The sequence below is a fragment of the Papio anubis genome, chromosome 14 (genome assembly GCF_008728515.1).
Source record: "Papio anubis isolate 15944 chromosome 14, Panubis1.0, whole genome shotgun sequence".
NCBI classification, from domain to species: Eukaryota; Metazoa; Chordata; class Mammalia; order Primates; family Cercopithecidae; genus Papio; species Papio anubis.
In genome coordinates this window covers 86,085,279-86,366,387 of record NC_044989.1, presented here as the reverse complement: position 1 = coordinate 86,366,387, position 281,109 = coordinate 86,085,279, and the positions used below count along the sequence as shown (strand labels likewise).

The window sequence follows — 281,109 nt, the reverse complement described above, 5'->3', positions numbered from 1 at the left end:
GAGATCCTGTCTCAAAAGAAAAAAAAAAAAACACATCAATCCTATAGGATGGGGTCTCCCCACTTAAGACCTCATTTAACTTTAGTTACATCCTTCAAGACCCCATCTCCAAATACAGTCACATGGGGGTGAGGGCTTCAACCTATGAATTTTGGAGGGACATAAACATTCAATATCAAACACTTGCTGAATGTTTCACATGAGCTTGTGTAGACTGTATATTCTTGCTGTTGTTAGATGAAGTATTCTGTAAATGTCAATTTAATCCAGACAATTGATGCGGCTGTTCAGGTAAACTATGTAATTACTGATTTTCCACCTTCTGGGGCTGTCAATTACTGATAGAGGGGTGTTGGCATCTCCAAATATAATAGTGGATTTGTCTGTTTCTCCTTGCGGTTCTATCAGTTTTTGCCTCAGATAGTTTGAGGTGCCTACACATTAAAGATTGCTATGTTTTCTTAGAGAATTGATGTCTTTATTGTTATGTATTTTATTATTATTATTATTATTAATATTATACTTTAAGTTCTAGGGTACATGTGCACAACGTGCAGGTTTGTTACATATGTATACATATGCCATGTTGGTGTGCTGCACCCATTAACTTGTCATTTACATTAGGTATATATCCTAATGCTATCCCTCCCCACTCCCCCTACCCTCTAATAGGCCCCGGTGTGTGATGTTCCCACGAATTAAAAGAGACTGTCAGAGTGGGTAAAAGCAAGACCCCAACTACATGTTAAGAGCAATCTTCTTTAAATATAAAGACCCAGATAGATTCAAAGTAAAGGAATGGAGAAAGATAAACTACGCTGTCACTAATGAGGTAGAAGAATACATAATGATAGTCGTTATGTATTCTTTATCCCTGACGGCTTTCCTTGTTCTGAATCTGCTTTGCCTGAAATTAACATAGCGGGTCTCTTTTGACTAGTGACAGCATAGTTTATCTTTCTCCATTCCTTTACTTTGAATCTATCTGGGTCTTTATATTTAAAGAAGATTGCTCTGAACATATAGTTGGGGTCTTGCTTTGTTTTATCCACTCTGACAGTCTCTTTTAATTCGTGTATTTAGACCATTCGCATTTAGTGATTGTTCATATAGTTAGGTTGACATTCTAACATCTTTGCAGCTGTTTTTTATTTGTTGCACTTGTTCTTACTTCCTTTAAAAAATTTTCTCTCTTTTTCTGCCTTGTCTGGTTTTAAGTAAGCATTTTATATGATTCTGTTTTCTTTCTTGTAGCATATCAATTATGTCTTCTTTAAATTTTTTAAAAGTTGTCCTAGAGTTTTCCATATACTTTTACAACTAATGTAAGTCCATTTATAAGAAGACTGTTCCTAATTCCTCCCTCCTATACTTACAACACAATTAACATTCATTTCACTTATCCATATTCTATAATCACCCAACACATTGTTGCTATTATTACTTTGAACAGAGTAATAATCTATCAAAGTAATTAAAAATAAGACAAAGATTTTATTTGACCTCATTTATTCCTTTTTTTTTTTTTTTTGTCTACTGTCAGCCAATCTAAACTTACTCCTTTTCTGACATTCTCCATTTCTTTAGATCCAAATTTCTGGCCCTATTTCATTTTTCTGTTCTCTGAAAATTTTATTTTAACATTTCTTGGAAGGTAGGTCTAACAGCTACAAATACCCTTTGGGAGCAAATCTTATTTCTCCTTCACTTTTGAAGAATAATTTCATTAGCTACAGCATGTAATGGTTGTTTGTTTCTTTCAACACTTTAAATATCTTCACTTTCAACAAGCATCTTAGAACCTCAAAATTGACACATAAAATTACTTACAAGTTCTAATGGAAAAAGTAAACAACATACAAGAACAGATGGGTAATATAAGCAGAGAAATGAGAAATCAGAAATCTAGGAAAGAATCAAAAGGAAATGATAGAAATCAAAAGTATGGTAGGATGTGAGGCTGGCTAAGTGGGTGTCCCCTTCCTCCCTCACCACTTCACATGCGTTCCTCTTGAAGCTGTGTGCTTGGTCGAAGAGGACAACTTTCCCTGATAGAGGAGGACTGCTCTTCAGTTACAGGCATGCAAATAACTCCCCCTGGGAGGTGATTAGGTCATAACAGTGGAACTCTGCTGATTGGGGTTCATGCCCTTTTAAAAGATGCCCCAGAGAGCTAGCTTGTTCCTTCTACCAGAGGAGAACATAGCAAGAAGATATTGTCTCTGAACCAGTCAAGGAGGCCCTCGCCAGACACTGAAACTGCAGTGCCTTGATCTTGAACTTCACAGCCTCCAAAACTGTGAGAAATAAATATTTGCTGTTTATAAGCCACCTAATCTATGGTATTTTGTTATAGCAATCTGAACAGACTAAGACACATTGCAATTCTCAAATCCATCAACACAGTGAAACAGGTATCATTCCCATTTTACAGATGAGGCAACAGAGGCTCAGAGAGGTGGCATCACTTCCCCAAGATTACACAGATGCTAAGCCACGGAGCAGGGATTTGAATCAATGCTGCCCCTTCATGTCATGCAACTGCGCACAGACATTCCCTACCTGACCTGAGATTAGGACTATGGAGACTCACCCACCTCAGAAGCTCAGAAGCTCAAGCTGGCCCTGGTCAGGGGATTGGCTATGCAGAAATCGGGAAACCATTGGAAAGGGACTTCCAGCCACAGGCCTTGACCATGCAGCAATTGGAACAGGCAGTCTGAAGAGATCCTGTTACTTCTAAAGAGATCCAAGTCTCCCAAGCCAAAAAGTTGTTAGACCCAGGCTGGTGTTCACTGCCAGAGCTCTAGCGTGAGTATTCAGGTGGTCACTTAAGAAATCTGAACTTCCATGGCAAATATAATGTTATGTGTTTTTTGCCACATTAAATTTAAAAAAAAAAAAAAAACCCTGAATGTCATTGGAGCATTGTTGAGAAATAGCAAAAAAACTGGAAATTACCTAAATATTCAACAATAATAGCCAACAGTCATTGGGTTCTTGCTATGCGCCAGGGAGTAGTCTAAGTACTTTATGTACATTATTTAATAATATCCTAAAATAAGGTAGGTACTATTATTATATCCATTTTACCAATGAGAAAACTGAGGCAGGCACAGGGAGGTTAGGCTATTACCCCAAGGTCACACAGCTAATGAGTGGTAGATAGGCTGTGCAGGCGGACTCTAGAAGCTGTTACACTAAACCCAGTTTTGGTTGTTTCCACAGTTGATTATAGTTTGCACCTTAATTTTTTTCTTAAATTTCCCCAGTTGCAACTGTTTACATTTTTGTCATATATAAAGTGAAAGAAATCCAGTTATAGAATAATACATGTAGTATTATCTGGGTGGGGAGCATGGCTACTTCGGAGTGTAATCTTACAGTACTTAGCATATGACATAGCTATGATCTGTGATCAAGCAATCTCACTCCTGAGTATATACTTTTATCCTGGGGAATTCACACACAGCTCTAAAAAGACCACGTTTAAGAATATTTATCAGCCGGGCACGGTGGCTCACACCTGTAATCCCAGCACTTTAGGAGGCTGAGGCGGGAGGATCACAATATCAGGAGTCCGAGACCAGCTAGATCAACATGGTGAAACCCCATCTCTACTAAAAATACAAAAATTAGCCAGGTATGGTGGCACGCGCCTGTAATTCCAGCTACTCAGGAGGGTGAGGTAGGAGAATTGCTTGAACCCGGGAGGCAGAGGTTGTAGTGAACTGAGATTGTGCCATTGCACTCCAGCCTGGGCGTCAGAGCGAGACTGTCTCAAAAAAGAAAAAAAAAAATATCACAGCGTGTTGGGCGGCAATCTGAATGAGCAATCCCGGAGAGGGGGACGTACAATGTGGCTGACGCATGCTCCATGGTACTATGTGGCAGTCAGAAGCAACCAACCTGGTGTCTACAGTGCAAGATGGACCTATCTTAAAATCAAAGAGCTGAGCACAACAAGCAAACAGAGAATGAGATCTGTATCAATCAGCATCCAATCAGCAGAGTGGAAACGATGGCAAACATTTTAAATAGAGAGATTCAACACAAAGCATTAGTGACAGAGGTGTTAGAATTCCTGTAAGAACATAAGACTACCTACATATTTCTACCTACAGGAAGCAAAAGGGAAAATGGTATTACCGAGGGGCCCATACTCACCAGCTGCTGCTGCTGTTGCTGCCACCACTGCTACTGTTGCTGCTTGGGAGAGGTGCTGCCAGATGTCCCCTCCCCACTGTTAGCAGAACCTAACAGGCAGAAAGACAAGGGAGTGTTGGAATACAGTTTTCAGATTTCCAGTCCCAGCAGTAGACAGGATGGCAGAGACGATGAGAGACAATAGACACGACCCAGCGCACTCCACCAAATAGTTCCCATGTCACCCATGTTTAAACTTCCATGTGACAACGCTGACTACAACCCACGCTCTGCCTAGCAGGACACAGCCACTACTTGCCTAGATGAAGACATACTCATCCTCTCCACGAAAAATTCGACACGAAGGCCACTGCTTCCATCTCTGGGCTACGTTAATTCCTCATCTAGTTCAGTCACCAGTCCCACTGGAACTTTCTGCTGTTACCTAAAAGCTATACTGTAATGCTAAATGCCACCAACTTTTAAAATGTAAATGATTGGGAGAAAGACAGTGAGGGAAAATGGTGAATGTATTTCACAAGGAAGAAAATAATGCATAGCTCTCACAGTTCACATCTGTAACTGGTCATACGTGGATATCAGAATTTCCATGTTTGTAAGGACACACACCTGTGGCCGTACTTTGGGGTTCAACTCTAGGCAGCCAGGATCGGCCCACATCTTCTGTTGAGAACCAAAGTGGCTGAGCAAGTGGGAGTGCTGACCAGACAGCATTCACTGGAGTATGTTAGGAAAGTGTTAGCCCTTCTCCAGGGACCTCAGTTGCAGACCCTAGAAACCAAGACCCAAACATCCTCTGACACTGTGGTTAAGAGTGCAGCCTCCGGAGTCAAAGAGCCAAGCTCCACTCCAACTTGCACTACTTCCTAGACGCAAGGCCTTGAGCAAGTTACTAACCTCCCAGTGCTTCTCATCGGTAATGGAAGATAAAATGAGAGTATTACACTATACAAACATTAGCTATTCGCATTAATATCTGTCATTGGGGACTGTTTTGTTTTTTATTTTAAGGTTTGAGGGCAGTCCAGAAAGGACTACTTACAGTTGCTTCGGTTTTAAATTAATGTTCCATTAAAATGAAATAACCTAGTTATCCTTAGCTGTTATGCTCGGTCTACAAATCTTGTTATTCTGTTTATAAATGGGGCAAAATAAAAACAGCAACCTTCAATTTTCTTTGATTAATGAGCTATTAACTTGAAGACACTAAGTTCCCTTAATAATCATTTGTAAATTTAATTAATTAAATTCTCTTAAACACTGTGAACTGCATTATAAATGTAATATATTACATTTCTTTTGTAAGCACTTCAGTTGCCTAACAGAGCAAAATATCTTCAGATAATAAATTCCAAATAAATGCCAAATAATGCCAATAATAAAAACCAAAGCAAAAGAGCCTTAACAAGCAAAATATCTTCAAATAATAAATTCTTATAAATCTAAGACAGAAAATGTTATTAAAATAGTGAAGCATCAGTTTTCCTTGAAATCCCAATAATATTCACAAAAATAAGGTCAATTTTTTCCCTTTATAACTTGAAATCACAAGTCTAATTCTTAAAAAAAATTTTTTTTTTAATTTTAGATTCAGGGAGTATGTGTACTTGAGTTATATGGGTATTATATGTGTAAGAGTGGAACCTGGGCTTCTAGTGTACTCATCATTCAGATATTGAACTTTATATGCAATAGGTCATTCTTCAACCCTTCTCCCCACTTCAGCCCTTCTCCTTGCTCCCAGCCCCCTCCCCATTTTTGGGGTCCCCAGTGTCTATTATCTCCATCTTTACAGCCATGTGTATCCATTGTCTAGTTCCTACTTACAAGTAAGAACATGAGGTTTTCTATTTTCTGCTTCTGAGTTAGTTCACCTAGGATAATGGTCTCCAGCTCCATCCACGGTGCTGCAAAGGACATGATCTGGTTCATTCTTGTGGCTGCATAGTATTTCATGGGGTATACAAACCACATTTTCTTTATCCAATCAACAACTGGTGGACACTTAGGTTGGTTCCAGGACAAGTCTAAATTCTAGTACATATTTAAAACTGGAGGTAACAGGCCAATCTGTCGGTCTTTAATGTTAGATTCTTTAGACTGTTACAAGTATTTTAAAGAAACAAACATACACAGATTACTCCTAAACTTAGCATGAAAGTTTTGCTTCTAAAGGCTTACCTTATTTCACTATCTTCATGTTTAAACTCAAGCTTTCCCAGGTTAGAAAAGGGCTCTCGAAGCAGCAGATGCGCCATCTCCAGCAGGACAAGGGTGCCACCCTTGGGTAACAGGTGACACTGAGCTGACGGTTTTATTGCCACGAGTGCTTTTTTTGGGGGGTCGGGGGGAGCTTAGTGTCTTCAAGTTGAGTTAATAGCTCATTAAAGAAAATTAAAGGTCACTTCTTATTTTGCCCTATTTATAAACAGAATAACAAGATTTGAGGACTGAACACAACAGCTAAGGATAACTAGGCCTCTAATTTAGATATCTAACCAAATCTCCTGGTTAGAGATTCAAAACTGAAGACTGCAGATCTGGCTGCTGCAGAGTCCAGAGGGCCACAGTTGGACCTGCCAGGCCCTTTTTATAGCTGTGATGACGACAAGTGGCCCCAAGTTCATTCTTCTCAGATAGGATTGGTTTTGCATCCGGGCTCCTGGGCATTTAGCCCTTTCCCCAATTTTCCATAACCTCCTTTTAACTTTCACTGCTTCAGGTGGGGAGTGGCATGCCACATTCCTCACATCCAACCCCTTGCCCCAAGTTTCTGCAAATGGAGTCAACTAACCTGCTCCCTGTCTGAGCCGTGTCTTGTTGGTTTCAGTTGCAGCATGCAGGGCTCTCCAAGGACACAGCGCTTTGCCACGGGCACGTGTGGCTACCCCGCACAGAGTTTAGAGGGCCAGGAACTTTTCCTGAGATGATCATTTGTCTTTTGTTTTTGACATATTTTCCTTCCCTGTTCAGCCAACCTTTCCTGCTTTTCTTTTCTGGAATCTGGAGCAATTGAAGGCTGTTAGGCTGGGGGTTGGGGAGGGGAGGAAAAGGTTTGAGGAAGGTTTTGAGAGAACTCCATGGCTGGGAGCAGCAGTGCCTGCTGAGGTGGGGGTGGGGGGCAGGACTTCAGGTGGCATGGCCAAGCTGTAGGGGACCTCAGGGGAGTGAGTGGCATGGCCTCAGGCACCAGGCTGCCAAACTGGGCAAGGAGGCAGCTCAGCCCCCCTGAGGCTTGGACACGAAGCTCTCACAGTGGCCCTGACGCACTTAACGTTTAAACACTACCCCCTCACACCCATTTTCTGGCATCACTTTAGACTCCCTGGCTCTTGCACAGGCCTAGGGAGGAGCAGCACCCACTCCCACCTCCAAAAGCAAGTCAGAATGAAGTTTTCTGCAGCCCAGCCAGAGGCGGAGTCAGATCTAATTTGATTTTAATAAAATAAAGAAGGGTACTGTTTCCAGCATCCCTGAGTCCTGTTATATTTTGCATAAAATGATTCGGTCTGGGGTAGAAGGAAGGGCATTGCAGGATGGGTCTGGCTCCGCCATTTAATAGCTGTGGGACCCTGAGCAACTTTCTGCACTCCTCCTAGCCTGTTTTCTTATTTGGAAATGGGAGTGAGTTTCCCACCTACCAGGGTCCCTCCTGCTCCTGAGCCCTGGCTGCTTGAAGTGGTGGCGCTGTTCATGCCGGGTGTGAGGATCACCCTTCTCCTGTACCGCGGATGCCAGCCCAGCCTGGCCAGCAGAGGGCGCTGCCACGCCATGCAGACTGTTTCTGCTCCAAGTCCACCAGCTCTCCCGGGGGTACAGTACCAGCAGCACGTAGTGGCCAGTGTGCATTCTCTCCTGTTCACTGGAGCAGTCCAGATGCCCTGACCCTCAATCTGCCAATTTTTAGACACAAGTAACATGCCCCTGGGTTCTCTGGCCCCCTTAGGATCCTTACTCACAGATCCTCAGCTGCCTTGGCACTGTGCCCTTCTGGAAGCCCCTGGGGTGGCTCACGTGTGGTCCCATACCAGTCTGCACCCATAGGGCACCACTGCAGCTCTGCCAGATGTCTGGGGTATCCCACATGGCACTCCAGACTCCCAGCAGCCTTCATCTGTACATGCATCCCTCCCCCAAGCTTCAAAGATGTGAAGTGTTTGGGGCCAGAAACACCCCCCACTCTAAGGGGTGGGGAGAGTTAACTACGAGTCCTGCAGAGGCCAGACCAGGGGACGCCAGCCTTTCCATCATCAACTCTTCCCTTCTTACTGCTGGGCCAGCTCACTGGGTCATCCTGTCACCCCTCAAGTCTAGCTCCCCACCACAACTGTGACTCCCACTTAAACCAACACTTCAGCTCCCACAGTGTGCCAGGTGCTCTCATACCTCTCCTGTCTCTCAATCCCAAAGTAAAATATACATGATCACTGCCATGGGGAAACTGAGGCTCACAGGATGGTTAAGTGATTTGCCCAAGACCTCATGGAACTGCAGTATCAGGACCCACACCCAGATCTCTGGATTCCAAGGGCCATGTTATTTCCACGAAATTGTCATGCCTCTTGGGTGTGGGCACTGGGGGTTTGGGTTGTTTGGGGGAAGCAGGATGACAACTCTAGCTGCCCAGCAGAGGTCTGGGAGATCCACTATGTGGTCTCAGGCCTGGCATGGCCCATGCTGAGGTTGGCGTCACGCGGCTCATGGGCAGGCCTGGAGCCCCTCTGATGCCAGAATGGAAACCTTTGCAGGCTGCTGGTATAAGGCAGCCCAGCCAGGAGCTCACATGCCTGCAAGGTCTCTGCCGTTGCCTGAGACAGCATGGGGTCCTGGGAGGCCCTGATGACAGAACAATTAAGGGGGTTGTAGGGGGAAGGGTGGGCAGGGGAGTCACACCCCCACATGCTTGGCAGCAGATGTCAGGAACACCGGGTGATGCCCACATTGTCTCCTGCCTCCTTATACAAACTGTCTGGGGCTTCTCTTTTTCCTTCGCACAAGTCACCAGTGAGGATAATGTCCCCAATCACCCAATATTTACCACCAGTGAAAATTCATTTCCACAAATGGGAGACCCTGCTCTGCACAAAAGACTAGACCAGACCTGTAGGGTTTTGGGCTTTTTTGTTTTTGTGTTTTGAGATGGAAGCTTGCTCTGTTGCCCAGGCTGGAGTGCAGTGGCATGATCTTGGCTCACTGCAACCTCTGCCTCCCAGTTCAAGCAATTCTCATGCTTCAGCCTCCTGAGTAGCTGGAATTACAGGCGCGTGCCACCATGCCTGGCTAATTTTTGTATTTTTAGTAGAGACAGGGTTTCACCATGTTGGCCAGGATGGTCTTGAACTCCTGACCTCAGGTGATCCACCCTCTTTGGCCTCCCAAAGTACTGGGATTACAGGCATGAGCCACTACGTCTGGCCTCAGATCTGTAGGGTTTGACGAAGGACCAGAATGAGGGAAACAAACACATCACAGACCAGCATGGCCCAAGTCAAAAAGAAGGGAGGCTGAAGGCACTGGTTTTGGGTGGAAGTGTTGCAGCTCAGAGGAGCCAGCCTCACCGGAGGGGTGGCCAGCGAGTGGCCTGATGCACAGGCAGGCAGCCAGCGAGCTTGGGAGTGGGGGAAAGGCTGAGCCAAGGCAGAGAGGTAGGAGGGGGCAGCTCGGACACTTGGTGGGCCAAGGTGGGAAGTGCTTGAGGGCACTTGGCAGGGCTGGAACTGGGACAGTGGGATGAGGCCCAGGTGTGGGGGGCCGGTGCCAGGCTGAGGATGGCATGGACACACAGCTCACCAGCAGCTCTGGCCACCAGTTCCTCTGTTACAGTTCAGAGTGTGGCAAATCACCTGCATGATGAAAATGATGGCCTGGGTTCAACTGTTCATTTGTTCAGTTGACTGGCCAGCCAGTCACCAGCTTTGTGACCTTGGGTAGGTCAATCAATTGACCTAGTTTCTGCCCTTAAAATGGGGTTAAAGTATTACCTCATGGGGCTGCTGTGAGGATTAAATGAATTGATTTGTAGGCAGCACTTAGCATGTGCCAGGCTCAACAGGATGCTATCACTATTAATCCATATAAATACTAACAGCTACCATTTAGTGAGCACCTACTATGTGCCAGGCTCTGAGCTAGTTCCCCACCTACATCATGTCTTTAACCTCCAAGGTAACTTACCATGATCAAGCCCATTTTACAGATGAGGAAATAGAGGCCCTTCCCCACAGTCACAGTGCTGCCAAGTGGGGAGCCGGGATTCCACCCAGGCCTGCCTAACTCCCAAGCCCAGGCTCTCAGGATCCAGCATCCGACAGCTGCATCTTTCTGCAGGGGAAGGGGCCTGGGCCCTGCAGAATGTGTGGTGTATGGACCACAGGGATTTCTGAACCCAACTTTGGACGCATGTGTGCCTGGCACGTGCGGCGCAGGAGAAAAGCTTAGTTCCTTCCGCTGCGCCTCAGCTCACACACTCTGCAGACCCTCCTGGCGCCCACACCCAGGAGTGTTGGTTTCAGGCGACACATCGTGATGCCTGTTAAAAGCAGAGCAGGGGAAAGGAGCCCTTGAACAGTCCAAATGTGTCCCTCGCCGCGCCTGATTCTCCCAGAGCCCCGGCGCGCCCAGACAGAAGTTGTGTACACAGGATTTTAGTATTTCCTCTCCGGCTCCAGCCCCAATTTGAGGGCCTGTAAAAGCTTGAATGGCGTCCAGTGCGGCGTGGTTTGCCTAAGCTCGGCTCCCGGCGCTGAGTCAAAGCAGCCCACACAGGGACCGGGGCGCCTGCTGGGGGGGTGGGGGGCGCCTGCGGAGGCGGGGGGAGGCCGGGGACGCCCACACCCACTCCGGGCCCAGCCGCCGCCTTCCAGCCGCCGGGGCTGGCCCTGCTGCGGCTGAGCAAACCTGGGGACTCAGGGTACACTCACGGCGGGAGGCAAGGACGTGGTTGCATGACCCCTTTCCTCCGCCTGCACCTGGGAACCTCTCCCACCTCATTGGGATGGGGGTGGGGGGCGCTCGCTGTGGCTGGGAGGCTGCTTCAGATGTCTTCTCTGAGGCTAAGAGGCTCTTCCAGTCCCTGATTTTTAAACATGCCTCCAGCACCCCTCTCCCTGCCAGGAATCACCTAGTACAGTGCCAGACTGACCCACTGTGTGAGTCTAGGTAACTCCCTCACCCTCTCTAGGTCTCAGTTCCCTCATCTGTAAAACCAGGGCGGGCTTGGGCTCCATCTCTGGCTCCTGCCATACCCAGCACCTTGGAGTCTAAGAAGATTGGGAGCCACCTGGGCGTAAATGCAGATAAGGTGCTCTCTGGAGAGGACAAAAGTTGGTGGGGGTGGGGAGTTTGTCTCCAGGGGCTGTGACACCATGGCACCCACAACCAGCCAGCAAGGGGAGGAGTGTGTTTCAGGGTCCAGCAGATCTAGGGGCAAGTGGCCAGGTGTGAAGGTGACAGCTGGGGAAGCTCTGAGCCCCTCACTCTCAGTAGCCTGGGGTCCCTGGCACCCTGAGCACAATGGCCTCTTGTCCACACAACCCATGGGTCAGGCAGGGCCTGGGCCTGGCACCTGAGGAATCACGGTAGGCACGGCCATGCTGCATAGCCTCTGCTCTGCCATTTCCAGATCCAAAAGCTCGGAAAACCAGCCGTACGTGCATTTGTGTGAGCATGTGTGTAATGTCCAGGGCTAAATCTGACCTGAACAGAACTCATCTGGTGACTTGAAGTGACACGAGATAATTTTAGTCTGTATTTATCTCACTCCTTGGGAGTATTTATACCTTACATTTGTGAATATTAATTACATGAATATAAATGTATTTGATGACAGAGTCTGCCCCACATCCTGTTGGGGGAGGGAGAGTTACATAATAAACACCATATCCCTAGATAACTTTTCTAACTCCCCTTTAAAAAAAAATACACAACTTCAAAACGTCCTGGCCCCAAGGGTTTCTGATAAAAAGCTGTGGACCAGTGAAAACCATAAAAACGACAGAGCCAGAGAAATGGCAGTGGCAATGATTCAGGGGGTTCTTCATGTATTTCATGCAATGACACCCTGGGGGATGGGATCTGCTGGCCCCTCAGCCCATCAGGAACATGTTGCAGGACTAAGAGTGACTTAGGCATTTAAATATACGAATGCTTCTGACCCCCAAAGCACATTTGCTTATGGGTGGCTGAAGGGATTTTTTTTTTTTTTTTTTTTTTTTTTGAGACATGGTCTCAGTCTGTTGTCCAGGCTAGAGTGCAGTGGCGCGATTATGGCTCACTGTAGCCTCAAGTTCCTAGGCTCAAGCCATCCTCCCACTTCAGCTTCCCGACGAGCTAGGACAGGCGCACACCACTATGCTCAGCTAATTTTTGTATTTTTTGTAGAAAAGAAGTCTCACTATGTTGTCCAGGCTGGTCTCGAACTCCTGAGCTCAAGTGATCCACCTGCCTCCGCCTCCCAAAGTGCTGGGATTACAGGTGTGAGCCACCGTGCCCAGCCAGGATTCTTTTGGTCTCATTTTGTAGTAATTACGGATTCATAGAAAGGTGCAAAGAAATGTACAGGAAGGTCCCATGCACCCTTCACCCAGATAATAAAGACAACTTTCCCAAGGTCACTGTGGTTTCCCAAGGTCACTGTGGTTGTTATAAATGCACTCCCCCCTCTCTGTCTTCCAGGTCCATGGTAAGATCACACTCAGGGCCCCTCTGAGGTGGGGCAGGGCCATGAAACTGGACCTGGCCAATTTGTTGTGAGCAGAAATTATGTGAATTTCTCCCAAATCAGGGCATTTAAATGTCATAGTGAGGCTGGACACAGTGGCTCATGCCTGTAATCCTAGCAATTTGGGAGGCCGAGGTGGGCGGATCGCTTGAGGCCAGGAGTTTGAGACCAACCTGCCAACATGGTGAAACCCCATTTCTACCAAAATACAAAAATTAGCTGGACGTGGTGGCGTACACCTGTAATCCCAGCTACTCTGTAAGCCAAAGCAGGAGAATCGCTTGAACATGAGAGAAGGAGGTTGCAGCGAGCTGAGATTACGTCACTGCACTCCAACCTGGGCCATCGAGTGAATGAGACGCTGTCTCAAAAAATAAATAAATAAATAAATAGGAAATACCATAGTAAACCCTCCAGATCTCTTTCTTTCCCTCTGTCATGGCAACCAGCAAGTTAGAAATGGTGGCTGCTCCATCAGCCTGGGTCCCAGAGTGGGGAGAAATGGAGCAGAGCCCCAGTGAACTGACAATGGACATTCAGAGTGAATAAGAAATGTATCTTCATGTTTAAGCAATTATACTTGTAGGGGCATTTGTTACCACACATGACTCAGCTTATCACCAAGTTGGATTCTGGAGGATTCCAGGTCCTCCTCTTCTGCAGTCAATGCGCTTTGCTAGGAGTTTTCATATGACCTTCCCATCTATTCTCAAGAGTCCTCATGGCTTACTATCACGTGCCGCAAGAAGAGACAAGCTTTCCAGGAGCCCCCTCTGCTACCAGAACACCAGGCTCTAGACAGTCACTGTCCCCAGGACCCCTGTGCCAGCTCAGCTTAGAAACGGTCAGTAGGAACTCAGTGATGGTGCTCACATCCCACTCTGCTTAGCACTAGCCACTGCCCCCACCCAGGGCCTGGATCTACTTCAGAGGGCCCCTCTGGGATGGACAGGGATGAACTGGGACCCACTGAGGCAGAGACCTGGAATGGGAGTGGGGAAACACAGTGGACTTCACAGTGTCAGGTGCAGAAGGCCAGATGTCTGAATTTGTGCCATGCACCAGGAGTTCCTACTGCAGAAGAAACAACATCTCTGGCCATGTTTGGGGACATGCCTCTGCCTGTCAATATCCATTTCCCCTTCTTCCTTGTAACAAACCCAATTCATTTGGAATGGAAATGGGCCTGGTCCCACAAAGAGGCTCCACCACTAAGCATGACAAGCCTGCTTCCCAGTGCCCCAGCCCATTGCACCCAAGATTGTGCCATAAGATACAGGTGGAAGTCAGCTGGAGTCAGGGGGTGGGGTGCAAGTGTCAGGTAAAACTGGTTTCCTGACAAAAGGGGACAGATGCAGCTGGTGTGGACCTCTCTTTCCACCTTTCTGCCTCTGTTTTCTTTTGAACATAGACACGATACTTAGAGTTGTACCAACCACATTAAGACCATGAGGAGAGGCCATAAGAATCTCAGAGTTGTCGAGTTACCACAGCAAAGTCAGCAACCACCGTTTACTGATTTCTTATTATGAGAAAAATGCACCCCTGTGTGATTAAACTTCTAGAACCAGGTTTCCTGTTACCTGCAGCCAAACGCCTTCCTAACTGGTTCAGTGCCTAGCAGGGGAGTTACAAGAAAGGACTTCTTTTACCAACTCCTGGACTTCTCTTTCCTTATCTGAGACCACATGTCCCCCAGATCAATCCTGTCCCTAGAAATTGTCCCTGATCAATTCCGTCCTTGTAGCAGGAGGTCTGATGTAATCAGCCCCATATCCTGGACCCTGATAGCCGTCTTTTGCACCTTCCACATTGCCACCAAAGTGATCTTTCCAAAACCATGGCACCCCTCTGTCAAAAAATTGTATCACTCAAATTCCTTCCCAAGCTTTCAAGGCCCTTCCCACGCGGAATTCAACTGACCTTTGCAGTTTTCTATCCCTTTACCCCTCACCAGGCAGCCCCCTCCCATGACTTCACCTCCTTCACCCCGCATCCACCATGGGCTGAAATGCTTGTTACCCCCTTTGCATGCTTCTTGCATACATTTGTTACAGCAAGTGCCACGATACTTATAATTAATTGTTTATAAATCTTTTCCTTCCAGAGAGTGTGTGCTCTGAGGACAGGGGTCAATCCTTACTCTATTTGTATGTATGTCACCTTCTAGCATAGCCAGTACTCAAAAAAAAAAAAAAAAAAAAAAAAACCCAGCCTGCTGAATAAATAAAACCCCAGTGCTTTGGTTGCACATTGAATATTAACCTTGAGCTTCTTCTTTGGGCTCTACATGGAGTTGCTCTTCAGGTAACCTGTGAAGGTCCCCACTATAAAGAAAGGGCTTGCTCAGTTTCTTATTAAGCAATATTTATTTAGCAACTGCTACGCACTTGTATCAGTTAGCTATCACTGCATTCATGCTGTGTAAAAAAATATTTTTAAAAAATTACAGTGGCATATGACCATGACCATTTATTTCTTACATGTCTGAGGGTTAGCTGGAGGTATTACAACGTGCTATTATTACAAGCCCCACTTTTCAGGTGAGGAAATCAGAGGTGCAGAGAGGTAGAGGTAGAGTCCAATTTTGCACAGTTGATAAGCAGCAGAGCTAGAATTAAAACGCAGGAAGCCTGGCTCAAGTTGGATTCTTAACCACGATGTTGCACTGCCTCTCCATCTTGGACAGCATCCCACCTCTGTGCATGAATAACTTACTCATTAAAAAAAAAATCACAGCCTAATATTTCAACAAATGGATATTAATATATCATATCATATGTCATATGTAGCCTGTCTGATATGGTTTGGCTATGTGCTCACCCAAATCTCATCTTGAATTGTAGCTCCCATAATCCCCACATGTCGTGGGAGGGTCCTGGGGGGAAGTAATTGAATCATGGAGGCGAGTTTTTCCCATGCTGTTCTTGTGATAGTGAATAAATCTCATGAGAACTGATGCAATTCCCCCGCACACACTCTCTTGCCTGCCACCATGTAAGATGTGGCTTTGCTCCTACTTTGCGTTCCACCATTATTGTGAGGCCTCCTCAGCCATGTGAAACTGTGAGTCCACTAAATCTCTTTTTCTTTACAGATTACCCAGTCTCTGGTATGTCTTTATCAGCAGTGTGAGAACAGACTAACACCACCTCTGTGCATCAATATTTTACTCATTTTTTAAAAACTCACAGTCTAATATTTCAATAAATGGATGCTAATATACCATATGTAGCCAGTCCCTACTGATGCATGTTTAACTTTTTCCCAGTCTTTTGCTACTATGCAATGGTGCATGAATAATTTGTACCCCACTCATTCAGCATCTGCGAAGTGTATCTGCAGGAAAAATTCCTAGAAGTGGAATTGCTGAATCAAAATTATGTGTCTTTATAATGGTAATAGCTTTTGCTGAATTGCTTACCAAAAATCTATGGAGTATCAGTGTCTCCACACCCTCTTCCACACTGTGTGTTAGTGAGATTTTTGATCTTTAACAGCATGATGGGTGAAAAATAGCATCTCAGGGTTGTTTTAACTTGCATTTTGTTTTTACTATATATAGGTTGAAAAAATGATGCTATCTCATGGGGTTGTTGTGAGGATCCGATGTATTAAGACGATTAACCCATATCAAGTTATTAGCCAACAGTACCCAGAACCCCAGAACATAGTAAGCACTTGATAAATGTTCAGTGCTATTACTATTACATGTTATGTGAAGGTGGTGGAAGAATAAGGCACAGGGCAATATGTATAATATGCTTACTATCTGTGGGTGAAAATGAAGCAAGAATATATATACACACACATACTCATACATACATACATACATACATGTGTATATATGTACTTGTGTATATATGCATACATAACAGTCCTCAGGAAAGATATGCAAAAGTAGAAAACATTGATGCCTCTAAGGAAAGAAATGGTTGCTGGTGACAAGAGTGAGAGATTTTTCACCTCATTTCCTTTATTTCAAAATTTTTAAACCAGATGCACAAATCATTTAGTCTCAAATGTCTGTAGTTCCTGATATCCTCCTGCAGCGGGAGGGGAAGGTTCCAGCCCAATGGTTTTGGCCCCAGTCCCCAGGAAGTGGCCACAGCCCCTCTTGCCACCTTCCCACCTTTGCCTTTTGAGAGTGCCAGACTCAGCCCTGAAGACAGTTCAAAAGAAACAAGGTTTACACAAGCTGAGGAATTGAAAGGTTGGTGTTCATTCTCCCCCATCTCCCTACCTTCTCCAGCCCCATCACTGTATCCATGCCCATCAAGGTAGAAGGAGAAAAGCCAATGCAAAAAGGAGGGAACCTGAAGCCTCTGCCATCTTCAAGACTCCCTGAGGGGTAAACAGAAAACAGTCCTGGACTTGGGTGCCCTGAACTTCAGCCCCCCACTTGCCACTGACCTCCTGTGGAGGCAAGAGCCATCACCTCCCTGGGTCTCAGCTTCCTCAGAGTTAAAAGTGTTACTGACACATAGCCTCCATCAGGGCATTTGGATTAAACGAAGTAAGAAATGTGTAGGCACAATGAAAAATACCAAAGTGTGATGTTGGTGAGGCTTCCAGAATGTAAGAGTAGAGTAACAGGCAGTGCTCTGGAGCTGTCACCAGAGAGGGGTGTCTCTTGGTGTCACTGCCGGTGCCACTCCACGGGGCACCTGCTGCCAGCATAGACTTCCAACCCAGGAGGACCTCCTCTCATTCAAGAGAATGAATGAAACACCTGGCCATGCACTACCAGATGTCACAGTCACTGTATAGAGCATGAAGAGAATGATGCAGGAAAAAGAAGTCAACTCCACGTTTAGTAAGTGTCTGCAGGAATTTTGCAGAGTGCATTAAAACATCAACCATTGATGAAACCCATGGATTAAAAACTTACGTGCTCAGCCATTAAAAGGAAGGAAACTCTGACCCATGCTACGGCATGGGCGAGCCTTGAAGGCATTAAGCTAAGTGAGCCAGTCACAGAAAGACAAAGATTGTATGATTCCACTTAGATGAGATATCTAGGATAGGCAAAGTCATAGACACCAGAAGTAGAATAGAGCTGCCAGGGGTTACAGAAGGGAATGGGGAATTATTGTTTGATACCTTCTGAGTTTCAGTTTGGGGTGATGAGAAGTTCTGGAGATGGGTAGTAGTGATGGTTGTACAACACTGTGAAAGTACTTAATGCCACTGACTTATAAACTCAAAAATGCTTGAAATGTTAAATTTTATGTTATATATTTTTACCACAATAAAAAAATTGTTCCCTCCAAAAAAAAAGAAGAAAAAAATTCCCCAACTTAATGCTTAAAGCAAAATTTGAACAATCACCATAGCAGATACTGAACTAGTTTGGAAATAAGAGCCCTGAAATAAACATTCAATCCCAAGACCAGCAGTTGTGGGCATGGAGCAGTGTGGAGAGCTGAAGGGAGCAGCAGGGCCTGTCAGAAGAGGGATCCACCAGGTCCAAGCAGACGTAGTCTCCTGGCCACGCTGTTTGGGGTTCCCATCAGTTATTAATGAGGAGCCACTGGGCAGTGAGACTAGAAGCCACTGGGCAGTGAGACTAGAAGCCACTGTGTAATTTTTTTTTTTTTTTTTTTGAGATGGAATCTCGCTGTGTTGCCCAGGCTAGAGTGCAGTGGCACAATCTCAGCTCACTACAACCTCTGCCTTCCAGGTTTCAAGCCATTCTCTTGCCTCAGCCCCCCGAGTAGCTGAGATTACAGGTATGCACCACCATACCTGGCTAATTGTTGTATTTTTAGTAGAGACAGGGTTTCACCAGGTTGCCCAGGCTGGTCTCAAACTCCTGACCTCAAGCAGTCTGCCACCTCAACCTCCCAAAGTGCTGGGATTACAGGCATGAGCCACCGTGCCCGGCCGCCACTGTGGAATCCCTATGGTCGTGTAGATCCAAGTCTGCATAAGCAATGTCACAAAATGTGTATCGTTCTCATGTTACATTGTGATGTCACTCATGCTAAAATGGATCCTTTTTAATGGATACTTCATATAGCCCTGATTAAGCAAAGGGGAGGACACATCTAGCGGATTGCCTGGGTCGGGTGAACCTCACATCTCAGTCCATTTGAGCTGTTGTGACACGGTACCATAGGCTGTGTGTCTTCTAAACAACAGAAATGTATTTCTTGAAGTTCTGGAGTCTGGAAGGCTGAGCTCAGGGTGCCAGCATGGTCAGGTGCTGCTGAGGCCTCTCCTGGGTTACAAGCTGCCCTCTTGAGTGGTGTGCTCACACAGTGAAAGAGGGTGTGAGAGGTCCCCAGGGCTCCTATGAATCCCATTCATGAGGGCCCCACCCTCATAACCTCATAACCTCTGAACAGCCTCACCTCTGAGTACCATCACATCGGGGTTAGAATGTCAACATATGAATTAGGCGGGACACAAATATTCTGTGCATAACACCTAGCCATTAAAATAGAGACTCTACTCTTCTGAGTGGGCGACATCAGGAAAGCTCCAGTCCCGTACCTCCTAATAGAATTCTGTCCTCAGGAGGCTTAGTTTGATTTGGGTGTGTGACCCATGACTGTTCTCAGGGAGAAATGATGTTATTAAGCAGTGTCCACCTCCGCGCTGTTGCCACCTCTGTTCCTGAACAGACAGAGCCTGAGAAGAGAAGGAGGTTGGGATACAGACACAGCTCAGGGGGAAGACAGCCGGAGTCAGAAGCAAACTGTGAGTAGTTCCCCAAGGCTGGGAGGAGGGTTTGCTCTTGTTGTTTGCAGAATCAGTCCCCTGCACAGGCAAGGGGAATGATCACCAACACCTAGAGAAAGCCCGACCACTTGTAGTACGTGCCACCTCATCGGCCAAGACCTGACATACCCTCAGAGCATGAGTGTCCCATGACCTGATTAAGGAGAGCAGCATATGTTAAAAGTACTAAGCCACATCTCACTTTGGAGAATGTATTCGCTGGGATAAAATTTGGCTGTCATGACAGAGACCCAAAGCTCCCCAAATGTTATGCCCATCACAGCACACAGAGAAAATTGTAATAATTGTGTAGCTCATGGGGGTAAAAGAATAAGGCTGTGTCTTAGTTCTTTCAGACTGCTAAAACAAAATACCATAAATTGGATAGCTTATAAACAGAAATTTATTTCTCACAGTTCTGGAGACTGGGAAGTCCAAGATCAAGACACTGGCAGAGTGGTGTCTGGTGAAGGCCTGCTTTTAGTTCATGGATGGTGTCTTTTTGCTGTGTCCTCAAATGGTGGAAAGGGAGAAATCTCTGGTCTTGCTAGTCCCTTATAAGGGCACTAATCCCATTCATGAAAGTTCCACCCTCATGACCTAATCACCTCCTAAAATCATCACATTGGGAATTAGGTTTCAACATATGAATTTGGGAGAGACACAAACATTCAGTTCATGGCAGGCTGCTTACATGCAAAAGCAACTGGCCCTGAGACAAAGGGGATCAGTAGCTTCATACACCTGCAACCCATTGACAACACTCCAGGAAGGCCCAACATTGGTTGGGAAGCTCTGGCTTAATTAATATAGACGTTCATGTTCCTCTCACATAGAAGTCTGAGTTGTTATGCTGACCCTGTCCTATGAAGCCATCAAGGGCCCAGACCCCCTCTATGTTGTTGCTCCTCCATCCCTAGCATGTTGCCCTTACCTGCAAGATCCCAGATGGCACACTGCACATCTACCTTCCATCCAGATAGAGGGTAAAGGAGAAGGGAAGACCAACCCATCCTTTTAAGGGCATGTATCAGTGGTCTACTATTGCAAAAAAATTACCCCAAAACTTGGTTGTTTAAAACAATAAACATTTATTATCTCAGTTTCTGTGGGTGGGGAATTCAGAGTTTACAGTCAAGATGTCATCCAGCATCAGTCACCTGAAGGCTGGTTGGGGGGTTAAGGACTTGCTTTCAAAATGGCTCACTCACATGACTCTTGGTAGGAAGCCTCGGTTCTTTGCCACATGGGTCTTCTCTCCACAGGACTGCTCCTACATTGTCCTCATGACATGGCAGCTGATTTTCCCCAGAGTAGATGATACAAGAGACAGAGAGCAAGAAGGAAGCCAACTGCCTCTTCGATTCAACCTCAGGTGTTCATTGCTTCTACCACATTCTATGCATTAGAAGCAAGTCACAAAGTGCAGGCTATGCTTAAAGGAAGGGAATTAAGCCTCCACCTAAATGAAAGGATTGTCAAATAATTTATGGCCATATATAGAACTACCTAGCACAGGGCACATCCAGGCAGTTGTACACATACCTCTTCTGCTTGCACCCATTGACTAGAACTCAGTCCCACAGCCATACAGAGCCCCATGGGAAGCTGAGATATGTTGTCTTCATTGTAGTAGCTGTCCACACAACTAGAAATTGATGATCTATTACTATGGGAGAGAAATGGGAAATGAATAACATTTCTGCCTCAGAGGAAGCAAAAACACAGATATGCTAGGAGGGAAAAAAAAGAATCCTGTGGAATATAATTTACATTCTAGGAGAAGAAAACATGTTTTTTCATCATTGACATTCTCGAAAATGCTCATGACATATAGTTGAATGAAAAATGCAGGTTGAATAGAGCATGATGCCATTTATGACAATGTGCATATGTATATCTCAATGAGTGTGGAGGCAGAGAGGTGCCTGGAAGGATGTTCACCAACACAGTCACTGTGGTTATCTCCAGGTGCTTAGATTATTGGTGATTTCCTCATATATTTCTATGTCACTTTTCTATATCATTTACTGTTTCTCAAAAACAAAAAAACAGAAAAAGCGGTAAAAATATTTCTTCCTATTCTTTCTAATCAATGCCACCTCCCTGCCAACCTCAAGCCAACCTAGAGGAAGAAGATTGATGAGGAATTCCTGGCATTGTGCAGTGAATCTGGCTAGTGAACCTGTCAGCTCTGAGCCATGCCAAGCGCAGGGCAGGCAGGTGGGGCAGGGCCAGGGACCTGGTTAGGTAGTCAGGATGTGCCAGTGAACACAGCATCAGGGCATGAAGTCACAGCTGGGACCATGTGAGTGGAGAGGGCTTATGTCAAAAATCATGAAAGCAGAGGTCAGAGGCTGGAGAGTCAGCCCAAACAGTGAGAGTGGCCAAGCTGTGGCATTGGAAGGGATGTTTCAGGGTCCAGGGTCCACATGTTGGCCCTGAATGTCAATGATGAAAAAAACATGTGGACCTTGCACCAGGGCCAAGCATTAGGCTGACCACAATGTTCCCATTTCCAACAAGACCCCAGGGCTGGGAGAAGAAGAGATTCCAGAAAGCTGTGCTCTGTATAAGAGATGGGAGCCAGTGCAGGTTGAAAAGACCCCAGGTGCCTCTCCCACCCCCAGGGCATGGCTAGGCAGGAGGAACCAACTGGACTGCAGCCCCAACATAGCCACAAGGGCTGCCAGGGAGCCTGTTGCTGCCCCAGCAAGAGAGTTCGCTGCCAGGGCTGACTGCGCTGCCCCCTGCTCAGGCAAGGATGGTGACTGGGTTTAATGTCGCCTGCCAGCTCTGATCTGTGAGCAGTAGCTCCCTGGACTATGGGGCTGAGAAAGATTCTAAGGCTGAGCTGGAGCTTAGGAGGAACTGCTGAAGTGATTAATTAGTGATGTCTGCCAAGGCACAAAAAGGAGGGTATGTTAGCCCAAGTGCCACCATTCCAGCAGGCACTCTTTTTCCACTAGGGGTTCACCCTCACCTCTTCTTCCCCCACTTGTCTGCCTTCCATTGCAAGGAAGACTTCCATGTAAGAAAAATTACCCACAATCCTGTGTTTTCATTCTGGCCATTCACTGCTAGAGTTTTCTGCATACAGAGAGCCTTTTTTTTTTTTTTTAATTTTTTTTTTACTATTATTATACTTTAAATTCTACGGTACATGTGCATAACGTGCAGGTTTGTTACATATGTATACTTGTGCCATGTTGCTGTGCTGCACCCATCAACTCATCAGCACCCATCAACTCGTCATGTACATCAGGTATAACTCCCAATGCAATCCCTCCCCCCATCATTCTCATCAGAAAGTACATCCTAACTGTAAATGTTTTTCCACAAGGGTTTTCCTATGATTGTTTTTTAATATTCTTTTTAAAAAAGTAACACAAGATCGTTGTAGAAAGTACAGAGTACCGACAAGAAAAAAATCTTAAAACCTTTCATTCTAAAACCCATAGAGGACCCCAGAGCCTGCCAGGCAGTAGCAGACCAGAAGGGTCCTTATATTAGAGCAATAGCGCTGGGAATGGCCATAAGTATCAGAATTACCTGGGATGCTTTAAAAAAAAATGCAGATTATCTCTTACACACATGTTAGAAAACATCAGTCCTCCCCTATCCACCTCCCCTGTAAAAACAAAAACGGGCAAAGGCTATAATAAACAAGACAATCCACAGAAACATAAATTCAAGTGGTCAATAAACATGAACAATGTTCTCTATTAGGCAGGAAAATGAAAATTAAAACAATGAGATGCCTTCCCTGCTTCCCTAGAAGACTGGCAAGAACTTAAGTGTGATAACATCCAGCACAGGCAGAGAGAAATGAGCATGAATTGCTACAACCTCTTGGGAAAGTAATCTGGAGTTGTTTATTAAAATTAAAAATACTCTATACATACGCTGGACAGAATAACCACACTTCCAGGATCTAGTCTACAGAAGTCAAATCACCAGGACATAAAGATACATGTACAAGTACACTTAATGAAGCACTCATCCATTTGCACAACAAATATTTGTTCATCAGCTACTAGGGACTGAGGACAGCATTCCTCATTCCAACAAGCCCCAAGGGGGCACTGTTTAGACACAAGGGATACAGTGGTCAGCAAAACAAAAACCCCTGCTCCCATGAACTTTATGGTCTAGAAGCAGATGATAGTGTTTTCAAACTGACATAGCGTGGCAGTGGGTGATGAGTACTACGGAGAAAATGAAGCAGGAGAGAGAGGGCTAGGGCAAGTAGGGGAGAATTGCAATTTAAAATAGAGCCATTGGCTGGGCGTGGTGGCTCACACTTGTAATCCCAGAACTTTGGGAGGCTGAGGTGGGTGGATCACTTGAGGTCAGGAGTTCGAGAACAGCCTGGCAAACATAGTGAAACCCCATCTCTACTAAAAATACAAAAATTAGCCAGGCATGGTAGCACACACCTATAATCCCAGCTACTTGGAGGCTGAGGCAGAAGAATCACTTGAACCTGGGAAGTTGCAGTGATCCAAGATTGAGCCACTGCACTCCAACCTGGGTGACAAAAAACAAACAAACAAACACACAAACAAACAAATAAATAAATAAAATAGAGCCATCATAGAAGGGCTTGCTAAGAAGGTGGTATTCGATCAGAGAACTGAAGATAATGAAGGAGTGAGCCAAGCGGATACTGAGGAAAGCATTCCAGGCAGGAGAAACAGCTGATGTGAAGGCCTAATGCAAAGGGTGGCTGGATTTGGTGTGTCAAAGAACCACACAGATGACGACAGCAGTGAAGGTGAGGTCAGCAGGTGGTGCGGGGCCTTGAAGGCAAGGACTCAGCTTCGCTCTGGGTGATGCAGACAGGAATATCTATTGTGATAGACAGAGCGATATCTGCTCCTATCCATCTCTGGGATACAGACAGGAAATGGAAGTCAGCAGCCTATGAAGGGCACGATCCTGAGTGAGTGGGGAGCCCCGAGGACTGAGCCCTGGGGTGTGACAACAGGCAAAGGGGGCCTGGAAGGAGCAGCCAGAGAAGCAGGAGACAAACCAGGGAGACAGAGCTGCAGAGCCAGTGAAGACAGCGTCTCAGCACGGGGGAACGGGCTGCGCCGATGCCTGACACATCCAGTCCAGTGAGGCCTAAGGCTCAACCCGTGGAGTCAGCACCATGGACACCCTGAAGAGACCAGCTCAGGGGAAGGACGTGGATTGCTGCTGGTGGGCACTTGAATAAGCCCCTCAGGGAGGAGAGTGGGAAGGACCTCTGAGAGCAGGGACGGCAGCTGACAGGCCCGGGGCAGCAGCTGCGGAGGGGCAGCTGTGTTTCTCCGGAGAACAATGGGGGACCCTGTGTCCTTGAGCTCCAAGGCGGGCGCCTCTCTCCCAGAGCCAGGAGGAAAGCGGATCCCTGCGTTAATTAAGTCTCATCAGCAGCAAGGCAGTGCTTGCCAAGGTCCTGCCTCTGAGGAAGCACTGGGCAGCAGGGACAGGCGCTGGCTCCTTGGGAAAGTGCTCAGGCCTGGGAGGAAATGAGCCCTGCCTAAGGTCCCGGCCAGAGGAAGGCCACAGCCCTGGGAGGGGCCCAGAGGACCTGGGCAAGGACAGGCTGACCGAGGCCAGTGCTGAGGGAGAAGGCAGACAGAATGAAATGTCTCTGCCTGCCTGTTGTGGATGATGCCCAGTGGGGCAGGGCTGGCTCTAAACGCTGGGTTTAGACTGGAAATTCCTTAGATATTTAACTCAGTCTGTTGTTGAATGAACAGATATTATCCTATCCGTCTCTGGGATAGAGACAGGCATTGGAAGTCAGCAGCCTGAGTGGGGAGTCCTGAGGACTGAGCCCAGGAGTGTGACAACAGGTGAAGGGGGCCTGGAAGGAGCAGCCAGAGAAGCAGGAGCCAAACCAGGGAGATGGAGGCGCAGAGCAAGTGAAGACAGTGTCTCAGCAGGCGAAAGGGCTGCATCAGTTAGGTACCTGGAAGAGGCTTGAGTCATCATCTCTTCCAACCACTTTTTACAAAGGGAGAAACTGAGGCTCAGGGAAGGGAGCGACTTGCCCTGGGTCACACAGCCAGTGAGTGGCAGGGCCAAGAACCAGCACAAGGGCCCTTGGCACCCTGTGACCACCTGCGGGCCAGACGGTGCCTAGCAGATGTTGCTGCCACTGGAATCCACGCACTGAGGAAAGCAGCTGAGGCAGAATGGGCCGGGATAGAGCGGCGAGAGCCGAGAGAGGGCTGGCTCTGAGAGGGTTGGACTCTGTGGGGAGGAAAGGGGGTCCTGAGGACAGGCCTGGCTCAGTGGGAAACAGAGACGAAGCTCTGCAGGGAGGCAGGCCTCAAGGTAGGCTCAGGACCTGGGGCTGGGGGCTGCAGGCAGGCCCTGGGAAGAATGGACACTGCCACCTTGTGAGCGAGACATTCACTTCGATCGCTCCGAATGGCTTTGGGTTGGAGAAGCACAGTACTTCTCACTGTGCGCTCTGTCTGGTTCCAGCTCCTTAGCCATTTTGTGCCCAGAGCATTCATCCTAATTCAGACTTCCTTCCCACACCTGACTCTGCTGGGCTCTGCAGGATAACCCCAGGGCTGGGCTGGGCTGGGCTGCGCTGAGGTGGGCAGGACCTCGCAGCCCCTCACCAGGGCAGAGAATCGCGAACAGCTTTTCTAGCCCAGGCCGGCAGCGCTGCATCAACGCAGGTCCTGAGGGCCGTTCTGCCTGGGGCAGATGACCAGACACACTCACCACCTTCCAGGAGTGCACGACGGAGCCGGGAAGACAGATGGAGATGCAAGGAACCAGGCCACGGGGGACACAGGATGTGTCCTGGGAAGCCCAGGCACAGGGAGGTCTGGCCAAGGTCAAGGGAGCTTTAGTTGAGCAGCAGGTTTGAGGTCTGGGGAGAGGAGCTTTATCCAGATTTGAAGGGCGAACCCCCGTTTATCTGTAATTCCTCTAGAGATGCTGTGTTGTTTTGTTTAACAACGCTGGAAGGTCTTTGCTCTTTCAAATAATTCTCTGGCTCAGAAGAAAATCTCTCAGGAGGGGAAATACAGCTGTTCCAGCGAGAACAGGGAGGGTCCTCGGCCTCCGGGGGCAGTAGAGCCAGCGCGGGGAGTTTTAATCTGACCCTGAATGCCAGCATCGGGGCAGGACAAAGCAGTGTGAGGCCCAGGTGGGAGACTGCCAAGCCAGGAGCGACCTCAGAGGTTACAGGCATGGAGTGGAGGATCAGGCCAAGCTGGAGACAAGGCCTTCGGGTTCCTAGAGGGGCCCATGTTGTCCACGTGGACAACATGGAAGCTCGACTCTGGGCGTCTCCTCACTTGTCTGAACTGGGGTTCTGGGCCCCCTAACCCATTAATCCCCAGCATGCCTGCCCGCTAGAAAGGGGTCTCCGTGGGAGGTGCTGACAGGGAAGGGCAGGGCAGTTGTTCAGAACAGCGTGTCCAGTTCCTTGTAGGAACAGAACCTGTGAGGCTGCCAAAAGGGGCCAGGGCCTCCTGGGCAACTGCTCCCCTCAAACTTGGCTCTTCTCCAGCCCTGTTCTCAAAACCAGGGATGGCAGCCCTGACAGATGGCACCAACACTGAGCTGTCAGCCTTCCCAGCAGGCCCCACAACCCAGCAGGACCAAGTGTCCTATGGGGTTTAGAGAACAAGGCTAGCCCTGGCTTTCCGCCCAGGGCTAATCACTGACCACCACTCCCCAGGTACCTCCCAGATAGCTTCCCCACTCAGGGCTTCAGCCTTTGCCTTAAGTTTAGAGACTGGGCTGATTGAAGGCCTTCTGTCAGTGCCTGGGGCAACCGTGTGGGTAAGAGCATGAACATCCTGGGTCCTTCTAAATCCAAACATTCTAGTGGCTCCAAAAACCAACAGTGCCCAGACTGTGTTCTGGGGACCTTTCCTGGTGTCCCATGAAGAGAAGGATCCCTGAAATAAAGGATAAGCATTCTCTGTCAACAGAGATGTGATCTGTTCATACAATGGAGCATTGCTCAGCCATGAAAAGTAATGAAATTCTGACACATGCCAACACGCAGATGGACCTTGAAAACATTACGCATAGCGAAATAAGCCAACAGAGAAGGACAAATATTGTGTAATTCCACTTATATGAAGCACCTAGAATAGGTAAGTTCATAGAGACAGGAAGTAGAATAAAGGTTATCAAGTCTGTGGGGAGGCGGGGAAGGAGAGTTATTGTTTAATGGGTGCAGAGTTTTTGTTGGCTTGAAAACGTTTGGGGTATAGACAATGGTGATGGTTGCACACATTATGAATGTATTTAGCGCCACTGAATTGTACAGTTAACGGTCAAAATGCTAAATATTATTTTATGTATATTTTACCATAATAAAATTTTTTTAAAGGATAAGTGGTCATAAAAGTTTGAGAGGCACTGAGTACAAAAAGTTAAATGAGATTTTCTACTGCAGGACTTTTCAGAGCCTTTAGGAAAAGGATATATTACATTGTGGTCCTCAGTGGACAGGATCATTGAATCAGTTGCTCTTAGACAGCCTAATTTTATTCATCTTAGAGCTGCTCCCCAGATTACAATATTGGACTTCCTCGACTGCCTCTCACACCAGGACCTGTCCAGAAAAAGCACTTGAATCTTCATCAAACCTCTTGTCCTGATTTTTATTTAGGAAATAAAGGTCAGTGTAGCCATCTCAAAGCATGCTAAAAATAAATAAATAAATAAACTTGTTGTTTTTGCTCTATTTTCTTCTCCAAAAATAGAAATTCCTTTCCTGGGATTTAGAAGCATTTTTGAGTTCTTTATTTAAAAAAAAAAAAGTGTGTGTGTGTGTGTGTGTGTATCATGTGCATGTGTGTGCTTGCCAGAGGGGAATTCTCTAGAAACTTCTGGTTGTGGTGCTGGAAATGAAATCCCAAAGGATGAAAGCACGTTGTCTGTGGGCCAGATGGCTTTGGAGGTGGTTGGGGGCATGGGCTTGGCTCTGCCGGTTTCTTGGGGAGGGGGCAGGCTCTGTCCTGGTCTCACTCCCTGCTGTGTGGCCCATCTGCTGCCTTTGGACAAGCCTTGGTGACAGGAGAGCCTGGGGAGAGGCTGGCTGGTCCAGGGCGGTGCATCTTTCCTCCCGGAGGTGAGTTCTTGGATACTTGCTCGGCCAAGGGTAGGTGAGCGCCCTCACCAGCTGCTGTATTTGCTCATAGTCTATCCATTAGCCACCATATTGGTGGTGATGGGCATGGAGTGGGGCAGGGGAAGATGTTAGAATGAAGAAAAAATACTAGATTTAAGTGCCAGCTGTGGGACAACCTCGGGTGAGTCACAGCCCAGAAATGTAGCACCAGGGAGTGAAGCCAGAGGGGAAAAAAGTTACAAATGCCGGAAACATGATGAACCTGTCAAAAATACATGAAATTAGCTGCGTAAGTTAGGAAGTAAAAGGCAAGGTCCTGTTTGTTTTTTCACGCGTGTAAGCATTTAAAAAAATTCATCAGGAATGGAAAAAATAATTCCTCTCCACACCACTGCCTTGGGTGAGGGATATTTTGGGGAAATCGAGGAAAGGTGTCTGTGTTCTCTTGAGGGCTGCAAGGTAGAGAGAAGGAAGCAGCCTTAGGGGGCCCCTGAGCAAGAGATGAATTCAGTAGACCCCAAAGATCAAAGCCAAGGATGTAAGTCCCTGGAAAATCCTCAGAGACATGGGCAATGCTGGCTGGCTTCCCACTGAACATGGTGCCCGGGAGTGGAGATGTTCTTATTTACATGTGAAAAAAGATGAGCTCCGGGAGCAGAAAGGCGACCACCGAGGTTGTTGCTGTCAGGTTAAGTAGGGCCTCTCCGTCCGCTGATTGAAAGAACTAGAGTTCCCCAGGGACCCAGGCGCTAGGCGGGACACAATGACGGGTAATATTAGGACAAAAAGGAACTGTTTCCTTTGCAGCAAACATTAAGGTCAGAAAGAATCTTGTTTCACGGGCAGCCAGAGAGAAGGACACAGGGCCACGGCTGAGGAAGAGGGGCTGTTAGTGATTTACGATATCTGAGGATGGGATTCGGCCACCACCTCCAGAGGGCCAAGCTGTGGGCATGCCGAGACCTGGTGGCGACAGGGAGATGTTGTGGACCTGGAGGGCACATGAGACCATCATGATGGGCAGCTAAGGAGCCTGGGCTGTAGTCTGGAGGCGATGGGCCCAGGGAGGAAGTTTGGAAATAAACCTCAATCAGCCATGGCAGAGGCAGGGTTGGAAGGGACAGACCATTGACAGGGAGGCCAGTCAGGAGGCAGCCACATGGCCTGTGAACAACAGTGAAGGTGAACTCCTGACATAGCCTCAAACACACCATGCTGGGGTGGCCCGAGGAGGCTGGCCCACTCCAGGGAGGCCACGGGACCAGGGCGGCAGAAGGAGCTCATCTCTCCAATTGATTAGTAGTAACTGCTTGGAGCATTGTCTGGAGCGGAATTCAGGCAGCGTGGGAGCCCCTCCAGAAAAACAGCCACTGTTGGTTAGTGATGTCCGAGGTGGGGCTGTAAGGAGGCGACGTTCACTCATTCATCTCCACATTCAACAACCGTTCGTTCAGAGCCTGTGTGCCGGCACGTGTGCCGCGATGCTGTCCTCCATTCACTCATTCATCTCCATATTCAATAACCGTTCGTTCACAGCCTGTGTGCCGGCACCTGTGCCGCAATGCTGTCCTCTTCGCTCAGCTCTCAAAGGCTCGGCCACATAAACAGCAAAAAGTCCATGGCCAGGCTTCTCTCGGCTCTAAGCCCCTCTCCCTTCAAGCCTCTCCAAAGCCATATAAAAGATCACCTGGCCCGGGTCCTGTTTTCTCCGGGTCTTGAACAAATTAGATGCTTGGGAGTTATTTGTGGAAGGAAGAAAACAAAAATGAGTGAATTACCACATTTTCCATGTTTTATTCATTCATTCAGCAAAGAAACCAATATATACACTTAGCAAGAAGGCCCTTTCAAGGATTGGGGGTTGAATTAGATCCAAACTTTACTCTCCAGGAATTTATAGTACCATCTGAGATTAGACACATACCCACAGTTCTGGAAAACACTGTCATTGTTTGTCCAAGTTCCTCGGGGTGCCTGGCTTCAGGGAGGTAGGCATAATTTGTCTGGGGTCTGGGTCACCAGAAGGGAGACACGTGGGACAGCAAAACCCGGGGGCAAAGGGTGAAGCCAGCCCCTCCCCACAAAGCAGGGACCCTGTGCCCCACTGTCTTCCTGGAACCAGGAAACAGAAAGCAGCTGTGAAGGTGGCAGGGCAGCAAGAGGGCAAGAAGAGAACGATGACGGTACAAATCCACTCGAAGGGTGTCCTTGAAGATGTCTGAGTCTTGCTGTTTGTTGCCTGGACGGCTGGCAGTGACCACTTCGTGGCTCAGGAAGCAGCATAGGAGGGATGCAGGTGTAACCCCAACTCCAGCCCCCTAGCCGGCTTCCCATGGCTGACCACAGCGCGGCCCCTGTCTTATCCTAATTAGCTGCACCTGTGCCTCTATCCAGGCTCACCGGCAAGCTCTTGAGCAGAGTTCTGTTTGTACCTGCACATGGCAATGCTACCCAGTTCCCGGCCCCTGGGACCTGCCTACTCATGCCTCCGCTAGCTGTGAGAAAGGGGAATTTGGTGGAGGTGGAGAAATCCAGAAAAAAAGAGAATAGCACAGAGCCTTGAAGGATGTGGCCATGGAGACAGGAAGGAGCATGGTGTGGGGAGATGGACACTTGCTCAAAACCTCATCTCCAGAACTTAACCCTCTCTTCTGGGATAGTCTCAAGCCAGACCCAGGAAGCAGCACAGTCTGTGGGCAGTCTTTGGAGAGTCTTGCATAGCTTGGCCTGTGAGCTGAGATCCCCAACTCTCAGAGCCATTCTTTCTGGTTTTGTCTTGCAGAGAGCAGGAGGCTGGCACACACGCATGAAGATGGGTGTGCACACGTGGGGCTTCATGCAGACACACCCATGAAGATCTTTCGGGCCCCTGGAGAGGGTCCCCTCATCCCTTTAAGGCCTATGCCTGGTGACTCAGAGCAGACAAGGCAAGGAGAGTGTGCAGGTGACTCTGTGACCACAAACCAGAGGCTGGACTGCAAAGCGCTTTCACAGGCCCCATGAGGGCAGCTCCTCATCATTTATATTTTGCTGAGGGTTTTCTTGAATGGCTGCCTGCATAAAACTGTTTAGAAGATTGCTGGTGGAATCTGAATCTATCTGAAATAGAATTCCATTTTCTGGAAATGTACACGAGTGTGTGGGTGTGCATGTGCCCATGAGAGGGAGTGTGCGTGTGTGTGCGTATGAACACAAGTTGCTGTGCTGGAGAGGAAGCTGGGAAAGGAGAGGAGAGCATGCATTTAGTCATCCACATACATACATATGTGTACACACACATGCATACACCCACAGCCTGTCTCCCAAATCCATGGCTCGAAGTCACTTTCTTTTCGTAGACCAGACCTCACTTAGACCAGCAGCTTCAACCTTGCCTGCACATTAAGATCACTTGAGGAGCTTGTAAAAATCCCAATGACCAGGCCACACCCTAGACCAATACCTCAGAATTTCTAGAGATGAAATTGGGCATCAATACTTCATATCAATATGTAATAATCTCCTTTGGCGATTCCAATTTCCTGCCAGCGTGAGTGCTCCTCTGCCTAGAAAGCCCTTCTCCTACTCACCCTGTAAGATCCAAGTCCCATGGCTACTTTCCAGGAAAATCCTTCCTGAGAACCTCCCCAGGAGTTAGTTCTTCCTTTCCTGAAGCTCCCAACAACACCTTAGTCATTCGAATGTAATCATAATTATTTGCTTGTCTACCTGTCTGTCCCACCCTCCGTACAGAACCCGGAGCTCCATGATGCCACGCACTACACTAGATCCATCTCTTCATTCCCCCCGCCTGTCTTAGTGTCTGACAGGCAGCTGGTCATCAATGACGCTTCAGAATGCAAGGGAAGTATGTAATGAAGTATGTATGCAGGAGGGGGATGGGAGGTGGAGGACGGGCTGTTTCTGGGTGGTAAGGCCATGAGTCTGCTCCCTTGGCAGCAGAATGGAGTACACTCCCTTTAGTAATAGAAAGCGTCCTCTATGTCAACAGTTAGATGCTGGTCGGTCCACATGTCCTGCTTCCTTAGGAAGTACCGTCAGGGTTACTCAGAGGCTCCGAGGGAAAACAGAGCGGTGCTGTTATCTGTGCCAGGTCACAAGGTGACTGAACCTTCCTAACGGACCCTCCTGGCCCCATTCCATGCCCACTCTGTCCAGTCTGCATCCAGAGCACCTTTGCTCTGAGGAGTGCTCAGGGCCACCGGGGTCCCCTGTTTCTGTGCCAGTCCAGGGATCCAGGACAGCATGCACACTACGGTCCTCGGTAAAGGGCCAGCCTGAGAAACACTACTGCAAGGGGGGCTCCCTGCAGCCTGCCCCAGCCCAGCCCCGGAGTCAGGCAGCACAGACAAGAAAGTGACACTGGTGAAACCAAGAGACAAACTGTGTCCTGCATGGCTGCAGCCTCTGGTCCCCTCCTATCCCCCTTTCCTTGGCCAGCCCTGTCCCTTCTGCCTTGATAGTGCTCTCCTATTTTTTATCTTATCACCCCTTCCCCCAGTCCCAGTGGGCCTTTATTGTCCCTACCTTAGGCCCACTGAGGTGAAGCAATGTGACAAGGCCACACAGAGACTTTGGGCTGGGACTGGTGATGGGGCTGGAAAAGGTTTGAGAGCACAGGATTTGAAGTGAGGCCATCCTGATTCAACAACTGGCTCTGTCACCAACTGGCCCTGTCTCCTTGGGGCCTCAGTTTTCTCATCTGTGAAATGGGGTTAATAATAGGGGCCCCCATCTCATAAATACATGGTGCAGAATGAGTGCAGTGTGGACAGAGAGGGCTCCTCATGTGTTCCTGACCAGGCCTCCTGGTCACTAGTCCAGGCTAAGACTACTGTGAGAACCACCCTTCACCCCCTTCCACACACAGACACACACACTCTCACCCACACAGCACTTGCTCCTGAAGGGCTCTCAACCTGTCGCTAGAGACCGACCCCTCACTCACACTCCCCAGCCGATGACCAGCCAAAGTCCTGGTCACCCACAGAGTCCACTCGACACAAGTATTTTCTTGACATCTTAGGGCTTTTACTTCAATTTGAAGCAGATGGTTGAGCACAGACGTGAACAGCTTTGGCCATTTGAGCACAAGGAAGGGGCAGGCCTTGGCTTTGAACACGCCCCCCTGCTCCCATCGTCCACATACTGGCCCAGTCCCCTGGTCCCTTCCTCCTCTGCCCCTGCACACCCTGTAACAGACCACCGTCCTCCAAGTGGGGCTCCATCTTGCCCAGTAGGACGGCTCCAGCCAACCCAGCCTCTACTCCTTCCTCAGGCCACGGGCAGGGTAAACAAGAGAAAAACTCTTTCTGTCCATGGCAGGGCCCGCTCATGGTGCTGGCTGCCTGGGATGGGTCACGGTGAGGGAAGGCTGGCTAGGGGAGCAAAGACCCATAGGTAGCTGCCCTGGTGCAAGTCCCTGGTGTAGGGGAGGGAGTAGTATTGCTTCTCTCCCTGCTTACTCCCTTCTGGTGATGCTCAGGGCCCAAGGAGCCTGGACCCAGGGGACACTGAGAACTGGGGCCGGCGGCCTGGGCAGCCAATGAAGGGGAAACAGTGGGCAGGGAACTCAGGCCCCACTCCTGGCCCTGCCCAGGCACCCCAGCCTCCCTCTCACAGCCCCTAAGACTTGTCTTGCACTCAGTCAGTGCAAGGCCTGGTGGAAAGAGAGCACCAGGTCAGAGGGCCCGGTGCCCCAGGGCTCATCAAATGCCCATCCCTTCCATGAGCTCCTGGCAGAACCGCTTACTCATCTTCGGCTTGAGATGGGGCTCAGGCAACAGGAGGAGCAAAAGTCACAGAGCAACGGTGTGGCTTTTCGCTGTGGGGTTTCATCACCCCATTTCCTTCGGTGTCTCTGTCGAATCTTTGGCAACGAATTTCTGCAGCTGGACAGTGGGCCTTGGGCTCTGAGTGAGTGGGGGACTGAGCTCTCCCCTCCCCACCAGGCAGAGGGCAAAGTGCGAAGCAGCCTCGGAGTGGCTGGGTGAGGGCGGAGGGGAGAGGGAGGCAGACATGCTCCGATCCGACCCTGAGAGGCTGTAGGCCGGGCGTCTGGCGGCATCTTGGAGAAGACCACGAGGCTGGACTCAGCGAGCTCACCTTGTCCTCAGGCCTGACTGGAAGGAAGGCCCACAGTGGTGGCCTTGGTCTCGCCCGCAGCCAGTCACTCCTGAAAGACATGACCAGCCATTAGAAGCTGCCCCTACTCCACCTGGTTCCTGTTTCCGGACACCTGCAGAATGTCCCCTCACTGAGTCCTCCAGGCACGGGCCTCCATCTTGAAGGGTTCAATAACTGGAAGAGCCAGGATTCAAACCCAGGCCTGGCTGCCTCCAGAGCCCACACTGCCCCCCTCCTCCTTAGTGCTGCATTTCAGAGGCCTTGCGTTTTGGTTGGTTTGGGGAAAGAAGAGGACCACAGTGGGTAGTGGGAGCCAGGGCCGCTGGAAGCTCAGGGACACCTGGGGCTGACACCACAATCCCCAGGGCCACCCCTTTGAGGGATCTCAGAGGCCTGTCCCCACCCACCTGGGGTGGCAGACTCCTCTGCAGGCTCAGCCCCACTGGAATGGCCGTCTGCAGCTTCCTTGCGCTGTCCTAGGAGTCACAAGGCCCATTCTAATTGTAGCACATTCACCTGCCAGCTGGGTGACCTCAAACAAGTCACTTGACTTCTCTAGGCCTCAGTGTCCTCATCTGTAAAATGGCATGGCTGGAGCAGATCGATGAAAGCTCCTTTTAAGCAGGAGAAGGAAGTACGTGTTAGCTAATACAGAAAACATGGTTCTGTCTATTTGGTGCAGTGGAGTCAGGGGACACAGAGGGAAGGGGACCCAGAGACCTACTGCATTCCTTCCAACAGAGAGCCTGGGACATGTCTGAGAATCAGGGTGCTAAGGAGCACGGTTTGAAACTTGCTGGGTTAGACCACCTTTAAGTTCCCTGCAGCCCTGATCTGTGCAATCCTCATTCTGGCAGCTGAACTTGGCGCTGAGCAGAGGTTGTAACTGGCTACCAGGAAGCAATGGGACAGGGGGCAAGGTCATGGGGGCTGTGGGGTTTCAGCTCTCTGGGGAGGTCAGAGCTGGTGGGGAGGCTCTGTGAGACCTCCAGATCCAACCAGGATGAAAAATAACAAAGTCCCTGAACCTGGTACAACACATCCCTCTTAAAGCAACTCCAAACACCCTTTTGATTCGTGCTCCAACCCTCAACCAACAGCTATTAATAAGTAGTTATTTTTAAAGTAAAACATCTGTCAGGCGCCTCCGACCTGCCAGGGAGCACTCTCATTCCCCTCTCATGAGTGATCAATCCCAGGCTCCGAGAAGGAAGTGCTGGAAGTTGCCAGGGCCAGGATTTGAATCCAGATCGGCAGTGTTCATTCTACCACACAGAGGCTGCTCTCACTGAGACAGAGGCTTGGGGAGCCGGGATGGAGCCAAACCACGACGTTGGAGGGCCTGCTAACCACAGGCCCTGGTGAGCCCCGTGGGCTGGGCGGCCAGCCAAGATGCAAGGCTGGGGCAAGGCTGAAGTGGGGTCCAAGGAGGGTGAGGGAGCCAGGCCAGAGGGAGGGAGTGCTCTCCAGCTAATAGCGGCTCAGGAGGGAGAAAAGGAAAAGTGAGAGGCGGGAGCATCTTGATGTGGCAAATCCCAGGCTCACATTCTCCAAGCCCACTGTGCATGGCTGGCCCCAGCAGGAATCTGCTTTGTGTTACCGAGTCTGAGGAGGAGGATTAAGAAGCGGAAAGGAAACCCGTGGGGATGGCACTGGGTCTGTGGTCCACAGGGTGATTTACAGCCCGCGTCATCCCGGCGCTGGCTGCCTGGGCGGGCCCTGCCATGGGCAGAAAAAGTTTTTCTCTTGTTCAGCCTGCCCGTGGCCTGAGGAAGAAGGGGAGGCGGGGTTAGCTGGAGCCGTCCTCCTGGCCATGCTGTAAAGGCAGTCGGGGCAGCCTGGGGCCAGCCCCAAGCCCTCTGTTGGCTCTTAGTTCCTGCTGAAGCCACAGCTACCATCCAGGATTAAAGGACACAGGGGTTTCTCTGGCCAAGGCCTGATCTTCAATTCTTGACCCCACCCTTTTCTTGGTGTCTACACTGGACCACCACCACCTCGGCCCAGGAATCTCAGCACATACATCATCTATCCAAGGAAGTCTTATGACAACTGGGATGTAATGGGAAGAACACTGGGAGGCCTCAGGTGCCAGAACTTCCTCTGCAATTCAGCAGCTGTGTGACGTTGGGTAGCTCACTCTCCCACTCTGTGCTTTCATTCCCTCACTTGTACAGTGAGGGGAGGGGAGGCAGATTGGCATTGCCCAAAAGGTGTTCTGTGGAACACGAGCTCGGTGAGGCATTCCATGAATTTGGGAAATACCACATACCTTGACCCCAACTTGGAAAGTCGCTGCATGTATTACGATATCAAAGGCTCCGAAAAGTCCTGTAGCGAAGAAATTTGTGTGGCTTTAATGACCCAGTTTCCCAACTGACTTGTTTTTTTGAAACAGGGTCTCACTCTGTCACTTAGGCTGAGTGTAGTGGCGAGATCATGGCTCAGTGCAGCCTTGACCTTCCAGGCTCAAGCGATCTTCCCACCTCAGCCTCCCAAGGAGCTGGGACTACAGGCATGCACCACCACGCCTGGCTAATTTTTGATTTTATTTTTTATAGATTCAAGGCCTCACTATGTTGCCCAGGCTGGTCTTGAACTCCCAGACACAAGCAATCCCCTCGCCTCAGCCTCCCAAAGTTACAGGCGTGAGCCACTGCAGCCAGCCTTCCCAACTGATTTGATCATGTAATTGCTACTGCATTGTGAGGAGCAGAAACTCACTTCAACCCTCCAGGAAAGGGAAGCTCATTTAAAGTTACAAAAGGGCGTTTCACAGAGACCGGGGGAAGGTCTCAGAAAAGGTAGCAAAGGGCTTGCAAAGGTCAGTAGGGGCAGTCTGTGGCCCTGCCCTCTAGATGCCTGCTAACAGTCACTTGCAGGTATCTGCCTTCCTCCCTGACTACCGACTGGCCTGGTCTCCCGGCATGCCAATCCCCGAGACCCAGTGGAGGACGCCCATTGGTCTAGCCTAGGTCTGATTTATTCCCCTGGACCAATCAGCTGTGGCCAAGGGATAGGAGCCAAAGATGCCAATGATACCTCTTCATAAGAGGCTGTGTGTGGGGTGGGTTGCATGTGGGGATGCATGATGGCAAATATGGAGGATAGCAAGCATCCCCGCTGTGACCACCACACCACAGAACCCCTTTCACGGAATGCCTGGCAACATCCTGTGTCCCATGTGAGGGGCACAGTGCGAGAGGCTTGCATTCCCCCCAGCTCTGGCCCTTTGTGGGTTTTTGTGTTTCTGCTGCCAGCCAAGGCTCTGGGTCTGGCTTACTCCCTAGCTTACTGTCCTCAGAACCTCTGCCACCACGGAAGATGTCCTTTATTTATGTATTTATGTATTTGTGTATTTATTTATTTATATTTGTTTTGAGATGGAGTTTCACTCTTATTGCCCAGGTTGGAGTGCAATGGCGCGATCTTGGCTCACTGCAACCTCTGCCACCCAGGTTCAAGCGATTCTCCTGCCTCAGCTTCCTGAATAGCTGGGATTACAGGTGTGCACCACCACGCCCGGCTAATTTTTTGTATTTTTAGTAGAGACAGGGTTTCTCCACGGCCAGGATGGTCTTGAACTTCCGACCTCAGGTGATCCGCCCTCCTCAGCCTCCCAGAGTGCTGGGATTATAGGCGTGAGCCACCGCGCCCAGCCGAAGATGTCCTTTAAACAACAGGTTCTGCTGCTAAAATTAAGCTTGAGAATGACTAGATGAGATGGCCTCACAGGTCCCTCTCAGCTAGTCTGACGTACCGAGTCAGAGCAAGGTGATTTGGTCAGTGTGGCAAAGTGGGAGTATTTATCACAAGCAGAAATCATCTTTTTATCTGTTCACTTGTTTATGGCCAGAATGCCAGCTCCACGAGGGCAGGGATGTGGCCTGTTTTGTTTGCTGTTGTAGCTCCAATGCCCAGAACAGTGTCTAACACACAGCAGTATCTCAATAAACACTGGGCCAGGCGCAGTGGCTCACACCTGTAATCCCAGCACTTTGGGAGGCCAAAGCATGAGGATCTGTTGAGGTCACGAGTTTGAGACCAGCCTGGCCAACATGGCAAAACCCTATCTCTACTAAAAATGCAAAAGTTAGCTGGGTGTAGTGATGTACGCTTGTAATCCCAGCTACTTGAGAGGCTGAGGCGGGAGGATCTCTCGAACCAAGAAGGCAAAGGTTGCAGTGAGCAAAGATTATGCCACTGCCCTCCAACCTGGGTGTCAGAGGGAGACAACAACAACAAATAAATACTGGTTGACTCAATCATAGCTACTTCAAGTCACAGGCATTTTACTCACTGTGGCTTTATATGTTACAAAATATTTCTCCTTTTTCAAATGCAATATTGAGCGTTTTTGTAAATGGGTCTATCTATACTTTCAGGGAAGTTGTGGTAATTGTTATGACCCTGGAACAATTTAGCATCCTTTATGCTTTTGTTCATTTCCAGTTTAAAAAAAAAAATTCTAATTGTTTTCCTCTCCTGATCACTTCTGTGCACTGCAGGGTAATTTTACCACTTTGGGGTATTTAAAAAAACGATTTTTTATCTGCCTTTAAGTTATTTTACCTTTTATATTTACTGTCAGTCTATGATACCCACTTTACCTACTTAACCATTTTCCACTATTTCAAATTATACATTTTTTGTATTTAAGCAATTTTGATACAGCCTTCTACATGCAGGAGGGAATAAACCTCCAATGGGGTTGAAATCCTGACTTTTTTTTAAACTGGTCTTTCCTAAACAGGGCAGTCAGATTTCAAATGTTATTTTAAAACTAAAAGGTGAAAAAAAGAGCAGATATGGCATGGGAAGAGAATTTTTAAAAACCACAGTTTGCCTTTCACTGTTAAGTACACCAGTGTATGGGCTAGAAAGGGGGCTGCATGTTTGCCTCTGAATGCTGCTCTTGATTCTTACTGGGGTTCTCTTGGCCCCAAAGTCAGCTGAGGGGCCCTGAGCAGGATGCTTAACCTCTCTGTTTCCTCATCTTTTTTTTTTTTTTTTCTGACAGCTTCTTGCTCTGTTGCCCAGGTTGGAATGCAGTGGTGCAAACAAGGCTCACTGCCACCTCAGCCTCCCAGGCTCAGGTGATTCTCCCCAATCAGCCTCCTGTATACCTGGAACCACAGGCTCATGCCACCACACCTGGCTAGTTTTTTTATCTTTTGTAGAGATGGAGTCTCACTTTTGTTGCCCAGGCTGGTCTTGAACTTAAGGGCTCAAGCGATCCTCCAGCCTCAGCCTCCCAAAGTGCTAGCATTACAGAAGTGAGCCACCGTACCTGGTCAATTTCCTCATCTTTATTTATTTATTTATTTATTTATTTATTTATTTATTTATTTTTGAGTCAGAGTCTCACTCTGTCACCCAGGCTGGAGTACAGTGGCGTGATCTTGGCTCACGGTAACCTTCACCTCTTGGGTTCAAATGATTCTCGAGCCTCAGCCTCCTGAGTAGCTGAGATTACAAGCGTATGTAATCACACCCGGTTAATTTTTGTATTTTCAGTAGAGATGAGGCTTCACCATGTTGGCCAGGCTGGTCTTGAACTCCTGACCTCAAGTGATCCACCCACCTCAACCTCCCAAAGTGCTCTGCCTCAAAAAAGAGAAAAAGAAAATACAGAAGAGTGAACAGAAAGAAAATCGTTTCAATCACCTTAATCTCTCCACTGACAGCAAACCACTGATAACATTTGGGTGACTACTGTCCCATATGCTATTCCCATGCATATGCGTCCTCACATACAGTATTTTATGAAAAGTGGAATTACGCTGTACAAGCTGCATCATAAGCTGCATTGGTGTTTTCTTTAACACTCAAGCCTGGACATCCTTGCATTTGACAGATCTGCTTTCACATCTTCTTCAAGGGCCAGGCTTTGCAGAGGTTATTCTGGGCACAGGCGCAAGGCCTGGGCTTCTGGCCTCCAAGCTCCCCATGGACCTGGAAGCAGGTATGGTCCAGTCGGCCCCCAGCACCTCCTGCCTGCCTGGCCTGGGCACCATGGGTGACAGGCAGGAAATTTATGAGCAGCTGGAGTTGGCTGCTATTTGCGGGGGGCAGGAACAGGGCATGAATCGAGGATAGTGCTGTGTCCGGGCTGGGAGGGCCCTTCAAGGTCCCAAGTGTCTAAGAGTTTCAGTTATGGCCAGAGCCTTTAGTGAGCCAGGACAGTTGGCCTGGAGGCCAAAAATGGAGAGAAAATGTCATTTATTCAGCAAAGATGTATTAGTTCCTAATAGGGGCCAGTCCTGTCCCAGGCACTAGGGCAGCTTACAGTCTAATTCTAGGGGAAAGCTGAGGACCACCGTTGCTGGCTGCTGCTGCGGATTCTACCCAGTCCTTTCTGTATTTCTCAAGGCTGCTCTCCAGAGAGGAGGGGACTGGCACAGCCTCAGCTGTGCTGTGCAGACAGCTGCCCCACAGGCCCCAGGTCAGGAGCAAGGTAGGGCCAGCGGTCAAACCCCTCCTTCACTGAGGCCAATGGATGTGTTCAAACCTCAGAGTCAGTCAAGGCCGTGTAGAAGAACTTTCCTATCAGTAAGAAACAATCATTGCATCAGGCAATGTTGAGGATGAGAGCAGGTAACCTGGGGAGCCCTTCCTGTGGTAAGATGCTAGAGGTGTTGCTGGGTCCCAGGTATCCTAGTCTAGCATTTATTGAGCACCTACCATGTACTCCACAGTGTTGCAGGGCCTTACTTGGAGTTACTTCCACCCACTAGAATGTAGGTTCCACAAGTTCAGGGCTGGGGCTGGGGGTTGTCAGTTCAGTCCTTGCTGCCTCCCTAGTCCAGGACAATGAGGGCCTGCTCATGTCCACCCTCTTACCCCCACCAGCCCCACACCCAACGCAAGGTGGGGACGACGGGTTCCTCCTCTGAACTCCTGAAGCTCTTTATCCCAACTCCTCCTACATCCCCCTACGCCACGAATGGTTGTCGGTGTGATTGCCACAGTTCCTTCCCCTACCCCACACACCTCCACCACCAGCACCCCATCCTCCCAGAGCCTGGGAACAGAAGCAAGTGCATCAGTGCTCAGAGTCACCATTTACAGAGGGCGGCCCCTTACCAAGCACATGCTGCACTTGTTTGCATGTGCTGTCTTTCGTAATTCCTGGGAGGTGCCTACTGCTGTGCCCATGTTGCAGATGAGGAAATGGAGGCCTGAGTGGTGACCTCCTTTGCCCTAGGCCACACTGCTAGGATGCAGCAGAGCAAGGTAGACCCTTAACCCCTATAGACCTCAGTTTCCTCACAGGCAAACAGGAACAGCAGGTCCCCAAGCCATCCACCCAACTGTCACCTACTTGGTTCTAAGAAAATCTTGGCCTTCGACTCCTGGAGCCTAAGGGAAGGTGGCTGGCAGTGGGAGGCCCAGCACCCCCAGGGCCAGGGCCGGAGCTCATAGGAGCCCACTGGGCCTACAGGGGCAGCCATACCATGCCGACGCCTTCTCAGGCTGCAGACCACTCTCTCTCTGGCTGCCGAGCTGTCTCCCTCTCTGTGCTCTGCCTATGTGTCTCTGCCAACTCTTCTTGGCCTCTTCTTTGTTTTTCTCTCCACGTCCACCAGTCTGTCTGTCTTTCTTGGCCCCCACCCCAGCTCACCCCCAGCATGGGGCACTGTGAGGGTCGAGCTGGCCCAGGCGAAGCTGCAGGCAGATGCTGCGGCTTCCCACCTGCTTCCGTACTGCGACACTGTCCGGTCATTTTACTTGGCTTCACTGCTCTTCCAGATGCCAGCAGCTCAAAAGGCCCATGGCTGCACTGCACAGCCAGAAGAGGCACCCAGGTTGGAGGGGGCACCCAGGCTGGAGGAGGTACCCGGGCTGGAGGGAGTACCCAGACTGGAAGAGGTACCCAGGCTGGAGGGGGCACCCAGGCTGGAGGAGGCACTCAAGCAGGAAGGGGCAGCCCACTCAGGCTGGAGGAGGCACTCAGGGTGGAGGAGAGCAGACCAATAGGCAGACTGGTGGCCCAGTCATGCGAGAAAGGCTCTGCTCTTCACCTGCCCTGTGGGCCTGGCTCACGATCCTTACACAGACACCCCCACATGACATGTAAGTTCACATGCCCCAACCACGGTGGAGGGTCCCCATCAGGCCTGCCTCCTTCTAGACTGGGAACTACTCCCATCACCCTGCTGCTTCTCGAAGCGCCTCCCCTCCCCAGTCCTTACTGCAAAGTCACAGCAGGGATTGATGGGCACCAACCAGACAAGCCAAATCACACCAAAGTGCTGGCCAGCAAACCTTTGCAGAGATCACAGTGCTTCTCCAGGAGACTCCCAGAAGGGAGCACGGTTGTGGATACTTCAGGATCACTGGGGTACCCGTGGTTTGGAGAGGCCATGAGCCATTTGGGAAGCCCAAATTCCATACAGATGCAGTTTTAAGATGAGGAACACCTCCCCTAGCCTCTTCCATTGTCCCTAAGCCCCTCCCGTAGCTAGATGCTGGTGCCACCGAGGGATCCAAGTGGGGGGTGGGGACATCTCTGATTAGAGGTCTTTACTCACTGCCACACACACACACATGTGCACACTCACTGGCAAACAATCCAGCACAGTGGTTAAATGTGCCAGCTATGGCACCAGACGACCTCTGTTTGAATCCTGACTTCCCCATTCTACCAGCTGTATGGCCTTGAGCAAGATGCTTAACCTCTCTGTGCCTCAGTTTCATTACCTATAAAATGGTAATAATAGTATCTACTGCATGAGCTTGTCAGGAAGATTAAAGAACACAATGGCTGCAAAGGCAAGCACTGAGTGCTTAGTATCTACGAGGAGCACAGAGACTGGGGGTGGGGTAGGAAGGGTCCCCAGTCGCCCCATTTACCCATCAGTAACTCAAGGCAGGAACTTTCTCTCCACTTCAGATCACCAGGGCCTCCCTCTGTGTGGGCACAGAGGAGCTTCCCCTTCGATGTTTGTGGAAAACAACTGAAAACACCGCCATGCCTCAGGCTTCCATTGCTCCATTCATCCAGCAAATGTTTACCAAGCGTTTAGACCACGCCAGGCTCCACTGGAGGCTCTGGGGACCCCACAGTGAACAAAACAGACGAGAAGCCCAGCCTTCCTAGCTCCGCCATCCTAGGAGAACAGGCTCCTGCACAGAAGCCGACTTCCCTGGAGAAAGGAAGCCACATGTTTTCTTTGCCAAAACAGCTTGGATGGGCCCTTTCCCAATAACTGATGCACTTCCCTGCATTCTCAGCCCGATGTTACTAGATGTACTTTAGCTTCCTCTTGACAACTCAAGGTCAAGTCCATGAACATCAGTGCACACACAATTCCAAGGTCCCAGAGGCTTGTGGGCTCTCTGCCCTGACACTAAGGGGGCCCCCAGCCTCTCAGTCCTTCTGAGCCTCTGGCCTTGTTCTTTATCATGTGTCTGTTTCTTCTTACTCGATGAGGCCGATGGCTGATTCTGGCTGCTATCTCTGTACCTGCTACAGGACCTGACCCCCCGACCCCTGCCCTCATAGGCTGTTTTTGTTCTGACGTTCAGATCTGAGGGGCCTGAGAGTCAAGCTCATAAGAACTGTATGCAGACTAAGTGTAGTGGGCTCCAAAGACCGTCCCAGGGTGCCCTCCTCTGAATTTTTATGCATAGCCTTTCTGTAGTTTAGCTCTGAGTTCCGAAGGGTGGGGCCTCTGTTTTATTGTCCAAAATGCCCCCAGCACTAGAACAGTACCTGACACAGAGTAAACACTCCAGGCGACTTATTTTTAAGTAGATGTGCAGGGCAGGGCCCTTCATGTTTCACTCATCTTTTAATGCTCATGTACCTAAAAAGACAACAAGTGAAGAACCCCTGTGTGTGCGTGTGGAGGGGGTGGGTGGGCTGTGGTGGCAGGGACTCGTGTGTACATGGTGGTGGCAGGAACAGGGCTGGCAGGAAAGCGAGGCAGGAGGCACAGCTGCTGAGAGGGGGACGGACAGTTCCCAGCAATGCCCAGTCGCAGCTCTCAGATTCCAGGTGGGCTCCGCATGGCTCACTCCCAGAGCTGCCCACCACATGCCCAGCTCCCTGGCTCTGCCCTGCCCTGCCTGCCACTGAGGGGCCATCTTTAATGGCTCCTGGGCCCTGTGCAGGGAGAACAGTTTTGAAATCCTTGAAGACAACCAGCCGCCTTCCAGGGGGTACCCCCTTCCCACGTGCATGGGAAATCGGCCGATCATGCGGGATGCCCTCCACTGGACCCCAACAGACGGGGCCTATGGACACGCCAGCACACCTGCGTGTGTGCATGCATGCATATTCTCTAAGTCACTGGGTGAAGAGAGGACACTTAGGTCCCTCTGCCCACCTTCTTGACGGGCCAGCAGTGGCCTCCAGTGACCCTCTCTGAGTGCTGTGCCTCCAGTTGACAAAATGCTTTCACAGCCCTCATTTCCCCAAACACTCCTCACCTGGTTTTATCCATATTTTATGAGGAAAGTGAAGCCTGTTGAAGGTAAGTGCCTGAGGTTACAGAGCTCCTGAGTGGTTGGGCTGAGACTCAGACCCGTGCCTCCAAGCCTCAGGCCCCACGCCGCCAGGCAACCCATGAAGCTCACACCCTCACCATTGAGAAAGGAGAGGACAGAGGACAGCGGTGGCCTGGATTCAGCCTGTCCAGGCCCCACCCAGCCCTGCCCAGCTGCTTGAGCCTGGGCGACTTCGCCTCATCTCACTTCCATGTTTAATAATGTGGACCCCAGGAGCTTGTTCTAGGATTCAAGAAAATCATGGGTATGAGAGGGCTTTGCAAACTGGAAAGTGCTGTGCACAGGAACGAGGTCGCTGGGGGCCTAGTCAGGTCATTTCGGTTCTGTGAACCTCAGCACTGTCACCTGAAAATGGGGTTGGTGACACCCACTTTGTGGGACTGTGGTGAGGACTGAGCAAGCTCAAAGAAGTGGGGCTCTGACACTGTGGTTAAGATAACGACAATGGTTAGCTCCCCGGGAAGAAAACCACCTTGTCACAAATCAGGGTCAACCCTCCAGGCATGAGCCACGTGGCTGTTTTCTCTGCTGCCCTCCCCGCTGACAGACCTTGATGTTTTTCTGGGGTTCGAGGGGAGCATCTTCCTTTGGAAGAAGGAAGGGGCTGTCTGGGCAAGGCTGACTGCCCTGGTGAGGAGCAACACTCTTCCTAGCATGGCACCCTGCCCTGACTGTAGATGCAGCTTGAGGATGAAAAGCTTGGTGCTGTGGCAACCACTCTGCAGCCATGAGGCAAAGATCAAAAGAAGCCTGGACTCTTGGATCCCAGGGAGCAGCTGACTTCTGAACTATGAAAAATGCCAGCCCCTGTTAATTTAAGCTGCCGCTTGAGGGGTTTCAGTTATTTGAAACACATGCTTTCCTTACAGATTCAAGGGAACAAGGGAGTGAGCCCAGCTGGAGCACAGGAGAGCCCAGGGGCATCTCCCTAGCTGTGTCCTAAAGCCCTTAGTTAATCCTTCCCTAGAAGGGAATGTCCCTTGCCGTCAGCATAGGGACATTCAGCCCTCGCAGTGTGGATTGTAGTGGAAAGAATGGTATGTCATTATTTGGGGGCCCTAGTATGTGCCAGAAGATGGGACACAAAGAGAAACGGGCTCACAGTCTAGCCAGAGACACAGGCACTAATCCAACACTGTGTAACATAGTGTCATGGGATGTAATATCACATCGCATCCTATGTCACATAGCATACCACCTAAAAATATAATATAATGCAATGTAATGACATGAAATCTAATATATCACATAATAGAGTTTCATACTGTATAACATTTTAAGTCATTACTTTAAAAGTGTATCACATGATGCTCTCCTGAATTAGACCAAAAGCATCCCTGTGCTATGATGCCCTGAGGAAGAAGCTGGGGTCGGGGTCAGGGAGGGCTTTCAGGAGGAGCTGAGCCTTCCAGAATGAGCAGGAGTTAGCCAGACAGACAGCGGAGAAGGGCATTCCAGGCAGAAGGGATGGCATGAGCACAGAGGCCAAAAATAGCCCCTTTGGGCGAGGAGTTCTGTGCTGCTGGGGTATAAATTGGGACACAGGGAGTGACCGGCCAGGATCAGGTCATTTGGGAGGCCCATCAGGTGTCCTGTTGAGTCTGGCCTCGTCCCTTGGCCAGTAGGGAGCCCCCTAGGTCTTAGGGGAGCTAAGCAGGGGATGGAGTGAGGCAGTCTGACCAGCTTTCAGCAGAGCAGCCAAGAGGGGCTCTCGGGGGGCTAACAGCCAGGGCAGCTAAGACAGGCCCCGGTGGTTGTGAATTCTGGGCAGAGGTGGCAAGGTGTTAAAGGAGAGAATGGCTCCCGACTTTGCCCTCTAGAAACACTTATCCCGGGAGCACAAGGAAAGTTTGTTGTTTCCCATGGAAACTGCTTTCTGGTCTGCTGGGGCAGGTAGAAAGGGCATAGCCTGTTTAAGGATGGGGTGTGGGGAGCCAGGGCCTGCTGACACCCTCTGTTTGAGGCCTCACACTGTGCCAGGTGCAGGGCTTAAGGCTGAGCAGTGGGCAGGGCAGCCCTGTCCTCCTCTTCCTCTTGTCCTCTGGAAGCCTCAGAGTTCAAAAGCAATTTCTGGTCACTAGGCTGACTCCACGCCGTACCAGGAGCTGGGGACAGTGGTTCCTCTTCCTTCCTCAGGTCCTCCTTGCCTTTGGCCCCATGAAAACCAACTTCTTGGGCAGGACACATGGGAGGGAGAGCAGATTTTGCAAAACAGTGTTATGTCTTTTATGCCATTGATCCGTGAACAGAGCCAGGAGCTGGCGGCGTAGCTTCATGATAACCAGTCAGGGTCCTGAGGTTAAAACACTTGAGCACCCGGCCGCACAGCCCCCAAGGGCAGAGTAGGGACCAGCTCCAGCATCCAAACCAGATACCTGCCCCCAGAGGTCACTCAAGGAGAGAGGATCCCATGGGCCTGCGCTGAGCCCAGGTGAGATAAATGGCCCTAAAACTGCGATAAACATCTATATTTTGTCCTGCCAGAGCTGCCATCTCTCTTACTGGAAGTGGGAGGAAAGCCGCGAGGAGGGCAAGAGGAATGAGGTGCAGGAGCCTGTGTAAAGATGAAACGCAAAACGCCCTCCAAAGCCCCAAATGTGGGGCTTTTGCAAAGCTGGCCACCCACAGCCGCGTCGTTGATGGGCTTTTTCCACTGCTGGGGTGAGGGGCTGCTGGGGCTTCTGGATCTGGGAGGCAGCCCATGGAAAATGGGTGCAAAGAACTGAGAAAGCAAAGGGAAACTCCCAGTACCCTGCCCCTGACCTGTGTCCCCCCATCACATCACCACTGTCTGACACATGGCAGACCCAGGCCCGACTCAGCTCCTCCCTCAGGGTCCAGGGGCTGTGAGGAAAGCAGCCCAGCCTTGCCCTTTTCTCCTTTCCTCCCCGGCGCTGGCCTTCCAGCTGCCGGCCCTGCCCCAGGACCCCACAGCCCCTGACAGGCCACCCAGTGACTGCTCCCAGGAGGTGCCCAGGTTCCAGGCAGACATCTCCCAGAAGGCATTGTCAGCAGCAGTCAGTTCTTTAAAAAGGCTTCGTGTCATGCTGCAATCAGCGGCGGGGCCGAGGCACCCCGGTATTTATGAATGTGACTGTCCTCCCAGAACATCTCCGTGAAGCTCTCAGATGAGCTGATGGGGGTCTCTGCATGGTGTCCGGTCTCCCAGACCCTCCCTCTGAGGAGACGTTGTTCTCATCTGTATGCCCGGGGTTTATTCAGGGTGACGGCAGCACGACTCTGCCACGGCGCTGCCTGTTTTGAACCTCACCACTGACGTGCCCTTCCAAGCACCTTCTTGCTCCCATGTCCCCTCTAGCTGTTTTTTTAGGAAAACAGTCACTTCCAACCATCCCCTTTGACAACAGCCTTGAGAAAGAAAAGTTCGGCAATGTCAGGAGCACTAATGAGGTGGCCTTCGGGCTCGCAGAGGAGGAAAAAAAGTCACAACTGATGTGAGAAGAGGAAGAAACAACATTAAAAGAAAATGGGAAAAAAATAAAAACCAGAGATAAAAAGTCAAGAGAAAACCGCGGCGCCTGAGAAACAAGAATTCCAGCCGCCAACTTTTACGGCGTCCAGTCCTGTTATTCATAAGCGAGCTTCCTCTCTCACAAAGAACCTTTTGCACGGTTTTCCCTGCTGCCTCCAAACCAGCTGCTCGCGCTGTTGTATCCTGAGTGATGATGAGGCTCTGAAAGGGTTTTTTGGGAACAGATGGCCAGGGGAGAGCTGGGGAATGTGCCAGCAGAGGGCCGGGCGGGCTGCCAAGGCCTGCGGTGACTGAGTGCTTGGGCTTCCAGCTCGCGTGCTTTCCCTGCCCTCTGCCCTCCGTGGCGCCAGCAGGCCTTCCCAGCGAGCGCTCGGAACATCTGGAGTCTGGGGCTGCCAGGAGGGGGGGCCGCAGCGGCGGGGCGGGGGACCCTCTGTTCCAGCGGAGCTCCCATGGACTCACCAGCAGGCCCGCCTCGCAGAACAGCTAATCAAAACCACAGCACCCGAATGGGAACCAGGCGCGCTCCCAGCTGCAGCCAGAGGCCACCAGGCGACTTAACCTGGTGTCAGGCCTCACCGGCGGCACAGAGCTGGGGGTGCCCGCAGCTGATAACACCTCCCTGCCCAACCCACCCCTCACCACCACCAGGGCCACCACCAGCAGGCTCTTGGCTCCCCGCAGCTAAATGAAGCCTCCACACGCTGCAGCTGGGCTACTTACATAAGAGCTGTCGCTCCGGGTAAGGCATGGCACCGGGCACTTGCTGGGGGCCTCCTGGGCACAGGCCACTGTGCTGGGCAGTGTGCGAGCTTCAGGCAGCGGGCTGGCCTCAAGAACTGAAGAGCCCAGAACTCAGAACCAAAGAGATAAAACAGGCTGGAAACTGAGCTCCATCACTTCCTGGTCATGTGGCCCCAGGCAAGTTACGCCTTTCTCCTGGCCTCAGTCTTCCATCTGTGCAATGAGGGAAGTGGTCCCAACTTTGGGGTTAGCATAACACGGGGTAGAGATCATGTGAGTGGGGTGCCCATAAGGGGACACGATGGCACTCACCACATGGTTGATGTGCTTGGTGGTGGTGATCTGCTGCACTGCTGATTAGCATTATTGTACGACCACATGTTATGCACGTTTCTTGGTATGACTCCCTGCACTTTGAAATCCGAGGATTTCTGGATGGGCTGCAGGCTGCACCCCATGCTAAGGGTGCAGAACCAGGGGTTTGGGCTGAAGTGCTAGAGAGGAAGGAATCTGTCACTCAGAAAGGCTGGTCCTTCCCCATCTGCCTTTTGGCTGGTCAGTCATTCACCCACCCTGGCACTGCCCTTTTCTGAGCTGTTCCTTCCTGGGGTTCCAGTTAAGTTGTTACCTTGTAGCTATGAATTCATGAGATTTCCTCTCTGGCACTCAGCGAGAACACACCAGCCCTTTCTCTTATGGGGTCTTGTTTAATCCTTTCAGCAAGGCAGCAAGGCAGATTTGTGTGCTCTCACTTTACATATGAGAAGACTGGGGATCAGAGAGGTCAAGTAACATGCCCAAGGCCACAGAGTGAGAAGTCACAGTGCCAGGACTCAAACCCAGGTCTCTGGCCCCAAAGATCTGCACTTTGCCTACTTCACAGTTTTGCTGAGGGCCGCCATAGTGTGCGTTCCTGGTAGAACTACAGAGCACCAGAAAATGGTAGCACTACAGAGCACCAAAAAGAACTACAGCGTTCCCTGGGGTTAGCCCCCACCCTATACAGACACCCCTTCTCCAGCGTCCCAAGGGCCACTGAGCCTCCACAGGGGCTTCCAGAGAGGAACCTGGCTCAGAGGTGCTCCGGGGTTCTCTGCATTCCCTAGGGTTGTCAGTTAGGGCGTCAGAGGGGACTTCCCATGTCTCAGAGACTTTCTGAGCAGGAACAGCTGGTTTTTCTCCCTAAGTCAGAGACCCTAAGTTTTCATCCATTCCCAATGTGTTGGGGAGAAGGGTGGGGCCTGGGAGCACATGTTGAGGGTGGGGAGTAATTTGGAAAAAGAGAGACGAGGAGGAAAGGGGCAGAAAGTGTGAAAAAAGGTAGGAAGCAGCACCCCAGCCTTGCCCCCGCCTCACCTCGAGACCACCCCGGGAACATCAGAGGCACGGTCCATGTTCAGGGAAAGCCAGCTCAGCTCACCTGGGAGGCTCCCCAGCCAATGACCCCTCCAGCCCAGGCCCGGCCAGACTTGTGGCCTAACAATGTCAAATGGGAGAAGAGAAACAGCAGCTGAGAGAACACTCCGTGTTAGAACAAACAGCTGGCGACAAACGTCTATGTAATTGGAATGCCAGAAAAAATAAATTGCATCCATTTTTATGGCTAGTTGGGAATTTGATGGTGGTTTCCCACCCACCCCCCTTTTCCCCAGCATAGATGTCCTCCTTGGGCTTTGAAAGCAGATGGTATTTAACTTAATAACTGGGCTGAGGGGGTTGGAGATGTGAGCCACCAACCTCCCCCCAACCTCACTCCCATGTGAGAAGCATGACAGGGAAGCGGTAGGAGCTGGGGGCACACACCTCTCTTAGTGGTTACGTGATCTCAGGCAAGTTCCTTGGGTTCAGGGAGCCCCGGACTCATGAACTGTGCATCAGAGTAACACCAGTCCCCCACTTCAAAGGCTGGTGAGAGGAGCCCACGAGGTGATATCCGGGAAGTGCCAAGCACATGCCTGGCACACGATCCATACTCTCCAAACATCAGATGTCGCCAGTAGTCTCAGGGCAAACTGCCCTGGGGCCCCAGTAGTCTCTAGGAGTGACTTTCAAATCTCTGTGAAATGCCCTGAGAAGTAACATGGGGGTCAGTCATTAAAGCAGAAAGAGGATTGAGGTGGGCTTGGCAAGGGCCTTAGAAATCACTTATGACAGCTCCTCACTTTTCAGAGACAAGGCCTTAGCAGGGCTGACAATGTACATGGGAAGTAGGAACAAAGCTAGGACAGTGCCCCTTGGTGGGCACCCTCAGGGCCGTAGGTGGGACTGAATCCAGGCAGGGTGTGGCTCTGGAGACTCCGCCTCCCACAGTCCACAGAAGGGGCTGGCGCCCAGGGATCCTGTCCGAGGCCTGGGCTCAGCTGTCCAGACAGAAGGGGGCCCCTCCTACACACCCTCAGCTCACGCCAAATCCCCCTCACCTGACAAAATCCAATATGCCTGTCATCTTGTCCCTGGCACCGAAGCTAGAGGGGTCTGCACCCAAGACATTCTTCCAAAGAGGAGCCAGGCCATACTAGGACCCGTCCCCTGTCCCCAGAAAGCAGCAAGAAAAAGAGGGAGGACACAGATCTCACGAAGCTGCACTGGCTTAATTGCCACCTCTGGCTTCAGATCACCCACAGGGCCAGGAGCAAACCTCTCAGCCCCGCAGACCCAGGCTTCCCCGCACCGGCACACACAGCTGCAGGCACACCGCCCGGGGCATCTCATTTGCTGGTCAGGCCTCTGGTACAGCCCTCAATTCAGCACATTCTGGTTCATCTTGTCTCCCACGCAAAACCAGGGCCTTTGAGCAACTTGAGGGCAGGAACTTACTGGCCGTTTATTGCCAGGGCTCAAAATATGCTATCAGTTTGAGTAGCTGTTGTTGTGGTTATTATTATACTACTTGATGGCTTAAAATTATTAGAAGACGACACCCTGGTTTGTGCAAAATCAGTGCTTTCCTATTCCATAGGTCTAGGGTGGCCCATCCAGCCCAGGTGTAGAAACACAGTTCTGCCTCCTCCTTGTCTTCCTCTTTTCCCTCCTCCTCCTCAGAAGTTCCCAGGAGTTGCTGCTTTAAAAACAGGAGCTGCGGAAACGTGGCCCAGAGCCAGGTGCTTAACGTGCATTATCTCCGGCTGCAGCCAGAGTCAGAACTGAACTCCCCAGAGTCCTTACACGCCTCCCGCCCGTCTCTCTGCTGGGCGGCCTCTGACATGGGCCTCTGCACTACTGGGGCTTCCAAATGGGGCTCCAAATCCTCAAAGTCATGATCTGTGAGGCCCAGAAGGGGAGGATTCACTGGCCAAGGAATGCAGGTTCCCCACCCGCTGCTGAGAAAGGCTGAGATGGGCGGAAGGATGCACCTGGGCTTGGCGGGGAAGCCGAGTGCGCTTTAAATCTCATTCTTAATGCTGACCTGGACCCACAGCGCAGCTCCTTGGGGTGCGAGGGACCTCAGAGGACACTGAGCTCAACCTCCCAAGTGGGCATCTTGAAGGAGGGCCGCCCAGCCTCTTTTGGACACATGAGCTCTGAGGAAGCAGTCCCTGCATGGGACAGTTCAAATGGCCACCAATCACATCAGTGAGGACCACCACCATCGCAGCTGCTACAGCAGGCATCTGCTTGCGGCCTTACAGCCTTTGGTCCCAAAATTTTTTGCTCCCAGCCTCCTGCAGCCCTGCCTGACAGGCCCATCAGCAGTCCTGTACCCTAAGGCTTTAAACCCCAGTTAACATGCAAGAGTTGCCAGGAGGGTGACTGTGAAGCTATGGGCCACCATGCACCTTGTCAGGAATTCCTTTACCAGGCAGACTTCCACAACCATAGACACATGGGGTGGCAAGCATGGCTCACTGGGGTAGGAAGGGCTGGGAAGCAAGTAGGCCTGAGGTGGTCATCTCATTTTCCAGAGAGGAACAGCAAGGGACTCCAGCAGCCCTGAGTGGCCGTGAGAGGGACAGTGGCCTGAAGTCAGGTGGAGGGGCCCCACAGAGAAACTACACATTTGTGATATCATTCAGGCTCAAACTGGGCCCACGCTTCTGTCCCAGGGCCATCTTTAAGGTGATGCCAAGAGGCAAGCCCCAGGGTGGTGGCCTAGGGACTGTGTGCTAATCCAGACCCCGTGTGGTGTAGACTCCAACCCATGAACCCACCTCCTGGACCAGACAGGGCAAAGCAGGTCTGGATGCAAGGCTCGAGTTCTCACCCCTCTCCCACCCTCCTGTGCCCCTGCAGGACTCCGGGCAATCTCCCCAGCCCTCCTGGGTCCCCTCCACAGTCCACAGCTTCCTGATGGCCCCTGATGGCTAGAGATTTGTGTTAGAAGCAGAAATTCTTTGGTTTGCTTTTCCTTTTTCTCACTCTAACCACTCCTGGCTTCCAAATCCTCTAGACCAAGAAGTGTTCAGTCGCTGCACAATGGTGGGGACTATGTGGTAAATTATTTTGTATCTGCACCGTGTCTGGTACATAGAGGGCACTCAATAGCTGTTCATGGAAGGAAGGAAGGAAGGAAGGAAGGAAGGAAGGAAGGAAGGAAGGAAGGAGGGAGGGAGGGAAGCAGGCAGGGAGGGAGGGAAGGAAGGAAAGAGGGAGGGAGGGAAGGAAGGAAGGAGGGAAGGAGGGAAGGAGGGGGGAAGTGAGGGAAGGGCAGGGGAGGGGAGAGGAGGGAAGGGGAAGGGAGGGAAGGGGAGGGCAGAATACCAAGGAACACTTTGAGATTCCCATCTCTTGCTCGGTGAACCCCTACAGTAGTCACATGTCCTGTTGGGGGCAGGGGGTGGATACCTGCTGAAGAGGGTGAAGGGTGGGGAAGAGGGGCTCTTCCTCACTGCACGTGCTGTAAGTTCCTGGGCTTCCCCCGGCCCCTGCCTGGCTCCTAGGCTGTGGTGTGGCAGGACTGAGCGCCGTGAGCAGTGCGTACTCTCAGTCACCTCTTCCCAAAAACTCATAACCAGGTGCAATCTACTGTTAGACCTTTGCAAGTCTTTTCATAGAAATAGTCCCAGACATGAGGAAAGAATGTTGGTTCGATTGTCCTGGGGGTTTGTTCCCCAAACAGAATCTCTGTAAATGGAGGTGTGGCCTCAGAGGCCCAGGCTGGGAGGTCACAAAAGGAAGAAAATAAAACTGGTGAGGTTCCAATTGCAATTCAAAAGCCAGGACATATCTAAAGATGTGCTCCTCATTCAGGCCATCTCAAGCCCCCCCAAAAAAGGGAAGGACAAGCAGCCCCAGGAGGCAGGGAAGTACCCTCCCCTGGGGCTCCAGGCCGCTCAGTCTCAGGGCCCATGAGTCCACTTCTGGGGCAGGACATCTGCCAAGGGGACCAGCTAAGGCCAGCTATGCTGGGCTTCAGTGTGGGGCCACACATCCCCACCAAGAGAGCGGATAAAGAGGGGACAGTGTGAGCCAGACTGAGAGAGAAAGACAGGTAGACAGACAGGGAGGGTGACAGCTAGCAATTATGGCAGCAAAAGCATAGGTGCCCAGAGGTGGGACACAGGGATCTGCCTGAAAGGGCCGCCTGGGAGCTCGAGGGTTCCAGCGACTCCAGGGGTCCCGAGCTGGGAAGGAATCTGGCTGCTTGAGATACCCATATTTGTAAAGGCTGCCGGGTCAAATCCTGGTTGTCCAGATAAAACTATGGAAGGGGCTGGTCTGGGAAGGGCTGGAATTATGAACACCGGCCCCCATGGGGAGACGCAGGGCCAGCCAGGGCTTCCTGAGTGGTTTCATATGAGAAATGTGTCACCACACATACGATGTGAGTCTGTGAGACCATGAAGGTCATTAGGGCAAAGACATACAGACCCCACCTCCCAGAGTCCCAGCTGGGTGACCTCCTCACCCAGCTGGGAAAGACAGAGGGCAGGAGGCAGGAAGTGCCCTCAGGCCCCGGCTGGGTGTGGGGGAGGGAGGGTGGAGAGGAAACAGACGGTTCCTACCGTGGAACTTCCATCTCGACCCCCAAAATCCCCCTCCAGAGCAATTTCACCACATAAGTAAGACCCATAGGACGAGCCTCAAGTTCAGAGCTCGAGCATTTTAGGGGCTCATTACCCTGAGGATGGCAACCATGCGGACACTGCGCTCTCCTGCAGTGACTCCTTTCATCTTCACAGTGGCCCATGAGTGAGTATTTCCACAGTCCCCACTTATCAACAAGAAAACTGAGGTGGAGGAGGCTAAGCAATGGGTGCACGATGACACAGCTGGTGGGTGGTAAGCAGGGCCTTGAACTCAGGGCTGTGTGATGCTCTTAACCACAATCTGTAGCCTCAGGTAAAGTCCCAGACTCTCCACAATGGGGAGGTTGGACTAGGCCCACACGGTGTCTAAGATATGTTAGATTTGAGGTGATTTCAGGGGAAGCCAAAAGCTTGGCTCTGTCAGGCCTCTCCACCCAACTTGTCCCTCTTTCCTCACCAGCCAGGCATCCAGCCTCCTACCAGCCCAAGACCCTGCTGCAATCAAAGGGAAGGTGGGACCTCCATGCTGTACTTCTGCCTTCCCTGGGTGAAGAGGAGGGCATGGGGGTAGGACAGTGAGGGGCTGAGATGGAGACGGGGCGCCTGCCCACTCTGCCCATCTACACCTCCAGACCGCCTGAATGCCAGGGGAAGTTCACCAAGAGTTTACAAACCTCCTTTGTCACTGAGCGCCGCGGGAGCCATCAATCACGCCCTAATTTACCAGTGTCACTTTCCAGAGGAAAGCTGCCCAGAGCCGCCAGTGGCGCTTCCTCTCTTGCCCACTTGATGAGGATTTTGTCTAATTGGTCCACGTTAAAGCACTCCCAGGAATGCAACGTGCAGTTACCGTGGCAGCAGCAGCAGGGAGCCCTGAGGAGGTGCCCTCCCTGGCATGAGCCTGGAGTCCGTGGGGGACCTCTGGGAAACCCGGAGAACCCACAGAGGGGCCTGCTGGAAAGGGGTCTGGAGAGGAATGTCAGGGATGGGGGAGGGGCAGGCTAGGAAGGAAGAAGGCAGCGCAAAGGATGGATGGAGAATGACAGGGTCTGCCCCCTGCCCTAGGCGGGGACAGGCATCTTGCCTCACAGACGTAGACTGGGTCTCACTCTCTGTTGCTCTCCCCGGAAGCCACGTGGGAAGAGAGATCCAGAGGGCTGCACTAAGCCTTGCTCAGCACTGACCCCTGACTGGGAATGCCTGGAGCTTTGGCCATCTGGGGCCCTGTAGCTGCGCCCAACACCTTTCCTCCTGCACGCATTTCCCCAGCCACACCAGGCTTCGTTCAAGCTGTTCCCTCCACCTCAGATGCTGTTCCCTTCTTCATCTGCCTGGTGACCTGGTCGTCCTGCTGGTCCCAGCTGAAACATCACTGACACTAAGATGCCCTTTCAAACTCCCGTGGGCAGGAGGGTGAAATCTGTCTGTCTTCTACCTGGGCTTCCACTGCCCCTAGCACAGGGCTCCTGCCCTCATCTACTTACAAGAGGGTCTTCCTGACCCTCTTGTGAGCTGCATGGGGACCAGGATCATATGTTTGTCATCTTTATACCCCTGCCCAGTGTGCTCGGAACATGGTTGGAGCTTCATCAGTCTCTCTAGAATGAATGAATGAATGACTATCACTCCCTTTAATGCATAGCCTCAGATAACCCACAGGCCAAGTCACCCTCCCAAAACCTGCCAAAGGGCTCTCCTGGGCTGTCACCCTGCTCAGGGGAATCTTGTCCTGGTATGACATTTATCGGGGGCCACCCAAGGAATTCAGCACCAGAGCACCTAAGGCCAGGAAGGGGCTTTGCAGATAAAGAGTCCTCTCCCCTGGGTGACTGTTCGAGGCCACCCAGCAGCCAGTTACCAGGAGGAGAGACACACCTATAATCCCAGGCATTTGAGGAGTCCTGAAGCTGAGGCAACTCCCAGCAAACCTCTAAGAGCTGATCTCTCTGGCCCCTTCAGAATTCTGGGCATATGCAGGGCACCCCCAAGTTCCTGTCCCTGCCTCCCCTATGCTCCCCAGAAGCTACCGCCCACCCGGCTGGTGCATACCTTGCGCTTCTTGGCACGCCCCTCGGCCTGCAGGGTGCGGGTGCAGCGCTGCACACACTCGGAGAAGCTGAGGTTGCTGTGGTCGGCACTGTAGTCAAGGTCAGCCAGCCGCGCCAGGGACAGGATGTAGTTACAGGCGATCCTCAGGATGGCCAGTTTGGACAGCTTCTGCCCATACGAGTAGCACGGCACCTGAGGGGAGAAAGTGTCAGGAGGGGCTGCAGGGGTACGGTGCCCAGCCTGGCAGGCATCGGAGGCGGCCTGTCTACGGTATATCTGGGCCCTTCACCTTGGTCTTGTGATCTGCTCTATGCACCTGCTGTTTACACACACACATACACACACACGTCGGCTCATCTGCTCTGAGAGGTACCCACATTCCCATTTTGCAGGGGAAGAAACAGGTTCGGCTCATGCCTGCCAGCCAGTCAGTATGAATCGAAGCTCAGTGAATTTCCACAACCACCACGGAGCTCTGTCCTCCACCCTCCTGAGCAGGAATCTCTCTGAGAGAACAGGCATTTTGTTTTTTCAGCTCTGATGTTCCATTCATTCATTCAGCAACACCTGTTTTGCTGGGTACTTGGGGAGCACAACAGTGAATAACTTGATTCCTACTTCAGAGAACTTATGCTTGAGTGAGGTTATAATGTCACACCTGGGACTCTGGGGACATACAGGAAGGAAAGTGTCAGTGCTCAGCTGGAAAGACACAAACATGGCTGGTTTTCATTTTTTAAAAATCTTTTACTCTGTGCCCTCAGGACTTGGGGTGCTGCTGGGCAGACAACAGCGGCATAATACACACTCACAGCACTGAACAAACTTGACACGTTTGTCAATGATTCGTCACCAACTAGCTCCTCACTAATTGCACAGGGATTTGTATGGGGTGAAAGATGGAGCCTTTGATTTTTTAATACCTCTCTCCACCAATATTCGTGCTGCGTGAGCAAAAAGCTCCAAACACTGCGGTACACTTGAACAGAGTTCTGTCTTGGAACCTGGAAATAGCTCCACAAAATCAACCTGATAGATGCTAACTAATAGACCCCACTGTTCCTATAATGCACTGTTCACCTAAAGGGCTAAAAACCCAGCAACTACGGCTCCTGGTTTTCTCCTCGCTATGGCTCTTCAGGATCTACACGTGTCATCCATATCATTGATGAACCCGTATCCCACAGGGGGTGGGATGGCACGATGCATCTACACAAGTATTTAGTGAGCGCCCACCATATGCCAGGCATTCTTTCAGGCCAGTGATTCTCAACCAGGGATGATTTTGTCCCCTAAGGACAGGGGAGTGGGGGCATTGCAGGGACGGAGGTGGGGACGTTGCTAAACATCCTACAGTGCATAGGATCCTACAGTGCCCCCACAACAGAGAACTACCTGCCCCCAAATGTCAATAGTGCCAAAGATGGAAATCCCTATTCCAGAGCATGGAGAAAAAGCATGAACAAGACAGTCACCCCAGACTGGGGACCCTAAACACATCACCCATTTTGATCTCACTTTAAACCTCACTGTGTCCAAGAGCTTTCCCTGACCTCCCCTACCCTACACCAGGAGGGACAGTTTGCCCTCAATAGTGCCCTAATAGCACCCCATCTGTCCTTAACTGCCCACACTGTGGCTCTTGAGTGCTCAGTCTCCCTATGAACTGTGGGGGGAAGGCCTATGTCTGCAGAGGCTACCACAGGTCCTGCCCGTAACAGGCCCTCAAAGGGGTTTGTTGATTGAGGCAATGAGTGAACAAATCAATGACCTCTCCCTCTGGATCTTCACTCTAGAATATTTTGAACTGGGCTCAAACACCTTTCCTCTCTCTGATGATGAAGATGAAGCTATCTGGCATAAAGCTAAGTGTATCTTTTTGTCACATGGGTTCAACTCCTGGCTCTAGCTTTGTCTAGCTGTAACACTCTGGGCAAGGGACAGAATCTTTCTAAGCCTCGGTTTCCCTGTCATATCAGGAACAGGACTGACCTCACAAGGTGGTGAGGATTAAATGAGATGAGATGTGTGCATTGCATGGAGTAAGGCCTGATAGAGGTCTGTGAAAGTGTTATGGTTGGTTTTGCAGAAGGTCCTCAAAGAGGGGCTCCGGAGGGGGTGAGAAGCAGGAGGTCTGGAGCCAGGACACGTGCCTGCCCCACCCTCCACCCTCTGGGGGTGCTGAGACTAGGAAACCCAGAGAGGGAGAGGAAGACAACAGAGAGAGCCAATTCCCATGCATTTCCACCCCTCACCCCATCTCCCACTCCCAGGCCTGGCTGCAGCTCCAAACCCATCCCAGAAATGCTGGCAGAACAATGCACTTTGCTCGTTCCCAGCCAGAGTCCAGGGAATTCTGCTTTATCAGCCTGAACAAATAAACAAGGTCTGGTAGTCCTGGGGCAGGGAAGGGGGTCTCAGGGGCCAGCCAGCACTTCTGCCTCCTCTTCACCCCAGGGAGGGTGTGGCAGCCTGAGGGAGGCTCTGGGGACTGGGTGCAGCTCTGTGGCACAGCCCTCAGCACTGTTTTCACACAGACGCCACGCTAGGAGTTTCCCTTAAAGACCCAGCTCTTTGAGCCCTTGGCCTGTAACAGCTGGCCTTCCAGGAGGGAGCAGGGATTTTGGAAAGGATCTGTACCCTGTGATCCAGGGTCACTGTAGGACCCCAAAGTGACAGCTGAGGCCAAGGCCAATCTAGAGGTCCCCATGCCAGGTTCTGGGACAGTTCTGTCCTAGATATGTCACTTTGCCCTATTGTCTCTGTCAAGCTCTAGATCTAACAAGAAGAAACCCATCCATTGAGCTCTTGTATATCTGACACTGTGAAAGCTATTTACAGGTAGTGTTAGCCCATTTAAAACCTTCCCCACCATCTGTACACACAAAAACAGAGAGATGACATATTGGGCCCCAGATCACTCAGCTAAGACCTGGTTGGAGTCAGAAACTCATCTGACTGACACCAGGCACACAGCCACTAGGCTCTCCCAGCTCCCACCACCACACCAGAGGGAGCCACATACGGGACACCAAAGGCCTCTTTCAGGTTGCTCACCTCTCCTCCTCCCCAACCCCTAGGGGCAGCTCCTCACCACCCGGCCAATTCTAGATCCTCCTGGTGCCCATGCTCCAGGATGCAGCCCCTCAGCCCCCAACAGCCCAGCTCAGAGGCACCCCAGACTGGGCTGCCACTGCAAAGTGAGAATTTAGCACCTGTTCTGGTTCTAGGACGTTGAAGTATGGTGGAAAGAGCTGGTCTGAATTCCAGGCACTTACAAGCGGTGTAGCTGTGGGAAGTGCCTTCACGCCTCAGAGTCTCCGTTTCCTCATCTGGAAAGTCGGGGTAGCAATGCCTGGGCAGCCCACAGAGCTTCGAGGACTATATCAAGCAGCTTCCACTAGAGTCTGAGCAGCACAGATTCTCCGTGACTGTTGGGCCCAGGCCACTTTGCTGTTATTACGGTCTACTAAGGCCAGGCAGAGGGTGGATGTTTCAAATACAATGTCTGTATTCATCTTTTAAGCAGCACAATGAGGTAGCAATGGCCACTTCCACTTTACAGAAAAGCGTGTGATTCTCAGGCATGTAGGAATTTCCTGGATCTCTCAGCTGGTGAGTGATGAGCTGGGTTTTGAACTTGTGGCTTAGCTGGGCTCTTTCCAGTTAGCCAGCAGGAACTGCTTGGGGATCTGAATAAGTGTCTATAGCTTAAGATGGGGAGGTAGGCAGCCCACCCTCCTGAGCTAGGGATGGAGAGTTCTGAGCTGATGATGCCATGAGATCCCTCTTGGAGTATCCACAGCAAGGCCCAGAGCCCACCCACCCCCACCGCCTACAGAGTCCCCCACAGCAGTTGTCGGCTCACCCTGCTCAGAGGACACGGGCCAAGGGAGGAGGCAGAATTACCTGGCTCCCACTCCCGACAGACTGCCCAGCTGCCAGGAAAGTAAAAGGATCTGCCTTGTGCTCATCCCACAAGGATTTTTAAACTTTGGTGGAACAGACTTTGGCATTTTCGCAAGGTCCCATATGCCCCCAAAACATTCCACCCCACCCACCCTAAGCCGGACCCGGTTCCAGCAAGCATGAAAAAACATGAAGAGCACTGGCCTGGGAGCCCGAGGGCCTGACTCTACTACTGGCCAGTCAGGTGACCTTAGGCAGATCCATAAGCTTACAGCACCTCAGTTTCCTCACCAGTAAAATGGGCATTAGAACACCTGCTACCTCAGAATGAGATCGCAGGGGCAAATGAGGGAAAAGTTCCTAAAGAAGCATGCCGAGAACCCACCAGAGAATGCAGGAAAGGCCTCAAAGCCCTCCATGCTCTTGCTTCTGTGCCAACTCCTGCCCACCCTTCAGACCCAGCCCAAGACGCCCTCCTGGAAGCCCACCAAGACTCCTGAGCCCATAGAGCTCCAACAGCACCACATCCACTACACACAGAAGAGCACCGGATTCCAGTGAAATTATCATCTGATCGTCTCGTGTCAGTGAGTGCTGGATTCCCGACGTGAAGCCACTCTACCCAGAGCTGTTCAATGTCCTTCCCAAAGTCTATCTAAATAGGTCCTTTAAAATCCCAACCACCTGCACTGCCACCAGGCTGGACCCTGAGAACCTGGGTCTTGGTCATTAGGAGCTATGGCCCCAGGGCCAGACAGGCCTGAGTACAGATCCTGGTCACTCTGTGGGCTTGAGCAATCTGCGTCACCTCTCTGTAAGTGTCTTCATCTGTAAAATGGGAAGACAGCACAACGGATACCCCACAGCAGGCTCAGGTAAGGCCTCACTCAGTGCAGTGAGGCTCCACAGCAGCCACCCTGGTGACTGCGGACATGAAGGAACAGGAGGAAGGCCTCTGTCACCCTTACCTACCTGCATAGAGCCCCCAGTGCAAGCAGGCCTGTCCCTCATTGCCCAAGGGGATGGTGCACAGGTGCTTTGCACTCCCCATGCCCTCCTTGCACCCTGTGGGGTTTCAGAGTGAGGGAGGTGCTGAGAGCACCATTCCCACGCTCCCTCCAGGGCAACCCTGACTTCACTCGATAAGGACCCCCTGGGAGGCTCCAGGGGCAGCAGGGGAGGTAGCCTGGGTCCCAGTTGCTTGGCATGTCCTCCGTGGAGAGGACCACGGCAGAAACCGGGGCCCCGCACTGCCTTCCATTGCTGCCATCTTCCATCAACACTGAGGGGCTTTGAGGGGAGAGAGGAAATCCACACGCACACCACATGCCCCAAGGGTGGGCACAGCTTGTAAGACAGAAGGTCCTGCCACTCTGGCCCCTTCCCTCACCACCCCACAAGGCCGGCCTTTCCCTTTCACCCCTCCCACCTGGCAAGGAGCAGCCCCACTCCCGGGCCAGGCCAGCTGTGCACACATGGCCTTCCATGAGGCGGTGGGGAGGGCTCTGGTGCAGCTGTGCTGGTGGCATGTGCTATGGCCTGACCATCTGCCCCACACCACCCAGCCTAGACCAGACCAGAGGGCTTCTCTCTCTCTCACCTGCACCTCCCCACCTGCAGCCCTGCAGCCACCCTCCCTGCTCCCTTCCTGGTTGAGAGGACTGTGGATTATGACACAGTAGGAGCCTGTCTGGCTTCCTCATGCTGAGGGTAGATGGCTCCAGGACATTAGACAGGCTGAGGAGCAGAGCTGTTAGGAGTCGGGGCCCTGGGAGTCCAACCCAAACTCCACAGTAACAGTGGCCCACAACTACGCAGGCTGCCACCGTACATGGCCACGAAGCACTGCCACCCTGGAGTCTGGCAAACGGTGTGCCAAGGTAGCGTGTAGCACAAAACCCACAAGGCCACGTGCAGTGGCAACAGACCGGGACAACTTACATAAGCTCTCTGAAACTCAGTCACCATCTGAGAAACAGAGCAGGAGGTGCGATAACAGTATCTATTTCATTAAATGAACTAATATACATAACAAGCTTAGCACTACGCCTGGTACAAAGTAAGAATGAGCTAAATGCTAGTTTCTGTGACAGTTATTAAAATAATTAAAGAATTCTTATTGCTTCATCTGTCAAGAGCCTTGCCCAGCCCTGAGGACCTTGGAGATGCTTAAGAAATGTTCACTGCTCTGGCTGTGCACAATGGCTCATGCCTGTAATCCTAGCACTTTGGGAGACCGAGGTGGGTGGACCACCTGAGCTCAGGAGTTCGAGGCCAGCCTGGGCAACATGGTGAAACCCCATCCCTACTAAAATACAAAAAATTACCCAGGTATGGTGGTGTGCGCCTGTAATCCCAGCTACTCGGGAGGCTGAGAAGCGGAAGATCCGCACGATGAACCAGCCTGGGCAGAAGAGACTCTGTCAAAAGAAAGAAAAGAGAGAGAGGGAAACAGGAAGGGGAGGGAGGGAGGGAGGAGGAGGAGGGAGGGAGGGAGGAGGGAGAAGAAGGAAAAGGAGAAGGAAGGCGGAAGGAAAGGAAGGAAGGAAGGAAGGAAGGAAGGAAGGAAATGTTCACCTCCTTCCTGTGGGATGGGGTCAGCCATTTCACGACCAGCAGAAAGGGTCAAGGGGAGGTTTCTTCCGGTACTGGAGTCAGTCTTCGTACCAGGCGAGAGCCCAGGCCAGAGCCACAATCCCAGAACCCATCTTGGTGCCACACTGGCCAAGGCCCCATTTCAGACAGAGCTGATCTGCCTTTCCCATTTCCAAGGACCCATTTCAGTCAGGCCCGAGCCTAGCTCCAGAGCTGCAGCTTGTCTGGATTGGGCGAGGGGGTGAGGAATACATTTTACCCAGAAGACTGAGGCCCAGAGGAGGAAGGGGCTCCTCCAGAACACAGGTCTTCCTCTATCAAATAGGTGCCATGGTGGTGAGGGGGACATGGTGGGTGCGGCCTTGGCCCCTGGCTCTATGACCAGAAACATCCTGGCTGTATTTCTTTCCTTCCCAGCTAACAGGCAGGTGCCATTATGGCCTGGCAGCCTTTCTAGGGAAGGGGCAGAATGGCTGGGGCAAGGAGGAAACAAACAGGAACAGGCACTTCTGTGACCGTGCATTTGTGTGTGCTCTTGAGCACGTGTAAGGAGCATGTGTGTGTGTACCTGCCTGTGTGTTTGCATTGCATACACACTCTCTCCCTGAGAGGGCATGGGTGTGCCTTCTGCTTAGATACACTGAACTTGCCCTTTTTATAGAGAACATCCCACGGTAATGGGGGAAGTAAAAGGAGACCAGGATGAACAATCTCATCTCAAAGGGTCTGCCAAGTGTGCACCCTGCCTTGATTGTTAACAAACATCACAGGCTGGGGGTTGGGGAGTGATACGTGATGCTGATAAAGATGGCACTGTGGGAGGCATTTGGCCAGGAGGGCATTCCAGAAACTGCTGTCATCTTCCCTAACCCACTAAGTGATCTTGGACAAGTCTCTTTCCATCTCTGGGCCTCAGTGTTCCATACTATAAAATGAGTTAATCCAATTTTGACAGGGATGTTGTTTAGATCAAATGAGATGGAATTGATTGTTGAACGAAGTAAAAGCCAGCGGGCACATAAGATGTAACAGAGCACTCAGATGAGTATTCTCTCAGCATACAGAGGGGCAATAGAGGGGCAGAAGGGCCCAGAACCTGCAGTCAAAGCCCCTAGGTGCCAGCCCTGACCTGCTACTCAACAGCTATGTGGCTCTGGGCACGTGCCTCCCCAGTCTAGGAGAGGCTTCCCTAGTGGCAAGGTGGGCAGGTGGACAGGTATCTCTCTGCCCTTCTGTAATCCTTCTGTCCTGGGGAGTGGGTTGCAGGATCCCCCACACACCGCCACCTCTACCCAGCGATGCAGACACAGAGCTGCTGGCTCAGGGTGGGACTGACTGCTCCACTGGGCCCACTGCCCAGGGTTCCAGCTGGTATGGCTGAGGGCAGAGGCCCAGCCTGGTCTGTGACAGCCACTCGTCCCCCACCCCCACCCAATCTCACTCACCACTTTCCCCAAGCCCAAGCAAGACACTTTGGCTCAAAAGTCATATGGCCTCTTTCCTCCAGGGATTCAATTTCCTTTCCATGGATGGACACAGGCACTACTGCCCCACCCCACCCCAACCCCCAGGAGGAAGAGGAGAGTGATCCAAAAAGAAGATCATGGTTTCTGAAATGTTTTGTTGCTGGCTAAAGACCAGAGAAGTTGAGCAACATTCCTGGAGTCACACAGCAAGTCAGCTGCAGAGCATGCAAAGAAAAAGGAAAAAAAAAAAAAAAAAAACACCCTTCAAACCAGCCACATCTACCCTAACCCTTCCCCACGCCCTGTGTAGGCGTGGGAGAGAACTCACCACCTCCTTCCTACAGCTCCTTCTCGCTAAGAAAATAAGAAGCCTAGAAGCCCAAGCAACTGTCCCTCCCCATCACAGGTAATTCTCGGGTTAAGTATTCTTCCACTAACCGCGCAGGGGCACTGTCTGGTGAGGGCAGCCCGCACCAGCTCCAAACTAAAAAGTCCCCAACTCACCCCAGAACTAGGCTCTGAAGATGCCCCAGAGGGAATCCCCCAACTAGGCAGTCCCCTCAGCAGAGCTGCCTGCTTCACCACGGGTGAAAGGAAGGGATCTCCTAGAAAGACTCCCACCAGCCCATTCCTGAGCCCACCCCTGGGGAGAGGGCACAGGCTTGTAGTGCGGGTTCTTGAGGATGCCAGGGCAAGGAGTGCACAGCCCGCAAGCAACCTGAGTGTTCGGGGCATCACTGCTGGGTCCTGAAGAGGGGCTGACAAGCGCCCCCGGACTGTCCCACCGCAGCATTCCGGGCCTTGCCACCACCAACGGGGGGCCAAGACCCTGACCATGCCAAATGCCTGGAGAAGGCTCCCCCTCTTCCTGCCCTGACCAAGACAGATGCCCACATGTCCCCTCTCCACTCCGCACCGCGCCCAGGGGACTCCGGCAGGCAAATACTCGCTGCCATAAAAGTGAACTATAGAGGCTGAAGTCAGACGCGCAGACAGCGTTACCCGAGGCGGGGGTTGAGGGTGGGGGGTGCTCGGGCCAGAGATACCCAACTTTTATAGCCACTTTGAAAACTATGATCCATACCAACGCTGTGGCAAAGTCACTGCCCCAGGACTGCCCACACCTGTCTGGGCACCACTGTCGGACCGGGTGGGGCAGCCTGCCCTTTAAACACACCTCTATCCCGCCTGGGCCACTCGCCCACCCATTCCCTCAGTCGTCCCCGGGTGCAGTGAGGGCGTGCGGCGGGGAGCGGGTACCTGCTTCCTGAGCGCCTCGAAGGCTGCGCTGATGGTGTGCACCCTCGTCCGCTCCCTGGCGTTAGCCAGGAGCCTCCGGGTCTGCTGCAGGGCTTTGATCTCGGAGGAGGCGGCAGTCGCTTCTCCCGGTCGTTTCCTAGGCGACGCGGAGGAATCCGGGTGGTTATTGTAAATTACGTGTGAAATTGACGAGTAGGAACTTTCCCCCGGGCGCGTTGGGGGCGCTGGGCGCACAGTGGACTCCGGGGGCGCTTGCGGCGCTGGGGGCGCTGACGGCGCGGGGCGCGCGGGCGGTGCGCACAGCAAGATGCGAGGACGCAGACCCGGCTCCCGGAAAGGCTGTGCCTCTGGGCCCCCAGGAGCCTGGCTCTGGGGCGCAGGAGGCGGCGGCGGCGGCGGTGGTGGTGGCGGCGGCGGCGGCGGCGGCGGCGGCGGCGTGGGGAGTCCTGGCCCCACTGCGCCCAGGGCGAAGCCGCGTTTCCGCGCGTCGGAGACCTGGGGCACCCGGGAGCCCCCGCGCTCCCGGGCCGTGTCCGCGCCCCCTCTTGGGGGAACGGCCGGGGCCACTGGGGCTGGCACCGGCACCGGGACCGGGACCGGCTGCAGCCGATGGGTCCTGTCCCGCAGCCCGTTGGTGGCGACTGCGCGGGGCTCGGGCGCTTCCAAGTCCAATCGGAAAGTTTTATAGCCGTTCGCGCGCCGCGCCGGCTCCTTGCCTTTCCGCTTGAGCTTCTTGAGGCCGTTCAGCTCCTTCACGCACACGGTCTTCCACGGCCCGTCCTCGAGGACCGGGATGTGCTTCATGGCGCGGGCGGCGCGCGAGGCAGGAGCGTGGGGCTGCCCGGGCCGCCGCCGCGCTCTGCGCCGAGGAGTCTCTGGCTCTCCCCCTTCGCCCGCCCTCCCCTCCCTCTCCTCTCCCTTTCTCCCCCTCGCCCGGGGCAGCTGCGCCGCCGGCTTCGCGAAGCCGCCGGGCTGTACGTTCCCGGAGCGCTCAGAGTGTCATCTGAAGTCGCTGCCGCCTTGCCAGCATTTCTGGAGAACGCCCGCTGCGCTCCATCTGTGTTTGTTTAGCCTCAGTTTACACAGAAGCCCAGTTCGCGAGATCAGTCAGCGCCGCCGCCCGGAGAGGAGGCAGCTCCCGCCGCCACCGCCTCCCCAGCCCCGGCCGCCGGAGCCGCGAGCGCCTTTAAAGAAACAGGAAGCATTTTTCAAAACAGCTGGGCCGCCGGCCGCCTCCTTTGTCCGCGTGCTCCCTACCTCCCCCCACCCCCATCCCCTTGGCCCAGAACCTGCCTCCTCGGCTCTCCCTCCCCGCCCCTACTCAAGTCGGGGGCGCTTCTATGTTCCCAGAGGACAGTCCGCTTCTTCACAACAGCCCCGAGCACGTGATTTATGGGCCCCCCGGCCCTTCCCCAAATCACAGCGGGGCCTTCTCTCCCTGGCCTTGCAGGCCTCTCGGTGACGGTGACGCAGCTCCGACCTTGCCCACCCGGCACCTTCCCGCCACTCCCTCCGCCCCAACTCTCCGAGAGACAGAAAACGCCGGGAGCTGGGACTTCTGCTGCGGGCCGATGGGGAAGGGGAGACTCCGGAGTTGCCCGGCGACCCGCACCCGCCAGGCACGGCAACCCAGTCCACTCTCACTTGCTGGAGCGGGGAAGCAAGAGGAGCAGAGGGCTTAAGACAGGGAAACTGAGTCTCCGAAAGTTCCAAAGTCACAGAGGCAGAGGAGGGTGGAAGCTTCGGTTTAGGCAGACCTAACGTCTGCGAGCCTCTGCAGTCACCTCATTCCAGGCGCCCTGCTAAGCCGGGATTTACTCATCTATGAAATGAGAAATTCGGACAACATCAACGCCTAAATCATAGCATTGCTCTGAGGAATTAAAGCACTAGGCACATAGGAAGGGGTCGTCAAATGGTAGCTGTCATTATTATTATTATTTATCGAGGCAAAACAGTTACTTGAGGCAGATTTCCTGGGCCCAAACCCCAGCTCTGCCACTCACTGCATGACCTTGGGAAAGTGACTTAACCACTCTGTGCCTCATTTTCCTTACCTGTAAAATGAAGGTTATAATCGTACCTGCCTCCCCAGGCGGTGTGAAGAGCGTGTAATCGCAAGGCACTCAGAGCAGTGCCTGGCACCAGGCGAGAGCTTTGCTGGTGCCCACGGTTATTGGCAAGGCACAGAGGTCGACCCCCCAGACCCTCAGTCCTCTCTGTGCCATTCCACTGGAGATTCTGGAAAGAAGGGGTCAAACTAGTAGGCCCTCGCCAGAGGACCACCTCCCAGCCACTCCCTTCAGAGGCTCAGAAGAGGGCTTCACTCCTTGCTGGTCCCTTACTCTGTGGCTGTTGCTCCTTAAGGAAGGTGGGCACTAAAAGCCAGCAAAGTGGTTAGGGAGAAGGTGAACTGTCGACCCTGGCCTTGAACTCCAATGGAAACACAAGGGCTCACACAGTGCTTCTCTCCTCCATGGGAGAATGCCTAGGGGTTGAGGAGGCAGATGGCATGCAGGGTGCTGGGAGTTGGGATGGGGATCTGGGCAAAGCTTCGGAGGCAGGAGCATGGAGCTGGGGCTGGCAGTCCTGGTTGGGCCTTGGCTTTTCAACTGTGGAGGCCCGTGACCAAGAGCAAGACGTTTCCTCCCACTTTTCTGTCTTTGAGGATATTTCTGTCCGGCCAACCTTCTCAGGGTAGCTGGGAAAGGACAAAGAGATCATGAATGTCAAAAGACTTTGACATAAGGCTTCAAACATAGACACACACACACACACACACACACACACACACTCTGAGGCACGTGGTTTTCTGACTGTAGTAAATGCAAATCTCATTTTGCTACCAAGGTGGGTGCCAGCATCATAAAGCATGTGCTCCCACAGACACCCTCTTCCCTGGACACCTGCATATTCCTGCACCTTATCTAAAGTCCTGGTTTTTGCTCCCAGCTCTCCCCCACAGCTCCCCTTTGCAAAGCACACTCTTCCTCACTCTTCCATGACCAGCTCCAGTCCCCCTCCTCCTGCGAACCTTCCCTGCTCACTACAGTCTCCAATTGCTCTTGCTGGCATCTGCGCATGCTTGCTCAAAAGTCCTGCTGCAACTTAGCCTCTACTGCAGCCCTGTTGGAACTCCTGGGCTTGTGCGTTCCTCAAAGGTGCACTCTTGCCTTCCTCCCTGTCTCTAAGGGCTGGTGCTCAGGAAGCCTCTGATAAGGACAAGCAGCCCTCGTGCCCTTTACGGTCCTCTCTGGAGACCCAGTCCTCCTGTGCATCCAGCCAGTCAGCGGCAGAGATGGAGGAAAAGCGACACTCCTCCTCCAGGGCTGCTCAGGCACTCTCTGAGCACTCTCTATCTTCCTCTGTAAAACGAGAGTAATGATACCATGCCTCACAGGGCTGCAAGGACTCAAAGACGCTGCATGTGCAGCATGTGGCATGATGCCTAGAGTCTGGGAAATGGTGACCTGGGGCATCCTGGGTTAGCCAGCTGCTCAGGCCCCCTTGCATCCCAGACTTGGGTGTAGTTGAAGACTGGAGTGCCCATGGCTAGTTAGGGGGTGTGAGAAGTCCCTAGCAGGACTGAATTTTGTCCTTAAAGAGGCCAAGCTGTGTCTGGGAAAATCACATCTTGGCTGAATACCAAGGGATCCACTCATACTGATCCTGAGCCCTGTGCCAACTTCCCCCAAATAGGGGAAAAGGTCACTGAGATCCCCTGGGGCAGGAGGAGGAGAAGGGATTGGATAGGAATGATCAGGCATGCAGGGTGGAGGTAGAGCAGGGCTCCAAGCCGGGCTACAGGCCCCCAGACAGGCTTTTTCTCCCCAACATGCTGCCTCTCCCGCTGGTCAAATGCCAGGGCCCCAGAGTTGGCAACAGCCAAGCCCAGAGGGATCTTCACCTTGTCACATACCAGGTGTGTGACCTTGAGCAGCTCCCTGACTTCTCTGAGCCTCTGTTCACTATCTGAGCATCATCTCTTGAGTCTCGAGATGGAATGGTGTGTGTGGGAACAGGCGGCGAATTGTAAAGAGGCCAATTGACGTGGAGTCCCCGCTATTGCCACTGTCAGCCTGCCAGGTTGCAGACCTTCCAAGTCCAGGCTGGCTACCCACGCCCCACCAGCCTAAGGGTCAAACCTGTCTTCCAAGGGCTCTTGCTTCTGCCTTCCTCAGCCTTGCTGGAAATTGGGGCAGAGACCAGCTGGGCAGCACCCCCTGGTGGTATCACACTATTGGGACTGCACACAACACTGCGGTCTCCCCATGAGGAACTTGTGCCCATTGTGGTGGCCCTGTAATGACAGTAATGTGGATTTCAGGAATTCATAGACTTTCCAGGATAAAAAGTCTCCCAAGGCTCCAGGTGGCCCTACTCACACCTTTGGATGGGACAACGCAGATGACACCCTATGCCCTTCATTAAAAACATCACCCACTGAATTAACCGTTTGAGGTGACCCTGGGATCAAGTGATGCTGTCACTGGAAGATTCCATACCCCTTGGATGGCAGGTCTAGGGAAAAGTAATAAAGATAAAAAGGGAAGGCAAGGCAAGAGCTTAGGGGTCAGGCCACTGGGAGCAGATGCTAGAAAGCCAGGCAATCGTAATTCTTTAATACTGCCATGCAAGGAGCGCATACGAACTCTATCTCACTAATCTTTATCATCACCCAGAGAAGTAAACTCACTTTATAGATAAGAAGATTAAGGCTCCTAGTGGGGAAAAAAAAATCTTGCCAACAGAAAGAACAGTCGTGGGATTTGAACCCAGGCCAACTGACCCCAAAAGCCAAGCTCTGAACCACTGTGTCCGCTGCCTCCTGAGAGCTCAGCGACTAGCATCTGGGAGGTGATAACTGGGCTATCTATGGGGCTGGCCTGTGTCAGCCAGCTCTTCCTGCTGTGCTTCCAGCCTGGTGGGCTTCTTGCTGTCCACCTCTCAGCTGGAGCCACTGGCCTCCCTTGGTCCAGCACAATGCCCTTCTAGCTCCTTCTAGTCAGGGTCAGATGACAAGGGCATATAGAGCCCAGATCTTGGTATCCAGGCACTGGGGCCCTCCCTCCTTGCCAGTGGAACATGCCCAGCATTTCCTTGGTGCACACACCACCCGAGTGCAGACAGGACAGCCCTGCAGGGTGGCAGCCAGTGATTAGCTGCTTCTTGGCCGGATGGGATGGAACCTTGGATGCTTGCTACATGAAGCTCTGCATTCCTAAATCTGGAGTCCCTATTTATGGCTGTTCAGATTGTTCCAAAGTAGGTGTGGCACCCATAAGAGAAAGGGAGGAAGAGTGGAAATTAGACTGCCAGGAGGAAACTCTCCTGGTGGAAACAGACACAGTATGAATGGTGCCCCCCTGGGGTGGTACTCACAGCAGCACCAGAAAGCGCCACCCAGGGGAATAAGAAGAATCCAGAGCTTCTTCCCACCTCCCATTCACAGTGCTAGCGCTGCCACCATTAACCAGCAGGACATTGGATCCAGAGGACAGTGATGAGGCATCCAGGCAGGAAGCTCTTTCAGACTCTCCTGCAATCTTCCTTCTACCTTCCTCTATTCAAATGGCCATCCCAATTATGGAAAACTGAGTCTTTGGGGCTGGGCAGATGCCAGATAAGGACACTCTCTCCCTGAGACCTGCTGTGTGCACCATCTCAGCACATGCGCTGTATACCTTCAAACCCATGTGCAGAGGGCAGTGCCCAGCGGGTAGGGTTTAGTCCTGACTCTTGGTCAGAGTGGAAGGGGAGAGTGGGGAGGGGAAAAGGTCACAAGGGTTGTCAACAAAAATCAGGAGGAGCCTGGCATGACAGATATCCACACCACTGGTCAGGTATCCTATCATGTCATTTCTCTGCTTAAAACCTCCCCTTAAATTCTTTTGCTCGGATGTGTTAATGGCTGCTATGAATTCCTTCCCTCCCTGTATGCATGGAGAGATGGACTCTGTCCCTCCATTGCCGTGAACCTGGGCTAGCCTGTGGCTGCTCTGACTAATGGAGCCCTGCAGAAGTGCTGCTGTGCTTTATGGAGACTGGCTGTTTCAGCTTCCTGCCAGTTGGAAGCCTTTAGTTGCTAAGGGAGAAGTCCAGGTGGGTTCTACTGAAGAGAGAGGCCACATAGAAAGCAACACAGTGCCAGATATATGAGTGAAGAAGGCGCTCAGCAGAACCTTATGGGTGCCTCCAGCCCCAGCCTCTAGCTGGCTGCAGCCCCATGGGAGAACCCACTAAAGAACCACCTGGCTGAGCCCAGTCAACTCACAGAACCACGAAAAAGAATATTAAAGGGTTGTGTTAAGCCACTCCAGTTTGGGGTGGTTTCTTATACAGAAATAGAGAACTGGAACATTTGAGTAGGAGCAAAAGTTGACATCTGGTCCCCCATTTCCTCTCTAACCTCATCCCCCAACCTAGCCCATACACTCTGCTCTCACCACACAGGGCTCCCTACCATTCCTCGAATCTACCCAGCAGGCTCCCACCTCAGGGCCTTTGCACTGGCTGTTTACTATGTCTGAAATGCCCTTGGCTCAGGTAGCCTCAGGGTTCGCTCCTTCACCCCTTTCTGGTGTTTCTATGTCCCCTTCTCAGTAAGGCTGCCCCTAATCACCCTCTATGAAGTTTGTACCCTTCCCCTTCAGTATTTTCTGCCTCTTCCTTGTTTCATTTTCAATGGCATTTACTATCATCTACCATACTGTAGATATCACTGGTTGCTTGGTTTCTGTTTCCCACACACTAGAGAGTCAGTTCCATGAGGGCAGAGATTTTGCCTGACTTGTTTACTGCTATATCCCAGCTGGTAGAACAATCAATAAGTACTTACTGAGTGAATGAAGGCCCACTCCTCTGTGCGGACGAAGACCTGCTCAGCTATTCAGTCAGCTGCTTTGACCAGAAAAAAAACAGTGGATCCAGAGACAGAGTTGGTCATGTCAAAGGCACAGCTGCCCTGACTGCCAAGAACTCGTGGCTGTCTTGAATCCACAGTCTTTTCTCTGGCATTGGGTTCCCCCACCTGATCGATTGAGTTGAGAACAATGGATTCAAGTCAACAGTCATTCTTTTTTTTTTTTTTTTTTTTGAGATGGAGTTTAACTCTGTTGCTCAGGCTGGAGTGCAGTGGCACAATCTCAGCTCACTGCAACCTCTGCCTCCCGGGTTCAAGTGATTCTCCTGCCTCAGCCTCCCCAGTAGCTGGGATTACAGGCGTCTGCCACCACATCCAGCTAATTTTTGTATTTATAGTAGAGACGGGGTTTCACTGTGTTGGCCAGGCTGGTCCAGAATTCCTGACCTTGTGATCCACCCGCCTCGGCCTCCCAAAGTGCTGGGATTACAAGCGTGAGCCACCACGCCCGGCTAACAGTCATTCTTACATTGGACAGATCTTGAGCTGAGCCGGGTACTGTAACAGGACTGGTTAGAAAGGTAAGTTTGGTGACCAGGCATGGTGGCTCAATCCTGTAATCCCAGCACTTTGGGAGGCTGAGGCAGGTGGATCCCTTGAGGCCAGGAGTCTGAGACCAGCCTGGCCAGCATGGCAAAACCCCATCTCTACCAAAAATACAAAAAATTAGCCAGTTGTGGTGGCACGCAACCTGTAATCCCAGCTACTTGGAAGTCTGAGGCAGGAGAATCGCTTGAACCTGAGAGGCGGAGGTTGCAGTGAGCCGAGATCACACCATTGTCCTCCATCCTGGGCGACAGAGCAAGACTCCATCAAAAAAAAAAAAAAAAAGATAAGTTTGGTGAAGTTTCTGCCACCAAAAGCTCACATCCCGCGAAGAGACCATCCCCATCCCTTCCTTTATCCACCATAACCCTTCACTACCCTCTGTAGAGCATCTGCTTAGGCTGGGGTTATGCAGCAGTGAACAGAGAAAACCTTTACCCTGTGGAGCTGACATTCTAGTAAGAGGAGACACAGTCCCCACCTCAAGGAGCTCCAAGTCCAGTAGGAAAGAAAATCCAAATCTGAAGCAGTACAACTAAGGAAAAAGTTGTGGGAATTCAGAGTGTAGCCAAACAGCTCTGGGGGACTTCCTGGAAGAAAAGGCATTTGAACCAGGCTGGAAAGATGGTGGGATTTGGCCAGGCAGACCACCTTCCTGAGAAATGCCTATGGCTTGCTTCCTCTCCTCCTCCAAACCTTCGCCCTTATGTCACTTGGTCACTGAGGCCTCCCCTCACCACCCATTTCCAGCTGGAGCCACCAGCCATTTCACCTTATGACATGCTCTATGCTTTACTTGTACAGCATGTTTGTTTTGTGTCCCCACTTGAAGGAGAGCGGAAGTGGCAGGTAGGAGCAGTGCTTGGATGTGGGCAGAGCCCAGTGAGGTTCCCACTGGCAGGTGACATGACAGTGTCCTGACCATCGAGGGTCTGCTAGGGATGATTTCAGCCTCAAGGAGCCCTGCCTAAGGAAGAAACATGGTCGACCCCAGAGGATAAGCACGCTGCCCTGGAGCAGCCAAGTCTCCAGGCTCTCAGCTTCCTCTGCCTGGCATCTGACTTGTCCCTGCCTTCTCTTGCTCCTCTTCCCTCCCCCTGACATGCTACTGTCCCCCAGATTCCTCATTCTGAAGGCTCTGATGGATGCAGGAAGAAGGCTAGGGTCCCTGCTGGTGCTCTGCTCCTCTCCTGTGCCCTATGAGATTCTGTTTCTGCAAAACAATATTATTCATCATATTAACCTGTTTGTTAATGTGAATTTTGATCGCTTTTGTAGTTTGGCTTGTATTTATTTATTAATTTGTTTTGGGCTTACAGTTATGTAGAAATTAAAAGCATAAAGCACAAGAGCATAATTCAGATCTTAAGGCTCTGGGACAATGTGTTTCCTTTTGGGACAAGGGCATATGTTACTCAAGTTCAAGAAGCTCTGGGTTGGACACTATCTGAGCTTTCTGCAGCTCTGACTTGGTGGTCTGGAAGTTGAGAGATGCATTCTCTTCCCAGCATCTGCCTCCCCTGTCCCCGACCTCCCCCAACCCCCCACCGCAAGCCTCAGCCTCTTCATCTGTAAATGGAGGCCTCTTCATCTGTAAAAGGGAGGGGGAGGTGGAACCCACAGATCTCAAGCTCTTCCCATCCCTAGTGTCTTAGGATTTGTCTTAACCCTCTTAAAAACCCCAGAGCACAGCAGTGGGGGAAAGTGAAACATTCACCCGTGAGAAAGCAAGCTCCCCTGCATGCCTAACATCCATCGCAGGCAAGAAAAACTGTCTCCCAGGGCCTCCATGAGCCCAGTGAACACCAACAAGGGACCAGCCGGGAGGGCAGGCGGTGAGCGAGCTGCTCATTAGGGCTTTGCTCATCAGGACCTAGTTGTCAACAGCCTAACGAGGCTTGACTTGAGCCAGTGATCTCCTGAGAGCTGTTAGCAATCCCCGCAGACGCGCTTTGCGGCTAGATGTGAAAGAGCGTGCTGACTTCTTCTTCATCTTCTTCTTCTTTAAGGAAAACAACTTTCAGTTCCCCAAGGAGCACATTCCTTCATTGTGAAGTCTTCCCTCCGCATTTCCCCATTCCCTCAGTAAAGAAAGGAAGCAAAAAAGCCTTGGCTGCTGCTTCTGCGTAGGCTCCTCAAACAACAACAGCAAAAAACTATTTTTGCAGCTCTCTGAAAAAGTCCCCACTGATGGCAGCAGCCAGAGAACATGAGGGGGCAGAACAGAGCTGACGCAATGCACATTTATTAGCAGTGAGGAAAATTAATAAGGCACCAGCTCAAGGGCAGCCCCACAGACCTGGACACCCCAGGGACAGCTGTAGACCTGGTGGTCCCCAGGCTGAGTCCTCAGGATGCCTAATCAGTTGCAATTCTAGATCAGCACAGCTGGAGTGAGGCTTGGAGATCATCTAGTCCAGAGGACAAATGCTTTTTATCACGCATGCCAAATCTAATTGATTGGTAGAGGCTGCCTGAAGCTCTGTGTTAAAAAGGATCCTGAGGCTGCATCTGGGTCCCTTTGGGAATGAGTGCTATAATTGATTAGCAATGTCTGCCATGGATGAAAGAAGAGGAGTGGCAGGATTCACACCATGTGTTTGCCACTCCTGGTCTAGTTCAATCCCACCTTTTTTTTTTTTTTTTTTTTTTATGAGAGAGACTGAGTCCTGATGCCCGTTGTTGGTAGGGCTTTCCCAGTCTTCTCAGGAGTCTGACTCCTGTTGGTCAGTGGCAGGTAGCCTGAATGTCTCTGAGGACTGAAGATGTCAGATCCAAAGACAGTCTCCAAAAAGCCAAAACAACTACTGATTTTAGTTAATGCTCTAAACTGCCTGTTTCCTGGAAATAATCGGTAAAACTAATTGTCTCGTGGAATCGACTGGTCAGTTCAACCAATGTAGGTGATGTATCAGGCCCGGGTAAGCCCCAAGCCAGTGTCTACCTAACATTAGTGGTCAGTTTTGTCAAAAAGAGTTCATGGGGGAGGCTAACCAACTATCTGAGCTCAAGACAACAGAATTCCCAAGTGGTCAACAAAGTTGTTCTAATCAGATGGATCACCGTCTGTCTGATTACTACCAGACAAAGTTGAGTCAAGCTGTTCTAACCATCGTGGCCAGGACTCCACCTCCCTCACCCTCATCTCCTCCTGCCCTTCCAGCCTGGCTTCTTTCCTTTCCCCTCTTGAGCCAGTGACAGACCCTGCTTCCTCTGGCAGAGAATCCTTCTGCGGTGGGTTGAACACCTCGAGAAAGTCTTCCTGACTGACCCTTCCAACACCTGCAGATAGTTCAACTACCTTAGAGCCTCTCCTTCCATCTGTGACCGCTCAGAAACCATTCAGGCCACTCCTCATTTTAAAACTGAGGCTTGAGAATGGAAATGGCTCACTTGATATCATACAGGAGGTAGACTCTTGACTTTAACCAATTGCCCCCCACTCAGCTGGCTCAGGTCTCCTGATTCCAACACCAGGGTTGTGGTGGCTGCCCAGGGAAAATCCATTCTGTCTGGTTCACTGAGTTTCGTGTGTGACTCAGAGCAACACAGATAACTTCTGAGGACTCCCGGAAGTGGGCGGACCTTCACTCTCGGATGGCAAAGAACTTGACATGTGATGGGGGTCTGCGGGGGAGTGTGAGGGGGGCGTGGGTCATTGGTAAGGGGGTAGGCTGCAGGAGAGGGCTGGCCTGGTATGAACCCTGGGGGGACTGCCAAGGGGCCCAGCCACTACCTCCTGGGAACAAGGAAACAAGGTAGTTTATCGCTCTGGCCTCTGAGTGTTTGTCATACTGCCCCCTGGAAGTCTACCCTGGCATCTTAGGTCCCCAACATTCCCCATCTTGAATTCAACAATCCTCTTTTGGGTGGGGCAGGGAAAACAAGACCTTCCACAAGGAACTCGGCTAAGTGAAAACTGGCCCTCAGTGGTGGTGGACAGAGCCCAGGTTTTGGTCAGGGATGGTCCTGAGTTGACCCCCGGCTCACCACTTACAAGCTGGGAGCTTGGCTGAGTTCCTTGATCTCACTGGGTCTCAGTTTCCTTGTTTGCAAAGCCAGGATAGAAAGATTACTGGCCCTCATAGGGTTTTTGTGAGGATTAAAGGGAGATTATCAATGTAAAGGGCTGAGCACAGGGCTTGGCACATGGTAGCTAATAACTGCACCTTGAATGTCTCTCCTCTCCTCTCAGTGCAGTACCATACATGCTTCATTCAGGGCTCTGATCCCACCACACCTCCTTCAGGAAGCCTTCCCTGGACACACTCAGCCCAGAGGAACACACTCAGCTCTGGGGAACTTCCAGGCTCACCTGCCAGTGTTCTATACTGAAAGCCTTGTTTCTCCAAAGAACCCACAGATCACTGGGGGCTGATGTGGTCTGCTGCCCTCCTCGCTCCTGCAAGCTCCCAGCTCAGAGCTGAACACACAGCGCATGCTGATTAACATGGCTGCACAAGCTCCTGGCACCCTCTCCCGGCCCCGGCCCACCTTATTCCCCCAGATCCCCTGATTTTCCAAACCCCTGTCTCATTTGTTCCTAATGCTTCTGTCTCCACGTCTCCAGTGCTCTGTTTGCATGAGGGAAAAAAGTCTACACACACACACACACAGCCCAGAAAGCATCCAGTTGCTCCCGGGCCGGCTGCCAGCGATTGAGTGACCTGCAGCTTCCTCCCCAAATCACATTCCACTGGCACGGATCTTGCCCCGCCTGACGCCAGCCTCCGAACTCGCCCCCAGAGCAAACATTTCCAGTTGGCAGCTCCGCCTTGTTTTTCTGAGGCCCTGATTTGGGCTCCCTTGTAGAAAATAGAAAACAAAATTCATGGGACCAAAAATGAAATAAAATAATTTTTAAAAGGATGGACGGCGGGGGGGAAGGCATTTGCTCCAAGTCACATGGAAAAATAGAAGCTTCAGGGTGTGCAAAGGGTGTTTAAGAAGCAAACACACATGCTCACCATCCCCCCTGTCCTGCTGGCTTTGAGGCTGTGATCAATTCATTCAGGCTGCTGCCTCCCGCTAAAAGACTTACTCTGTTCTCATTCACAGCTGCGAGGGGAGGACCTGGGAGAAGGGTGGCGGGAGACCACAGATCTGAAAGGGGAGGGTGGTCGGGGTTACAGGACTGTTGTTTGTTCCAAAGGGGAAATTAGAGGAAGAAAAATAAACATGGCCAGCCAGATTTTAACCCCAGTGCATGAGGCGTCCGGGGATGGACAGAGTATGTGTGTGCGTGTGCTGGCGTGTGCACATGCCTGTGGGCGCCGCCGTGTTTGCCTTCTCAAAATAAGAGCTGCTCAGTGGAAAGATGTCATAACCCAGGCTCAGGCGGCGGGGGGACAGGCCAGCCGGGGGGGCCGAGGCTGGCGCCCAGGCCTGCCGATGGGGTCAAGCAAAGGCCGGGTGTCAGAACAGGGGAGCTGTGAGTCAAGGGCCAGGCGTGTGATGCCAAAGGTCAGCCCCCAGCTGGGGCTCAGTCCATGGGGAAGCGGTGGTCTCAGGAGCATTGCTAAGAAAGGATGAGCTCATGGGATGTGGGGCTCATCTCAGCAGGGGAGGGTAGCAATGTGGGGAGGGAGGCCCCAGGGGAGGTCCGTGGAAGTGGAAGGGACTAGGTGAGGTGGCAGGGTGGGGAGGAGGACAGAGAGGTGGTTAGCTGACCGCAGAGTGAGGGCAGATGGCCACCAATCTGGCTGGGTCACAGAGCTGAGGAGCAGGGCTGCAAAGAACCTCCTGCCCAGAAACAAGGATGCTGGGAGGTGGCATGGGGAAGGAGATAGGGATCCCAGGACTGAGAGCACGTGGGACCTGGGCTGAGATGTAGGGTCCTCAGCCCAGCAGAGTCCCAGATGTGTTGTCAAGCATCAGGCCAGGAGTGAGTGGGCAGTCACACGAGAAGCCGGGCAGGTCCTTCAGCTTGGGAAGCCGTGAGACAGGGCGAGAGCAGGCAGCTCAGAGCTGGCATGAGGACCTTTGTGGCTGGGTTGCTTCTCCATGGTGCCAGCTTCTCCATACAGGAAAGATCCTGGCACCTTTAAGGGAGCTGGCAGTACCAAAGAGATCCCAGAGTGAGGGCCTGATGGAGTCTGCAGTGGCTGTAGGTGCTCAGCTTGATGGTCAAGGGCTCTGAAGCAGGAAGGTACACAGCCCAAGAGGGAAGATCCAGTATCCCCCAGAGGGCGATGGCAGGACCGCCTGTGTCCTAATCACATGGGGTATGTAATAAAATGTACCTTTCTGCCATTCTTCCTACCTGCTGGATCAGAACCCGTGTGATTGGGCCACGGAGGAGCTGAACTTTAGATGGCCAGCCATGGGATTCTCCTGCACATTCAAGCTGAAGAATCCCTGCCCGAGCTGACGTTGCCAAATCCTTTGACCTTCCTGGCCCTTCTTCTCTGGCTGTCCACTATCTGTCCAGACCCTAGGAACCACAGGACTTTCCACTTTTCCTTTACCACAGTCTTCAAAGACAGCAGTCAACAAACCTTTCCCAAGGGTATTTTGACTTTGATTCTGAATCTTTGTGAACCCAAACAAATGAGTCTCTAATGGTGGAAATCCAGGCCTGGAGAGAGCCAGAAAAAGAATCTTGGGAAGAACATGGGGTGCCTTCCAACCAAACCTCAAATTCACTGTGTATCTGGGAGGCCCCAAAGATAGTTTTTTAAAAAACATGTTTCCTTAATTTATCAGTTCTCAGAATAGTGACTTGGTTCTTTTTTATTGTCATTTTGAATTCTTGGATTTTTACAATATTTAATGTGTTTCAGTTCATTGCAGGATTTTTGTATGTTTGTTTCGGTTTGTTTTTGAATGCACAAATAATCCCATTTTATCCAGTGGGAGCTCCTTCAAGTTGGCACCTGAGTCCTTCTGACATGCCCCTCATGGTGTTTGATCACTTTCTCACTTTCTGGTTCAGGGTGTTCTGGGCTCATCTTGTATATTTGTTGCTCCAGACCTGGAAACAGGCAATTCTCCAAGAAGCCTTGGTTCCCTTCAGTGAAAAAAGATACTTAGAGACCACAGTTTGGGCACTATACGTGCTCAACCAGAGAGAGCTTCTTTTCTTTTTGTTTCACAATCTTCTCGAATAACTTGAGTCTGGGCCAAGTGCATCTGAAGGACACCACATTCTGCCCCATTAAGTGTGTTTCTCCTGGATCCCAGGCTGTCTCTTCCTTGGAGATAAGCTCTGCCCACCTGAAGCAGCCTCCTTTCTTTTTCTTCTGTCCCCAGAGATTAACCTCAGTCTCCAGGGCTGGTCCATCAGCCCCAAAACCTGCCCCACCATCTCTTTTGGGTGTGTACTGGAATGTGAGATGCACTGAGAGAGTTGCTTACCTCTCTATGCCATAGGTTCTTCATCTGCAAAGTGAGATTTTAAGGATTTTATTTTTCTTCTTTTAGAGTTAGGGTATTATTCTGTCACCCAAGCTATAGTGCAGTGGCACAATCACAGCTCACTGCAACCTCCAACTCGTGAGCTCAAGTGATCTTCCCACTGCAGCCTCCCAAGTAGCTGAGACTACAGGTGCACACCACCACACCTGGCTAATATTTTAATTTGTTTTTAGAGATGGGGGTCTTGTTATGTTGCCCAGCCTGGTCTCAAACTCCTGGTCTCAAGTGATCCTTCTACCTCTGCATTCCAAAGTGCTGGGATTACAGGCATGAGCCACTGCACCTGGCCAAAAGTATTTTAAATGAGATAATTCAAAGTTCTTAGCACAGTGCTTAGCAAATAGTGAGCACTAGAATACCATATAGATTTGTATTATTAATAGTGTCCGCCAGGGGAACCTACAAGGTCTTTATGTGTACAAATAGAATTTCTGGCAGACTTCTCCAATATTCCCCAGTAAGAGGGTTTGTAGATCCTCCCACCTTGCTGTAAAACAGAGACACAAAGGAATTTCTGCCGCATTAGACCGTTTGAAGGAGGGAGCCCCCAGTTGGGAAAGGAGCATTCAAAAGAAGGAAGAAGACTATGGAGGGATGTCTTAGGCTGCAAGAAACACACAAATGTGTGTGGAGGATGGTGGGCACTGCAAAGCATGTGTGGGGTAAGAGGAACTTTGTGTAAGTATAAACCAGAATCGCAGGATGGCAGGACTGCATGAAATTTTAGCCTGTGGGATCTGAGGCAGCTCTAGGGACCGGCTCCCCACTCCCCACTTATTGACCAGCAGTCAATAAGCTGGTCACAGATATTCCTGTTTCTCCTCTTTCCACACAGACAGTAGCTTTGCACGACTCTTCCATCTTTAAAATTAGGCACAGCCATGAGGTTTGCTTTAGTCAACGAATTGTCAGCAGAAGGGGCGTGTGTCACTCTAGATAGAAGCCTTAAGGGCCAATGTACAATTGGTCAAACTTCCTTCCCCTGCCTTAGCCTGCGTTCCCGTGTGACTGTGGTGCACAGAGGCTTCCCTGCTGACTTGTGATGGACAGGTCATGTGTGGTCAAGAAGAAATTCTTGTTGGGCTTAGCCCCTGAGATTTGGGGTTGTTTCCACAGCAGAACCTAGCACGCCCTGTCTGATTGCTCTCTATCTGCTTCTCAGTGGCTTATCCCCTGTCTCAGGCCGTCTACTTCCCTCTGTGAATCTGCTCCATCCTCTTCTCATCTTTTCCCCTGACTCTAGGATAGCTCTTCTTTCCTTGGAGCCTTGTAGCTCCTCATCTCCGCTTTCACGTCACTTCCACTTGCCTGACATTCTTCTAGGGCCCATCTCTGCTTTGTGGCTTTACCTGTAACTGTCATTCTTCAGGATCTCTTACTTCAGAGAGACAAAGAAAGACTCTGACTGCCCCAGCGCATCTCTTCATGCCAAGCTGCACATCAGTTATTGCTGGCTGTGCAGCAATAACTGGCTCTCTGGTCTCGATCCCAATCCCTGGCCCAAATGGCTAGAAAGGACGAGGACAAGCGACGGTGGTGCTATTACAAGATACAAAACACAGCGCCTGCCCCAGGATGTGGTGGGGGCACAGCCACATGGCAGGGGCTATGAGTGGGCAGATACCAGGCCTAGGGAACGGGTGAGAGAGAGGGAAGGATGTTTGCGTTTAAGCACTAAATCAAGTTAACCTTCCATCTACAAGATACTAAACATCTGGCTGAAACAAGAGCACTTTGACAGAACATCTGGATATGCACTCGGCACAGTGTGCAGCAGCTGGATCCTTGGCAGCATCTGCGGGAGTGACTGATGTGGGGTCTCCTCCGTGTGTTTAACATCACATTTGTGCTTTCCTTTGCCTGTAACAGAAAACCAGACTCACACTGGTTTCAATTTTAAAAGGGAAATTTTTAGCTTGCTGGGCTGAAAAGTCCAGAGATGAGGCTGGCTTCAGGTTAATCTAACAGCTGAACAATGTCACCAAGGACAGCTGAACAATGTTACCAAGGACCCAGTTTCTCTGTTTCCTGACATCAGTTTTATCCCCAAACTGGCTCAGGTCTCAGAAAGGCTGCCAGAAGTCTGCACAGTTTCACTTATCTTGCTAACATCAGAAAAGTGGGTTCATATTTGTCCCCCATGTTGCTAGCAATAAAGCCTGACACCACCTACTCTGATTGGACAGGACTGGGCCACATGCCACACTGATCCAATCACTGTGACCAAAGGGCAATGGAATGTGCTGACTGGCCTAGTCACATGCTCCACCTTGGAACCAGAACCATGCAGTTCTGAAGCCAATTTCTTCCGAACTGCATGAAAGCCGGGCGCTGTGGTTCACGCCTGTAATCCCAGCACCTTGGGAGCCAGGAGGATTGCTCCAGCCCAGGGGTTCAAAACCAGCCTGGGCAACATAGCAAGATGCTGTCTCTACAAAAAACAAAATAAAATAAAGTAAAATAAAATAGGTGGGCATGGTGGCACACGCCTGTAGTCCCAGCTACTCAGGAGGCTGAGGTGGGAGGATCACTTGAGCTCAGGAGGTAAGGGCCACACTGAGCCGTAATTGCACCACTGCACTCCGGCCTGGACAGCAGAGCAAGACTCTGTCTCAAGAGGAGAGAGAGGAAAAAAATTAACTGCATGGATTCCCAACACAAGTTGGAGAATGTTGGGAAGAGGGAAAAGGGCCATGGAGGTATATGTGCTGCTAGACACAGGGTTGGGGCAGGGGTGAGGCAAGCGAGGAGCCTAGGGCACAGAATTTAAGAAGATACTCCCTCTCAGGGTCATGTGTGGACCCTGAACTGTCATAGCCCTGAAAGGGAGCATCTCCTTAAATGTTGTGCTCATTTAGACATGACATTTGCCTCACCCTAGTGACAGTGTGAGCCCTGGCGGCACAATAAATTACTCCAGAACTTGGTGGCTCCAAACAACAAACATTTATCATCTTACAGTTTCTGTGGGAAGGGAATTTGCAAGTGGTTTAACTGGGGGTTCTGGCGCAGGGTGTCTCATGGGGTTGCAGTCAAGATGTCAGCCAATGCTGTAGTCATCAGAAGGCTTGCCTGGGGCTGGAAATCCACTTCCAAATGGCTCCTTCATGTGGCTGTTGGCAGAAACTGAGATCTCAGTTCCTCCTCATGTGGTCTCTTCATAGGACTGCTGGAGCTTCCTCATGGCATAGTGGCTGGCCTCCCTCATAGCAAGTGGTCCAAGAAAGAGCAGGGTGAAAGCTACCCCGCCTTTTAGAACACAGTCTCAAAATTCATACAGCATCATTCTGCTACTTTCTATTCCTTTGAAATGAGTCACTAGTCCAGTCCATATTCAAGAAGAGGGGAATTAGCTGCCACCTTTTGTAGGAGGGAATGCCAAATAATTTGTGGACTTTTTTTTTTAATTTTTAAAAGTGTTATTTATTTTTTGTTTATAGAGACAGAGTCTTGTTCTGTTGCCCAAACTAGAGTACAGTGGCACGATCATAGCTCACTGCAGCCTCAAACTCCTGGGCTCAAGTGATCCCCCCACCTCAGCCTCCCAAGTAGCAGGGACCACAGGCATACACCACCATGCCCAGCTATTTTTTTTAATTTTTTTTTTTTTTGTAGAGATAGTGTCTTGCTGTGTTATCCAGGCTGATCTCAAACTCTTGGCCTCAAGTGATCCTCCTGCCTCAGCCTCCCAAAGTGTTGGGATTACAGGTGTGAGTCACTGCACCCTGTCTGTAGACAAATTTAAAGGCACTCCTTGAGACAATGACAAGATAACTGGGTCACTAAAGATGCTTGAATTATGGCTTTCTTACTTCCCATTATCTAAGACTGAGATAATACATATGCTTTATCTCATGTGCCAACTTTGCTTGATTGGTAATGACTGTCTGAGAGAGTTAAGATTGATTGTTAATGTCTGCTCTTGGCCAAACCAACACTCATTGCTTCCTATGATTTTGATAACAGAATTTGTCTTTGTTCAGGATCCAGCTGCAGTGTGCTCAGAGAAGGTAGCTCCCCCATCATGAAGCAGGATTGTCCTAAACGATCCCTCCCATGGGAAGGGGTAATCTCGTTTGTTTTTGCCAGCAATTGTTACATAGTTTGGCCAAGATAAGGGGAGTTCTGATGGAGAGGTTCCGGAAAAAGTTTTCCTTCCGGATTAAATGTCAGTGGTGGGGAGAATACTTCCTTTGAAAGCAGTTTTAGAAGGACATAATGCTTGTAGGTCAGGCTGCCACATGACCACGCAAAGGAAAAACTATAAGAATTTCTAGGAGATGGAGCCAGAGCCCAGACATCATGGAGCTGTTGGGTTAACTGACCCTGGAACTGCCCTCCTCTGGACTTCTTGTTTTGAGCAATAACAAATGCTCTTATTGACATTCTAATGGGTTTTCAGTTATGGGTGGCCCAGTGCAAGCTAATCAATATGTGAGATAGTCCCACATATCAAGATGGTTTTATGTTCCTTCATATACCTTGAAGAAAACCAGACAAGTTCCTTCCTGGCATCCTGCGAGAATATGACTCAATATGACTTATCATGTCCTTCTTCAGGATCACACGGCTGTCTGGAGCCTCTTCTTGGCTAAGTAGGAAAGTAGAACCCTGCACTTTGTCTTCTTTCCTTCTGTTAGATGCAGATCTTTTTCCAGAGACCTTCACCAAGGAATCCAGAGCCACTTCAGGTCTGGGACCCAGTGAGTGGCAAGTTCATTGATCTCTGGGGAAAGGGAAGGGCTTTCGGCCCTCAAGAAACTTGTTTATGATAGACCCCTCAGACCCAGTCACCCAGGAGTGGGGACCAGGGATGCCAGGGGTCAGGTCTGGCAAGGGCGCTAACTGCTCCAGAGAGCCTACCCCGTTTCTCTTCCTGTTCCCTCTTCTCCTTCCAAGAACTTTTCCTCTCTACTTTCCTCGGCCCCAATATCCATTGTCTCCTTTTGCATTGAGACTGCTATTCTGGACACATGGATGCTCAAAACCGAGACTGCATTTCCCAGCCTCCCCTGCAGTTGGGGGCAGCTGTGGGAAGTGTCTTCTGGCCATTGAGAGGCAGGGGGACGAGTGTGTCCGCTCCTGCGCTGGGCCATAAAGTGGGGTACAGTACCCTTCCTCTACCCTGCTGCTTGAAATAGACTGTTGTGTTTGGGGGTGGGCATGTTTGTTCATGAGGATGAGGATGACACCCTGAAAATAATGGAAAGAGAAGGCTCCTGGGCTCCCACGGCAGCCCTGGACCTCCTACTTCTGATTGTTATCTAAGTGAAACTTCCATCTTGTTTGTTTGAGCCACTGTTATGTTGGGGTCTGTGTTACCTGTAGCCCAGAGCTTTCTCTCCCCTCTCCTCCTTTCTTTCTCCTCCTCTCTCTTCTTTATATTGTTCTCTTTTCTCCTTTTCCTCCTTCCTCCCACTCCTTTTTTCTCCCAATCCCCAAAGCCGCTCGCTTTCCCCTCCTCTCTTCTCTCCAACCCACTAGCTTCTTCCAAAATGGCAGGTGATGGGCACAGACACCAAGAGTACGGAGAGCCTTCCTGCTCCCTGATCCCTGTGAATGTGTCCCTGTCCCAAAGGCCCTGGCTTGCTGGGGATTTGCTCCCACCCAGGGGAGCCTCCTGCCGTGTCCACCTCTGTGCTCTCAGGATAGCCTGCACCCAGGGAGGAGGCAGAGAGCCAGCAGGGCGCCAGCCTCAGGCAGCCTGTCCTGTGGCCCAATGCCCGGTGTCCAGCTCCTGTCTCATGATTCTGCAGTGACCGCTGTGGTGCCTGGAACTGGACGCTTGCCTGGGCTGCAGACCATCTGGCTGTGCCCTCTGGCTTCCCCAGAAAGGGATGCTCTTAGATGTCAGGAAGCTGACGCCAGCCTGCTAGGAGCTGGCCATGTCTAACTCTTTATTCTTCAGCCTCAGATATAGACTTTGCCTGGGGTGGGTGATGGTGGCAGGAGAAGAGAAGCCAAAGAAGATTCACTCACCACAGAAACTTCATGAAAACCACTGTGCAGGCCTCTGTGACTTCCCCTCCCATCCCTGCCCTCTGGGCCCCCATGCCAGCCCTCTGTCCCTGCTTAGCCCACACAGGCGACAGATGGTGCCTTGAAGACAAGTCCTGGGATGGGGCCCAGGGTGCCGGTGTCAGCTGTGGCCGGGCGCTCCCCTTTCATCCTCCGGCATGTGGCTGGGATAACCCCAGCTCTTCACCTGGCTAAGCAGGGCTCAGCAGGGCAGAAGGGCTGAGCTGCATGAGGCCACATGCAGGGATTTAGAACCTTTGGGAGTGGAGGCCCAGCAGGGAGAGGAGAGATGGCCAAGGCCCCAGGGTGGGCAGGAGAGTTAAGAGAGGCCAATACTGGGCCCCGCTTGCAGCCAGTACCATGAGTGCAGGGCCTCCACTGGATTCAAACCACAGGGAATGCATGAAGGACACCCGTTTGCCTCCAGGCTGCTCTCAGAGAAGCTGGCCTCTCCCTGGGCCACCCTTTTGTTCTGGACTCCAACTCAAAGCCAGTTTTTGACAAGAAGCCAGGCTGGGAGCAGCTTCACCTGGGCACCCCCAGATCACTGACTGCCTGTGCAGTTCATGGTGGTGTGATGTCAGGTCAGAATTCTCCAGACGCTTTCCATCTGGAGTCAACACTATCCTTGCAGCTGCTCCGAAGGCCACGCCCTGTGGCCAACCATGGATGGGATCGAGTGTCCGTCCTTCTGGAGGCCGAGCATAGGGCAGGCTTCGGAAGAACAAATTCAAAGGCGGCTTTTTTTCAAAGGACAAACTGAAAGCCAGTAGAGGCTGAGGGAACAGAGAAGCACTTGTGGGGTGGAAGGGCAGAAACTCTGAGCCCAGAGGGCGCAGGAGAGGCCTGCCAAGCCCAGGGCTAGGCCAGGAGTGCTGGGGAAGCATGCTGAGGGGAAGCCGGAAACCATGGAGAGAGAAATGAATGCAAATAGGAGTGTACCTCTCTCTCTCTCTCATGCACACACGCACACGTATGTAATTTCATGCCCCATCCCATTCTCTATGTTCTTTGAGTTTTGCTCTGCCAGGAACACCCTCTGTCCACCTGGAGAATTCCTTTCACTCTTCAGAGCGTCACTAAAATATCACCTTCTCTGTGAAATGTCCTCTCCGGGGGCCCCTCCCTCTCCCCAAGCCGATTTATCAGTGCCCTCCTGGGGTTCCAGTGACCCTATCACCCCACCGAGCTCACACCATTGTGCTAGCGGATGGCCTCACAGCCCACGCATCCAGCTCCCTGACCAGGAGGACCTCAGGGCAGGCCGAGGAGGCCTGGCAGAGCTCAGGCTGAGCAGACCAAGACACATGGTCACTTCTTTGCCCAGTGCTGAGCACACAGCTGGGGCTCAAACAAATATTAGTCATAACTATTTGGCCAGGGCCAAATAATAACTGTTTGATTGTTATTGGTTGAATGTACATCCATAGGCCTTTATCATAGGCCCACATGCAACCCCAAGTCACAGAAGTCTCTCCCGCTCTCTCTTCTGTGTCTTGGAGTTATTTGGTGGTTGGTCTTCAGTGTGGGGGAAAAGTTGCAAAAAAAAAAGCAATCGAGTTTTGTTGGAACAAACCAATGAAACCAAAGCTGCCCAGATGTTCCCGCCACCCAAGAAGCCTAATGAGGAAGAGGGAGGCCTGGGAGCCTGGAGGAAATTCCTTTCTGCACCCACCCAGACACATGGTGCCAGGCAAGGTGCAAGCTGCTTCACCTGTCAGAGCCTGGTAATAGCATTCACAGCGTTGTTGTAAGAAACAAATGAGATGACAGATGACAAAGTGCTTGGCCAAACAATACAGCACGCCCACAGAATCGTCTCATGCAGCCCCATCTCTCCCTTCTCTCATTTCCAGTTCTAGAAAACTGGCATCAGTTACAAAGGCCTTGAGGAACTCCATGAAATTGTCAACTGTTGGAATGAGGATCCCTGAATGTTCTGGAGACAACAACATAAAAGTAGAGAAACAGGTCCATATTCGGTACTCACTGAATGCTTGTTGATGAGATTACATTTTTAAGAAAGATTTCTAACTCCAAATGTTGAAAATTCAAATCTATCAAGAGTGGCTGTTGACCCAGAATGGTTCAATTAACTGGAACTCTAGCCCCTGAACATTCTGGGTAACCAGAAATAATTTTCTCTGGGAAAACCCAGGGCCAGCTCACAATAAGCGTGACCTCACCCTGTGCTCCCCAACACTGCAGGATAGGGACATGAAGCCAAGGACAAATGTCACACATCTTCAGGGAGAACCAATTTTATTCTGAAGTTTTTTGGGAGGATGAAAATTACCAACAAGAATTTCCCTTGTTCTAAGGTCTGCATTTTCCCCATATTTTAACATTCAACATCTAATTTTAATACTTTGACATCTAATGTGGTCATGTTTTTTGCTTCTCACAAAAAGAAAAAATTATATATCCTTAAATCCATGGTGCTGTTGCAGTGACAGCACTTTGGGACTAAGCAAATAAACCAATCACACAAATCGCTTTAAATGGAAATGTAAGTCATTTAAAAGAGAGTTTTTAATGATAAAACTTGCCAGGAGGCACTAAAAAGCAGAAGGTGAAAGGCCTGTGAACTTTTAAGAAAATGAAAGAGAGGTCAAAAAACAATGTTTTCCTATGTGGGCCACTGCATGTCACACCCTGGCTTGAGTCCCTTCCCTCTCCCTTGCCCTTGGCCATGCTGCGGGGAAGAAGTCCAAGGATGGCTGCCTGACACCACCACCTGGGATACACCTACACAGAGGGAGATTGCCTGGGAAAAAAAATTAATGGCCGGGTGCAGTGGCTCATGCCTGTAATCCGAGCACTTTGGGAGGCCGAGGTGGGCAGATCACCTGAGGTCAGGAGTTTGAGACCAGCCTGGCCAACATGGTGAAACCCCATCTCCACTAAAAATACAAAAATTAGCCAGGCGTGGTGGCGGGCACCTGTCATCCCAGCTACTCAGGAGGCTGAGACAGGAGAATCACTTGAACCCGGGAGGTGGAGGTTGCAGTGAGCCAAGATTGCGCCACTGCACTCCAGCCTGGGCAACAAGAGTGAAACTCCGTCTCAGAAAAAAATAATAATAATAACAAATTAAAGATTGGCAAGGCAGGGGTGTCCCACGTGACACAGGAACCTCATGGCCCTTTGGTGATACACCTGTGTCCACAATGCCTGTAGGGTGAAGCACAAGTGAAGACCACCAGGCTGCTGGGGGCAAATGGAGTACCGCAGCCATGCCAGCCCTTCCCCTTCCAACTCCACTCCCCTCTGGGCCAATCTTGGCTGAGGACAGAGCTTCAGGGACCACACAGGTTGTCAGCCAAAAATGAGTCCAGTTTGTCAAGGAGTTACCTCACCCAGCCAGACTCGCTTCAAACTTTTGCAGGAAGAACATGGCTAGGAGGAGAGCTGGAATCCCACTGGAATAATCCTGGCTGGTATAAGCCTAAGACCCTCAGTCCATGTCTTTAAAGAAGGAAGTATTGGAGCTGGTGCAAGCTCTCCTGTCACTCTTGGGGGCAAAGGGCCCAGCCCAGAGTGGGTAGGCAAAGCTGGCTCTCATGCCGTCTGACTTTGCCAGGTCCTGAGGCCACCGACCCTGACTCTGGACCTCATAATGACCTCTTAACCCCACCATCTCTCACCGTCTTCCTGAGCCCAGGTTGGACCTGCCTCAGCTATCCCAGCCCACACCCTGCCTGGGACTCAGAGGCAAACCTCACAGTTTCGAGAACATTTGACATTACTTCAGCATCTAATATTTTTCAACCTGGGACCATTTACCCAACATCCCTCTAGACCAGACTTCTCAGCCTCTTCCTGTGCCTCACCTCACATGAAGGATGGCATTTGCAGACAGCTGCATACCTTGGGCCACCTCTAAGCCAAATCCCCGGCTTCTAATGCCGCCCCACTTTCTCCCACTTGATGCTGCCTCCGAATCTCGGATGTCCGTCTATTATTGCACTTTGCACCGTGTACTTCGGTTGCTTATTTAGGTGCCAGTCTCCCTGGGGGGCAAGTCCTGGGTTTTCTAGAGGATTTTTTTTTTAAATCCCCGTGGCCCCAGTGACCAGCCCAGCATCTAACACACTGCCCGCAGGAAGCCTGTGTCCCTGAACCCATTCTCCCGGGCCAAGATAGGACCTGTTTGAGGAAGACGGAAAAAGTGCTCCGTGAGCAGGATTATGAAACGACAACGATGACGTGAGGGACTTTCGAAACCCTGGGAAGGAAGATGCCCACGTGAATGACAGCCCCTTGCTATTCTCGGCCACCAGAGGTTCAGGTTTTAACTCAGGACAGCTGCCCGGAGCCTGCAGTCAGCCAGGGACAGAGCCTCCCGCCAGCGCAGCAGACTTCTGCTGCCCCCTAGTGGTCCCGGGGCCTCAGCCGAGTGGGGTCTCCAAAGGCTCCAGTTTCTGTTCTCTGGGAAACTTCTCAGCCACAAGGCTGAAGACAGAGATTTCCACCTCACAGCTGCCTGGGGAATGCCTCTTTGCAACAGGGAACCAGGAGGAGCTAAGAGCAGGGCCTTAGGGGGTTTTCCATTTACAGCTTTGCAGTTGAACTCACAGTGTGACTTTCAGTGACCTCCTTCACTGTTCTAAGCCTCAGTTTTCTCATCTGTAAAACAGAGATTTTAATATGAATCCTCCCTCTTATGGGTTTTGTACAGATCAAGGGAGATAATAAATGAAAATTGTTTAACACATAGTAAAAACCTGGCACATACAAGGACCCAGAGGGGTAGCTATTGCTATTATTATAACGAGGAGAATCTGGGTGACCCTCTCGTCCACCCTTCTATTCCCAGGACCTGGGGGCTGCTCTAAGTGTCTGCTGAATGAGTGAATGTGTTACAGGTGCTTTTGACTTTCTTCTTTCTACTTTCCTGTATATTCTAAAATTTCTACCATAAACATGTTTATTTTTACAATCACAATAAACTGTAAAACTTTAAACAAGGAAACGTGTAAAGAAAAGGGAAAATGGGAAGAGTACAGAAAGTTTATGCTCATACTTACCTGGCAGAGGAGATACCATGATCACAAAGGTAGTTTTCCCAGGGTGAAGTTCACCATTGCACCCCGGAGGTGCAGACCCCTGTGTTTTCCCCAAAAGAAAAAAAGAAAAGAAAGAAAGAAAAGTTTGTCCTCCCTTGGATTGACTCCATTCTCCTCCTGTAGGTGGTGATGGCAACGAGCAACAGGAACACACTCCTTCCCCAAGCACCTCACCCTCCACCTTCTCAAATTGGCCCAAGTTTGGGCGGAAATGTTAGGCCACCCCAGGCGCAACGCCCTGGCACCAGGCCGATTTCCTGGAGTGGGTGGATCTGGTTTGGTGGGGACTGTGGCAGTTCCATTCTGCTTCCCTGGGCCAGGTTTGGAGCATTGTGCTTGTCACAGGCTTTGGTCTTGCAGGTGTTGAGGCCACCATGGGCCTCATAATTATTTCCTTGAGTGCAGATTCTTTGCCAGCACAGAGAGGTGGTGGCAGGCCTGGGGTGGGGTTGGGGAGACGGACTGATGCAGACAGGGTCTCGTGGAGAAAGCCGGCTCCTGTCACTCACAGCCACCATCAGGAGGAGGGGAGTGGAGTCAATTCAGAGGAGGATACATTTTTTTGCACCCTCCCACTTTCCCATATTTTCCCTTTTCTTTACCCATTTCCTCATTTAAAGTTTTAAAATGTATTGTGATTATAAAAGCAAACATGTTTATGGTAGAAAATTTGGAGTATACAGGAAAGTCAAAAGCATCTGTAATACATTCACTCATTCAAGAGATACTTAGAGCAGCCCCCAGGTCCTAGGAATAGAATGGTGAACGAGAGACCCCATCTCAACCCTCCCAGAAATCATGCTTAGGTAGGGGAATCCCATTACCCTGAGACAACCACTTAAAATAGTTTCATATGCTTCCTTTAAGATTTTTTCCATAAATATATCTAACCTATATTTAGTTATTTCAAAGCTCACTGAGCTCATACTTATCTGCACCAATATATGCTATTTATCAAAAATATTCTATCACATGTATTGTTTTAATAACTGAGTGTTCCAACATAGAAATGTAAAATAATCCATTTAACACATCTTGGGCTTTCAGCTACTAGCTTGCTTGCTTGTTTCCAATCGTTTTGTGATTCTAAATTACAATGTGATTAAAACATTTTAGATAATTTATCTGATCTGCTCTGATTACTTTTCTAAAGAATAAAATAAATAAATAAAAATTTATTTTCCTAGAAAATAAATTATTAAATCAAATGGAATAAATATTAGAAGCAACACAAGAAAACCACTGAATGCTGATTATAAAATAATACAAGCATTCTGAAAAATATTTAACAAAATAGAAAAAAGTACAAAGAACAAAATAATGCTCACCTAGAATTCCACTACCTCCAGGTAACTACTATTAATATTCTTTATACATAGTTTTCCAGTTTTTTTAACTGCATATAAGGGCACTAAAATATAGTCTGGGCCTGGCGCGATGGCTCACGCCTATAATCCCAGCACGTTGGGAGGCTGAGGCAGGTGGATCACCTGAGGTCAGGAGACCAGCCTGGCCAACATGGTGAAATCCCGTCTGTACTAAAACTACAAAAAAATTAGCCAGGCATGGTGGCAGGGGCCTGTAATCCTAGCTACTAGGAAAGCTGAGGCAGGAGAATCGTTTGAACCTGGGAGGTGGAGGTTGCAGTGAGCCAAGATCGTGCCACTGCACATGGGCGACAAGAGCAAAACTCCATCTCAAAAAACAAAATAAAATCCAGTCTGACAGTCTTTGTATTTTAATTGGAGTTGTACATTTTTCTATGCATATTTTTCCAAAATGAGATTTTACTATAAATATTTTGATTCTGTACTCTAATTTTTGATGATAAACTGTAATTTTCCATTATTATTATTATTATTATTATTATTATTTTGAGACAGAGTCTCACTCAGTCACCCAGGCTGGAGTACAGTGGTGCAGTCATGGCTCACTGCAGCCTCGATCTCCCAGGCTCAAGTGATTCTCCAGCCTCAGCTTCCTGAGTAGCTAGAACTACAGGTGTATGCCACCATGCCCAACTAATTTTTTTTTTCAGTAGAGACAAGGTCTCACTATGTTGCCCAAGCTGGTCTCAAACTCCTGGGCTCAAGCAATCCTTCCACCTCAGCCTCCCAAAGTGCTGAAACTATAGGCGTGAGCCACCACACCCGGCCCCATTTGTATGCATTCATTTCTATCACATCTTTTTTTTAAGCAATAGGGTCTGGCTCTGTTGCCCAGGCTGGTCTCAAACTCCTGGTCCCAAGCAATCCTCCCGCCTCAGCCTCCAAAGTAGCTGGCACTACAGTCCAGCTATGGGCACACACCACCACACCCAGCTTCTACCACCTCGCTTTGAACGAATGCACAGTATTCCACTGTAATTATATACTATAATTTATTAAAGTGTTCCTTTATTCTTAGACTTCTCAGTTGTATACATCTTCTACTATTAGAAGCCATGTTGTGATAAGCATTCTTGTATGTGCATCTTTATGTGTCTTCGCTTTTTTAAAAGATTACTTGTCCCTCGAGTTCTCTGGTTATCCATTTCCAGAATAAAACCATATGTACTGACCATCCCATAAATAAGTTGTTGGTACGATACATGTTTGAAGTGTTCCTGTAGTTCCCTGCCTTGTTTTTATTTCCCTGAAGCTTGTTCTGCTTTTGTTTGGCTTGGCTTTTTCTCTTGATATTCACATATAGGCTTTCCTCAATCATTCACTGATCTTTGGCTGTTATCTTCTATTTAAGGGGATAATACTAAAAAGCTGATTGGGAGTTTCCAGGTCAAGATGCCAGGTTGAGCCTACACATTCAACTTTTCTCCCTCCTGAAACCCCACCAGCATTATAGTAAAGAGATTGAGAAAAGGCACATACAAACGGGAAAACATGAGAGAGGCCATTGCAGCCAAACTTTGGAAGCTGGAAAGCAGATGAATGCATGGGGACTAATTTAACAGAACCCAGGAAGAGCTGGTGCTGAGGTGGGGAAAGCTGAGAAGCATACAGATCCGCACTGCAGAATCCTCAGGAGCTCAGGAACTGGCAGCCCCTGGAACTTCTAAGGTCAAGGCAAAGGGGGCCTGAATGGAGGAGGGTGAGGGAAAGCTGTGTGGCAGGCCGCCAGCACCCCAGACGCTCTCCCTTCCCCTGCAACACCAGGCAGCTGTCCTCCCCACCCAGCTGAGACCCAACCTGTCTTCTCTGAAAAGGAGGAAACGGAGGGTCTCCGCGGCTGGAGGTCAGCTGGCACAGGTAAGGGTGTGAGCTGCAGAATAGAAACAAGGGGTTTTGCTGCTTGCTGCCTGCTGAGCCACCCAGGGCAACAGCAGCCAGGTCCTTGCCTCCAGGCAGGAGATGAGGAAGCTCTGGGAAAGCCTAGCATACTGGAAAGTGCGCTTGGACAAACCGAAGCGTAGCTTAACCCAAAGCATCTGGCTTACACCCCTGAGAGGCCCAAGAAGAAAGCTCTAAAGCCCTTGACATCTGGCTTTCCTGCAGTAAGTGGCCCAGTGGCCCAGCATTGCCCTGCCTCGGACTTGAAGCTAACAAGCTCCCTCCTCAGACTCAGAGGCTGATCCTCACTCTAATTGCCAGCGGATGGCCGAGGGCTACGTAGCACCAGTGGAATACCTCTCTCGTCAGAGCCAGAGACACCAACAAACAGAACGACAAACACCCAGGAGCAGACAATATGTGTGAGAGAGATGGGAGGACGCTTACTAATGTTGATAGTATTTATTTACTATCAACAGAGATAGGAGAAAAGCTACTGTCTCCACCAAATAGGAGCAAGATGCTCTTTTTAAAGGCTCACTGAGAGAATGTCTTCAACCTTTTAACAGTGGTGGGAGGGGAGGGGAATGACAGCAGCCATGAAAACCTCGACAGCAAGTGTGGAAGGTAAAATTGAGGAAATTTCCCTGAAAATGTATAGCAAAAAGACAAAAAGATGGAAAATCAGAGAAACCGAAATAGGAAGTCCAACATCCAAATTGCTCTTTCTGAAAAGCGATTTTGGAGAGATCAGAAAAAGAAAAAGGAAGGAACTAATAAACAATTTAAGAAAATTACTCAGAACTGAAAGATGTACATTTCCAGATTGAAAGGGCCTGCATGTGCCCAGAAAAATGGATGAAATCCCTACAGCAAGGAACATCATTGTGAAATGTCATTGAGAGCCCTGAGGAGCAAGCGGGTGGGCCTGTGTGGGTCAAGGTTCATGGCTGAAGGCAACAGAATCCAAAAGAGAAAGGGATATAGTTAAAATTATTAGAAAGCTCAGGCCGGGCGCGGTGGCGCAAGCCTGTAATCCCAGGACTTTGGGAGGCCGAGACGGGCGGATCACGAGGTCAGGAGATCGAGACCATCCTGGCTAACACGGTGAAACCCCATCTCTACTAAAAAATACAAAAAACTAGCCGGGCGAGGTGGCGGGCGCCTGTAGTCCCAGCTACTTGGGAGGCTGAGGCAGGAGAATGGCGTAAACCTGGGAGGCGGAGCTTGCAGTGAGCCGAGATCGCGCCACTGCACTCCAATCTGGGCAACAGAGCGAGACTCTGTCTCAAAAAAAAAAAAAAAAGAAAGCAAGCTCAGGAAACCAGGAGGCTGAGGCAGGAAGATCACTTAAGGCCAAGAGTTGGAGACCAGCCTGGACAAGAGAGTGGAACCCCCATCTCCACTTTAAAGTAGTCAGGTGTGGTTGTGCACACCTGTAATCTCAGCTACTCAGGAGGGAGGTGGGAGGATTGCTTGAGCCCAGGAGTTTGAGGCTGCAGTGAACTGTGATCACACCACTGCACGCCAGCCTAGGCAATAGAGCAATACCCTGTCTCATAAAAGCAAACAAAGAAACAAAGAAAAGGAGCCTCCTATGACCCCACTGAACTGGCCTGATATAGAGCTGGTCTTGCTGGCACCCCAAAATCTCAGTTACCCTGGCTTCCCCATGTTAGCAAAATCACCACCCCAAGCCCTATCTCTGCTTCATACCCACTCTTGAGTCAAAATCTCAAACATGAATGAACATAAACCTAAACCCTGTGAGTAGCCAGAGAAACTGGGAAACGTAGATTTCTAGATTCTACACAAAGAAGGCAACAGTCACAATGTGGGAAGTTACATGGGGTGTTCAACAGGTTTGGGTGGCCGCAGATGAAAATGTCTTCCCAAAGCGATGCACATACTCTATGGCTGTCTCCTTTGAGATGTGACACAGTCTGTGGCAATCAGATTCCCCCTCCAAGACTGTGGAACATTGACCTGAGAGCAAAGCCTTGGAAGTGAGCTTGCTTTTAGCAATGCTTTAGGGTGAACAGTGCTGCCCCAAGTGTTGTCTCAAGCTAGGGAAGATGCTGAAGTGTTTGTCGTCAGTGTTCAACCAGGTAAGCGCAGAAATCAAGTAAGCTTTTAGCAAGTCTCACAGCAATTTGACAAAGTAACTTTATGTCTGTTAGACTCAATAATTAAAAATGGGGTCTTGTGTATGTTTCTTAATTTCTTGTTTCTAGTAATTGAACTTTATGGCATCTCCAAAAGCACTGGAATGTAACATTTGAAGTTTTTAAACACTTGGTCCTTCAACCACAGAATTTGAGCAGCCCCACTCTGCAGGGGAAACCCATGAATCTGCTGCTGACCGCCGGGATCCGGCCTTTCGGGCCCTGCTGAAGTTAGGTGGCCCTGCCCTGCCTCAGAAGCCATGAGCTACCCCCAGGCCCTTCTAATAAAGGCCCAGTAAGCTAGCCAGAGGTCATTCTGGTAATTGCCGCTAAAAAGACTTTAATTAATACGATTGCAACCCCACTCTGCAGCTATGGAAAACAAGGCTCACAGAGGCTACGTAACTTGCCCACTAGAAGGCCCAAAACTAGAAACAAGCAGAAGCCAGGAATGCAGCCAAAGTCAGCCTGCTTCTGAGTCTCTGCCCTTCCACTGTGCTGCACTTTAGAGCACTAGCCACAAGGATTCAGAAATATTTTTCTTTTCTTTTTTTTTTTTTTTTTTTTTTTTTGAGATGGAGTCTTGCTCTGCCACCAAGGCTGGGGTGCAGTAGCATGATCTAGGCTCACTCCAACCTCCACCTTCCGGGTTCAAGTGATTCTCCTGCCTCAGCCTCCCAAGAAGCTGGGATTACAGGTATGCACCACAATGCCACATTAATTTTTGTATCTTTAGTAGAGGAGGGCTTTCGCCATGTTGGTCAGGCTGGTCTCAAATGCCTGACCTCAGGTAATCCACTTGCCTTGGCCTCCCACGCCCAGCCGGAAAGATTTTTCAGGATTAGTGAAGGATGGGAAAATAGGACTCTTAAATATTGTTGGTGGAAATGCATAGTGGTTAAAAAAAAAAAAAAAAAAAAAAAAAGTTTTGGGAGGAAATATTGTATTAGTCAGCTTTCTCCAGAGAAACAGAATCAACAGGACACACACATATATTACATATATATAAGGAAATGTATTATAGGAAGAGGCTCATGTGATTATGGAGGCCAAAGAGTCCCACCATCTGCTGTCCATAAGCTGGAGAACCAGAAAAGTCAGTGGTGTAATTCAGTCCGAGTTCAAAGGATGGACAACCATGGAAGCCAGTGGTGTAAGTTTCAGTCTGAATTCTAAGGCCCAATTCATAAAGCGCTCATCACTATCTCTATTTGATGACACCCAAATTTGTACCTCCAGTCCAAACTCCCTTTCCCAAACTCCAGATTTGTATAATCCAGTTGCCACACTGGAGTATGTCCGGCTCCACGCCTTTCATTCCAGTCCCTGCTCTAGCAAATGGGACCACCAAGCAGCAGGCCCTGAGGAACCTGGAATCATCAGACTCTCCTAGCTCCTCCCCTTGCTCTACATACAACTCATCAGGAAGGCCTGTCACTTTTACTTCTGAGAAATAAAAATGAAATCCAGCCCCAAACTAAGTGAATAGATCCCTTCTTGGTCTAAAGGACCTCAGAGAAACCTTGGAAACTGAATTCCCACCCACGATGCAACCAGAGGTGAGACAAGCTTCCTTATCTGCCCTTCTTCACTAACCACCACGAGGCTTTCTTCCCTAAGGGCTAAACAGTAACCAGCTCTTTCAAAAGACTTGCCATGCCCCTAAATTCAACCAGCCAAGTTGAAACCAACCTGTGAGGATACACAGTGAGGGTTTTCATGTCCTCTGCTTTACCTTTCGACACCAGAGAACCGAAAACTCTACCCTTGGATCATGCTAATGCTACCATTTTTTTTAACGTGGGACCCACAGAGCAGCATGATGCTCAGCTGCACATGACATGCTTATATTTGGCCATCCCACTCAGCATAAATCCCTGTCTTAGTCTTCCCACCCTCAAAGTGCCTGTTCTCAGCTTCTGACCCAAGGCAATGCTTCCCAGCTTGTCAGAATGGACACACTGCAAGCTACAATTCTTTAGGAGAAATAAGGTTATCCTCTCTAAATGTATGACCCTAGTAATTCTTCAGCTGACACTTCCAAAATGTGCCTTGGATTCATTTGCTTCTCTCTGTCTTCACTCTCCTGGCCTGTGGTGGTCATTAGTGTGATACAGTTTCTCTGGGTTTGTGGCATGATGGCAGTCTCCCACTTCATCTGAAGTTAGGCTTGCCTCTGTGACCTGTTTGGTCAATGACATGTGAAGAGACATCTGTGACTTCTGGTGGGAATTTAAAGAACTAATATACTTCCTGTCTCCTTTCATGGGGATTATGGACATCATGTCCAGATGAGACCCACACCTAGATTCCTGAGTGATTAAGATCAACAGAGCCCTTCTGCTGATGCATGACAGAGTAATAAATCTTTGCTATGTTAAGGCATTGAGATGGGGGCTGCCTGTTACTGCAGCACAACCTAGCCTATCCTGTCTGCTACCTTATCATAGTATAAGTCACCCAAACTACTTCAGGGGCTTCCCACTTCTATTCTTCTGTCTTTCCACAGAGCAAAGTAACCTTTCACTGCAAATTAGATGCCATCACTCTCTCCTTAAAACCCTTTAGCATTTCCCATTGTACTTGGAAGACAATCCCAGCTCCTTCCCCTGGCCTAAAAGGCCCTGCCCTATCTGACTCCTGCCTGTCTCTCTGACTGGTCTCGACACTCTGTCTTCTTCACTCATTACAGTGCAGTCCCCCTCACCTCCTTGGTATGTCTAAGGCCCTGAGCCCTCTCCTGCCTTGAAGCTTTTGCATGTGTTGTTCCCTCTGCCTGGAACACCTTCCCATCCCCCTGCTGTCCACTTAGCTGGCCCCTTCTTATCCTTCGAGCCTCAGTTTCAATGATATCTCTCCAGAGAGCCCCTTCCCTGACCACCTGACCACACTGCACCCAGTTCACTTCCTTATGAGCTCTTACCACAAGTCAGAATTATATTGTTTTTTTCATGTTTATTTACTTGTTGATGCACTAAGTTGTAAGCTCCATGGGGGCCACATCGGCCCTTACTACAAATTTGTTGAAAGGAGAAGTGACTTGATGAGAAGGTTATTGCAAAGGGTAATTAATGCCTGAAGCAATTGTCAAGTTGTGGTGGTGACAGGGCTAGGAAATATTGACCAATTCAGACTCCCCAGTGAGACGGCTTCTTCCAGGCTACTGTGGACTAAACTTGCAAGGCTTTCTCCTCCCTTCAGAAACTAAAGTGCCTCTGAGATACTGCAGGTTCTCCAGAGGGCTCAGCCTGGGTTCTGTCCTACCTTGGCTCTGAAAGCTCACCCAGTGACAGCTCAGCCTGGAGCGGGTCCAGCCAGAGCCAAGGAGCAGGCAGCCAGCCCCAAAGGAGAGACAGCCAGCTGCTGCCATCATGAGAGATGCCTGGCCAGCTCTCCAGAAATAGCCCAAGGTCAAGGCGGGATTCTTCTGACCCCTACAGATGGCAAAACCTGGAGATACTCTGTTCTCGAATCTCTCCCCCACTCCACTGCCAGGATCCCTACCCCTGGCCTGGAGCACCCCGATTTTCAACCACCCCTTCATAGACCCCTCCATTCATCACTGCTCACAAGGAACCCCCAGGCCTCTAACCCTTTCTCCTCTCAACACACTTCTGGGGTGCTGAGGACGGATGTTATCCTCAGCTTGCAGTAAAGGGCTCTGTGGCTCAGGGAGGTGCAGGGTCTCTTCCAAGGTCATGTGGTGAGTTTACTGCTGAACTGGAATTCAAATTTAGAGCCGCATTCCAGGTTTAGTGTTTCACCCCATCAATATCTGCCACACGTGGGATGTGTCTAAGTCTCACAGCCCCACTCGAGTATCTGACCTAATCTATGTGTCACTTGCTGGGAGGGCGGGGGCAAGGTCCTTGTTTTGTGGACTTTGACCCCCTTCCCTGGACTTAGGGGAACCTTTTAGTCTCTTAAGCTGCCAGCCCTAGCTGATTTTCCTAGGAGCCAGCTCTTGTGTGCCCAAATCCACGACTTTCATCTTCACCTCTGGTTACTCTGCCTGCTTGACCAGCTCACTCACCAGACCTCACTGCTGATGCTACTCCTGAGCCCACTGTCCCCACACCCACAGGACACCCCCTCCATGAACAAGGAAGGCCGAGGACGCTGGGGACCCAGCCACAGCTTCATAGGCCACTTTTTCTGAGCAGGGCTCTCCATCTCCCTTCTCTTGGAGGTTCCCACAGCCTGGGGAGAAAGGAGCAGAGATGCAAATCAGGGGACCATAAGGACTGTCCAGGAGCAGATTCGGGGAGGAAAGCCACCTCAAGGGACCAGGACAGGGCAGGCAGCTGGGAGAGGAAGAAGAGAGGTCCACAGATGTAGGTGGCTGTCCCTATGAATAAGACAGGACAGGCAGCTAGTAGGATTTCTACCAATCAGATGATGACAGCAGACAGAGGAGAGAAAGGAATTAAGAGAGAATAAAAAGTGGAAATTTTTTGGAGAATAGTGTTTGTCATTAAAGGACATTCAATAGATCCAAGTAAAAGCTGATAGAATGTCATCCATCAGACAACCCCCAGAACATGAACCACCCGTGGTACGTCTTTCAAAATATGGAGATGCCCGTAGGTGTCGCAAGTGCACTGCAAGCTCTAGCAGCCCCTTCACATGGTCGTGATGGGGAATTTGAACATCTATGACTGTTCTCTGGCAAGTGGTGGTCGGGTGTCTAAAGCGGGAAGGGTATCTTTTCTGAATCTGTTGGGCTACTGACAGGGCTTCAAACAGGTACTTCTAGGAAGTTTGAAATCAATGTTTGCTCTTCCAAAGTGAAAAGACTTCTAGTGTACACTGGCCTGCTGGACTCATTTGCATGGCAGCCCTTTCTTCCTAGAGCATGGAAAGGTTGAAATGGATTCGCATCTGTTCTTAATTACAGAGGCCAAGACAGATGTTATCTTACATGCTGGGGAGGGGTACTCACCAACACTGTGCTGTCAACAGCCACGATAACTCCCGGGCCTTTTGTGCAATATATTAATTTGGAAATTATTGACAACTCCTATCTTGCATGACATAATGTGGCAAGTGTACACAACTTCTTCTTGAGTTGTTTTCTTTACTGGCCAGCCTCATGACTCTTTTCTCCTTGTGTCTATACTTCCCAAGACAGCATCTCTGTTCCTCCCATTTAATTGCACATTGGCATTGAAGAAGCCATTCACCTCCAACACTGCAGGCTGTCATAGACATGCTCTGAAAAAGCATGTTTTTAGAGTCTTTAATGTACTCGTGTGCACCGCAAATCACCAAAAACAAAGCAGGCAATGTTTCCTGTACCTATTTGACCACTGGTAAGATAAGGGCCTACCATGAGCTGAAGGGAAGCTTTCTACATAACAGGGATTAAAGCATTAAACAAAAGAGTGACTGAGGAGGGCTCAGAACCATGAGGGAGGCTGCCAGGGGGAGCCCTGTGACACCACCCATGGAGACCTTCTGATTCCTGACCAGCAGTTTAAAAATGTATATTTATATGTAGTATGCATGCACGTGTGTGCTACATTTTTAATTGACAAATGAGAAATGATATATTTATAGTTCACAAAATGATACTTTGATGTATGTATACACTGTGGAATGAGTAAATCAAACATATTTATCATCCCACATACTTAACCATTTTTTGTGGTGAGAACATGTAAAATCTACTGTCTTCGACTAGCTTATTGAAGTGGGGTGAAAACACTAAGAAAATAAATAAATAAATAATAATGTTTAGAATCTACTCTCAGCAATTTTCACATATATGATATATTATTATTAACTAGAGTCTCCATGCCATACAAGAAAACTCCAGAACTTATCCTCTGACCAGCAGTTACTGGTTGACACAAAGACCTATTTTCAGAAGTTTCTTGAAGATGTCATCTGGAAAGTAAATAGCAAATAGGCTGCTTTGCTCTGTCATCATAGAAAGTAAAGATTGAACATCTCTCGGATGGCCCAGCCGTCAGCTGTAGTTCCCTGGCCTTATTCATTGGGAAGTCCGAAGCGGAGCCCCCATGTGTCAACACGTCACCACTACCACGTCTACCTAGGGCTGGAAACCATTCCCCCCCATCCTCTTCCTCATGCTCCCAGGTTAGAGTTTGCCAACAAGAGGATCTTGCACAGGACTTGGAAGGCAGAAGGGAAGCAGAAGTCATTGTTCTCAGGGGTTAGTAAGAACAGACGTGGCGCTTCATCAGATGGAGGTACATGGCTGATTTCTAAGAACTCCCATGCCTGTCACTTCTTCCCTCACACCCAGGCTTCAGGCTGAGGCCGTCAAGATGCAGAATGGCTTCTGTGTCCTGACATCCCCTGATGCATGCGGCTGCATAGGAGCTCTCTGCTCTCTCTGGCCCTGAGATCCAGCTTCCACTCAGCCCCCGGCCTCACATGGGCCTCTCCTTACTCAATCCCCACCACCTGCTCAGCACGGACCCATGCTGGAAACCTGACCCCCTTTTCAGGGCTCCTTAAGGCTTTTGTGTGTTCAGTGGACTTCACAGGAGGCTTAGAAGTTACCGGAAGAGTTTTGTCACACACCAACACAAATGATATGATTACACGTTAGACACATGATTCTTAAAAGTTGCTCAGTCCTGTTTCTCCGCCGTTCCTCAGTATCAGGCCTGCTTCCTGAGCTCTGCTAAAACAAAAGCCATCTGCTCTAGGCTGTAAGCACCAGCGGAGTGAAGAACTGCCAGGTGCCTTGAAGCTTGCATCTTTCCTTTCTCCATTCCCCACCAGTCTTCATAAACAGAAACGATTAGTAGGGAGTAATTTTCCTACCCCTCCAAACTTACTCTTTCTTAGAAGGAAAATGTTGCTACACTTTCTATTCTTTTCATTCATATTCTCCCACTATACTTGAGTTTGTGGATGTCACTGACTCTGAAAGATTATATTTTAGGCCGAGTGTGGTGGCTCACGCCTGTAATCCCAGCACTTTGGGAGGCCGAGGCAGGCAGATCACGAGGTCAGGAGATCAAGACCATCCTGGCTAACACGGCGAAATCCCATCTCTACTAAAAATACAAAAAATTAACGTGGTGTGGCGGGCTCCTGTAGTCCCAGCTACTTGGGAGGCTGAGGCAGGAGAATGATGTGAACCTGGGAGGTGGAGCTTTCAGTGAGCCAAGATCACGCCACTGCACTCCAGCCTGGGTGACAGAGTGAGACTCCGTTTCAAAAAATATATATATATTTTAGGGTGGTGTGTGTATTCATTATCAATTGCTGTGTAACAAACTGCCCCAAAACTTAGCTGCCTAAAACAATAAACTATTATTTTTTTCTCTCTGTTTCTGTGGGTCAAGAATTATAATTAAGAGTGACTTAGTTGAATGATTCTGGCTCAGGGATTCCCATGAGATTGCAGTCAAGACGTCAGCCAAGACTGCAGTCCTCCAAAGGCTTGCCGGGGTTGAAAGGGTCTGCTTCCAAGATGGTGCCCTCTCGAGGCTGCTGGAGAGAGGCCTGAGCCCATCACCACGTGGGCCTCTCCACAAGGCCACGAGTGTCAGCTGACTTTCCACAGAGTGAATGACACAAGAGAGAAAACAAGGCAGAAGCTACAATGCCATTTAGGATCTCATCTCTGAAGTCACATACCATCACTTCCCTTGTATTCTGTCTTTAGAAGTGAGTCACTGGCCAGGCACAATGGCTCACACCTGTAACCCAAGCAACTTGGGAGGCCGAGGCAGGAGAATTGCTTGAGGTCAGGAGCTCAAGACCAGCCTGGGCAGCATAGCAAGATTTCACCTCTACAAAAAATTTTAAAATTAGCCAGACATGGTGGTGAGTGCCTGTAGTCCCCGCTGCTCAGGAGGCTGAAGCAGGAGGATCACTTAAACTAGGAGGTCAAGGCTGTAGTGAGCTATGATTGCACCACTGCACTCCAGCCCGGGTGACAGACCAAGACACTGACTCTAAAATGAATAAATAAATAAATAAATAAATAAATATTTTTTTTAAAAAAAATTTTTAAACATTTTTTAATGTTTTAAAATGTTTAATGTTTGCACTAAGTCCAGACCAAACTCAAGGGGAGGGGAATTAAGCTTCACCTTTTGAAGGGAGGAGTATCAAAGAATTTCGGGCATAGTTTAAAACCACCACAATGCGAAAACAGTACAGGAAGTTCTTACTTAACTTTGTCCATAGGTTCTTGGAAACTGCAACTTGAAGCAAAAGAACGTATAGTGAAACTAATTTTTTTTCTTATTAATGTAACAAAATGATAGTGAATGAAATGACACTACTTGAGTTCACCTGAAGTTGCAGTTTCCAAAAGCCTATGGACAATGTTAAGTAAGGACTTACCACCGTACAGGACAAGGAATCAAAATACCTAGTTTTGTTTTGTTTTGGTTTGGTTTTGGTTTTTTGAGACAAGGTCTCACTCTGTCACCCAGGCTGGGGTGCAGTGGTGTGATCATGGCTCACTGCAGCCTTGACCTCCCGGGCTCAAGTGATCCTCCCACCTCAGCCTCCTGAGTAGCTGGGACTACAGGCATGCGCCACCACGCCCAGCTAATTTTTGTATTTTTTTGTAGAGACGGGGTTTCGCCATGTTGGCCAGGCTGGTCTTGAACTCCGGGGCTCAAGGGATCCGCCTGCCTCAGCCTCCCAAAGTGCTGGGATTACAGGCGTGAGCCACCACACTCGGCCTACCTATGTTTTAACTTTCCTTCTAAACACTGGGGGACTTGGGCATATCCCTTCACCTCTCTAGATCTATTTCCTCATCTGCGAAATGACAGGATTGACTTGGATGACTGCTAAGGGTTCATTTTCAGTTAGTATGTGTCTCCATGTTCCAGCACTCAAGACCCTAGGCCTGGACCCCTGAGCTCAGGCAGCTTTTCCTCCACGCCCCTCCTTCCCAGCAGATCTCACTGGCTCCCAGCCCCAGGTAGAGCCACCACCCATCAGCTCCTCCAGATGCTTCTTCCAGGCCTTGTACCTCCTCTCTCCCATCGGTGCTCTGCCCTGGCAGCACATCGGGATCACTCGTGGAGCTTTGAAAACTCTGTGTGTCCAAGCCACACTGCAGTTCATCAGCTTATCCAGGGTTGGGACCAAGCGCCAGCAGGTGCAACAGCTCCCGTGACTCCAAGGCCCAGCCAAGGTTGAGAACCACCGCTCTAGTTTGAGTGGCCCTTCACATGCGGAATCATTTCAACAAATAAAATAACACTGCCTGTGGCTGAGCACTGATTTGCTCTTTTCCTTTGATGTATATGCACTTTGAGAGCACTCACACTGCTGAGGGTAGAGGTTTTAATTTACGGTTAATTATGTTTGGGGGCTGATTTCTCTAGGAGACCATTTTGCCTGGTATTAACCTAAGAGAGATATTTAGAGGGGTTTAGGGAAATTTTTTTGTGACCAGGACAGAACTTTTTATAGACTTCTTTCCCTGGCTCAGGATTTCTCATCAAGATATTGTTTCTGTGGGAAAATGGATTCAATTTTTATCTTTTTGACTTACACCACCTTTTCCTAGAATATAACCTGCTATAAGTCTGAACAATGCCTGCATTTCTTTTTCCTTCTTGCTTGTGCATGTGTACATGTGGGTGTGAGAAAAGTCAACATTCTCCAGGACAAGGGAGAGCCCAGCGCCGAGAACGATGCTGGGCTTGGAGCTCCCAGGCCAGGAGCGGCTGTGGAGCGTGGGCGTGGGGCCTGTGTCAGGGCTGAAAGACGTCAGCTGGGCTCTCCTGACCCTCAGCTGAGTGCCACTGTGTGACCAATGCCCCAGTTTACCCAGACTGTAGGGTTTCCTGGGACACAGAACATTCAGTACTGAAACTGGGAAAGTTCCAGAAAACCAGGATGGTTGTGGCTCTGTGAGCACCACCCACATCTTTACTGCTGGAACACCCAGTGGGGATAGGACAGAGCTGCTCTACTAAGGGTGCTGGGTGGCTTCACCAATGCGAACAGGGCTAGCTCCACAGCTCCTCTGGGCCATGAGGCTCTGAGATGCCAGTTCCCAGAGCCCACGGCCCAGGAAACAGGGCAAGTTCTGTCACATTGACTTCTATTGGCAATCTCCAAATATCTGAGCTCCTGTCATGGAGAAAAGGTGAATGGCCTGTCAGCTGTTCCTAGGCCAGTGATTTGAAATCCTGGGTGCTTGTGGGAATCACCTGGCCAGTCCCACCCCTAGAGATTCTGATTTCACTGGGGTATGGTGGGGTCCAGGCTCACACACATATGCACTTCTGGACTTTTTCCTTATGGCCTCTTTCTAGGCAGGACATTTCCATCCTGGCCATGAAGACTTTGTCACTCCTAAACCTATTTCTCTCCCTGAGGTTATCTTGAGCTAAATGGCTTTCTAGAGAAGCCAGACTTTTTCACTTATCAATGGCAGTCGGGTTATAGATTCTCTTCATGGGAAATTTTAGTTTATAAAAGCCCAAACCTCTCGTCATTATCTAGGAATGAACTGTGCAGCTCATGGGTGTGGGTCCTTGTGTTGTCCCTAATCCGATCCCCCTCCACGACCCCATCCTCCACTTCTAGTTCCACCCAATCTCCTGCCTCCCATATTTCCCTTGTTTCTTTAGGTTCCCTCTTTGGGATGCAAGAACTGCCCTTGCCCACAGCTGGAGAGGAAGTGGAGGGCTCCTGCATTGTTCCTGTGGGCCTGCCGCGTGGCCAAACCCACTAAACTAGGGGGTGAATCCCCGGCCAGTCTGGAACAATCACATTCTCTTTCTAGGGTCTGGGGCTGAGACACAGGGTCTCTGGTTAGCTGGCTGCATGAGCTCTATATCCAGAAGATCACAAGGCTCAGGGCCTGGGGCCACCATCTGAGGAAATACATTTTGAAACCATGAGCAGCAATGATCAGACAGGGTCTGCAGGCGCACGGCGGAGACGGGCAACCAGACAGGCTGGTGAGAAGGTCTGAGACAGTGACTGAGAGCCCAACTTTGTCCCCAAGGAATGTCCCCATTCTTGTCCTCCTGGAGGCTGGGCTCTGAATCCTGCCCTTGGGCTCTGTGAGATCCTCACCCTCAGTCCCTCTAAAGCTAATCCAGCATTCACAGATTCCTGTTGCCTTCCACCAACCATCCCCTAGGAGCGTCTCCAATGCTCACCGCTCTCGTAGGCACAATTTCGGATCCTAAATCTGGGCCCTACTGGCTCCCATGATATCCCCTGAGTCCCTTCCTTTCCTGCTCTCTCTCAGCTTCAAAGAGGGCTAGCACCCTCGGCTCCTGCGGTCTGTTCCCCTGGGAGTTAAAGGAGCGATGGCCTCTTCCCTCTTGCGGGTTTCCTCCCACCACTTCCAGAGAACCCAGAGTTCTGGCCAGCATCTCCGGCTCCGTTTCCCATGGCAGAGCCTCTTCAGCACCACCCCCGTCATCCTCCTTCTGGAAACATCTCGGGACACACTTCAGTGGAACACCCTTGAAAACAGAGTAAACAGTGGTTTCCTCACATTCCTGTCAGCCTTTGTTTTTCGAGACTGAAGAGTCTAAACTGGAGAGTCCCCCACACCGCCCTCCCCACACTTCTTGGCATTGGCCTTGACCTTTGCGGGTTGTGGGCGGGGGAGCGGTCAGGGTTGCTGGGCTTGTACAGCAGTTTGAGGTCACCTGTTAGGATCTCATGTCCTCCTCCATGGTCCCCCACTTGACCCCACTCTGGCCCTGAGGGGAGAATCAACGTCAAGTGACAAAGCCAGAAAACTCAACAGAGGCAGAGCAGCCGCCTCCCAACCACTGCACCGCCCTGCCGCCTCCTGCCACAGCCCAGACGGCCTCCCAGGGCGTCTCCTGCAGCTGTGCCCCGACTGTCCCAGCCCTGGTAGGGCCGAGGGACCTGGCTTCTCTTCTAGGATGTGGTGTGGGCCTCAGGGGAGAGCTAGAACAATGCCGGGCCCCTTATCAACAGCTAATCCCATCCTGGTCAGCTCCTGGACTTCCCTTCTCAGAAACACCAACTCTTATTTTAACACATGGTGTGCTTGCTTCTGAGTCACCTCAGCCCTAATTGTGTGTGGACAGAGCAGTGGCAAGCCCTCCCTAATGCTGTGGCCACACGCTTCCAGGGAACAAAGAGCTAACACCTTCAAGTCCACCAGGAATGGGCCTGGCTTCCTTCTGCTCTTGTCACAAGCCCTGGGTGCCATAATGTGAAGGCACTGGAAGCAGAGACACTGGAAATCATCAACTCCTACCCCTCACTCACAGCTGAGTTCACCAAAGCCTAGAGAGGGCCCAGGCAAGGTCAGGACTCCTGGTCCACACACCTTTCAGAGGATGTGAGGAGGCAGAAGGAAAACCCCAGGAAGTTTGCTTTTGTTGGAGTTTATTTCTATTTAAGTTTCTATTCTATACTTGCCCAGAGGGGTGTTTGTCCTACCTCAGGGCTCAGCACTGGGGCTCAGCTCAGCAGCAGGAGGGGTTTCAGACACCCCAGGCATCAGGATTGACTTTACCCAGAAGGGAGACTATCAGGAACTCCCATGTCAGAACCTCCAAGTGTCCCAAAGCATGGCACTTCCAAGAGAAAGCGCTAAGTAGCTAGATAAATGGCTTATAACAGGAGCTGGTATGGTGTGGGGTGGTGGGGAGACCCCAGGCGCTGGCCCCATCCAGGGACATCTACAGCCCTGGAAACTGAGAACTGGGTCCAAAATGGCCTCCCACAGGTCCCAGGTGGTGCTTTACCACCACTCTGTTCCGAGAGTTTCTGAGAAGGATTTCTATCAAAGCCAAAAGGGGTTGAGGCTAATCCCCAACTAACCTTGCGTGCGCCCTATGACTCAGTCCACAACCCCATGTGCATTCTCATTCATCAGAAGGTGGGCTCCAGAGGCAGTCTGCGTGGGGTCAGAGTCCAGCTCCGCTACTCACTGGCCATGTAGAGAAGCGAGAGAGGCTGAGCAATGCACTCACTCTGTAAATGTGTGCAGTAACAGACCCTTCCTCCCAGGGATGGTTTAAGCATTAAAGCATTTGGAAAAGTGCCTGGCATGTGATAGCTTAGATATCATCATCATCATCATCATTATCAATCATCATCACTATTATTATTTCAAGCACTCAACAGATACAATCTGCTTCCTCTGGGCCCCTAAGTATATCCCTCAAGGGCCAGCATTGTGGAAGCAGGAAATGCTAAGTCCTGTGATCCTCAGGACCACAGAGGGTGCAGCTTTGGGGATCGCTATAAGATAGACATAAGCCAGCAGCTGTGATCAGAACATTCCAGAACAGGAACAGAGACTTTAGACAGTCTACTGTGTTCTACAATTCAGCCAAAACATCGAATGAGCGTTTGCTATGTGTGTTTTGCTCAACATCTGCCTAAACACTTCCCTTCTTTCTACTTCTATGTCATGATAAAGGTAGAAGGCAGACAGAAGTTTTCATTTGATAGAGACTGAAAACAAGAGAATTTGAGCTCTAGCACTAGAGGGTTCCTGGCTTTTGATAATCAAATATCTGACACACTTTGTCATGTCTTTTTAAAGCATTTTTACTTATATATTTTTATTGTAAGCTTGTCTTAGTTTTTAGCTTTGAAATAATATTAGACTTTGAAAACACTGCAAAAGTGGTGCAAAGAATACTGTGTACCTTTCACTCAGCTTTCCAAAAAAAGCTGCACCACTGCACCACTGCACCACATAATTACCATAATTCTCACAACCAGGATAGGAACACTGATACAATACTGGGAACTGATCTCCAGACTTTATTGAAACTTTATCAACTGTCCCACAAAGGTTTCTTTTTTTTTTTTTTCTGTTCCAGGATCCCACATTGCACTGAGTTGCCTCATTCGATCTGGGACAGCTTCCTCCGTCTTTTCTTTCATGATGATGGCAGTTTTGAAGAGTGGTGGCCAATTATTTTGAAGAATGTTCCTCACTTTGGGTGTGTATAGTGTTTACTCATTATTAGATTGTAGTTATGCATTTTTGGCAAGAACACCACAGAAGGGACAGTGAGTCCTTCTCAGTACATCACAGCAGGAGGCACAGGATGCTGATACATCTTGTTCCTGGTGATCTTAACTTTGATCACTTGGAAAAGGTGGTACCTACCAGACTGGTCCATTGCACAGTTATTATACTATTGCTCCCTTTGCAATTAATAAGTCTCTTGTGAAGAGGCTTTGAGACTATGTAAATGTTTTGTTTCTCATCACATTTTCAGCCATTAACTTTAGTGTTCATTGATGGTTCTTGCCGGCCACAGTTATTACTGTGATGTTAGCCAAATGGTGATTTTCCACTTCCATCCTTCCCTCTACATTTATTAATTGGAATTCTACTGCAAAGAAGAGCTTTCCTTTCTTTTTCATTTATTCAGTTATTTATTTGTATCAATGTGGAGTCATGGCTATCTGCTTCATTCTATGCGTTATAATCTATTGCTATCATTATTTACTTTGTTACTCAAATTGTCTCAAATTTGACCATCAGGAGCTCCTTCAATGTTGCTCCTGTGTCCTTTGTAGTGTCCTCATCATTTTCAAGCAGTTTTTCTAGCACTGCAAAATCTTCCAAGGCATTTATACTTTCTCTGTGAAAGCCTTAAAATCAGACATTTCTCCAAGGAGCCCTGATTCCTTTTATTAAATAATGGTCCTTAGCGATCAAGATCCATGGGGCCTAAAGCTACTAGGGTGTCATTACTTCTAGTCTTTCTCAGAGAACAAAGCTGGGAAATATATATACACACACACACATATATATACACACACATAAATACATATAGATATAGAAATGGTTATAGGTATATATAGGTGTGAGATATATATATATAAATGGAACACATCTATTCCAATTAATAAATGTAGAGGGAGGGATGGAAATGGAAAATCACCATTTGGCTAACATCACAGTAATAATTGTGGCTGGCAAGAACCATCTATGAACACTGAAGTTAATGGCTGATATATATATATACACCTAATATATATACCTATAATACATATAGTAGATAAACTGTTATAATTATATACGTATATGTATGTGTATATATAGTTATATACAAATAACTATAACAGTTTTTATATCTACCTAATATATATATACCTATAACAGTTTCTATATCTACCTATGTATATAAACCATCCATTCACACCAATTCCTCTGATTCTAATCCAGCCCCACCAGGTGTATTCTAACCTTCCCCCTTTCCATATTTGTTATGCTTCTTCAACAGTGAAAAACCTGGTACTCACTATCAGCCATATATTTACTTATTTGATTAACTGTGGAATGTGCTTGAGATAGTTTCAGGATTTTGGATGCCTTTTTTATGTTTGTGTAATTTTAGTCGATAAATGTTGTTAAGGTTAAAGCTGAAGAAAGACAGACTAGTGGTTAAGTGTGTGAACTCTGGAAGTTGGAAGTTATTTAATCTTTCTGAATCTCACCTTCCTTATCTGCAAAATAGGATTAATAACAATGTGTAGCTCATAGGAGTGCAGTGAGGATTGAGGGAACGTATGTAAAGTGTTTAGCACATAGGAAACCCTAGATAAATGGTATACATTTTTATAAACTATTAATTACGAAATAAAGGGAAATTTTCTATGACTACCCAATTGTTTTAATAAAAAGTTGACCCATATATCAGTTGATGTGAGGGAAACAAGAAAGAGGTTGGAAGCACTGAAGCTTTCCGTACAATTTCTCTTTCCACATAGTTATGTACCACACAACGACGTTTCAGTCAAAGATGGACTTCATATATGACAGCGGTTTCATAAGATTATGATACCATATTTTTACTGTACCTTTTCTATGTTTAGATATGTTTAGACACAAATACTGGCATGTTACAAATGCCTACGGTATCAGTACAGTAACATCCTGTAAGGAGTTGTAGCCTCGGTGAAATAAGCTATACCATATAGCCTAGGTGTGTAGTAGGCTATATCATCTAGGTTTGTGTGCGTACACTCTATGATGTTCACACAACGATGAAATCACCTAAAGACGTGTTTCTCAGAGCGTATCTGTATTTCTGTGGTTAAGTGATTCATGACTTCACACAGTTGTAGAAACAGATCATTTTTCTCCATTAGGTGGCAGCATATGTGTCGTTGCCTTTGAGGCGGGTTCCTTATGAGACAACCCAAGCATGCTGGAGAAAGAAAACAACTTCAGAATTAGGATTCTCATACAAAATGTGAGAAATAATCCACAACTTTAAAAAAAAAAAAAAAGAAAAAAAAGAAAAGAAATGCCCCATCCCTAAGCACACTTGTGAAATACCCACAGTGAATTCAAGCAAATCTGCCCAAACCTGGCCCAGGCCACAGGACGCCTGCTTCTGGTGGGTGGGTCTCAGGTCCCCCAGGACTTGGAATATCATCCCTGGGATGGAGGGTGGACACAGCTTATTGAGGTCCCAAGCCAGGCAAGGAGCTGGATAGGTTCTCAGGCTCTGCCCCTTCACACTCTGGGATCCCCCCGGTCCGGGCCTGGGTGGGGCTTACAAAGACACACAAAGTCATGTGTGCAGGCTCTCTATCTGGGGCTGGAGAAACAAGAGGCTCCATTTGAAGCAAGAAACAGAGGCCCACTCAACATGGCTAAAAAGGGGGTGATAGGGGGGCAATAGGGCCCCAATGTGGGACCTTATGTCCATCTAACCACAGAATAACAGGCTCAGACACAGGAACCTCTCCTGTCAGTGTCCTTGCATTACCAGTCCTGCTCCCTTGAGTGGCAGGAGAGGGCAAGAGGTACCCACGGGGGGTGTGCTGGAATTCTGTTGCAAAAACTCCAAGGTTTTCGGCCTGAGCAAGGGGAAAGCATATCTCGCTTAGGTTTCCAGTTTTCAATGGGTAAATCTCCAGTTCCTGATTCTGTCAGAGACATCTCTTCCTATTTGGACGTACCACAGTGACAGTACCCACCTGCCAGCACAAGCTGTGCTGGAAATCTGGCACTGCTTATTTCTCTTCCTATCTTTTTTTGGAGAATTATCTGGCACCTACTGTGTAGAGTAAACCCAGCATCCGCCATCCCATTCCTAAGACAAAAGGGTCTTCCCGGTGCCCTGCTCCTGCCTGACTTTCCTCTCGCCATCTTACAGCAACCAAAAGCAGGCATGAGAACTAAGCTTGGACTTGCTTTCCTAGGAATGTGGCTATGGAGTAAGAAACACAAGGACAGAAGGCGTGGTGGAAGCTCATTCATCCCAGTGATGGCACCTGGGCAAGATCATGGAACTGTTCCTGCTTCCAAGACCATTTGAGCTGCCTGGCCTCTGTCTGTTTAAGCTCTGTTCCAGTCCTTCCCTTCCATCCTGTGGCAGCCGTGGCTGCCCTGTCACTTCCCTTGTCCTAATTTAGCCTGAGTCCATTTCTGCTTCTTATCATCAATGAGCCTGGCCTTATACCAGCTCATCCTGAGGAAGAAAGAATTCCTATTTCCCCTCCTGAGGGAAGTCCAAGGTGGAGCCTAAAGAACAAATATGACCTTCCTACCCTGAGGGAATAAACTTGCTAAGATTCTTAGACAAAAACAAGTCTGTGTAATTTGCTAGCCCTAACCAACAGCCAGTTGGTAACTTCTGAGCAGAATATGGAAAACCAAGTGCGCTTGGCAAAAAGTTAGGACATCTGTTATGAAAAGGGAAGGGAGGAGTGGAATTTCAAGTGGTTACCCAACTCACCTACTCTCTATTGCATCACTCCTCAGACTTGTGCTGGGAACATTGCAGGGTCAAGCCCACTGCCTCACAGGATGAAGGAAATGGTCAACATGGTCAGGGACTTGGTTTTCCTACCCCCAGCCATTTCCAGTCCTGTGCAGAGCATTCTGGTCCTGCTGTTCCTCGAGGATATGTACCCAGATTATTTACCCCAAGTTACAAGGGAGCTCAAGCCTCCATTCTTTGGAGAAAGGTGGCTTTGTGTGGCGGTTCACAGCTAAGACTGCCTGGATTCAAATCCCAAATCTGCCAAGGCAATTGTGGGGACTGAGCCCCCACCCTGTGGGATCTGACACTGTCTCTAGATAAATACTGTCAGAATTGAGTTGGAGGACACCTAGCTGGTGTCCACAGCGGAACTGGCTGCTTGCTTGCTGGTGGGGAGAAATCCCCACGTATTTGGGAGTTGCAGAAGTCTTCCGTGTGGATTGTTGTTGTGTTGGTGTAAGAGCAGAGGGGAAACATGATTTGTTTTTCCATAAAAGGCATTGTTGAAAACAACAGAGCAATCAGCCAGGAATTAGGTAGTTTAACAGATAGCTGTGGTCAGAGAAAGAACTAGATAAGAGAGCCCTGCCAAAACCACTGTCATTACAGGATGACTGTGGGTACACTCAAGGCAACACTCCCTAAGGTGTATCATCAGAGGCTTCACACCGTGTGGGGTGGGGGAATTCACTAAAATAATCCAACTAGTCACCAAACAACTAAATAAGGAAATAACAGTATTATGCTTGGATAGGGGCAGGGGGATGACCAGTAGCCAGATATGCGACAACATAATATCTAAAATGCCCAGTTTCCCAGAGAAACTTTTGAGCTATAAAAAGAAGTAAGAAACAGTGATCCATACACAGAAAAAAAAAAAAAAAAACAGAAACTGCCTGTGAAAGCAACCAAATATCAGATTTAAGAAAGATTTCCTAGCAGCCATTATAAATATGTTCAGAAATAACTAAAGAAAACTGTGATTGAAGAAGTAAAGAAAGATATGATGATAATATCTCATCAAATAGAAATATTAATACAGAGATGGAATTATTCTTAAAAAGAACCAAATGGAAAGTCTGGAGTTGAAAAGTACAATAACTAACGGGGCGCTGTGGCTCACGCCTGTAATCCCAGCACATTGGGAGGTCGAGGCAGTCTGATCACCTGAGGTCAGGAGTTCGAGACCAGCCTGGCCAACATGGCAAAACCCCATCTCTACTAAAAACACAAAAATTAGACATGGTGGTGAGCACCTGTAATCCCAGCTACTTGGGAGGCTGAGGCAGGAGAATCGCTTGAACCCAGGAGACAGAGGTTGCAGTGAGTCAAACTTGCGCCACTGCACTCCAGCCTGGGCGACCAGAGCAAAACTCCATCTCAAAAAAAGAAAAAGAAAAAGAAGAAGTACAATAACTAAAATAAAAAATTCCCTAGGGGAGCTCAACAGTAGATTTGAACAATCAGAATAAAGAATTAGCCAACTTGAAGATATTAATAAATCAATAGAGATTATGTAATCCAAAGAACAGAGAGAAAATAGAATGAAGGAAAATAAACAGAGCCTCAGAGGACTGGTACACCATAAGCATGCCAACAGGTGCATAGCAGAATACAGAAGAGAAGGAGACAGAGAATACAACAGAAAAAAGTAGTCGAAGACATAATGGCTGAAAATGTCATGAATTTATTGAAAAACAATCTACATACCCAGGAAGCTCAATAAACTCTAAATAGGATACATGCAAAGAGATCCACAAATAAATATATCACATGCTGAAAGCCGCCAGGCCTAGTGGTTCACGCGCGTAATCCCGGCACTTTGGGAGTTCGAGGTGGGTGGATCACCTGAGTTTAGGAGTTTGAGACCAGCCTGGCCAGCATGATGAAACCCCATCTCTACTAAAAATACAAAAAATGATTAGCTGGGCATGATGGTGGGGGCCTGTAATCCCAGCTATTTGGGAGGCTGAGGCAGGAGAATAGCTTGAACCCAGGAGGTGGAGGTTGCAGTGAGCTGAGATGGTGCCACTGCACTCCAGCCTGGGTGACTGAGCAAGACTCTGTCAGAAAGAAAGAAAGAGAGAAAGAGAGAAAGAAAGGAAGGGAAAGAAAGAAAGAGGGGAAGGAAGGAAGGAAAAGAAAGAGAGAGAAAGAAAGAAAAGAAAGAAGGAAGGAAGGAAGGAAGGAAGGAAGGAAGGAAGGAAGGAAGGAAGGAAGGAAGGAAGGAAGGAAGGAAGGAAGGAAGGAAAGAAAGAAAAAAAAGAAAGAAAGAAAGAAAGAGAAAAGAAAGAAAGAAAGAAAGAAAGAAAGAGAAAGAAAGAGAAAGAAAGAGAAAAAGAAAGAGAAAGAAAGAAAGAAAGAAAGAGAAAAGAAAGAAAGAAAAAGAAAGAAAGAAAGAAAGAAAGAAAGAAAGAAAGAAAGAAAGAAAGAAAGAAAGAAAGAAAGAGAAAGAAAGAAAAAGACGGCAGAAGAAAAACAATTCATCACTTACAAGGGAACTCACAATTATTAACAGGTGCCTTCTCATCATAAACTGTGGAGTGCAGATGAGTCCAGATAGCAGTGGAGAAACACACCTCCAGGACAGACTGTGTGCTAGCCCATAAAACAAACTTCAATAAATTAAAAAGGATATAAATAATACAAAACATGTTCCCTGACCACAACAGAATAAAACTAGTAATCAATAATAGAAACAAATTTGGGGAACTCACAAATGTGTGGAAATTAAACAACACACTCCTAAATAACCAATGGATTAAAGGAAAAATCAACAGGGAAATTAGAAAATACCTGGAGGTGAAAGAAAATGAAACCACAGCACACTGAAACTTACGGGATGTAGCTTAAGGCATGCCAAAAGGGAAATCTGTAGCTGTAAATGCCTATATTGAAAAAGAGGAAGATTTGAAATCTTCCTCTCAGAAATCCCACTGTAAGACACTGGAAAAAGGCTCACATCTGTAGTCTCAGCACTTTGGGAGGCCAACGCAGGAAGATCATTTGATGCCAGGAGTTCAAACCCAGCCTGGGCAACATAGCAAGATCTATCTCTAAAAAAATAAAAGTAAATTAGCTGAGCATGGTGGCCTGTGCCTGTAGTCCTAGCTACTTGGGAGTCTGAGGCAGGAAGATTGCTTGAGCCTAGTTCAAGGTTACAATGGAAAGAAAAAAAAAAAGACATGAAAAAGAAGTGCAAATTAAACCTAAAGCAAGCAGTAAAAAAGGGAAATTTGAAAAATTAGAGTGGAAGTGTGGAAATTATTAAAATGGAGACTAGAAACAATATTTGAGAATACAAAATGAAACCAAAAGTTGGTTCTTTGAAAAAGCAAGTCTTTAGCTAGACTGACCACAATAAAAAGAGAGAAGCCGCAAATTACTAGAATCAGAAATGAAGGAGGGGAAATTACAACTGACCTTACAGAGAGAAAAAGGATTTTACTATTTTGCTAATTAATTATGCTAATACATTAGACAACTTAGAATGAAATGGGCACATTCCTACAAAAACACAAATGACTGAAACTGATGCAAGAATAACAGAAAATTTGAATGGACCTATAATAAATAGGTTGAATTAGTCACCAAAACAATGACCCACAAAGAAACTACCAAGCCAGATGTCTTCATTGGTGAATTCTGCCAAATATTTAAAGAATTAATACCAGTTCTTCAAAAACTCTTCCAAAAAATAGAAGAGGATGCCCTGATACCAAAACCAGGTGAAACCAGACGAAGACATCAAAAGAAAACACAAAAACCTACAAACTAATATCTCTTTTGAGTATGGATGCAAACATTTTCAAAAAAAATTCTAGCAAGCTGAATCCTGCAACACATAAAAACAATTATATACCATGACCAAGTAAGATTTATCCAGAAATGCAAGGCAAATCAGCAACCAAAAGTCAATTAATAAAATTCATCATATCAATAAAATAAAAAATGAAAAACACATGATCCTCTCAACAGCCCAGAAACATCATTACAAAATTTAACATCTCTTCATGACAATACTCTCCACATACTAGGAATAGAAGGGATCTTCCTCAACCTGATCCAGTGCATCTGTGAAAACCCAGAACTGACTTTGTACTTAATAGTGAAAGACTAAATGCTTTCCCCTGAAGATAAGAACAAGACAAGGACTGCTGCTCTTATAACTTCTATTCAACATTATACTGAAGATTCTAGTGAGGAAAATTAGGCAAGAAGATGAAATAAAATTCAAATTGGAGAGAAGTACTATGATCTCTATTTGCAGATGACATGATCCCACACACTAAGGAATTCATTAAAATAATGAATCAAAATTGAGATGTGTCTCAATGCCATAGACTTTTTGTCTCAAAAATGATTCAAACTGTCCAACACTAGAGTTCACTGATCAAAATGAACTGTGGCTAGAAGTAGACCTCTAACTCACTCACTCCTAGATGGCCTCATCCAGGCTTCAAATGTGTATTTTGGGCCAAACTCCCCCACTTGCTATCTCACCTTGGATATTTAACACTTAACCTTCACATGGCCAAAGCAGAGCTCTTCATTATTCCCTCCGAATCTAACCATCCAAGTGTCTCCTCAATCTCAGTAAATGTCACCACCATTTGCTAAGTCAAAATGCTACAAGTCACTTACTTTGATTTTGAAATAATTTCAAATCTAGAGAAAAGTTGTGTCTTAGTCTATTTGTGTTGCTATAAAGAGACACCTGATGTTGGGTAATTTATAAAGAAAGAGCTTTGCTTGGCTCACAGTTCCATAAGCTATACCAGAGGCATGGCTCCAGCATCTGCATCTGGTGATGGCCTCAAGATGCTTCCACTTATGGTCATGCACAGTGGCTCATGCCTGTAAACCTAACGCTTTGGGAGGCTGAGCCGAGCAGATCACTTGAGGCCAGGAGTTCAAGACCAGCCTGGCCAACACAGAGAAACCCCATCTCTACTAAAAATATAAAAACTAGCGGCCGGGCGCGGTGGCTCAAGCCTGTAATCCCAGCACTTTGGGAGGCCGAGACGGGCAGATCACGAGGTCAGGAGATCGAGACCATCCTGGCTGACATGGTGAAACCCTGTCTCTACTTAAAAAAAGAAAAAACTAGCCGGGCGAGGTGGCGGGTAGTCCCAGCTACTCGGGAGGCTGGAGGCAGGAGAATGGCGTGAACCCGAGGCGGAGCTGCAGTGAGCTGAGATCCGCCACTGCACTCCAGCCTGGTGGCGGTGAGCGAGACCTCACTTCAAAAAAAAAAAAAAAAAAAAATATATATATATATATATATATATATATATAACTAGTTAGCGTGGAGTGGACACCTGTAGTCCCACTGGGGAGTTGAGGTGGAATCACTTGGACCCAGGAACCTGGGAGGTAGAGGTTGCAGCTGCCACTGCACTCCAGCCTGGGTGACACAGCAAGATTCCGGCCTCAAAAAGGTATTTCTACTCACGCAGAAGAAAAAGGAGAAAGTGTGCTGAGAGATTCAGCAGTGAGGAAAAAAAAGAGAGAAAGGAAGTTCAACAAGCAGCTCTCACAGAAACTAATAGAGCGAGAACTCGCTCATTACCGCAAGAATGGCTCCAAGCCATTCATGAGAGATCCACCTTCCTGACTCAAACACCTCCCACTAGGTCCCACCTCCAATATTGGGGATCACATGTCTTTTTATTTATTTATTTATTTTTCCCCAAGATGAAGTTCTATCCTTGTTGCCCAGGCTGGAGTGCAATGGCGCAATCTTGGCTCACCACAACCTCTGCCTCCCAGGTTCAAGCTAATCTCCTACCTCAGCCTCCCTAGTAGCTGGGATTACAGGCATGTGCTGCCAGGCCCAGCTAACTTTTTGTATTTTTAGTAGAGATGGGGTTTCTCCATGTTGGTAAGGCTGGTCTTGAACTCCCTACCTCAGGTGATTCACCCACCTCGGCCTCCCAAAATGCTGGGATTACAGGCGTGAGCCACCACGCGCGGCCAGTGATCACATTTCAACATGAAGTTTGAAAGTTGCTTTCTTGCAACTTGCCATTGAGTTTGGAGATTACACCTTCCAAACCTCCCAGTGTAAACAGGAGCACCTATTTACCCTTAAACAGGATTCCCCACTGTTAACACTTTACCACATCCCATGTATGTGGTATATACCTTATCACACTCATTATTTGCATATGTATTGCCTTTTTTCTGAATCATTTCACTGTAATTGCAGATATGATGACCTATTACTCTTTGAATACTTTAGTGTATATGTTGTAATAAAGACACTGCCATACGTAATCATAGCACAACCGTCAAAATCAGGAATTAACATTAACAGAATATTACCATCACAGATTCCAGTCGCATTTTATAAATTGCCCCAATTATGTTCTTTATAGGTCTGGATCCAAATCAGGATCATGTGTTGCAGTTAGTTGTCATGTCTCTTTAGTTTCCTTCTATCTGGAACAGTTCTTCAATCTTTACTTGTCTTTCAAGAACTTGGCATTTTTGAAGAGGACAGGCTAGAGTGCAGTGGCTCCTGTCTGTAATCCCAGCACTTTGAGAGGCCAAGGCAGGCAGATTACTTAAGGTCAGGAGTTTAAGACCAGCCTGGCCAACATGGTGAAACCCCTTCTCTACTAAAAAATACAAAATTAGCTAGGTATGGTGGTACATACCTGTAATCCCAGCTACTTGGAAGGCTGAGGCAGCAGAATCGCTTGAACCCAGGAGGCAGAGGCTGCAGTGAGCCCAGATCGTGCCACTGCACTCCAGCCTGGGTGACAGAGCCAGACTCAGTCTAAAATAATTTTTTTTTTTTTTTTTAAGACGGAGCCTCACTCAGTCGCCCAGGCTGGAGTGCAGTGGCGCGATCTCGGCTCACTGCAAGCTCCGCCTCCCGGGTTCACACCATTCTCCTGCCTCAGCCTCCCAAGTAGCTGGGACTACAGGCGCCCACTGCCACGCCCGGCTAATTTTTTGCATTTTTAGTAGAGACGGGTTTTCACCGTGTTAGCCAGGATGGTCTCGATCTCCTGACCTTGTGATCCGCCCACCTCAGCCTCCCAAAGTGCTGGGATTACAGGCGTGAGCCACTGCGCCAGGCCTAAAATAAAATTTTTTTTTTTTAATTTTTTTAAAGGACAGGCTAAGTCCTTTGTAAAATGTCAGTTTGGGTTTGCTCTGATGTTTCCTCATGATTTTTGCATTTTTGGCAGTAACAATGGAAAAATAGTACTATATTTCTCTCAGAGCATTATATTATGAGGCCTATGATATTGACTTGCCCCATGAGAGGTGGCATTAACTTTCATCAGCTGACAGGCTTCTCCACTGTCAGATTAACTAATAATGGAATGTATTAATTAATATCAAATTAGTGAGCCAGGAGCAGTTCTGCACATCTGTAGTCCCAGCTACTCTGGAGGCTGAGGTGGGAGGATCCCTTGGGGCCAGGAGTTTGAGGCTACAGTGTGCTAAGATCATGCCTGAGAAGGGCCACTGCACTCCAGCCTGGGAGACAAAGTGAGACTCTGTCTCTAAATAAATAAATAAATAAATAAATAAATAAATAAATACTTTTTAAAAATCAAGTTAGTATTTGATATACTCACTATACCAAATATGTTAGTAGGATATACTCTGCAACTAGGTCTACATTTATTAACTGTAATTGTATTGTAAGGTAGCACGTTTCCTTTTCCCTTGTTTATTTATTCATGTATTATTTGTATTTATATGAACTCATGCATTCTACTTGAAACAACGGATTACAATCTGTTCTTGTCATTATCTATTCTGAGGCTCAAATAGCCCCAGATTTGGCCATAGGTAGTCCCCTTGAACAGCTTCTTTGATTGAATCCAGAATAACACACCATACTCCTTGGGTGGCCAGCATCCATTTTTCCCTCTTCCCACCAACAGCAGCCCAGATTTTAATGTTTATTGTCAACCAAGTGATTGGGTTGAGATGGACCCCACCTCAGCCCCAGGGGTATGCCCTGCTTAGCGTGAGCCAATCAGTGTACCCCATTATTCTCCAGGACACAGTGACTGGTCTGAGGGTGGGCAAATGACGTGTGAGAACTGGCCAATGAGAACTGAGGAGACAGCTGATAGGCCTTCTGGGAAAGAAGCTTCCTATCGCTTTCCAAGGGAGCTCTCTCTCCCTCTGATGGATGCGCTGTAAAGATGGTGAAGTGTGGACCTGATGAAGCCATTTCTGCTGCCAAGAGAGAAGCGAACCTGAACACAATTTCAATATACAGAGGTGGGGAAAACGAAAAAGTGCAATAAAACAGGACTGGGGCTCTAGTGACGCCACACATTTCTGGATCATTCTGTGCCTGAACATATCTGTGGACTGGTTTTTTGAACCAGTAAATTACCTTTTTTAATTAAGCCAGAATGGGCTGAGACTTCTGTTGCTTGCAACCAAAAGGGCCCTAAATGATACACTCCCCCGAAACAGCAAAGGAAGGCTGCCTGTGGCAAGAAGCAAAAAGATGGGTTTCTGTTCCTTTTCACCAAAAACAAAACAAAAAAAACCTCTAACGCTGCTGGTCTCCCCCACTGGTCTGAGAGCTTCTGGGGACATAGCCACTGTGTGCCCCGGCCTCTCAGAATAACGCATGGCTGTGGTGAGTGCTCAGTAAGCATTAACTGTGTAATGCTGTTAAGGTTGTCTCGTTCATCGCTAAATCCGTAGCATCTACAACAGTGTATGGGACACACGACAGACATTTATTGAAGGACTACACAGCCTACCCCAGCATGCCACTGACACCCAGCCCTCAAATCCACCAAAGGAGAAGCAGCTGCGGCTAAAATCTTGCTTGACACTTTATTCTCCTGAGAGGGGAGCGCAGCAGAGGGAGTCGGGGAAGGGAGACTGGAGAGTGGATTCTGGACCGAGGAAGCGAGGAGCCGGCAGAGGTTGCTGAGGTTCCCGGGATCTGAGGACAGGAGCCTGTGCTTCTTCCACAGGACAGGGTGAGAGGGCTCAGAGGGAACCTGGAGCGGAGAGAACAGCCAGCTGTGGGCAGATGTGGTGGGTCCCCATGGGGAAGCAGGCACTCAGAATGTTACTTGCTTAAGGTCTCGCAGCCACCCGTCCCTACTGAACACACCCAGTGGCACATCCTGGAAGCCAGTCGGCAGCCTGAGCAGGTTGTGGGGCCTTGAATAGAAAAGCCACAAGCTCCAATGACAGGAAATGGTGGGGACCCCCGATCTGCTAGCACAGAATCCCAGAGCATTGGCAAGTGCCAGCTGAGCTGCCAAAGCCAATCACCAAGGCCCCTTTCTGGCCCCACTTCCTACAGCCCAGTCTTGTTCTCTCCAGGCACAGCCTGGGCAGTCATGGAGGGAAAGGCCTCACGCTCCCCTGCCTGAAGGGTTCCCTAGCCCAGCTCTCAGGACCCAGAATTGTGGGGGAGGGTGTGGCCCCAGTTCCCGACCCCAGGGGCCCATGCTGGGCTGGGGATTGGAGTTTGACTGAGGGTCTGATGACCTTGAATAGCCTCAGTCTGAGGACATTTCTCCAGGGTCAGGTCTACACACACGGTGACCTCCTTCAATTCTCATTCCAGTCTCAAAAATCAGGATTGCTATCTCCCCTTCACAGATGAAGAAACTGAAGCTCAGAGAGGTCAAGTTATTTGCTTAAGGTCACACAGCCAGGGAGAGATGGAGACCAGATTTTACTCCACGACCACCTGTGTCTGAAGCCCAAGCTCTAATCAGTATTTCTCAAACATTTCTAGCTAAAGTCCATCTGCTCAATTCTCCACACTTTCCCGTGCTGGGAGATGGGGGAGTAATGTGTCCTAAGAAGGCAGCTTTGATGTATCCTGGGGAAAACTGTCTCCACCCCTCAGGAGGCATCCCTGCTGTCACCTCTGCACTCACCCATAGAAGGTTCACACAACCTGAGGTCCACACAGATCTTCTGGGCAGTTTCTCCGGCCAGGAGGCCCTGGGTAACTCTAGGCTGATACCTCCTCATGAAATTTTTGCAGACGTCGCGCCATTGTGACCTCACCATCCTACACACACGGGCCTCAGCATTGGAAATGCTTCTCTGCAGCAGCAGAACCACAGTGGACATGGTTATAGGGTGAGTCCTGCGCAGCTCTGCCACCCTGCAGGTTCCAGCAGCCCTAGCAATGGGAGTACTAGGTGCGAGGAACTGGCGCCTGGTGCCCATGGAGCCAGAGACTGTAGACACAGGGCTGGGCCCCTACTCCCACTCTCCAAGGCCTGGCCCAAGCCTGGTCAGGTAGGGCTCCTGAGACAAGGACAGTTAGCCCTGCTGAGGTCTCAGCCCCTTGTCCACCTGTCCCCTGCCTTCTGTGTGGAGAATGGTGGCCGTGGCTGCCAGGCACACATTAAATGCTCTGCCATGTAGCTACCTGGGTCCAGGACCTGGCTGGGGGCTACAGCCAGAGGGGGTGCATAGAGAAGACTGGTGGGGGTGGGAGGTGTGGTTAGAGCTTGGAGTCTTGGCTCATTTGGTTTTAAAGTCTCTTTTATGCCATCCCAGGGGGGGAGGATGAATCTGGGTATCCAGGGTTAAGTGTGAGCCTGCAGTGCCAGGATGCTAAGAAGTTTCGGGGAGCAGAGGAGAGGGAAGGAGGGAGAGTGAAACAGTAATTCTTGGTAGTAACACAGTCATTTGTTAAGCATTCACTCAGTGCTGGATGTGGAGCTAAGCACATCCCAGCCCTCAGCTCTTTTAAAAAGCTTCAGCAGCCAGGTGCAGTGGCTCACACCTGTAATCCCACACTTTGGGAGGCCAAGGCAGGTGGATTGCTTCAGCTCAGAAGTTGGAGACCAGCCTGGGCAGCACAGTGAGACCCTGTTTCTACAAAAGTACCAAAATTAGCTGGGCGTGGTGGCGCACACCTGGAGTCCCAGCTACTTGGGAGGTTCAGGCAGGAGAATTGCTTGGGCCAGGGAGGCAGAGGTTGCAGTGAGCCGAGATCACACCACTGCACTCCAGCCTGGGTTTAAGAGTAAGATCCTATCTCAAGAAGAAAAAAAAAAAAAGAGCTTTGACAACTTGCGAGATAGGGACTATTATCCATCCCATTTCAAAGATAAGATAACTGAGGCTCAGAAAGTGGAAGTGACTTGCCCAAGGCCATGCAGCTTCCAAGTAGCAGATCTGGGATTTATCAGTCCTGACTCAGGTCTCTTAGGGAACCAGCTTCTCAAAGCTCTGCCTTGGACACAAATGTTAGGGCTTTAGGGGAAGATTCCTAACTTCTCTGGGACAAGCCCTCTTTGAGTATACATGATGAAAACCGTGTATACTCTCTCTGACTTACACAGTTCCAGATAGTCACAAACAATTTCACAAGTTCTCTGAAATTCATCCACAGACACATGGGGACTCACAGATTCCCTTCTAGGAAGCCCTCCCCCAGGACCACTGTGCAAGGTGACCCCAGGCTCCCTGATCCCCGACCTGGTCACAGGCCGGCCCCTCCATTGAGCAGCAGACAGGAGGCTCTGTAGCCCCTTGGCCTCACCTGGGTGGGCTCATTCACCATAGCCTTCAGTGTCTGGATTATCCTCAGACAGATCTTGCAGTCGAAGCCCAGCTCCTGCATTTTGATCAACAGGTCACCCTGTCAGGAAAGAAAGCCCCTATTATGGTCTCTCAGACATTCTGGGAGTGTGTGAAAGTGACCAAGAAAGGGGCCCTTGGTGTTTCTGAGGCTGGCAGGAATGTCCATGATCTCTTCCCAGAGCATGGATACACTGAAGGCCTGAACTGGCTGCCTGGACCCTGCCTGCCTTTTTGCTTGTCTTAGAGGCTCTGAGACACCCCAGAAACAGCCTCCCACCCCCAGTACTTTCCCAGCCCTGCACTTGCCCCTCTCCTATTGAGGAACTCCCAGGGGAGTCTACCTATTTGGGTTCTGCAGCCGCAGGCTCTTTGGAGGGTGAGACCCCGGAGGATCCTCTTGGGACAGTCTACCAGGTATCTGTAACCCTCCTGGCCAGACATGAATTCGACAAAACCAGCATCGTCAGAAACAGCCCAGCCTCCACTCCCACCTCCTGACCATTAGAGAGCTCCAGCCCTCACCCCAGGAGCCACCCAGGGAGGAGGGAAAGGAGAGGGACTGTGGCAGGTAAGCAGAGAGCCAACATGTACCTGGGGGCCCTCCTGGGCCAGGCACGGGCAGGATTGCTCCTTGTCACACAGGTGGGCTGTTGCCACTTCATAGTACTCAGGGCTCAGACGAGAGAAGACCAGACCTGAGGAAGAAGGCACTTCAGCTTCCCCTCCGCAAGTGGAAGGAGAGGGAAAACCCGTTCTCCTGGCTGGTGGAAGTCCAGGAGGTGGCCAGGGCCTCGGACAGGGGCTGGGCCTTGCAGGGGGCCAGGATACCTGTCCACATGCTTTGCCCTGGAGCCGCTCTGACCCACTCTCAGCACAAACACATGTCCTCACTTTCCTTCTAGAAAGCCAGGAGGGCGGCAAGACTTTCTCTTCTCCTCTGTTCTGCCAGCAACACAGATTTGGGGGTCAGTTTGTCTAGAAACTTCCCTCAATCTCCTTTCAAGAGATTTTCTTTTTTTACCTTCCAGCCAGATGGCCCAGCCAAATCCACTCTCCCTTCCAGAAGTGTCCTTGCCCCTGGGGCTCACACTGACCCCAAGGCCTGGGAGACAGCAGGGTGCAGGGGGCAGGAAGTCTGCCTTGAGCAGGGAAGAGACCCCGTTCTCTCACCAGCCCTGCACAATCCTAGACAGTGTAGGCCTGAGGAAACGCAGATCCACCGATGAAGGCCAATGGCCTTCACCACACAGATGCGGAGGCAGGGCCTTGGGAGGGAAACGGGGGGTCTCAGGCCACACAGTGTGGCCAGTAGAGTTAGGACCAGAATCCCTGGCCTGTCTCTCCTCCTTGGCCAGGCCACTGACAGGCTGGGCAACACACTGGGCTAAGCCTGGCTCTGAGGGGAGGGCCAGGTCTCCATGATGTGGGAGAAGGCTGGGGAGAGGCAGGGGCACCTGGGTGCCCACAGAGTCCATGCTCCGGGTTCAGCCAGCCTGAGAGTGCAAGGCTGGGAGGGCCATCAGGATCGATCCCGAGGGGAAGGCCTTACCTGGGTTGCCCAGGAGCATGGCTGCAAGGAGAAGGAGGGCCCAGGTAACCATGGTGGGGCAGCTGCTCAGATGCCTTTCACACTCTGTTTTGTGGGCAGGGAGCCTGCAGCTTAACCTTTCTCAGGTCCTGCCCTTTTTGTATGTCATCTTCCCTGTGTCACTGGGTTTACCACAAATACAAATACTAATTTATGAAGAAGCAGGTCAGTGCAGTGGTAGCCCACAGGGTTCACGCCACACCCCACTCCCACACAACTAGAATGCCGGGTTGCTGGAGGCCAGCAGCTGCCTGGATGCTTGGGATGTGCTAATGGAGGGAGAAACCGCTTAGTACAAGTATGTTCCAAATACTGCGTGGGACATACTTATACTAAAAGTATAAGTGAGTCATCTCACTTGATCCAAAACCTATTTTTATTTTATTTATTTTTTTATTTATTTTATTTTTTTTTTTTTTTTTTGAGACGGAGTCTCGCTCTGTCGCCCAGGCTGGAGTGCAGTGGCCGGATCTCAGCTCACTGCAAGCTCTGCCTCCCGGGTTCACGCCATTCTCCGGCCTCAGCCTCCCGAGTAGCTGGGACTATAGGCGCCCGCCACCTCGCCCGGCTAGTTTTTTGTATTTCTTAATAGAGACGGGGTTTCACCGTGTTAGCCAGGATGGTCTCGATCTCCTGACCTCGTGATCGACACGGGGTTTCACCGGGTTAGCCAGGATGGTCTCGATCTCCTGACCTTGTGATCCGCCCCAAAACCTATTTTTAAACAGCTTTTTAAATTTAACAATATACCACGAACATCTTTCCACATCTGTAAATATAGATCTTCTTTATCATTTCCACTGGTTACCTAATGGTTCCCTTTACACATGAACCATAGCTGGGGTCCTGTAACTCTGGAACTCATGTCCCCTGTAGTACTTTGGTTTGAAGAGCAGAGGCCGGGAAGCCTCTCCAAGGGCTCAGCCGGTAGTCGAGTTGAGTGATGTGAAGGCCTTCTTCAAACAGGGTGCCTCAGCATCTCAAAATGGCAGCTGTAGCTCCTCCAGGCTACAAGGTCTGTTCATGTGGAAAATGGAAAGAGTGAAGCAGAAAGAGATGGTACTTGTATAGGAAAAACATCTTTCCCAGGGACCTTCAACCTCCATCTAATTGATCTGAACTGTGTCACATGATGACCCTGGCTGCAAAGGGCAATAGGAAGGGAGTCTTTTGCTGGACCTTCACTGACACTTCGTTTTTTGTTGTTGTTTGGTTTGGTTTGGTTTGGTTTGGTTTGGTTTTTCTTTTTTGAGATGGAGTTTCACTCTTGTCACCCAGGCTGGAGTGCAATGGTGTGATCTTGGCTCGCTGCAACCTCCACCTCCAGGTTCAAGTGATTATCCTGTCTCAGCCTCCTGAGTAGCTGGGATTACAAGCGCATGCCACCACGCCCTGCTAATTTGTGTGTTTTTAATAGAGACAGGATTTCACCACGTTGGCCAGGCTGGTCTCAAACTCCTGACCTCAGGTGATCCGCCCGCCTCAGCCTCCCAAAGTGCTAGGATTACAAGCGTGAGCCATCGCACGCGGCCTTCATTGACACTTTGAACAAAATTGGTATTCTGTTAGGGAGGATGAGGGAATGGGAATCGTATAGGCAATGGCAGTGTCAGTTACTGCACTTTTTTTTTTTTTTTTGATACAAGGTCTTGCTCTGTCGTTCAGGCTAGAGTGCAGTGGTACAATCACAGATCACTGCAGCCTCAACCGCCCAGGCTCCAAAAATCCCCCCACCTCAGCCTCCCTAGTAGATGAGACCATAGGTGCTTGCCACTATCACCCCTGCTGATTTTAAAATTTTTGGAAGAGATGGGTCTCCATATGTTGCCCAGGCTAGTCTCGAACTCCTGGACTCAAGCGATCCTCCCCACCTCCAAAGTGCTGAAATTATAGGCATGAGCAACCATGCCTGATTTTGCAGGACTTTTTGATAAGGAAACATATTTCGGGAAGAATTGGTAGGACTTTGTAGCTATATGATTACAAGAAAGAAACAAGAGAGAGGTGAAATATTAGTGAAATATCAGGAGGCTGAGGGACTGGCTGTGCCAATTAGAAAAAGGAGCTTGTTGGTGAGAAGTTGAGTTTGAGGTATTGCATTTGTGGCTGGCTTGTTTCCCCAGATGTAAATCAACTGCTTGAGGGCAGGACTGCCTCTGCCTGTCAGGGTCTCCCCACCATGCCTAGAACAGCTCTCAGACCAACTGGCAAACTCCTTTTACCTCAGATGAGGAAAGCAGGACTCAGAGAGATCCAGTGAATTACCCACCAACACATAGCTAGGAAGGGAATGGTCTGTGGATATGAACCCAGACCCTATGACTCCAAAGCCCAAGTTTTCCCCCAGCCCTACCCTATCTCAGTCTCCAGGTTTTCAGTGCAGGGCCACAATCCTCTTGAGGCCAGCTCAGGCACTACTCCCCCGTCTCAGCAGGCTCCCTCTCTCCTGACCACTTGTAGACCTTGGTCTCATGTGTGAAGACCATATTAATGGGCAGAAAAGATCTTGAAAGGTGACTCATGTCTCTTTATTGTGGGAAACTTGGTGAGACCAAATATTGCAGTGAGTCCTCTTCTGAGGTGTTGAGGGGTACGTGACAAAGCTCACGTAGTTAGTCACAAGTCTCCACCCAGGCCTCTGGGGTCCCGTGTGATAAGAACCTGGGGTCTTACCCAGTTCCCACCCATGGTACCCCGGGAACTGACCCATTGCAAGTCAGGACCAGGCCCCAAAATAATTCCTGTGTGAAATACTGCCTTCTGTATCTTCTTCAGAAAATCTTCACTTACCCTAAAGTCATAAAAATAGCCTCTATGTTTTTTTCTAGAACTTATAATTTTAACTTTGACATTTAGGTCTATGACTCATCTCAAATGAATGTATAATGTGAGTTGGGTTGAGGTTCTGTTTTTCAATATCAATTTCTTGAAAAGATTTTTCTTTTCCCATTGAATTGCTTTCACATGTTGGTTGAATATCAATTGACTATGGGTCTGTTTGCGGACTCATTTTATCAACTACTACTGCAATAATAATAATATTATAATCATAATAAAGCAATCCAATTTTTTAAATGGGCAAAATATTTGAACAGGTAATTTGCAAAGGAAGATAAGAACAACCAAAACATTTGAAAACCTGCTCAACATCGTAAATCACAAAGAAATTCCTTTTTTTGAGCTGCAGCCTCACTCTGTCGCCCAGGCTGGAGAGCAGTGGCATGATCTCGGCTCACTGCCACTCTGTCTCCTGGGTTCAAGCAATTCTCCTGCCTCAGCCTCCTGAGTAGCTGGGATTACAGGCACATACCAGCATGCCTGGCTAATTTTTGTATTTTTAGTAGAGATGGGGTTTCACCATCTTGGTCCATGGTCTTGAACTGCTGATATCAAGTGATCCACCCACCTCGGCCTCCCAAAGTGTTGGGATTACAGGCACGAGCCACCATGCCTGGCCAAGAAATTCTGTATTAAAACTCTACTGAGATGATGTCATCAACATGACAGTAGCCAAAAGGCGGAAAGAGCCCAGGTGTCCACTGACAAATAAATGGATAAACAAGCCAGTCATCATGGCTCAACCTCTAATCCCAGCATGTTGGGAGGCCAAGGTGGGAAGATGGCTTGAGGCCAGGAGTTTGAGGCCACCCTGAGCAACACAGTAGACCCCAGTTCTACAGAAAAATTTAAGAATTAGCTGGGCATAGTGGCATGTGCCTATAGTCCCAGCTACTCAGGAGGCTGAGGTGAGAGGATTTCTTGAGCCCAGGAGGTCAAGGCTGCAGTGAGCCAAGGTCATGCCACTGCACTCCAGCCTGGGTGACAGAGTGAGAGCCTATCTCTAAGAAAAATAAAAATAAAAATTTTTTAAAATGCATAAACAAAATGTGCTGTACATATACAATGGAGATGGAGTACGATCCAGCCAAAAAAGGGAACACAGCTCTGATATATACTACAACATGAATGAACCTTGAAATAATTATGCCAACTGAAATAAGTCAAACACAAAAGGATAAACATTGTATGATTCCACTTACATAAAATTTCTAGAATAAGCAAATTCATAGGGACAGAAAGTAGATTAGAGGTTACCCAGGGCTGGAAGGAGTGGGAAATGAGGGACTTAGTGCCCATTGGTTACAGACTTTCCATTTGGTGTGATGAGAATGGTTTTGGAAATAGATAGTTCCAAACAGATGATTCCACAACTTTGTGAGTGTAATTAATGCCACTGGATTGTACATCTAAAATGGTTAAAATGGTTAATTTTGTTATTTATTTTTATTAATATTATTTTTAATTGACAAATCATAATTTTATATATTTATGGAGTACAATGTGATGTTTTGATATATGAATACCACTTAGAATGATTAAATCAAGGTAATTAACATATCTATTACCTCCCCTATCAGTTTTTGTGGTACACATTTTATGTTATATGTATTTTACCACAATAGAAAAAAAAATTATTTTAAAAGGCTGTTCAAAGAAAATGAAAGAAGGAAGAATAAATAAGTAAATAAAAGATTGTTTGCAGAAGCTTTTTCATAAGAGCCAAAAATTAGACATAAACCAAATGTCCATCAACAGGTCAATGGATGAAGAAATTAAGGTAGAGCCATGCAATATTGTACACAACTTGGCAATAAAAAGGAATGAACTACTAATACATGCAATAAAATGAATAAATCTTAAAAAAAAAAAAAGAAGAAAAAGAAGCCAGACATGAAAGACTTCATTCTGTATGATTCCATTTATATGAAGTTCTTGAACAAGCAAAATTCATCTATGGCAAAAGAAATCAGAGAAATGGTAGGAGGTGGAGGAGGATGTGAGGGTTATTGGGCTGGCACCGGGATTTTCTTAGGTAGTGAAAGTGTTCTATATCTTAATTAGCTTGTGAATTGTGTGAGTGTGCATCTATCAAAACTCTTCAAACTGGACATTTAAGATTTAAGTGTTTAGCTACATGTAAATTATATCTCAATTCTAAAATTATCCAAAATTTTCTTTTTTTTTTTTTTTTTGAGATGGAGTTTTCCTCTTGTTGCCTAGTCTGGAGTGCAATGGCACGATCTCGGCTCACCGAAACCTCTGCCTCCAGGATTCAAGCTATTCTCCTGCCTCAGCCTCCCGGGTAGCTGGGATTACAGGCATGTGCCACCACGCCCGGCTAATTTTGTGTTTTTAATTAGTAGAAATGGGGTTTCTCCATGTTGGTCAGGCTGGTCTAGAACTCCCCAACTCAGGTGATCCGCCCACCTCGGCCTCCCAAAGTGCTGGGATTACAAGCGTGAGCCACCGCGCCCAGACAAAATAAAGTTACAATTTTATGACTCCCAATGAACAATATCAAATACTTCCCCAAAGGATAGTATCCATTTACAACACTGCCAACATTGTATGAGAGTTCCCTGAACTCTCACCAGCATTCAATATGATCACACTGTGTATTTTACAAATGTAATGAGTGAAAATCACACCTATTTTTATTTTCATTTCAATTACTACGAGTTAAGTTTAATATTTTCCCAGGTATTTGTTTACATTTACATTTATTTTGAAATTGTCTTTTTATGGCCCTTGCCCAGTATCTATTGGACTCTACTATGTTTTTTAATTTGTAAGAATTCTTTATTAATAAATACATTAATGTTTTGATATATTTGCTACAAATATTTTGTCACTTCTTGATTGACCTTTAAATTTCCATAAGGTTCTTATGCATAGAAAGTTTTCATTTTCTATAATCAAATATGAATATTTATTTGTGACATCTTTTCTGAGTTTAGAAAGTTGTGATTGCCTCTTTTTCCCTAGAAAATAATTATATTTTTGCTAATTTTTGCAGTTAGACATATTTTTTAATGTGACACTTTAATCCTCTGGAACTGATTTTAGGAAGGCATGAGGTGGGATGAAAATGTATTCTTTTCAAATTGCTATTCTCTTAATTTAAAGGTATTGATTATATACTTTCCCCTCCTCTCCACTGATTTGAAATTGTTCTTTTATTGTATATTCAGTTATACATAATAAGATCAAATTCTGAGTTATCCATTCTAATTGACCCGGATATCTAGTGTTCTATTAACATTATCCAACCCCCACCTCTACTAAAAATGCAAAAATTAGTCAGGTGTTGTGGTGGGCACCTATAATCCCAGCTACTTGGGAGACTGAGGCAGGAGAATCGCTTGAACTTGGGAGGCAGATGTTGCAGTGAGCTGAGATTGTGCTACTGTACTCCAGCCTGGGTGACAAAGCAAAACTCCATCTCAAAAAAAAAAAAAAAATTACAAATGAGTGTAAACAGTAAGAAAGAACAGCTTGTCCGGGCATGGTGGCTCACGCCTGTAATCCTAGCACTTTGGGAGGCCAAGGCAGGCGGATCACCTGAGGTCAGGAGTTCGAGACCAGTCTGACCAACATGGTGAAACCCGGTCTCTACTAAAAATACAAAACTCAGCCGGGTGTGGTGGCTCATGCCTGTAATTCCAGCTACTTGGGAGGCTGAGGCAGGAGAATCGCTTGAACCCAGGAGGCAGAGGTTGCAGTGAGCCGAGATCGTGCCATTGCACTCCAGCCTGGCCTATAGACCTATAGAGAGAGATTCCGTCAAAAAAAGAAAAAAGAAAAAGAAAAAGTAAAATTAGGGGAGGGTGGGGGGAGAGGGGAGGGAAAGGGAGGAGAGGGGAGGAGAGGGGAGGGGAGGGGAGATTAAAATGTTGTAAAGCCCAGATACGCTGTGCTGCCGCCTGTAATGAAGGAGCGCCTTCCTCAACAGGTAGATGGGCCCTGGGGTGTCGAGAGACTGGACCCTCTGGTGTTCCTTTAGTTCAGCAGAAAAAGCTGCCCCAACTTCTTGGGGTGCAGCGAAGTCCGCGAGAGGCAAGGTGTGGGGATCGCGCTGCCCAGGGCGGTGCATCGCCACCTGGCTCCCGGGCGCCACCTCCCGGTCCTGCTCGGAATTGCACTCTCTGGCAGCCTTGTGTTTGGGTGTGAGGGTTAAGGCGCCCTGCCAGGGTACTTCCTGAGCAAAAGTTAAGCCTGTTCCTTCCCAACTGGAACATTTAACAGCCAGGGAGAGACCCCAGAATTCTCTTTTCTCCTGGCATGATGATGGGCAGTGTTCAAGATGACCACCGCAAGTCAGCCTGTGCCCCAGGGTGACTGTGATGAGCGGAGTCCCTGGCCATACGTGATGGGCCTGAGCCTGGGCATGGGACGAAGCTTTGTGGCCCTGAGCCACTACACTTAGGGGTTTCGTGGTAATTTCCTGGAGACAGAGGCTCCTGGTGGCTGAAGGAATGCCCTTGTTGTGTTTTCTCAGACAGGTGGCTTGGTGAGAGCAGGGCTGCTGCCCCTTCTGTCACCCACCCTGTGCCTGGAACAGTGCTTGAGCACAGAGCCACGGCCCTCCAGATTCAGCGACCTGACCCCATCTTCCTGGGAAAACACTTGTTCCTGCAGGAATGGCAGCTGGAAGCCTTCCAGTCAGAATCAGCTTCTCTTTTCCTGTTGAAGCCACCATCACTGCTCCCTTGTCCTAAGGCAGCTCAACTAACGAGGTGCCCACGGGGCCTTCTCTGCTCCTGCCTCAAGATGCCTTCCTCAGGATCCACATTTTCCCTCCACACTTTGCACCTGTTCAGGGCAAGCCCTCATCATGCCCCTCAGGACTCCACTTGAAGCCTCTTACTTCAGGGAGAGACCAAGAAGAGGGGCCTGAAGCATTTCCTGCAGAAAGGAGACCCAGCCCCTGCCAGAGGCCTGTGTGGGTCTCTTGTCTCCTTAGACCCGAGCAGTTGGAGGCTGGGCCAGAAAGGCAGAAAGGAACAGAAACCAACAATGGGCAGGAATGTCCTCCAGCTACAAACTATAGGCGCAGCTACAGCCAACAGGTGCAATTTTAGGGACATTTAAAAGGGTCACAATTCCACAAACAAAATGTGGTATATGCACACAGCCTTTAAAAGGAAGGAAATTATATGAGATGCATGATACCATGGATGAACCCAAAAGACACTCTGCTAAGTGAAATAAACCAGTCACAAAAAGACAAATACTATATGAGTCCATTTCCAGGAGGGACATAGAACAGTGAAAATCATAGAGACAGGAAGTCGAATGATTGTCAGGGCGTGGGGGAAAGGAGAGTTAGAGATGCGAAGTAGAATGATTGTGAGGGGATGGGAGGAAAGGAGAGTTAGTGTCTCATGGGCACAGAGTTTCTGCTTGGGAAGGTAAAAAGCATTCTGGAGATGGATGGTGGTGATGGTTGTGCATCAATGTGAATGTACCTAAAGCCACTGAATGTACACTTGGAAATGGCTAGGAGTCTCACTGTCTGTCGGCCAGGCTGGAGTGTAGTGGCGCGATCTCAGCTTACCACAACCTCTGCCTCCCAAGTTCAAGCAATTCTCATGCCTCCGCCTCCAGAGTAGCTGGGATTACAGGCGCCAGCTAGCATGCCCAGCTAATTTTGGTATTTTTAGTAAAGACGGGGTTTCACCATGTTGGTCAGGCTGGTCTTGAACTCCTGACCTGAGGTGATCCACCCACCTCGGCCTCCCAAAGTGCTGGGATTACAGGCGCAAGCCACCGCTCCTGGCCTAGGATGCAAAGTTTAGGTTATGTGTATTTTACCACAAATGAAAAAAGAAAAAGATTCACAATTCCAGTCAGGAGAAAGGCATTCTCTTCTACACTGCTCAGAGGAGATGAAGTCAACATGACATCTTGGGATACCTATTGGCAGTGTGCATTAAAATTTAAATATGCTAGGCCAGGCATGGTGGCTCACGCCTGTAATCTCAGCACTTTGGGAGGCCAAGGTGGGAGGATCACCTGAGGTCAGGAGTTTGAGACCAGCCTGGCCAACATGGTGAAACCCCGTCTCTACTAAAAATACAAAAATTAGCTGGGAATGCTGGCAGGTGCCTGTACTCCCAGCTCCTTGGGAGGCTGAGGTGGGAGGATCGCTTGAACCCAGGAGGTTGAGGCTGCAGTGAGCAGAGATCATGCCACTGCACTCCAGCCTGGGCAACAGAGCGAGACTAGCACTAGAGCTACCAGACAAGTCCCACTGTCTGCTTGGACAACGTAGATGAAGCTGTGACATCTGGAAGAGCTGTAGCCTTTTCACTGCTATGGAGGAAGACTTGGAGGGTCCAGACAGCAGAGGCTGAGCACAGGGAGAAGCCAGATCTTGGTGACATGATTTGCACCCATGGATAAACTTTGCCAGCAACTACTTGATCAACTTCCAGATTTTTCAATTACATGAACCAAAAATCCTGCTCCTGCTTTTCTCTTTGAGACAGAATCTCACTATGTTGACCTCGAACTCTTGGGTTCAAGTGAAAATTCTCTTTCCTATAGGTCAGTTTGCCTCAAGTTATCTCTGCTTTGTAACATAAAAATGCCAGATACACTTACTTTTGCAATCACAATTTAACTAATTAACACAAAAACAATAAATACATTCCCCAAGGTCAAATCTTCTCTTACCAGCTTTAAGAAAGCCTGAAAGTTATTTTTAGTTCTCCCTTTGCCCTCAGATATTTCTGGCTTTTGAATAAAATATGAAAGTGCCATGTTGAGCAAATTCTTACATTAAGCTTGTCCTGAATGGGGTTAATATATCAGGACTACTTGAATTCAGAAAATATTTCTGAGCCCCAACTATGGACAAAGTCCCATCAAGGGTGTGATAAGAGCTGAAGATATCATTAGATGCAATTTCTGCTGCAGGGGTCAATGAGGAACAAACCTGTCTTCATGAACAGCACCCACTTAGGAGGGAAGCTCCTTGAAACGAAGCACATTATCTGGTTGGTTTACTGCCGTTTCTCCAGTGCCTGGATTAGTGCCTGGCACACTGCCAAGTATATATTTTTATAATTGAATAAAAACAATAGAAATAAATAAATGAATGGAACCATTACTTCTTCAGGTTATACCAGTGTGGATTTAAAAATGGAGTCAATGCCAGAGTCAAACAACTTGAACTTCAGAAGGGTCCCTTGAAGTTGTTAGTGGAACAGATTTGTTTGCTCTCTCCTTTCTTGGAACCCAGGCTCTACTTGAAGGGGCAGGGCTGGGCTGGTAGATGACAAATGCCATAAAAAGGTCAGTTCCCGGGCCGGGCACAGTGGCTCAGCCCTGTAATCCCAGCACTTTGGGAGGCCGAGGTGGGTGGATCACCTGAGGTCAGGAGTCTGAGACCAGCCTGGCCAACATGGTGAAACCCCGTCTCTACTAAAAAATATAAAAATTAGGCTGGGCGCGGTGGCTCACGCCTGTAATTCCAGCACTTTGGGAGGCCGAGGTGGGTGGATCATGAGGTCAGGAGATCGAGACCATCCTGGCTAACACGGTGAAACCCCGTCTCTACTAAAAATACAAAAAATTAGCCGGGCATGGTGGTGAGCGCCTGTAATCCCAGCCACTGGGAGGCTGAGGCGGAAGAATGGCATGAACCCAGGAGGCGGAGCTTGCAGTGAGCCCAGATCACACCACTGCACTCCTGCCTGGGCAACAGGGTGAGACTCCGTCTCAAAAAAAATAAAAATAAAAATAAAAATTAGCCGGGTGTGGTGGTACACGCCTGTAATCCCAGCTACTCAGGAGGCTGAAGCAGGAGAGTTGCTTGAACCCAGGAGTTGGAGGTTGCAGTGAGCTGAGATCACGCCATTGCACTCCGAGAGCAGGTTCTCCCAAGAGGCTCCCAGGCTCCCATGCTCCTTCCCAGCAGGCTACTACAGCAGGAGGACACCGGCCAGAACCAAATGTGTGTGCATCCAGGAGGGGGCATGGGAGAGGCTCAAGTTGTAGCCTCCAGGCCAAATGGACACCCAAGTCAAAGTCTGGCAGTGCTAAGAGCTCTCCCAAAGGACAGATAGTACAATGGCAAGAGGGAAGAGATTGGGTTCCAGGTCAGGGGAAACTGGGAGACCTCCTTGGAGGATGTGAAATTTAACCTGCACAAAAAGGATGCAAAGTACAAATTAACTTCCTTTCTTCCTTCCCTCCCTCTTTTCTTTTTCCTTCTTTCTTTCTGTCTTTCCTTCCTTCTGCCTTTGATTAAGATTATTTGGGCTGCACATAACAGAATATCCAAGTAGAAATTATATAAACAGAACAATAAGGGCTCGGGATTGGTTATATCAGCATCTTGGCCATGTCAGGGCTCTGAGCGCCTTCTCAGTACTTCTTCTGTCTCCCCATTCTTGGGGCAAGATGGCTGCCATGGTTTCGACATCCCAGCCTTGCATGGGAATGTCCAAAAGAAAAAACAGGCACTTCTCCTCATCTGTCTGCTTTAACCGGGATGAAAACATTCCCCGGAAGGATCCCCCACCATGCTGCCCCCAGACAACTTGTGTCAGTCTGGTTGACCAGAACCCAAACACACGCTTACCCTAAGTAATTACCGGCAAACGGAGATGGCGTGGCCAGATCACGATGCGTCCACAGAGTGAGGCCACAGAATCAGCTCTCTGAACCAGAACAAAACTTGGGTTCCATTAACGACGAAGAAAGAAGGAATGGCAGTTGGTTGATTAGGCAGCCACTATGTTCCCAGCACCATGCTGGGGCCTGAATCAGCCATGAGCAGACAAGCACATTTCCTTCCTGCAGGGAGTGTCCAGTTAGGGACAGAGGGAAAGGACATTCCTGGCAGGGAAGATGAACAGTGAGCTTTCATCAGGGCCCTGGGGGAACGGACATCTGACAGATGGTGAAAAAGGACAGCCCTGATGCAGGAGCCAAATGTCACGCATCTGGGACACTTACTCAGAGAATATTCTGCACTGAGATTCAACACTCAGATCTTCCCCAAGGCCTCTACTGCAATCACACTTTTTGGTCATAGAACTCATGCACAGCAAGAGTGACTCGAACTGTGCCTGCCCCAAATCCAATATGTCCAGTGTTCAATTTGGATTTGGAAAACAGAGCCTCACATCTTGGTGTAGGGAAGGGGCAACACGGATGGGCTGCAAATATGGTGGGCAGCTGCATGCATTTCCTAGGGCTGCTGGAACAAAGCACCACAAGCTGGATGGCTTCAAGCAACAGAAACGTGTTCTCTAACGACTTTGGAGGCCAAAAGTCTGAAATCCAGGCCATGCACGCTCCGAAGGCTGTAGGGAAGAACCTTTTCCTGCCTCTCCTCGGCTTCTGGCGGTTGCTGCAATCCCTAGTGTTCCTGGGCTTGCAGCTGCATCACTCCAATCTCTGCCTCCATAGTCACATGGCACTCCCTCTGTGCCCCAATCTCTGTTTCTTTTAAGGACACCAGTCATTGGATTAGGGCCCACCCTAATGACCACATCTTAAATAGATTACACCTGCAAAGGCTCTATTTCAAATAAGGTCACAGTCACAGACGCCTGGGGTTAGGACATCAACATATCTTTTAGAGGACACAATTCAGCCCACAACAGCAGCATAAAGAAAAGGGAATTCAAGGAAGGTCAATGTCAACATTGCCAGTTCCTCCCACCAGCTGTTCTTAATAGAATCCAGCTGAGCTTGGGGAGACAGAGGGAGGAAAAGAGATGATCCCAGTCCCCAGAGATGTTCAGGGCCAAAGCTATTCGGGCTGCTCAGATACAGACCAGGGAGCAGGAGATGTGGGTTTGGCTGTCACTCTCTACCAAGCTCCCCAACACTCTGAACCTCTATTTGTGGTGCAGAGTGGTGAACGCTCCCTGTACCAGCCCCATGCTCTCTCTTTTCCTAGGCCTTTGCATGAACTATTTATCTGCCTGGAATTCCTCCTCAATCAATCCCACCCCACCATTTGACCGCACCAATTTCTACGTCTCCCCAAGTCTCCCCTTAGCTGCCCCATCTCCCCCAGAGTCTCCCCTCCTTCTGCAGGCCTGGGTAGTATTCCACTCTGATTACTGGTCTGTGCCCCCACCCCATAGATATTAAGTCCACCAGGGCAGTGACCGTTGTCATCCCAACTCCTACCTTATTAACCATTTTTTGGTCAAACGAATGAATTGTGAAACTGTAAGTTTCATTGCCAAGGGCCCTACCTCCCTACCCCTTCCCACGGAGAAATTCCTTCTTTTGAAAGAAAGTAAGACATAAGATAGGGCTATGCTAGGAAAGGCTGCTACCATGAGGCCTCCCGAGGGCACTGGCCTTGTATTTCTCATGGGTTGGTTCTACCCCAGAAATAGAAATTACACTCAAATAAATTCAACTGTGAAGAGTGGGGATAGGAGAGGAGAGGAAAGTCATGGGCCCTTAGGCTCAGGCCCCGAGTAGTGTCAGAAGAATGCAGCCCAAAATACAACAAAAGGAACTAAAATGAATCTGCTCTTCCGTGCATCTCTGCAAGGACATAACAGAGATTTTAATACCAGCTGTCCCATTTGGCTGATCTCTTTTGTCCCGGCCCCAGGTGTCTCAAGTCCCACACTTGACAGCCTCACATTTTCCACAGTCAAGAAGAAAAACAAGACTCTTCTCCATCCACAGCCTGGCTTATTTCTCTCTCCTCCCCTTTCTTTTTCAATTGTGATGAAATATACAACTATAGATAACATAATACTGTCTTAACCATTTCTAAGTGTACAGCTCAGGAACATCAAGCACACCCCCACATTATGCAACCAAAACCACCGTTCATCTCCAGAACTTTTCATCATCCCAAGTAGAAACCCTGTTTCCATTAGCCAATACCTCCCTGTTCCCTCTTCCCCAGCCCCTGGTAACCTCTGACCTACTTTCTGTCCCTACGAGTTTGACTACTCTGCATACTTCCTATAAAGGGAATCACACAATATTTGTCCTTTTGTGACTGGATTATTTCACTGAGCATCATGTTTTCAAGATTCATCCATGTTGTAGCATGTGTCCAAATTTCTTTCCTTTTTTTTCCTCTCCCCACCCCCCGCAGAGAGAGTATTTGCTCTCTTGCCCAGGTTGGAGTGCAGTGGCGCAATCTCAGTTCCCTGCAACCTCCGCCTCCCAGGTTCAAGCGATTCTCCAGCCTCAGCCTCCCGAGTAGCTGGGATTACAGGCATGCACCACCACACCTGGCTAATTTTTGTATTTTTAGTAGGGATGGGATTTCACCATGTTGGTAAGGCTGGTCTCGAACTCCTGACCTCGTGATCTGCCCACCTTGGCCTCCCAAAGTCCTGGGATTACAGGTGTGAGTCACTGCCCCCAGATGAATTTCCTTCCTAAAAAGGCTCAATAATATTCCTTTGAGTGTGTTTACCCATTTGTCCATGGATGAACACTTGAGTTGTTTCTACCTTTTGGCTATTATGAATAATGCTGCAATGAAAATTGACATACAAATATCTGTTCCAGTACCTGTTTTCCATTCTCTTCAAAATACATATGTAGGAATGGAATTGCTGGGTCTGAAGGTAATTCAATATTCAAACTTTTCAGAAACTGTTTTGTAGAAAGTCTTTTCCACATGAGTTTCCACATGGGTTTCCACAGTGACTGCACCATTTCACATTCTCAGCAGCAAAGCACCTAGGGTTCCAATTTCTCCGCATCCTCTCAACACATATTATTTTCTGTTTTTTCATAATAGCCGTCCTAAAGGGTGTGAGGTATGGTTTTGACCGACCTGGTCAACATGGTGAAACCTCATCTCTACTAAAAAAATACAAAAATTCGCTGGGCGTCATCATGGGTGTCTGTACTCCTCAGCTACTCGGGAGGCTGAGGCAGGAGAATCGCTTGAACCCGGGAGGCGGAGGTTGCAGGAAGCCAAGATCGTACCACTGCACTCCAGCCTGGGCGACAGAGTGAGACTCTATCTCAAAAAAAAAACCAAAGAAACAAAAACAAAAAGAAGGAAACATGTGGCCGGGCACAGTGGCTTATGCCTGTAACCCTAGCACTTTGGGAGGCTGAGGCAGGTGGATCGCCTGAGCTCAGGAGTTCAAGACGAGCCTGGACAATATGGCAAAACCCTGTCTCTACCAAAAATATCAGAGAAAAAATTAGCCGGACGTGGTGGCACGCGCCTGTGGTCCTAGCTACTCTGGAGACTGAGGTGGGAGGATCACCTGAGCCTGGGAGGCGGAGGTTGCAGTGAGCCAAGATCGCGCCACTGTACTCCAGCCTGGGTGCCAGACTGAGACCCCGTGTCAAAAAAAAAAAAAAGAAAGAAAGAAAAAAAGAAAAAGAAACATGCAGGAGCCAATAGACTGGAGGGCTCTCTGTTATGGTAGTGGGACCACCCTGACGAATACACCCCTGGAGGCAGTCAGCCACAAATCCCCACTCTCTTGCGCAGCCTGTCCTGATTGTATCCAAACCAGATACCACTCACTCATTTTTTAAACACATACTGAATAACACGCATGTTTCAGTTCCACCTTCCTGAGGTTCTACCAAGGTCACTCAGTTCCCAATCTTTGGTTACACATTTTTACACAGTCTTGGTGGACTCCCATGATGGCAGCTGTGTTTGTTGTACTGACAAGCGCTTGAGGCCAACAGAAACTACATAATCCTTGTGTGTCAATAGCCACCTTGTATCCAATTCCTTTTTTTGTTTGTTTTTTTTTTTTTTGAGACAGAGTCTCTGTTACTTGGCCAACATTGTGCCGGGGGACCGCGCATCCCAGGGACCAGGAGCCAGGACACCCTCAGCTCAGTCACATGTTTAATGGCCTCGCACTCCCAGACTGCAGTGCAGTGGTGTAATCATGGCTCACTGCAGCCGTGACCTAGTGGGCTCAAGCGATCCTCCTCCCTCAGCTTTCTGAGTAGCTGGGACCAGAGACCTGCATCACCACACCTGGCTAATTTTTAAATTTTTTTTGTAATGATGGAGTCTCACTATATTGGCCAGGCTGGTCTCAAATTCCTGGGCTCAAAGGATCCTCCCTCCTCAGCCTCCCAAAGTGCCAGGATTACAGAAGTGAGCCACCATGCCCAGCCCCAACTCTTTTCATCATGGTACGAATTCCTGCCTTGTCCACCCCCAAGAGCACTGTAGTGCTTCTGAGTATAGGGGCCTGTGAGCCTCCACTAGGGAGAGGGTTCCTGCAGAGATCAGATAAACTGATCACAACAGCTGGGGTGATAGCAATGTGCTAACTTTCTCTTTCTTCCTGAAGATATCCTCTGTCTCCCTCAGCCTGTGAGCTTTTTCTCCAGTATGCTCTGCCAGTGGGGGCCCTGCCTGAGAGCCCCTGCAGCTGCAGAGGACAGTTTCTTTCTGCTGAACCATCGAAGCTATGCCCCAGCCCCTACCCTGAAGGAGTCCCCAGGGTCCATGGGCAGTACTTCCTGTATAGGGCTGTCTGGGAGCCACTCCAGGGGCACAGAAATCTTGTCTCTGACTCAGGGTATTTTGTTTTCTGTTTTATGTAAATGTTCTTCTGACTAACGCAAATCTTATGTCCATAGAACCAGAAGATTTTTCCAGAGGCAAAGGTAAGGAGGAGGTGAGAGTGTCCTAGGTCTGCCCTTTCAGGGGTTAAGAGCCTGGGTTAAGAGCCAGGCAGGAAGCTCTCAAGAGCATTGCTCAAGAGTAGAGGGGGCCCCAGAGGCCCCCGGAGGGGATGGGAGGGGAACACCAAGGCTGCCCCCAACCAGATGGCCCCCACCCTCCTCAGCTTCCCTCCCACGGCCTGGAGAGGTGAGACCAGGTATGGAGGCTTGAAAGCCCCTGGTTGGAGGAAGCCACAAGTCCAGCAACATGGGAGTCCGGGCAGGGAGCAAAGGAAGCAGGAACAGGCCATCAGCCAGGACAAGTGGTAAAGCAGGCAGGAGCGTCCCTGCTGGGAAAAGGTGGGATCAAGCACCTGAAGGGCTCTCCAGAGCAAAGACAAACACTGAGGTCGCTGCCACTCCCACAGAGCCCCTATGCCCCGCCCAGCTATAAGGGGCCATGCCCCAAGCAGGGTATCCAGGCTGCAGAGGTACCATGGCCAAGTCACACCTGCTGCAGTGGCTGCTGCTGCTGCTGCCCACGCTCTGTGGCCCAGGCACTGGTGAGTCTGCCCCAGCCTCCCCTGTCCTAGGCAGCTCCACCACTCACTGAGCACTGCTCTGTGCTAGGCATTATCCCAAGTCTGTCCTCATTTTAAAGACAAGGCAGCTGGGGCTCAGAGAGGGTTCAGAGCTTATCCAAGGTCACACAGCTGGTGGGTCCGGGAGCAGGTGGAACCCAGAGCTGTCTGACACCCACATGTTTAATGGCCTCGCACTCCCAGCAAAATTGGGTCTAGAGATTGGGTGAAATCAGGATGCCGGGTATGTAGCCTGGATCCTGACTAAGGTCTGGCCCCGAACCGCAGCTGCCTGGACCACCTCATCCTTGGCCTGTGCCCAGGGCCCTGAGTTCTGGTGCCAAAGCCTGGAGCAAGCATTGCAGTGCAGAGCCCTAGGGCACTGCTTACAAGAAGTCTGGGGACATGTGGGAGCCGTGAGTACCACCAAGGATGCACAACAACTGGGGATCTGAGATGAAGGGTGCTGGGTGGGCTCTGAATGGGCAGGAGGGGAGTGGAGCCCCCATAAGGGATGGTTGAGATGGAATGGGATGAGATGAAATGAGATAGGATGAAATGGAATGGGATGGATGTGATGGGATACGATGACATAGAATAGATGGAGTCGGATGAATGGGATGGGATGGGATGGGATGGGATGACAGAATAACAATGGATGGATTGGGATGGATGAATAGAAGAGATGGATGGGATGGGATGAATAAAATGGAATGGATGAGTTGGGACAAGATGGGCTGGTGGGCAGCCGCTGGTGCCTTGGAGTGCTCTGTTGGCCTCTGCCTGAGAGAGCCTCCCCATTGGAGCTGGGAGCCTACCCCCCACTCATGTGTCCTCCACCTGGGGGTCCCCTCCCTCCCCAGGATGACCTATGCCAAGAGTGTGAGGACATCGTCCACATCCTTAACAAGATGGCCAAGGAGGCCATTTTCCAGGTAATGAGGCCCAGATCCTGGATGAAGGTTGGGGCCCAAGAGATGAGGGACAGAGCAGGGAAGAGGTGAGCCCCCTAAAGGGGCCATTTCCAGGCTGAGGAGGAGGCCTGGGTGCCTGAGAACTCCCAGCTCCTCCTGGCTGGGAGTAGGTCCTGGCCCTGAGCTCAACAGCACAGCCAGAGATGGTCCTTCCTGAGGGGAAGGGCCCCTACATGTGCCCAACTACTTAACTCCATGAAACTCTTGAACTCCAGTGCCCTGGGGGAATAGGGGTAGGTCTGCCCTGGTGGGGCCTTGTGTCCAGGGACTTGGGTGGCATAGACCTCAGAGAGGCCCAGCTGACAGCCCGCTCTGGCCTCCCAGGACACGATGTGGAAGTTTCTGGAGCAGGAGTGCAACGTCCTCCCCTTGAAGCTGTTCATGCCCCAGTGCAACCAAGTACTCGACGACTACTTCCCCCTGGTCATCGACTACTTCCAGAACCAGATTGTGAGGGCTGCAAGCTCACCTCCTGCCTGCCTCCCCACACAGGCCCCTGTGCCCACCCATGGGGAGTTATACACATAGCACCTCAGCCGGGTGGACACACACACACAGCACCCCATCCAGACACATACACACACACAGCACCCCAGCCAGTCAGACACATACACACACACAGCACACACACAGCACCCCAGCTGGTCACACACACACACACACACACACTTGCCCACAAAGGGCCCAGGAAACTAAGTGCCCTTCAGCCATGCACCCGACCACAGCCTCCCAGGTTCAGGTTCATAGGTGGGCTTGCACGCTCACACACCCTCACACTCTCACTCTCACACACATGCTTACACACTTACTCATGCTCACATATATGCTCATGCTCATTCACATGCAATCCCGGCCACCTCCCTTAAAGTCCCCACACAGCCCCATCTTTGCCTTTTGTCCCCCCACATAGAGTTCTAAAGCACAGCACCCCCACTAGGCCTGTTTCCTCCCATTCCAGTGGTCCTGGTCCCTGAGCCCTTGGGCCAGCATGAACAGGGGTGGGCTTCCCTCCCATAGCCTAACACTCCCACCCTGTGCTGTGCCCCAGGGCTCAAAGGGCATCTGTATGCACCTGGGCCTGTGCAAATCCCGGCAGCCAGAGCCAGAGCAGGAGTCAGGGATGTCAGACCCCCTGCCCGAACCTCTGTGGGACCCTCTGCCAGATCCTCTGCCGGACAAGCTGGTCCTCCCCGTGCTGCCCGGGGCCCTCCAGGTGAGGCCCGGGCCTCACACACAGGTGAGGGAGGCCCCCACAGCCAGTTAAGTGGGGATCCGGAGGGCTAGAGCCACCTCTGAAGCCCATGAGCACTGGGCCCTGGAAGAGGCAGAGCCGGGAAGGTGACGGGAAGCTCCAGGCAGGGCCTAAGGGAGGAGGGAGAGAAAGGGAGGGGAGGAGAGCCAGGAGGACTCTTCTCCCAGCACCCAGCCTGGCCTCCACCGGATTCTCTCCCCAGGATCTCTCTGAGCAGCAATTCCCCATTCCTCTCCCCTACTGCTGGCTCTGCAAGGCTCTGATCAAGCGGATCCAAGCCATGATTCCCAAGGTGAGGCATCCAAGGCCACACAGAGCCCAGGAGGGTCCCCTGCAGCTCCCACCTCCCTCCCAACTCACACCCCCATCAGGGCCCAGCTGGCTGCCAGAAGTTAGGAGGGGAGAGAACCTTTTGTGCATTGCCCCCACCCAGGGACCCTGGGGCTCAGGCTCAGGCCTGGTAGGTACCAGGCCTACAGTTCATGCAACAAACATTAAGCCCCCCCTGTATGGAGGTGCCACACCAGGTGCCAAAGTACAAAAATGGACAAGATGCAGCTTTGTCCTCCAGCAGCTCACCAACTGATGGAGAAGGATCCCCAGAGGTCCCTGTAGAAAAGTTGCTTTGATCTTTCAAGAGGGAAATTTCCACAGATAGATTCCCCATCCCTGCCTGAGTCCAGTTTGGAGTCTTTCAGACCCGCAGTAGCTGTTGTCCAATGGCCCCACCAGCCCAGGGCTACCTTGCTCCAAAATGGGGCCCAAATGAGGAAAGGCCCTCCCCTCTCAGCCTTTCCCAGATGGGGTCGCATGGGCCACTGCGGACTCAAGGCAGCAGGTGAGGTTCCTGCTGAGGCAAGTGGTTCATGTGAGCCCAGGAGACCAGCTCGAGCAACATGGCAAAACCCCGTCTCTACTAAAAATACAAAAATTAGCCAGATGTGGTGGCGGGTGCCTGTAGTTCCAGCTAGTCGGGAGGCTGAGGCAGGAGAATCACTTGAACCCAGGAGGCAGAAGTTGCAGTGAGCCAAGATTGCACCACTGCACTCCAGCCTGGGTGACAGAGCAAGACTCTGTCTCAAAAAAAAAGAAAAAAGAAAAAAAGAAAGATCACTGCAGAGATCACAGTGAGAGGTGATGGGACAGGGATGGAGCTGAGGGCTGGTCTGGGGACGCATTTGGGAGGTGGGCCCGCTGCACTTGGGCATGGATGCTAGAGTGTGAGGACCAGGGAGGACTCCACAGTGACTTTTACAGACTGGCCAGAGCAACCAACCCTCTGTAATACCAGCAGCTGAGATGGGGAGACTCAACAAGAAACGGGTTTGAGTAGAAAAAAAGAGCTCCCTCCTGGCCATGTTGAGTTCAAGATGCCTGTGTAAAGTGCAGGAGAGGAGAGTCAGGCAAGCAGCTGAATCTCAAGCCTGGGGGAAAGTCAGGTCCAGCATATCAGTCTGAGAGTCACTAGCTGTGGGCCACAGCCTTTGGGACCAGACGTAGGTCTGAAGCTGGCTCCTACACTCAGCGACCCTGTGTGAGTCCCCTGCATCCCTTGGACTCTCTGATCCCCAGTGTCCTTATTTGTGAATAGCCTTGCCCTCCCTTCTAGAAGAGAATGAGGGAATGTGTAGGAAGTGCCAAGCTGGGTGCTGGGCAGAGTGTGGAGGTTTGCCAAGTGAAGACCCCATGCTGGCTTCTCTCCGCCCCCACCCCAGGGTGTGCTAGCTGTGGCAGTGGCCCAGGTGTGCCGCGTGGTACCCCTGGTGGCGGGTGGCATCTGCCAGTGCCTGGCTGAACGCTACTCTGTCATCCTGCTCGACATGCTGCTGGGCCGCATGCTGCCCCAGCTGGTCTGCGGCCTCGTCCTCCGGTGCTCCATGGATGACAGCGCTGGCCCAGGTGAACCCACTGCCCCCTCCTTAGCCCAAAGCCTGCTCTCCTCCTCCCCCTACCCTGCCCCTGCATGATGCTCTCCCTCTCTGGTCCCGCTGCAATGCACCAAGGACAGAAACCGAACGCCTCTTCAGGGTGGCCTTGCCTGCTTTCCCCCTAACGCTCACGTCTCTGGGGTCGCCCACAGGAGAATGGCTGCCGCAAGACTCTGAGTGCCGCCTCTGCATGTCTGTGACCACCCAGGCCAGGAACAGCAGCGAGCAGGCCATACCACAGGCACTGCTCCAGGCCTGTGTCAGCTCTTGGCTGGACAGGGAAAAGGTACAGGGCAGGCACATGGGGACTTGTGGTCAGCCCCTGTTCAAGGTGGAAGCCTGAGCCCAGGAAAGGCTTTGCAGCCAGAGACACATAGGATGGGCGAGAATGGAGTGCAGACAGGCAGGCAGGATGTAGGGCAGACAATGGTGGGACTGTAAGTTAGGGCAGAGCCTGTTAAGGGTTAGGAGTCGCCTCTGGACAAAGGGCTGTGGGCTCCAGAGACCAGCAAGCCCCCTTCACGGGCTGCGTGAGCACCAGGCAAGCCTTCAGAGGCCAGGTTATCTACTAGGAAATGAGTAATGCCAGGGCCCGCTCGAGCCAGGAAAGGGACTGGCCTTCTCTCCAGGGTCCTGATCCCATTACTGCTCCCACACTCCTCAAGGGTTAACTCACTCAGGACAAACCCATCTGCAAAAGGAGAGGGTTGGGCTTGAAGGTCCTAGGGCCCCTGCCAATACTCAGTCAATGACAGGAAATCCCCTGCTTTTTTTTTTTTTTGAGACGGAGTTTTGTTCTTGTTGCCCAGGCTGGAGTGCAATGGCGTAATCTTGGCTCACTGCAACCTCTGCCTCTGGGTTCAAGAGATTCTCCTGCCTCAGCCTCTCAAGTAGCTGGGATCACAGGCACATGCTATCATGCTCGGCTAATTTTTGTATTTTTGGTAGAGACAACGTTTCACCTTATTGGTCAGGCTGCTCTCGAACTCTTGACCTCAAGTGATCTGCCCACCTTGGCCTCCCAAAGTGCTGGGTTTACAGGCGTGAGCCACTGCACCCAGACAGGAAATTCCCTTCTTAAAGCAAGATCCTGTCCTCAGGCAAGCCAGTTGATGCTCTTCCTAGGAGGCAGCTGTCCACACTGTGCTCCCTGCTCAGCAACTCCCAAGCCTCCCCACTGCCCATCACGTCTGGTATCAAGGACCAGATGAACATTAAGGTTCCTTCTAGAACTGAAATGGAGGTGGAGGGAGGGGAGGGTGGTGGCTGAGATTCCACCCCTATGCCTCAGTCCTCCATCTCCAGCATCGCCTGCTTTTCTGATGGAAGTCCTCCATTTCAGCCAGCTCCGGTTTGTTAAGGGTTTTAACTGCAGCCAGAGCTGTTCAGTGAGGGCTGATGGAGGAGTCAGAAGGGAGTCCTAAAGCGATCCAGAGAAGTGGAGAGGCCAGGACCACAGGAGAGTCCTGCAAAGGGCCCGGGTCCCCTCCACAGCTATGTGTCTCCTTCCTCAGTGCAAGCAATTTGTGGCTCAGCACACGCCCCAGCTGCTGACCCTGGTGTCCAGGGACTGGGATGCCCACACCACCTGCCAGGTACATCCACCCCTCCCAGTTGGTCCTAGGACTTCCCTCGGCTCCCAGAACCCCCACCCTTTGGGCCCGTGATCCTCAGAGGCCCCACTCCCCTGGGTCCAAGGTGGTCCCAGGTGCATAGGCCAGAGACTGGGAGGCACCCCTCACTGTTTCCATGTAGAAAATCATGACAGTATGGAAAAGGGGGATGGGAAGGGAGGGACGGCCTGAGTGCGGCTGGATGTCCACTATGGGATGGGGCTGTGTTCCCTGGCCAGTGTGTGCTGGTGGGGTAGGGGTACAAAGTAGGTGTTCTGGAGTTAAAATCTCACCTCCTCAGGCTCTAAACCCTAAGGCCTGTGGCTCAGGGAGTGACCCGAGGGGTCTCCAGAGTCACACTGGGAGCACCCGCTAGGCGGGAGGTGGCGTGAGTGCTGTTCTTTTCCGGAAGAGCTGAGTGTGGGGAGCCGAGGGGCCCCAGGCCTCAGCCCTGGTGCTGTCCCTGTGACAGGCTCTCGGGGTGTGTGGGACCACGTCCAGCCCTCTCCAGTGTATCCACAGCCCCGACCTCTGATGAGAACTCAGCTGTCCAGGTGAGTCCAGGGCCCCAGCTGCAGGGAGAGAAGGGGGCAGGTCCTGACCATCACGGCATGGGAGGCCCTTCTGGCCCTTCCGCAGGAAGAGGCGGCTACTCCTGTCGGCTGCTCCATCCTCCCTCTCACCACGCAGCTGGAGGCTCCTGAGGGCTTCTGGTGTGCCATCAGGAAAACGCCCTTTCCGGGACCCTGAGCACTCCCCTCCCCTAGAACCCTGGTAACCCCAACCCCCAGCTCCCCCACCCACTTCCCCCACTCCCCTCCCCCTGCCCCGCCCTGTCCCAGGCCTCCCCCTCAGAGCTTGCCCCAGGGACTCTATGGCCCTCAGGGTTCAATGTATTCCCACCAAGGCCAAGCTTTCCTGGGCTCAGAGAAAATCACACTTTGCTACCAAAGCTATCTCCCCTCAGATGCCAGGAAGGCCGTGATCATCTGACTCCACCCTCCTGAGGCACATTCTCTCCCTGACTGTCATGTTCTAAGTCAGAGGAGCACTTTAGGACGGAGGGGTGGAGGCAGGGCCAGATGCAGCCTCTGTGAACAGGTGCCTGGGGGCTGGGAAATGGCCCTGAGAGGGCAGGACACAGCGACCGTGGGCTTAAGGTGACCCTGAGCACAAGCTTGGTCCACTTTACAATTCTGTTCAGAGCCAGCCCCTAATATGGTGGTCATTTATTCATTCGTTCCCTCATTTTAAAAAATGTAAGGCCAGGCATGGTGGCTCACGCCTGTAATCCCAGCACTTTGGGAGGCCGAGGCAGGCGGATCACCTCAGGTCAGGAGTTTGAGATTAGCCTGGCCAACATGGCGAAACCCCATCTATACTAAAAATATTTTTAAAAATTAGCTGAGCATGGTGGTGGGCGCTCGTAATCCCAGCTACTCAGGACGCTTAGGCAGGAGAATCACTTGAACCTGGGAGGCGGAGGTTGCGGTGTGCCGAGATCGTGCCACTGCACTCCAGCCTAGGTGACAGAGCACAACTCTGTTTCAGGAAAAGAAAAAAAAGGTATTTCTTTGCCGGGCAAAGTGGCTCACACCTGTAATCCCAGAACTTTGGGAGACCAAGGCGAGTGGATCACTTGAGGTCAGGAGTTCAAGACCAGCCTTACCAACATGACAAAACCCCATATCTACTAAAAAAGTAAAAAATTAGCCAGATGTGGTGGCACACACCTGTAATCCCAGCTACTTGGGAGGCTGAGAAGGAGAACTGCTTGAACCTGGGAGGCAAAGGTTGCAGTGAGCTGAGATCGTGCCACTGCACTCCAGCCTGGGCAACAGAGCGAGACTCCGTCTCAAAAAAAAAAAAAAAAAAAAGTAGTGAGTGCTTGTGGCCAGGCCATATCCTAGGGTAAGGGCCATGGCTGAGCCCTGCCTTCCTGGAGTTCACAGCCAAGTCCACTTCTTCCATCTGAGGCCGGGGAGCCAGCCCTGTTCCTGAAACCCTGAATCACAAGCCCCTGTGGAAGGCAGTGGGGAGGGGAGGTCCTCCCCCACTCAGACCTGACCCACAGGAACCAGTTAAATGTGTCCTTGCCCCTCTGATGACAGCTGGGGACCTGGGGGTGGGGAGTCACCAGGAGCCGGGCAGTCACCTTTTCCCAGCTCCCAGGCTCCCGGCCTTCCCTGCTGAAACAGCAAGACCATTGGGTTGGCATGGGAGGCCTTGGCTTCAAACCCAACTCTGCTATCACCTGGCTGTGGGTCCCCAGGCAGGACACACGCACAGTCCCTCTCTGGTCCTCATCCTCCTCAGCTGCAAAGGAAGAGCCAAGTGAGACGGGCTCTGGGACCATGGTGACCAGGCTCTTCCCCCTGCTCCCTGGCCCTCGACAGCTGCCACACTGAAAAGAAGCCTCAGATCCCACACCACCCTCCTCGCCGCCCTTCCTCGGGAGTCACTTCCACTGGTGGACCACGGGCCCCCAGCCCTGTGTCAGCCTTGTCTGTCTCAGCTCAACACAGTCCGACGCCAGAGCCACTTCCATCCTCTCTGGTGTGAGGCACAGCAAGGGCAGCATCTGGAGGAGCTCTGCAGCCTCCACGCCTACCACAACCTCCCAGGGCTGGGCTCAGGAGAAACCAGCCACTGCTCCACAGGACAGGGAGTAGAAGCTGGGCCCTGCCTCACACCCACCCCCATGCACTCAAAGACTGGCTTTTACAGCTATTTGTAATTCAAAATTCAGAAGAATAAAAAATGGGAACATATAGAACTCTAAAAGATAGACATCAGAAATTGTTAAGCTTTTTCAAAAAATCAGCAACTCCCCGGCGTGGTCGAGGGTGGACACTGCACACTCTGGCATGATGAGATGGCGACCAGGCAAGCTTTCTTCCTCGAGATGCTCTGCTGCTTGAAAGCTGTCGCTTTGTTAAGATATAAAAAGGGGTTTTCTTTTTGTCTTTCTGTAAGGTGGACTTCCAGCTTTTGATTGAAAGTCCTAGGGCGATTCTATTTCTGCTGTGATTTATCTGCTCAAAGCCCAGCTGGGGTTGTGCACACTAGGGACCCATTCCTGTGTAATGCAATGCTTGCACCAATGCTAATAAAGTCCTATTCTCTTGTATGAGAAAGAAAAAGACACCGTCCTTTAAAGTGCTGCAGTATGGCCGGACGTGGTGGCTCACACCTGTAATCCCAGCACCTTAGGAGGCCGAGGCAGGAGGATCACTTGAGGTCAGGAGTTCAAGACCAGCCTCGCCAACATGGTGAAACCCCGTTTCTACTAGAAATACAAAAAATTAGCCGGGTGTGGTGGCGCGTGCCTGTAATCCCAGCTACTCAGAAGGCTGAGGCAGGAGAATCGCTTGAGCGCAGGAGAATCACTGGAGCCCAGGAGGCGGAGGTTGCAGTGAGCCGAGATCACACCATTGCACTCCAGCCTGGGTGACAGAGCAAGATTCCATCTCAGTAAATAAATACATAAAAAGCGCTGCAGTAGCTGTGGCCTCACCCTGAAGTCAGTAGGCCCGGGCCTACCTCACTCTCTCCCTTGGCAGAGAAGCAGGTGTCCACAGCTCCTCTTGCTCACAAGGGCTCCCAGCCTGCCCTCCGGCTGCTGCTCTCCCCTCCCAGTCTCTACTCAATGGGATGAGGTGAGGTCGTGAGGACACCAAAAATCTAAAAATAAACAAAAACCCAAATAAGCCTTAGCTTTTTTAAAGACTGAAAAGCCTCAAAGTGTCCCTTTATTTATAAAATAACTTTTGTCATATTTCTTATACATGTTTCTTGTAAGAAATTCAGAAACTACAGACAAAAAGAGAGTGGAAATTATCCACTGTCAGGCCTCTGAGCCCAAGCTAAGCCATCATATCCCCTGTGCCCTGCACTATACATCCAGATGGCTTGAAGCAACTGAAGATTCACAAAAGAAGTGAAAATAGCCAGTTCCTGCCTTAACTGATGACATTCCACCATTGTGATTTGTTCCCGCTCCACCCTAACTGATCAGTTGACTTTGTGACAATACACCCTCCCCACCCTTGCAATAATGAACCTTGTGATATTCCCCCACCCTTGCGAATGTACTTTGTACTATACACCCTCCCGACACTTAAGAAGGTACTTTGTAATATTCTCTCCGCCCTTGAGAATGTACTTTGTAAGATCCACCCCCTGCCCACAAAAAACTGCTCCTAATTCCACCGCCTATCCCAAACCTATAAGAACTAATGATAATCCCACCACCCTTTGCTGACTCTCTTTTTGGACTCAGCCCGCCTGCACCCAGGTGATTAAATAGCTTTATTGCAGGCTGGGTGCGATGGCTCACACCTGTAATCCCAGCACTTTGGTAGGCCAAAGCAGGTGGATCATGAGGTCAGGAGATCGAGACCATCCTGGCTAACACGGTGAAACCCTGTCTCTACTAAAAATACAAAAAATAAACCAGGCATGGTGGCAGGCGCCTGTAGTCCCAGCTACTCGGGAGGCTGAGGCAGGAGAATGGCGTGAACTTCGGAGGCGGAGCTTGAAGTGAGGCAAGATCGTGCCACTACACTCCAGCCTGGGCTACAGAGCGAGACTGTCTCAAAAAAAAAAAAAAGCTTTATTGTTCACACAAAGCCTGTTTGGTGGTCTCTTCACAGGGACGCGCGTGATACCCACAATCCCACCAAGCTCAGGAGAGAGCTATTGCAGGGTGTGTATTTTGACACTGAGCTTGGGGCTTTTTCAGTCCTCTCCCCGCAGCCTCTGGCTCCAAGCCTCCACAGTTCAAGCACCAGGAAGAGCTGTCTATGCAGCCTGCTCTTGGGCTAGGGATGAGACACACAACTCATTGGCTCCTGGATTTTAACTTTTAAGTAGACATTTGTAAACCTATAGCTAACTACTGTCTTTAAAGCCATTGTTTCAATTATAAAATCCAACTCTCTGAGAGAAAAGGATGTTTTAAATTAAAAATTAATATTAAAATTAAATTAAAAAATAAAAATTAAAAAGCTTGATTGGGACAATGAAGAGCCAATCTTTGAAGAAGGGGAGGCATTAATAGTTTATCCCAAAAATAGGAGTGGGAATGAGTGCCTAATAGTGAAAAAGGAGGCTTCACTCAAAAGGAGGTCAAGAGTCAACAGATTTTGGGAGGCTGAGGTAGGAGGATCACTTAAGCCCAGGAGTTCAAGACCTGCCTGGGCAACATGGCAAAACCCCATCTCTATAAAAAATACAAAAATTTGGCTGGGCACGGTGACTCACACCTGTAATCCCAGCACTTTGGGAGGCTGAGGTGGGTGGATCACTTGAGGTCAGGAGTTCGAGTCCAGCCTGACCAACATGGTGAAACCACATGTCTACTAAAAAAAATACAAAATTAGCTGGATATGGTGGCGCACACCTGTAATCCCAGCTACTCAGGAGGCTGAGACAGGAGAATTGCTTGAACCCGGGAGGCAGAGGTTGCAGTGACTGGGGATTGCACCACTGCACTCCAGCCTGGGAAACAAGAGTAAAACTCTGTATAAAGGAAGAAAAAAAATAAAAGATACAAAAATTAGCTGGGCGTGATCGCATGTGTCTGTGGTCCCAGCTATTCAGGAGGCTGAGGTGGGAGGATTGCTTGAATCCAGGAGGTCGAGGCTGCAGTGAGCCGTGATGATGCCACTGCACTCCACCCTGGGCGACACAGAGAGATCCTATTTCAAAAACAAATAAATAATTTTTAAAAAGAGTTGACCGGCTGGTAGGAGGACAGAATTGACAGGAAGTGGCTACACTTGAGACTCCTAGGGTCCCTGAGAAGTGTCCAACATGCTGCACCCCTGCCCTTAGGAAGGCAGGGGAAGAGAAGTCCCAGGAGGGGAGTAGCCCAGGAGTAGCCCAAGAGGAGGGGACTTATTCTTCACTTTCCAGGGTGTGGGCTTCTAAGAGAAGCCTGCCTCTCACAGGACATCAGAAAGGGTGAGGACGCTAGCCTGAGGGATGAAGCTAGGCAGCTGGCCTGAGGTCTGCCTCACAGAGAGTGTCCCCAACATGATGTGGCTGCAGAAGAGCAACCTCAACCTACAGACCTACAGGCAGTCAGAATTGGCTCTAGACAAGATGGTGCACCCGTAAGAGCCCATGGCTGGGGATGAATCTGTGACAGATTTAGTGGATCTTGAGATGAGCAGAAATCAGATGTATAGCAATGATGGCACAAGATGATGATGATCAGGCAAGACGAGAGACACTCCAGAGAAACCTGGACGGCCAGGGAATGCTTAGTCCCCAATGCCTCCTCTCACCACAGGGCAATCTGTAAATCATTCTCAGGGAAAGGGGAAGGAGGATTCAGTGGTGAGTCAGCCAAGAGAGGCTGAGTATTAAGAAGGGAACGAGTTATTCCGAAATGGAAAGAATATGTTTTGAGGGCTCATGAGCCAAAATGAGTTCAGCTACAGAGAAATAAAGACTATTACATTATGTCCCCATAATGAATAACTGAAATTTTAAATCCTCAACATAATCATTATTAACACGTTATCTATAATTCCAAAGCTTTCTGCGCACATATACAAAAAGATACAGCAGATCTACAAAACTGGAAACATCCTACACATGCTGCTTTGTAACCTGCACTATCCATTTAACAATAACCTTTTCAGGTCAATAAATATAAGTATCTATTATTATTGCTAATTGCCACATGACAGCTCTGTCTCCCAGGCTAGAGTGCAGTGGTGCAATCACTCTGGGGTTCAAGCAATCCTCCTGCCTCTGCCTCCCTAAGTGCTGGGACTGCAGGCTTCACATACCATGGCTGGCCCTTTGTTTTTTTAAGCAACTGTTATCAATGATTTGCGAAGAATAAAAATGCTTGCACTTACATCTTTGTCTGACTGTCTTCTTAGAATCAATTCCAAGACGTGAAATTTGGGGGGGACACCTTTACTTTTTTTTTTTTTGAGATGGAGTCTCACTCCATCGCCCAGGCTGGAGTACAATGGCGCAATCTTGGCTCACTGCAAGCTCCACCTCCCGGGTTCATGCCATTCTCCTACCTCAGCCTCCCGAGTAGCTGGGACTACAGGTGCCCGCCACCACGCCCGGCTAATTTTTTGTATTTTCAGTAGAGACGGGGTTTCACCATGTTACCCAGGATGGTCTCGATCTCCTGACCTCGTGATCTGCCCGTCTCGGACTCCCAAAGTGCTAGGATTACAGACGTGAGCCACCGCACCCACTCTGACACCTTTACTTTTAACAGAGGCTGGATTATCAATCTGGGCTTCTGTGCCAGCCATACCAATTTCTATCCCAACAGAAAACAAGTGCCTCTTTCCACTCTCACCAAACTGGGGAATTAATCTTTCAAACTTTGCTAATCCCAAAATATATATATATAAATATGTATTTTTATATATATATACATATTATAAATATATATATATATTTTATATATATATATATTTTTTTTTTTTTTTTTTTTTTTTTGAGAGGAAGTGTCACTGTCGCCCAGGCTGGAGTGCATTGGCACGATCTCAGCTCGCTGCAGCCTCCACCTCCCAGGTTCAAGCAATTCTCTCACCTCAGCCTCCAGAGTAGCTGGGATTACAGGGGTGTGCTACCATGCCTGGTTAATTTTTGCATTTTTAGTAGAGACGGGGTTTCACCATGTTGTCCAGGCTGGTCTTGAACTCTTGACCTCAGATGATCCACCAGCCTTGGCCTCCAAAAGTGCTGGGATTACAGGTGTGAGCCACTGCACCTGACCTATCCAAAATATTTGTTTTGTTTTGTTTTGGCTTGGTTTTGTTCCTTTTTTTTTTCCCACTAATCCAAAATATTTTTAAATGATGTCTCATGGTTGTTCTAATTTGCATTTCTTTAGTTACCAAATAAACACCTCGTCACATGCTTACTGGCTATTTGTATTTCATCTTTTGTGAAATGCCTACTTAGGTTTTTTGCCCACTTTTCTGTTTAGGTTTCTTTTTATTGTTTTACCAGTAAAAATAAACTAGGTATATTCATTTATTTACTGTCCTATACATTGCAAATTTTTCTCTATCATATATCTGGGGTATTTTTTCCATATCTATCTTTTCCTCTGTGACTTCTGGCTGTGGGGTCACGCTAAGAAAACATGAATTGAATTTAACTTCTTCCCCATGTGTCGTTCAAACTCTGGTCAGACCTTGAGGTCTCCAAAAGAGGAAGGGCATGCTGGGACCAGCTTTGAAGACATGCAGGCCAGGCCCCCAGCCCAGACAGCAGTGGTGGAAGCAAGCCATGTGTCACCCACAAAGGACCTCAAGATCACACAGGATATGACCGTCCCCAGAAATATTCCCAAGAAATAGTCCCTAAACTTTTAAGTGACAATACCTATTTTCACCATCTTGAAAGGGTAGAAAGAGACAAAATCATTTGTGCAAAAGGACAACAAAGAGAACACAGGCTAAGTACTAAAGCATTTACTCAAAAAATATGGGTGATTGGCCAGGCATGGTGGCCCATGCCTATAATCCCAGCACTTTGGGAGACCGAGGCAGGCAGATCACTTGAGGTTGAGAGTTCAAGACCAGCCTGACCAACATGGAGAAACCCCATCTCTACTAAAAACACAAAATTAGCCAGGCATGGTGGCGCATGCCTGTAATCCAGCTACCTGGGAAACTGAGGCAGGAGAATTGCTTGAACCCAGGAGGCGGGGGTTGTGGTGAATCGAGATTGTGCCATTGCACTCCAGCCTGGGTAACAAGAGCAAAACTCCATCTCAAAAAATAAATAAATAAATAAAATATGGGTGATTGACTTCCAAGTGCCAAGCATTTCCCTAGGGCTGGGCACAAAAGTTTCTATCTATCCTTTGTAACTTGAGAGTTTAGTTGGAAAAACAGGCCTTAATCAAAGAATCACAGAAAAAACAAATTTTTCAGGTGCAATAAGGGTCATCAATTAGAGATATACAGGGTATTAAGGGTATGAGAGGTCATGGAGGAGAAAGAATTAAAAGGGAAAGAAGGAGCATCCCTCACAGAGGAAGCAGATGGTATAGAGGCCTCATGTCATGTGGCACATCTGAGCAATAGAATGAAGCTCAGTGAGCCTGGGGTCAAGAACAAGCAGGGAGCCGGGCGCGGTGGCTCACGCCTATAATCCCAATACTTCAGGAGGCCAAGGCAGGCAGACCACTTGAGCTCACAAGTTTGAGGCCAGCCTGGGGAACATGGTGAAATACCATCTCTACAAAAAAATCAAAACAACTAGCCCAGTGTAGTGTAGTAGTGCAAGCCTGTGGGCCCAGCTACTCAGGAGGCTGAGGTGGGAGGATGGCTTGAGCCCAGGAGGCGGAGGTTGCAGTGAGCCAAGATCATGCCACTACACTCCAGCCTGGGCGACAGTGCCACACCCTGTCTCAAAAAAAAAAAAAAAAAAAAAAAGGTAGAAACTTCCTGATAAATTAGGCTAGCAGCTGAGGATTTCACTTGCTATCCTAAGAGCCAATGAAGTGTCTTTAAGCATGAGATCAGAGTATGGGGGAGAAATGACTCAGGTTTGTGTTTTAAAAGATTACTCTGACTAAAGCATGGATAAACTGGGGGTAGGAGGCAAAAAAATGTAGAGAGACCTATTGAGACCACTGCAAACAGAAACTGGCAATAGCTTAGACTAAAATAAGAGTGGCAAAGGGCCTGTGCAGAAGTCTGATGGATCTTGGAGAATGACTGTGGACTATCGTAAACTTAATCAGAGTGACTCCAACCGAAGCTCCTGTCCCAGATGTATCCTTTTTTTTTTTTTTTTCTTTTTTTGAGATAGTGCCTTGCTCTGTCACCCAGAGCTCAAACACAGCTCACTGCAGCCTTGACTCAAGTGATCCTCCTGTCTCCCACGTAGCTCAGACCACAGGTGCATGCCACCATGCCCGGCTAATTTTTTTTGTAGGGATGGGGTCTCACTTTGTTGCCCAGGCTGGTCTTGAACTCCTGGGTTCAAGCAATCCTCCTGCCTTGGCTTCCCAAGCTGCTAGGATTACATCTGTAAGCTACCACGCCCGGGGCCAGATGTAGCATCTTTATTGATAAAGAACAGCTCTTGGCACTTGGTATGTAGCTACTAAATTAGAATCAAATTGGTATTTCTCCATATCAATTTATAAGGATCACCAGAAGTCGTTTGCTTTTATCTGGCAGGGCCAACAGTATACCTTCCCAGTGTTACCTCAGGACTATGTCAGTTCTGCTCTCTAGCATAATACAGTTCACAGAGATCTTGATCATCTTGGCAATCCACAAAATATCACACTAGTCCACTACAGTGATGACACTACGCTGTTGGATCCAATGAGCAGAAAGTACCAAGCGCTTTAAATGCCTTAGTAAGACATAAATAAGAAGTTGGGAGTTAAACCCAAAAACAATTCAGGGGCCTGCCACCTCAGGGACATTTCTGGGAAGTCAACAGTATAGAGTTATGTCAATATATTCTCTCCGAAGTAAGACAGGTGGCTGTACCTCATACCACCTCACACACACACGCACAATGTTTGATAGGTTTTTCTTGGCTTTTGGAGACAACATATACATTTGGACAGCACGGGCACCCAGTAGCTTCAGCTGGCACTCTCTCCTCCCTGGACAGTTTTGTAGCAGAGGCCTCCAGGGAGACACCTGTGAATGGCTTTCCCAAGCACACTACAAAGCAGATTTTTAATGAGGCTCAAAGAGCATACTTTTAGCAAGGTCTGGATCTCAGCTTTGGACACTGTCAGCCCCAGAGGTAGTGGCAGCTCTTTGTATCTATTATTTCTACATTCTTTACTTGTTACTAACTAATCCCCTGTCAACTACAAACCCCTGTTGTAGTTAATAATTACTGAAATTAAACTTTCCCTGATTATAATACATGAATTTCTAGGCCGGGCGCGGTGGCTCAAGCCTGTAATCCCAGCACTTTGGGAGGCCGAGATGGGCGGATCACGAGGTCAGGAGATCGAGACCATCCTGGCTAACACGGTGAAACCCCGTCTCTACTAAGAAATACAAAAAATAGCCGGGCGAGGTGGCAGCGCCTGTAGTCCCAGCTACTCGGGAGGCTGAGGCCGGAGAATGGCGTGAAGCCGGGAGGCGGAGCTTGCAGTGAGCTGAGATCCGGCCACTGCACTCCAGCCTGGGCGACAGCACGAGACTCCGTCTCAAAAAAAAAAAAAAAAAAGGGGGAGAAACTCACAAGCTTAACTTTTTTCTTTTTTGTAATGACAAGGTCTTGCTCTGTTGCCCAGGCTGGAGTGCAGTGGTGCAACCACGGTTCACTGCAGCCTCAAATCTTGCGCTCAAAGGATCTTCCTGCCTCAGCCTCCCAAGTAGGTGGAACTACAGACACACACCACCATGCCCAGCTAACTTCTGTTGTTGTTAGAGATGGGGTATCGCTATGTTGGCCAGGCTAGTCTTGAACTCCTGGTCACAAACAATTCTTCCACCTCAGCCTCCCAAAGTGCTAGGATTACAGGCAGAAGCCACACCTTGCAAGCTCAGTTCTGAACAATGTTAAGTTTGAGTTTACTTTAAAACACCCCAAAATAGGGCTGGGCACCATAACTCATGCCTGTAATCCCAACACTCTGGGAGGCTGAGGCAGGCAAATCACTTGAGGTCAGGAGTTCGAGACCAGTCTGGCCAACATGGTGAAACCCCATCTCTACTAAAAATTTTTTAAAAATTGGCTGGACGTGGTAGCTCACATCTGTAATCCCAGCACTTTGGGAGGCTGACAGGGGTGGATCACGAGGTCAGGAGTTCGAGACCAGCCTGGCCAACATGATGAAACCCCGTCTCTACTAAAAATACAAAAATTAGCTGGGCACGGTGGTGGGCGCCTGTGATCCCAGCTACTCAGGAAGCTGAGGCAGGAGAAACACTTGAACCCAGGAGGCAGAGGTTGCAGTGAGCTGAGATCGCGCCACTGCACTCTAGCCTGGGAGAAGGAGCAAGACTCCATCTCAAAAATAAAATAAAATAAAAATAAAAATACAAAAATTAGCCGGAAATCACTTGAACCTGGGAGGTGGAGGTTGCAGTGAGCTGAGTGCCACTGCACTCCAGCCTGGGCAACAGAGTGAAGTTCAAGAGTTTAGAGAGATCTGGGATTAAGATGTGTTTATGAGTCATTTCCATAAAAAAGGTAAGTGAAGCCCTAGGCATAGCCAAAATAGCCTAGGGAAAAAGTAAACAGCAAGAAGACTGATGCTAGGACTGAATCTTGAGAAATCTCAACATGTAATAGCTGGATAAAAGAGATAAGCTTGCAAAGGAAATACTGGAGCTTCCAGAGAGGTAGAGGAAAGTGAGGACAGGGTTGTGTCCAGGTAAAGGGTGGCACCACAGGAGTGCACGGCTCCTGTCTCCCTTCAAGAGAACTTGCTGAGGCTGACTGGCTGCCTCCAGCTGCTTCCCACATCTTTGGACCTGCCACAGTGCTCATGCCAAGGTCACCCTTCTTCTAAGCTGCTAGAGCCCACTACAGAGCTGATGAATTGTCTGACAGGGAATCTTTGCCCTGGGGCTCCACACTGGCCTGGTTGAGACCTTCTCAGAATTGCACTGTAGTGAGAAGAACTTCCTATTTCCTTTCTTTCCTCTTCCCTTACTCATTCCTGCACTGCAGCCGGAGACTGCTCACCTCTGGCCTTCTAGTTAAGCACAATAATAATGTATCCCCCTGACTCAAGCATTTTTTTACTTAGAAACAAATGCATCCTAACTGACACACCACCCACAAGCTGACAGGAAAGGGCAAGTGTGGTGTCTGCCAGATGTCAGACTGTAGGGTAGTTTGTGAAGATTAAAAAGGAAAATATTTTCCTCAGCTAACCACCAAAGGAAAAGATATAAAACAAGAGGTTAGTTTAAAAACAGGAGAATATTTAATCCATCTAAAAATACACATCAGGAAATGAGGGGAACCATAGGAAAATCCTCCACCTCTAACAGACAAGAGTGAGGTTACTGGCTTTCTGCTTGCTCCAAGAATCCCAAGGCTTGATGTTTGGAAGAAATTATCTGTTCTTCAGCTACTCCCAGATACTCAGACATAAGTTACACACATCTGGAGAAGGGTTCTGCCCTGCTGAAGCTAGAAGGGAGCTCGATGCATGGGAGAAAGGAGCATCAATCTAGAAAAAAATGATCAAAGAACAGCTGGGTGACAGTGTGGGGCCATCCCAGGCAAGTGGGCTCCTGGTGCTCTGGTGTAGCCAGAATCCATACAAGCTGGGCTGGCCCAGGGAGGCCCCCAGTCAGCCTGTAGCTGAATAGCTACAGCTTCTGTGTTCTTATTTACCATCATCAGCCACAGCCCTCGGAAGCAAAGCCCTAGACGCCTCCTTCAAGCCCCCTGCTGGTTGGTTTCATCATTATCTCGCCTCTTCCAAATCTGTAAGAAATGAAAACACAAACTGAAGTCTAGGAGGCATTCAGTCAACAGATACTTGTCAAATACCTATTCTGTGCCAGGCCATGGATAACTCGTCATGCCATTTACAAACCTGCTATACTCCATCTGGAAATCTGCTACAGTGGCTACAGTCACTGAAGGGAAGAAACAGTTATCTCTAGGAGAGGTATCACTTTCTTCTTACAAAGCTATGGCTTTTGTCTCAATCTTCCTTCTTTTGTCAGGTACTAGGGCAGTTACATAAAGAGAAGACAGAGATGCTCTGTGCTCCATGGGTCAATCCAATGGAGGACAGACAGGCAAAGCAATATGGTCGGCACTAAAACAAAAGGCAAGTAGAAAGTGCTGTGGGGTCACAAAGAGAGCTCTGCCTGGGGCTCTTGGGGAGTACTTCACGGTCGACTTCTAGCCAGCCTCCCTTCCTCCTTGAAACTAGACTGCATGGCCGGGCGAGGTGGCTCACGCCTGTAATCCCAGCACTTTGGGAGGCGGAGGCGGGCGGATCACGAGGTCAGGAGATCAAGACCATCCTGGCTAATACAGTGAAACCCCGTCTCTACTAAAAATACAAAAAATTAGCCGGGCATGGTGGCGGGTGCCCGTAGTCCCAGCTACTCGGGAGGCTGAGGCAGGAGAATGGCATGAACCCGGGAGGCGGAGCTTGCAGTGAGCCGAGATCGCGCCACTGCACTCCAGCCTGGGCGACAGAGCCAGACTCTCTCCAAAAAAAAAAGAAACTAGACTGCACACTTCTGCAAAACTAATCTAGCCATAATCACAACTTTCTTTGCTCACTCATACATTTTCTTATAACTATTTTCTGAAAATCTCTGCTTGACTTTCAGGGCCATATATTCTGGCCCCAACTCACTCCTAAGTACTTCCCAACAGGTACCTGGCCCTCCAACCAAGGTCCTAACTCTATCCCTCTTCCTGCCTTGGCCCACTCCTCTCACTGGCCCCATACCCCACCTATTTGTGGCTCACTAAGCCTGTGGCCAACCCACCTGAATGTAAGCCTCTGACAGTGTGATCATCTGGGGAAGGATGTCAGTCACCTGGAGGTCTTGTAATTCATACCATTTGCCTGTCCCCTGCAGAAAGTATGAAGAGCTGGGTTAGTCTGCTCTCTAAAACCAAAAGGGTGTAGAAGGAAATGATCATAGCCAAGGTTAGAAAAATTAGAGTAATAGCCACTAGACATCATCCAGCAAGAATCATAAAGAAGAGAGTACATGGGCCAGGTGTGGTGGCTCACGCCTGTAATCTCAGCACTTTTGGATGCAGGCGGATCACGAGGGCAGGAGATCAAGACCATCCTGGCTAACACGATGAAACCCCATCTCTACTTAAAATACAAAAAATCAGCTGGACGTGGTGGCGGGCGCCTGTAGTCCCAGCTACTCAAGAGGCTGAGGCAGGAGAATGGCGTGAACCTGGGAGGCGGAGCTTGCAGTGAGCCGAGATTGCACCACTGTACTCCAGCCTGGGTAACAGAGCGAGACTGTGTCTCAAAAAAAAAAAAAAAAAAAGAGGATACATGACTTCTGTGGGCCTGATTCAATTAACAGGACTTTTGATGTGTCAATCATGGCAAACTCAATTTTTTAAAGTACAGTTTTTTTTGTTTGTTTGTTTGCTATTTGGTTTGTTTTTTTGAGACAGGGTCTCACTGTCATTCAGGCTGGAGTGCAGTGGTGTAACCACAGCTCACTGCAGCCTCGACCCTCTGGACTCAAGCAATCCTCCCGCCTCAGCCTCCCAGGTAGCTGGGACTACAGGTGTGTGCCACTACAACTGGCTAATTTTTTTTTTTTTAAATAGAGATGGGGTTCCACTGTGTTGCCCAGGCTAGCTCCTGGTCTCAAAAGATCCTCCCACCTCAGCCTCCTAAAGTGCTAGGATTATGGGTAAAAGCCACTGTGGCCGGGCGCGGTGGCTCAAGCCTGTAATCCCAGCACTTTGGGAGGCCGAGACGGGCGGATCACGAGGTCAGGAGATCGAGACCATCCTGGCTAACAAGGTGAAACCCCGTCTCTACTAAAAAATACAAAAAACTAGCCGGGCGAAGTGGTGGGCGCCTGTGGTCCCAGCTACTCGGGAGGCTGAGGCAGGAGAATGGCGTGAACCCGGGAGGCGGAGCTTGCAGTGAGCTGAGATCCGGCCACCGCACTCCAGCCTGGGCAACAGAGCCAGACTCAGTCTCAAAAAAAAAAAAAAAAAAAAAGCCACTGTGCCTGGCCCCTTAAAGTACAATGGAGTCTGAAACACTTCTGTACATCTTTTTAAAAGGAATTTAGTGGACACTAAGGTGGAGAAAAGAGGAAGCCCTCTAATCATCACCTATGTCTCCTTCCTGCTCAGAAATGACAGGCTAGACATTCTCACTTATGAGGTACACAGTGTCAACCACTGAGAGAATCTAAATATGGACATTCCTGGCTGGGTGCAGGGGGCTCACGCCTGTAATCCCAGCATTTTGGGAGGCCGAGGCGGGCAGATCACTTCAGGTCAGGAGTTTGAGACCAGCCTGGCCAACATAGTAAAACTCCATCTCTACCAAAAATACAAAAATTAGCCAGGCGTGGTGGCAGGGGCGCCTGTAGGTCCCAGCTACTTGGGAGGCTGAGGTAGGAGAATCACTTGAACCCAGGAGGTGGAGGTTGCAGTGAGCCAAGATCATGACACTGCACTCCAGCCTGAGTGACAGACGGAGACCCTGTCTTTAAAAAAAAAAAAAAAAAAAAAAAAAGCAACAGGTCATCAAGAAAAGGTGTCCTTGGTGGACACTGTCTATCACACTAACCTGATTCCTTTGGCCTAAGAAACCAGTGCTGCAAATACAGCAAAACATATCTCACTTCATGCTTCCACGAACAAGGGAAAAAGGTTTCTAGATTAAGGCAGAAGCACCTCTGGCCGCCCACCCTGCCTTATCCAACCAAAGTTCTAAGACATGCCAAAAACCACTATTGTAGAATATAGATATTCCAGATCCTCTGGATATTACAATAGTTGAGAAAATAGGAAACAAGGAAAGCTCAGGATCACATAAGCAAGTTCCCATTCCTGCTTCAAGGACGAGTTAAGACATGAGCTTTGAAGCAGAGTACTTGGGTTCAAATCCTAATTCTACTGACTTGAGGTCAATTACTGAAACTCGGAGCCTAGGTCTCCTCCTCTGTAAAAAAGATGATACTGACACCTGTCTTGGAATTGTGTTTTAATGAAAAAAAATGAGATTAATGTACATTCAGTAACTGGCGTACTGCCTAATCACAGTAAAGCACTTGATAAATAGAAGCTAGTTAAGATTAAACCCACAGTTCCAGAAGAGACTAATCAAATGAGAACAATTTATGCTAATAATCTATGTGATATCAAATATATCAAGTACATGTTTTATCTGTTTTCAGCTTGAAATAAATTCACAAAATTTTTAAGATGAAAGGGAGCCCCTAAACCAGTGCTTCGCGAACTTTAATTTCTTTTTCTTTTTTTTTTTTTTTTTTTGAGACGGAGTCTCGTTCTGTCACCCCGGCTGGAGTGCAGTGGCACAAGCTCGGTTCACTGCAAGCTCCGCCTCCTGGGCTCATGCCATTCTCCTGCCTCAGCCTCCCGAGTAGCTGGGACTACAGGCACCCGCCACCACGTCCGGCTGATTTTTTGTATTTTCAGTAGAGACGCGGTTTCACCATGTTAGCCAGGATGGTCTCGATCTCCTGACCTCGTGATCTGCTCGCCTCGGCCTCCAAAAGTGCTGGGATTACAGGTGTGAGCCACCGCGCCCAGCCACAAACTTTAATTTCTTACAAATCAGAGGGTCATGTTAAAATCCAGGTTCTGATTTAGTAGGTTTGAGGGGCCTGAGAGTCTGCATTTCTAACAAGTTGATTTCTTTTTTTTGAGATGGAGTCTTGCTCTGTCATCCAGGCTGGAGTCCAGTGGCGTGATCTCGGCTCACTGCAAGCTCCGCCTCCCGGGTTCATGCCATTCTCCTGCCTCAGCCTCCCCAGTAGCTGGGACTACAGGCACCCGCCACTGCACCCGGCTAATTTTTTGGTATTAATTAGCAAAGGCAGGTGGATCACAAGGTCAGGAGTTCAAGACCAGCCTGGCCAAGATGGTGAAACCCCATCTCCACTAAAAATACAAAAATTAGCCGGGCATGGTGACGGGCACCTGTAATCCCATAATCCCAGCTATTTGGGAGGCTACGGCAGAGAATTGCTTGAACCCAGGAGGCGGAGGTTGCAGTGAGCCAATATCACACCACTGCACTCTAGCCTGGGCTACAGAGCGAGACTGTCTCAAAAAAAAAAAAAAAAAAAAAGAAAAGCTCCCAAGGTGAGTCCAATGTGTAGCCAAAATTGAGAACCACTGCCTTAAACTAACTACTGACAGCACTATTACTTGCAAAATCCCAAAGCCAAGGTCAAGCAAGGACAAACTGAAGGGAGCTGCCCTCTGAGATGCCAAAGAAACACCTGTTTTTGCCACTCTGTGCCATGAGACTGGGTCAGCAGCCACTCACATGATGAAGCACATGGATCCGGTAGGAGCCCTCGGAGGGCTTGCCATCATGCACGATGTTGGCAATGAGGTCATAGGTGGTATTCTTGTGTACTGCTTGTACTTCTTCAGACAAGTATTCTCTGAGATCCACATTGCTGTTAATGGTGAAAATAAAGCCGGAATAATCAGACAAAGGCTGTGCAGCTAAGGAAGCTGTCCTACACAAACAGACCACAAAGGCTCTGGGTAGGCCTGCAGAGTCAAGAAGGTCCAGGTGTGTTGGAATTCACAAAATATGCCAAAATGAATGACAGGGTTACACAACTTCCCACATGACTAAAAAAATAAATAAATAAATAAATGACAGGAAGTGGCTTATACCTATAATCCCAACACTTTGAGAGGTCAAGGTAGGAGGACTGCTTGAGCCCAGGAGTTCAAGACCAGCCTGGGCAATGTAGTGCGACCCCTACAAAAAAAAAAAATCAGCCAGACATGGTGGTACATGCCTGTGGTCCTAGCTACTCAGGAGGCTGAGGTGAGAGGATCACTTGAGCCCAGGAGATTACGGCTAAAGTGAGCCCAGGACCACACTATTGCACTCCAGCCATGGCGACAGTGAGACCCTGTCTCACAAAACCCCCAAAAAGAAGAACTTTCAAACAGTTAAAAAGGAAAACATATAGACAGTTAACAAGATTATTAAGAGACTATTTTAAACACATAATTTTAGGAAAATATATCATTTTGGAACCTACAAATATTTATAAAAACTTAATACAAAGTAAAATAAAAAAGATATTACATCATAAAAGTTGTTTGATGTGCTACAACTCATTACATGAAACAAAACCATGTTATTACTGAAGAGTTCACAAGAAACAGCTAATGGTGGTCACGTCCAGTTATATATCTCCCTTTGAAGTCAGACTGTGAACCTACTAACTTTTCAAATTACAGAGTTTAAAATGTAAACCATGTGGTAATAAACAAACATACAACTTTGTTGTAATTATTATATGTAGCTTCCTATGTATTGGTGACAGCTATTTGTTTCTACAGACTGACAGTGTCCCATATATGATGCAGTCAGACGGCAATAAACATTCACCGTTAAGAAAATAGAGGCCAGGTGCGGTGGCTCATGCCTGTAATCCCAACACTTTGGGAGGCCAAGGCGGGCAGACTGCCTGAGCTTAGGAGTTCGAAACCAGCCTGGGCAACATGGTGAAACCCTGCCTCTACTAAAGTACAAAAAAAAAAAATTAGCTGGGTGCGGCGGCATGCACCTGTAGTCCCACCTACTCAGGAGGCTGAGGCAGGAGAATTGCTTGAACCCGGGAGGCAGAGGTTGCAGTGAAGCGAGATCACGCCACTGCACTCCAGCCTGGGCAACAGAGCGAGACTCCATCTCCAAAAAAAAAATGGAGGTATGAGTCCTGAGTCCATGCTCTAGATAGCCAACCTGCCTTCCTGCTGCCAAAAGCTGACTTCTCATTTTCTCTTCAGCTTGAACAAAAGCTGACTAGACTTGTCTAAATGAGTATCAGAGAAGTCTTTTTTTTTTTTTTTTTTTTTTTGAGACAGAGTCTCACTCTGTCACCCAGGCTGGAGTGCAATGGTGCTATCTCAGCTCACTGCAAGCGCCATCTCCTGGGTTCTCGCCATTCTCCTGCCTCAGCCACCCCAGTACCTGGGACTACAGGTGCCCGCCACCACGCCCGGCTACTTTTTGTATTTTTAGTAGAGACGGGGTTTCACTGTGTTAGCCAGGATGGTCTCGATCTCCTGACTTCATGATCCACCCACCTCGGCCTCCCAAAGGGCTGGGATTACAGGCGTGAGCCACCCGCCCAGCCCGGAGAAGTCTTTATATTCAAGATTTCATGACTGAACCAAAACTGTCCATGTGGCAAAAGAGAAATACTACGTTTAATCATTTTGTTTTAGTAAACAGGAAAAGGAGCAAACTATTCATTTTTTTTTTTTTTAGTAGAGACGAGATCTTGCTATATTGTCCAGGCTGGTCTCAAACTCTTGAGCTCAAGCAAACCTCCCACCTCGGCCTCCCAAAGTGGTGACATTACAGATGTGAGCCACTGCACCCAGCCTAAAAGAGCAAACTATACTCATCTCCCAGCCACAGCAACAGACCAGTTAAGAGAATGGCTAATTACCTGAAAGTGAAACTTTAAACCTGCCCTCAAAAATCTGTCTCCAAATAAGCAGAGGGTGCCTAATCACTGTAAGTCTGATAACTCTGACAAAAATAGGATGTGTTATGAATAAATCACAGGAGAAGACAGGTATGAAAAGGATCCTTTTCAAGAAGTATGGACGATGAAATGATCCAGAATCGTATTACTCGAAGTAATTACAGCACATAAAATATTTAAAAGTGCAAGTTTCCAAAATTAGTCACAATTTGATGTTCTCTAAAAGACTGCCTAGTTAAGAACCAAGTTTTCTCTTAACTTCTCTGAAGTAAGCTTTCTGAAGGACAAACTTTTATACTGGGCCTACTCTAGGCCCATAAAAGAAAACAATGGGACAAGGAAATTTCTGTGGCAACTGAGCAGGAAGTATCATTGATACACAGTCTTCCTCCCTCTGGAGCTGCCCTTGGAATCAAGACTGCCCCTACCTACCAGGAACAGACAGATGACTGGTAATTCACAAGAGGCTAGTGCTGAAATAAAACCCTGAAGCACAGACTTTCAAAGAAAGCAGCTCTGTCATCCTAATCAAGGAGGCAGAGAACAAACCTCCATGTCTCCCTATTTAATTCTACTGTCTCACAAACAAGATGTTAGTGGAGAAAAGTGGGGGAAAAGAGAAAAGAGAAAATTCCCCTGTAATTCTCAACTGCAAATGTTCTCTCTCCTCACCCTCCATGGTTCTAAGAGTCCTAGCAATACTATAATAAGATGTTACACCTGGACAAACCCCTAGGGCTCAGGCCCATCTACTCCAAGCTGCTCATTTTATCTTTGAGAGAACATATCCAGAAAACATGCAAACTACAGGTCTGAGGGCCCACCACTAAGGCAGCCTAAAACTCGGGCCTCTTAATTTTAGATACTACCTTCTTAAACGCTACGTAGAATTTAAAACTGACACTACTTCTTTCTTTCCTTCTTTTTTTTTTTTTGAGCACAGTCACACTCTATCACCCAGGCTGCAGGGCAGTGACACCATCTCACCTCACTGTAGCCTCAATCTCCAAGGTTCAAGCAATCCCCCTGCCTCAGCCCCTCAAGTAGCTGGGACTACAGGTGTGCACCACCACATCGGGCTAATTTTTTGTATTTTTTTTGTAGAGACGGGGTTTTGCCATGTTGCCCAGGCTGGTCTTGAACTCCTGAGCTCAAGCGATCCATCTGCCTTGGCCTCCCAACGTGCTGGGATTACAGGTGTGAGCCACCATGACCGGCCCAACATCTTCTTAAGTGTGAAAAACCTTGTCTCTTGAGAACTGAAAACCAACAGTCTACCCCCAAAAGGATTTTGCAGAAGTTTTCTGAGTTAGAAGGAAGCAAATTAAAAGCATCTAGTGGGCCGGGCGCGGTGGCTCACGCCTGTAATCCCAGCACTTTGGAAGGCCGAGACGGGCGGATCACGAGGTCAGGAGATCGAGACCATCCTGGCTAATACGGTGAAACCCCGTCTCTACTAAAAATACAAAAAACTAGCCGGGCGAGGTGGCGAGCGCCTGTAGTCCCAGCTACTCGGGAGGCTGAGGCAGGAGAATGGCGTAAACCCGGGAGGCGGAGCTTGCAGTGAGCCGAGATCCGGCCACTGCACTCCAGCCTGGGCGACAGAGCAAGACTCCGTCACAAAAAAAAAAAAAAAGCATCTAGTACAACTCCAGTGTGCAAAAAGGTGTGATGGCCAGCAAATAGATGGGCAGACCCTCACTACTCAGGACATCTTCCAAACCAGGCAGAATTCTACTTGTCCTATCCTACTTGCATCATTTCTTCTTCTCTACGCAGGAGGACTATAATTTCCGGCCAGCAACAGGAGAGGAGATAAAACAGGGATTGCCTCCTAGTAAACATCCATCTTTTGTGGTCCCTGAAGTTAAGTGTATCCTTCCAATAAAAACTGTTATCTACTGTAGGTAGGCTCTGTTAATTGTAATCCCCAACTAAGACAGTCCAAAATTAATACTGGTAAAAACATAAGAGAAGAAATCCAGGTTCCCTCCCCGTGAGAGGAAGTGAAGCAGGGTGTTACTTACGTAATAGGGAAATTGACAATAGTTGGATTCTTCTCAACAAAGAAGTTGTTCTTAGTGAATCTCTTGATACAAAAGATTAGATATGGAGGTAGCTTGGTAAGCTGGAAGCGCTTCAGAAAGTTCTCCTTGTAAGTCTTATATTCCTAGAGAAAAAAAAGAAAATTATCAAATTAGTGCTGAAGTTCAGTAGGTATTAGAGCAGGGGCATGAGGTTTTCATTTTGGTTTTTGAAAATGTAATTTTGCCTCACACCGAAAGTTCACAAGACTCTTGGTCCCAGAAATTATGTATGAAGCTTAGGATGTGCAGTTTGGCTAAGGCTGACTTAAAAAAAAGGCCGGGCCTGGTGGCTCACGCCTGTAATCCTATCACTATAGGATGCCGAGGCAGGCGGATCACTTCAGCACAGAAGTTCCAGACGAGCCTTGACAACATGGTGAAACCCGATCTCCACTAAAAAAGAAAAAAAAGAAAAAAAGAAAAAAAAAAAAAAAGGCCGGGCGCGGTGGCTTACGCCTGTAATCCCAGCACTATGGGAGGCCAAGGCCGGTGGATCATGAGGCCAGGAGATCGAGACCATCCTGGCTAACATGGTGAAATCCTGTCTCTACTAAAAATACAAAAAATTAGCTGGGTGTGGTGGCGGGCGCCTATAGTCCCAGCAACTCGGGAGGCTGAGCCAGGAGAATGGCGTGAACCCGGGAGGCAGAGCTTGCAGTGAGCCGAGATCGCGTCACTGCACTCCAGCCTGGGCGACAGAGTGAGACTCTGTCTCAAAAAAAAAAAAAGAAAAGAAAAAAAAAAAATATATATATATATATAAAAATATGTATGTAAAGAAAGCAAGCTAACCAGGCACGACGGTTCATGCCTATAATCCCAATATTTTGAGAGGCTGAGGCAGGCAGATCACTTGAGGCCAGGAGATCGAGACCAGCCTGGCCAACATGGTGAAACCCCATCTCTACTAAAAATACAAACATTAGCTGGGCATGGTGGCATGTACCTGTAGTCCCAGCTATTCAGGAGGCTGAGGCAGAAGAATCACTTGAACCCGGTAGGCGGAGGTTGCAGTAAGCTGAGATCACACCACTGCACTCCAGACTAGGAAACAGAGTGAGGCCGGGCGCGGTGGCTCAAGCCTGTAATCCCAGCACTTTGGGAGGCCGAGACGGGCGGATCACGAGGTCAGGAGATCGAGACCATCCTGGCTAACACGGTGAAACCCCGTCTCTATTAAGAAATACAAAAAACTAGCCGGGCGAGGTGGCGGGCGCCTGTAGTCCCAGCTACTCGGGAGGCTGAGGCCGGAGAATGGCGTGAACCCGGGAGGCGGAGCTTGCAGTGAGCTGAGATCCGGCCACTGCAGTCCAGCCTGGGTGACAGAGCGAGACTCCGTCTCAAAAAAAAAAAAAAAGGAAACAGAGTGAGACTCCATCTCAAAAAAAAAAAGTATGTCTCCCCACTTTTTGGAGTTTCTCGTCTCCTAAATGACCTTCCTTTCTCTATACTACCCAGAAGCAGGCAGAAAGCTGAAAAAAGGATATATGAGAAGTACAAGAGGGGGTACTGTGGTTGGGCACTGGTTCACATCTATAATCCCAACACTTTGGGAGGTCAAGGTGGGAAGATACCTTAAAGACCAGCCTGGGCAACAGAGTGAGAGCTCTCTCTACAAAAAAACTTAGCTGGGCGTGGGGAAGCGTGTCTTTTTTTTCTTCACAAAATAAAAAATTGGCCAGGCACAATGGCTCTCACCTGTAATCCTAGCACTTTGGGAGGCCGAGGCGGGTAGATCATCTGAGGTCGGGAGTTCGAGACCAACCTGACCAACATGGAGAAACCCCATCTCTACTAAAAAGTCCCAGCTACTCAGGAGGCTAAGGTGAGAGGATCACTTGAGCCCAAGAGTTTGAAGTTGCAGTGAGCCATGATCATGCCACTGCACCCCAGCCTGGGTGACAGAGCAAGACCCTGTCTCAGAAAATAATAAAAAGATGGGCACTGTAAGTTAAGAGTTGGGGGTGACCAGCTAGAAATACCAAGGAGTCTGGGAGGCTCAATAAAGTCAATATACTTTAAAATAAATACATTACATACATGTGGTGATTCTTATGTATAAAATGAAAATGGGCCGGGCGTGGTGGCTCACGCCTATAATTCCAGCACTTTGGGAGGCGAGGCAGATGGATCACTTGAGGTCAAGAGTTCGAGACTAGCCTGGCCAACATGCTGAAATCTCATCTTTACTAAAAATACAAAAAAATTAGCTGGGCATGGTGGTGGATGTCTGTAATCCCAGTTACTCAGGAGGCTGAGGCAGGAGAATCGCTTGAAACTGGAAGGTGGAGATTGCAGTGAGCTGAAATCATGCCACTGCACTCCAGCTTGGGCGACAACAGCAAAACTGTCTTGAAAAAGAAAAAAAAAAGAAAATGAAAAAGTCGAGAGCGCAAAGATAAGTATAGGCAGGGCAGGTGTGTTAATGGGCTACCTTCTCAGTGATGCCATTGAATTTGGCCAGGATGTTGAAGAGTGGCACTTGGGGAATGATGAGCTGCTCCTTCTCGTCCTTGTAGAGGGGGGCAGTAGGAAGGTCAAGTGTCAGGTACATAAAAGTGGACTCCACCATCGTCTCCTGGTACTCGTCATTATGGAGCAACTGCTCTTTTTCTTCTGCTGGCTAGAAATGAATGAGAAGAAAAGAGAGGAAAGAAGTGTGAGTGGTATAGGAACAAACACAGAACCGGTGTTTTGCTACGGTGACATTTCCTTCATCTCAAAGAACAAAGAGAGGTGCCTGAGAGATTGGGCAGTTGGCATGCACCACCTGGTTAGATTAACTTAAGAACCAACAGGTTTCCTTCTTTAAAGAGATTTTGCTTATATACCAGACTATCTAAAAAGCTCTGAGGCCAAGTGTGATGGCTCACGCCTGTAATCTCAACACTTTGGGAGACAAAGGTGAGAGGACTGCTTGAGTCCAGGACTTCGAGACCAGCCTGGGCAACACGGGGAGACTCCATCTCTACAAAAAATAAAAAACTGGCCGGGCACGACGGCTCTCATCTGTAATCCCAGCACTTTGGGAGGTAGAGGGAGGTAGATCACCTGAGGTCGGGAGTTCGAGACCAACCTGACCAACATGGAGAAACCCCATCTCTACTAAAAATACAAAATCAGCTAGGCGTGGTGGTGCATGCCTGTAATCCCAGCTACTTGGGAGGCTGAGGCAGGAGAATCACTGGAACTTGGGAGGCGGAGGTTGCAGTGAGCCAAGATCGTGCCATTGCACTCCAGCCTGGGCAACAAGAGTGAAACTCCGTCTCAATAAAATAAATAAATAAATAAATAAATAAAACTAAAATAAAAATAAAAAATTAGCCCAGTGTGGTGCTGTGCATCTATAGTCCCAGCTTCTGGGGAGGTTGAGGTGGGAGGATCACTTGAGCAGGGGAGGTTGAGGCTGCAGTGAACCATAATCACACCACTACACTCAGCCTGAGTGACAGAGTGAGATCTTGTCTCAAAAAGAAAAAAAAAAAAAAAATCAATTAAAAAAAGAAAGAAAGTGGGCCAGGCACAGTGGCTCACGCCTGTAATCCCAGCACTTTGGGAGGCCGAGGCGGGTGGATCACCTAAGGTCAGGAGTTTGAGACCAGCCTGACCAACATGGTAAAACCTCGTCTCTACTAAAAATAGAAAAATTAGCCAGGTTTGGTGGCACATGCCTGTAATCCCAGCTACTTGGGAGGCTGAGGCAGGAGAATTGCTTGAACCCGGGAGGTGGAGGCTGCAGTGAGCCGAGATCATGACATTACACTACAGACTGGGCAACAAGAGCAAAACTCCATCTCAAAAAAGAAAAACTCTAAGACCATCTAAGAAGCTTAGCTGAGGGCCAGGCGCAGTGGCTCATGCCTGTAATCCCAACAGTTTGGGAGGCCAAGGCAGGCAGATCACCTGAGGTCAGGAGTTCCAGACCAGCCTGGACCAACATGGTGAAGCCCCATCACTACTAAAAATACAAAATTAGCTAGGCATGGTGGCAAGCGCCTGTATTCGCAGCTACTGAGGCGGCTAAGGCAAGAGAATCGGTTGAACCCAGAAAGTAGAAGTTGCAGTGAGTGGAGATGGCGCCACTGCACTCCAGCCTTGGCGAAAGAGGAAGACCGTCTCAGAAAAACAAAAAGAAAGCTTAGCTGAGCTTTCTGAAAAAACACAGCAGCACCACTTAGTTGGCCAGAACACTTCAACCAGCAAAGTACATCCAACCACTAACTCCCAAACTGAAAAGTGAGCTGCCACTAGACAGGTGCTTTGTTGAACCTCTTCATGGGGCAAGCAGGCTTGTCAGTTCTCTAAGCATCTCTTCATCTCCCCTACGTCCCCTCAAGCAATATAAATCAGTCCAAGACCCAGGCTCAGCTAACTCACCAGATCAGGATGGGGAAGCTTTTTAGTGAAGATCCTCATGGACCCCTGGAATACATCAGTCACAATAGCTGCACAAACAGGAAGCAAGAGACAAATTCCATGAGGATGGAAAACATGTCTAAAATATATTTCCAGCTTCTGAATTTCTGAAATAAACCAGCATCTTCCAACAAAAGACCCAGAGCTCTCACTAAACACAGAAGTTTCCTTTTGTACCATATACCACCAGGGTACCTTTATAATTATTTGTGTAAATAATTACTTTATTTCTCTTCCTTAAGACAACTTTTGATCCTCCATCACAGGGCCTGGTCCATAAAAGAAAAGGTAAATGTATTCAAAATGAAGGAATGATTTACAGAGCCCGGCAATACATGAATTACAAAAAAAATTCACAAGCGAAACAAGAAAAACCAAGGAACTTCCCATAACCATAAGCTACTTTCAAAGGGAGACAATGTCCAAACTGTAATGAAGACAAGAGGACAATGACAGACTAAGAGATGGGCCAGAACAGGATCAAAGCAACAAGAGAGAAAGCACAACCAAGTTCTAGAATCCTGCCAAAACGTAAGTTTGAGAGCTCACAGGGTTAACACAGGCTGAAGACACCTGGTAGAGAGGGCAGGGCCATCCAGTGGGAAGAGCAACAGGCCACAATCCCACATCAAGACACCATCACGCCTATAATCCCAGCACTTTGGGCAGATCACCTGAGGTCAGGAGTTTGAGACCAGCCTGGCCAACAAGGTGAAATCCCATCTCTACTAAAAATACAAAAATTAGCTGAGCGTGGTGGTAGGTGCCTGTAATCCCAGCTACTCTTGGGAGGCTGAGGGAGGAGAACTGCTTGAACCTAGGAGATGGAGGCTACCATGAACTGAGACCGTGCCACTGCACTCCAGCCTAAGTGACAGAGCAAGACTCCGTCTCAAAAAATACATAAAATAAAATATCATTGTGACTATAACCATATTCTAGCAAAAACTATGCAGAGGGGCCTATTCGGAAAGAACATTTAGTTTATGTATAAAACAGATACCACCCTACCCCAGATAAAGAGTTAACAAAAGAATGGGAAGTTGCCTCAGCCCCACAAGTCGCTGGGACTACAGCCACCACACCTGGCTAACTTTTGTATTTTTGGTAGAGATGGGGTTTCACCATGTTGGCCAGGCCGGTCTCAAACTCCTGACCTCAGGTAATCCACCCACCTCGGCCTCTCAAAGAGGATTATAAGCATGAGCCATCTCGCCCAGACGCAAAGTTTTTTAAAAGGGAACAAAAGAGCTCCTTTTTTTTTTTAATCAGTAAATGACTTACTCTTCTTTTTCTTCTTTGTGCCCCCCAGAGCTGAGTGCAGAGCATTCAGAAACCAAGACAGAAAGTCGACTCCATCTCCTGGAAAAAAAGGAAGGATAGAAAACGTTGAAGCTAAGTGGCATTAGATTTAACTGAAACCATGCACTGGTTGGCATTCCTGATTCTCCCCCTTCCTCTCTGGCCATGCCATCCCATCACAACTCCTGTGCATCCTCCTCTATCTGATCATTAAATGCTGGCACTCCTCAAGGTCAAGCTCTAACTCTTCTGATCTTGACTCTCTCCATAGGCTATCTGATTCATACCAGGACTGTATTGCATCACTCAGGGATGACCAAAACAAATGAATATGACCTTTTAACATCCACTTCTCTCCAGAGTGAGCTCACACTTTCTTCCCCCCTTCTGTAGCTCACAAAGATTCCTATCTTGTAGGAAAGTGACTAGCATACAGACTGAAAAGGCATACAGAACAAGGGGTTCTGGAAACAAGCAGATTGACAATATTCCATGAAAATGCTGTCTACGGAGCCTGCCACTCAGACATTTCTGGGATAATGGCTACTTTTTTTTTTTTTGAGACAGAATCTCGCTCTGTTGCCCAGGTTGGAGTGCAGTGGCATGATCTCAGCTCACTACAACCTCCCCTCCAGGGTTCAAGCGATTCTGCCACCTCAGCCTCCCAAGTAGCTGGGATTACAGGCGCCTGCCACCAGGCCCAGCTAATTTTTGTATTTTTAGTAGAGATGGGGCTTCACCATGTTGGCCAGGCTGGTCTCAAACTCTTGACCTCAAGGGATCCTCCCACCTCAGCCTAATGTTTACTTTCTCATCAACTAAGATTTGCTTCTATTTAGTTCCTCTTTGCTCACCCAATTAAAATGTCAAAGACTATAGTATATCTTCCTCGATTTCATTTCCCTAAACCCAGAGATCCCTGACAACTCCATAGATGATTTTCTTTTTATTCCATACATAGAATGCTTTTACATGACAACAAACTACCACAGCAAGAAACACTTCACACATCTAAACGCTAGGCAAGTAATAACCTACTAGGTCTCAGAGATGGAGGAAATCATGTTTATGTGACATCGGCCGGGCGCGGTGGCTCACGCCTGTAATCCCAGCTCTCAGGGAGGCAGAGGCGGGAGGATAGCTTGAGCCCAGGAGTTCGAGACCTGCCTGGGTAATATAGCGAGACCCCGTTCTCCACAAAAAGGAAAAAAAAAAAAAAAAAAAAAAGACATGTTTATGTGACATCGTAACTATCATAGCCAACAGTGGCTGTGATAGAAGAAACTAGACATATTCATTCTCAACTGATTTTTCTGCAGCTCTACAACCCAATTATGCCGTAACTTTCCAAACTGCCAAAAGCTGACAGGCCCCACTATCCACCTTCAGGCCAGAAGTCACCTGTGGAACACAGTGAATGCTGACATTGATCCATCCATTCACGGTCCACAAAAACATCATTCTCAGCAAAAATTGTTTCCTTTGTTGCAGCCTTAATATAAAACCCGAGTTGGTCCAGAAACAGAAATGTCCCTATAAACACAAGATAACCTAGCCACCTAGTTCCTGGGAATTAGATGGTCCTACAAAGCACACAAACAGGCTGTCAACTGTTTAGAAGGGTGAGGCACCCAGATTTTTTTTTCCCGACACAGGGTCTCGCTCTGTCGCCCAGGCTGGAGTGCAGTGACACAACCTCAGCTCACTGCAAGCTCTGCCTCCCAGGCCCAAGGAATCCTTCCACCTCAGTTTCCCAAGTAGCTGGACTACAGGCGTGTGCCATCATGCCCGGCTAACTTTTCGATTTTTTGTCAAGAGGGAGTCTCCCTATGTTGCTCAGGCTGGTCTTGAACTCTTGGGCTCAACCAATCCTCCCACTTCGGCCTCCCAAAGTACTGGGATTACAGGCATGAGCCAGGGTGCCTGGCCCCAGATTAAGATTTTATTGGCCATGTTGTAAACTACTAAACACCATCAATTGCCAAGCCCAAATAGCTTATAACTTCTGCTCGGCTGAGACTAAATCATAGGGCTTCTGATCAATATATATTATCCAACCCGAAGTGTATCTTATTTCCTACTAACCCTGAACCAAGTGCTCCATGGGCCCCATTCCTTATCATTTTTGATTCCTCCTTAACTAAGGAGAAATAGGCTTTTAAGAAACTCTTAAAAGCCACTACTCGACTTCCCCTCTAAGTCAATCCTCAGCCAGAATAATGTTTTTCTTTTTATTTTACAGATAGAGGTCTCACTCTGTTGCCCAGACTGGAGTACAGTGGAGCTAACATGGCTCACTACAGCCTCTACCTCCTAGGCTCGCGCGATCCTCCAACCTCAGCCTCTCAAGTAGCTGGAACTACAGGTACACACCACCATGCCTGGGTAATTTTTAAAAACTTGTTATAGATACAGGGTCTCACTATGTGGTGCAGGATGGTCTCGAACTCCTGGGCTCAAGCGATCCACCCACCTCGACCTCCCAAAGTGCTGGGATTACAGGTGTGAATGACCATGCCCAGCTAGAATAATGTTTTTAAAACAAATTAAGTCTGATGTCACATCTTTGTTAAAAGCCTTCAATGAGGCCGGGCATAGTGGTTCACGCCTGTAATCCCAGTACTTTGGGAGGCCGAGGCAGGCGGATCACCTGAGGTAAGGAGTTCAACACCAGCCTGACCAACATAGTGAAACCCCGTCTCTACTAAAAATACCAAAAAATTAGCCAGGTATGGTGGCAGGTGCCTGTATTCCCAGCTACTCGAGAGGCTGAGGCAGGAGAATTGCTTGAACCCGGGAGACAGAAGCTGCAGTGAGCCGAGATCACACTACTGCACTCCAGGCTGGGCAACAGAGTGAGACTCCCTCTCCGGGGGGGGGGGGGAAGCCTTCAATGACTCCAGCTAGTGTCAGGATATAATCCAAGCTCTTTATGGTGGCTTACAAACCAGGCCATCTGGTCCCTCCCTCAGGAGCTACACCTTGGCTCTCCATTGACCCCTGGAGTCCAAGGGTCCCGCTACTTGCAGTCTGTCTATGCCAGGCACTTTTCTCTTCTGCCCACCATGTCCTCTCTACCTGGAATGTTCACTCCCCATCCCAACCTGCCTCCACATCTACCTAAAACTCAGGGTCTCTTCCTCCACTCTGACCTCTTATCTACCTCCCACATGTTCAGTTGAGGGGGTCCTTACTCCATGCTCCCCTCCCATAGCACAGCACTTAACACCTGTAATTACCTTTTCTAAAAAAAGATAGTTGAGCCAGGCGCGGTGGCTCACGCCTGTAATCCCAGCACTTTGGGAGGCTGAGGCGGGCGGATCACGAGGTCAGGAGATTGAGACCAGCATGGTTAACACCGTGAAACCCCGTCTCTACTAAAAATACAAAAAAATTAGCCAGGCATGGTGGCACATGCCTGTAGTCCCAGCTACTCAGGAGGCTATGGCAGGAGAATCACTTGATTCTGGGAGACAGAGGTTGCAGTGAGCCAAGATCGTGCCATTGCACTCCAGCCTAGGCAACAGAGCGAGACTCCGTCTCAAAAAAAAAAAAAAAGACAGTTGAAATTGCTTACTAATTTTTTTTTTTTTTTTTTTTTTGAGACGGAGTCTGGCTCTGTCACCCAGGCTGGAGTACAGTGGCGCAATCTCGGCTCATTGCAAGCTCCGCCTCCTGGGTTCACATCATTCTCCTGCCTCAGCATCCCAAGGCGCCCGGCACCACGCCCGGCTAATTTTTCTATTTTTAGTAGAGACGGGGTTTCACCGTGTTAGCCAGGATGATCTCGATCTCCTGACCTTGTGATCCACCCGCCTCGGCCTCCCAAAGTGCTGGGATTACAGGCGTGAGCCACCGCGCCCAGCCTGCTTACTTATTTTTAAAGAGAGGGTCTTCCTCCATTACCCAGCTGGAGTGCAGTGGTGTGATCATAGCTCACTGTAGCCTTGAATTCCTGGGCTCAAGCAACCTGCCTCAGCCTCCCAAGTAGCTCAGACCACAGGCTTGTGCCAGCACACTCAATCTTTCTACATAACTTTATTTCCCCACTAGACTGTGAGTTCTTCAAAGAGAAAAATCTTGTATTTTATCCCTGCTGCTCTAAAACCTAGCACCATGAGTGAACGTTGAACAAACTAATATGGATGCTAGACGATATGATATGAGATTCAGGTACAAAGTTACACTGTCCGCCTTACTCATAAGGCAATAACACATTGGGTCTGGAGAGATAAAAACAGTCAAAATAGTTCATCAGAGGCTGGGTGCAGTGGCTCACACCCATAATCCCAGCACTCTGGGAGGCCAAAGCGGGTGAATCACTTGAGGTCAGGAGTTCAAGACCAGCCTGGCCAACATGGTGAAACCCCCTCTCTACTAAAAATACAAAAATTAGCTGGGCACGTTGGCGGGCATCTGTAATCCCAACTACTTGGGAGGCTGAGGCAGGAGAATCCCTTGAACCCGGGAGGCAGAGGTTGCAGTGAGCACAGATCATACCACTGCACTCCAGCCTAGGCAATGGAGTAAGACTCGGTCTCAAAAAAAAAAAAAAAAAAAAAAAAATCATCAGAATACCCTAATGCGGGACATGAAAAAATGAGGATAGGTGACAGGTGTTTAATAAAAGCTAGTGTCTTTCCCAGTCTCCTGGTATTCCCCTAAGCCATACAGTTTAATTTACCAAATAAGACCGACTTTCTCTTCAGCTACAATCTCCTGGGACTCTTAGCAGGGCAGACTGGTCAGAGAAAAATGAGGAACCTAACCACACAATCCACTGGACACTCCTGGCTACTCTCAAGATTCACTGCAGCTGGGTACAGTGGCTCACGCCTATAATCACAGCTACCTGAAGCTGAGGCAAGAGGATCCCTTCAGTCCAGAAGTTCAAGGCTGCAGTGAGCTACAAATCCCACCACTGTACTCCAGCCTAGTCAAAAGAGCAAGACTCTGTCTCTTAAAAAAACAAAACAAAACAAAACAAAAAAAGGCCAGGCGCAGTGGCTCATGCCTGTAATCCCAGAACTTGGGAGGTCGAGTAGGGTGGATCACGAGGTCAGGAGTTCGAGATCAGCCTGGCCAACATAGTGAAACCCCGTCTCTGCTAAAAATACAAAAATAAGCCGGGCATGGTGGCACGTGCCTGTAGTCCCAGCTACTCGGGAGGCTGAGGTGGGAGAATCACTTGAACCCTGGAGGCGGAGGCTGCAGTGAGCCGAGACCATGCCATTGTACTCCAGTCTAGGTGACAGAGTGAGACTCCATCTCAAAAAAATAAAATTAAATTAATTAATTTAAAAAAAATTCACTGCCAAGTAGAAATAAATTTGTTCATCAAACTAGTTTTGTTGTCCTGAAACATAGATGACTTGTTCTTACCTTGTTTGGTGATCTGAAAAGTCTTCTTACTGCAAAGTACAACCGCCTGAAGCATCTCATGGGGAGACACATGTGCTTTGAAATTTCGAGGGTTCCAAAGCTTTCTCATCAGCTCTCCAAAACGCTGGACCAACAAGAACATGATATCCCCTGGAGGACGCTTAATGTTCTTATAATTGTCTTCTTCCAGAAAGTAGTTCCGGAGAGGAGGAACATTAGATAGAGCCTGAAAATCAAACACTCCGATTAACCCAAAGCCCCTTTGTAGGACCCCTTGAGCCAAGCTCTTCCAACTAAAGTTCTAACAGAATCTTGTGATGTGCCTGTGATGGCCTTAAAGAGCCAAAGTAAATCGACCCTTGGAGAATCCTACCCAGACTCACATTACAGAAATATCATTAATATTGAGTTTCATATGACCTACAGTTCTACAGACACTTTGCTGATGTGGATACCACAAAGAAGGTTAAAACAAAACAAAAAAAAAACCCACAGGTATTCAAATCTCTATCAACTTATTCAACAATTTCCTTTTGTTACTCTAATTATGCTATGACAATACTTAAATTCATAGAGTAGAAAGGTAAAATCCAAATACCCTTTCCTTAATCATCCATTTTGGCTGAAGCAAAAATAACTACCTAGGAAACACAGTTCTCCCATCTCTCAACTCCACACTAAAATAATATGAAAATTATCTTAAAATTTGATGTTTTCCCATAATAAAACCATATAATTGTACATAAAAGTAAATATAGGGAGCTGTGAGGACGCAAAGGAGTAAGAATGATACAACGACCTTTGGGGACTTGGGGGAAAGAGTGTGAGGAGGGGTGAGGGATAAAAGACTACACATCGGGTACAGTACACACTGCTCGGGTGATGAGTGACCAAAATCTCAGAAATCACCACTAAATAACTTATTCATGTAACCAAAAACCACCTGTTCCACAAAAACTTATTGAAATTTTTTTTTATTTTTGGAGACAGAGTCTTGCTCCATCCCCCAGGCTGGAGTGCAGCGGCATGATTTCGGCTCACTGCAACCTCTGCCTCCAGGCTTCAAGCAATTCTCATGCCTGAGCCACCGTGCCCAGCCAAAATTTTTTTTAAAAAGTAAATATACTGTTATGATGGAAAATGGTCGGCCAGGCGAGGTGGCTCATGCCTGTGATCCCAGCACTTTGGGAGGCCGAGGCGGGAGGATCACCTGAGGTCAGGAGTTCAAGACCAGCCTGGCCAACATGGTGAAACCCCCTCTCTACCAAAAATACAAAAATTAGCCAGGCGTGGTGGCAGGTGCCTGTAATCCCTGCTGCTTGGGAGGCTGAGGCAAGAGAAAATCACTTGAACCCAGGAGGCAGAAGTTGCAGTGAGCCAAAATGGCACCACTGCACTCCAGCCTGGACAACGACAGCAAAACTCCATCTCAAAAAAAAAAGAAAAGAAAAAGAGAAAATGGTCAAAAGGTTTAGGACAATAAAAGCAAATTGGATCTCATTAAGCAGAAAGATAAAAATTAGCCGTATTGGTTTCAGGAAGAAACACAGGCTCATTAGCCTGAGCTACAAAACTGGGAGGCAGGGTCTGGGTGTGGTGGTTCATGTCCACAATCCTAGCACTTTGGGAGGCCAAGGCGGGTGGATCATTTGAGGTCAGGAGTTTGAGACCTGCCAGGCCAACACGGTGAAACCCCGTCTCTACTAAAAATACAAAATTAGCTGGGCATGGTGGTGAGTGCCTGTAATTCCAGCCTGTCGGGAGGCTGAGGCAGGAGAATCACCCGGCGGGGGCAGAGGTTGCAGTAAGCCGAGATCGCTCCATTGCACTCCAGCCAGGGCAAAAAGAGCGAAATTCCATCTCAAAAAAGCAAAACAAAACTGGGAAGAGGAGGACCAAGCAGACCCTAAATAAAAATGCAGTATCCCCACAGATCCTTCCTGACCAGCACTGTGCTTACCATGAACACATTTCTTCCTTAAACAAGGTCATCTATTCAGGGAGTCAGCTAGAAGGGCTTCTGCTAAACGTAATAAACTCAGGCATCTCTAAGGAAGACAACTCAAAACACAGAGAGCACTGGCCGGGTGCGGTGGCTCATGCCTGTAATCCCAGCACTTTGGGAGGCTGAGGGGGGCAGATCACGAGGTCAGGAGATCAAGACCATCTCGGGTAACATGGTGAAACCCCGTCTCTACTGAAAATACAAAAAATTAGCCGGGCGTGGTGGCGGGCACCTGTAGTCCCAGCTACTCGGGAGGCTGAGGCAGGAGAACGGCATGAACCCAGGAGGCGGAGCTACTAGCAGTGAGCCGAGATCGCGCCACTGCACTCCAGCCTGGGCGACAGAGCGAGACTCTGTCTCAAAAAAAAAAACAACAACAACAAAAAGAACACAGAGAGCACTTTAACCGTAGAGGGGATTAGGAAAGCCCTGACAAGCTGAGCCCAGCTAAAGAAACAAGGACTTCCAACTTGTAGAATAATTACTTCAAAGAGAGATTTACTCACAAAACAAGAGGATGCATAAAGTTTATCCTAATTCTCAGTTGTCTATCTTATGGAGAAATGTTGCACTCTGGCTTCAGCAACAATACAAATAATATTGGACATCCTCAGAGAAGAATTATCCACCCTCCAGATGGATGACCTGGTCCAGTCAACCCTATTTTAGCGGAAACATCATCACACAGGGTTTGTTCATCCATTTATTTTTATAAAGAGACGTTCCTACACGAACTAAAATTCATCAGAAAGCCAAGACTAACAGCTCTGACCAAATCCAAATTCTATCTGTCCATCCTATAAGTTTTCACTCAGCGGGGCATGGTGGCTTACACCTGTAATCCCAGTACTTTGGGAGGCCGAGGGGAGCGGATCACGAGATCAGGAGATCGAGACCATCCTGGCTAACATGATGAAACTCCATCTCTACTAAAAATGCAAAAAATTAGCCAGGCGTGGTGGCACGTACCTGTAGTCCCAGCTACTTGGGAGGCTAAGGCAGGAGAATCGCCTGAACCTGGGAGGCAGAGGTTGCAGTGAGCTGAGATTGCGCCACTGCATTCCAGCCTGGGAGACAGAGCAAGACTCCATCTCAAAAAAAATTAGTTTTCACGCAGCCATGAGAGGATTTAAAGGGAACAATCTGATGAAAAGTCTCTCTCTACCTAAGAATTTGACCTTTCCACAGACTAGGCATGACACCAAGAGCAGACACCAAATGTAAAAACTACGCCTTTACAGTTTTTTGTCCAATTCTTCATGACAAAAATATCACTTAGAAAAATTTAAAGGCCAAATAAGTACTAGCAGAAAACATTTGCAACATATTCAACAGAAAAGGGCATAACTTCATTATATATTTCTTAAAGCTCAGTAAGATGAACCAATAGGAAAGGAGTCTGTAAGGTGCAATAACTCAAGAAAAAAATATAAATAATCAACTTTAGAAGTGAAGCAAGTTTGGGTGCAGTGGCTCACACCAGTAATGCCTGTACTTCTCAAAGTCCTCAAAATTCTCCAACAGCCTCGAATTCCTGGGCTGACAGGATCCTCCCACCTCAGCCTCCCAAACAGCTAGGACCACAGGCATGCATGCACCACCATGCCCAGCTAATTTTTTTTTTTAAACAGAGACAGGGTCTCGCTATGTTGCCAGGCTGATTTCAAACTACTGGCCTCAAGGGACCCTGCCACTTTGGCCTCCCCAAGAGCTGGGATTAGAGGCATGAGCCACCGTACCCAGCCCCTCACAATTTATACATTTTTTCCCCAGTAAGCCTGTGTTTACAATTACAATTTTTTAATCACGTTCTTGGTGAAGTAGAATTATTGTTTTCTTATTATACTTACCAACATTTAAAAATTGGCCGGGCGTGGTGGCTCACACCTGTAATCCCAGCACTTTGGGAGGCTGAGGCAGGTGGATCATGAGGTCAGGAGTTCAAGACCAGCCTGGCCAAGATGGTGAAACCCTGTCTCTACTAGAACTACAAAAATCAGCCAGGCGCAGTGGCAGGCGCCTGTAATCCCAGTTACTCGGGGGGCTGAAGCAGGAGAATCGCCTGAACCCAGGCAGCAGAGGTTGCAGTGAGCTGAGATCCCGCCACTACACTCCAGCCTGGACAACAGACTGAGACTCCGTCTCAAAAAAAAAAAAAAAAGAAAAGAAAAGAAAACAGGACAACTTTGGTTTTCTGTCTTTTCCATTTCAGGGTTATGAGCATATGGGCAAGAGAAAGTCATTGATCAGCCAGCATGACAAACATCTACACCATTTAAAAAAAAAAATGCATCTGGCATGTTTCTTACTTGACACTGCAAGGCAACACAGACTTGGTCCCGCATTCCCTGGAAGTTACAAAGGCCATGAGCCAGAGGCATGAAAAAGCCTCACCATTTGACAGCAGCCCAGTGAGCAAAGGAATGCTCTGCCTGTTGCAGAACAATTACTCAAGTAGAGTCCTTAGCAAGACTTGGTGTCTGAGGATCATCTGACTATACTCTATAAGAAGGCAGTAATTTCTTTTTTGAGATGGAGGAGTTTCACTCTTGTTACCCAGGTTGGAGTGCAATGGCATGATATCGGCTCACTGTAACCTCCACCTCCCAGGTTCAAGCGATTCTCCTGCCTCAGCCTCCCGAGTAGTTGGGATTACAGGCATGCACCACCACACCCAGCTAATTTTGTATTTTTAGTAGAGATGGGGTTTCTCCATGTTGGCCACGCTGGTCTCCAACTCCTGACCTCAGGTGATCCTCCCACTTTGGCCTCCCAAAGGGCTGTGATTACAGGTATGAGCCACCACGCCCGGCCAAAGGCAGTAATTCCTTGGCCAGTATACATACTATTTCCTGTCCCTCTCTTTTTTATTTTTTCTTGAAACAGAGTCTCACTCTGTTCCCCAGGCTGGAGTGCAGTGGCACGATCTCGGGTCACTATAACCTCTGCCTGCCGGATTCAAGTTGATTCTCCCACCTCAGCCTGCCGAATAGGTGGGATTACAGGCTTGCACAACCATACCTGGCTAATTTTTATAATTTTAGTAGAGACAGGGTTCCGCCATGTTGGCCAGGCTGGCTGGAACTCCTGACCTCAGGCAATCCGCCCGCCTTGGCCTCCCAAAGTGCTGGGATTACAGGGGTGAGCCACTGTGCCCAGCCTTCTGGGTGTCCTTCTCTTCCTCAGTGTTCCCGTCTTGATCTTACCTGAAGAACGGCGTTGGCATAGTCATTGGCCTTTATGTTATTCAGTCCCACGATACCCGGCAGGTAAGTGGTACCATCATATGCCCGGGACAATTTGGCTTGCTTGTCCAAGTTTGCAATTTGCTGCTTTGTGAAAGTGGGCTTCAACACATACTGCAAAGCAAAAGAAAATGCTAAGTTGTTTAAGAGCTGAGTTCACAAGAAATGTCTACAAAGAACAGCAATTTCTACAAAAACAAAGAACACTTTGGCCATGAACATCCCACCACACACAGAAAAAGTCCCAATCAGTAGGTGTAAAGATTGAAGTAACACAGGGTAGATCCTCTCCCATGGCTAATCTACAAGGGGATCTCTGTGTCTAACCCAAAATCACTGAATCCCAGGTCTTTTCATAGACCTCAGATCTGGTCAACTCATGAAAACTGACTGTCAGAAACTATTAAGTTCCTAAAGGCAGTCTAAGTCTCAGATAGAACCTCCCGGGAGCAGCACATGTACCTAGCTTTGGAGCAGGAGAGTTTCCTCCATTCTGGGTGAGACTGAGGATCTCCACGAGTCCCTGGTACTGGAAGAGCAGGATCAGACTCTTCTCAGGCAGAGTTACCAGAGTCATTATGTCACAGACTGGACAGAGGTCATCCCAAACTCACTCTGAAACACTGAATTGAGCCCAGTTTCTCCCTCTATAAATACTGTCCATACTTTTTTTTTTAGATAGAGTTTCACTCTTGTTGCCCAGGCTGGAGTGCCATGGCACGATCTCGGTTCACTGCAACCTCCCACTCCCAGATTCAAGCAATTCTCCCACCTCAGCCTCCCAAGTAGCTGGGATTACAGGCATGTGTCACCATGCCAGGGTAATTTTGTATTTTTAGTAGAAATGGGGTCTCATCATGTTGGTCAGGCTGGTCTCAAACTCCTGACCTCAAATGACCCACCTGCCTCCACCTCCCAAAGTGCTCAGATTACAGGCGTGAGCCTCCGCACCCAGCCTGTCCATAACTATTTTAATCTCAACTACTAATAATAGGCTTATAAAATTTTTACAAGTAGAAAAAGCAGTATTTCAAAGACTAAATACCACCATTTCCTTAAAAATAAACAGAACATGACCAACCTGGGCAACACAGTGAGACTCCATCTCTACAAAAAATTTTAAAAATTTATCTGGCCATGATGGTAATGCCTATTGTCCTAGCTACTTGGAAGGCTGAGGTGGGAGGCTGAGGTAGGAGGATCACTTGAACCCATGAGGTCGAGGCTGCAGTGAGCTGTGATGGTGCCACCACACTCCAGCCTGGGCGACAGAGCGAGACTCCGTCTAAAAAACAAAAACAAAACAGAGCACTTGGCACCATGAATATGCCCCAAGTGCTGAAAAGGAAAATAATAATCAAAAACCCAACACTAATCAAAGCCCATGCTCAGCACAATGAGTGTCTCTTGGTACAGGTCACAAACTAGAGCCCAGAGATGAGACATATGTGGCTGGATGCTCTGGTCCCATCATATGTTAAAAGCAGCCAGAAGCTGGTGTGCAGCTTGGTAAATATTGTCCTACACCAGGACCAATTCATATCCCTGCTTCAAAGTGTGGAAGAATAATTTCACAAAAACACTTTAAACCCCATCGGAATACACCCATATTTCTTCAGTCCTAGCCCTCAATGTTACAAGTAGAAATGACAGTTAAGTTATAGACTACAGGCTGCAATTATGAATTCTGACCTTACTCAGTTTCCCCAGTTCTTCCCAAAAGGGAAAGCAGCCTCTCGATGCCCAAAAGGACTGAGATTCTTCCCTGTCCTCAGATGGGGCAGTCCCCTGGGAGCCCTGGGATGGCTCATTAAAGAATGGACCCCAAACCAACCCTCTTAGACACACACCGTGATATCCTCCAATGAGGAATCGATGATCTCATAGTTGTCTGGAAGGCAGTAAAACTTGAGGGTATGGAGGTTGAGGAAAACATGGTGGCTAAATTGGACACTGTGAATGTAGGCGTGAGACTTCAAACCTCGGCCTGTAGGGAAGGGTGAAAGGCTATAATAGAAGGGCAGATACTAGAAGGCACAGATCAGGTTTGCTTTTCCTTTCATTATTTTCTACCGGAACATGTTAACATCCGCGAAAAACAAATATTATGTCATTCATAAAATGAATCCTCCACATGAAGTTCTCTCATAAAAAAATTAGCAAGAAAGACTAGCACATTAGTTACTTCTTTCTCTAGATGGCATAAGACATTGACTGGGGAAACAAAGTTCACTATTTTTTGCAAATATTTGTAAAATACATATCATATATAAAATACAGATAATCTCTATATATATAACTATATATTCACATACATAGTTTCCTATATATATGAAACTAGAAACATCTATGCATATGTGTGTGCATAAATACACATATACATAAATATATACATATCCTATGACAGTCCATCATCACTCAGTCCTGAATTTCCAAATGCCCATATTCAGGACAATGCTGTATCTATGTAACTTTTCTCATATTGCTACTCCTTTCTAGAATCTCTCTCTCCTAACCATTCAAACTCCTATGTCCTGCCAATTCAAGTCCCACCTCCACTCCTTCATGAACTCAACATCAACACTCCAGCTAACATTGATTTTTGCACATTTTAACTCCTACTGCACTTATTTTTACTCAGTGCCACGGTCCAGCAGTAATCTTTATGGTCTAACAGAACTCGCTCGTTGTTTCACATGTCAACCTTGACTCCTTAGAAGCTCCTAATAAGAGCAAAGAATATAGTTTTTATCTCTTTTTTTGAGACAGGGTCTTGCTATGTTAGCCAGGTGGATCTTGAACTCTTGGCTTTACACAATTCTCCTCCTCAGCCTTCCAAAATGCTAGGATTACACGTGTAAGCCACTGTGCCCAGTTGTTTTTACCTCATTTGAATCCTCCACTATACTATGTACATGGCATCTGCTTGGTGTGAATGAGTTGAAATGACACATTTTCAGAAAAAAAAAAAAGGTATAAGAAAAGTCCTTTGAGCTAAAGGATACTTCAAAAAAAAAAATTGTAGCCTGGGTAACATAATAAGGCCTTGTCTCCACAAAAAAAATAAAATAAAATATTTAGCCAGATAGCGGGGTGCAATGGCTCACATCTATAATCCCAGCACTTTGGGAGGTACAGGCAGGCACACTGCTTGAGCTCAGGAGTTTCAAGACTAGCCTGGGCAACAGAGTACAATCCCATCTTTTAAAAAAAATGTGGTTGTGCGCCGTGGCTCACGCCTGTAATCCCAGCACTTTGGGAGGCCAAAAAGTGTGGATCACTTAAGGTCAGGAGTCCAAGACCAGCCTGGCCAATATGGTGAAACCCTGTCTCTACTAAAAAATACTAAAATTAGCCAGGTGTGGTGGTGCATGCCTGTAATCCCAGCTACTCGGGAGGCTGAGGCAGAAGAATCGCTTGAACTTGGGAGTCAGAGGCTGCAGTGAGCCAAGATTACGTCACTGCACTGCAGCCTGGGTGACAGAGTGAGACTCCATCTCTTAAAAAAAAAAAATTAGGCTGGGGGCAGTGGCTCATGCCTGTAATCCCAGCACTTTGGGAGGCCAAGACGGGTGGATTACCTGAGGCCAGGAGTTCGAGACCAGCCTGGCCAACATGGTGAAACCCCATCTCTACTAAAAGTACAAAAATTAGCCAGGCATGGTGGCGGGTGCCTGTAATCTCAGCCACTCCAGAGGCTGAGGCAGGAAAATTGCTTGAACCCAGGAGGCGGAGGCTGCAGTGAGCCAACCTGGGCAACAAAGTGGGACTCTGTCTCAAAATGATTTTTAAAAATTAAAACTTAAAAAAATACATATATTAGAGATTCGAGAACCCAGAGTCTTTGAGATTACAATCTTTCATATGACTAGCTCTTTCTCCCTTTCAGATATATCCAGGTTCTGATCAGTCAGAGAACCTCTTATTGGTTTTCTAAGAATATTTCAATTTCCTGGGAACAAATAGAAATTATTAGATATGATTCCTGAGAACAATTTACTTTCTTTAAAAAAAAAAAAAAAAGTCCCTCTGGAGCAGAACTGCAGCTAGCTTGAAAAACTTAAGTTTATAATTCCTAACATTCATTTACCTTGAAAGTACTTGCCACACACCAGACAGGCGTAAGCATTGATGTGTGAGAGGGAGATAGAACACAGTTTCTCAAAGTCAAAGTCCAGCACACTCCTAAGGAAACAAAACAGAAAAAAATAAATAGGATGGACACGTAGGAAGGCACTCAAATGAAGCAGTGTTGGCTCTATGACCCATGATACCACACAACATCCTTCAGAAAACAGTTCCCAACCATATATACACCATGGGGGACACTGATGATTCCTCACCTCCACCCGCCATGCTCCAAAGCACTGTTGAGGTGTCTCCATCAGACACACAATACCCAGGAGCCTCTCTCTCATTACTGTTTGTAACCAGTTCAGGACTTTTCATTGCAGTCACTTTCTCTAGAGGGAAAGCTACAAGTCAGACTAAGGTTAACAGTACCCCAAAAGCATTCTGGAGGTGGAGAGCACATAAAAAGGGTGAAAAAATCCTTGCATAAAAGAAAAACATATTACTTAAGCCCAGGAGTTTGTGGCTACAGTGAGCTCTGATCCACCACTGCACTCCAGACTGGGATACAGAGTGGGATCCTCTCCTAAAAACAAATAATTAATTTTTAAAAAATGTATTTTATCCACAGAAACAAATGAAAAGCCTGAAGAATTTTAAAATACCTACACAAATAGACCTATTTATTCAAGTGCAAAGTGAGTACTGGGCAGTAAGGAACAAAAACCTTACCTCCACTGAATCCACAAAGAGATTTAGTCTCAAATAGTAACTCTTAATTAACTGATAATGATCCCAAAGAGCTATGGTATCTAATTTATTAGAGGCCAATAGACAAAGTGACTATTGACAATTAAATTTAAAATACAGCTGTCCCTCAGTAGCCACACGACACTGGTTCTAGGACACCTTCAGATACCAAAATTCAGAATGTTCAAGCCCCTTACAGTTGGCCCTTTGTATCTTCAGGTTCCATATTCTGATACTGAGGCTGACTGTAATTCAATTAAATAAAATTTAAAATTCAGTTCTTCAATTGCAGGAGCCACTGAAGCCACAGGTAGCTCATGCCTACCATAATGAACAGCCCTTATAACTTTTTTGGTGTTTTTTTTTTTTTGAGATAGGGTCTCACTTTGTCATCCAGGCTGAAGTGCAGTGGCACAATCTCAGCTCACTGCAGCCTCAACCTCCTAGGTTCAAGCAATCCTCCTGCTTCAGCCCCCCAAGAAGCTGGGACTACAGGAGTGCACCACCACACCTGGCTAATTTTTTGTGTTTTTTGTAGAGATGAAGTTTTGCCACGTTGCCCAGGATGCTCAAACTCCTGAGCTCAAGCAATCTGCCTGCCTCAGCCTCCCAAAGTGCTGGGATTACAGGCACGAGCCAGAGAACTCAGTCATAACTTTTTTTTGTTAAGTTTTTTTAAAAGATGGGTCTCGTTGGCCGGGCACGGTGGCTCACGCCTGTAAACCCAGCACTTTGGGAGGCCAAGGTGAGTGGATCACCTGAGATCAGGAGTTCAAGACTAGCCTGGCCAACATGAAGAAACCCCATCTCTTCTAAAAGAAAATACAAAAATTAGCTGGGCGTGGTGGCAGGCACCTGTAATCCCAGCTACTCAGGAAGCTGAGGCAGGAGAATCGCTTGACCCTGGAAGGCAAAGGTTGCAGCAAGCCAAGATCATGCCATTGCCCTCCAGCCTGGGGTACAAAAGTGAAACTCCGTCTCAAAAAAAAAAAAAAAAGGTGGGTCTCGTTATGTTGACCAGGCTGATCTCAAATTTCTGGCCTCAAGTGATCCTCCTGCCTTGGCCTGCGAAAGGGCTGAGATTACAGGTGTGGGCCACCACACCCAGCTCTTACAAGAGTAATTATATTATTATAGAACATTCCCCTACAATATAGGTTGAAAAACATTCTACAGGCCACCTGGGAATCAGAGAAAAGAATGCTATGATGAGGTAAACTACCTCATCTTTCAAACAAATTTCTGTGTTTTTTTCTGCTGAATCCCAGGCACCCAAAAGAGTATCCAGTACATACTAGATACTCCATAAATATTTCAATGTGCTACTGTTATTTTAGGATACTATGCATCCTATTATCCCAACATACAAATGCAAAATAAGCTAAAAGCTCTTTAACAACATGTGTTCTAGCACTTACAATCAAAGAATAAAGAGTAACATGGCAAGAAGCACAACTCTCTAGACAGGTTTAAATTTGGGGGGAAGGGGGAGGGATAGCATTAGGAGATATACCTAATGTAAACGACCAGTTAACGGGTGCAGCACACCAACATGGCATATGTATACATATGTAACAAACCTGCACACTGTGCACATGTACCCTAGAACTTAAAAGTGTAATAAAAAATAAACAAATAAATAAGCTAAAAAAAAAAAAAAGAAGTAAAATTTGGGAAAGTGTTGTTCAATGTACAGTCAAAAAACTTTCTATATAGATTCCATTGTTCTTGTGCTATCCTCAGCATCTCCGTCCTACTGACCTATTAATGGTGTCCAGGTATGGGCAGTGGCGGCTCCTCCGGTCCTCAGAATCCACTCGGCCATTCTTTGCTGAAAGGAAAATCATCACAGGCTTTGAAAATGGGAAACCTACACTCAGTGCCAACTAGCAGTACGAAAAGAAATAGAAATGGGAAAAACTAATCAAGATGAGTTCCTATTGTTTGGGTGGCAACATCGAAAAACAAGTCCACTAGCCAGGCGTCGTGGCTCACACCTATAATCCCAGCACTTTGGGAAGCCAAGATGGGCGGATCACCTGAGGTCAGGAGTTTGAGACTAGCCTGGCCAACATGGTGAAACCCCATCTCTACTAAAAATACAAAAATTAGCCAGGCATGGTGGTGGGCGCCTGTAATCCCAGCTACTTGGGGGGTTGAGGCAGGAGAATCGCTTGAACCTGGGAGAAGGAGGTTGCAGGGGGCCGAGATCACGCCACTGCACTCCAGCCTGGGGATGAGCAAAACTCTGTCTCAAAAAAAAGAAACGAAAAAAGTCCACTAATAGAACAAGCCACAAACTAGGAGAATACATTTGGTATACAAAAAATCAACACAAGATCTGTTTGCATTTTACATAAAGAAATCCCATAAAGCATGAAAAATATGAAATGTCACAAGCACTAAAATAAACTAATTGTAATACAAATGTACTACTATATAGTTGTGTATTTGTTTTGTTTTGTTTTGTTTTTTGAGACAGAGTCTCGCTCTGTCACCCAGGCTAGAGTGCAATGGCGCGATCTCGGCTCACGGCAACCTCCACCTCCCAGATTCAAGCAATTCTCCTGCCTCAGCCTCCCGAGTAGCTGGGACTACAGGTGCATGCCACCACATCCAGCTAACTTTCATGCTTTTAGAAGAGATGGGGTTTCAACATGTTGGCCAGGCTGGTCTCAAACTCCTGACCTCGTGATCCACCTGCCTCAGCCTCCCAAAGTGCTGGGATTACAGGTGTGAGCCACCACGCCCGGTCACAAATGTACTACATAGTTTAAAGAGTGGCTGGGGTGGGTGGCTCATGCCTGTAATCCCAGCACTCTGGGAGGCAGATGCAGGCAGCTCACCTGAGGTCAGGAGTTCGAGGCCAGCCTGACCAATATAATGAAACTCCGTTTCTACTAAAAATACAAAAATTAGCCAGGTGTGGTGGCATGCACCTGTAATCCCAGCTGCTTGGGAGGCTGAGACAGGAGAATCGCTTGAACCCGGTAGGCAGAAGTTGCAGTGAGCTGAAATCGTGCCATCGCACTCCAGCCTGGACAACAAGAGTGAAACTGTCTCAAAAAAAAAAAAGAAGAATGTACATGTGTATCTATAAATCTACCACTTGTCAAAAACTTAAGGGGGTCTCAGATCTTACCCTACTTGCAAGCTAACAAGTTAGCCTGTCACAGTTTTACGAATGCTGATGGAAAGCATGTCACTACCTGGCCTGAAATGAAGGGCAATTTATTACAGCAATGACAGTAGCCAGAATATAGCCTTGGTATCAGTTTCCCAAGTGAATTTCTACAAGGCAAAGTGAGGAGAACCCATGCACACAGTGAGTTGCCTCACAGGAGAGTAACCCTGAGCTTAGAGAATCTGAACCATTAACCATTTTTTTAAACGAGGTCTCACTCTGTTGCCTATCCTAGTCTTGAACTCCACCTCATCCTACAGAGTAGCTGCGATTACAAGTGTGAGCCACCACACCCTGCTCCAAATCTTTTATAATGGATTGTACCCTTGTCTCCTCCTTGTTTTGTAGGGAGACACCACTTCTATCTTCCAAGGCTGCCCACTACACGAACATCCTTAAGGAGAGTCTAGGAGCAAAGGCAGTCAGGCAATGATCGCAGTATGTGCACAAACTCAAGAGACTAATGGAGAATTGTCTCCAGACTTTATTCTGCTTAAAAAGTGCTACATAATTCATATTTTAGTGCAGGTGCCTATTGCTCAGGCATTCTGAATATCTTGATTACAGAAATTACAAGACCTTAGAGGTTTTGTAAAAACTGAAGGAAAGCTGTACACAGTGGCTCACGCCTGTAATCCCAGCACTTTGGGAGGCCGAGGTCAGTGGAAAACTTGAGCCCAGGAGTTCGAGACCAGCCTAGGCAACATAACAAGACTTGCCTCTATTTTAAAACAAAAAAAAAAATTCTTTTTTAAAATGGAAGGAATTAACACTTGTAAAATCAGCACTGAGCCCCCACATCAGGCATTCGATGAAGGGAAACTGCTATTGTTATGACTGTTATAGTTAGAAATACCATACGGTTGGCCGGGCACGGTGGCTCACGCCTGTAATCCCAGTACTTTGGGAGGCCGAGGCGGGAGGATCACGAGGTCAGGAGATCAAGACCATCCTGGCTAACACGGTGTAACCCCTTCTCTACTAAAAATACAAAAAATTCGCCAGGCGTGGTGTCGGGCGCCTGTAATCCCAGCTATTTGGGAGGCTGAGGTAGCATAATCGTTCGAACCCGGGAGGCAGAGGTTGCAGGAGCCGAGATCGCGCCACTGCACTCCATCCTGGGTGACACAGTGAGACTTCATCTCAAAAAAAAAAAAAAAAAGAAAAGAAAAGAAAAATAGAAAAATAAATAATATACGGTTGAGATGAATACTGTCTTCATCAGAACAAGTCGAACAGCAGAACCATGGAGTCTGGTTCCCTCCTCTTCTCCCCCCCCAACCCCACCCCTCCCGCGCCAACCCCACCCTTCCCCCGCCAAACCCGGCGCAGGGACCTGGCGGAAGATTAGAGAGACAAGAAAAAAGAACGCGAAAAAAAGAGGCTCTCGCGCCTAGCCCGGCCCGGCCCCGCGCACCTCGCACCTCCCGCTCAGGCTCCGAGTCCTCATCGACCTCGCGCTCCCGCTTCACCCGCACAAACGGGACAACAGAAGCCTGGGCCTCGCGCACGCTCGCCGACTCGACCTCTCGCTTCACGCGCACAGGGCTGCCCCGGGAGCTTGCCGCCTCAGGCTCCCGCTCCCGATCTCGCTCCCGCTTGACGCGACCGGAGCTGCCCCGCGACTCGGACTCTCGCTTCCCGCGGGTGGAACCGCGAGACTCCCGCTTAGACCTGCCGGACATCGCCGCTATCGGCAGAGTCTTCCAGCGCAGGCGCCAGGCACGCTCGCGCGCGCGGCACACGGCCAATCAGGAGAGGGGCTGGTAGGGAGCCCCGAACGCTCTACGAGTCGCCGCTGGGGACAAATCACGCCGCAGGAAATTTGTGGGCGGTGCTGTTCCTGTAGCGGTTTCCCCGCCCCTGAGAACCTTCTGTGGGCCTACCGTCGTTTACAGTTTACTGACGCAGGAACCTTTACTGGCGACAGTAAAGTTTTATCCAGTTTTCTGGATAAAAGTTGTCAGGCCGGGCGCGGTGGCTCACGCCTGTAATCCCAGCACTTTGGGAGGCCGAGTCGGGTGGATCACCTGAGGTCGGGAGTTCAAGACCAGCATGACCAACATGGAGAAACAACATCTCTACTAAAAATACAAAATTAGCCAGACGTTGTGGCGCATGCCTGTAATCCCAGCTACTTGGGAGGCTGAGGCAGGAGAATCGCTTGAACCCGGGAGGCGGAGGCGAAGGTTGCAGTGAGCCAAGATCGCGCCATTGCACTCCAGCCTATGCAACAAGAGCGAAACTCTGTCTCAAAATGAAATAATAAAATAAAAGAAAAAGAAGCTGTCATTCGGCCCCAGATTTGTGCCTGGAAACCACCATCGCGAGGTCGTTTCCCACAGTCTCCGCGGCTTGGAGGCTGACAATCCTGCGCAGGAAAACTAGGCAACATTCCCAAATCATCCCCTTGACGGCCCTAATTCTACTGTTAGAGGGTTCTTGGTACCATGAAAACGCAAATGCCCGGTAGGAGCGGATTTACCATGAAGCTAATAAAGCTCTAACCTCAGGACCTGCCTTGAACTTGTTTGCTTGTTTGAACTGTTCCATTGAGGTATAATTGACATACAACAAACTACATGTTTAAAGTGTGGAATTTAGGCCAGGCGCTGTGGCTCACGCCTGTAATTCCAGCACTTTGGGAGGCGGAGGCGGGCGGATCACCTGAGTCAGGATTCGAGACCAGCCTGCTCAACATGGCGAAACCCCGTCTCTACTAAAAATACAGAAATTAGCTGCGGCGGCACGAGCCTGTTATCCCAGCTACTCAGGAGGCTGAGGCAGGAGAATCGCTTGAACCCGGAAGGTGGAGGTTGCAGTGAGCCGAGATCGCGCCATTGCACTCCAGCCTGGGCAACAAGAGTGAAACTCCGTCTTAGAATACAATACAACACAACACAACACAGCAATTTACTGAATTCTGACTTGAGGTATATGTCAGAGGCGTTAGAACCAGACCAACTCCACTGAAGGTTAGGAAAATGAGGCTGGGACTTGACAGGCTGCATTCCTAGGAAGTTAGATATTCCTAGCCTCTAGATGTCTCCGGTTAAGGGAACAGAGAGATAATGTTTACTAAACAGATCCAGACTTGGGAGTGTCCTAATATCCTAATAACTGGAGAATACAGGCATTCCTAATTTTGCTTTAAAGATAATATTGCTTCTTGCAAAATATAGTAATTAATAAAATTAATCCTTTATCACAAACCCTTGTAGCAGAGCACATCTCCCCATAATCTTTTTATCCTATATGTAAACAAGCATTGTAGCCAGGATGGACGCGTTCCTCCTCTTTCAGGAACACCCTACTCTGTCTATGGAGTAGCTGTACTTTCATTACTTTATTTTGTGTGTGTGTTTTTTTTTTTTTTTTTTTTTGAGACGGAGTCTCGCTCTGTCACCCAGGCTGGAGTGCAGTGGCTGGATCTCAGCTCACTGCAAGCTCCACCTCCCGGATTTACGCCATTCTCCTGCCTCAGCCTCCCGAGTAGCTGGGACTACAGGCGCCCACCACCTCGCCCGGCTAGTTTTTTTTTGTATTTTTTAGTAGAGACGGGGTTTCACCGTATTAGCCAGGATGGTCTCGATCTCCTGACCTCGTGATCCGCCCGTCTCGGCCTCCCAAAGTGCTGGGATTACAGGCTTGAGCCACCGCGCCCGGCCTTGGCTACTTTACTTTCTTAATAAACTTGCTTTTACTTTGCACTGCGGATTCACCCTAAATCCTTTCTTGCACGAGATCCAAGAACCCTCCGTTAGGGTCTGAATCCGGATCCTTTCCTGTAATATATACACCCATGAAGCCATCACCACAATCAAGAGAAGAGATCTGGGCCCAGCATGGTGGCTCACACCTATAATCCCAGCACTTTGGGAGGCCTGAGGCAGGAGGATCACTTGAGGTCAGGAGTTCAAGACTAGCCTTGGCAACATACAGAGACCACATCTCCACAAAAAAAAATTTAAAAATTAGCTGGGCATGGTGGTGTGCTATTCAGGAGGCTGAGGCAGGAGGATTATTTGGGCCTGAGAGGAGTAGTGATTGCGCACTACAATCCAACCTATGCGACAGAGATCCTGCCTCAAAAAAAAAAAATTTTTTTTAAAGAATCTACCCAGCCCCAAAGATAACCTCTTCCTCCCAGAGAACCCCCACAAAAATCAACTGATCTCTCAGTCACTATAGATTAGTTTGCACTTCTTAGAGTCTTATATAAATGGAATCATACAGAGTCCCTGGCCTCTTTCACTGGGCATATTTACTTTATGATCCATCTATGTTGGTGAGCTACAGAGCTTCCCTTGGATTGCTCAGTAACACTCCATCATGTGGCTGGACCACCATTGGTCCCCGTTTTTTGTTTTATTTTGTGTGTGTGTGTGTGTGTGTGTGTGTGTGTGTCTGTGTGTGTCTGTGTGTTTGAGATGGAGGTTGGACTGCAGTGGCTCGATCTCAGCTCACTGCAACCTCCGCCTCCCAGGTTTAAGCGATTCTCCTGCCTCAGCCTCCCAAGTAGTTGGGATTACAGGCGCTGGCCATCAAGCCCAGTGAATTTTTTGTATTTTTAGTAGAGACGGGGTTTCGTCATGTTGGCCAGGCTAGTCTCAAACTCCTGACCTCGTGATCCGACCGCCTGGGCCTCTGAAAGTGCTGGGATTACAGGCGTGAGCCACCGCACCCAGCTCTTTCTTTTTAAATGTATTTTTTTTCTCGTAGAGAGGATGTCTCACTGTATTGCCCAGGCTGGTCTCAAATTTCTGGCTCCAGCGATACTCCCACTTCGGCATCCCAAAGTTTTGGAATTACAGGCATGAGCCACCACACCCAGCCGTTTGTCCCTGTCCTAATCATGAATTCCTGATTTTGACTTTTGTAAAAGGACTTGAGAATTTTACACGCTGTGACGTGAACCCAGTGGTCAGAAAAAAATAGAAAAAAAAAAAAAAAGGGCTGGGCGCAGTGGCTCATGCCTGCAATTCCAACACTTTGGGAGGCCGAGGCAGGCGGATCACCTGAGGTCCGGAGTTCGAGACCAGCCTGGCCAACATGGTGAAACCTCATCTCTACTAAAAATACAAAAATTAGCCGGGCCTGGAGGCACGTGCTACTCCGGAGGCTGAGGCAGGAGAATCGCTTGAATCCGGGAGGCGGAGGTTGCAGTGGGCCGAGATCGCGCCAATGCACTCCAGCCTGAGCAACTGAGTGAAGACTCCTCAAAAAAAAAAGAAAAAGAAAAAGAAGTAAACAAGAAAATAATACACCCGTAGGTCCCTCAAAAACCCTGGGTCATCCCGCGGCGACAGTTAAGCCGTTGGCGCCGAGGGTACCAGGCAAGCCAGGCCAGGAGAGCCTTCGCGGAGCCTGCGGCCTGGGCGCCGCTGTGTGCCCTGCCTGAGCATTTCAAGGCCTCACAATCTATTTGCGGTAGGTGCTCTAGGTGTTCCCATTTACTAATGAGGAAACTGAGGCGTAGTAGGGTTACATGGTAAGCCAAAGTCACGCAGATGGTGATGGATTGCACAGTATCCTATTACCAGAAAGAAAGACGGGAAGGCACCGCCGTAAGCATCGAGTTGTGTTAATAGATGATTTGCATTTTGCTGAATGTTCTGCTATCAGCTGTAAGCTGACTTGCTTCCTATTGATGTGTTACGAAAAAACAAAAACGAAGCAAAACCAAAAGCCCTCTAGAGGTTCGGGCGGTGGAAGTCAAGCATACTCTACTCCACCCGACCCGACTAGACCCGAAAACTCCGCGCGCCGCATCGCTTGGCCAGGCAGGGCCTCCCAGACCGGAAGTCAGGATGCGGGGCCGGAAGCTGAGCGAGGGGCGGCGCGGGCTTGTGTGGGCGGGTGGCTGTTGTTGGGGCCGTCGAGGCGGCGGCGACTCTGCGCCCCCCGGCTCCGGATGGAGGCGGGGCCGCATCCCCGGCCGGGGCACTGCTGCAAGCCTGGTGGGCGGCTGGACATGAACCACGGCTTCGTGCACCATATCCGACGGAACCAGATCGCTCGGTACCGCCCCGCCCTGCGCTGTCGCCGCCACTCCTGGCCTGGCCTGGCCTGGCCCGACAGTCCCTGACTCCCGCTCGGCTCCCCGCAGGGACGACTATGACAAGAAGGTGAAGCAGGCTGCCAAGGAGAAGGTGAGGAGGCGGCACACGCCCGCGCCGACGCGGCCCCGCAAGCCAGACCTGCAGGTGTACCTGCCGCGACACCGAGGTGAGGCCGCCCGCCCCGCCTGTCTCCAGCCCGCGCGCTCTTCCTGCAACGCACTCCCCTTCTCTGTAGGGAAAAACCACTTCTTACTCCTAAGGTTCAGTTCACCTCGTCTCTTCCCGGAACCTCCACCTCAACGCTCCCAAATCTCTGCTGAATGATTCTCCCCAAAAACTGGGAAGACTCATAAGACCCCAGTTAAGCCTCGCTGTCACAGAGTATCCGGGAGCCAGCAAGACGTTTATCTGCCGGTTTGCCCCTTCGTGCTGTATTTTAGTAAGGTGCTCCGCTACCTAGCAAAGAGAAAGTCTGGCACAGCGATGAGCGACCAGCACATAATTGTGGAATGAACCCAGTAAATGGCCTTTCCCCAGCTTCCCTGCTACCTAGAGATCACACTGGTTAACATATGACACTCAATTTTTACTAAGCATTATTACTTCTTTTTTTAATTTTTTATTTTATTTTTGAGACTAGGTCTCTGTCGCCCAGGCTGGAGTGCAATGGTGCGATCTCGGCTCACTGCAGCCTTAGCCTCCCGAGTACCTGGGACCCCAGGCCTGTGCCACCACACCCAGTTAATTTTGGTATTTTTTGTAGAGAAGGGGTTTCCCTCACGTTGCCCAGGCTGATCTCGAACTCCTGAGCTCAGATGACCTGCCTGCATCGGCCTCCCAAAGTGGTGGGATTATAGGTGTGTGCCACCACACCCTGCCTTTGTTAGGCATTATTTAAAGTGCTTTCAGATCTTACGTATATTAATTCATTGAGTCTGTTGTTTTTTGTTTTTTGTTTTTGAGACGGAGTCTCACTCTGTCGCCCAGGCTGGAGTGCGATGGTGTGATCTCCACTCACTGCAAGCTCTGCCTCCCGGGTTCACGCCATTCTCTTGCCTCAGCCTCCCGTGTAGCTGGGACCACTGGCGCCCGCCACCGCGCCCGGCTAATTTTTGTATTTTTAGTAGAGACAGGGTTTCACCCTGTTAGTCAGGATGGTCTCGATCTCCTGACCTCGTGATCTGCCAGTCTCGGCCTCCCAAAGTGCTGGGATTACAGGCATGAGCCACCGCGCCCGGCCAATTCATTGAGTCTTTATACAACCTCATAAAAACACTTATATCTGTTTCACAGTCAGGAAATAGGCACAGAGAGGTTAAACAACTTGCCCAAGATCTCAGCTAGTAAATGGCAAAGCCTAGATTTGAACCCAGGCAGAGCTCTATCCACCCTTCTGCTTTCCAGTACTTTTTGCTAGACAAATGTGCATTGTGTACCTACTGTGTGACAGGACTGTGCTGGCCTCAGGGCAGGGATGCAAAGGTAAATAAGTGCTTGACTGGCAGCACACCAAACACTTACATTGGGCCGGGCACGGTGGTTCATGCCTGTAATCCTAGCAGTTTGGGATGCCGAGGTGGGCGGATCCCTTGAGGCCAGGAGTTTGAAATTAGCCTGGACAACATGGTGAAACCCCATCTCTACTAAAAATACAAACATTGGCCAGGCATGGTGGCAGGCAGCTGTAATCCCAGCTACTCAGGAGGCTGAGGAAGAAGAATCGCTTGAACCTAGGAAGCAGAGGTTGCAGTGAGCCGCGATTTAGCCACTGTACTCCAGCCTGGGCGACAGGGCAAGACTCATCTCAAAAAAAAAACCCCACTTACACTAGACCCATAAGAAGATTGGGGCAGCTGGGCGCAGTGGCGCACGCCTGTAATCGCAGCACTTTGGGAGGCCAAGGTGGGCGGATCACCTGAGGTCAGGAGTTCGAGACCAGCCTGGCCAACATGGTGAAACCCCATCTCTACTAAAAATACAAAAATTAGCTGGACGTGGCAGCACTTGCCTGTAACCCTAGCCACTGGGGAGGCTGAGTCAAGAGAAACGCTTGAACCCCGGAGCGGAGATTGCAGTGGGCCGAGATCGCACCACTGCACTCTAGCCTGGGTGACAGAGTGAGACTTCATCTCAAAAAAAGAAGACTGGGGCTTTCTTAACCGTATATTTTCCTGCAGCATCTCTATGGGCAGGGCCTTCAGCAGCATCCCCCTCTTCTTTCTTACTGTGGTTCATCCTTCCAGATGTCTCTGCCCACCCACGCAACCCAGACTATGAGGAGTCCGGTGAAAGCAGCAGTAGTGGAGGCTCTGAGCTGGAGCCTTCTGGCCATCAGCTCTTCTGCTTAGAATACGAGGCAGACAGTGGAGAGGTCACATCAGTTATCGTGTATCAGGTACGCCTGGTGGAAGCAGCTGCAGCCTGAAGGTCCTGGGCCATGGTAGTAATCACTGTCAGACCCTGAGCGCTGTTTTCCTCAGGACCCCCAGTGGGAAGTGTCTGCTCCATGTGTGAGCCTAGGCCTGGCGGGCAGTGCTTTTGAACACAACTCACTCCCATCTCACAGTGATTCTCAGTAGGGGAACACGGAGGGCTCTTGGCCCCCAGTGGAGAGTCACTATTACAGGGGACACCTGGGAAATGACAGGTGCTGGCAAAAAGCCTTGAGCTAAACGGAGTTCTGTGAGAGTGTTTAGGGACAGGGCAGGTCACCTTTCTGGAAGAAGCCAGGCCCTGAGCCTCCTGACTCTTCCTCCATGTAGGGCGATGACCCAGGAAAGGTGAGTGAGGAGGTGTCGGCACACACGCCTCTGGATCCACCCATGCGAGAAGCCCTCAAGTTGCGTATCCAGGAGGAGATTGCAAAGCGCCAGAGCCGACACTGACCATGTTGAAGGCGTTCTCTCCAGGCTGGATTCACTGCACTCGGAAGAATTCTGCCCAGGAAATTTAGTGTGGGGGTACCAGGACCAGTTTGTCTGATCTTGAGACCCCCAGAGCTGCTGCATCCATAGGGTGTTGCAGGACTACACCTGGCCTGCCTTGCAGTCATTCTTTCTTGTATGTTGACCCATTTACCCAGCCTGATACTCTGGAATTTTTTTTTTTTTTTTGAGAATTTTGTGTGGCTAATGTGGTGTTCTAGAAGCAGAGACTCCAGGGAGAACTAGAATTTATGAAGCCTTGTGCTAACATGGTGCTTTCTCACCGAGGTCATATGCCTGGCTGCTGCTGTCCCACTCAGCTCCATGAACCATGTTTGTTATTTTATGGTTCTTCTGTGCTTTTGCTCATTTCCACCCATGTACTCATAGACCTTTTTTCAGCCCTTTTTCTTTGTTCCTTTCCCTCATCTTTTTGCCTCAGGTAGAATCCATCAGTTCTCCTCCCCCTCCAACGTGACTGTGTACCTCCAGCTGCTCAGGACTTTGGAGGTGGGGAGGTCTAGGGATCTATCCTTCTAAAAAACTCTGCAAGTAATTCTGATACCAATAAAGTGGGAGACCTCCATTTTTGAGGCCTATTTGCAAGCATGTCTCCCTCCCTTTCCATGGCTTTTTCGTTTCTCGCATGTTCCACTGCTTTGCACTGTCTAGATAGCAAACCCAGGAAGATGTTGGTGCTAAACTGCAAAGATTTCTTACAGCAAAACCTGCCTTGGCCAGGGCTACAGAATTCCAACTTTCAGCTTCATTCCTAGCTGTGAACAGACTGTCCTCTGCTCAGACTAAAAGGGAATTATCAAAACAAGTGGGAACTCACTCTCAAGTTGTGACTTAACAGTTCTGAACATACCTACAAAGGGAAAGTCAATATTAGCAATAATTGCCTGATTGACAACACGCCAGAGGGAATGAAATGAGACCTTCTTTCCTACCTCCCAGGAGTATATAACTCAGATCCTTAGCATAAAGATCCCCAGGAATACCACTGCTCTCATCCGGTGAACATTTTTTCTAATGCAGGGTTAGGCTTACGTCTGAATTCCACAAGACATCCTCCCTCTCCAGTACGGAAGTTCCAAGGCACTTGTTTTCCAGCATATCAGCCTAACCTCAGTGCCCTGAAATGTGGCTTTAAGCCTTTGAGAACTGAGATTTCCTGAAACCATAGCCCCTTGCTCCAGGGGTTTCTCCACATCCGGGTGTTAAGACACCTGATGGCACTGTTGGTTTGTTCCCTATACCCCAGAAAATCTATCCTGCAAGGTAGCTACTTCAATCATGTCATTAAAATATGGCAAGTCACAGCTCGCAATGCCAAAGGAATGCTGGGGCAGTAAGTCAGGTGAATAAGTGAGAAGGGCCTGGTAGTGAAAGCAGCCAGGGACCAGAATGCTCCAGACCTACAGAACTGGTCAAGGTTAAGTGCCTTAAACTTGCCAATCCTAGGCTCAGTTCTCCTTTTAAAGCAGAAAGGCTTTTTCCTCTACTTAGGCAACTGGGCTAGAAGTGCCTTTTGACTTCTAATGTTAACTACCCTCCAAAGTCTCCTGGGTCAAGGAGGCTCTCCCAAACTCCACCCTGTTCTTCCTGGTCAGAGAACCAGTCAGTCATTCTAGTCTTCCAGTCCTTAAACTGATCTGATGACTTAGAACATAGGATTTCACTGGAAGTCTTCGGCTTTTGAGTCTGGAAATACTTTTGAGGTCTGTCTTCTCAGCTGGATCACCTGTTTCCTGGTTTTATTACACAATTCAGAAGGCTAGAAGAGGAGTTTGGGGATTTGGCACCTGAAAATTTAGACCCCATTCTTGTTAAGTAAAGGAAAAAGTAGGGAGGCCGAGGTGGGCGGATGATGAAATCAGGAGATCCAGACCATCCTGGCTAACACAGAGAAACCCCGTCTCTACTAAAAGTACAAAAAATTAGCCAGGCATGGTGACATGTGCCTATAGTCCATCCCAGCTACTCGGGAGGCCGAGGCAAGAGAATCGCCTGAACCTGGAAGGCGGAGGTTGCAGTGAGCCGAGATCACACCACTGCGCTTCAGCCTGGGCAGCAAAGCGAGACTCCGTCTCAAAAAAAAAAAAAAAAAAAGGAAGAGGTAAAAGGCAAGGCAGCATTTAATAAATACCTATTGTATCCTTTTAAGTGTTTGTTGTGGTAATCCTCACAAAGACCCCTCTCACGTAGGGGACTGATGGAAATTCCTTGCTATTAAACTTTTTTTCTTGAGGAATTTTGCTTATCAAGTGCATATACACTATTAATATTTTCCACCCAAGAGAGCACTGTAAGCTAATTTATGCAGTGTGACTGTATTAAGCACTAAGCTTCCTTCAGAGCTGGCCTATCGGAGATGCTACTGCCCTTTCTCCAGGTGTGTCTGAAATGCCTGCCCAAGGATGGCCCTTAGCCAGTTAACAGCCTTATAGCCCATCCTCATTGCTTACTGCCACCCCTCAGCTGAAGTCCAAGGCAGTACTATCCAGCTTATTCACCAGACCTGCCTCCAGATATCTACTTCTTTCAAAAATTAGTGTTTCCCATGAAGGAACAAGTTCCAGAACATTTCCCACAGATGTCCCAAAGAACAGTGTCCGATGAGACTAAGTGGAACTTCCCAGCAGGCTGCTTTAGAATCCGCTCCTTTGACTAGATACAATGTAATTGGCTGTCTTAAAAAAAAAAAAAAAACCACACAATCTGATAGGCATATCTCATGCCCATTCAATATGGAATGTTCTTCACTCACTGAATTTAAGCCTGTATTTTAGGTTTTGTGGTTCCTGGGCCACAATGTGTGATGTCACTGATAGAAGGAAGCTGGGTTTGCAAGGGTTTTGGGCTGTGCAAGAGTAAACACTAGAGCTTGAGTTGTATCCAGCTGGCAAGCACGGAAGTCTTTGAAGAATGTAATGTAAGACGGGAAAAGAATGTAAAGCTTTTTGTACCAAATGAGAGTTGGAGCCCAGCCAACAAATGCTTTTCCCTGTGTAAAAGTATCTCTGGAAAGGACATTCCATCTCCATGATGCACTCTGAGGGTCACTGTCAAGTAGAGATTGGCCCCATTCAGGTGAGAGGAACCCCTTTGGGATGGGGAGTATCCAATCTGCTGTGCATTTGACAGGATCTCTGAATGGCTAGGTAATGGATCCCCAGCAGGCTCACAAATTTAAATGAAGCCTTTGTGTGCACAAAGAGGAATAAGTACAGATTACTTTCCTACCACTAGATTTTTGGGGAGAGTCACCATGGAATGTTGACAATTAAAATATTTTAAGCTCCCTTGCTGAATTCCTGTCCTGTCCATGAGGAATCAGATGGTCATACAGCTATAGGCACCCACCCGCAATTTCCCTAGGAGTTGGAGTCTGCTAGAATTGAAGACCTTCTGAGTAAAGGGCTTCTCTGCCTTCTCAGAGCCAGGAGAATTTGCACTGGTTGTGTTAAATGTATAAAAAGCTATATGTTCACCAGTTTACTCATTTCCAATGTGTAGATGAATAAAATGTAGTGCAAATTATTTGAAAATCCCAGAAGGAAGGTACTTTTCAAATGCAGTATTTTTTTTCAACAAATAAACTTACTATTTTTACAGCACTGTTTTTGCCAAGAGTTGTGAAATCACTTGTGTACACGGGGAAGTGGAGGTTAAATACCTGCCCTAAAGTCATTCCACCACCAAGTCAGCACTGGAAATCTCATCTCTTGCTTTGCCACACTATTTTAAGAGCTGTCCCTGTTGGAACATAACAACTAGACAGACTCATGTAGCATTAGAGTTGGAAGGCCTTTTTAAAGACATCTGGTCTAGGCCGGGCGCGGTGGCTCAAGCCTGTAATCCCAGCACTTTGGGAGGCCGAGACGGGTGGATCACGAGGTCAGGAGATCGAGACCATCCTGGCTAACACAGTGAAACCCCCGTCTCTACTAAAAAATACAAAAAACTAGCCAGGCGAGGTGGCGGGCGCCTGTAGTCCCAGTTACTCGGGAGGCTGAGGCAGGAGAATGGCGGGAACCCGGGAGGCGGAGCTTGCAGTGAGCTGAGATCCGGCCACAGCACTCTAGCCTGGGCGACAGAGCGAGACTCCATCTCAAAAAAAAAAAAAGACATCTGGTCCTACTTCGTACATGATACACAATTCCCCCTACCAACTACCTATGAAGAGCCCTTCTGTCATACGGAGCTCTATCCTGGGATAATTCTATTTTAGGAACTATTAGATTGTCATATTAAGCCAAAAGCTGCCTCATGTCCCGGATCTGGAGTACTATGCCTTGCCCCCACATCATGTTAGAACTTGAATAGTCCTCTCAGGACTTCATCTTGATTGGATAGGGACTCAAACCCAGCTCAAGAAGATACAGTGTTAAGAATTGCAAAGCTTCTAATTAGGGTTCACAGCCCCATTGGACAGATAAGGTGCCTAATCAATGGGAATGCAGTTGGGCAGGAAGATGGTTCCTGTCAATTAGCAAGGAAGCACACCTTGGTCCTGAGGCACAAAGCATAGCCAGCGGCAGGTGGCCTGGATTTTATCCCCCACTGGTTCATTCAGCCAGATGTGCTTGTACAGTGATCACTACACAGCCATACTTCTTAGCCCTGTTTTAACTACTTGTCCTGATGTGATTAAGGAAAGGGCTCTCCTGCTGGGCACGGTTGTTGACATCTGTAATCCCAGCACTTTGAGAGGCCAAGTGAGCAGATCACCTGAGGTCAGGAGTTCGAGACCAGCCTGGCCAACATGGTGAAACCCCGTCTCTACTAAAAATACAAAACTATTAGCCAGGCGTGGTGGCAGGCACCTGTAATCCCAGCTACTCTGGAGGCTGAGGCACAGGAATCACTTGAACCCAGGAGGCAGAGGTAGCAGTGAGCCGAGATTGTGCCATTGCATTCCAGCCTGGGCAACAAGTGAAACTCCGTCTCAAAAGAAAAAGGGCTCTCCAACAGGTTTTCTGCTTTCATTTCTACTTTCCACTGGGTCCAAGAAGGTTGATCCCTCTTCAAGTCATTGTGCGGTTTATTCTGCTCTACCTTTCTAAAGCACAGGGTCCTGTTGTTGCACATAGCTTTTGCCTCATCAGTGTTGCCAAACTTCAGCTCCCCACACCTGGCAGCCTGAGCCCGTGCACCATTCAGGTGATGATCTGCCCAAGTGTCATCTCACAAGGGCTCCAACAGATGCTGGGACCGCCTTCGAGACAGAATGCCAGGTACAATTCTGATATGTGAAAGTATTTCCACCCTTGCAATAATTTAAGAAACATCCAGGAATGCACTCATAGCCTGTAAGTTTTTGGTGAAGCTGGTCAGTAATTTTTCCCACACTATCCTGTTTCCTTTTCCCAGAATCCTCCGGGTCTCTCACCTTCCCCTCTTTGCTTACCAACACTGGCCATGTTAATCCTTACCTACTCTACACTGACACCTACATGTGTGGATGTCCTCTGGTCTCTGCCGCCTTATTTCAAATACGTGTTGATCAGTCGGGAAACACGTCTTGGGCACTGATTTCTGGCTAGTACACTGTGTACTTGCACGCAGGAAAGCAAAAAGTATCTAATGAAAGCAGCCCTCCTCCGGAGTTTGCTGAGCCACAGGAACCATAAGCCAAATCCCAGGCGCTTGGATTTCTTAAGAAACAGCCAAGGCTTTGTGTCTGCTTCTCTGGACCCGCCGCAGCCCTGGCCAGAGGCAGGCATGGGGCGCCGAGTTGAGAAAGCTTCCTAGAGGACTCACCGTTGGCCGGTGCAGGCTGCAAAATATGCGCAGCGGCGGAGAGACGCTCCTCCAGCCATGTGCACGGCGACAATCCCAGGTAGAGCTGGAATGCAGGCTGCCCCGAGGTCCCCAACTGCTGGCGCTTCCCCCGCAGGAACCGGTTAAACCAAACCTCTAGGCATCTCGGTTTTAGAGCGGTCTTAACGCCACAGCCCTCCGCGCCCAGATCCTCCGAAGTTGGGACACCGCCCACGTTTCCCCCGTGACATGGGCGCGGGGGCTCGGGAGTTGTAGTCTTGGGCAGGGCGCGGGCGCCGAGGCCGGGGCTGCGCGGACTCCACGTCCCGGCGGGCGGCGCGGCGAGGCCTGGGGCCTCCAGGGGCGGGGCCGCTCGGCCCTTTAAACCTTTCAGGGCTGCTCCGAGGGCCGCAGCTAGAGTCGGCGCCACGAGGGGGCCGAGCAGGGTGCGGCGGCGGCGGGGCGTTCCGGGGAGGTGCGTAGTGGGCTCCTTGCCTTCCTCCAGGCTTCCAGGAATCACCTGGGGAGTCTCGCGTCCCGGGTCCGGGGGAGTAGCTGGCCGCAGGCTCCGGCCCCAGTCGGGGTCCCCGCGCCCAGGCGAGCGGGGGCCGGGCCGGGCTTTCGCGTGAACCTGCCCCTCGCCCAGGGCGCCGATGGTCAGGTGGTTGCCTGCGCGCCGCTGACTCGCCACCGCTCCACTGGGCCAGCACCCAGCCTCTCCTTGGCGTGGCCTCTTCGGTTGTCCAGCCCGTCTCCCAGCCCTGGTCCCTCAGAAGGAGGGTAACTCCCTTCCAGATGTTACGGTCCGCCTGCGTCTCTCAGCACGCCGGTGGCATTTGGGTTGACCGCGGAGGCCCCCAATGCCAGAGGGTGTCCACGTTCTGCCTTGGGCTCAGCCCAAACTTTGGACGCTCAGAGACCCAACGGGAGCCCTGGATAAGGTGTTGACCCCCTTCCCCTCCCCCTTCCCGGCCAGTTACCCACTCCTGGACTTTGCTCTCTCTCCACCAGGCCAGGGCAGCTGATGGTTGTGGCAGAAACATCTCAAGGTAGCTGGTCCGCCCCCACTTCCCCATCTACCTCTTGTCCTCCCCCCCACACCACCACCACCCTGGCTCCCCTCCCTCATGACCGCCTGGATCCTCCTGCCTGTCAGCCTGTCAGCGTTCTCCATTACTGGCATATGGACTGTGTGAGTAAAGTGGGGTGCGGGGGCAACAGGAGCTTGATGATGCACACAAAGTCCCTTGTCCTGTTGTAGGCTTCAGGGTGGAACCCAGGGTCACTCTGGCTGTCTCAAAAGCCTGGCCTGGTGCCTGGGCACACAGCCCCTTGGGACAAGCTGGCAAAACTGCTGTCCAGCAGGGTGGCCCTGACAAATATACTTCTAGCCAGGGCAATCTCCAGGGGGCCTCTAGCTGGGGGACATGCTGCAGGTGCTGGTATGGCATCAAGCCTCAGGGACCCCAACTTGAGTCCCCAGGAACAATAATGAGGCTGAATGAGGCCAGAAATCAAGGTTGAAGAGAAGGGTCGTGGGGTGGGTTGATGGGGAGCTCACGAAGGCTGGCCAGGGTGACAGTTCTGTTCCCACAGGTATGCCATGGCTGTGATGAACCACCATGTATGTCCCGTGGAGAACTGGTATGAAGGACTCTGCAGACAGCCTCGCTCTAAAGTTTCCTTCATCTCTGTCCCCTCTTGGGCCCGAGGGTGCCACGAGCCAGACTGCAACCCAGAGCCTCACTGCTCTTCTCTGAAATTGGTCCCCAGGCATGACTTCATGCCTACGCACTTCCCACCATCCCTTTGCCCCTTTGGTTACTGCTTCAGGCCAGCAATGGGGAGTGTGATCTTCTGTCCCTGTGGGGGAGGTCTGGGAGACAGTCCTCTTTGAGGCCTGAGGCTATAGGCCAAGGGACTGGGGGCAGTCCCTTCCCCCAGTCTACTCCCTGTCCTGCCTGCCAGGTCCTACAACGAGTCCTGCCCTCCTGACCCTGCTGAGCAAGGGGGCCCCAAGACCTGCTGCACCCTGGACAATGTCCCCCTCATCAGGTAAGGCCTAGATATTGGGCAGGGGGAGATCCGAGGTCCTCCCAGACAGACCCTCAAGCAAAGAGCTGTCCTTGGGTCTCAGGAATAATAAGTATCCTAAGAGCCACTTCATAACAACACTACTTGCCAGTTACTATGGGGCAGGCACTCTGCTGAGCGCTTTATATGCATTGTCTCTTTTCATCTTCCCAGGAGTGAGGCAGCTATGGTTTTCACCATTTTATAGGTGAGAAAACAGGCTCAGTCTTACTCATCCAGGTTACACAGCTAATAAGTGGAGTCACCTGGATTTAAGCTCGAGCCCTCCGATTGCCCAGCCCGTGTTCTGGCTCAAGGATGGCCAAACCAGCTGCAAGGCTCAGCAAAGAGTGTCAGGGTTGCCTGAACACTCCTGGGCGCTCCCTTCTCTCTCACACACGAGCTCTGCTTTGGGGGCCCAGCCTGGAACCAGTTGTTCATGAGGGACCCTGGCTTTTCACATAAATCAGTGGCCTGCCTGCTAAGGAGCAGGTGCAGGTAAACGAGGGGAGAGCCAGTGAGCCAGAATGGGGGCCCCCTGGGCCTCCTGCCGCCCTCTTACTTTGTCCTTCCCCCTCCTCGCAGCAAGTGCGGCTCCTATCCCCCAGAAAGCTGCCTCTTCAGCCTCATTGGCAACATGGGTGCTTTCATGGGTGAGTTGTACCCTTAGCCCTGACCCTGCCTGCCCAGCCCAGTGCCCCCAACACAGAAAGGCCCAGGAAGCCCTTCCCCTGTGCAGCCCTCCCCACCAAAGGCTGAGGCAATAGAAGCAACATCTCTCCCCTTCCTTGAAGGCCAAAAGCTGACTCCCACACAGCCACCCTGCTGGCTGGAGCCTAAGGAAACCTAGTTCACCACCCACCTGTCCATTCTGAGGGGCAGGAGCACCACAGGGTCTGGAGGAAGCTGACAGGCTCACTGGGCAGGGCCAAGGCTGGAGGAAGGCCTCAACTGTGCTCTCCTCCCCCAGTGGCCCTGATCTGCCTCCTGCGCTACGGGCAGCTCCTGGAGCAGAGTAGGCACTCTTGGGTTAACACCACAGCACTCATCTCAGGCTGCACCAACGCCGCGGGCCTCCTGGTGGTTGGCAACTTTCAGGTGCTTCCCCTTCTCCCCCGCAAACCTTGAACTTTACCTAACAAGACCTGGCTGCCTGTAGGGTGGCACCTCAAGGTTGGGGCTGGAAGGAGGGAATGAGAAAGGAGGGGGAGGAAGGAAGAGGGAGAGAGGAGATTCACTGAAGGAGGGGTGGAGGGGCGGGGCCAATGGCCACATCACCAACTGGCCCTTCTCTGGGCCCAGGTGGATCATGCCAGGTCTCTGCACTACGTTGGAGCTGGTGTGGCCTTCCCTGCGGGGCTGCTCTTTGTCTGCCTGCACTGTGCTCTCTCCTACCAAGGGGCCACCGCCCCACTGGACCTGGCTGTGGCCTATCTGCGAAGTGTGCTGGCTGTCATCGCCTTTATCACCCTGGTCCTCAGTATCCTTTCAGGACGGGGCAGCCGGGAACTCATCCTCTAGCTCAACCTTTCTCCCTCCCAAGAGGATGGGGGATGGCGGCCTAACACTGCCATGTGGGGGAGAGGCCTAACACCTCTCCCTTTGGAGAGGTGAGGCCTGAGACTGCAGAAGGCGTGTTGCCAGGTTTCCATACGTCCTACTGAACATTTCCTTAGCCCCATTTCAGGTGGAGTCTTCTTTGTCCATGAGAGTTCTCAGCTGCAACATGGGGCAGCCCTGTGTGAGTGGGTGTGTGTCATCGATATCCTCATTTTCTATGGCACCTTCAGCTATGAGTTTGGGGCAGTCTCCTCAGACACACTGGTGGCTGCATTGCAGCCTACCCCTGGCCGGGCCTGCAAGTCCTCCGGGAGCAGCAGCACCTCCACCCACCTCAACTGTGCCCCCGAGAGCATCGCTATGATCTAAGGTCTGGGGAGGGTGGCTGGCCCGGCCTCTGCAGCACCCCACCCCATATCTTCTTTGCATTTATTTTGTACCAAAAACAATTTTGAGAAAGTATTCTGTTGGGATCCGGGCTTCCTCACTTCTGAAGAAGTGGCCATCCCATGTCCACCTGTGCCATAGAGGAGTGGGCCCTGCCAGCTGCCATAGCTGCATGACCTGCTTCCCCACCCCACAGTGTTGTTTTGTTTTTAAAGGTCACCTGTCCTCACTCACCCAGCCAGCCCTTCAGGTGCCTTCTACTCCCAGTGCCAAAGCCAGACCACTGGGGTTTCCTGCTGCAGGAATTGGGGGCTGGGAACAGCAGAGGGGATAGAAGTCTGGTGGAGGTGGAGTGGGCACGCCTTAGCCTACGGAAAGGCCCATTTCTGGGCCCACTGAGCTGCACTGGGATTCTTCACTCTGCCCCTCACTTCCGTTAGGGCAAATAACACAGCAGAACCACGTGGGTATTTTAGTACTTTTTTTTTTTATATTAAAAGGATTCTAATTTGCATGTTTGTAGTCTGTTCTGGAGAGTCGGGGGGCCTGATCTGGGATGGCTTTCCATAAGCCAAGGAGGGCAAGCCCTTGCCCCCAGGAGAGTGCTGAGTGCACTCTGTTGCCAGAAACAAAGGATGCCAGGTGCCATCCAAATACCCCTTCAAAGGGCTTGAAACCCTTCTGGGCCTCTAAGCAATCTAAAGAACTGCCTTGGTCTGATCATCTCACCCATCCCCCACTCAGAGTCTGCTTTGAACTTTGATTCCTTAGGAGGCATGGGGGGAAGGTGGGGGTGGTACAGAGAGCAACTTTAAAATATTAAACGTGGCTTTCTCAGTGGAGAGAAAGAAAACCTCTGGGATTACAAAGTTAACTAGACATTGCAGTAGGAGGAGGGTGCAGGCTAGTTTATCAGCTTTTTTTTTTTTTTTTTGAGAGACAGTTTTGCTCTTATTGCTCAGGCTGGAGTGCAATGGCATGATCTCAGCTCACTGCACCCTCTGCCTCCCAGGTTCAAGCAATTATCCTGCCTCAGCCTCCCAGGTAGCTGGGATTACAGGTGTGTGCCACCACGCCCAACTAATTTTTGTATTTTTAGTAGAAACAGGGTTTCACCATGTTAGCCAGGATGGTCTCGAACTCCTGACCTCGTGATCCACCTGCCTTGGCCTCCCAAACTGCTGAGATTATATGCGTGAGCCACTGCACCCAGCCTAGTTTATCAGCTTTAAGTAATTAATTGGGTACCAGACCCTGGCACATTTTGCCTTCCAACCATGAACACATAGGCCCAAGCCCTGGCTGATGCAGTAATCCAGTTCTTTACCACTGCCATGAGTCCAGATGGGCCAGCAGGGAGGAAAACCGCAGCCTGGTGCTTTCTGTGGTTTAGGATCACCTTCCCCAACAGGAGTAGAGACCTGATGGAGGATGCAGAGCCCCTGGCCAGGTCTGTGATCAATACAGCCTCAGGGTGGGTAAAGAAGCCTTTAATGAGGATTCAAGGTTAGTAAGGAAGACGCAGAGGGCCAGCACTCAGCCCCAGCCTCCTCACGTGTACATGGCTCCATGGAGGTTCTCCAGTCGGTGTTGCTGCTGCTGTTTTCGAGCCTAAAGGAAAGAAGGCACTCTGGGCAGGGGCCCAAACTGAAGGCCTATGGGTGAGGGGATGGGAAGCTATCATGGGGCTGACTCTCTCTGGCATCTGCACTGCTTAGGCTCTTACCACAAATCAAAGTCACTAACAAGGCAGCCGGAGCCAGGGATTCTGAGGCCTACCCAGTCCTGCTGAGGTGGGAAGTGAAGGCAGCGGGGGGACAGGACTGAGGGGGAGTCCATTACGACCCCTCCACTTAACCATCAGCCCCTACCTTATCTCGTCTGTGCTCCTCATAAGTGTCGTCATCAGTGGGCAGCTCATGGCGGCACAAGGGACAGGAATTTGTCTGAGAAAAGTAGAGGAGTGTTCTAGCCTTGGTCTGATCTTCATAAGCTGATAACCACCCTCCCCTGTTCCCAACTGCCACTCTTCTTCAGTCCCCCAGCAGTCCATGAACAGAAAGCAGCTTGGGTACTGGGCCCAGGGCAGGGTGAGAGCTGGAAGAAGAGAAGCAGTACCTTGCTTAGCCAGGGCAGAATGCAGCTGGAATGGAAAAGGTGATGGCAAGGCATCTCAATGGCAGTCTCCTCCTCCTCAAATTCCAAAAGACACACGGGGCACTTGAGCTCTTTAGGAAGGAGCGCTGGTCAGGAGAGCTGCTACAGGCTGTGCCTCCCAAGCTCCCACTCCTGAAGGATACTTGCCCCCACCTGACCTGGAAAACTGAAGGACCCAGACCACAGTCTGGCTTGGGGAAGGGGTGGGTCTGGCCCAAATAGCAGAAAGAATTAGTGTCCTCACCAGCCTGAGAGCCTCTGATGACTGTCCTGGGGAGGTTCTCAACCACATTCTTGGCAGCTGGTGGAGGCAGGTGGTGGTCCCAATCTACTACCAACCCCAAGTCTTCAAAGTCCATCCTATTGAAAAGTGACCTGGGGAAGTCAGGTACAAATGTAAAGTCAGAACAAAGGAAAACTATGCTTTTTCTTTGACCCCCATAATCCACTGGACATTAATAAACACCCTGCCCAGCTAGTAGGAATAATAGCTACCCTTAGTAGTTAGTAGATGCTCACTAGATAAAAAACACGATGGGAAAGTTTACAGCTGCTATCAGACCGCTCCAGCACGTAAAGTGTTTATTCCCATTTTACAAATGAGGCAACAGGCTCAGAGAAGTTACTCGGGCCACGCTGAATAACCTGGTAGAGCCAGATTCCAAGTCAGCAGTACCTACTATTCCTGATGAATATACCCACTCACAGCACACGGCCCCAACCCCGCCCCCATGCCTCAACTTCCGCTCCCACGCCCACCACTCTCCAGCTCCAATCTTTCCCGCAATCCCCTTGCCCAGGCCAGCCCAACGGACGGCCCAAATTATCGAGATGCTCATTCCCACACCCCTCAGTCTCGCCGCCCGGACTAACTCCAGATTACTCATCTGTCCTCCCCAGAATCCACTGCCCCTAGTAATCCGTCTTCTCCAGCCAGCCCCAGCCCAGAAACCTGCGGGCTGGACCCCATCCCCAAGCCCCGCGCACCCACCTTGCGAGCTCCAGCAGCATGTTGGTTCGCGTCTCCCGCTCGGGGTCAGACGGCTCGCAGTCGTGTTCATCGAAATAGGACGCCATGGCTGCCCAACCTCCTGACACAGCCCTCGCACCCGGCTCGATAGTGGTCTAGCGGCGCTGCCCAATAAACTGAGGAGCTGAGAGAGGCTGGCCAATCAGAGTATCCGAAGGACGGGCATAGTGGCTCGTTAAACCTCACGGAAAGCGGAAGTACTAATTCGGCCCCCTCTCATTGGCTTGAATAAGTCAGGTGACCAGAGACCAACGCCAATGACGGAGATCCGGCTGGTGAGGAAACTTTTGTTTTGGAATCGGAGCCAACACTGAATTCCCTGGAATTTGTGGCGCGGTCGCGTCCAAATGGCTGGTCTGTTAGGGTCCTCAATCTGCCCTGAGGCTCAGAGGGCTTCGACTGTGCAGATGCTAGAGGCCTCTGCGAGAAAAGGCGGCGCTGGCCTAGGAGTTCAGGTTCCTGCGAGCTTTGGGCCATGGCGCTTCCCGATGCGCTGTCCAGATCCCCGCCGGACACTTCTGCCCCGCAGCGCTCTAGTTGGTTCAAGAGTTTGCGTTTGATTCCTCCCCAACCCCCGAAAAACAAAAATTCCTGCACATTTCTTATGTGTTAGGCATAATAATAAAGGGTGGGGCAAGCCTCCTCAACCGAGAGAGAGAGGTCTCTCTGCCAGAGAACCTGGGGCCTCAACCAGCTCATGGGACTGTTACCTTCAGCCCATTGCTATCCCTAGCTTCTGTAAAACTAGTGGCTTGTACTAAGACCTTTTCATTCCTGGCTACATATGAATTCCCAGAGGAGAGAATGGGCGCGGAGGAGCTTTAGAAACACCCGTGTACGATACCTTCCAAGAATCTGATTTAACTGATCTGTGGTGGGGCCTGGGCAATGGCACTTGTATAAATTCTGCACGTGAGGCCGGGCGCGGTGGCTTAAGCCTGTAATCCCAGCACTTTGGGAGGCCGAAACGGGTGGATCACAAGGTCAGGAGATCGAGACCATCCTAGCTAACCCGGGGAAACCCCGTCTCTACTAAAAAAAATACAAAAAACTAGCCGGGCGAGGTGGCGGGCGCCTGTAGTCCCAGCTACTCGGGAGGCTGAGGCAGGAGAATGGCTTAAACCCGAAGGCGGAGCTTGCAGTGAGCCGAGATCCGGCCACTGTACTCCAGTTTGGGCGACAGAGCGAGACTCCGTCTCAAAAAAAAATTAAAAAAATAAAAAAATAAATTCTGCAGGTGAAGCAGGTTTAAGAACCACTGCACTCTTGGCCGGGCTTGGTGGCTCAAGCCTGTAATCCCAGCACTTTGGGAGGCTGAGACGGGCAGATCACGAGGTCAGGAGATCGAGACCATCCTGGCTAACATGGTCAAACCCCGTCTCCACTAAAAATACAAAAAAAAAATAAAAAATCAGCCGGGCGTGATGGCGGGCGCCTGTAATCCCAGCTACTTAGGAGGCTGAGGCAGGAGAATCGCTTGAACCCAGGAGGTAGAGGTTGCAGTGAGTTGAGATCGTGCCATTGCACTCCAGCCTGGGCAACAGAGCAAAAACTCCATCTCAAAAAAAAAAAAAAAAAATTGTTGAAGTGCTTTCTTCTTTGTCATCCCATCTACAGTCTCATTGGTCCTCTAAGCATCCCCAAGATGACAGAAAAGTAATAGATTAAGATGACAGAAAAATAATAGATTTCATTCTCAGAGAAACAGGCTCAGATGAGGAGGACTGGTTCAAGGGTCTGGTTTGGGGGCCATTGTATTCTTGCACCCACACTCCCGGTCTGTGTAGGGTTGGATCAAGTAGGGAAGGGAGAGGAAGGAGCCATCTCCCAGGGGTGGAGTCCTTTGGGTGATAGGCTTTCTAAGGAGCCCGAGGGGTAGAGACAGATGGGATTAACCAAACTGGGGACCTTCACACACAGATACCAGCTTTTAATCAAACAGCAGCTTTTACTGAGCTCCAGGTAGGGCTGGCCCAGCATGGCCAGTACAGCAGGCTGCCCTCGAGGGCCAGTCTGTGGCATGACAGGAAATGCAGGGGTGCACATGTTGGGGCTGCCCTTTGGCACTCACTGGGGTGGGTCAAGGGAGAGCAAACACCAAGGTCCTCTGGAGACCAGAACCGGCCAGTGCAGCCATTTGGCTTCTGCTTCAGGACCAGCTGGGTCAGTCCCCAGGCCCTGAGGCAGTGCCTGCATCCTGGGTCCGTGGGGCACTACTGCTGTCACTGCTCTGAGGGAGAAAGACGGCCAGCAGCACAATCAGGATGATGAGCAGGCCACCGACCACCACCAGCCCCAAGCAGACCCGGCTACGGATGTTCTCCCAGCGCTTCTTCTGGGCCAGGGTCTTTGTAGTCTTGCTGAAGGTTGAGCTCTGCGGATACCCCCAGACACAAAGTGAGAGTTAGCTGGCACCCCCTTTGCCTGGGAGCCAGCTCCTCCCAGTCCCATCTCAGTAAGGTTTAGTCTCCTCCTGCATCCTCCCCATCTTGTCTGCTTTCTTTCTTATTTTTTTTTTCTTTGTTTGTTTGGTTTTTGTTTTGTTTGAGATGGAGTCTCTCCCTGTCACCCAGGCTGGAGTACAGTGGCACAATCTCAGCTCACAGGAGAATTCAAGAAATTCTCCTGTCTCAGCCTCCCTAGTAGCTGGGACTACAGGCACATACCACTGCGCCCAGCTAATTTTTGTATTTTTAGTTGAGACAGGGTTTCACCATGTTGGCCAGGCTGGTCTTGAACTCCTGACCTCGTGATCCACCCGCCTCGGCCTCCCAAAGTGCTGGGATTACAGGCATGAGCCACCATGCCCGGCCTTGTCTGCTCTCTTTCTATACCACCTGCCGTGGAACCCTCCCCACCTGACTCATCTCAAACACCAGTGTGGCCCCCTGACTTTCAGCCCTAGTGTCTCACCCTCTGTTAACAATGCCAGTACTCAGGCTGGACACAGTGGTTCATGCCTGTAATCCCAGCACTTTGGGAAGCCGAGATGGGAGGATCTCTTGTATCTAGGACTTCAAGACCAGCCTGAGCAACATGGGGAGACCTCATCTCTACAAAAAATCAAAAATCTGCCAGGCACGGCGGTGCATGCTTATAGTCCTAGCTCCTCAGGAGGCTGAGGCAGGAGGATCGCTTGAGCCTGGGAGGTAGAGGCTGCAGCAGATGTGATTGAGTCACTGTACTAGCCTGGGCAACAGAGTGAGACCCTGTCTCAAAGTAAAAAAGAAACAAAAAACAACGCCAGTTGTTTAGGAAGGTCCACAGCTTCAAACCAAGGTCACCTTATTTTGTGGGGTCTATCTGTTGCATGTCTAGGCTATGGGTTCCTGAGGAAACCCAGAGGCCCCACACTGGCCCTGAGTAAGGCCTCAACCCCACCAATGACCTGGAGATCCTGAATACAGCCCAAAAGAGCCTTTCCCAATCCTCTCCCTTCCCCTCCATGCTCCCCCAGGCCTCACACCATATCCAGGAGTTGCTCTGAACGCTGCTCCAGTTCGGCCAGCTTCCCATCACGCTCCAGGACCTTGTCGAAGTTGTTAAGCATAATTTCCGTCACCTCGTTCGCCTGCCGCTGGCACCGCTCCAACTCTTTTCCTGCCTGGGCACCAAGCCCGAGGTCAGGGATGCATGAGGCCCCCACCTGACCCTCATCTGCCCCTGAGATCTAGAAGCCTCCTTCTCCCCCTGTAGGTGGGTACAGCATAAGAGTAACAGCATCCTTCATGTAAGGGTGTGATGTGTGTGGAGTGAAGGGCTGGCCTTCGGGGTGAGTGCAGCATACCTTAGGTCTCACAGGCTCCTCCCCTTGCACATCAAGGCAGGGTGACCTAGGACCTAGGTCGGCCCTGGCTTCCAGCACCTCAGCTTCCTCTAAGCTGTCCCAAGGTGGGATCGTCCCAGGACCCCACCCCCCCACAAAGCCGATTCTTTTCTCACCTGCTCCAGAATGGCCTCTACCCAATAATGCACAGCTGCCCTAAGGTTTCCCACTGGCCTAAGAAGGCAGCAAAGAATGGGTAACCAAGCTACCTGGCTGGAACACACAGGGAGGAGACCTACCCTACAGGCTAGAAAGGTAATTTTGAAGCAGCACACATCATAGTCTTTGCCTAACCCCTCTCGCCCCAAACTGAGAAGCTCAGATCTCCCTCCTTGGGCCTCTGACTGGTCAGGCCAGTTCTGCCTCCTGGCCTGATCCTGCTCCCTGTGTCACTGCCCCAACTTCCCTCTCTGCCTGGGAACGTCAGTGGTACCAGCCCCTGGCCTCCAGCCTTCCAGTCAGCTGGGGTCCTCACTGGGGTCCAACTTACAGAGATGAGACCAACTCTTAGATTTCCCGGCTTGGGCGGCAGCTTTGCCTCCCTTCCCAGCTCATTTCAGAGGACTGGGAAGGGAGGTCTTGGATCCAAGCTGGGGAAGGTTGAAACGACAGGGGAGAGAGAAAATCTGGGTCATGTGCAAGAAAGGCACTGGGCTTTGGGTGCACGTAACAGAGACCCCAAGCAGGAGGCCCTAGTATAAGCCAGAAGCCTAGGAGCAGGGACATTTCAGGGAGATGAATACCAGTGGATTAGCAAACCACAGAAACTCCTTCCTCTTAGCCTAGTTCCCCACAGCCCATCCCTGTTCCCTTCCCCTCCTTACAAGAAGGGCAAGCTTCGTTTTCTGCCAGCCCACGTTACCCATTGTCTACAACAGACATTTTGGCACTTGACTGAATTCCACTTAAAACCAGAAAACTTAAGTGTTAGAAGAGATCTGGTGGTCACAGAGGGCCACCTCCTACTCAGGCAAGAATCCTCCTTTAGGTTCCTTGCAGCTGCTTGGTACACAGCCTCCAAGAATTCCCAGTGTATGAGTCCTATCTCCCCAGCTGGACCACAAACTCCCAGAGGGAGGGCAGGGAGCAGTGCCCTGCCTTTGTCCACCACCATCCCACCAGGAGGCCAGCACAGTGCTGACCATTGCAAGCAAGGACTCAGTGAGTGGGCCAATTACGATACAGCCTAACCAAAAGCAACTCTTATTCTCAAGAGATGTTCTCCCAGCATGTTTTTCTAGCCCTGCATGAGTTTCGAGGGGCAGGCATTTGAAACCCAAATAGGTCAATATTTACCCACGAGCTAGAAAAGCAACCTGCTTCAAGAGAGGTCAGGCAAACCACTATAGGGGAGGGTGCACTCATAGGCTGGAGGAAGCAGTAAGCAGGAAACACAGAGGAACAACGAAGAGAGCAGGGAAACTGCACTCTCACCTTTTCCTGAGTCAACCATCATCACTATTATTACTACTATAGCATTCAACAAGTCTCTGTCATTCACTCCTTTGAAATTCCCCACATTCAAATACTCCAAGGCAGGCTGGGCACGGTGGCTCACGCCTGTAATCCCAGCACTTTGGGAGCCTGAGGCAGGCAGATCACTTGAGGCCAGGAGTTCGAGACCAGCCCAGCCAACATGGTGAAACCCCCTGTCTCTACTAAAAATACAAAAATTAGCCAGGCATGGTGGTGCGTGCCTGTAATCCCAGCTACTTGGGAGGCTGAGGTGGGAGAATCGCTTGAACCTGGGTGGTGGAGGTTGCAGTGAGCCGAGATCACACCACTGCATTCCAGCCTGGGCAACAGAGCAAAACTCCGTCTGAGCAAACAAAACAAAACAAAGCAAAAAATAAAATTAAATAGTCCAAGGCCAGGCGCGGTGGCTCACACCTGTAATCCCAGCACTCTGGGAGGCCGAGGCAGGCAGATCACGAGGTCAGGAGATCGAGACCATCCTGGCTAACATGGTGAAACCCCATCTCTACTAAAAAATACAAAAATTAGCCGGGCGTAGTGGCGGGTGCCTGTAGTCCCAGCTACTCGGGAGGCTGAGGCAGGAGAATGGTGTGAACCCGGGAAGCGGAGCTTGCAGTGAGCTGAGATTGCGCCACTGCACTCCAGCCTGGGCAACAGGGTGAGACTCCATCTCAAAAAATAAAAATAAAAAAATAAAAATAAATAGTCCAAAGCAAAAACTTGAGAATGGATAAAGACTCGAAAATAAGAGTCACTGCTAGAGACAGGAAAAATACTGGATATTATCTTTTTTTATATATACATATTCTAAATGCTACAGCTGTTGTTACCTTATTCTTCAACAAGGGGTGATATTGGGGTCACATTCTCCAGAGAGCTGGCTGTGCTTCCAGCTGTAATCTGCACCAGTCTCCCCCAGTGCAAAGCCAGGCCTGCCTGGAGCCAAGATGGACCCAGGCCTAAAGAACACATTCACTCCAGGGAACACAGAGGCCTTAGACTCAAGTCTCGGGCCCTCTTTGGCCCCCACTCAACCAGAGGAAAAAGGACCCTGCCTATATCCACAGGTCTCCGCTAGCACTGTGAGAAATAAAGCTCCAGGGACCCTGGAAGGAGGTAAGCAAGAGGACAAGGGTCACACTGCCTTATGCCACACGGTAACCCAGCATAATGTCCGCAGACAGCAGATATGTGATAAACAGTTCCTGAATGAATTGTGCCTATATATATATATATTTTTTTTTTTTTTTTTTTTTTTGAGACGGAGTCTTGCTCTGTCGCCCAGGCTGGAGTGCAGTGGCCAGATTCAACTCACTGCAAGCTCACCCCGGGTTCCCCGCTTATTCTCCTTGCCTCAGCCTCCCAAGCAGTTGGACTACAGGATGCAGCCACCACTGCCCGGCTAATTTTTGTATTTTAGTAGAGACGGGTTTCCACCGGGTTAGCCAGGATGGTCTCTCTCGGGACCTCCTGATCTTGTGGATCCGGCTTCTGCCTCGGGCCTCCCAAAGTGCTGGGATTACAGGCGTGAGCCACCGCCGCCTGCCACTGTGCTTATATATATATATATATATATATATATATATTTTTTTTTTTTTTTTTTTTTTGAGACGGGAGTCTCGCTTCTGTCGCCCAGGCTGGAGTGCAGTGGCCGGATCTCAGCTCACTGCAACCTCCGGCTCCTGGGTTTACGCCATTCTCCTGCCTCAGCCTCCCGAGTAGCTGGGACTACAGGCGCCGCCACCTCGCCCGGCTAGTTTTTTGTATTATTTTTAGTAGACACGGGGTTTCACTGTGTTAGCCAGGATGGTCTTGATCTCCTGACCTCGTGATCCGCCCGTCTCGGCCTCCCAAAGTGCTGGGATTACAGGCGTGAGCCACCGCGCCCGGCCAATTGTGCCTATATTTTTAAAGATGGGGTCTTTCTATGTTGCCCAGGATGGTCTTGAACTCCTGGGCTCAAGCAGTCCTCCCACCTCAGCCTCCCAAAGTGCTGGGATTGCAGGCATGAACCATCATGCCCGGCCTAACTGTGCCTATTCTTAAAGAGACCACTTTGCCCTGGGGAAAATACATATGTAATACAATTAGAGAAGAGGAAAGAGTTACACTGTGTGATACAGATAGTAAGTGTCGGAGCTGCCACAGAGAGGGTGCCATTGCGGGGGGTGACCCCTTGAAGGATGGCATGGAGCTGGGACATTCTGGCACTGAGAGATAGGGATACACGCTGACAGTGAGGACCAGGCAGAGGATGGGCAGGACAGGGTGGGGCTACAGAAGGCAGAAAAGGTCAGGTAGAGAAGACTGGCTCCAAGTGAGTGATAAAACTTAAGAGCTAGTGTGGGTTTTTGAGTCAAGGGTGACAGTCAAGAAGTGCTTCAGGATAATTTCTCTATTGGTGGTAGACAGGCACGGATAGAAGTAAGAAAACGGCAGAGAGGCCAGCCAGAGGGGTGGAGAAGTACCATCAGCAAGGCTGTGAGGAGATGCCCACCAGGACAGAGAGAGGTGACGAGCAGAGCGTGGAGAAAGGAAGAAGGGTGAGAGAGGCATTTCTGAGACCTGAGGCCAGAAGCCTGCAGGGCTTGGAATTTTGAGCCAGAGCAAGCGGGGAGCAGTTGTGTCATTGCCAGAGAGTGGCAGTTACACAGGAAATGTTCTTGACAGACTGTTGCCCCCTATACAGAATATCCCCTCTATGACACTCAAACCTTCAGGTTTTTCTGGGCTCAATCTCTTTGATTCCTGCTTTGAAAATGCAGTTCTCAAAACCACACCATCTGGGCCAGGCATGGTGGCTCATGCCTGTAATCCCTGGACTTTGGGAAGCCAGGGTGGGCGGATCACGCCTCTACCAAAAAATACAAAAATTAGCCGGGCAAAGTGGTGCCTGCCCGTAGTCCCAGCTACTCGGGAGGCTGAGGCAGGAGAATTGCTTGAACCTGGGAGGCAGAGGCTGCAGTGAGCCAAGATTGCACCACTGCACTCCAGCCTGGGCGAAGGAGTGAGACCCTGTCTCAAAAAAAACAAAGAAACAAAAACAAAAAAAACCTCCCTATCCTAACTCTCCTTGTCTCCCTGTCTCCCGTCTAGTATCTAAGAAACCCTGTTCTAACTGTCGTCAGATAAATGGGCGCAAGTACTGGTATAACATCGCCTCCCTAAGTCAGCACTCAGCTCAGAGACTAGGAGTAGAGCTCTGCTTTGCACCCCTCTGTTGAAATCCTGCTTCTGCCACTCACTAGCTGAGTGACTGAGACTGAGGATATGACCTTTCTGACCTCCACTTCCTCTCCTGTAAAGTGCTGATAATAATGACTTCTCTTACAATGTTAGCTAAGGATTATGTGACATATTCATTTGTGATGTAAATCAAAAGCTTAGCACAACACCTGGCACATACTAAATGCTCAATAAATAAGGGCTATTATTATTGATGTGGCCCACATTTCCCTAGCTCCGTTTTTTTTTTTTTTTTAGCAGTCAGATCTCAAGAATTGTACAATATGGCCAGGCGTGGTGGCTCACGCCTGGAATCCCAGCACTTTGGGAGGCCAAGGCGGGCAGATCACAAGGTCAGGAGTCCGAGACCAGTCTGGCCAATATGGTGAAACCCCGTCTCTACTAAAAATACAAAAATTAGCCAGGCGTGGTGGCAGGCACCCGTAATCCCAGCTACTTGGGAGGCTGAGGCAGGAGAATCACTTGAACTTGGGAGGCGGAGGTTGCAGTGAGCTAGATTGTGCCGCTGCACTCCAGCCTGGATGCAGAGCGAGGCTCTATCTCAAAAAAAAAAAAAAAAATTGTGTAATACATGTGGTCAATAAAACCTCTTCGTTTTACAAAATGCACAGCCAAGCAAGCTCTTCCCTATGGCAAACTTGTACACATAGTACACATAATTGTTTCTAACCCGTAGCTCAGAACTTTACATGGGCCTTTGGTAACCAGCATCTAGTTTATTTTCATCTGGCACTGCAGGCTGTTGAGGTTTTACATCTTGAGCAAGAATAACAGCCACCATTCAATGGGCATATACTCTGAGCTAAGCACTATGCTGCTTGCTGTTCATTTGCTCTGCCTCATTTAATCTTCACCCAACAACCCATTGAAGACCATATTATTAACCCAGTTATTTTGTTTGCTTGTTTGTTTTTGTTTTGAGACACAGTCTCAACTCTGTCACCCAGGCTGGAGTGCAATGGCATGATCTCAGCTCACTGCAACCTCCACCTCCCGGGTTCAAGTGAGTCTCCTGCCTCAGCCTCCCGAGTAGTTGGGACTACAGGCACGTGCCACCACACCTGGCTATTTTTTTATATTTTTAGTAGAGACAGGGTTTCACCATCCTTGCCAGGCTGGTCTTGAACTCTCGACCTTGTGATCTGCCCGCCTTGGCCTCCCAAAGTGCTGGGATTACAGGTGTGAGCCACTGCGCCTGGCCTTTTCCCAGTTTTATAGGAAACTTTGGCTCAGAGGTGTTAAATCACCTGTGTAAGATCACAGAGCCAGTAAGTAGATCTGAGAGTTGAACCAACACAGACTCCGGGCATCACATTCATAACCGGTGTGCTAAATTAGATACAGGTACAAAGAGGTCAAACACTTTAGCTGACTGGCTAAAGAACCACCAAACCTTTTGATGCTACCAACTTAATTTGTGTGCATATGAGGGAGGCCCGTGGCTCAACACACACATTCTTTGGAGAGAGGATCATCTACAAGATTAATGAATTCAGGTAATTACTCATTCCATTTCCATCTTTCCTATCCTACTTTGTTCCTGCTCTGTCCCCTATACTTGTCACCATGCTGGCATGAAGGACATGCCCAAGAAATCCTTGTTGGTTGAATGAGTCATAGAGAATAAAAGAAAAGTAAAAGGAAGAAGGACCAGGGAGGGAAAGGGGATGGGTGGAAGGAAGGGAAAGAGCTAGGGTGAGAAAGGGGCAATAGTGAAAGAAGAAACAGGAAGAGGCTAGGAGATGGATGGGTGGAGGAGCAACCTCCCTAGGCTCTCCTCCACAGACTGCCTCAAATGTACCCGTGAGAATCCCCAGGTTTCCCAGTACCCTCTTCCCCCAATAAATTATCCTGCCTTCACCTTTCACTTCAGGAGCTTCTCCCCAAGAGCTAAGGGCCGACTGAAGCCCACCCCTACCCCTGCCTGACCCCTTGCCCTGCACACCCTGAAGTGGGCTCTTGGCTCTGCCCTATTCTCAGAACCTTCCTCAGCTTCCCGGCATGGCCTCAGAGCTCAGTGCTACCTTCCTGCCCCACTTCCTCTTCCTGCCTCCAAATTCCCTGGAGATGAGGCCATCCAGGCATTGACCCCTAGCCAGGCCACATCCATCACACCTCTGTCAGTTTCTCCAAGGCAAAATCTTAAAGCACCAAGCCTACTTCCTGCCCAGTCCATCTTCCCAGGAGCCCTAGGGAAAGAGGGAAACTGGCACCAGCTGTTCCTGACATCTTCGCCTTGGAGATGGCAAGTGAGGACAGAGGCCAGGATATGCAGCAGGAGTGGGGGGTGACTCAACTCAGGAATGTGTCACTGGGTAGAGGTTAGCAGGGAGTCAGGCCTGTGCCACACTCTGATAACTTCAGTGGAACTTTCAGAGTAAACATCTCCCTTTCTCTTTCTCTAGGGGAGGAGTTAGGCCTCCAACACCCTGCCATGGGGCTGGAATGGCCTCTGCCACCCCATCTGCTCAAGTTTCCAACTCCTGAGCCAGGCTTGGCTCCTCACAGCTGCGGAAAGGGCTGATGAGGTCATTACGTTTCCTACCACTTCTTAGCAGTGGGTTCTGAGTGCCAGGCGGGTCTCTGCCATTGTGTCTCCTTTAACCTCGCAAGGACCCAACAAGGCAGGTATTACTGACCCCACTTCCCAGATGCGGAAAAGGAGGCTCAGGGAGGTTAAGTGACTCGCCCCGGGTCACAGAGCTGGGATCCCAGCCCGGAGTCCTCCAAAGTCGGTGCTCTTAACCGCTTCGCTTCAGGAGAATGGGGAGTCCGGGCCCCGCTCGCTCTGCGCGGTGCAGCCAGGACGGGGCTCAAGCATTTCCCTCCCAGGCAGCCCGCGGGGAGTGGAGGGTCCGCCCCATCCTGCTCCGGCCGTGGTCACCGCCTCGGGTCTGACCCGCATGGGCCCTAGGGTACGCCCCGGCCCGTGGACTTCGGACTCCTTTCTCCCACCCTCGCCACTCGCCCTCTGCCCGTCGCAGGGCTGGCCGGCCCCGCCCGGGCCCTCACCATCGCCGCTGCCGCCGACGCCTCGCCCGCTCCCGGCTTCTCTGCCGGCTGAGCGGCCGCAGTGCCAGCGGTCCCGGAGGAAGCGCAGGGGCGGGGCGGGGCGGGCCGCCGAGAGAGGGCGGGGGGCGCGCCTTCCGCGAGTGGCGACCGAAACTGAGTCAAATCGAAAGCGATGGGCCACAGCGACCCGGGTCCGTAGAGTCGCCTCCTCCCGGGCCCCAGGAGCCTGAATTCGAGTGACAACTCAGCCCGGTGAACGGGCACACCTCGGGGCCGGAGCTGTGGAATGGGCACAGTGGAGTGAGCCCTGGAGTCTCCTAGGTCGGGTTTAGCTGAAGAGGCATCATTCATTCACTCAACAAACACCCTATGAGTGTCACGGTCAGGCACCACGCTAGGTCCTGGAGACGCCATGAACAAGCCAGGTAGGGTCTTTGTCACCTTGGTGAGTGCATCTCACCCAGAATCAAAAACAGGCCCCCCCAAAGTTTTGAAACTAAAGACAAGTGGTGGTTGCACAACATTCTGAATACATGTTTCTGATTTGTACACTTTAAAATAATAAACTGGGCCGGGCGCGGTGGCTCAAGCCTGTAATCCCAGCACTTTGGGAGGCCGAGACGGGCGGATCACAAGGTCAGGAGATCGAGACCATCCTGGCTAACCCGGTGAAACCCCGTCTCTACTAAAAAATACAAAAAACCAGCCGGGCGAGGTGGCGGGCGCCTGTGGTCCCAGCTACTCTGGAGGCTGAGGCAGGAGAATGGCGTGAACCCGGGAGGCGGAGCTTGCAGTGAGCTGAGATCCGGCCACAGCACTCCAGCCTGGGCGACAGAGCGAGACTCCGTCTCAAAAAAAAATAAAATAAAATAAAATAAAATAAAATAAAATAATAAACTGTATGTTATGTGACTTTCACCTCTATTCAAAAAGAAAGCAGCCCCACATGGGCAAAGTACTAGCTCTAGCCTTTCTGTATGTCTCTCCTCACCATGAGGGCAAGTGCAGCTCTGTGCTGGCATGCACCTGCCATGCACCTGCTCCTCAGTCAGAAGATGGGGGAGGGTGGTGTGTCTGCCACCACTTCAGAGCCTTCCTGAGCCGAATCTACCCATCCTCTCCTCTCACTGCTGCAGAGAAACCACCAGCTACCTGTTCTCCACTACTCCAAGCTGCCTCAGACATCTTAAAATAAGGTCCCTCTTTTTTTTTTTTTTTTTTTAAGAGAGAGAGAGACAGGGTCTCACTATGTTGACCAGGCTGGTCTCGAACTCCTGGCCTCAAGCAGTTCTTCTGCCTCAGGCTTCCAAAGTGTTGGGATTACAAGTGTGAGCCACTGGGCCTAGTCCCTCAAATAAGGTCTCTCTTGACCAACAGAGTTGAAAGTTTCCCTCTCTGGGGCTAAGCCTCTGTGAATACAGAAGTCCCAGACCAAGAGGGTTTCACAGACCCTCACCCCCACCTTGGACAGCCTGGGTCCCAAGGCAGAAGCTTCACTTCAGTTCCTTACACCTTGAATCCAGGAGAGAAAGGATTAATATATGTAGCAAAGACTACCCCAAGGCCGGGAATGGTGGCTCCCACTTGTAATTCCAGCACTTTGGGAGGCCAAGGCAGTAGGATTGCTTGAACCCAGGAGTTTGAGACCAGCCTGGGCAACATAGTGAGACTATGTCTCTACTAAAAATACAAAAATTAGCCAGGTGTGGTAGCACACACCTGTGGTCCCAGCTACAAGGAAGGCTGAAGCAGGAAGATCTCTAAAGCCCAGGAGGTGGAGGTTACAGTGAGCCATGATCACACCACTGCACTCCAACCTGGGCAACAGAGTAAGATCCTATCCCTGAAAAAATAAAAATAAAAATCTCATAAGGGTCTTTTCTGACCTTTCCTCCTCCCTGCTTCAGAGCCTGATTCTTCCAGAGCCTGACTTGCCAATCTAGTCCCAAATCCTGACTCTCAACCCTTCCCCTTCCTCCTGACAATAGGTTGTTTCCAATGCTGGAAAACCTGTAGAGGAAACAGGAACAGAGATAGCAAGAACCCTCCCTGCAAACCAAGGCAGACTGGGCACTGGAAAAAGTAACAGTGATAGTGGAACCTGGTAGGGAGGAGGGGGGCCTGAAGACAGAAAGGCTCATTGTGCACAGAGGGGAAGGAGGGCCATTGGCCCTGTCCTGTGACACTGACTGACTATGCCCAGCCATGGGATGCCGAGGAGAGATGCTTGCCCCCTTGGGATAACTAAGACCCAGAGGCCTTGCTAAGTCCCAGAAGACAAGGACAGAGAAAAGACAAATAGAACATGCAAAGCACAAGGAAAGGAATAGCAGTCCATTTCCTCCACCCCTCGGCTCTAGACTACACGGTCGTTGAAGAGAGATGGCTCTGGTGGAAGAGGCAGGAGGCCTTCAAGCAGCTCTTAAACACCCTGTCCGGGTAGGCTTCATGCCTCAGCTAACAATTCCAGAAGAACAGTACTACAGGGCCATGGCAGGACCCAATGGGAACACTTAAAAATCTTGCGTACCACCCCAAAATGCTATTAAGGTTTTGAATTTTCCATATGCCAAGACTCCCAGAAAATTCTTGTTCTTGAGACCTGTGACAATGAATGGAACTGGGAGGAATAAAGAAAGACATCTTTCTTCTCCAAACATACACTCTTTGCCCTTCAAACCACTTGGACCTCAAACGAGAGAATTTCAGCCAGAAGGTATCCTTGGGAAGAAAAGAAATAGAAAAGCCAAAGGCAAAATGGGAAGAGAGAAAGTGACTCACACATATAGGGATACTGAAAGGTCTTTATTGCCCACTGGCCACCAGCAGTTTCCCAGCCACATGCTGGGCCCTCTAGGTCTCTCCAGCCCACTCTAAGGACCCATGAAATGCATCCGCAGTCCAGCTCTCTTTTTTCTCTCCTTCTGGGGGACCAAGTTACCCTCTGGGGCATATAACACGGCAGCAGGGCCTCGGGAAGAGGGGTAGGAGGACCGAGCAGCATTCTCTGTAGAGGAGGACAGGAAAGGAGACCCTCTTGGCACCCATTTACAGAGGGTTGTCCCTGAAGAGAAGGGCAGGTGGGAGAGGTTCCCTATTACTTAAGAGAAGGCACCAGTGGCAAAGAGCACAATGAAGAGAATGATGATAAAAACAATCACGCAGATAAGGACAATCATCTTCACATTCTTCCACCAGAATTTCCGAGCCACCTTCTGCGATGTCGTCTTGAAGTGCTCAGACTGTTGAGGAAAAGGCAGAGTGAGTGACCCAGTGGCTCCTCCCACTGGAACAAGAGTATAAGTACAAGTACAACCCACAGGCCAAACTTTCTTGTTTTTGTTTTTTTGAGATGGAGTCTTGCTCTGTTGCCCAGGCAGTGGTTCGATCTTGGCTCAGTGCAGCCTCCACCTCCTGGGTTCAAGTGATTCTCCTGCCTCAGCCTCCTGACTAGCTGGGATTACAGGTGCCCACCACCACACCCAGCTAACTTTTGTATTTTTAGTAGAGATGAGATTTCACATGTTGGCCAAGCTGGTCTTGAACTCCTGAACTCAAGTAATCCGCCCTCCTGGGGTGGGATTACAGGTGTGAGGCACTGTGCCCGGCCTACAAGCCAGACATCTGTTTGTTTGTTTGTTTGTTTTTGTTTTCTTGAGACAGAGTTTCACTCTGCTGCCCAGGCTGGAATGCAGTGGCGCAATCTCAGTTCACTGCAACCTCCACCTTCCGGGTTCAAGCGATTCTCCTGCCTCAGCCTCCTGAGTAGCTGGGATTACAGGCGTGCACCACCATGTCCAGCTAATTTTTGTATCTTTAGTAGAGATGGGGTTTCACCATGTTGGCCAGGCTGATCTTGAACTCTTGACCTCAGGTGATTCACCTGCTTTGGCCTCCCAAAGTGCTGGGATTACAGGCATGAGCCACGGCGCCTGGCCTTGTTTGTTGGTTTTTTGAGACAGGGTCTCGCTCTGTTGCCCAGTGCAGGCTGGAGTGCAGTGGCACAATCTTGGCTTACTGTAGCCTCCATCTCCAGGGCTCAAGCAATCCTCCCACTTCAGCCTCCCTAGTGCTGGGACTATAGGCACATGCCACCATGCCCAGCTCAAGCCATACATCTTAATAGTGACACTGTAAGCTGAGGTAGCAAACTGCTAAATAAAATATGCTCTGGCCGGGCACAGTGGCTCACACCTATAATCCCAGCACTTTGGGAGGCTGAGGCAGATGGATCTCCTGAGGTCAGGAGTTCATGACCAGCCTGGCCAACATTGTGAAACCCCCTCTCTACTAAAAATACAAAAAAATTAACCAGGCATAGTGGTGGGCGCTTGGGAGGCTGAAGCAGGAGGATCACTTGAACCTGGGAGGCGGAGGTTGCAGTGAGCCAAGATCACACCAATGCACTCCAGCCTGGGCAACAGAGCAAGACTCCATCTCAAAAAAAAAAAAAATTGCTCTATCTTGCCTACCTTGACAAATGTACCTTCCTAAAAATCTGGAAGGCCAGGTTGAAATTTAGAATTCTCAGGATCCTAGGAGGTCTCCACCTAGATATGACTAGGGATCCCCTTTCTCTTCTTACCCCTGCACTGTCATGCACACTGAGGGGTCCTTGACACCTGCTTACACCCAGGGGTACAACACTGGCAGCACAATCTGCCCTCCCAATCTGCCCTTGGGAGGGCAGATCCTGGGACTGAGGGATGCAGGCTCCAGGTGGGCACATCTCCCAGCTCCAGGACTCCTTGCCCCATCGGGACTGCTGAGGCTGGAGGAGGGACCAGGACAGTACAGAGGGTTGGAAGTAAGGGAACTCCTCCTCCTCCATGCGCTCTTCCCCATGCCCAGCAATTCGAGTTATAGACACTAAATTTCCTAGTGCTTGTCCAGGCATGGTGACTCAAGTCTGTAATCCCAGCACTTTGAGAGGCCAAGGTGGGTGGATCACCTGAGGTCAGGAGTTCGAGACCAGCCTGGCCAACATGGCAAAACTTCGTCTCTACTGAAAATACAAAAATTAGCTAGGTGTGGTGGTGCACACTGTAATCCCAGCTACTCAGGAGGCTGAGGCAAGAGAATCATTTGAACCCAGGAGGCGAAGGTTGAAGTGAGCCGAGATTGCACCACTCTAGCCTGGGCAACAGAGTGAGGCTCTATTAAAAAAAAAAAAAAAATCCCGGGGCCGTGCTCCCCAAATTAAGCTACAATTAAGCTACAGAAACAGGCAATGAGCCCCAGGGAGACAAGGGAGCAATACCCAAGAGCCAAGAGTTCACACAGGACTAAGAAAGCCAGAGCCAGCTTCCCAGCTGGACACAAAACCTGAGGCTCCAGACTTTGCTCAACTTTGGAGTTACTTCCTCCCTGAAACAGCTGGCCGCAGCCCCTGGCTGGAGAGAGAGAAGAATGAGGTCTAGCAAGATGTGTGGGAGATATTATTTTAGCCTTCATCTAGCAGGGGACCCTGGGATCAAAGCATTTCTCTGCTCTTTCCTCCTTCTTTTTAAAGCCAACTCAGCAAGATGCCAGCAATTTCCCACCCCTTGTCTAATAGCTCCTAGAGAAGGCTAGAGGCCACGGTGGGGGGGTTTCCTCAAAGCCAATACTTCTGCCCTGGGAAGGTCAGATCCAAATGATTGTCATGGGCAGGCTTCAAAGGGAAAACAAGTTTCCTGGGAGAGAAGCCTGAGAATGCATGGGCTGACTGAGCTATCCGTCTCAGAATATGCCTCTATGGGTGAGCTGCCACCTCAAGCCCCAGTCATGGGATCCATTCCCTGGGATCCATAACAATCTATGGAGCAGAGCAGATTCAGAAGTGGAGACTCAGCTCACATCAGCTCCCAAACCAGGTGAAAGGCAACAGAAATGTTACACTTCTGACCCTCCTGTTCATTTTGCCCCACCAAAAAGAAATTCCCTCCCTTCCTCTTTTCCTCCAGCCCCCAGTGGGCTCCCTGTCTCACTGTGGCTTCCAGATCCTCTGTCTTGTTGCGGAGATGTTCCAAGTTTTCCCCTCGGGCCAGGATCCGCTCCACATTCTGGGTCATAATATTCTTAACTCCCTCCACCTCACTCTGCAGGTTCCGCACGCGATCATTTCCTCCACCTTCACTGGCTTCCTCCTGCACAGCAACACGGGGTTAATTAGACCAAGTGGTGGGGGAACTGGAGACTTGGCCTCAGAGGCCTGGGGAGGGTAAGGCCTCAGGCAGACTTCAGCTTTTTGTAAAATGCTTGAAATGTTTACAAAGAGAATGTTTTCATGTATCACTCGTGTAATCAAAAATAAATGCATTTGTAAGCCCCAGAAGGTAAGACGTGATGCTAAAGAGACTAGATCAAACTTCTTTCGGGATTGTTAGGACCCCTGACAAGGAAAAGCAGCGCATCACTAAATCCCTCCCCACTGCTTCCTGGCTCCCTAGAGAAGGCCGTAGAATACAGCAGAGCCAGCATCTCACAATGTTCCCTTTCCAGAGCAGAGCCCACCACTATTTACAATTCCCGGAGCCACCCCCCTTTCCTGATTTCTCGGGATCCTCATTGAAAGTGTCTGTGCTGGCCAGCAAAACACCCTCACCCAGCCTCACCCATCTGCCCCTCTAAATAGCTGCTGGAGCATGGCCCTGGCCGCAATGCCATTGCTGCTGTGACCCAGAACAACAGGCAACCAAGTACCCCAGAAGGCGCCCAGAGCCGTTGAGCCACACACTTCTGCTTTCCCTACCACTGGGCACCACGCGCAGGCACCAAGCAACCACCTGCTTATGCAGACATTAAATAAAAATACCCGCCTGGGTGTTGGGGGAAATGGAGGACTAGTCCTCCCTGGCTGATGTCTCATCTCAGAGGCTTCATGACAAGGTTTTTGAACAAGGAGAGAAAAATACTATTAAGCTCCTCCCTCCTTGACCTCCAAAAACAGGCCAGTGGCATGGGTCAGAACTAGCTTATCACAGAGAACCAACTTCTGGTTATCTTATAAACCCTTAGTTCTCTTCTTCATGTTACTGGAGAAAGGACACCCAAAGGACTCAGTGGACACACAAATCCTTTGTGTTTCTGTGTAGGGATAAAGTGAAAGGCCAGAGAGGAGAGCTCCTGCCGCTGGGCTGGAATCTGAACTGGAAACTGCCCAGGCACTGCCTGGTGGTGTCACAACACCCGCCTCGGGCTCCCTGGAGGAGGAAGGCACAACAACACTTTGCCTGGAATTCGGAGCCCCCATTGGCACTGGCACGGAAGCCCAGCTCCCCACCAGCACAGAGGTCAGGGGAGGGAGGAAGAAGGAATAGAAACACCTGCTAGGACGGTTCAGAGCTATTTGCAGCCAAGTTGTCAAAGAGGAGAGGCCACAGGCAGCACTGGCCCAGCCCTCTAACTTTGCCGCCAACTCTCCTCCCCCCACACAGCCAACCCCCAGTCCCGAGCCCCTTCTGGCTCCTCTTTAAATCAGCCCTTTCCTAGTTTCCAGTTCGCTCACCATGTCTCAGAGCAGCCCAGGCCGATCAGCAGGTGAATTCGCCTAGTCGGCTTCCTCCCAGGGTGGCCGTCAGCTCACTTCCTGCTTGCTCCAGCTTTCAGCCTGCCCCCGCCCACCTCGCATCTCGAGTCGCTCCAACCACACCTAACTCAGGTTTCCCCAGGTAGGCGGGCACTCTTCACTGTCCACCCAGTGGCTTTCCAAACAAGAGCTTAAGCTTAGAGTAATAGGGCTCTCAGATGTTAAAGGTCTTCTAACTTTTCAGGAATTAGAAAAGAAAGATCAAGCAGCCCTCCAAGGTTTCCTGAGGCTGGACCTCCTGATCTAGAAAGGGCAGCCATCTCTCTCTCTCTCTTTTTTTTTTTTTTTTTTAATAGAGATGAGGTCTCACCATGTTGCCCAGGCTGGTCTCAAACTCCTGGGCTCAGACGATCCTCCCACCTCAACCTCCCAAAGTCCTAGGAGCCATGACGCCCCACCAGCCATCTCCTTTTAATGTCTTGAATATCTGACTCCAGTTTCTAGAGACAGAGATCAACCATGCCAGGCCTGGCTCACAGGGAAACAAAATGCAGTTATGAAAATTTCTTGCTGGATAACACTTGTTCTCAGGTCCCTCAGTGACAGAAAGCACTAAAACCCCTGAAGTCTGGAATACTGTGATCCTGGGCTCTGATTCAGAAAGCTCTGGGTTACTAGTTACAGGCCCCTGAGTGAACCTTTTCACCTCTGTGGAGTTTGCAGGTGCTGATGCTTAGTTCAGACAGTGCTGGTAAGAAGCAAAAAGAGGCTGGGCATGGTAGCTCACGCCTGTAATCCCAGTACTTTGGGAGGCCAAGGCAGGCAGATCACTTGAGGTCAGGAGTTCGAGACCAGCCTGGCCAACATGGCAAAACCCCGTCTCTACTAAAAATACAAAATAATTAGCCAGGCATGGTGGCAGGTGCCTGTAATCCCAGCTACTCAGGAGGCTGAGGCGGGAGAATCGCTTGAACCTGGGAGACAGAGATTGCAGTGAGCTGAGACTATGCCATTGCACTCCAGCCTGGGCAACAAGAACAAGACTCTGTCTCAAAAAAAAAAAAAAAAAGATAGCGTGTGCAGTGCACTGCCACTAGCACAGTGTCTGTAATGATGGCTCACCAAACCCCTCCTTCCCTTCCAGAGTTCAGCAATTCTGCATTTCCCTTCAGGGACCACCACAGAGGTAATTGATCCCAGTCAGTGATCAGTGATCAGAAGACTGCCCTGGTGTACCAGAGCAGGGGCCCAAGGCAAAGGACTTTTCCACTAACCTGGCTCCAGGCCGGAGAAAATCTGTTCTTCCTTGACAGTGTTTATCAAGACAGAAGAACAATAACAGGGACATTCAGAAGGGAACGAACATTCTTGACCCATTCCAGAAGATATCAGTTCCAAGGAGGAAATGTCAACTTTTCCAACAAATACTTTTTTTGTTTGTTTATTTTGTTTTGTTTTCTTGAGATGGTCTCCTTCTGTCACCCAGGCTAGAGTCCAGTGGCATGATCGTAGCACACTGCAGCCTTGAACTCTGGGGCTACAGCGATCATCCTGCCTCAGCCTCCCCAGTAACTGAAACTACAGGTGCAAACCACCATGTCTGGCTAATTTATTTTAAAACTTTTCGTAGACATGGGGGTCTTACCATGTTGCCCAGGCTGGTCTCAAACTCCTGTTCTCAAGTAATCCTCCCTCCTTGGCTTCCCAAAGTGATGGGATCATAGGTGTGAGCCACCACATCCAGACACAAAACTTTTTTTTTTTTTTTTTTGAGACGCTTCTCTCTTGTCACCCAGGCTGGAGTGCAATGGCGCTATCTCGGCTCACTGCAGCCTCTGCCTCCCAGGTTCAAGTGATTCTCCTGCTTCAGCCTCCCTAGTAGCTGGGACTACAGGTGCATGTCACCAGGCATGGCTAATTTTTTTTTGTATTTTTAGTAGAGACAGGGTCTTACCATGTTAGCCAGGGTGGTCTCGAACACCTGACCTCGGGTGATCTACCTGCCTCGGCCTCCCAAAGTGCTGGGATTACAGGCGTGAGCCACCCGCCCAGCCACAAATACCCTTTTAAAGGCTTTAAATAAACTTCGGACCCCTGTAGCTTTTTTGTTGTTGTTGTTTTTAGAGGCAGGGTCCCACTCTGCCATCAGGTTAGAGTGCAGTACAGTGTGTTCAAGCTCACTGCAGTCTTGAACTCCTGGGCTCAAGCAATCTTCCCACCTTACCCTCCCCAGTCAGCTGGGACTACAGGCAAGGGCCACCATGTCCAGCTAATTTTTTTTTTTTTGGAGACAGTGTCTTGTTGTGTTGCCCAAACTGGTCTCAAACTCCAAACCTCAAGCGATTCTCCCACCTCAACCTCCCAAAGTGCTGGGATTATAGGCATAAACCACCACGCTCAGCAAATATTATATATAAGCCCGGGCAACATATCAAGACCCTGTCTCTATAAAAAAAATAAAACTGCTGGACGCAGTGGCTCACGCCTGTAATCCCAGCACATTGGGATGCTGAGGCAGTGTATCACCTGAGGTCAGGAGTTCGAGACCAGCCTGATCAACATGTCGAAACCCCATCTCTACTAAAAATACAAAATTTGCCGGGCATGGTGGCGCATGCCTGTAATCCCAGCTACTCAGGAGGCTGAGGCAGGAGAATTGCTTGAACCCTGGAAGCGGAGGTTGCAGTGAGCCGAGATTGCACCCTTGCAATTCAGCCTGGGTGACAGAGTGAGACTCTGTCTCAAACAATAATAATAATAATAATGATGTAAAAAATAAAAATAAATAAAGTAAAATAAAAAATAAAATTGGCTGGGCGTGGTGGCTCTCACCTGTAATCCCAGCACTTTGGGAGGCCAAGACGGGCAGATCACCTGAGGTCGGGAGTTCAAGACCAGCCTGACCAACATGGAGAAACCCTGTCTCTACTAAAAATACAAAATTAGCCAGGTATAGTGGTGCATGCCTGTAATCCTAGCTACTCGGAGGCTGAGGAAGGATAATTGCTTGAACCCAGGAGGCAGAGGTTGCGGTGAGCCAAGATTGCACCATTGCACTCCAGCCTGGGCAACAAGAGTGAGACTCTGTCTCAAAATAAATAAATAAATAAATAAATAATAAAATAAAATTAGCCAGGCATGGTGGTGCATGTCCATAGTCCTAGCTGCTTGGAGAGCTAGCACAGACGGATCACTTGAGCCCAGGGGTGTGAGATAGCAGTGAGCTATGATAGTGCCACTGCACTCCAGCCTGGGTGACAGAGCTAGACCCTGTCACTAAAAATGATAATAATAATAATTTTATATATTGATTATGTAGTGCAATAATGTTTGGCTATATTGAGTTAAATAAAGATTAATACAATTAATTTCGGCCAGGGATGGTGGCTCACGCCTGTTATCCCAGCACTTTGGGAGGCTGAGGTGGGCCGATCGTGAGGTCAGGAGATCAAGACCAGCCTGGCCAACATGTTGAAACCTCGTCTCTACTAAAAATACAAAAATTGGCTGGACGTGATGGTGATTGCCTGTAATCCCAGCTACTCGGGAGGCTGAGGCAACAGAATCACTTGAACCCGGGAAGCGGAGGTTGCAGTGAGCCGAGATTGCACCACTGCACTCCAACCTGGGTGACAATCATAGTTCATTGTAGCTGGTTTCAAGCAATCCTCCTGCCTCAGCCTCCCAAAGTGTGGGCATTTCAGGCATGAGCCACTGCACCCAGCCCTGTTTCTCTTACTTTTAAAATTTGGCCAGTAGAAAAATGTAAATTGTGTGATTAGTAAAAAACGTTAAAATACATATTGTAATGTGGCTTATTGCTGGGCATGGTGGCTGATCCATACCTTAATATTTACATGACCTGGGACAAACTCGCATAACAACTGTAAGCCTCATTACCTCATCATCTGTGCTTAGCACTCAAAAAACTCAGTAGACCAGGTGCGGTGGCTCACACCTGTAATCCCAGCACTTTGGGAGGGTGAGGTGAGAGGATTGCTTGAGCCTGGGATTTCAGGACCAGCCTGAGCAACATAGTGAGACCCTGTCTTTTTCTTTTTGCTTCTTCTTTTTTTGAGAAGGAGTTTCACTCTTGTTGCCCAAGCTGGAGTGTAGTGACACAGTCTCAGCTCACTGCAACCTCCGCCTCCTGGGTTCAAGTGATTCTTCTGCCTCAGCCTCCCAAGTAGCTGGGAATACAGGCCTGTGCCACTACGCTCAGCTAATTTTTATATTTTCAGTAGAGATAGGGTTTCACCATGTTGGGCAGGCTGGTCTCGAGCTCCTGACCTCAAGTGATCTGACCACCTCAGCCTTCCAAAGTGCTGGGATTACAGGCGTAAGCCACCACCCCAGCCTCAAACATTATATATATATATATATATATTTCTTTCTTTTTTTTTTTTTTTCTGTAAAGTGACTTTGTAAGGAAAAACTGCTGAACTGCTAGGTCGTAGGAGTTGTAGCCCAAGAAGCAATGGACCAAATTCTGGTTTATTCTCGGTCGTGCCTCTCATATACACCTTCTCCTTTCCATGCCAGCCCCTTCCTCCTAGTTAATGCCAGCATGATCTCTTCCCTGGACAGTTCCAATTCCCTCTAAACTCACCTTTCTTTTCTCATCTACTCCTCTGTGACTGATTGCTATCTTCCCGAAACAGGTATTTAAGTATGCTCCACCCTGCCTCCAGGATAAAGCCCCAACTTCCTAGCAATTCCCTGTGTGATCAAAAGACTAGGGTGACATCTGACCTCCTACTCTTCTACACTACTACCCCTGGCTGTGCAGTTTCAGGCAAGTCACTTCATTTGCAAAATGGGATTAAGAATAGGCTGGGTGCGGTGGTTCATGCCTGTAATCCCAGTACTTTGGGAGGCTGAGGCTGGCAGATCTCTTGAGACCGAGAGTTAAAGACCAGCCTGGCCAATACTGCAAAACCCCGTCTCTACTGAAAATGTAAAGATTGGCTAGGCATGGTGACACACACCTGTAGTCCCAGCTACTTTGGGAGGCTGAGGTGGGAGGATTGCTTAAGCCTTGGAGGTGGAGGCTGCAGTGAGCTGAGATCGTGCCCTACTGCACTCCAATCTGGGTCACAGAGCCAGGGCCAGACCCCATCTCAAAACAAAACAAAACAAAAAAACAAAGAAAAAAGGTGGGGCACAGTGGCCCACACCTGTAATCCCAGCACTTTGGGAGGCCAAGGCAGGTGGATCATCTGAGGTCAGGAGTTCAACACCAGCCTAGCCAACATGGTGAAACCTTGTCTCTACTTAATACAAAAAAATTAGCTGGACGTGGTGGCACATTCCTCTAGTCCCAGCTACTTAGGAGGCTGAGGCAGGAGAATCGCTTGAACTGGGGAGGTGAACGTTGCAGTGAGCCGAGATTGCGCCATTGCACTCCAGCCTGGGCAACAAGAGCAAAACCCCGTCTCAAAAAAACAAAAAAGAAAAAGAAAGAAAAAGAAAAAGGAGACTAATGGAGAAAACTGAATGAGAAACTAAGAGAAAGGGACTATTACCACCTGAAAAGGGAACCAAGCAAACTTTCAGGTACATAACCCTTGGCATATATCCTAGTCTTCTGATTTATGCCTCAGTTGGGCAGTTTACTCCTATATCTCAGAGGAAAAAGGCTGGAGAACAAGGAAAAGGTACATTCAGGAGACTCAACCGAACCTGCTTCCTGAAGGATCATGAAGTTCTCACCACTGCCAAGGTTTATTTGTTTCCAAACCTTTTCTCTGTAGCCTGTTACACTGTTGGCCATCCCACCTGTCTCCTAATGTGCCCTTTTACTCTCTGAATGTGCCCCTAGAACCCAGAGATTCTGCCCTTGGCCATCTTTCTTTCTTTCCTTCCTTCCTTCCTTCCTTCCTTCCTTCCTTCCTTTCTCTTTCTTTCTTCCTTCCTTCCTTCCTTTCTTCCTTTCTTTCCTTTTTCCTTTTCCTTTCCTTCCTCTCCTTCCTTCCTTCCTTTCTTTCGACGGAGTCTCGCTCTGTCACCCAGGCTGGAGTGCAGTGGCACTATCTCGGCTCACTGCCACCTCCGCCTCCCAGGTTCAAGTGATTCTCCTGCCTCAGCCTCCTGAATAGCTGGGACTACAGGCACGTGCTACCACACCCGACTAATTTTTTGTATTTTTAGTAGAGACAGGGTTTCACCGTGTTAGCCAGGTTGGTCTTGATCTCCTGACCCCATGATCCGCCCGCCTCGGCCTCCCAAAGTGCTGTGATTACAGGCCCGAGCCACTGTGCCCGGCCCCTTGGTCATCTTCCGACTTCTGAAGGGAACCAGCTCCGTTTTACAGCAGTGTTTCTCAGTGGGGTGATTTTGCCTTTCAGGTGTCATTTCACAATGTCTGGAGACATTTTGGGTTGTCACAGCTGCGGGTAGGGGTGCTACTAGTGTCTGGTGGGTTGAGGCCAAGGATGTTGCTAAAATATCCTACAATGCAAAGGACACCCTCTCACAAGAAAGAATCTGGACCAAAATGGCAATTGTTCTGAGGCGGAGAAAACCCTGGTCTCCCTATAGAGAAGTGCAGTGCCTCTACGGCTTCAATAGCCATTTGTGGACAATCCCCAAATTTATTATGTCTAGCCTGGGCCTCTCCCTCAACTACCAATGCTGCTTCTCCAATGCCCTGGACAGTTCACAGACATGTCCAACACCCAAACCAAACCCTTTATCTTTTCTCCACATTCCTCCTCCTGGGTGGGATCCCATTCTACCTGTTTTTCAAGCTAGGAACCACAAAGTATGCTCCACATGCAAGGTCATCACCAAGCCTTAGTTCATACTTTATTTATTTATTTATTTATTTATTTACAAGGGCACAAAAATCAGGCAATTGGTCCATTCTTGGTCATGCCTCTCATATCCACCACCTCCTTGGTCCACCAGCTCCTGCCTCCTGGTTAATGCCAGCAGCATGATCTCCTCCCTGGACAATTCCAATCCCCTCTAAATTCACCTTTCTTTTCCCATCTATTCCTCTGTGGTTGATTGCTATCTTCCAGAAACACATATTGTATGCTCCATCCTGCCTCCAGGATAAAGCCCAGACTTCTTAGAATGGCATTCCAAGACTGTTCTCAACCTGCTTTTCTAAACTTCTCTCCCATTAGATTCACCTCCCAGCCCTCCAGTCAACCAAATTACATGTCCTTTCTCAAACATCGTACACCATCCCCCTTCTATATCTTTGCCTAAAGCCTTCACTCATCACTGCTTATGACAATTCTATTCACATTTAAGACATAGCCTCCATGAAGCTTTAGAGATTTCCCCACTGAAGCTACCTTGTTCCTGTTCTGATCTCCATCACATTTTATTTCTTTCAAAGAATCTTTCACACACTTTGTCATACATATTTGACCCCCTCCAACACTTTAAGTCCTATAAACGCAGGCAGGGACTGAGTCCTCACTTTGGTACCCTTTGTAGTATATGACATATGTCCTATACATGTAGGCAACTCACTAAAGTTTTCAGATATTGAACTGAGCTAAGTCTGAAAGAAAGCTTCTTTCTCCACAGTGCAGAGAAAGATGATTTTTGTTGGAAAGCATTTATTGAGAAATTTCTTTCCTAAACTTTGGCCTATTTTATGGATAAATGAATGCTAAATATCACAAATCTTTGTATATTGGTCCTGAAAGGAAAAACTGGAGGTACTGAGTTAGCAAGCTCATTTATTAGCTGTATTTTTCTTTTTTCTATACCTTTTTTTTTGAGATAGAGTCTCACTCTGTCACCAGGCTGGAGTGCAGTGATGCAATCTCAGCTCGCTGCAAACTCTGCCTCCCAGGTTCAAGTAATTCTCTGCCTCAGCCTCCCAAGTAGCTGGGATTACAGGCACCCGATGCCACGCCTGGCTGATTTTTGTATTTTTAGTAGAGACGGGGTTTCAACATCTTGGCCAGGCTGATCTTGAACTCCTGACCTCGTGGTCCACCCGCCTCGGCCTCCCTAAATGCTGGGATTACAGGTGTGAGCCACCGCGCCCAGCTATTAGCTGTATGTTTCCTACACAGAATACTCTCGTTCACCCAAGAGTATTAAGAACTTTTGATTTCCAGCTGGGTGGCTCATGCCTGTAATCACATCACTTTGAGAGGCCAAGGCAGGAGGATGTCTTGAGGGCAGGAGTTCCAGATGAGTCTGGTCAACATAATGAGACCCCGTCTCTACAAAATATTTTTTATTTTATTATTTTATTTTATTTTATTTTTTTATTTTATTTTTGAGACAGAGTCTCGTTCTGTCGCCAGACTGGACTGCAGTGGCGTGATCTCAGCTCACTGCAAACTCTGCCTCCAGGGTTTAAGCGATTCTTCGGCCTCAGCCTCCAGAGTAGCTGGAACTGCAGGCACCTGCCACCATGCTCAGCTAAATTTTATATTTTTTTTAGCAGAGACAGGGTTTCATTATGTTGGCCAGGATGGTCTTGATCTCTTGACCTCATGATCTGTCCGCCTCGACCTTCCAAAGTGCTGGGATTGCAGGCATGAGCCACCGCGCCCGGCCGATTTTATTTTTATTTTATTTTATCTTATTTTAGAAATGGAGTCTCACTCTGTCACCCAGGCTGGAGTGCAGTGGCACGATCTCAGCTCAATGCAACCTCCACCTCCTGGGTTTAAGCAGTTCTCCTGCCTCAGCCTCCCAAGTAACTGGAATTACAGGCATGCACAACCATGCCTGGCTAATTTTTGTATTTTTAGTAGAGATGGAGTTTCGCCATGTTGGCCAGGCTGGTCTTGAACTCCTGACCTCAGATGATCCACCTGCCTTGGCCTCCCAAAGTGCTGGGATTACAGGTGTGAGCCACTGGGGCTGGCCAAAATATTTTTTAAATTAAAAAAATTTTTGAAAAGAACGTGATTTCCCTCTCTCCTTTCAAAACTGCACTCATCCTTCAAAGCCCAAGTGAGACCCGAAGACCCTGTCTCAAAAGAAAGCTTTCCTGATTTCTCTAGTGTAATTCATTTCTTCCTCAATGCTCCCACAGCACTCATTTAACAGTATTTATGACTTTCTACATTCTATTACTGTTATTACTATCCTATTATTTTAAAATTCTTTTATTATTATCATCTGTTTCCTTACCCTTTAACTCCTAGAGGACAGAGGCTACAATTTAGTCATTTTTCCCTCTCTGTAACTTGTTCAGTCCTTAGCACATAGCAGACCATAAATGCTGAACTTAATGGAAGCATTAATACTGAGTAGTCCTAGAAGAGTTGATACAAATTTCCTAAGCCAAACTGAATTCGTTTGGGCCAGTATTTGATAGTGGATTAAGAAATCCATCTCAGACTGGGAGCAACGGCTCATGCCTATAATCCCAGCACTTTGGGAGGCCAAGGTGGGAGGATCACTTGTGTTCAAGAGTTTGAGACCAGCTTGGGCAACATAGTGAGACATTGTCTCTCCAAAATATAAGAAATTAGCCGGGTATGGGGGTGCACGCCTAGTCCCAGCTCCTCAGGAGGCTGAGGCAAGGCGATCACTTGAACCCAGGATGTCGTGTGCAGTGAGCTGTGATCATGCCACTCAGCCTGGGTGACAGAGTGAGAACCTGTCTCAAAAAAAAAAAAAAAAAGCCAGGTGTGGTGGCAGGTGCCTGTAGTCTCAGCTACTTGGGAGGTTGGGGCAGGAGGATCACTAGAGCCCAGGAGTTCTGGGCTATAGTGTGCTATGCCCATCGGGTATCTGCACTAAGCTCAACATTATTATGGTGACCTCCCGGGAGCAAGGAACCACCAGGTTGCCTAAGGAGGGGTGAACCGGCCCATGTGGGAAACAGAGCAGGTCAAAACTCCCATGATGATCAGTAGTGGGATTGCACCTGTGAATAGCCACTGTACTCCAGCCTGGGCAACATAGTGAGACCCTGTCTCTAGAAAGAAAGATGGGTCCAGGCATGGTGGCTCACGCCTGTAATCCCAACACTTTGGGCAGCCAAGGCGGGTGGATCACTTGAAGTCAGCAGTTTGAGACCAGCCTGGTCAATATGGTGAAACCCCGTCTCTACTAAAAATACAAAAATTAGCCAGGCGTGGTGGCAGGCATCTGTAATCCCAGCTACTCAGGAGGCTGAGGCAGGAGAATCGCTTGAACCCGGGAGGCAGAGGTTGCAGTGAGCTCAGATCGTGCCGCTGCACTCCAGCCTGGGCAACAGAGTGAGACTTGGTCTCAAAAAAAAACAAAAACAAAAACAAAAAACAGTGACTTGAGCTGCCTTGCCTGTTAGGATAACCTAGAAGTGAGCTATATCCTCAACAGCAGGAACACAGTTTGCCTGGTGATTCCTCCTGCTATAAATCCATCTGGTACCAATAGCCCCTTTTATGTGTCTACCTCTGCCATTCTTTTCCTTTAGGACAATAGTTCTCGGTGTGTGGCCTAGGAACTCCTGGGAGCTTCGAAGACAAAATTACTGAGGTATTTGCCTTTTTAACGGCTGCCATTTGTACTGATGATGCAAAAGCAATGGTGGGTAAAAGTGCTGGCAACTAAGCAGAAATGAAGACGATGGCATCAAATTGTAGTAGTAACCATTGTATTCCTCAATGCCATGCACTTGCAATTTTTAAAAGTGCCACTTTCTATTAAGAATGTCCTTGATGAAGCCAGGCATAGTGGCTCACACCTGTAATCCCAGCACTTTGGGAGGCTGAGGCAGGTGGATCGCCTGAGGTCAGGAGTTCAAGACCAGCCTGGCCAACATGGTAAAACCTTGTCTCTACTAAAAATACAAAGATTAGCTGGGCGTGGTGGGTGCGTGCCTGTAATCCCAGCTACTTGGGAGGCTGAGGCAGGAGAATCGCTTGAACCAGGGTCAGAGGTTGCAGTGAGCCAAGATCATGCCACTGCACTCCAGCCTGGTGACATAGTAAGACTCAGTCTCAAAAAAAAAAAAAAAAAAAAAAAAAAGAAAATCCTTGATGAAGTAGTACAAATTATTAATTGTATTAAATCTTGACCCTACAGTACATGTCTTTTTAATATTTTGTGTGAAGAAATGGGAAATATGCATATAGCACTTCTGCATACAATAGTTGTCTCATGGTTTGTCAAGAAAAAGCATTCGTGCAATTAAACTAACCTTTGGCCTGGTGCAGTGGCTCACGCCCATAATCCAAACACTTTGGGAGGCCAGGGCAGGAGGATTGCTTGAGATCAGGAGTTTGAGACCAGCCTGGGCAACATGGAGAAACCAGATTTGTACAAAAAATTAACTAGGGGTGGACACCACACCCGGCCAGTTTTTTGTACTTTTTTGTAGAGATGGGGTTTCACCATGTCATCCAGGCTGGTCTCAAACTCCTGACCTCAAGCGATCCTCCCACCTTGGCCTCCCAAAGTTTTGGGATTATGGGTGTGAGCCACTGTGCCCAGCCCCTCTGCCTATTTTTATTTGGGTTGTCTTTTTCATTGTTGAGTTGCAGGAGTTCTTTACATATTCTGGATACTAGACCCTCAGTAGACATGATTTTAAAATATTTCTCTCATTGTTTTCACTTTCAAGTATCCCTTTGATGCACACACCCAAAAAAGCAGACAGTGTCCAATTGCATTCTTTGATGAAGAAGAATACAAGCAGTAAGTCAATTACAGCCTATTTTTTTCTTTTCCTTCTTTCTCTTTCCCTCTCTCTCTCTTTCTTTCTTTGAGACAGGGTCTTGCTCCATTGTCCAGGCTGGAGTGCAGTGGCACAGTGGCAGCTCACTGTGGCCTCAACCTCCCGAGCTCAAGCAGTTCTCCCACCTCAGCCTCCCAAGTAGCTGGGACTCCAGGCGTGCACCACTGCGCCTGGCTACTTTTTGTATTTTTTGTAATTTTTTGTAGAGATGGGGTGTCACCATGTTGCACAGGCTGGTCTCGAACTCCTGAGCTCAAGTAATCCTCCCTCCTCAGCCTCCCAAAGTGCTGGGATTACAGGTGTGAGCCACTGTGCCTAGCCTATGGTTGTTTTTAAATTAACAGACTAGGCCGGGTGAGGTGGCTCACACCTGCAATCCTAGCACTTTGGGAGGCCGAGGTGGGCGGATCAGGGCGAGGTGGCTCACACCTGTAATTCCAGCACTTTGGGAGGCTGAGGTGGGTGGATCACGAGGTCAAGAGCTCAAGACCGTCCTGGCCAACATGGTGAAACCCTGTCTTTACTAAAAATACAAAAATTAGATGGGCGTGGTGTTGTGCACCTGTAGTCCCAGCTACTCAGGAAGCTGGAGAATCACTTGAATGTGGGAAGTGGAGGTTGCAGTGAGCCAAGATTGTGCCACTGCACTCCAGCCTGGTGACAGAGCGAGACTCCATCTCAAAATAAATAAATAAATAAATTAATTAAGTAATCAACTGACAGACTATTTTGGAGGGACAATTTTAGGCTTACAGAAAAATTGAGCAGAAAGTACAGAGAATTCCAGGCTGGGAGCAATGGCTCACGCCTTTAATACCAGCACTTTCGGAGGCCAAAGAGGAAGGATCACTTGAGCTCAGGAGTTTGAGACCAGGCTGGGCAACATGGTGAAACCCCATCTCTACAAAAAATAAAAAAAATTAACCAGGTGCAGTGATGCACGCCTGTAATCCATCTACTTGGGAGGCTGAGGTGGGAGGATCACTTGAGCCCAGAAGGTCAAGGCTGCAGTGAGTCAAGATTGCGACACTGCCCTTCCAGCCTAGGCAACAGAGGGAGACTGTCTCAAAACAAAACAAAAAAAAAAAAAAAAGAAGAAGAAGAAAGTACAGAGAGTTCCCATATCCCCCTTCAGGCTCCCATTTCTCCTATTATTAACCTTTTGCATTAGTGTGGTATATTTGTTACAACTGATGAGCCAGTATGGGTATACTATTAACATAGTCCAGCCAGGCGCAGTGGCTCATGCCTGTAATCCCAGCACTTTGGGAGGCCGAGGCGGGTGGATCACCTGAAGTCAGGAGTTCAAGACCAGCCTGGCCAACATAGTGAAAACCCGTCTTCACTAAAAATACAAAAAATTAGCTGGGCGTGAAGGTGGGTGCCTGTAATCCCAGCTACTCAGGAGGCTGAGGCAGGAGAATCGCTTTAAACTGGGAGGCAGAGGTTGCAGTGAGCCGAGACATTGCACTCCAGCCTGGGCAACAAGAGGGAAACTCTGTCTCAAAAAAGAAAAAAAAATAGTCCATATTGATACATTATAATTAACAAAGTCCATAAGTTACATTAGGCTTTACTCTTTGCATTGTACATTCTATGGGTTTCCACACATGTGACATGTATCCACCATGACACCATTACAACATCATACAAAATAGTTTCACTTCTGCAAAACTCCCCTGTGCTCCACCTACCATTCCTTCCTCCCCCCAACTCCACCTCCCTGGCAGTCACTGATCTTTTTATTGTCTCCATAGTTTAGCCTTTTCAGAATATCATACAGTTGGGGCCAAACGCAGTGCCTCATGCCTGTAATCCCAGCACTTTGACAGGCTGAAGCACGAGGATTGCTTGAGACCAGGAGTTTAAGACCATCTTGGGCAACATAGCAAGACCTTGACTCAAAAAAATACATATATATGTTATATATATGTATATGACATATACATGTATATATTTATATATACATATACATACATATATACATATACATACATATACATATATATGTCATATACATATGTATGTATGTCATATAGATGGAATCATAGTTTGTAGTCTTTCCACATTGATTTTTTTTTTTTTTTTTTGAGACAGAGTCTCGCTGTTTCGCCCAGGCCGGACCGCAGTGGCACAATCTCAGCTCACTGCAAGCTCCGCCTCCCGGGTTCACGCCATTCTCCTGCCTCAGGCTCCTGAGTAGCTGGGACTACAGGCGCCTGCCACCGCGCCCTGCTAATTTTTTTATATTTTCAGTAGAGACGGGGTTTCACCGTATTAGCCAGGATGGTCTCGATCTCCTGACCTCGTGATCCGTCCGCCTCAGCCCCCCAAAGTGCTGGGATTACAGGCGTGAGCCACCGCGCCCGGCCCCACATTGATTTCTTTCACTTAGCAATATGAATTTAAGGTTCCTCCATGTTTTTTAATGGCTTGATAGCTTTTTTTTTTTTTTCCTTGAGATGGATCCCGTTATGTTGCCCTGGCTGGTCTCAAACTCCTGAACTGAGTGGTTGTCTTGCCTCAGCCTCCAGGAAAGCTGGGAAAAGCTGAGACTACAGAAACATGGCATTTTTTTTCCTTTGTAGTACAAGCTAGAAAGCTTTTTTTTTTTTTTTTATTTGAGACAGAGTATTGCCCTTTCACCCTGGCTGGAGTATAGTGGCGCAATCTGGGCTCACTGCAACCTCTGTCTCCCGGGTTCACGCATTCTCCTGCCTCAGCCTCTAGAGTAGCTGGGACTACAGGCACCTGCCACCACGTCCGGCTAATTTTTTGTATTTTTAGTAGAGACGGGGTTTCACCGTGTTACCCAGGATGGTCTCGATCTCCCGACCTCGTGATCCACCCGCCTCGTCCTCCCAAAGTGCTGGGATTACAGGCGTGAGCCACCGCGCCCAGCCAAAAAAATTTCTAATATGGCAAATATTAAAAGATATAATCCACGTAAACAAAGCTTTTAGGATCTTCTATAACTTGTAACACTGTAAATGGTTCCCAAGACCCAACAGTTTGAGAACCACTTCTCTGGGATGCCGCCTTCTTTTCCTGATGGCTAATCCCAGTGGAGAGATTTAGGTATTACAATTCTGTTCCAGACACGCCTGAGAACCTTCTCTGATGGGCCACACTCTACTTACTGCCCTTGCTCTGTATCCGCTCTTCGGTTATGTTGTTCCTGTTTCCCCGGCTGCTTTTTATTTTCCTTCTTTCTTTTCTTCCCGCCTTTTCTTTCCTTTCTCTTTCTTTTTCGCTTTTTGTTTGTTTTTTGAGACGGAGTCTCACTCTGTCGCCCAGGCTGGAATGCAGTGGTGCAATCTTGGCTCACTGCAACCTCCGCCTCCTGGGTTCAAGTGATTCTCCTGCTTCAGCCTCCCGAGTAGCTGGGATTACAGGCGCGCGCCACCATGCCCAGATAACTTTCATATTTTTAGTAGAGATGGGGTTTCACCATGTTGGCCAGGCTGGTCTCGAACTCCTGACCTCATGATCTGCCCGCTTCGGCCTCTCAAACTGCTGGGATTACAGGCGTGAGCTGCTGCACCTGTGTTTTTTTTTTTTTTTTTTTTTTTAGACAGGGTCTCACTCCGTCGCCCAGGCTGGAGTGCAGTGGTGCGATCACAGCTCGCTGCAGCTTCGAACTCCTGGGCTCAAGCGAACCTCCCACCTCAGCCTCCCGAGTAGCTGAAACCACAGGAGCGCGCGACACACACAAACTTTTTTTTCAGTGGTTTTTCTGTTTATGTTGTTGCCTTTTTGTTGTTGTTGTTGTTCTTTATCGATCCTCCCGCCTTGGCCTTCCAAACTGCTGGGATTACAAGCGTGGGCAGTGCCCGGCCCCTACTGCTTTGAAACCTCGGTTCTTTGCAGGTCCTGGAAAATAAAGTGAAGGGGTCTTGCAATAGCTCAAAACCCGGGCAGCCCTTCCAGGTGCATCCTCAATTGGGCGTCAATCTCTGACAAAAAGTTTGCCCTTTGCGCCCGATCCCTCACAACAGAGAGCACTGCACGGACGGAGCGACGGAGAGGACTAATGGTGTCGGGGAGGACCCAAGGAAGTTGGGGAACTCAGACTCTTTTCAGTGTTTAAAAAGAAGATGCCCCTCGGAAGGCATAAGATGCCAGTCTAGCAGTGCGCCTGGAGCCCAACGGCACTGGGGGTATCTTTGCCCCGCCCCAAGGCTCCTCGTTCCACCCCCTGCCGCCAAGCAAGGAATCCGGCGCCGCCGGTCGGGGGTAGTATTTACGACAGTGCTGGCGCTTTGCGGCCGGCCGCACAGCTGCTGACGCGTCGGGAGGCGGAGCCTAGGATAGCAAATCTTCCTGGCGGCTTCTGTTCAGAAGCGGCTGCTGTGACCCACCTTCCTCCTCCGCGGAGCAATGGCGGTGTCTGCCCGGTCCGCGCGGACTTCGCCCAGCTTAGGTAGGCTTAGGACCCCGGCCTCCGGCGGAGAGTTCCGAGGAGCACTGGTCTTATAGCGGCGGGGGAGGGAGGACGCCCAGTGTCTCCTGGTGAGGCGGGGGCCTGCGTGGGGAAGGGGGCGTGGCGTGCTGTGAGACATTTGCAGCCTGCGGCTTCTGGACGATGATGATATTCGGGAACACTTTGCTGTTAGGGGGCTGTAGTCTGAGGGGTTTTGGGACACTGGGGTATCTTGGAGAAGGGGCTGCACTGCAGGGATGTTTCCTATAGTCAGATCATTGAGGCAACCTTATTGAGCCAACCCGGGTGGGCGGAAGCTCTGGGCCGTTGGTGCTGTGATTTCTGTGATTTGAGGTGGAGCCCACCCCCGCACACACGTTTTCTCCAATTATTGGTTGCAGATAAAGTACAGAAAGACAAGGCTGAACTGATCTCAGGGCCCAGGCAGGGCAGCCGAATGGGGAAACTCTTGGGTTTTCAGTGGACAGATTTGTCCAGCTGGCGGAGGCTGGTGACCTTGCTGAATCGACCAACGGACCCTGCAAGCCTGGCTGTCTTTCGTTTTCTTTTTGGTGAGTCTAGTTTATGGGTGGGAACAGTTTGGTTGGGAGTGGGAGAATGACAATCGTCAATTTTTTGGTTGCAAGTAGACTTAGCTCCCTTTTCCTCAGAGCTGAAGATATTGGTATAAAAGAAGAGGTCTTCTCGAAGTTTAGGATTAAACCTACTTTGCCTCCTCCAGTTAGGATTTACTTGGTGGTCAGAAATGCTTTTTTTCCTTATTTCTTTTTCTTAGACGGACTTTCGTTCTTGTTGCCCATTCTGGAGTGCAATGGTGCGATCTTGGCTCACTGTAACCTCCGCCACCCGGGTTCAAGCGATTCTCCTGCCTCAGCCTCCCAAGTAGCTGGGATTACAGGCGCCCACCACACCCGGCTAATTTTTTATTTTATTTTATTTTTGTATTTTTAGTAGAGACGGGGTTTCACCATGTTGGCCAGGCTGGTCTCAAACTCCTGACCTCAGGTGATCCACCCGCATCAGCCTCCCAAAGTGCTGGGATTAAAGGCATGAGCCACCGAGCCCAGCTAAAAATGCTTTGATCTGAGGCTATATGATATTTAGAGGCCAGGCAGCAGTGACCCATTTTGCTTGTGGCATGAGGTTGCCCAGAGGACTCAGAGAAACAGAGCAGGGGGTCACCGGGGCCATACATTTTGGCTGTGACTCTCTAATCGAGAGCTTCTTAACTGAGGCGGCAGCGTGGTGTGCTTGGAATGGTTTACAGATGTGCGGAGATATTAGTCCCCTTAGCCCAGTAGTTCTCAACTGGAGGCAGTTTTGCTCTTTGGGAGACGTTTGGCAATGTTTAGAGACATTTTTAGTTGTCACAACTTGGGGGAGGAAGAATAGGTGACTGCTGGCATCTGTATAGAGGTTAGGGATGCTCCTAAATGTCCTGTAGTGCGTTGGATAATCCTTCTCAATAAATAATTAACCAGCACAAAATGTGACTAGTCCTGAGGTTGAGAAACCCTGCCTTATCTCAAGCTGGCTTCCTGATCTGAGTAGCCCCTTCTGTTTATTCCCAGGGTGTTGACGAAATGCAACAGTTTTCGGGGTGTGCCAGGAAGCAGAAAAGGTTGAGAAGAACTCCCAGAGCTCTTTTCTTTTCTTTTCTTTTCTTTTCTTTCTTTTTTTTTGAGATGGAGTTTCGATCTTGTTGCCCAGGCTGGAGTGCAATGGTGTGATCTTGGCTCACTGTAACCTCCGCCACCCAGGTTCAAGTGATTCTCCTGCTTCAGCCTCCTGAGTAGCTGGGATTACAGGCATGTGGCACCACGCCTGGCTGATTTTTTTGTATTTTTAGTAGAGACGGGGTTTCTCCATGTTGGTCAGGCTGGTCTCAAATTCCCAACCTCAAGTGATGTGCCCACCTCGGCCTCCTAAAGTGCTGGGATTACAGGCGTGAGCCACCATGCCCCGCCTCCCAGAGCACTTTCTGAAGCTCAGTAGGTTGGATCTTCATAGCTGTCAAGACCCTAACAGTTTTTATAGCATTTTGTGCATTTCCCTAATTTAATCCTCTCTGTAGTCCTGTGACATATTCCCCTTCTCACAAATGGGGAATTGGTTAACTGAGCTGCAGGGGCTGTTCTAGATGGCATAACTGATACAGTATTGTGCAGAGTAGGCACTCAGTAATTAATACTGAATAAATGGCAGAGCCAAGGTTAAAAAAGAAGTCTGACCCTGGAGCTGCACACTCTCAACTGTGTTCCACTGTATTCTACTGCTTCCTTAGCTGAGGCCCAATGACCAACTCTCCTATTGCCTTCTTAGGGTTCTTGATGGTGCTAGACATTCCCCAGGAGCGGGGGCTCAGCTCCCTGGACCGAAAATACCTTGATGGGCTGGATGTGTGCCGCTTCCCCTTGCTGGATGCCCTACGCCCACTCCCACTTGACTGGATGTATCTTGTCTACACCATCATGTTTCTGGGTGAGGGGAACTGTGGGAGAGATGGAAATATTGACTGGCCTGCCAGAAACACAGAAATAGAAGCATGCTGGTGAATGGTCAAAGTCTTTGGCACCTTATTTCACTTCTGCTGTGATCAATTTCATGCTGTTGACCTGTGTGTCACCTGAGCTGTTGTCCCATAATTCTTTTTAAAATATTAAAATAGCATCTAATTTTCGTTTAGTTTTACCTGATTGTACAATGCTTGATTTTTCTTAATTCCAACCATATCCTGGCCCAGGGAAACTGGGCCTGTGGTGATCTCTTGACCTCTTAATCCTCTCCCTACAAATCCCAGGGGCACTGGGCATGATGCTGGGCCTGTGCTACCGGATAAGCTGTGTGTTATTCCTGCTGCCATACTGGTATGTGTTTCTCCTGGACAAGACATCATGGAACAACCACTCCTATCTGTATGGGTTGTTGGCCTTTCAGCTGACATTCATGGATGCAAACCACTACTGGTATGAGTCTGGGGGGACAAAGGGGAGGGGTTGGCTGGGTCAGGATGGTTATCAGAGATAGGGGCCCAGTGAGGTTCTAGAATTTGCCCCTGTCAGGATATTTTCAGTCATGCTTTGCAAAATATGGTTCCAAGGTCACTTTGATCTGGGTGGATTTGGGAGGGGAAAGGGCCAACTAGTTGGAGCACTTGGGATGACAAAAAGCAAAATGTCTCCATCCCACCCCTTCATTCTTTCCATATCTCCCCAGGTGCCTTGATTTATTCACCTCTTGTAACCCTCTTAGAGAGAAAAAGAGAATACTAAAGCCAGACATAGTTGTTTTCAGATACTTTAAGGGTGGTTATGTAGAAGAGGGAGCAGACTTTCTCTGTGTAAGCCCAGAAGGGCAGAGTTAGAGCCAAAAGTAGAAGTTGCTGTGAGGCAGAGTTCACGTCAGGAGAAGAGGGCCCACCAGGGCTGCTCAGCATTGCTGTTCTGGGAGGAGGTAACCCTTCCCCATTTCTGGCTTAGGTGACTGTCTCCCAGGGGAGTTGGAGAAGGGATTTGGAGATGAGGTGGCAGGGCAGATGACCTTAAGGATTCTTTATATGTTGAATGAGAAGCAATAAAATAGGTGTCGATAAAATGAGTTTGGGGAAAAAAATCTCAAACATTGAATTCATTACCAGTCATTAAGTTTTATTTATTTTTCTTTTTATTTATTTATTTTTAAATAGAGATGGGGTCTCGCTTTGTTGCCCAGGCTGGTCTTGAACTTCTGGGCTCAAGCAGTCCTCCCACCTCGACCTCCCAAAGTGCTGGGATTACAGGCATGAGCCACTGCGCCTGGCCTATTTGTTAATACACACATACAAATACCCCTGTGGTAAAATTTGAAACTCATTCAGAATGGCCAGCTCAGATCTTAGAGAATTGAGATAGTTTTGATAGAATATCTCTGAAAAGTTCTGTTGTGGGGGTATTTGTTGAAATGGCGTCTCACTGTGTCACCCAGGCTAGAGTGCAGTGGCGTGCTCATAGCTCACTGCAGCCTCAACCTTCTTGGGTTCAGGTGATCCTTCCATCTCAGCCTCCAGAGTAGCTGGAACAACAGGTGTGTGCCACCACACTCAGCTAATTTTTTTTTTTTTTTGAGACAGAGTCTCACTTTGTCACCCAGGCTGGAGTGCAGTGGCACCATCTCGGCTCACTGCAAGCTCCGCCTCCTGGGTTTACGCCATTCTCCTGCCTCAGCCTCCGAGTAGCTGGGACTACAGGCACGCACCACCACGCCCGGCTAATTTTTTGTATTTTTAGTGGAGTCGGGGTTTCACCGTGTTAGCCAGGATGGTCTCGATCTCCTGACCTCGTGATCCGCCCGCCTCGGCCTCCCAAAGTGCTGGGATTACAGGCGTGAGCCACCGCGCCCGGCCACACTCAGCTAATTTTTAAAATTTTTTGTAGAGACAGGATCTCACTATGTTGCTCAGGCTAGTCAGAATTTCCATTTTTATGACTTTATGCATTTTGAAAAAATCACATATCATTTATTCAGGGTTTTCCACATGGCAGGCACTATACTAAATATTTAGAATTTTTCCTCATTGAAACCCTATAAGGTCGATGGTGCTATTCACATTTTGTTTTTTGGAGTCAGGGTCTTGCTCTGTCCCTGAGGCCAGAGTGCAGTGGTGCAGTCATAGCTCACTGCAACCTCAAACTCCTGGGCTCTAGCGATTCTCTCACTTTAGCTTCCCAAAATGTTGGTATTATAGGCATGAGCTACTGAGCCTGGCCTGTTCCCATTTTAAAGATAAAGAAGCTGAGTATTGGACAGTGAAGAATTTGCCTAAGGTCAGCTAGTGGTTAAGAAACGGCAGTAAGTCCAGGCGTTCTTGACTGCAGAGTCCAGTGCTCTTGACCACAGTGTAAGCTGCCTCTTTCCCAGCTTCTACTTCTTGAAAACATGCTTTGCTTCTGCTTCCCCAGAGTACATGTGGTGTTAGTAGCCTGGGTTTATCAGTTCTCTTCCAGAATACAAGCTTTTAGCAGGGACCCTCTTATACTGGATCCTGGCATCCAGGTCTATGAAACGTTAATTTATATTGTGTGTTACTCTGCTGTTGAGTGTTTTGATTTTTTTTTAAAGATAATACAATGCATATTTATTTACACACACATAGCTTTTCAAACACTCCGAATTCCTTCCCTTTTTCAGTAATTTTCTAGTATTGTAGTCCTTTTTTCCTGATTTGATCCATTACAACAAACTCAACTGTGAGCCAACAAGAAATACTGAATTTTTGCTGTTATAACTTAGTAGCAATATTTCTTCTATGACTTGTATAATCACATTAGAATTTGCTCATATAATTCTAAAAGGTCTCAGAATAACCAGGGAGGATATGGGAGATGTGCCCAGGATAGATAGGATTATCGTGTATAAAAGGAAAGATGGGATGGTAGCTGGATTAAGCAGCACCCCCCTATGTTTACCTCCCTCGGTATAGGTCCGTGGACGGTCTGTTGAATGCCCGTAGGAGGAATGCCCACGTGCCCCTCTGGAACTATGCAGTGCTGCGTGGCCAGGTACAGCATTTTAGGACAGAGGGAGGAGCTCCTTGACAGCCATGTGGTCAGCATGGCCATCCCACTGCCAGACTACAGTCTCCGCTGCCTCCCTGGATCTTCTGTTTTTACCCTTTGCTGGAAAACTAGGCTGGCTTCTCATTTTTTCCAATCCCTTAATCTCTGAATTCTCTCATTTGTCAAGGAAAGACTAGAGTTTTGTCCCTGCTAGATTGGAATCTTCATGACAAAGAGAAAGGATTCAGTCTGTGCTTTATGACTTCTTCCTTGGTGCCTGATACTGTCGCTGGCATTGGTTGGATGTCAATAAATGCTGGTTGGATGAGTGAATTTCTGAGATGAATGAATAGAAGACGGGGTCTATTCTTCCTTGGGCCCTGGACTCAGATCAGTATTTGTTTTATTCATTTAAAAAATATGTAAGTAGATTATTTGGGTCAAGGACTATAATATTTGGGTCAAAGACTGTAACTCAGGAGCATGGATTAAAGTTGTCCTAACTATATGCTCCTTATTTTATTCTTGCCTATCTGTAGAAAAGACTCTTTTGGCTTGAACTTTGTGTTACATTTTATTTTCAGATTTTCATTGTGTACTTCATTGCGGGTGTGAAAAAGCTGGATGCAGACTGGGTTGAAGGCTATTCCATGGAATATTTGTCCCGGCACTGGCTCTTCAGTCCCTTCAAGTGAGTGGCAGTCAGGGTGGAGGCCTCTTGGAGGCATGGGGACAGAGCAGGTGACTCATCTCTCTCAGTAATGGTACCTGTTCCTACTTTGCCTGAATTTGCCACATGCCTTCCTTTGTCCACTCATCTCCCTATTCAGCGGAAGCAGAGTCAGTGGTATCAAAAGACTAAGCCCTAGCTGCTCTTGGGAGATATATGGTATAGATGAGCAAGAAAGGAAAAGAAATTTAAAAAGGAAAGGAAAGAGCCAGAACTGGCTGACTTGGTGAGTGAGCCAGTGCCCTCAGCAACTGCCTTGGATGGTGTCTGTGTCCTTGCCTCCCATCAGAGCCCTGCAGCTGATGTACTGAGAAGATGGGCACTCACTGTGTAGGCTCTGACAAAACCATTATTACCACTTCCACAAAACAAAGGGTCACCTCTCTAATTTCTATCTTCTTCCCATTTCTTCTTTCCTCTTGTTTTACTTTATTCTCTTTCTTCTTCCCTGTTATTTTCCAGTTCCTGGAGTTTGACTTCATTATTTTGTTAGCCAAGCATTTACCTTTTAACGTTTCCTCTCACTCATGACCTCCGTGGGGAACCTGCCTTCCACAACACACACACATCTCAGTCAAATTTTGTCCTAGGAGATCTGCCCTTGCTTATTACAAAGGATATGTTAGAAAACATTGAACACCTAAAGCTGTGAAAATGTAGAGGGGGCTGGGCATGGTAGCTCATTCCTGTAATCCCGGCACTTTGGGATGCTGGGGTGGAAGGATTGCTTGAGCCCAGGAGTTCAAGACCAGCCTGAGCAACATAAGACCCTGTCTCTACAAAAAAAAATTAAAAAAACAGGCATGGTGGCATGTGCCTGTGGTCCCAGCTGCTTGGGAGGCTGAGGCAGGATTGCTTGAGCCCAGGAGTTTGAAGCTACAGTGTGCCATGATCATGCCACTGCCTTCCAGCCTAGGTGACAGAGTGAAAATTGGTTTGAACAACAACAACAAACAACCTAGAGGAGTGTCTTCATGGGTGGATTATGTACCTTAGGCATCTACCCAGCCACTGGAGTAGCCAAGGCACATTCGTGCTGTGAATGTGCTTTGACTAATGTGTTCTCCAGTGGGCTGGTGCTTGAACTTTCTCCATGTGTTTGCAGACTGTTGTTGTCCGAGGAGCTGACTAGCCTGCTGGTCGTGCACTGGGGTGGGCTGCTGCTTGACCTCTCAGCTGGTTTCCTGCTCTTTTTTGATGCCTCAAGATCCATTGGCCTCTTCTTTGTGTCCTACTTCCACTGCATGAATTCCCAGCTTTTCAGCATTGGTCAGTACCTGTAGCCTGGTAGGAAACAGGAACCATAGTTCTGCAGGAAGGGATGCTAATAGCCAGAGACATTGTTTGGGAGTGGGAGAGGGTGGTGTGAGCAGTAGCTAAATTAAACCCAGGGCAGTCACTATGAAGTAGGCATAAATGGGGATAAGAGGATTGGGACTTCTGGGCTTAGTATGTTGTACAGTAAGGAATCTCCAGGAAGAACAAATACCTTACAGTTAAGAACTACTTTCCGGCTGGGCGTGGTGGGTCACGTTTGTAATCCTAGCACTTTGGGATGCCGAGATGGGTGGATCACCTGAGGTCAGGAGTTCGAGACCGGCCTGGCCAACATGGTGAGACCCTGTCTCTACTAAAAGTACAAAACTTAGCTGAGCATGGTGGCGCATGCCTGTAATCCCAGCTGCTTGGGAGGCTGAGGCAAGAGAATCGCTTGAACCCAGGAGGCAGAGGTTGCAGTGAGCTGAGATCATGCCACTGCACTCCAGCCTGGGCAACAGAGCAAGAATCTGTCTCAAAAAAAAAAAAAAAGAAAAAAGAACTGCTTTCCTTTTCAGTGAAACACCTGGGAGAAGTCTCCTAAGGGAACAGGGTTGAAGAGGCCCAACCAAACTCCTCCTGAAATTTATATTTTCTCCCTGCTTTCCTAGGTATGTTCTCCTACGTCATGCTGGCCAGCAGCCCTGTCTTCTGTTCCCCTGATTGGCCTCGGAAGCTGGTGTCCCACTGCCCCCAAAGGTTGCAAGAACTGTTGCCCCTCAAGGCAGCCCCTCAGCCCAGCGTTTCCTGTGTGTATAAGAGGAGCCAGGGCAAAGGTGGCCAGAAACCAGGGCTGCGCCATCAGCTGGGAGCTGCCTTTACTCTGCTCTACCTCCTGGAGCAGCTATTCCTGCCCTATTCTCATTTTCTCACCCAGGTTTGTAGGGGCTATGGAGTGTACACTGGGCTTAGAAAGGGATGGATGACAACAGTTGGGAAAGAAAGGCTGGTTTTGCAGCCCCTTCTTGGTAGGGGATGGGGTCAGTGAGAAGCATTGAGCTGAGTCCCCTCTGCGCTGCCTTCCCAGGGCTATAACAACTGGACAAATGGGCTGTACGGCTATTCCTGGGACATGATGGTGCACTCCCGCTCCCACCAGCACGTGAAGATCACCTACCGTGATGGCCGCACTGGCGAACTGGGCTATCTTAACCCTGGGGTGAGATGTCTGATGCTGACAATTTACTGTTCTTCAGAGCCCGCTTGTGCTTTGGGGTCTGGTTTTGTCTTACACACACCATAAAGCAAAACAAATTTGAGTCTGCTTTGCTTTTTCTCAAGAGCCAGATTGAACTATCTTTTGTGTGGGTTGAGATAGGGCAATGTCATTCATTTCCTTGAACTGAGATTAGATTTAGGAAAAGTAAGCACCACTAGCCCAGCAATGAAAAATTCATTCCCAAAGGCAAGTTCCGTTTTTTTCTAGCCAGAATGGGCAGCAGGCAGGGATCTCATTGTGCCATTGGCAGTGCATGACCTGTCTTGGAAGTTGATAATGATGAGGTGGGACTAATATGGGGGTTTGGGGCAGGTATTTACACAGAGCCGGCGATGGAAGGATCATGCAGACATGCTGAAGCAATATGCCACTTGCCTGAGCCACCTGCTTCCCAAGTATAATGTCACTGAGCCCCAGATCTACTTTGATATTTGGGTCTCCATCAATGACCGCTTCCAGCAGAGGTGGGCAAGGGGAGCAGAGAGTGGGAAAAAAATGAAGCACAGTTCTTTTTACCAAGATGAACAGCCCTTGCTTCCTGGTATTTGTCTTGCTTAAAAGGCTGTCCTTCCTCTAGTGCATGTCCCCATTGATCTGGTTGTGGGCATAGCTGGTTGCTTCCAGCAGGGGGCACCATCATCCAGGAGAAAAGTGAGTTGACTTGTTCTTTTAAACACTGTTAACACAATGCCTTCTCAGGTAGCCGCTAACCCCGATTATTCCAGTGCTCCAGATCTCTTCTGCCTTCTCTCTCTGCCCTGGACTGGCAATAACATGCTGACATAGGCCATTTCTTCTACTTCTATTCCCTGTCCTTGGGAATGATGAAAGGGACAGAACTGGAAGTTCTGGTGGGTGGGTGGCTGTGATGTCCTTAGAACATGGTTTTCTTTCTAAGGATTTTTGACCCTCGTGTGGACATCGTGCAGGCCGCTTGGTCCCCCTTTCAGCGCACATCCTGGGTGCAACCACTCTTGATGGACCTGTCTCCCTGGAGGGCCAAGTTACAGGAAATCAAGAGCAGCCTGGACAACCACACTGAGGTGGTCTTCATTGCAGATTTCCCTGGTATGGAGGAAAGTGAGGAGAGGCTTTTCTGTCTTTCCTTCTGACTTCCTTGGCTAGGGACATTCCATGTGGTGGGAGGGGAGAGGGAATGTTTTTGAAACCTAAGGAGATGATGGTGGTAAAGGTGTGATGTCTCTGTTCTGGCTGGGAGTGAGTTCACTCTACCATAGGGTGGGATGATGAACTCTGTTGGTCTGGCAGGACTGCACCTGGAAAATTTTGTGAGTGAAGACCTGGGCAACACTAGCATCCAGCTGCTGCAGGGGGAAGTGACTGTGGAGCTTGTGGCAGAACAGAAGAACCAGACTCTTCGAGAGGGAGAAAAAATGCAGGTATTTTGCTGGGATTAACAACAGCAGAAAGAGCTGAGCGCAGTGGCTCACACCAGTAATCCCAGCTTCTTAGGAGGCTGAGGTGGGAAGCCAGGAATTCACAGTCAGCCTGAGCAACATAGTGAGACCCCTAACAATTTAAAAAACAATGGCAGAAAGCTTAGATGAGCAAGGTTCATTTATTATAGACTGAAAATATTTTACCATAGCAGTAATGCAGTGGATCTCAAAAAACAAGGGCCCTTCGGACTGTGAATAGCCTCATCCAGGATTCTAGAAGTCAGTTACTTTGAATTCCAAAACACAATTGAGTAGAAAGCCAAGAGTCAGAGTAGGGAGGCCATAGGCTGGCTAGAGAAAAGCTGATGAAATTTATCCATTTCTTCTCCCTTGTCAGTTGCCTGCTGGTGAGTACCATAAGGTGTATACAACATCACCTAGCCCTTCCTGCTACATGTACATCTATGTCAACACTACAGAGCTTGCACTGGAGCAAGACCTGGCATATCTGCAAGAATTAAAGGAAAAGGTGGAGAATGGAAGTGGTGAGTGTATGAACATTTGGACTGAGATAGCCATAGCCCCTGGTTTCAAGAAGTCAGGGTTATGAATGATGTTCTAGCCATTCAAGAGTGAACTTGAAGTCTCTAGCTGGCAGAAGGGGAGTTCTAAGGGGAGAGAGTGATCCATCTCAGTGATTCCTTTTTTCTGTCTTCCGGGCAGAAACAGGGCCTCTACCCCCAGAGCTGCAGCCTCTGTTGGAAGGGGAAGTAAAAGGGGGCCCTGAGCCAACACCTCTGGTTCAGACCTTTCTCAGACGCCAACAAAGGCTCCAGGCGATTGAACGCCGGCGAAATACTCCTTTCCACGAGCGATTCTTCCACTTCTTGTTGCGAAAGCTCTATGTCTTTCGCCGCAGGTAAGTTCACAACAGTATTTGTCATTGCCATCATATGTTGGCAAGCTTGGTAACTTTCCCCTGGGGAGGGTAACACTAGAGACTCATACAGGAAAGGACAGTTTAGCGCTAGATATCTTTTTCTGCCATTCTTCTCCTTGATTTACTGGAAGAATAAGTGGCCTACATCTGATGGCCTCCTTTCTTGTTCTGCCTTAGCTTATCTCTAGCCTCTCTGTGGGCTGTTCCTACCCTATCCTGGAATCCTCTACCAGACTGTATAAAGAGTGGAGTACCCTTCCAGCTGGGAGATAGAGGGTCACTTGGGGCGAGATTCCCATATATGCCTGTGTGGGAAGAGCGAGGACCAGGTGCCTTCTAAGGGCTTTAGCTGAAATTCTTCTGGTGAAACAGGAGTTTGAACTTGGTCTGCTTTTTCCTGTTTTTCAGCTTCCTGATGACTTGTATCTCACTTCGAAATCTGATATTAGGCCGCCCTTCCCTGGAGCAGCTGGCCCAGGAGGTGACTTATGCAAACTTGAGACCCTTTGAGCCAGTTGGAGAACCGAGTCCTTCAAACATGGATTCTTCACATCCTAATCCTCCTGAGTCAAATCCTGATCCTGTCCACTCAGAGTTCTGAAAGGGGCCAGATGTTGGGTGCAGATGTAGAAGCAGCCAGTCACAGACCCATTCTATGCAATGGACATTTATTTGAAAAAAGTTCTCAAAAGTTTTTTGCATTTTTTTTTTTTTTTGGTCTAAAGCTGTTTTTAACTCAAAGATTATAACTTAGAGGAACCAAGGAAATAAAGCAAATAAGATTTAACAATCCAAGATTGAGAGGCCAGGAGGAGGTTAGAAGCAATGTGAAACTGTCTTCCTAGAATAAGATGGTAAGAGTAAGGTTTAAAGTGGCTTTTTGGGGCCTGGGTGCCATGGCTCATGCCCATAATCCCAGCATTTTGGGAGGCTGAGGCGGGCAGATCACTTAAGGCCAGGAGTTCAAGACCAGCCTGGCCAACATGGCAAAACCCCCGTCTCTACTAAAAATACAAAAATTACCCGGATGTGGTGGCAGGTGCCTGTAATCCAACTACCCAGGAGATTGAGGCATGAGAGTCGCTTGGGCCTGGGAGGCGGAGGTTGCAGTGAGCTGAGATCAAGCCACTGCACTCCAGCCTGGGCAACAGAGCAAGACTTCATCTCAAAATAAATAAAGTGGCCCTTGGGGAAAAGCAATTTAATATACCACGATGAGTAGCTAACCATTCCCAAGTGTTTGCTATGTGCTACACACCGTGTGAGCAGTGTTACCTGCCTTACCACATTAGGCTGAGAAGTAAAATAATTTGCCCAAAGACATACAGCTAGTGAGGGATGGACTGATGGTTTGAACTTAACATCTATTTGACTTAAGGTCCCGCACCTTGCCACTTGCAATTTTCAGCATCACTGATAATCTGAAATAATGTAGCTTAAAATGTGTTTTCTTAATTAAAAGTATAATTGGATGGTGGTCAGGTTGTAAATGCACATAAATTTATCTTCCTTGCAATTTTGGTTCCTTCTTTGTTCCTATTATCTATATACACCCAGTAAGTGTTTCACTAGCAAAACTCTGACTTATGAGAGCAGTCAGAATAGCAGCATCAAAGTTAAATAAGGAAATCTAGATGATTGCTAGATTTTCTCTAAAAATAAGCTTAGTATTTGGTATTATTCTAGCCTTTAGTGAGCAGAAGGGGAGGTAAAGTAAGAATTAACCAAATTTAGTAAGGGATTAGGGAATGCTTAGACATTTTGTACATTTGGGTGTACAAAGGTAACTCAGAAAGCTCTTCAGTGAAAATTAAAAGGGTTGGCACTGAGCTAGGAAGCGAGAATGCAGGGTTATAAGAAAGGATCCTTGCTTTGGGAGCTCATGGACTTGTAGAGGGACTGGTAGTAAATTGGCAGTCTCAGTAACTTCTGTAAATAATTGCATCTCTTTTTGCAGGCTTCTCTTCTCATACTCTCCCCTACTCCTCCTTGGACAGTGTTCCCAGGGTTCTTTCCTAAGCCACTGCCTTTTCACTATACATACTTCAGATGATTGTGTCTACTCCAGGATTTCCAGTGATGCTAGGTTTCTTTCCTGTGCCCTAGACATATAGGTCTGAGTTCCACCTGGATATCCCACAGAGCTGTCAAGCTCAGTTCATCCTAAACAGAACTTACATTCACCCCCAACTCAGACGTCCTTATTCTTTATTATTGAATGGCAGCTCTATACGGTAACCAAGCTGTTATCTCTAGGTCATCAGCCTTGACTCTTCCCTTTTCCTTGCATTTCTTATAATTGCCAAGTCCCATCAATTTTACCTCCTGGATACCTCTTGAATCTATTTTTTTTAAAGACAGGGTTTCACTCTATCACTCAGGCTGGAGTTCAGTGGCACGATCTTGGCTCACTGCAGCCTCCACCTTCTGGGTTTAAGCGATTCTCCCCCTTCAGCCTCCCACGTAGCTGGGACTACAGGTGCCCACCACCACGCCCAACTAATTTTTGGTATTTTTAGTAGAGACGGAGTTTCCCACATTGGCCAGGCTGGTCTCAAACTCCTGACCTATCCACCTGCCTTGGCCTCCCAAAGTGCTGGGATTACAGGTATGAGCCACCGCACCCAGCCAGATCTGTTTTCATCACTACCTATATCTGTATTTTCAACCTTTGTATTAGCATTAGTTAGGGATAGACCGGACAAGGCCGACATGTTAGTTGTCAAGCAGATTGCCTCCCTCCCCCACCACTGAGGAGGCCAAGTGGGGTTTGGTGGAAAATCCCTAATTCATTCAAGGTATTGTATAGGCAAGCAATGGCTGTGGTGCAGGGTCCCCTGATTACTTTGTAAGAATGCGTGGGAGGGATGCTGATTTTCAATTCCTTTTGCAGATCTTTTCTCATAGTAACACGATAGAAGATACCTTGGCACTATGTCGTTTGCCAGCAAGTTTAGCTCTTTCCTTCTGTTTGCCAAACTCAGTGTACCTACTTGACTGGTAACAAAAGTCCCAAGAGTTATTTGGCAGAAGACACTTGGAAAAGTGTTTTCCTGAATATGGGCAAGGATGCTGCCTTCCCCAGACTGTTAGTATACCACCTCTCTGACCGATTTTTCCAAGGAAAATGTTGGGGGTAGGGTGAGGTGGAAAGAAAAAGTGGTCATGTAAATACTGGTAACAAAGTCTGTTCAGTGGGGTAGAGTTGGGTTGCAACTGTAGCCATTCTAAAAATGGGCTATTAATGTCCTTTTAGCCAAAAGACTTTAGTATACATCCTCCTCATTCTACCCTCAGGATTTGGATCTTTGCCCCTGATGGGTATCCATCCCCTTTGAAACTTTTTAGAAAGGCAGGTTATATACAGAATTTTCAACCTAAAGACATTCCCTTAAGTCATACTTCATGCTTTGATTCTTAACTATTTATAATCACCCTTATCATCCCCTGCTGTTATGCTTTCCCTCCTTCACTTCTGTTCTCTGTGGCCTAATGTTCACCCACCACCTTAACTACCTTTAGGATACTTTTCCCCTAGGCTGGACAGGACACTATCCCCTTAGTCCACAAGCTCCTTGAAGGTTGGGGAATCTTTTACTTAGCAAATACTGAACATAACCTTAAAGCGGTTACTTTTGAAAACTTATGCTATCTACCAACTTAGAGGCACCTATCCATGCTCATTCCCCAAATGTAGCCAATATGGTTATCTGCAGTATATTTGGTATCTAAAAACTCCTTTAACTGCCAGACTTGTTCTGGAACATTTCAATTACATGCAAAATTCAGGTTCTCAAGTTGGAACAAGTCTAATTGACATACCTGCATAGGTTTTAACCTTGCCCTCCCCCTACTTCCCAACAGATTTCTAAGCTTTTTGAGAAGAAGCCCTGCTCTGGCCCAGGCTGGAGTGCAGTGGTGCCTTCTCAGCTCACTGCAACCTCTACCTCCTGGGTTCAAGCGATTCTCCTGCCTTAGCCTCCTGAGTAGCTGGGATTACACGCACCTGCCACCACACCGAGCTAATTTTTGTATTTTTGGTAGAGACGGGGTTTCAGTTTGCCAGTCTGACCTCAGGTGATGCACCCCCATCAGCCTCCCAAAGCACGGGGATTACAGGCGTGAGCTACCATGCCCAGATTTCCAAGACTTTTTTTAGACAGTCTCACTCTCTTGCCCAGGCCGGAGTGTGGTGGTGCGATTTTAGCTCACTGCAAGCCCCACCTCTCAGGTTCACGCCATTCTCCTACCTTAGCCTCCCATGAGTAGCTGGGACTACAGGTAGCCACCACCACGCCCAGCTATTTTTTTGTATTTTTAGTAGAGATGGGGTTTCACTGTTAGCCAGGATGGTCTCAGGATTTGCCCACCTTGGCCTCCCAAAGTGCTGGGATTACAGGTGTGAGCCACGGTGCACAGACTCGATTTCAAGTCTCCATGCAAACAGGCATAAGCAAGCATTCCTTGGCTCTACATTTGCAGAGTAAAAAGCTGGACTACCATTCAGATGCTGCTAGAAACGTATTCCAAGCATGTAGCTCCTAGGTTCAAGGCCAGTGTGGTCTATGGATTTTTCTATACAACCCACTGTAAGTGAAATTTAAGCCTTTGGAAATTTATAACATTTTGTTTTAATTTCATCTGCATATGTATCTCTCCAGGATAAACTAGAAATGTTTTAGAACTTCTCAAATGGGAACATGAAACTACAACCCTTAAAAAGAAGCTCCTAATTTAAAAATGTATGCAGATTAATAGGCTTAAATTGCCAGGACTTGGACATTACCACTTCCAGGTTAATACTTTTAGTGGGTTTTATGCCTTCAATAGTTTGAAGCTCTGGAACTTAGTTGAAAACTTAAAAATGGCATTGAATGGCTACTGCAATAAGGACACAAGAATTTTGGAGTAGACTAGGACCAAATCTTGCTTAAGCCTTTAAAATGCCTACAGTGGGTCTAGGGATTGAGGTTATTTTCCTCAATTATGGCTAATTATGGATTGCAATTGAGGGTTAGAGATACACATACAGTATTCTCAGGTCATATTCGTATGATAGCATTTTTCAAGAGCCAGTCTGTCACCCAGGCTAGAGCGCAGTGGCTTGATAATGGTTCGCTACAGCTTCCAACTTCTATGTTCAAGTGATCCTCCTACCTCAGCCTTTCGAAGTGCTGGGATTACAGGCATGTACTACCATGCCTGGCCCCAAAGCACTGTAACAGAAATGAGTAACAGACACAGTTAAGGTAGAACCTAGCATTTTATTTAGATCTTCATTAAACTGTTGGAATTGAGAACCAGACATACGTAATAAACCTCCAAAAATAGATCCTGAAAGGCACTTTCTGCTTAGGGCAAGCAGTCATGGAATAAGCATGTAAACAAGCTGGCTTCTCTGTACCACACCAGCCAAGTCAGCTTTCTCCATGGCCAGCCGCACCAGCTCTGCCCTCCCTTCTGTTAACACCAGCCAGACCCCCTGTAGGTCTAACCCAAGGTTTTTCTGTAGGACACCTTGGCCTACCTGGGAATGCTGGAAACATGTTAAAGGAATCATGGTGTTGAGAGAAAAAAAAAAAAATCTTTTAAAAGCTGCCATCTGAGGTGATGGCTTCTCTGTACTTACGCCATACCCCAGAATACAATAAATAAGCAATTAGAAAACGTTCAAGTATGAAGGGATTTCCTCCTCCCCGCCAAAAGCACTGCTCTCTGAAGGAAGCTGGTTTCTCTGTAGCTACACCAGCTGTTCAGAAAGCTCATTGGACCTGGTTTTGAAAATAAAACAAAGTTAAAACCCTGGGAGGAGTTATTGTGCAGTGTGGAGTACTCAGGCTTTCTTATAAAGAAAAAAAAAAAGTTATCTGGTACCAAAGTGTGCAACCTACAGACCCTCAGGTACTGCCCTGTGACTTCTCTGTATGACATCACAAGGCTGCCAAGTGCCTGTTTTTCTAGAACTAGGAGTTGGTGAGGTTTGGCTAGTGCTGAAACCATGCATAGGATTGGTTTACTAAATTAAAACCTTATTACGTACGTCCTCCAAAAGACAGCTGAAAGTGGAGAGATTTTGATTTGGTGCTGTTAGAGGTGGCAATTAAGAGCATAAGCACCAGGGAGATGGTTTAATGGTAACTGCCTTTTTTTGATGTCAGGCTAGAGCTCCAACTGGGAACTTGCGTTACATGCAAGATTGATTGGATAGGGAACACTCCCTGACAAAAGAGCTACATAATTAGAAGTGGATCAAGTTACAGGGAGGGTAAGGGGAAGGCTTCACATTCATAATAGAGCTCAAGACATTACAAATTCATGCTGACAGGGCTGTGGCATTGCCGGACAGGCTATAAGTGGAACTACAAGTACTTTACGTGCACATTACAAGGACATTTTCAGCATCTGGTGGGAAAGTCAATGCAATTATGACTTTGGAGCGTTGGGTGATAGGGCACAAAGATTCAATTTCAAAGCATTATTTACTACAGTGTTGTTTCTAGGCAGTTACATGGATCACCTATGCTCACTAAATTCATTATAATGGTGAACAAAACACCTAGGGACAGAATAGCAAGCCCAACTTACAGTCCCCCACAAAAGCTAAAATTCATGTCATTGACTAGAGTGACTGCAAGTGATCAGGAGCTGAAAGAGGACAGGAAAATTTAGGAAGGAGGGCCCTTTCCCTCAGAGCTTGAAGGCTTCTCTGTAGCCTACGCCAACAAGTCTGGGGAAAAAAGGCTAACACTTTCAATATTTAAGCTTTTTGGGCACTTCCCATGGGAAGCTGTCCCTACCAAAGTGGCCATAGGCTGCAGTCCTCTGATAAATTGGCTTCTTCAGATCCAGATCCCTGGAATATACAAGTCCGTAACTTAATATGTAGCAATAAATTAAAATAAAGCAAAACAATCAGCAAGACTCATTTTCAAGAGCTCTGGCAAATGAGTTCTCTGGGATATGCTAGGAAAAAAATTTGTGGCAAAAGTGTTACTTCCCTGGTGTCCAAACTCCTTGCACAGTCCTTATTAGTAACTATAGTTGTTTTTCCGTCCCTGGCTCAACAAATACGAAAACTTGTCATTATTCTGAGAAATTTCAATTGTCAAAAAGCTCATCTGAGATCAAAGAATACTTACCAAGGTCCCGCTGCCCACACCCTACCATGGTTTTTACAGTGTAACAAGCCTTGAGCATCCCACTTTATCTCTATTTTCTTAACACCCTTAGGTAAGAAGAGCACAAAGCTCCCAAATACCAAATCTGGAAGATTCTCTAGAGTGGTTAGCCTAAGCCATGGAGCACCATAATTTTAAATTTCTCTAATAACTAAGTCTTCACTAAGGCAGCAGTTCAAAACTGTTCTAGGAATTAAAATATATTTCCATTTGAGGAGTCTTCCTTCACACCTTCACCTCCTCAGCTTTAAGTATACATACACATACCCACACCCTCAATACTTGACTAGCAATAGGCTTTACCATCTTTACCTGACAATGACCCCAGGGCGGAGATCGAAATTCTTCTTCACAATCTCTAATAGCTCTCTCTCACTCTTCTGAGAGGTACCATAATGGAAAATGGAGATAGATAATGGATGAGAAACTCCAATAGCATAAGAGACCTAAAAGGATTCAAATGTCATAAGAATCAGTGATTGAGAAGACCCACATACTTGTGTAATACATTGGTATAAAACAAGCAGTTAAGTAGATTACTACCAAATACCCTCCCACTTACATGACCTTTTTTTTTTTTTGAGACGGAGTCTTGCTCTGTCACCCAGGCTGGAGTGCGGTGGCCGGATCTCTGCTCACTGCAAGCTCCGCCTCCTGGGTTTACGCCATTCTCCTGCCTCAGCCTCCCGAGTAGCTGGGACTACAGGCGCCTGCCACCTCGCCCGGCTAGTTTTTTGTATTTTTTTAGTAGAGACGGGGTTTCACCATGTTAGCCAGGATGGTCTCGATCTCCTGACCTCGTTCGTGATCCGCCCGTCTCGGCCTCCCAAAGTGCTGGGATTACAGGCTTGAGCCACCGTGCCCGGCCACTTACATGACTTTTAATCGTTGCAGTCATATAAAGAGTATATACCTGAACAAGAACCCTCCGGCACAGACCTCCTTTAACAAGGGATTTTGCCACCCAACGAGCAGCATAAGCAGCTGAACGGTCGACCTTGGTATAATCCTTTCCTGAAAAGGCACCTCCTCCATGAGCACCCCAACCGCCATAAGTGTCCACAATGATTTTCCGTCCAGTCAAACCAGCATCACCCTGAAATTACAGGATTTAAGTTACTTTATGCCTAGTGCTTTCCAAGTGGATACGGTTGCCTATTCTGAATTCACTCAGCAAATATCCTCCGATGATTCACATGTAGGTTTCAGAAAGCCTGAAAAAAATGTAGTGGCCAAAATTTTAAGTAACCATCAAAAATCTAGAAAAATGCAATGAAATGACATTACCTGAGGCCCACCAATAACAAATCTGCCACTTGGCTGTAGGTGGTAGATTGTATCCTCATCAAGGTATTTTGCAGGCACAACTGCTTTGATGACTTTCTCCTTTAGGGCATCCCTCATCTCATCAAGACAAACCTCTTCATCATGCTGAACAGATATAACAATTGTGTGGACTCTGATGGGAAGCACAGCACCTCGATCCTGCATATACTGCACAGTAACCTTGAAGGCAACACAGGTCATCAGAACAGTATGCCAAACAATAGCTTTGCATTTGTTTCTCTACCTGAAGTTACAATACAGCAAAACAAATGCTTTTTCAGTTAGCTATTATCAAAATTATGGATCTTCTATGCTGATGTAATGAAGACAACCAAGCTTTATGATCATCACTTACTTGAGTTTTAGAATCAGGGCGTAACCAAGGCAAAGTGCCATTACGGCGCAGTTCTGCCAGTTTGGCATTTAGCTTGTGTGCCAAGACAATGGTTAAAGGCATACACTCCTCAGTTTCATCAGTGGCATAGCCAAACATTAAGCCCTAAAGAAGGAAAAGTCACCAATGTGATCGAGCTCCAGAATTTAATGTTAGAAGAGATTAAAACAGCCTCTACACCAAGATACCTGGTCTCCAGCACCAATATCTTCTTCATTTCTGTCAAGATGAACACCTTGAGCAATATCTGGTGACTGTTGCTCCAAGGCTACCAGCACATTACAAGTCTTGTAGTCGAACCCTATAAGCAAAAAACACATCTTGTTTAGGTCCTAGAAATACCTCCCGTTTACAGCAATTATCTGGAATTCTAAACACTGCTGAAGATCAGATAGCTAAACCATTAGACCTTTTAGAGAATGAACAGAATAGGGCTTAGTGTATAGTAAAATACAACTTGAGTTTAGGATTAGCAAGAACTGGAGTTTCTTCAAACCTCACTAGCTATTACCTAGAAAAAAATGAGCAAAATTATTAAAACACACCTTTGGAAGAATCATCGTATCCAATGTGTTTAACAGCTTCACGAACCACTTTCTGGTAGTCAACAGCAGCTCTGGATGTAATTTCCCCAGCAAGAAGGATCATTCCAGTTTTAGCAACAGTTTCTAATAAAAAGAGACATTCAACTCAAGCATCACTTCTATAAGAATAATTTTTATGCTATCTTTCCACCAGTTGATAAACCCATTCTGAACCTACCACAAGCTACTTTGGCATCAGGATCCTGTTGAAGGTGGGCATCAAGGACAGCATCACTGATCTGGTCACAAATCTTATCTGGAAAAGAGAAATTCCTGGCTCAATTTCTTTAACTTTAAACAAAGTTATCTATATATGCAAGCTCCCTCCCTGTAACTATCTGTAAAATCTTTGGACGTTTTAAAGAAACATGCTTAATACATCTTAATTCATTGTATATGCACTTTACCCCTAAAATTCAAAGTTTGCATTATAAATCTAACCAACCACCATAAAGGTGAACTGTTAGTCCTATCTCCTTTAAAGAACAGAATTTGCCCTATATCATATTCACTTCCAAAACTGTACCAAACCCCTGTGCACCTGGGGTTCTGGTAGAACTGAGGCCACAGGCCAGTTTCCCTAATCTTAAGGAGCACCAATTATAATGAGTAACAAGAGAATTCAATTAAACAATTAAAGGAAAGGCATTTTGTGACTAAAATGGCAATTATCTGATTTTGTTATTAGGAGGCAGGAAACAAAAGCTCAACAGTGTAGAAAATCCTCAAACGTATTTTCTACAATTCTAGAAAATGCTCAAACGTATCCATGTCCAACTTCTCCCTGCTTTATCATCTACTGTTTAGGAGGAAGAAAAAAAAAATCCCCCAACCCAAGTTCGTTTTTCTCAATTTTCTATAACCACCCAAAACAGAATCCAAACATAATGTGGAAGCCAGACTGCAGGCTTAAGACTTCAGTCTACTACTAACTGGTGTAACAGCTAACCTTCAGCACTCATCTAGATCCTGGGTTTGTCCTCTCATATCACTAAGTTACTTAACGGGATTTCATCATGGGCACAGTAAACTGACCAGACCCTAAAGCCACCAGATAGCTACTGCGGTCATTCTAAGGGCAGAAACAGCCTAATTTAGGAGCCAAATAAACATCTTTACTAGCCGATATGCTCAGGCTTAGATTTTCAGTTCCTGGAAATAGCGTTACTCCTCCTTCACGTGCCAATTGATCCCCATAATGGCGGTTAAGCGGACAAAGTCTGAAGTAAAACCCTGCCTAACGGCAGCACCGAAGAATTTAAAAGGGAACCCAAAGCAATGGCAGCTCCTAATTCATACTTCCCATCCTTTTCACAAGGGGTCCAAATAAGGACTGCCTTCTTCCACATGCGCTATATTTAGTCAGAGGCCATCACCTTGAAGGCAAGGCCATATCCGCCGAAGGGCATGTGCGTATTCTCCAGTGTGTGGTCAAGACCTAACCACTGAGGCAGTGGAGCCAGACGACGTCGCGAGGCATGGGCCCCCCACCCCTCAAACCGAGGGCCAGGAGAGCCGGGGAGGCCCACGGCTCCCCCTCGCCCAGATACCACATGCGGCAAACACGTGGTCGCCGCTGCAATGCGGGGCGCGCGCTCCCGAGGGCCGGACGCGAGCACGCGGGGCGGCTCGGGTCGCCCACTCCAGGTTTGTCAGACGGCAGGACCTGGAGGGGTTAACAGTGCCCTCCCTTCCCGGCTAGAACACGTTAGCGACCACAGCCCCCGCCCTTCTCGTTTTCTGGAACCTTCCGCATGCCGAGGCGCGCGACCGAATGGAAGGGGAGGAGTGGGAAGGGGAAAAGAGGAAAGGGAGGGGGAAGAGGAGCGGCGGCCACGCGCCAGGCCCTAGCGGCGCCACGAGAAAAGCGCGCGGTCGCCGCTCTTCCCACCACCGGGCGGACGAGGACAACCCGCGCGGGACCCGCCGCCGGCCGGACCTCGGCGCTGCCTTCCGCCCCGCCCCACGCTTCGCTTCAGGTCGTTCCCTCACCTGGGTGGCCTTCCCCCACCGACTCTGAGGTGAAGAGGAACGTGCCCTCCTCGATGAACGCCTCATGGAAGCCGTTGAGCTGTCCGTTCATGTTGGTGTCGGTGAGTGGAAGTGGCGTTGCGAAGGAGCAGCGGCGAGGCGGCAGCGGCTGCGAAATGCGCAAGCTGCGAACAGCGTCCTACTCGGAGCAGGCGGGCGGCGCGGAGCGAACGAAGCGGCGGGCGGCGCGGCCCGGTATTTATAGAGCACCGCCCGCGCGCGCCCGGCTCGGGCCCCGCCTCTCGGCGCCGCGCGCCAATGCACCACTTGCGCGGGGGTCGGGGGAGGAAGGGCAGCGCGCCCCGCGGAGCCCGGGCTGAACCACACTGCGCGGCCGCGGGAGGGGCCGAAGCAACCCGGTCTTCCAGAGACCGTTTAGTTATATTGAGCCGCTAGAGCTAGGGGAAAAATGCAGACGCGAGGAGACGGGGGGTTTTGCTCTTCCTTGTTTGATGTGGGAGAAAAAGCGACTGGGGCTTGCCGGACCTGCTCCCCTGTGCTCTGACATGGCATCTCCCTTCCGACCGTTGGCCGGGATAGCTTTCCCGGAGGTCGCGTCCCCCAGCGGAGGCGGCGGGAATCGCGGAGGTTTTGTGCTTCGGCTGGGGTCTTCCTGGCCGCCCCGCCTCTAGATGCCGGGTGGCAGGGAGCCGGTGGCGGTCGGCCATGTGAAGGTGGCCATCTTGACTGGCCAGCGGGTGCTCCTCACGGTCTTCCTTCGGCGTCCCCGCCCGGCTTGCTGCCGGTCCCGGGAAATCTGAGGAGCGCCGGCCCACCTTCTAGTCATTTCCTGGTGAATGGCTCTGCTAAAGATGGCCAGAAAGCAGATTAATGAGGGTGCTGCCATCGATTTAAACAATCGCCCTCCTCCTCGCTCCCCTGCGCTCAACTTTCTGAGGGACCCTCGCCCTTCGCCCTTCGTGGACTTAAAGTGGAGGCAGCGCTCCAGCCTTTCTCCCCAGAGAGAAAGGAGGCCGCTCCCAAGGCCGTCCTTGCCCCGTGGCCTAACTGTGCCTTTGAAGGGGGGAAAAAAATCGATGTTTCAATCCTCTGTTCAGGAGAATATGGAACGAACATTTCTTTTTTGGTGGGTGGGGGCTATTAGTTCCCTTGAATGTGCTTAAGTACAACTCTCGACGGCGTGGAATGGGCTGTTTCATTAAGCTTTCACTTTAAAATGTCCACCTGCGTTTGTCCCAGTTTTGCCCAATAAAGGAATTATAGACAGGGAAAAAGAGCGAAACAAAAATTGAGCCAGCAAGGAGTAGGGAGTCCCGTTTGGAGGGAGCCCGCCTTGGGGGCGGGGGTCTCCGCAGCTTGTTCTGGGGCTGGGCCTCAGTGCAAGTCTGGTCAGGGGCTGGTGGCCCGGTGGCCCTGAGCGGAGCGCGTGACAAGAACGCCGGGTTTAATGAGGTTCTCAGAGAACGGCCTGCGCCTAGCATGGGATGCACTTTACGCTGGGGAGGTGAAGGAGACCCCTAGTAACAGTCTCCAGCTGCCTACTGCTGGAGGCAGTAGAACGAGGTGCATTCCCTAGAACAATCCTCTCCGCCGGTGAGGGAGGAAAGGTGGGATTTGCTAAAGGCTCAGCGGGAAACAAAGGAAGCACTTGAGCTGTGCTGAGAACACCGACAAAGAAGGTAAAGAAAGGTCTTATCACCATACTCAGTGACCACATCCACGGTCGCTCAAAGCAGCCAGCAAGAAAAGGTTCGACCACAAAAGAGACAATAGATCATGATATTTTTATTCGTTGCTTTTTACTTTTCAAGCTAACCCTTCATGGGAAAGCAACTGTATAAGACTATTAAATTTTTTTGTTATCTTTTTTTAAGCAGAATGCCAATTAACTTACAATGAGCAATAAAATTGTCAACTGGAACAAAATGCGTGTGTAGGCTGGTCAGTGCATTATTTCCCAGCAGAAAAATCTATATGGGAAGCAAGAATATAATTAGAAGGTTATTTTATTAGGGAGTCAGAACAAGGGGTGTAAAGTCAATAAATCCTGATACCCCTGTGCTACCAACTCCACAGTGGGGCTAGGCCTGCCAAGGAGATGAGAACCAGCTGTACATAGTTGCTTACCTACTTCTCTCACTTGTGAATAGTGTGTAGGTGTAATACAGTAAGAGTAGGGGTTTGGAGTCACGACCTCTCTATGCCTCAGTATCCTCATTCTGTAAAATTGGAATATTAATAGTACATCATAGGATTGTTTCAAGGATTGAAATAGTGCAAGTAGAGTCTAGCACAGTATCTAGTACATAATTTGTTTTAATGTAAGCTGTAAAAAAATTAGCTCTATTTCCTGTGATTTACTTTTCAGTGGCTTTCAATTGTTGTTGGGATACAGACTGAAGTCTCTACCGACTCAAGGCCCCGGTGTGATTTGGCTGCTACTTCTGCAACCTGGTCTTGTGCCACACTCCCCTTTCTGTCTTCTACTTTAGATTTTTTTTTTTTTAGTTAGTAGCAGTTAATTTTATTAATTGCATACTATCAAAACAAAGCAGGACACATTTTCATTCATTTTATATTATTCATATTGTCCCTTCCTCCCTTCCACAAATATTTACGAGCACATCTGTGAGTCAGACCCAGGAGCAAATGCTATGACAATCCTGGTCTCTGCCCACTCGGCGCTCTAAATGTGGGGAGATGCCTGGCTAACTCCCCATCCTTCTCACTCGAGCTCAGCTACCACTTCCTGGATGAAGCCTTTGTCTACACAGATTTGTCACAAAGTGTTTTCTTTCATGGCACTAAGTACAGTTTAAAATGATAGATTTGGTGATTATTTGATGAAT

At 49.0% G+C, this 281,109-nt stretch overlaps 11 protein-coding genes and 1 non-coding gene across 35 annotated transcripts; 5 read left to right on the top strand and 7 right to left on the bottom strand.

The window, feature by feature from the left end:
• Positions 1-33,727: 33,727 nt before the first annotated feature.
• ATOH8 (atonal bHLH transcription factor 8) lies at positions 33,728-68,053 on the bottom strand. Of its 2 annotated transcripts, XR_002516768.2 has the most exons (4): positions 66,839-68,053; positions 57,609-57,800; positions 49,573-51,661; positions 33,728-34,893 (listed from the first exon to the last, which is right to left on the bottom strand). XR_002516768.2 is itself a non-coding variant. In XM_021925026.2 (3 exons), exons 1-3 carry the CDS (start codon positions 67,640-67,642, stop codon positions 34,888-34,890), a joined length of 1,002 nt encoding a protein of 333 aa, XP_021780718.2. In that variant the 5' UTR covers positions 67,643-68,050; the 3' UTR covers positions 33,728-34,887. The 2 variants fall into 2 exon arrangements, 1 of the variants encoding a protein (XP_021780718.2); XM_021925026.2 differs by lacking the exon at positions 49,573-51,661 and having other exon boundaries at positions 66,839-68,050.
• A 24,709-nt stretch (positions 68,054-92,762) lies between these two features.
• Positions 92,763-92,930, top strand: LOC116270463. Its single transcript, XR_004178494.1, has one exon. It is a non-coding gene; the product is annotated as a U1 spliceosomal RNA (small nuclear RNA).
• A 31,822-nt stretch (positions 92,931-124,752) lies between these two features.
• GNLY (granulysin) lies at positions 124,753-129,252 on the bottom strand. 2 transcript variants are annotated; one of them, XM_017947709.3, is made up of 6 exons: positions 129,060-129,243; positions 128,532-128,612; positions 128,102-128,205; positions 127,470-127,568; positions 125,845-126,016; positions 124,753-124,947 (listed from the first exon to the last, which is right to left on the bottom strand). In XM_017947709.3, the coding sequence occupies exons 1-6, from the start codon at positions 129,109-129,111 to the stop codon at positions 124,937-124,939; spliced, it is 519 nt and encodes a 172-aa protein (XP_017803198.1). In that variant the 5' UTR covers positions 129,112-129,243; the 3' UTR covers positions 124,753-124,936. The 2 variants fall into 2 exon arrangements, with proteins under 2 accessions (XP_017803198.1, XP_003908965.1); XM_003908916.5 differs by lacking the exon at positions 128,532-128,612 and having other exon boundaries at positions 129,060-129,252.
• Positions 129,253-145,997: 16,745 nt separating this feature from the next.
• On the top strand, positions 145,998-155,022 carry SFTPB (surfactant protein B). 8 transcript variants are annotated; one of them, XM_009184580.3, is made up of 11 exons: positions 145,998-146,107; positions 146,414-146,541; positions 146,989-147,060; positions 147,424-147,549; positions 148,148-148,312; positions 148,554-148,643; positions 150,067-150,250; positions 150,432-150,565; positions 151,794-151,874; positions 152,365-152,456; positions 154,209-155,022. In XM_009184580.3, exons 1-10 carry the CDS (start codon positions 146,005-146,007, stop codon positions 152,425-152,427), a joined length of 1,146 nt encoding a protein of 381 aa, XP_009182844.1. In that variant the 5' UTR covers positions 145,998-146,004; the 3' UTR covers positions 152,428-152,456; positions 154,209-155,022. The 8 variants fall into 8 exon arrangements, with proteins under 8 accessions (XP_009182844.1, XP_009182842.1, XP_003908960.2 ...); XM_009184578.3 differs by having other exon boundaries at positions 148,148-148,336; positions 152,365-152,446; positions 154,289-155,022; XM_003908911.4 differs by having other exon boundaries at positions 148,148-148,336; positions 152,365-152,446.
• A 439-nt stretch (positions 155,023-155,461) lies between these two features.
• USP39 (ubiquitin specific peptidase 39) lies at positions 155,462-213,378 on the bottom strand. Of its 4 annotated transcripts, XM_017947702.3 has the most exons (14): positions 199,932-200,298; positions 197,092-197,161; positions 194,600-194,694; positions 192,360-192,496; positions 190,471-190,623; positions 185,260-185,485; positions 179,860-179,937; positions 178,537-178,604; positions 176,594-176,782; positions 174,100-174,242; positions 169,876-170,011; positions 166,349-166,435; positions 165,228-165,320; positions 155,462-155,576 (listed from the first exon to the last, which is right to left on the bottom strand). In XM_017947702.3, the coding sequence occupies exons 1-13, from the start codon at positions 200,197-200,199 to the stop codon at positions 165,273-165,275; spliced, it is 1,698 nt and encodes a 565-aa protein (XP_017803191.1). In that variant the 5' UTR covers positions 200,200-200,298; the 3' UTR covers positions 155,462-155,576; positions 165,228-165,272. The 4 variants fall into 4 exon arrangements, with proteins under 4 accessions (XP_017803191.1, XP_009182830.1, XP_003908958.1 ...); XM_009184566.2 differs by lacking the exons at positions 155,462-155,576; positions 199,932-200,298 and adding an exon at positions 213,270-213,378 and having other exon boundaries at positions 164,789-165,320; XM_003908909.4 differs by lacking the exon at positions 155,462-155,576 and having other exon boundaries at positions 164,789-165,320.
• On the top strand, positions 204,342-211,123 carry C14H2orf68 (chromosome 14 C2orf68 homolog). Its single transcript, XM_003908913.5, has 4 exons — positions 204,342-204,535; positions 204,624-204,742; positions 206,820-206,971; positions 207,339-211,123. Exons 1-4 carry the CDS (start codon positions 204,429-204,431, stop codon positions 207,459-207,461), a joined length of 501 nt encoding a protein of 166 aa, XP_003908962.2. The 5' UTR covers positions 204,342-204,428; the 3' UTR covers positions 207,462-211,123.
• Positions 213,242-217,803, top strand: TMEM150A (transmembrane protein 150A). 8 transcript variants are annotated; one of them, XM_031655316.1, is made up of 8 exons: positions 213,242-213,348; positions 214,281-214,461; positions 214,866-215,324; positions 215,517-215,840; positions 215,928-215,995; positions 216,313-216,440; positions 216,645-216,822; positions 217,030-217,803. In XM_031655316.1, the coding sequence occupies exons 4-8, from the start codon at positions 215,782-215,784 to the stop codon at positions 217,269-217,271; spliced, it is 675 nt and encodes a 224-aa protein (XP_031511176.1). In that variant the 5' UTR covers positions 213,242-213,348; positions 214,281-214,461; positions 214,866-215,324; positions 215,517-215,781; the 3' UTR covers positions 217,272-217,803. The 8 variants fall into 8 exon arrangements, with proteins under 8 accessions (XP_031511176.1, XP_031511175.1, XP_021780716.1 ...); XM_021925024.2 differs by lacking the exon at positions 215,517-215,840 and having other exon boundaries at positions 213,328-213,348; positions 214,866-214,913; positions 215,238-215,324; XM_003908912.4 differs by lacking the exons at positions 213,242-213,348; positions 215,517-215,840 and adding an exon at positions 213,652-213,744 and having other exon boundaries at positions 214,866-214,913; positions 215,238-215,324.
• A 955-nt stretch (positions 217,804-218,758) lies between these two features.
• Positions 218,759-221,429, bottom strand: RNF181 (ring finger protein 181). 2 transcript variants are annotated; one of them, XM_003908914.5, is made up of 5 exons: positions 220,438-221,045; positions 219,691-219,821; positions 219,408-219,517; positions 219,161-219,235; positions 218,759-218,900 (listed from the first exon to the last, which is right to left on the bottom strand). In XM_003908914.5, the coding sequence occupies exons 1-5, from the start codon at positions 220,521-220,523 to the stop codon at positions 218,841-218,843; spliced, it is 462 nt and encodes a 153-aa protein (XP_003908963.1). In that variant the 5' UTR covers positions 220,524-221,045; the 3' UTR covers positions 218,759-218,840. The 2 variants fall into 2 exon arrangements, with proteins under 2 accessions (XP_003908963.1, XP_009182829.1); XM_009184565.4 differs by lacking the exon at positions 219,408-219,517 and having other exon boundaries at positions 219,161-219,386; positions 220,438-221,429.
• Positions 221,430-222,385: 956 nt separating this feature from the next.
• On the bottom strand, positions 222,386-232,162 carry VAMP5 (vesicle associated membrane protein 5). 2 transcript variants are annotated; one of them, XM_009184563.4, is made up of 3 exons: positions 232,037-232,162; positions 223,943-224,080; positions 222,386-222,850 (listed from the first exon to the last, which is right to left on the bottom strand). In XM_009184563.4, exons 1-3 carry the CDS (start codon positions 232,037-232,039, stop codon positions 222,641-222,643), a joined length of 351 nt encoding a protein of 116 aa, XP_009182827.1. In that variant the 5' UTR covers positions 232,040-232,162; the 3' UTR covers positions 222,386-222,640. The 2 variants fall into 2 exon arrangements, with proteins under 2 accessions (XP_009182827.1, XP_009182828.1); XM_009184564.4 differs by lacking the exon at positions 232,037-232,162 and adding an exon at positions 224,793-225,899.
• A 2,660-nt stretch (positions 232,163-234,822) lies between these two features.
• VAMP8 (vesicle associated membrane protein 8) lies at positions 234,823-239,679 on the bottom strand. Its single transcript, XM_009184562.1, has 3 exons — positions 239,526-239,679; positions 238,006-238,164; positions 234,823-235,278 (listed from the first exon to the last, which is right to left on the bottom strand). The coding sequence occupies exons 1-3, from the start codon at positions 239,526-239,528 to the stop codon at positions 235,138-235,140; spliced, it is 303 nt and encodes a 100-aa protein (XP_009182826.1). The 5' UTR covers positions 239,529-239,679; the 3' UTR covers positions 234,823-235,137.
• Positions 239,680-255,481: 15,802 nt separating this feature from the next.
• GGCX (gamma-glutamyl carboxylase) lies at positions 255,482-268,302 on the top strand. 3 transcript variants are annotated; one of them, XM_009184559.3, is made up of 15 exons: positions 255,482-255,625; positions 256,027-256,197; positions 257,969-258,127; positions 258,447-258,612; positions 261,105-261,183; positions 261,765-261,871; positions 263,016-263,179; positions 263,839-264,104; positions 264,255-264,386; positions 264,759-264,910; positions 265,345-265,514; positions 265,716-265,846; positions 266,244-266,391; positions 266,576-266,765; positions 267,195-268,302. In XM_009184559.3, the coding sequence occupies exons 1-15, from the start codon at positions 255,583-255,585 to the stop codon at positions 267,385-267,387; spliced, it is 2,271 nt and encodes a 756-aa protein (XP_009182823.1). In that variant the 5' UTR covers positions 255,482-255,582; the 3' UTR covers positions 267,388-268,302. The 3 variants fall into 3 exon arrangements, with proteins under 3 accessions (XP_009182823.1, XP_003908955.1, XP_009182824.1); XM_003908906.5 differs by having other exon boundaries at positions 266,570-266,765; positions 267,195-267,558; XM_009184560.4 differs by having other exon boundaries at positions 255,510-255,625; positions 256,020-256,197; positions 266,570-266,765.
• A 3,728-nt stretch (positions 268,303-272,030) lies between these two features.
• Positions 272,031-280,180, bottom strand: MAT2A (methionine adenosyltransferase 2A). The gene is made up of 9 exons (XM_003908908.5): positions 278,261-280,180; positions 276,447-276,524; positions 276,230-276,352; positions 275,873-275,985; positions 275,646-275,789; positions 275,252-275,470; positions 274,878-275,060; positions 274,277-274,410; positions 272,031-273,639 (listed from the first exon to the last, which is right to left on the bottom strand). Exons 1-9 carry the CDS (start codon positions 278,349-278,351, stop codon positions 273,537-273,539), a joined length of 1,188 nt encoding a protein of 395 aa, XP_003908957.1. The 5' UTR covers positions 278,352-280,180; the 3' UTR covers positions 272,031-273,536.
• Positions 280,181-281,109: the final 929 nt, after the last annotated feature.

Excerpts from the sequence above, each read along its gene's own strand:
- VAMP5 (XM_009184563.4), bottom strand. Across the intron at positions 222,851-223,942 it reads CAGAGCAACTCCTGGATATG|AGCTCAACCTTCAGCAAGAC; the intron begins GTGTGAGGCCTG and ends GGGTATCCGCAG.
- USP39 (XM_017947702.3), bottom strand. The coding sequence starts at position 200,199 with ATGTCCGGCAGGTCTAAGCGGGAGTCTCGCGGTTCCACCCGCGGGAAG. Across the intron at positions 192,497-194,599 it reads GTGTGGCAAGTACTTTCAAG|GCCGAGGTTTGAAGTCTCAC; the intron begins GTAAATGAATGT and ends CCTTCCCTACAG. Across the intron at positions 179,938-185,259 it reads TTTTCAGATCACCAAACAAG|GAGATGGAGTCGACTTTCTG; the intron begins GTAAGAACAAGT and ends CTTTTTTTCCAG.
- ATOH8 (XM_021925026.2), bottom strand. The coding sequence starts at position 67,642 with ATGAAGCACATCCCGGTCCTCGAGGACGGGCCGTGGAAGACCGTGTGC. Across the intron at positions 57,801-66,838 it reads TCGAGGCGCTCAGGAAGCAG|GTGCCGTGCTACTCGTATGG; the intron begins GTACCCGCTCCC and ends TTCTCCCCTCAG.
- GNLY (XM_017947709.3), bottom strand. The coding sequence starts at position 129,111 with ATGGTTACCTGGGCCCTCCTTCTCCTTGCAGCCATGCTCCTGGGCAAC. Across the intron at positions 128,206-128,531 it reads CTGGGCCATCTGGCTGGAAG|GTCTGGTCTTCTCTCGTCTG; the intron begins GTAAAAAAAGAA and ends CTTCTTCCTCAG. Across the intron at positions 126,017-127,469 it reads TGGTGAATGAGCCCACCCAG|AGAAGCATTTCCAATGCTGA; the intron begins GTGAGGCCAAGG and ends CTGCTGCTGCAG.
- SFTPB (XM_009184578.3), top strand. The coding sequence starts at position 146,005 with ATGCCCCAAGCAGGGTATCCAGGCTGCAGAGGTACCATGGCCAAGTCA. Across the intron at positions 150,251-150,431 it reads GGATGACAGCGCTGGCCCAG|GAGAATGGCTGCCGCAAGAC; the intron begins GTGAACCCACTG and ends GGTCGCCCACAG. Across the intron at positions 150,566-151,793 it reads CTTGGCTGGACAGGGAAAAG|TGCAAGCAATTTGTGGCTCA; the intron begins GTACAGGGCAGG and ends CTCCTTCCTCAG.
- TMEM150A (XM_021925024.2), top strand. The coding sequence starts at position 214,397 with ATGACCGCCTGGATCCTCCTGCCTGTCAGCCTGTCAGCGTTCTCCATT. Across the intron at positions 215,325-215,927 it reads GACAATGTCCCCCTCATCAG|CAAGTGCGGCTCCTATCCCC; the intron begins GTAAGGCCTAGA and ends CCCTCCTCGCAG. Across the intron at positions 216,441-216,644 it reads TGGTGGTTGGCAACTTTCAG|GTGGATCATGCCAGGTCTCT; the intron begins GTGCTTCCCCTT and ends CTCTGGGCCCAG.
- MAT2A (XM_003908908.5), bottom strand. The coding sequence starts at position 278,351 with ATGAACGGACAGCTCAACGGCTTCCATGAGGCGTTCATCGAGGAGGGC. Across the intron at positions 276,525-278,260 it reads GGTGGGGGAAGGCCACCCAG|ATAAGATTTGTGACCAGATC; the intron begins GTGAGGGAACGA and ends TCTCTTTTCCAG. Across the intron at positions 275,471-275,645 it reads GCCCTGATTCTAAAACTCAA|GTTACTGTGCAGTATATGCA; the intron begins GTAAGTGATGAT and ends GTTGCCTTCAAG.
- VAMP8 (XM_009184562.1), bottom strand. Across the intron at positions 235,279-238,005 it reads CAGAGGATCTGGAAGCCACA|TCTGAGCACTTCAAGACGAC; the intron begins GTGAGACAGGGA and ends TTTCCTCAACAG.
- C14H2orf68 (XM_003908913.5), top strand. The coding sequence starts at position 204,429 with ATGGAGGCGGGGCCGCATCCCCGGCCGGGGCACTGCTGCAAGCCTGGT. Across the intron at positions 204,743-206,819 it reads GTACCTGCCGCGACACCGAG|ATGTCTCTGCCCACCCACGC; the intron begins GTGAGGCCGCCC and ends TCATCCTTCCAG. Across the intron at positions 206,972-207,338 it reads CATCAGTTATCGTGTATCAG|GGCGATGACCCAGGAAAGGT; the intron begins GTACGCCTGGTG and ends TCCTCCATGTAG.
- RNF181 (XM_009184565.4), bottom strand. The coding sequence starts at position 220,523 with ATGGCGTCCTATTTCGATGAACACGACTGCGAGCCGTCTGACCCCGAG. Across the intron at positions 219,387-219,690 it reads CATCAGAGGCTCTCAGGCTG|CTCTCACCCTGCCCTGGGCC; the intron begins GTGAGGACACTA and ends CTCTTCTTCCAG. Across the intron at positions 218,901-219,160 it reads AGGAGCACAGACGAGATAAG|GCTCGAAAACAGCAGCAGCA; the intron begins GTAGGGGCTGAT and ends TCTTTCCTTTAG.
- GGCX (XM_003908906.5), top strand. The coding sequence starts at position 255,583 with ATGGCGGTGTCTGCCCGGTCCGCGCGGACTTCGCCCAGCTTAG. Across the intron at positions 258,128-258,446 it reads CTACACCATCATGTTTCTGG|GGGCACTGGGCATGATGCTG; the intron begins GTGAGGGGAACT and ends TACAAATCCCAG. Across the intron at positions 265,847-266,243 it reads GAGAGGGAGAAAAAATGCAG|TTGCCTGCTGGTGAGTACCA; the intron begins GTATTTTGCTGG and ends CTCCCTTGTCAG.